The 288,358-nt window shown below is 44.9% G+C and overlaps 5 protein-coding genes and 2 long non-coding RNA genes across 20 annotated transcripts; 2 read left to right on the top strand and 5 right to left on the bottom strand.

The window, feature by feature from the left end:
- The first annotated feature begins 28,647 nt into the window (after window positions 1-28,647).
- Window positions 28,648-30,283, top strand: LOC126987365 (uncharacterized). Its single transcript, XR_007740817.1, has 3 exons — window positions 28,648-28,873; window positions 29,532-29,741; window positions 29,972-30,283. It is a non-coding gene; the product is annotated as an uncharacterized LOC126987365 (long non-coding RNA).
- A 2,337-nt stretch (window positions 30,284-32,620) lies between these two features.
- LOC126987360 (zinc finger protein OZF-like) lies at window positions 32,621-48,994 on the bottom strand. 2 transcript variants are annotated; one of them, XM_050844349.1, is made up of 3 exons: window positions 48,342-48,994; window positions 43,968-44,194; window positions 32,621-35,769 (listed from the first exon to the last, which is right to left on the bottom strand). In XM_050844349.1, the coding sequence occupies exon 3, from the start codon at window positions 35,333-35,335 to the stop codon at window positions 33,647-33,649; it is 1,689 nt and encodes a 562-aa protein (XP_050700306.1). In that variant the 5' UTR covers window positions 35,336-35,769; window positions 43,968-44,194; window positions 48,342-48,994; the 3' UTR covers window positions 32,621-33,646. The 2 variants fall into 2 exon arrangements, with proteins under 2 accessions (XP_050700306.1, XP_050700307.1); XM_050844350.1 differs by lacking the exons at window positions 43,968-44,194; window positions 48,342-48,994 and adding an exon at window positions 48,124-48,156.
- A 6,857-nt stretch (window positions 48,995-55,851) lies between these two features.
- LOC126987359 (zinc finger MYM-type protein 1-like) lies at window positions 55,852-122,527 on the bottom strand. 6 transcript variants are annotated; one of them, XR_007740812.1, is made up of 3 exons: window positions 122,304-122,527; window positions 103,482-104,037; window positions 55,852-56,113 (listed from the first exon to the last, which is right to left on the bottom strand). XR_007740812.1 is itself a non-coding variant. In XM_050844348.1 (3 exons), exons 2-3 carry the CDS (start codon window positions 82,874-82,876, stop codon window positions 80,441-80,443), a joined length of 2,280 nt encoding a protein of 759 aa, XP_050700305.1. In that variant the 5' UTR covers window positions 82,877-82,891; window positions 122,304-122,527; the 3' UTR covers window positions 78,897-80,440. The 6 variants fall into 6 exon arrangements, 1 of the variants encoding a protein (XP_050700305.1); XR_007740813.1 differs by lacking the exons at window positions 55,852-56,113; window positions 103,482-104,037 and adding exons at window positions 56,130-56,667; window positions 63,833-63,998; XM_050844348.1 differs by lacking the exons at window positions 55,852-56,113; window positions 103,482-104,037 and adding exons at window positions 78,897-82,617; window positions 82,774-82,891.
- Window positions 122,528-127,581: 5,054 nt separating this feature from the next.
- Window positions 127,582-132,520, bottom strand: LOC126987358 (uncharacterized). Its single transcript, XM_050844347.1, has 2 exons — window positions 131,587-132,520; window positions 127,582-130,996 (listed from the first exon to the last, which is right to left on the bottom strand). Exons 1-2 carry the CDS (start codon window positions 132,339-132,341, stop codon window positions 129,766-129,768), a joined length of 1,986 nt encoding a protein of 661 aa, XP_050700304.1. The 5' UTR covers window positions 132,342-132,520; the 3' UTR covers window positions 127,582-129,765.
- A 6,950-nt stretch (window positions 132,521-139,470) lies between these two features.
- LOC126987356 (zinc finger protein OZF-like) lies at window positions 139,471-287,716 on the top strand. 8 transcript variants are annotated; one of them, XR_007740803.1, is made up of 5 exons: window positions 139,471-139,928; window positions 184,671-184,986; window positions 283,326-284,824; window positions 285,969-286,653; window positions 287,098-287,716. XR_007740803.1 is itself a non-coding variant. In XM_050844346.1 (2 exons), exon 2 carries the CDS (start codon window positions 185,102-185,104, stop codon window positions 186,116-186,118), a length of 1,017 nt encoding a protein of 338 aa, XP_050700303.1. In that variant the 5' UTR covers window positions 167,631-167,879; window positions 184,671-185,101; the 3' UTR covers window positions 186,119-186,691. The 8 variants fall into 8 exon arrangements, 1 of the variants encoding a protein (XP_050700303.1); XR_007740802.1 differs by lacking the exon at window positions 139,471-139,928 and adding an exon at window positions 167,631-167,879; XR_007740804.1 differs by lacking the exon at window positions 139,471-139,928 and adding an exon at window positions 177,311-177,482.
- On the bottom strand, window positions 230,475-232,220 carry LOC126987357 (uncharacterized). The gene is made up of 3 exons (XR_007740807.1): window positions 232,124-232,220; window positions 231,659-231,751; window positions 230,475-230,989 (listed from the first exon to the last, which is right to left on the bottom strand). It is a non-coding gene; the product is annotated as an uncharacterized LOC126987357 (long non-coding RNA).
- Window positions 241,127-245,067, bottom strand: LOC126987073 (uncharacterized). The gene is made up of 3 exons (XM_050843733.1): window positions 244,260-245,067; window positions 243,165-244,211; window positions 241,127-241,171 (listed from the first exon to the last, which is right to left on the bottom strand). Exons 2-3 carry the CDS (start codon window positions 243,603-243,605, stop codon window positions 241,127-241,129), a joined length of 486 nt encoding a protein of 161 aa, XP_050699690.1. The 5' UTR covers window positions 243,606-244,211; window positions 244,260-245,067.
- Window positions 287,717-288,358: the final 642 nt, after the last annotated feature.

The following is a 288,358-nucleotide window of genomic DNA, read 5'->3' as shown; positions in this document are numbered from 1 at the left end:
CACACCCTGGCCCTCCGCTCCTTCCTGTCCCAAGTACAGCCCGTCCACACCCTGGCCCTCCCCTCCTTCCTGTCCCAAGTACAGCCCGTCCACACCCTGGCCCTCCGCTCCTTCCTGTCCCAAGTGTACCCGTCCACACCCTGGCCCTCCGCTCATTCCTGTCCCAAGTGTACCCGTCCACACCCTGGCCCTCCCCTCCTTCCTGTCCCAAGTGTACCCGTCCACACCCTGGACCTCCCTCCTTCCTGTCCCAAGTGTATCTGTCCACACCCTGGCCCTCCGCTCCTTCCTGTCCCAAGTGTACCCGTCCACACCCTGGCCCTCCACTCCTTCCTGTCCCAAGTGTACCCGTCCACACCCTGGCCCTCCGCTCCTTCCTGTCCCAAGTGTACCCGTCCACACCCTGGCCCTCCGCTCATTCCTGTCCCAAGTGTACCCGTCCACACCCTGGCCCTCCGCTCCTTCCTGTTCCAATTACAGCCCGTCCACACCCTGGCTCTCCCCTCCTTCCTGTCCCAAGTGTACCCATCCACACCCTGGCCCTCCCCTCCTTCCTGTCCCAAGTGTACCCGTCCACACCCTGGCCCTCCGCTCCTTCCTGTCCCAAGTGTACCCGTCCACACCCTGGCCCTCCCCTCCTTCCTGTCCCAAGTGTACCCGTCCACACCCTGGCCCTCCGCTCCTTCCTGTCCCAATTACAGCCCGTCCACACCCTGGCCCTCCCCTCCTTCCTGTCCCAATTACAGCCTGTCCACCCACTGGCCCTCACCTCCTTCCTGTCCCAATTACAGCCCGTCCACACCCTGGCCCTCTGCTCCCCAGCAAACATGGGGTTATTGGGCCAGCATCGGCTACTGTCGGGGTCGTGTCGGCGGCGGCGGCTGAGTGACTGTTGCAGCAAACCGCTTCGTTAGCGGTGTCGGCCTTACATCAGTAAATGTTAATTGAACCAATTAATACTAAAACCAAATTGGCCCGATACAGTTTGCCTCATATTTGCCTCAATCATGAGCTAATGTATCACACTGCATTTATGCAAACATACAAAAAAATGGATTATCCGTTTTCCGATCGGGATTACAGGCAGCGAACGTTCAAGATCAAGATCAAGTTCAACTTTTCCCGCTTAAATATTGTTTACGTTGTAAAACGGCTCATCCAAGAAGCCGTCCCGTCATCGTTGAACAATTTACCACTCTACACACAAGTGGTGAGTTATCTTTGATAAATCTTTGAAAGATGAAGTCTTCAAAGTGGACATTAGCCCAAAAAGCTAAGAGAAAATGTTGTCAGTATCCATATACAAGCCAACCCAAACACGCCCAACGATCTATCCCTCGTCAATGTGTCAATCTTGCACACACTACTACTGACTCTGGGTGATGGTGATGATGATGTGATATTGTCATGTGAAGGGAAGCAGGATGTAGATTGTGGAGCTCAGCAGGTGTTAAATACAGATGATCACAAAAGAAAAAGGCGTCTGTAAATCACTTATCTCCAGACCAGAAGTCAAAATAGCTATAGGTTCTTAAGCTAACAATTATTTAACAGCAAGTTAAATCATTCTTAAGCTGCTGGAGAGCAAAATAAAGCCCTGGGCAAAAAAATACAAAACCTACAAGCTAGTATTTTGTCTGTTTGGGCCGCTCAGGAGACTGCGGCCCCCGGCACATTCGCCCCTCAGTGGTCACACACACCACACACAGATGCAAACCTTAAAACCTTACCAGCAAAGGGTAAATACATTTTTTTTCTACCAGCAGGTACCACGTTTGGACATTTGGCTCCAAACGACAGCCAGTATTATTTTTTCCCGAAATAGAAAAGAGGATCCGAGTTAAGTCAAAACAGTACTTGTCTCTGAGTCACCGCCAGAGAGCCAATATGGTCCCTTGAGCTATGAAAAGGATACAGGACATTAGGTTCATTCTGTTTCCTGTTTTATTAATTTTTCACAGATAATGACAATTTTTCTTGGCAAAATGAAGAAATAGTTGAGGAAAAGTATCAAAAATAATGTTTTCCTGCATGAGTTGAGGGAGATATTTTTTTCAGGAGTACAGTGCATCAATTACGCTATAAAAAGGATGTGGAATTTAGGGCGAGATTCCCATGTGTGTGTGTGTGTGTGTTTACCTAGTTGTAAGGAAAAGAGCCATACTTAGCCTCATGCTGTCATCCCGTCTATATCTTTTTCTATCCAACTTTGTCTTAAATTCATGTATTGTTTTTGCACACACAATCTCATGAAGTTCATTTCAAGCTGTTATACTTCTATGTGGAAAACTGTGTGTTTCTTTGTCTTTTCTGAATGTCGTCTTTTTCAGTTTCTTGCTATGCCCTCTTCTACCACTTAACGTCCTTCGTCACTAGGTCTTCTCTATCAATCTTCTCCATATCCTGTGTGTGTGTGTGTGTGTGTGTGTGTGTGTGTGTGTGTGTGTGTGTAGAGGGAGAGATGTATCTCACCATGATGCTGTGATTTGTCTGTTGTATAGTATAGAGGGAGAGATGTATCTCACCATGATGCTGTGATTTGTCTGTTGTATAGTATAGAGGGAGAGATGTATCTCACCATGATGCTGTGATTTGTCTGTTGTATAGTATAGAGGGAGAGATGTATCTCACCATGATGCTGTGATTTGTCTGTTGTATAGTATAGAGGGAGAGATGTATCTCACCATGATGCTGTGATTTGTCTGTTGTATAGTATAGAGGGAGAGATGTATCTCACCATGATGCTGTGATTTGCTTTTGATTTCTTATGGAAAGAATATATTTTGCATCATATAATGATTATCGTCTTATTTATAGCACTTATATGACACATTCTAGCAGTAAATTAGCTCACACTTTGCCAATCTTAAATCTTGCCAGTGTAAGACATATCAAGGTCAAACAGCACCATGTCAAGCAAAGTTGAAAGGTTGAGTGCTTGATATGAAGCAGCAAAATTACATTTTTGTATTTGAGTTGCATTTTTTCATGTCGATCCTTAGGTCTGACAATCTTTGGGTTCACGGATGTTATAATTTGCATTCATTTATTTTTCATGGATGCTTGCAATATGTGTCCAGTCATATAACCACCATTATTGAATGTGGTCAAAGTTACTATGCAACATAGATCATTTTTTGGCCTCATTATTTAATAAGATACTATTGTATTATCAAAGATCTAAAATGATCCAAAGAAAATGGATGACAAATTATAGCATCTGTTAGAACCCTAACACTTGAAAATCCAGAATACTGGCATAATATGATTTGATAATCCCATTTCAGTGTTGTGTTTGCAGTTATTTGTTGTCTGGATTTCATTGTGATTTTAACTGTTCTCAATACCACCCCTTTGAGCTGTGATTTTCCTTTTGCCTTCTTGAAGCTTCATCTCATTGACTGTGTATGTCATTAGAAAACAACGTTATGGAGGAACAGCGTCTGTTACTTCATAAGGTCTTCTTCTGATGACATACACAGTCAATGAGATGAAGCTTTGAGAAGGCAAAAGGAAAATCACAGCTGCAAAGCGGGGTGGTAATGGAAACAGTTGGTCCATGTTGGCCTGCAACCGGCTCAGAATTGGGCCGGCATTGGTATTAATAGAAGGCTGCATAGGCCCAGTATTGGCTGCAGTATGGTTACGGAATGCCAATATAGATCTGTTTCTGGCACGCAGCGTAACCGATTCAGGCCCGGGGTGCAAACATATATCGGCAAGTAAATGGCCCGCTGTTGGGCCCATTACTACGTGATGGCTTACTGATTCAAAACCGATTTGGTTTATGATGACTTGCCAGCACTGGCAAGATGCAGGCCTGGCATAACCATGTTTGCTGGGTCCTTCCTGTCCCTAGTATAGCCCGTCCACACCCAGGCCCTCCCCTCCTTCCTGTCCCAAGTGTAGCCCGTCCACACCCTGGCCCTCCGCTCCTTCCTGTCCCAAGTGTAGCCCGTCCACACCCTGGCCCTCCCCTCCTTCCTGTCCCAAGTGTAGCCCGTCCACACCCTGGCCCTCCGCTCCTTCCTGTCCCAAGTGTAGCCCGTCCACACCCTGGCCCTCCCCTCCTTCCTGTCCCAAGTGTAGCCCGTCCACACCCTGGCCCTCCCCTCCTTCCTGTCTCAAGTGTAGCCCGTCCACACCCTGGCCCTCCGATCCTTCCTGTCCCAAGTGTAGCCCGTCCACACCCTGGCCCTCCGCTCCTTCCTGTCCCAAGTGTAGCCCGTCCACACCCTGGCCCTCCGCTCCTTCCTGTCCCAAGTGTAGCCCGTCCACACCCTGGCCCTCCTCTCCTTCCTGTCTCAAGTGTAGCCTGTCCACACCCTGGCCCTCCGCTCCTTCCTGTCCCAAGTGTAGCCTGTCCACATCCTGGCCCTCCGCTCCTTACTGTCCCAAGTGTGGCCTGTCCACACCCTGGCCCTCCCTCCTTCCTGTCCCAAGTGTAGCCCGTCCACACCCTGGCCCTCCCTCCTTCCTGTCCCAAGTGTAGCCTGTCCACACCCTGGCCCTCCCTCCTTCCTGTCCCAAGTACAGCCCATCCACACCCTGGCCCTCCCTCCTTCCTGTCCCAAGTGTAGCCTGTCCACACCCTGGCCCTCCCTCCTTCCTGTCCCAAGTACAGCCTGTCCACACCCTGGCCCTCCCTCCTTCCTGTCCCAAGTGTAGCCTGTCCACACCCCTGGCCCTCCCTCCTTCCTGTCCCAAGTACAGCCCGTCCATACCCTGGCCCTCCCTCCTTCCTGTCCCAAGTGTAGCCTGTCCACACCCTGGCCCTCCGCTCCTTCCTGTCCCAAGTACAGCCCGTCCACACCCTGGCCCTCCCCGCCATCCTGTCCCAAGTGTAGCCCGTCCACACCCTGGCCCTCCCCTCCTTCCTGTCCCAAGTGTAGCCCATCTACACCCTGGCCCTCCCCTCCTTCCTGTCCCAAGTGTAGCCCGTCCACACCCTGGCCCTCCCCTCCTTCCTGTCCCAAGTACAGCCCGTCCACACCCTCGCCCTCCCCTTCTTCCTGTCCCAAGTGTAGCCCGTCCACACCCTGGCCCTCCCCTCCTTCCTGTCCCAAGTGTAGCCCGTCCACAACCTGGCCCTCCACTCCTTCCTGTCCCAAGTGTAGCCCATCCACACCCTGGCCCTCCCCTCCTTCCTGTCCCAAGTGTAGCCCATCCACACCCTGGCCCTCCCTCCTTCCTGTCCCAAGTGTAGCCTGTCCACACCCTGGCCCTCCCTCCTTCCTGTCCCAAGTGTAGCCTGTCCACACCCTGGCCCTCCCTCCTTCCTGTCCCAAGTGTAGCCTGTCCACACCCTGGCCCTCCCTCCTTCCTGTCCCAAGTGTACCTGTCCACACCTGGCCTTCCCTCCTTCCTGTCCCAAGTGTAGCCTGTCCACACCCTGGCCCTCCGCTCCTTCCTGTCCCAAGTACAGCCTGTCCACACCCTGGCCCTCCCTCCTTCCTGTCCCAAGTACAGCCTGTCCAAACCCTGGCCCTCATCTCCTTCCTGTCCCAAGTGTAGCCCGTCCACACCCTGGCCCTCCTTCCTTCCTGTCCAAAGTGTAGCCTGTCCACACCCTGGCCCTCCCTCCTTCCTGTCCCAAGTGTAGCCCGTCCACATCCTGGCCCTCCCTCCTTCCTGTCCCAAGTGTAGCCTGTCCACACCCTGGCCCTCCCTCCTTCCTGTCCCAAGTGTAGCCCGTCCACACCCTGGCCCTCCCTCCTTCCTGTCCCAAGTGTAGCCTGTCCACAACCTGGCCCTCCACTCCTTCCTGTCCCAAGTGTAGCCCATCCACACCCTGGCCCTCCCTCCTTCCTGTCCCAAGTGTAGCCCATCCACACCCTGGCCCTCCCTCCTTCCTGTCCCAAGTGTAGCCTGTCCACACCCTGGCCCTCCCTCCTTCCTGTCCCAAGTGTAGCCTGTCCACACCCTGGCCCTCCCTCCTTCCTGTCCCAAGTGTAGCCTGTCCACACCCTGGCCCTCCCTCCTTCCTGTCCCAAGTGTACCTGTCCACACCCTGGCCCTCCCTCCTTCCTGTCCCAAGTGTAGCCTGTCCACACCCTGGCCCTCCCTCCTTCCTGTCCCAAGTGTAGCCTGTCCACACCCTGGCCCTCCCTCCTTCCTGTCCCAAGTGTAGCCTGTCCACACCCTGGCCCTCCACTCCTTCCTGTCCCAAGTGAAGCCCGTCCACACCCTGGCCCTCCCCTCCTTCCTGTCCCAAGTGTAGCCCGTCCACACCCTGGCCCTCCCCTCCTTCCTGTCCCAAGTGTAGCCCGTCCACAACCTGGCCCTCCACTCCTTCCTGTCCCAAGTGTAGCCCGTCCACACCCTGGCCCTCCCCTCCTTCCTGTCCCAAGTGTGGCCTGTCCACACCCTGGCCCTCCCTCCTTCCTGTCCCAAGTGTAGCCCGTCCACACCCCTGGCCCTCCCTCCTTCCTGTCCCAAGTGTAGCCTGTCCACACCCTGGCCCTCCCTCCTTCCTGTCCCAAGTGTAGCCCGTCCACACCCTGGCCCTCCACTCCTTCCTGTCCCAAGTGTAGCCCGTCCACACCCTGGCCCTCCCCTCCTTCCTGTCCCAAGTGTAGCCCGTCCACACCCTGGCCCTCCACCACCCGCACACTCACCCTGGGGGCCTGCACGCCGAGGGGCTCCTCCTCCTCCACGAGAAACACTGCCAGGGCACTTCAGGGCACGCGGCGGACCTCGACCTTGATCTTGATGTCACAGGGGACTTGTTTGCTTCCTCCTCCTCTTCTTCTTCTTCTTATGCTAAGTAGGTGGGTGTACCGACCCTTTGAAGATAGACAGAATGTGTTTGAATGGAGAATAACAAACAGAAATGGAGAGGGGTTTGAGTGGGATGTAAGAAAGTGGAAGAATGTGATAGATATGGCAGTTAAAGATGAGGGATTGAGCAAGTGGAAGAATGAGATGGAAAGAAAGGAAACTCTCGACTGGTACAAGGAGAAAGAGGCCCCAAAGTGTGAGGTGTGGTATGAGGGAAGCCTGGGAGGTGATCTTCTTTTCCGTGCTAGAGCGCAGTGTCTGGATGTGAATGCAAGGAACTATAGATGGTCTGAGTCCCGCAGCAAAGTGTGCCAGATGTGTGACAGGGGTGTGGACGAGACTGTGCAGCATGTAGTGCTGGAATGCAAGAAGTATGACAGGGAGAGAACGAAGATGATGCATGTGTTTTTGAGCGAGATGGGACGTGGAGTAAACGGGAGGACTGGAAGGGAGTGGATGGTGCTGCTGCTGGGGCTCAGTGGAGAGACGAGTGGACGAGTGATTGAGGCAGTGAAAGAGTTCTTGGAAGGCATGTGGCGTGAAAGATGTAGGGAATGATATCTTGCCCCGAGAACATTGACTTCCCGCATGTTTTGTTTTTTGTTTTCTTTTCACAGGAGCTGCCGATACAAAGGCCTGGCTGGGGAGAAATCCCGAGCCACCTGTGACATCAAGATCAAGATCAAGATCAAGATGGGACAGCGGCTGTGTGAGTGGGTGAAAATGAAGTCCCTCCGTCCAGTAGAGGCTGTTTGAATGGGCCCGAGTGCCCTAGTGCGGAGAAGTGAAGACACCAACCAGGCGAGTGAATGCATGAAAATTGGATGTTTGAATGTGAGAGGCTGGGGGGTGGGGAAGTATGAGGACGTGTGCAAGGAGCTGGATGAATGGAAGTATGATGTGGTAGGTCTGACTGAAACACACCTTAGAGGTAGGGTACAGTCTGAGGAGAGTGAGTATGTGATGTTAGGAAAGGGCCGCGAGAAACAGACGATGATGGGAGGAGGCGTAGCCTTTCTCCACCGAAAGCACTTGAAGATGGAAGAGTTGGATGTAGGAAACAGTGCTGGCAGTGAGGATGTTTTGGCTGTGAGAGTGGAATGCAAGGATAGGAAGGGCAGACCAGAGAGAGTAGTAATGGTTGTTGTGTACATGACTGTGGAGGGTGAAAGGGCAGTTAGGGAGAACAGGGTGAAGTACAACACCATTAGAAAAATTGTAAGGGAGCATGCAGGAGAGAGAGTGATTATTTTAGGTGACATGAACGCACACACGGGTATGCTAGGTGAACGCATGAACAGGAATGGGGAAATGTTAGCCGAGTTTGCAAGTGATATGGATCTGGAGAACCTGAATGAAACTATGGCAGAGGGACGGGTGACCTGGAGTGCGAGAGACCAGGAGTCAGCGATTGACTATATGTTGGTAAATGGAAGAATGCGTGAATGTGTGTCTCGCATGTGGATAGATGAGGAGGGAATGATCGATATTGTGTCTGACCATAATATGTTGACAGTAGAGTGCATGTTGAAGGGTAAGAATGAAATGACAAAAGAGGTCAGAAAAAAGAAGTGGAGGTTAAGAGATGTAGGATGGGAGAATTTCCAGGTAGATCTGAGTGAAAGAAACTGGGAGTTTGATGGTGTGCAGGATGTGGATGCACTGAATGAGAGGCTTGTAGAGAATGTAAGAAAAGCTGCAGTCCGCAGCATTGGGTGTGTCAAAATGAATGGTAGAAAGCGTGTGAGCAAACCGTGGTGGAATACAAGTGTTAGAGAAGCAAGGAAGGAGCGGAAGAGGATGAATAGACTGTGTCGGCGGCTGAAGAGAAAGAGACATGATAGCGAGGAAGCTGAGGGTGCGTATCAGAATGCATGGGAAGGATATGTTAGGCAGCAGCGACTGACGAAACGAACGATTATGAGTTCGAAGGTTGTCTGCGAAAGAGGTGTGATTCAGAGCCTGAGAGAGAAGGGGCTTGAGGGTGGCCGTGAATGGTATAGATTCCTAAGAGGTGAGAGGATGAGTGACAGTGGAAATGTAGAAAGACTGAAGGTGGATGGTGTAACAATTACAGATTTAGAGAAAATGAGGGAGGCAGTCAAGGAGTTTTGGGAGAAAATAGGAGGAGTGGGTGAAGAAATGAACGTGAGAGAAGCGGGTGTGACCATGGAGAGGAAAGATGCAACTGAGATGAATGAAAGGATCAGTAGGGAGGAAGTTGAGAGGTGTATTAAGAGACAGAAGGATGGAAAAGCAGAAGGACCAGATGATATCCCATAAGAGCTTTATAAGAATGGTGGTGAGAGTGTTATTGACAGAATGACTGACTTATTTAACCAGGTGTGGGAGGAAGAGAGAGTGCCGAGCAAGTGGAATGAATGTAAGGTGACTTTGATACATAAGGGTGGACACAAGAGTAGACAGGAGCTTAAGAATTACAGACCAATCTCCCTTGTAAACACAGTAGGGAAAGTTTTTTGTGCAGTGCTGAATGAAAGGTTGTGTAAATGGATTGAGAGGAATAGGGTATTAGGTGAGGAACAGAATGGTTTCCGGGTTGACAGGAGAGCTGAAGATAATATGTTTGTGGTGAATGAACTGATTGAAAGGAAAAAGAGAGCAGGAGAAAAGTTGTACTTAGGTTTTCTAGACATAGAGAAAGCTTACGACAGGGTTAATAGGAGTATGTTGTGTAGGGTGCTGGAGCAGATTGGATTGAGTGATAAGTTTGTGAACATAATTAGGAGTATGTATGCAGGCACAAGAGCTAAATACAGGTTAGGGAGCCTAGAGACAGACTGGGTGAAGAGCGAGAGAGGAGTGAGGCAGGGTTGCATTCTGTCACCAACATTATTTAGCCTGTATACAGAGGAGCTGGCAGTTAGGATGAGAAGAATGAATGCAGGAGTGAAAGTTGGAGAGGACAAGTTGTGTGTGTTGTTGTATGCGGACGATGTTGTGATTTTGAGTGACTCTGCGGGAGACTTACAAAGAATGTTAGATGTGGTAGGGGGCTATGGAAGAGATTTTGGTGTTAGATTTAGTAGTGAGAAGAGCAAGATTATGATAGTCAATAGGTCAGAGGATGAGAGAGAAACAACTTGGAGACTGGAAGGGAATGAGTTGGAACAGACCGAAGAATACAAGTACCTAGGGGTGTGGATGGAGGTAAATGGATGCGGCAGGGCCAAGAATGTAAAGATAAGTTTGACAAACCAGTGGGTAGGCCGTTTAGGGAGTGCAGCGAGGATGAGAGCGAGCAAGTATGATGTCATCCGTGAGGTTTGGAAGAGTGTGGCTGTCCCGAGCATTATGTATGGAATGGATGTGATGACATGGAATGAGAGTGAGATACAAAAATTGGACGTGGGGCAGAATAGGGTAGCAAGAATGGCACTGAATGCACCAAGGTTTGCAGCAGTAGAGGCTCTTAGGGGTGATATGGGATGGAGCACGTTTAGGGAAAGACTAATAAAGGCAACCTTGAGATATAAAGTGAGACTGGAACAAATGGAGGATGCAAGATTAGCAAGAAAAGTATACTTGTGGAATATAAGAGATGGCAAATGGGCGAATAAATGTGGGCGAATGATAGACAGGAATGTTATGCTAAGTAGGTGGGTGTACCGACCCTTTGAGGATAGGCAAAATGTGTTTGAATGGAGAGTAACAAACAGAAATGGAGAGGGGTTTGAGTGGGATGTAAGAAAGTGGAAGAATGTGATAGATATGGCAGTTAAAGATGAGGGATTGAGCAAGTGGAAGAATGAGATGGAAAGAAAGGAAACTCTCGACTGGTATAGGGAGAAAGAGGCCCCAAAGTGTGAGGTGTGGTATGAGGGAAGCCTGGGAGGTGATCTTTTCCGTGCTAGAGCGCAGTGTCTGGATGTGAATGCAAGGAACTATAGATGGTCTGAGTCCCGCAGCAAAGTGTGCCAGATGTGTGACAGGGGTGTGGACGAGACTGTGCAGCATGTAGTGTTGGAATGCAAGAAGTATGACAGGGAGAGAACGAAGATGATGCATGTGTTTTTGAGCGAGATGGGACGTGATGTAAACGGGAGGACTGGAAGGGAGTGGATGGTGCTGCTGCTGGGGCTCAGTGGAGAGACGAGTGGACGAGTGATTGAGGCAGTGAAAGAGTTCTTGGAGGGCATGTGGCGTGAAAGATGTAGGGAATGATATCTTGCCCCGAGAACATAGACTTTCCGCATGTTTTTTTTTGTTTTCTTTTCACAGGAGCTGCCGATACAAAGGCCTGGCTGGGGAGAAATCCCGAGCCACCTGTGACATCAAGATCAAGATCAAGATCAACAGCCGTGGCTGCCCCAATGACACCCTGGAGGACAGGGAGTCAAGGCAATAGCCGTGGCTGCCCCAAGGAGGACCATGTGGAGAGAGAGTTCGGACTGCTGAGACCCCCAAGGAAAGACCAGACCAAGCGACAGAAACAGCAAGGCCTCGACGAACAACAGAAATGAAGGTGAAGAGGGCCCCCATCCGCATCATAGGAGACAGTATGATGAAGAATGCTCACTGGCACGTTAAATGCAACATGGACGGCAGTGGCTGCATCATCATGAGTGGTGCTCAGATGAGGAACATCAAGAAAAGAGTGCAGCATGATGCGGCCGACTTGAAAGACGGACTGCTGATCGTCCAGGGTGGTGGGAACGCCCTGGAGTACGTCGGACAGGAAGACACAGTGAAGGACGTAGTAGACTCTGTGAAGGCAGTGGAAGGAAAAGGAATGAAGGTTGCAGTTGTGGGAATTATGAGACGCCCAAGGGAAGGACCACAGTACGAGAGACTGCGCCGATCTACCAACAAGAGGATCCAAGAAGAAATGATGAAGATGAAGATTGAATGGACGCGAGGGAAGAAGGGCGACGTCAGCTTCATCGACATGGATGGAGTCCTGAGGGGAGACGCAGCGTTCGACGTGGTTGGCGTGCACCTGGGCAGCAACGGGAACAGAAGGATGGGGGAGCGCCTGCGTGAATGGGTGCGGATGAAGTCGCTGTATGCAGTGGAGACAGTATGAACGGGTATAAATGACCTAACACGGAGGAGTGGATACACAACCCAATCAAGTGAAGGCATGAAGATTGGATGTTTGAATGTGAGAGGCTGGGGCGTGGGCAAACTTGAGGGCATGAGTAAGGAACTGGATGAATGGAAATATGATATAATAGGCTTGACTGAGACACACCTGAGAGGCGATGTGCAGACTGAGGGGAGTATGTGATGATTGGGAAGGGCGAAAGAAACAGGAGACTATGGGAGGCGTAGCCTTCCTCCACCGCAAGAATGAGAATCTGAAGGTGGAAGTGCTGGATGTAGGTAACAGTGCTAGCAGTGAAGATGTATTGGCCGTGAGTGTGGAATGCAAGAATAAGAAGGGCAGACTAGAAAGAGTAGTAATGGTTGTTGTGTATATGACTGTAGAGGGTGAAAGCGCAGTAAGGGAAAACAGGGGAAAGTACAATATTCTTAGAAAAGTTGTGAGGGAGCTTGCAGGAGAGAGAGTGATTAATTGTTATGGGTGATATGAATGCACATACAGGTATGTTAGGTGAACGTATATAAATCGGAATGGAGAAATGCTAGCTGAGTTTGTAAGTGAAATGGACTTAGAGAACCTGAATGAAACTCTGGCTGAGGGACGTGTGACCTGGAGTGCAAGAAATCAGGAGTCTGCGATTGATTATGTACTGGTAAATGGGAGAATGCGTGAATGTGTGTCTCGCATGTGGATAGATGAAGAGGGAATGATTGATATTGTGTCTGATCATAATATGTTGACCGTGGAGTGCGGGCTGAACGGTAGAAATGAAATGAAAGAAAAGGACAGAAAGAAGTGGAGACTGAGAGATGTAGGGTGGGAAAATTTTCAGGTAGATTTGAGTGAAAGAAATTGGGAGCCAGGTAGTTTGCCCAGCAAACATCGAAAGTCCGGGCCGATACCGGCAAATAACGGAACTATGGCATAAAGGATTTTGTTTATCGGGCCAATATAAGGCCGATATAAATATTCTGCAATCGGGCCATAAGAAGCAAATGTACATCGGGCCAGTACTAAATAGCCTACATTATGCCTTTTTGTTGTAGTTCGAGGATTTTATTTATCGGGCCAATATAAGGCCGATATAAATATTCTGCAATCAGGCCATAAGAAGCAAATGTACATCGGGCCAGTACTAAATAGCCTACATTATGCCTTTTTGTTGTAGTTCGAGTAGTGGATATATATATATATATATATATATATATATATATATATATATATATATATATATATATATATATATATATATATATATATATATATATATATATATATATATATATATATATCAGGCCCCACCTGGAAGAAGCCTTGGGCCGACCATCAGGCCCCACCAGGAAGATGCCTACCGGTGTAGCAGGAAATTTTTCCCCCCTGACTGAAATTCCCCCAGGGAAAATTAGCCTAGGTTAGATTTCCCCAGGAAAAGCAGCCTGGCTGTTATTTCTGGGGAATTTCAGACCGAAGATTTTTTCCCTATAGGCCATTTCTCCCCAATTACACAGCAACTATTTTAATGAGTTACATAATCAACGGTAAGTTTGACAAAATAATATGAATTTTTTCTACATCAGAATCATATTAGTTTATGTAGTCTGGTAATTTAGTGGTACTTGTGTAGCACTAATAATGTGTTGAATTTATATGGCAGAGTACTCACCGATAGTATGTAGGCAGCACATCATAATATTAAACCATATCATCCGTCATGTTCCGTAGTTACTGATACTATTTCATTATTGTCTACGTTGGAGTCAAAAGCAGTTTCAGATAGAACAATGGTGATGCCTCATTATACTTGTCATAATCAGATTATCAGGATCATGGTAAAAAAGAAGTCTTTATTGGAGGGCTAGATAAAAAGTACTTAAAAAGCAATTAAAAATAACGGATTTTTGAGGAGTGTTCATTCATTTTATCCTTTGTCTTTTTGATTGTGGGATTGGATTACACTTAAGACAACTCCATGAGGCCTTATAGTTTTGTGTTGTTCCAAGGCAGGCAGTGTGGTACCATTCAAAACATGGTTCGCACTCGACCACTTCGCGTCCATCTGCCGTAATTCCTGTACATTCTTGACATAGCCATGCCCCAGGAATGTCGTCCTCCTTTGCCTTAAGTGTTGCATGAAGCGTTGTAATTGCATCTTCATCCATATATTTGTAAACACATTTAAGTGTTTGTCTTTTCATGACAAGCATGCCAGGAAGCTTCTCTGGTTTTGTCTCTATTTCATCTTCTGTGACTTATTTTCCTTCTGCTTCCACCCTTCTGACAGCTTTCTCATCTGCAAACATGAGTAAAATTACTTTCTCTTCTGCTGGAATATGTAGGACTCCCGTTTGTTCAGGATATTGCTGCTGCTCATTCACAGATGCGTTGCACGGTTCTGCTCCAGTGATGTCATCTTCTTGCCTTAAACCGTTCGTGTCATTTTGTTTGTACACCTTTAAATTCACTATGTGGTACAAGTTTTTTAGCTCTTTATTTGATGCAACGTTTTTCAGTTTTGCGCGTCCTTTGCTTACAAGAGAAACAACTTCATACGGGCCTATGTATTTTGCTTCTAGTTTTCCTCCCATTCGGTGATTATTTTGTTGTTTCTTAATAGTACTAATGAGCCCTCAACTATTTCATTGTATTTAGATGTATGTCTTGCATCATAGTTCTTCTTTTGTCTGTTTTGAGCTTTAGCAATATTCATAGTGATTTTTTCATCAGCTGCCTTTTTTTCTGACAAGACTCTCTCTGTTAGCTCTTTAAGCCTCTGCTGTCGTTACCCTAGTTCCTGCCGCCTCATATGACTCAGTATCTAGATAGACTGGAAGCACGGGCTTTCTCCTAAACATTGCAGTGAAAGGAGTAACACCAGTGCTGGCGTGGACCGAAGTACGATATCCGAATAGGATTCTCTTTATGTGCAAATCCCAATCGTTCTGTTTTCATTAACACATTGGATAAGAGCTCTTTCGAGGTTTGATTAAATCTCTCCTGCAATCCATTTGTTTGTGGATGATAGGCTGAAGCAATTCTTTGATCTATCTGTAACTTGGCACATATGATATCATTCAGTTCGTTGACAAATTCTCTCCCTTGGTCGGTGATCAAGGTTTCTATACAGCCAAATTCACATATGGTGTCTAAAAAGAACTGTGCAACTTCTGCTGTAGATTTGTGTTTTAAAGATGAAGCAACTGGAAATTTCGTAAAGTAGTCGGTCATTGCTACAACGTAACAGTGTCCTCTCTCTGTCTGGGGCAAGGGTCCGATCAAGTCCATTCCAACCATGGAGGTATTATAGGAGGAGCCGCCATGACGTCACGAACGCGAAGCCAACGCGCTATTGGTCCGCTGTCTCCCCACCCCCCTTAGACTCAAAACATATATCAGCTGATCCAGTAGACGCATTGAAAGTGCATACAATCCCTGCCTTTTCTGAGTGTAGGTAGGAACAACCCCTCACATAACTATTGCTTAATGACACTTTCATAAGCAGGTCTGGGTGCGAGAGGGATTTAGGGGTCTGAGTGAGCTCCTGATCTCCGTCCAAGGGCACAATGCATTCATGCTAGAAATCGAGCAAATAGGGTACTGGGATTTATTTGAAGGAGCCAATAGAAGGAGCAATAGAAGCGCCGAAGTCTTCCTCAAACTATATTTAGTATTAGTTAGACCTCATCTTGACTATGTGGTTTAGTTCTGGTCACCTGGATATCAAAGTGTTAGAATCGGTGCAGAGGAGGATAACGAAGATGATTCAGGGGTTGAGAAACTTGCCATACGAGGAAAGACTCAAATAGTTAAACTTGCATTCTCTAGAAAGGCGAAGGGTGCGTGGAGACATGATCGAGGTTTATAAATGGATGAAGGGCTTTAATAAGGGGGATAATTATAAGGTTTTGTTGGTAAGAGAACCGGGTAGGACACGAAGTAATGGGTTTAAACTGGATAAATTCAGATTCAACAGGGACATAGGCAAAAATTGGTTTACTAACAGAGTGGTTGGTGGATGAGTGGAACAGGTTTGCAGTCACGTGCTGATTGCCAATACAGTTGTCACATTAATAAATAGATTAGATAAATTCATGGACAGCGATATTAGGTGGGGTTAGATACACGGGAGCTTAGATTCAAAGGAGCTGCCTTGTACAGGCCTACCGACCTCTTGCAGACTCCTACGTTCTTATGTTCATATGTTCATATGGCTGCACGAAAAGGGAACGTAGTGGTTCTACATCATTTCACAGGTGAGTTGAGAACTGTATAATCAGATAGGGCTACATATGATAGAAATCTGCAGTTCTGTTGTACACTGACATTGAGATTACCAGGTGGCTGCCAGGGTACCTGTCCTCGACCCGGGCTGAGCTGTATGCCATACTTGAGGCTCGCCACACTGTAGCAGCTTTCCGCAAAGATGTATACTTGTTTGTTGATAGCCAGGCTGCATTACATGAACCTGTGTCCTCCTCCCCTACAGACTGTGATCTTGTGACTAAGTGCCTGACTGCCCTCCGTGCCCTTGAGGCCGCAGGTGCCACGGTCCACTTCACCTGGGTGCCCTTCCATCCAGCACAATGAAAAGGCAGACTGCCTTGCTCGACGTGCCCTTCAGGATGACACAGTGGACCCTGACACTGACTATACGCTTAGCTATGTTAAGAATATAATTAGGGATTATTTCCATAATAACATTGCTACCCAACTCAGACACTGCTGTGACAATGGTAGCACCAGCAGCCTCCATTATGCAAGTGTCTCCCACCACTGTTTACTCCTATGGGCGACACAGTGCACCTCAGGATGTGGTAGCAATGCGTCTTAGGCTAGGCTATAGGTACTACTGGGAGGTTATTAACTCCCCTGTGTCTGCTGCACGCTGTGTGCCAGGCCGAGGGACACACACTGCAACACTGTCATGGAATGCCGGGGCCCTTTCATTGTTTTTTTTTTAAGCCACGGGACTGCCTTGACCTTAAATTGATAATAGATCTACATTAAATATATAGGAAAATTTTATGTACTTTTCATAACTCAAGCCATCAATTCTTTTTTTAATTTTTCGTCTAGATGCAAAAACAAGTGGTAAATTCCCTTAGTTCCGCCCAGGAGATCGCAATGTTTTGGGTCTATCTGCCGATTGTAAGCTCCGCCCACAGACTCTGTAAGCTCCGCCCACTGGCTTCACTCGCCTGTATGGGGACGGCGCGGGAAGGCGCCTCCTGTTATAATACCTCCATGATTCCAACCTGAGACCAAACTTTTTCAGGAACAGACGCTGGATGTAACTCTGGAGCTTGCATTGCATTACTTGCTCTCTGGCACTTGTCACATTTAAAAACATAATCACTAACAAGTTCTTTGATGCCCTTAAAATAATAGTTAGCAGTAATTTTTCCAATTGTCTTATCCCTTCCCATATGTGCACCACCAAACCCTTCATGACAACCTTGGATAACTCGGCTCACTTCCGTTTTCATCAACACTTGACGTAACTGAACTTCATTATTTATTTTTCGTTTATGCATTAAATATCCATCTTTAACACAAAAGGGTTCGCACTTTTTTCTAATATCACGCTTTTCGTCTTTGTTTAGTCCATCAGGATACTTCCCGCTATCCAGATATTGGTAGTATGTGTGGTAAGTGAGCTCCTCCATATTCTGACGCAGCTGTTTCCACTGCCACTGCTCGGACAACTGTGAGGCATGTTGGCGCCAAGACTAGAAGGAAAACAGCTAAAAAGAGAGCGATTGTGAGAGCCCTAGTGATGGTAGTTTTGTCGTGATGATAATTATCCTGTGTGGCAGGCTGTAGTTGCTACACGTCGCCATAGCCATACGCTTATAACAGCAGTGGGGTTGGGGGAATCTTGGCCCAGAGGGGGGAATATTATCCTGGGACAAAATTCCCCCAGGGGGATATATATCCTGGGCCATATTTCCCCCGGGGGTAATTTCGGACAGGGGGAAAAACAGACCATTACACCGGTACCGGTACCGGTACCCGAAGTTTTTTTTTTTTTCTTAATGACTTCTGATGAAATTCCCAAATAAATTTCCTGTAAAGAAAACTCTCTCTCTCTCCTTCAACTTAATATCAACTAGAGTAGAAATGCAACGTTTAGGGGCCTTCTGATTAATGTAAAATCACTTAGGTTTAAGGACAGACCACCTAGTCTGGACCATGGGGTCTGTGTGGTCTGATTTTCTATGTAAATCTATATCTCTCTCTCTCTCTCTCTCTCTCTCTCTCTCTCTCTCTCTCTCTCTCTCTCTCTCTCTCTCTCTCTGAATGAAGTGCATATTTATTTTTTCGAAAAAAAATAGCATGTATAGTTATTATGGATGTACTCGATCATAGTTTAATAACAATAACAATATGTATTAGCGTTTTCTAAAGACTCGTGGGACTCACTAACTTTTAACCCAAGACTTCGTTTTCTTTTTACTTGCCACTGTTAAATTCGTATGACTCGTTAACTTTGAGAGAGAGAGAGAGAGAGAGAGAGAGAGAGAGAGAGAGAGAGAGAGAGAGAGAGAGAGAGAGAGAGAGAGAGAGAGAGAGATCATATTTATCCAATAAAGCATTAACGAAAAAAGAGTTTGAATCCCTTGGCGAGAGTTTTTGGCTATAAAGAATTGTATGATGGATTATATAAGATGATTAAATATTGGAGGTGTAGTAGGCGAGAGAGAGAGAGAGAGAGAGAGAGAGAGAGAGAGAGAGAGAGAGAGAGAGAGAGAGAGAGAGAGAGAGAGAGAGAGAGAGAGAGAGAGAGAGATCACCACTTAGTAAGTGGATATCTCGGTGATAAGGGTACTCGATCATAGTCTAATAACAATAACAATATTTATTAGCAACCTAAAAAGAAAAGGAATCGGACATGAAGAATTATCCAGTAATTTCAATAAATAAATCAAATAATAAAATAATGGAAACGGGAGCTGTGATGGAAACGGAAAGCAGGACAAAATGGTGGGAACTTGGGGAGACGGTCAGCGGGGCAGTGACTCAGCGTCTACACACAGGGCCCATACCACATGGAGGCGGGCGAGCGCCAAGCGTCACTAAGATCCTAACGGTACCGGTACTAGCGGCAATGCGCAGTGCCGAGTGATCATTAAGCTTCACGGAACCCAAGTGATCATGAGGCTTCGCGGTACCAGGTACCGGTACCCGGTATCGGTACCTGGTACCGCGAAGCCTCATGATCACTTGGGTTCCGGGAAGCTTAATGATCACTCGGCACTGCACATTGCCGCTAGTACCGGTACCGTTAGGATCTTAGGGCCGTACTTTAAAACCATCCGCCAAGGTCGGCGAATGCCTGGCGAAGTTACGCTTGGCGATCGTGTCGGTGAGGAAGGCCGTACTTTAAACACTCATTTTTCTCCAGCGGTGGCGATCGCCAGTCTCGGCGACCGAAAGTGATCGCCCGCGCTAACACTCCCAAAGCCTGCTAGATGTAGCACCGTGTCGACTAAAAAGCGCGGGAAATTTGTATGGTGCATATTCATCCTTCGCATACATTATATGCTGAGTACCCGCTTTGGATACATCAGGGTCTCCTTCGACGAAATTTATCAAAAACATGGCGGTAATTATTATTTTTCGTTTCGAAATATGTAGAAAAACGAAATATGAGGAATATATACATATATATGAAAAGGGCCTCTGACCCCACACCTGGGGAAAGGAATAAGGGAAAAAGGTAGGAATCGTTCTGACGAATGATCATGAATGTGGGTGTGACATGGGTGTGGGTGGGTGGATATAAAGACAACGGCTGCCCTGAGATTAGCGCCTCACCCAGTTCTCAGTGGCCTAGGGATTAGCGAGTGAAGAAAATTTATTAAGCCCTCGAGAAAAGAATGTGTGTGTACATGTCTGTGTGTGTGTGTACATGTGTGTGTGTGTGTGTGTGTGTGTGTGTGTGTGTGTGTGTGTGTACATGTGTGTGTGTGTGTGTGTGTGTGTGTGTGTGTGTGTACATGTGTGTGTGTGTGTGTGTGTGTGTACATGTGTGTGTGTGTGTGTGTGTGTGTGTGTGTGTGTGTGTGTGTGTGTGTGTGTGTGTGTGTACATGTGTGTGTGTGTGTGTGTGTGTGTGTACATAATGTGTGTGTACATGTAATGGATCACGAAAAGAGGTTGGCAACAGAATACTATGCCAATCTCTCAAAAGTTCATGAAAGCCAATTGGAACTAATTGCCATTCAAAAGAGGTGTGTCAAAGAATATCACGAGAAAAACTTGGCTCGACTAAAAAATCACTAATCATTTTTTTCTTCTGTTCTGAAAGACTTTCAGGATATGATTGTCGTATTAAACATCAAAATACTTTTCCAATAGATTTTATTAGTCAACCATATAAAACAGATTCCACAAAAATATAAAACTTGAAAACAAATATAACTTATTTTCCAGACTGAAAACCACATTACCTGAAGGTAGAGTAGGGTTCCACGCCTGTGTGTTTGCATGTCCTGTGTGTGTAATGGGAGTATATGCTATAGCTATGTGTGACTGTGGAGCTCAGAGCTCATTCCTGTCCAGTTGACCCTTTGAGCTTGTAGTGGGAGAGACCCATTAACCCAGCACGGGCCAGATAGTCACCCCATTTGGTATAGTGCCTGCAGCCTTTGTATTGGCTTACTCCCTCAGTTTACAAAACCCAAAAAAGATACAGACAACAGTTTACTTTTATCACTATTTGGGCAGCAAAAATTGGTCCCTGACATTTATATCATTTCATGTTATTCATTTGAAAATACATTATTTATCATGTTTGCCCTCTTCCTCTGTCCTGCAGTCTATTTTGTGCATACTCAATGAGTCTTTCCTCTTCATTTATAATATCATTGTCATAATCTTCCATATCTTCATTCCTGTCTGCCATTGCAATGTTGTGCAAAACAGCTGCACTGCAGATTGTGGCCATGGTTGTGTCCAGGCTTGTACGCATAGGAATGGCCAGACAATGGAATCGTCATTTCCACACTCCAAATGCTCTCTATTACATTACGGGTTTTAGCATGAGCCAAGTTATATCGTCCTTCATTTGGCCGTGATGGATTCCCAACAGGAGTCATAAGAAAGGGACGAAGAGGGTAGGTTGAGTCCCCTAACAAATGGCCATTGTAATCGCCAGCTTGCAACTGAGCATACAGAAAACTTTTTTTTTTTTTTTTTTTACAGCAAAGGAGACAGTTCAAGGGCACACAAAAAGCAAACATTAATAAAAAAAAGCCCGCTACTCACTGCTCCTAAAAAGAATCCAAAGAGGTGGCCGAAAGACAGGTCAGTTTCGGGAGGAGAGGTGTCCTGATACCCTCCTCTTGAAAGAGTTTAAGTCGTAGGCAGGAGGAAATACAGATGAAGGAAGAGTGTTCCAGAGTTTACCAGCGTGAGGGATGAAAGAGTGAAGATGCTGGTTAACTCTTGCATAAGGGGTTTGGACAGTATAGGGATGAGCATGAGTAGAAAGTCGAGTGCAGCGGGGCCGCGGGAGGGGGGGAGGCATGCAGTTAGCAAGTTCAGAAGAGCAGTCAGCGTGGAAATATCGATAGAAGATAGAAAGAGAGGCAACATTGCGGCGGAATTTAAGAGGTAGAAGACTATCAGTATGAGGAGGAGAGCTGATGAGACGAAGAGCCTTTGCCTCCACTCTGTCCAGAAGAGCTGTGTGAGAGCTGTGTGGAGCCCCCCCACACATGAGATGCATACTCCATACGAGGGCGGACAAGGCCCCTGTATATGGACAGCAACTGTGCAGGGGAGAAGAACTGGCGGAGACGGTACAGAACGCCCAGCCTCGAGGAAGCTGATTTAGTAAGAGATGAGATATGAAGTTTCCAGTTGAGATTTTGAGTTAAGGATAGACCGAGGATGTTTAGTGTTGAGGAAGGTGATAGCTGGGTGTTGTCAAAGAATAGGGGATAGTTGTTTGGAAGATTGTGTCGAGTGGATAGGTGGAGAAACTGTGTTTTTGAGGCGTTGAAGGACACCAGGTTCTTCTTGCCCCAATCGGAAATAATAGTAAGGTCTGAGGCTAAGCGTTCTGCAGCCTCCAGCCTTGAGTCGTTAAGTTCCTGAAGGGTGGGTCTTCTATTAAAAGAAGTTGAATAATGCAGAGTAGAATCATCGGCGTAGGAATGGATAGGACAGTTCGTTTTGGAAAGAAGATCATCAATGAACAACAGAAAAAGAGTGGGAGATAGGACAGAACCCTGTGGGACACCACTGTTAATAGATTTAGGGGAAGAACAGTGACCGTCTACCACGGCAGAAATAGAACGGTCAGAAAGGAAACTGGAGATAAAGGTACAGAGAGCAGGGTAGAAACCGTAGGAGGGTAGTTTAGAAAGCAAAGATTTGTGCCAGACCCTATCAAAAGCTTTTGATATGTCCAGCGCAATAGCAAAAGTTTCACCGAAACGGCTAAGAGAGGATGACCAAGAGTCAGTTAAGAAGGCTAGGAGATCACCAGTAGAACGCCCCTTGCGGAACCCATACTGGCGATCAGATAGAAGGTCAGAAGTGGAAAGGTGCTTTTGAATCTTACGGTTAAGGATTGATTCAAAAGCTTTAGATAGACAAGAAAGTAAAGCAATAGGACGGTAGTTTGAGGGATTGGAGCGGTCACCCTTCTTAGGTACAGGCTGTGTGAAGGCATACTTCCAGCAAGAAGGAAAGGTAGATGTTGACAGGCAGAGGCGAAAGAGTTTGACCAGGCAGGGTGACAGCACGGAGGCACAGTTTTTAAGGACAATAGGAGGCACTCCATCAGGTCCATAAGCCTTCTGAGAGTTGAGACTAGAGAGGGCATAGAAAACATCATTTTGAAGAATCTTTATAACAGGCATAAAGGAGTCAGAGGGGGGATGAGTAGGAGGAATATGCCCAGAATCGTCCAGAGTGGAGTTTTTAGAAAAAGTTTGAGAGAAGAGTTCAGCCTTAGAGATAGATGAGACGGCAGTGTTGCCGTCAGGACTGAGGAGTGGAGGAAAAGATGAAGAAGTGAAGTTGGAGGAGATGTTTTTGGCTAGATGCCAGAAGTCACGGGAAGCGTTAGAGAAAGCAAGGTTTTGACATTTTCTATTAATGAAAGAATTTTTGGTTAGTCGGAGAATAGATTTGGCACGATTTCGGGCAGAAATGTAAAGTTCATAATTAGCATTAGTTTGAAGGCTCTGGTATCTTTTGTGAGCTACCTCTCTATCATTGACAGCACGAGAACAAGCGTGATTAAACCAAGGCTTTTTAGCGTGAGGAGTAGAGAAAGAACGAGGAATGTATGCCTCCATTCCAGAGACAATCACCTCTGTGATGCGCTGAGCACACACAGAGGGTCTCTATCCTGGAAGCAATAATCATTCCACGGAAATCGGAAAGTACATCCTCAGGTCGTCCCACCGAGCTGAAGCAAAATGCCAGAAACATCGCCTCTTCGGTGGGTCCAGAGGATGTACAGGAGCAATAGGACAGGATGCAGAAATAAGATTGTGATCGGAGGAGCCCAACGGAGAGAACAGTTTGACAGAATAAGCAGAAGGGTTTGAGGTAAGGAAGAGGTCTAGAATGTTGGGCCGATCTCCAAGACGGTCAGGAATACGTGTAGGGTGCTGGACCAACTGCTCTAGGTCGTTGAGGATAGCAAAGTTGTAGGCTTGTTCACCAGGATGGTCAGTGAAAGAGGATGAAAGCCAAAGCTGGTGGTGAACATTGAAATCTCCTAGGATGGAGATTTCAGCGAAGGGAGAGTGGGTCAAGATGTGCTCCACTTTAGAATTCAAATAGTCAAAGAATTTTACATAGTTGGTAGAGTTAGGTGAGAGATAAACAGCACAGATGTATTTAGTAATAGAATGACAGTGAAGTCTTAACCAGATGGTGGAAAATTCAGAAGAGTCAAGGTCGTGGGCACGAGAGCAAGTGATGTCGTTGCGCACGTAGGCGCAACATCCAGCTTTGGATTGAAATTTAGGATAGAGATAGTAGGAGGGAACAAAGTAGAGATTGCTGTCAGTAGCCTCAGAAACCTGTGTTTCGGTAAGGAAGAGAAGGTGAGGTTTAGAGGAGGAGAGATGATGTTCCACAGAATGAAAATTAGAGCGAAGACCGCGAATGTTGCAGAAATTGAGAAGAAAGAGGTTCGAGGAGTTATCAAGACACCTCTCGGGTCGGCAGCCAGAAGGGGAGTCCTCCCTGGGGGAATTTGTGGTCCCCCCCCCAGGCGGGGACTCCGAGGCATTGCTTAATTGAGCCATTTTGAATTTTGAATTTTGGAAAAAGGTGTATATGTTATGTGAATGTAGTGTGGTGTGGATAAAGAGAGGATCTGTCTTTAGAGAGCATGCTCTTGAGGAGATCTCCCCCCAGGCTACTAATGATTCACTGTTATTCACACAGGTACGAACGACGTCACCACGACCCGGTCTGAGGAACTCCTGGAGAAGTACCGTAGGGTCATCCAGCAGTATAAGTCTAAATCCCCTAACATTTTGATTTCAGGAGTTCTACCACGGACTTGGGCGGAGAGCGACTTTTTCAGTAAGGCCTTCAAGCTAAACAACCGCTTACAGACTCTTTGTAGGGAGCTTGACGTGGAGTTCCTAAACGCATGGGACAATTTCTATGGACAAAATGAGCTCTTCCACAGGGACGGATTGCACCTTTCTCCCATCGGGGCAGCCAGACTCGGAAGGCTCCTCAACGAAGCAGTGCGTGTCATCCGAGCAAAAAACGAGTCACGGCCACGTCCCTCCACCCCGACCGTGTAAATAGACGCCGTGCATCGCAACAAACCCATAACCGTGATCCCGCAAGTACCACCACCTCTATTACCAAGCCTCTAGATAACTTAAAAATCCTTAGTTTCAATGCGCGTAGCCTAAGAAACAAATTTGATGAACTGAGATGTCTTGCTTTAACAGAAAATTTTGACATAATTGCTATAACCGAAACATTTATCGACACCACAAATATTGATTTAAGTTCCGAATACAACATAGATGGCTACAGACTCTTCAACAAAGATCGTGTAAACCGTAGAGGCGGTGGCGTCGCCCTTTATGTCAAAAAGCTATTTGCAACCCACTGACAAAACACCGGGAAACAGTAACGTTGAACATTTGTGCGTGCGAGTAAACATTGCAAAAGTCAATTTAAATATATCTGTCACCTACAGACCTCCCGGGCAATCACTCGATGACGACCTTGAAATGTACAGCGTCTTAAGGCAGTCACTTAATAACAGCGACTCACTGATATTAGGAGACTTTAACCTCCTCCATATCGACTGGGCGACACTGTCAGGTACAGAAGGCGAGTCACATAGAATGATCGAATTTCTAGAAGAAAATTATCTAAGCCAAATGGTTTCTGAGCCAACTCGACAAAATAATATACTTGACCTTGTTATAACGACCCAAGATAACCTAATCAGTAGTGTCACGGTAGGAGAACACCTCGGTTCTTGCGATCATAAATTAGTGCGCGTCGACATTAAAGCTCAATCATCAGTGACTGAAAATAAAGTAAAGGTGCCCAATTTCAAAAGAGCTAACTTCGTAGAAATCCGACAATAACTAACAGAAATACAACTATCAGATGACGGCAACGTAGAGGAAGCCTGGCTAAGCCTTAAAAATCACTTACTCACTCAGCAGAACACATTCGTCCCCTTGTGCGAGAAGCGAATTAACACTAATAAAAGCCCACCGTGGTTTAATAGCGAAATTAAACAATCAGTCAATGAGAGAAAATTGTTTTACAGGTTAAAGAAAGAACAAAGCACGCCCGAGAACATTAGACTTTATAATGATGCCAGGCGACGAGTAAAAAGACTAGTAGGTCAGGCAAAGCGTAGATACGAAGAAAATATTGCAGCCAACTGTAAAAATAATCCGAAATCTTTCTTCAGTTACATAAACAACAGAAAGGCGATCAAAAGTGGTATTGGACCTTTAACAAACAGCGACGGTGCACTAGTGACTGACAGCCAACACATTGCAAACCTCTTAACAATTACTTTTCCTCGGTGTTTAATATTCAGACCTTGAATCAGTCCACACACACAAGTATCTTGGTGTCCACCTCTCCACTAACCTAAAGTTAAACACTGACATAGACCACATCAGTGCCACAGCCAACCGAACCCTGGGGTACCTGAGGAGGAATTTACATAACTGCACACCTGACATTAAACACATAGCTAATGACACTTGTGAGAGCAACACTTGAATACTGCTCCACGGTGTGGGATCCTTACACACACAGAAACATTGATAGGTTAGAACAAATCAACACCAAGGCGGCTAGGTTCATTACAAACAATTACACTCGAACGCCTGGCATCACAACACGGATCAAACAACAGATAAACATGGACCCTCTTCACATACGCAGACAAGCACACAGACTTACACTTATGTACAAGATCACAACACTCACATTGACATTGACCCACAAACATACCTACACAACGCAAACAATCAACGCACTCGTAACACACACATCCATAAATACCAAACATATCACACTAACACTGACGCATACAAGCACTCATACTTTCCACGCACCATACGTGACTGGAACAGCCTCCCTCAACAGATTTTAGAGTGCGGTACAATAGACTCATTCAGAAAACAAATACACACTCACTTGTCACCACAACACACCAACACGAACAATGACACTTGATTCACTCCCCTCCCCTGCACACTCGGCTCCCCCGTCCCCCCAACAGCCAACACAAATATGCGTGTTATGCACCGAACTATAATTCTTGCCGAAAATTAGGGCAGGGCGTGAAAAAAGCTGTGCCAGAGTACCATACTGCTCCAGCTGTTTGTTTAGAAGACACCTGCGAAAAACTTTGCCTCGATCACGGCCTCTGAAGCGCTTAGTAGTAACAAGACCAACACTAAATTACTACTACACTTACAGGTCCATCAACTCCTCTTCCTCCTCTCCTTCCTCCTCCTCTTCGTCTTCCTCTTCAGCAGTCGTCTTCCTCCTTCAGCGTTTCCTCGTATACTAAGTTACTAACCCACTCATAGATTCCTCCTCCTTCTCCTCCCTTGTACTCCTCCCCTCCATCTTTTTTTTTTTTTAACCGTGGAACTATGGCTTTATCACATCTTGCTCCTCCTCCTCCTCCTCCTCTTTCTCCTCTATACTCCTCCTCCCTCCATTCTTTTTTTCCTTTTTTAACCGTGAAATTATGACACCTCTTCCTTCTCCTCCTCCTCCTCTTCTTCTTCATCCGTCTTCTCTTCCACCTCCTCCTTATGAAACTGTGTAACTATCATTTATCCTCCTCCTCCTCCTCCTCCTCCTCCTCCTCCTCCCGTTATCAACTCTTTCGCCTATTCATTCTTTCTCTCTTCCTTCTTCATTCTCTTCCCATTTGTACTCTTATTTTCCTAGTTCCCTTATTAGTACCTCCTCCTCCTCCTCCTCCTCCTCCTCCTCTTCCTCTTCCCTTCTCTTCTGTTGCCTTTTTTTTTTCTTATTATTCTGCTTTCTCATTTTTTGGGGGTCGATTTGAAAGTGAGAAAAGGATGATGACGATTTTGGTGGTGGTGTTGATGGTGACACACACACACACACACACACACACCACACACACACACACACACACACACACACACACACACACCACACACACACACACCACACACACACACACACACACACACACACACACACACACACACACACACACACACACACACACACACACACACACACACACACACACACACCACACACACACACACACACACACCACACACACACACACACCACACACACACACACACACACACACACACACCACACACACACACACACCACACACACACACCACACACACCACACACACACACACACACACACACCGCTCCGGTAGCTACACCGCTCCGGTAACTCAAGGCTTCTTCCCGGTGAGGCCCGATGGTCGGCCCAAGGCTTCTTCCCGGTGAGGCCCGATGGTCGGCCCAAGGCTTCTTCCCGGTGAGGCCCGATGGTCGGCCCAAGGCTTCTTCCCGGTGAGGCCCGATGGTCGGCCCAAGGCTTCTTGCCGGTGGGGCCTGATAGTCGGCCCAGCCCGTTCTGGCGCAGGCGAGTGTTTATAGTGGCGCCATCTTGTGCTGGCTCATGCTGCCCCCCCGGAACTCATCTTTGAGCCTCTCTTTGGAGAGGTTATCTAGAGCCCGGGTTGATGGGTGGTCTTCAGGCCAGCATGTGGGTAGTCTTAGGCCACTCGGCGGTGACTGAAAAACCTCAGCTGTGCGGCGGCCAGGATTCGAACCCGGGTCCCTCCTGGAGCTCCTGAGCGCGGGGCCGTCACGCTAACTATTCAGCCACCACCTGCGGAATACTAGCAACAAGGATTTCCTGAGTGCTCTGCCTGTGCTGGAGATGGACGTCCCGATGCAGACGGCGCCACCTGCCCTGTATGTGGACGACGGTTCGCCTCTCTTCGTGGGCGCCGCGTCCACGAGAGACGTATGCACCCGACCGTGTTTCACGCTGCTGAGGTCGAGAGGCTTGATTCTCGTCCCAAGGCACGGTGAGACCCTGAGGAACTGGAGTTGATGGCCAGCTTTGAGAAGTCCCACCTAGGTCATCCTGCCATGAATCAAGCTATCCTGAGGGAGGTGCTGCTCCACCGTACCCTGGACGCCATCAAGGGCTAGAGGAGGCACCCCGACTACCAAGCTATGGTCCAGGCTGTTGTGGAGCAGTCCGAGTCGGCGCCAAGAGTGCCTCCTCTTCCGCACCCCCTGGATGTGGGCCGGCGTCCTGGAGACCGGCCCAACCTTTGTGGTTGCAAGTTCTGCCCTGTGCGATGTTCAAAAAACGTCCTAGGCGCCATCTTGTGACGTCAGGTCGCCCCTCAGCCTGACTGCTCGGAAGCGGGGCTAGATCCGACCAGTTCCGTCCTAACCCGTCGCCATTAAAGGAGTGTTTCCGCCTCATCCACATCTCCACCTCTATACACAATATAAGGTACGTGTTTGCACTCCTACTTACGTATAGCTTTACATTAAGGTGGCAAGAGTCACAGGAACGCCTTTTACGCATGATGTGTGGGTTAGTTGTGGAGATTTAAGTGTAGCCGATTTAGGCGGTGGCCTGGTTGGCATACATCAATATTTTTTAATCTCATGAAGCTCTTATAGCCTCCATACATGTGTATAGCTTTATTTCAACGGGGCAAGGTTCACAGGAACGTCTTTCACGCATGATGTGTGCATTAGTTGTGGAGATTTAGGTGTAGCCAATAAGGCTTTGGCTCGGGTGGCTTGGATTAATATTTCTTATCCCATGCACCTGTAATAGCCTTCATACATGTGTATAGCTCTATTTCAACGTGGCAGGGGTCACATAAATGTCACCCATGCATGGTTTGTGCATTAATTGTGGAGATTTAGGTGTAGCCAAGAAGGCTTTGGCTCGGGGAGCTGTACTCATATTTTTTAAACATGTTTCTTTCTTTATTATTATTGTTATTTGCTTTACGTCCTCAATTTATTTTTAGATAACAGCAACATTGATATTTCTTTTCCTTTTAAGGGCCATTTAATTAGGTTACAATTATGTGTCTTAAATAATTACCGTATGTTCTAGTCCTCTGTAGTAATGTAGTTATTTCTGTGTTCCACAGATGGAGCTTGTTGCGGCATACATTTTCAATCGCAGACTGTGCAGGGAAAGGAGATATTGGGACCCAGTCGACCCACTACATGTCAGTGATGAACACCTGTTGCAGGTGTATAGATTTCCCCGTCAGGAAATCATCAGGCTCTGCGATGAGCTGCGCCCCCACCTGGAAAGGAGAACCAGGAGGGCACATGCACTCCCAACACACACCCAGGTTCTGGCTGCATTAAGGTTTTTGCGAGTGGCAGCTTTCAAGGTGTTATTGGAAACGGTGTTGGAATGGACCAATCAAGGGCCATTGATAAAATAACTCAGGTACTTTGTGAATAGGCCAGTCATGAGATAAAGATGGCAACCACAGCAATAGATATAATAGAATTTTAAGATAGTTTTCATGCATTTCATAATGATAAATAATGGATTAATGAATTTTCAACTTCACAGGAGACACTGCGTATCCTCTGGAGCCATTCCTGATGACCCCAGTTGCACGCCTGACAACACCTGGGGAGGAACGATACAACAAGTCCTCGCAGGACAAGATGCGTTGTCGAACGGACCTTTGGGATCCTCAAGTCAAGGTGCAGGTGCCTACATAAGTCAGGAGGAAGTTTGCAGTATGACCCCAAGAAGACTATGAAGATTGCGACTTCTTGTATGCTCCTGTACAACTACTGAGTGGATCGCTGCAGAAGAAGTACCAGTTCAGCCTGTGAGAAACAACAGACAGATTCCTGGTCAAGTTGTCAGGCAGGAAATTATTAGAAACTTCTTTTCCTGAGTACAAGTAGGCATATATGTAGACCTTGCAGTTAGTAATAGATTACTTTCAAATGTAAATGTGCACAACTCACAGTCGGAGGCATAAGAACAAAACAACGTGGTGATCCAGAGGACTCGACTCCCACTGCAAGACGTTGAGAGTTTTCAACCATTGACAAGTGGCGGAGGGTTACCAACATGCTGCCTAACAGATCTTCAAGAGGGGCACCACCTCCACACCACACATTCTTATCACCTAGTTTGATACCCTACTTGTCCATCTCACATGGCCCATGTATCTCAGCATTCTGCACTCTTGGCTCCATGTCATCCTCTTCAACTTGTTGCTTCGAATAGAATAACTGGCCACACATACATAGAAGTGTTCAATATACCAAGGCTATAATATTATATTTAAGGACTCCTATACGAGGTATCGCCCCAGACAGAGGTGTCGAAGTAAGTGTGTCTGATGGTAGGCTGGCTGACTGCTGTCGGGACCCAAGCCAACATGCCCTGGGGGTTGTGTGCGGGAGGAGGAAAGAGGGTAAAGGAAAATGGTGTGTGTGTCATTATCAGGGGTAACCACGGTGGAGCGCAAACACTCGGCAGTTGTAGTCAAGGCTTAATTAAGTTGATGAGTGATGTTAGCCTGAGTGAGCAGGTTTTTTACCACATGTTAGTGGGAACACTTGATAGTGTTGTGCTGGAAGCTTCCCCCGGGGTCTATGGGACTCCGGAAGGCTCCGGGAGGAGCGAGTAGAGGGGCGGGGAGCAAGGCCCCGCCCGCGCCCCGCGCCCCGCGGCCAGGCGGGAAGTGTTGCCAACTCGCACATATTTTTGCTACATGTTCTTGTATAATCTAATATATACTGTAACGTTCTAGACTGTACTGTTCGGTATATATAGGAGAAGAGGGCGAGAGGAGTTAGTCCCAGTCATAGTAAGCTAGTGGTCAGTGAAGAGTCAAGAGTGAATTGTACAACTAAGGAAGAATATTAAACTACAGAAGCTGTGCAAGGTGTTTCCATATCTCCCTCCCACGGAGTCTCCTGACGGCGACACGGAACCCAAGTAACACGTCCGGCATAACAATAGGTTTTCTTCGTGTGTTGGTGCTACTTGTTTCTTGTGTTTACATTGTTATGCCGGACGTGTTACTTGGGTTCCGTGTCGCCGTCACAAGACTCCGTGGGAGGGAGATATGTAAACACTTTGCACAGCTTCTGTAGTTTAATATTCTTCCTTAGTAGTACACTTCACTCTGACTCTTCACTTACCACTAGCTTACTATGACTGGGACTGGCCCTCTCTCGCCCTCTTCTCCTATATATATCCAGAACAGTACAGTCTAGAATATTACAGTATATTTCAGATCATACAAGAACATGTAGCAAAAATATATGCGAGTTGGCAACACTTCCCGCCTGGCGCCTGGCCGCGCCCCGTGGGGCGCGGACGGCTCGCCTTGCTCCCCGCCCCTTTGCTCGTTTCTCCGGGAGCCTTCTAGAGGCCTATGGTCGCCGGGGGAAGCTTCCAGCACAACAACATGTTAGTTTATAATTAGACTAAGTTCTAAGTGTTATGAGCGACAATTTAGTCTTGTATGGCTGAATCCTGTCCCTTGACCCTTAGTTCATCATCAGAATCTCTAAACAAATATATTTACCTTAAGTAATAGTGTTAAAGTCACGCTACCCATATTATTTGGCAGATGATAATCCTGTGTGCGATAACGGTGCCTTATTAGACTTGGTAAATGAACTACTAATTTTACTCTCTCCTTTAAGTGATCAACAATTAATTCTACTTTGAGGTATAATTAACCAACATTATTAAGGAGTGCCCATGCCAGGCACGACATTAAGAATAGTTTTCTGTTGACCAGCAGACTTACTATAGTCCAACCATTTCCAATAGTCTGTTGAGGCAGTGGCTTCTGCAGGTCCTTTCCTCCCTTCTGCTTTGCCACACAGTTCCAGTTACCTATTTCCTCCGTTTCCTGTCCCGTCTTTCACAAACTGGGCACCTGTAATGCACCACTACTTGATTTACATTTCTCAGCCCTGAGCATCTCTTTGTGGCACCACTTATCACCCCCTGTGCACAGGGCAGAGTTAGTAGCCATTTCTCTTCCACACCAACTACCTTCCTGTATAGATGATTTCTCAGTAATTACTTATTTGTTGTGCTGTATCAGCTGTTACGTGCTACATCAAGCTGTAATACTCAAACTGCAGGTTAATCCAATAAAAAAAGTGAATGACTAAGTCATGTGTTATTATTCCCAAGCTCCATTGGCAATGGCGAGTACACATTATATAACTGAAGCATATTACATTCATTGAACACAATTAAAACTAACTACCCTAATCAAATTAAATGTAACCTAACCTCATCTGACCTAATTAAACTAAATATAAGGTAACCTAACATAACCTGGCCTTTATGCCTGCTCCCAAAATGAAATAAATGGAAATAAATATGATATTAATTTGAAAAATATATCTGAGGAACAAAAAGAGGGAAAATGACAAGAATTGAACTATGAAACAAGAATTGTTGGCTTCAAGATGACCTCAACTGACTAAGAATGACAAGATCTACGCAATGTGACAGGTCAGAATTGAGTCTTGAAAATGATTTCTGATGATTAAGAATGACATGATCTACTGAATGACAACAATTGTCTGCTTTGAAAATGACCTCAGCTGAAATAATATTGCATGCATTTAACCTTTTACATCCCTCTCCAACATCCTATTCCATTCAGTCACAACTGTTACCATAATCCCCTTTTCTCTCTTATATACATACATCACTCAAGTAGCATGTGCTCAATCATATCGTCACCCCTCTTTCACACCTACATGAATGTCACACCTTGGGACTAACACCTTGCCACCATCTGGAAGAGGATGTCCTCCCCCTCCCGGCACCACCACACTGCACTCAACCCTCCCACCACTATCATTCCAACCTCCCACTGATGTGTTAGATCCCTGAACCCCTACCTACTGTTCTTTACAATGTGTTTATAATGTGTACATTTTTAGCTTAGCGGCTGGTAAGACCAAATACACTATATTATTACTATTAACACACACACACTTGACCAATAAGCCCAGGCCACAACAGCCAGCCCAGCACAGTCACCAAAAAGATCAGACCTTTCACAGGACCCACCAACCACATGAAGCCTGGGGTGGAAAGTGAATAACAGATCATGCCGTCACAGTCACCATTTGTTCCAACAGATGAATATTTTCTGTTCTCTGTGATACACACAGCCCTGTAACACCACCACAACAAACACTTGCACTCTCACACACAGCAGAACTGAATCAGCACAGCACCTCAGGAGAAGTGGACCTTCATGTGCCTGACAATCTCACACTTAGTCATGAAACGTTTCCCACAAACATCGCACTTGAACCCTTTATGACCAGAGTGTCTGAAGACGTGCCTGTCCAATATACTCTTCAGTTTGAACCTTTTCCCACAAACTTCACACTCATGACTTCTTGCATCAGTGTGTGTAACAAGGTGTAATTTGAGGTTACCCTTCCGACTGAAACATTTTCCACAAACTTCACACTTATAATTTTTTTCACCAGTGTGTGTAAGGGTGTGTTTCTTGAGGGTACCCTTCTCAGTGAAACATTTTCCACAGATTTCACACTCATGATTTCTTTCACCAGTGTGTGTAAGAGTGTGTAATTTGAGGTGACCCTTCTGACTGAAACATTTTCCACAAACTTCACACTCATGATTTCTTTCACCAGTGTGTGTAAGAGTGTGTAATTTGAGGGTACCCTTCTGACTGAAACATTTTCCACAAACTTCACACTCATGATTTCTTGCACCAGTGTGTGTAAGAGTGTGTAATTTGAGGGTACCCTTCTGACTGAAACATTTTCCACAAACTTCACACTCATGATTTCTTGCACCAGTGTGTGTAAGAGTGTGTAATTTGAGAGTATCCTTCCGACTGAAACATTTTCCACAAACTTCACACTCATGATTTCTTTCACCAGTGTGTGTAAGAGTGTGTAATTTGAGGTTACTCTTCCGACTGAAACATTTTCCACAAACTTCACACTCATGATTTCTTTCACCAGTGTGTATAAGAGTGTGTAATTTGAGGTTACTCTTCTGACTGAAACATTTTCCACAAACTTCACACTCATGATTTCTTGCACCAGTGTGTGTAAGAGTGTGTAATTTGAGAGTATCCTTCCGACTGAAACATTTTCCACAAACTTCACACTCATGATTTCTTTCACCAGTGTGTGTAAGGGTGTGTTTCTTGAGGGTATCCTTCAGACTGAAACATTTCCCACAAACTTCACACTCATGATTTCTTTCACCAGTGTGTGTAAGAGTGTGTAATTTGAGGTGACCCTTGTGACTGAAACATTTCCCACAAACTTCACACTCATGATTTCTTTCACCAGTGTGTATAAGGGTGTGTTTCTTGAGGGTACCCTTCTGACTGAAACATTTCCCACAAACTCCACACTCATGATTTCTTTCACCAGTGTGTGTAAGAGTGTGTAATTTGAGGGTACCCTTCTGACTGAAACATTTTCCACAAACTTCACACTCATGATTTCTTTTACCAGTGTGTGTAAGAGTGTGTAATTTGAGGTGACCCTTCTGATTGAAACATTTCCCACAAACTTCACACTCATGATTTCTTGCACTGGTGTGTGTAAGGGTGTGTGTGTTGAGGTGACCCTTCTGACTGAAACATTTCCCACAAACTTCACACTCATGATTTCTTGCACCAGTGTGTGTAAGGGTGTGTGTGTTGAGGTGACCCTTCTGACTGAAACATCTCCCACAAACTTCACACTCATGGTTTCTTGCACCAGTGTGTGTAAGGGTGTGATGTTTGGGGTTACTCCTATTACTAAACCTTTTGCCACACTCCCGACTTTCATGAGGTCTTACACCAGAGTGTGTGGGTGTATTTGTTGAGGTCATCCTTCCCTGCATGTCTTTTCTCACACTCTTGGCTTTGGTCAGTAAACTTGCTCTCATTCTCAGATCTTCTCACACTTCTGAAATTCAAACTTCCCCCTTTGTGGATGAAGAGGCCAGCAGTTGTTGTTGTTGTTGTTGTTGGTTGTGTTGGTAGTGTTTTTTATCACTCCTGAACCTCACACCAGTAGCAGTCTGCTCCTGCTGATCCCAGCCACTCCAGCTGCTGTCCCGCCTTGCAGCCTCCACTGCAACACTACTCTGGATGTGAGGAGTTGGCTGGCCTTGAGGAACCTCAGAGATGCTGGAGAAGGCGGCGAGGTTGCTTCAAAGCCACACTCAGTGACCAATTGAGCAGGCAAGGCGAGGGATGCACCAAGGAGTCCTGAAGTCAGCGGCAGCAGGGACGGAACAAGTACTGACCACAGCAACTGTCTCGATGCCTCACTTCAACACTAACACCAGTGGTGGACATTGGGACACAAAGTCATGTGCTGAAAAAAAAAAAAAAGACTGGTAAGGAAACTGAAGTTGGTGGGAGGGATCAGGGCGGTGGTGGGTGCACCGAAGGCAAGCCACAGGCCACCGGGTCAGGCAAATAGTGCGTGTACTGATAATAAGCTAATGCAATAATATATTCATTGATAAATATGTCTTTTGAACTAACCTAAATAAATCTGAAGCGATATTCGTAACAATACTAAGACAGAACTACACGTAAATGGACAATATCCAGCGACCAAAGCTGCAAGCTTGATAGTTTTAAGGCCTGTTAACACATTAATCGCGCTTGGCAACTCAGCGCTCTTGCCTGCTCCGTGGAACTTTCACGGCGCCCACCACGCCAGTGTCCATTGGACTTTTGCAGAGAGAGGAGTTATGTACCATTATGAGAGGATAGCCTGTAGTATAGTGTAAAAATCCATGGTACAAATATATACCAAATCGCGGACCACTAATATTTTTTCCCTCTGCCGCGTATTGGCGCACCAATGTACCAGGCATGGGTTGGCGCATATATGTACCAGTTTGCGAAGCACTGACGATATAGTCTTGTTCTGCTATTTGGTGTAGTTTTTATGATTATTATATGAGTTTGTGTCGATACAATATCTTACATTTTGATGAGCTGTACATAAAAAAACTATTAGTAATGTTTTTTTCCCTCCTTTTCAACAGAAATGAACCCGACCGTCTTTTAAGGAGGGCGATCGGATACCTCATCTGGTGATTCAGATGATTCAGGTTTTTTGTCAGTTCAGATGACCCAGATGATGAGCTCTCCGAGGAAAGTGACGAGTTAGAAACAGATGAAGAGCAGGATGGGGAACATTATTTTCTTCTGTTATGAGCAAAATTTAAATTTATCGGGATTTTTTTTTTTTACGTTATTTGCGGAGTGGTATTTCCCTCTACAGTTCAGTTAAATACACTATAATAAATCATCCATTGGGATAATCTAATATTCCAAGTACTAGTAAGTAGTGATCTGGAGCATTATTTTTTCTGTTATGAAAGCAAAATTTTCATTTATTAGGATTTTTTTTTATTTTTTTTTACGTTGTTTGATATGAGGGGCATTTGCCTCTACAGTTGATTACTGTTACATAATGAAATGCTTATATTTGGAAGCAAAATGTCACCAAACTTTAAATGTATTTTGGATGCCTTTACATAGCTATATATTTATTACCTTATCATTTTGAACTTATTACCTGGTACCATTGCAACACATCTGCAGTCATAATAAATACAAATTTACCCACAAATTGTTTATATACTCATGTTTGTAAAAGTTTATAGAAAGGGCTATTCGGGCCACAGATGTACCAATATGCAACAAGTGAAACATCTGCTCAGCACACTGGCGGCCCAGTAAGTGAACAAGGTATAAACAATCATATGTGAACATTTCATGACAATCAAATGAATACAAATGGCAAGACACATGAAATGGAAAAAAAAATCTTAAGGAGCCAAAATCTTGAAAATTTGTTTTTTACACTTCAAAAAATTTCACAAAATCGACAAAACGTCTGACAGTCTTTTGTAAGGTATCAATATAATCTACAACTAAACGGCAATTTTTCTCATTTTGTACATTTTTTAGAAATGTAAAAAGAAAATGGGAGAAAAAGTGGAGAAAATTATTAGTGAAAATGAATTTCAATTTTTTTAAGACAGAACAAAAAATGAAAAAAATTACAAAATGATAAATGTAGATCTATACACAAAGTTTCTATGGTATATTTTTTTCAACTAAAGTCTGTGAAACAAAAATAAGATTTTATGCTTTGTTTGAGTCTCCTCTACACATTCACCCAAATTTCACAAAATTCACAGAATGTCATACACTTACACCAACAAACAACATACTAAAATTTCAAAGCCATAGGACATACTGACGAAGATTGTTTATCACCTCAACCGCCGGAGGTTAGAAGGGCCGAAAAGATGTTAAGTGGCGTGCTCATCGTAGAAAGTGACATTTTACGCAAAATTGAAAAGATTAAAGTAAGCAAAGCTCCTGGTCCAGACAAAATTACCCCTAGGGTCTTAAAAGGAATCAAACATCAAATTTGTAAACCGCTCTCCATCATATTCAATAAATCTTTAACAGCTGGAAAAGTTCCGTCGGATTGGAAACTTGCAAATGTCACACCAATTTTCAAAAAGGGGGACAGGTCTCATCCAGGAAACTATCGACCAATTAGCCTGACATCGATTGTTTGTAAGTTAATGGAGACTATCATTCCCAACAATATGGTGAAATTCTTCAAAGAAAGCAATATAATAAATAATTCGCAACATGGCTTCCGTAGTAAACGCTCGTGTTTGACTAACTTACTTGATTTTTTTCACTATATTTTTGAGGTGTTCGATGAAAGCAGATCAGTAGATATCATATATCTGGATTTTCAAAAGGCATGTGATAAGGTCCCCCACCAACGATTGCTCAGCAAACTACTGGCGCACGGTATCTTGGGTAACATTCACAATTGGCTCTCTGAGCGGAAACAGAGAGTAGTTCTAAACGATGTTACATCTAACTGGCTCGATGTCAAAAGCGGCGTACCTCAAGGATCAGTGCTTGGCCCCATGCTCTTCTTAATTTATGTTAATGATATCGATGATGGGCTCACTTGCAAAGTATCAAAATTTGCTGATGACACAAAAATTGCTAGTAAAGTAACTGCGACACTCGACGAAGAAGCTTTGCAATCAGATCTAGATCGACTTGCACGTTGGGCCAATCAATGGCAAATGAAATTTAACGTTGATAAATGTAAAGTGTTACACATCGGAAAAAATAACAATCGCGTTCGGTACGTAATGAATGGCCAACAACTTTCTGCAGTAAGTAAAGAAAAGGATCTTGGAATCACTATATCAAGCGATTTAAAGCCCGGTCAGCATTGTTCAGAGGCAGTTATAATTACAAACAAATTGGTTGGCTTCATCGGACGAGTCTTTAATAATAAATCAGAAAAAGTAATATTAAAACTGTATAATTCGTTGGTTCGACCCCATCTAGAGTACTGTGTACATTTTTGGTCTCCCTACTACAGAAAAGACATAGAAAAGTTGGAATGGGTCCAACGAAGAGTAACAAAGATGATTCCTAGGTTGAGAAATTTGTCATATGAACAAAGGCTTCAAGAAGTAAATTTATTCAGCCAACCAAAACGAAGAATGTGAGGCGATCTAATAGAAGTGTTTAAAATGTTTAAAGGATTCAGTGATATTAATGCGGAAGATTACTTTACAATTGATCGATCAAATAGAACAAGAAGAAATCACAATTTGAAGATAAGTGGTAAAAGATTCTCGTTGCACGAAGCTAAACACTTCTTCTTCAATCGAGTTGTTAATGTTTGGAACTCTCTACCTTGTGATGTCGTTGATAGTACAACAGTTACGGCCTTCAAGAATAGATTAGACAAGTGTTTTGAATCCAACCAGCAACTAAGATATTACTCATTGTCATAATAACGTTAAGTTCTTTCGAATACTGGTGTCTTTGTCCACTTTTATCGCCCGGTTAGTGGTAGCAGTAATGGTAGTTCTTTCCTCTTTCCTACATAAATTCCATGCAGTTTTTCTATGCTGCATGGTTCTTTTTCCTTTCCTGACAGCTTTGGCTGGAGGGATGGGGGGGTGGGGAGGAGCCATCGCATTTGCTGTCCTTCATCTTCCACCTTTGATTAGATAGTTAATGTAGCTTGTCACAAATAACTTCGTAAGGACCAGCAGGTCTGCTGTTGTTTGTTCTTCCTTTGTGTTCCTTTGTACTGTGTGCCCAGGAGGGACCCCCCCGGGCGCCCTCCTTAACCCGAGAACGTGGGCAGACCCTTTTTAGGCTTTCACGAGTCGTGGCTGTGGTACTGTGGACCCTAAAAAGGGCTCGCCATAAAACGCCTAATTCGAGCTAATTGTAGGCGGTGGTGGCATAGCGCAACCCTACGGTCTACGGCCTACGGGTTAATAAGGCAGTGAGGCCGCTGATTGGGTGAGCGCCGGCAATGACGTCATTGGACTCCCAGCGAATCACAAGCGTGTTTTCAGAGCTCAGCCAATCGTAAGGCTTCATCTGTGGCTTTAAAATGACCCGTTCTCTCTTTCTGTTTCCTTTCTTTTTCCAAGGTACGTATTTTGAGATAACAAGGGAGTAAAGGAGGAAAAAAAGTGAGCTCCGGGGGGCAGCATGACCCAATTATAATGGCACCACTATAAACAGTTGCCTGCGCCATGACAGGCTCGGGGCCGACCATTAGGCTCAGATGGATAGTTTACCGGCGCCATAAGCCACATAAAAAAAAAAAAAAACTCCACGGGTCGGAACAAATAAGCGCTTTTTCAGTGTTTTCAATACCTTGAGTTTCGCGACCCTCGAGTTTAGCACTACACCTTCGGAATGAAGCGAGCACGAAACTGGAGAGGGTACTGTAGTCATAACATAAATACTGGCCTAAGGCAAAAACCTTCTCTTTCATCGTACTTTTATTTATCCTGAAATGTACACATTTCCATTTTTTGTAGGTAATAAATAGCCATAGGAAGAGTGGTGGTTGGCCCAAGCCCGACGTGGTGCAGGCAAGTGTTTATACTGGCGCCGTCTATTCTTGGCTCATGCTGCGCCCGGAAGCTCATTCTTGATTTCCCTTTGACAGTTCCTTTAGAGTCCACGTTGATGGGTGGTCTTCAGGACAGCATGTGGGTGGTCTTGGGCCACTCGGCGGTGACTGAAAAATCCCAGGTTGTAGCGGCGGATTCGAACCCAAATCATCCACGACGCAGTGAATACTGGACCGGCACGCTAACCACTCAGCCACCACCTTGGATACCAACAGAAAAATGATGTATTTGTTATGGGTTGTCTTAAAATACCTATGTGTAAAGAAGGCGACGCAATGTCCCTCCCCCTTCCTCCACCAGCAGTGGGCAGCGGCTGTCAGTCATGGCAGGCCACAGAAATTTTAGGGCTGGGTTAGGTTAGGTTAGGACAACAACATGTCTTTGAACAAAAATAAAGTTGAATTAATAAGATATGGGGAAAATGGCCACCTCAAGATCACAGTACCAGGTGAAAGGTCAAGAAATTGCAGAGAAGAGCTCCGTACATGACCTGGGGGTACTAGTTAGTAATGACTTTTCACCCACTGAGCACATTGACATCACAAGGACGGCCAGCAGGATGACAGGATGGATACTCTGCACCTTCAAGACGAGGGAACCCGAACACCTCCTCCCGCTCTGTAAGTCCCTGGTGTTGTCGAAAATGGAATACCTGTGCCATCTGTGGTCCCCACACAAAATGTACAATATCAAGCGACTGGAACAGACACAAAGGGTCTTCACAAGGAAGCTGAACTCAATGAAAAATCTGAGTTACTGGGACAGGCTCAAGACTCTGCAACTCTACTCCCTCCAAAGACGAAGAGATAGTACTACATAATTAACACTGAAGAAGCAAGTGCCTAACCCATCACCACAAACTGAAGGAGGGATAACACACCAGACACCCCCCCAATTTGGCCGCACCTGCCCCAGGACATCCATTGAAACAGTCAGTCAATGTCTTAGGTCCTGTCCCAAGTGTAGCCCGTCCACACCCTGGCCCTTCCCTCCTTCCTGTCCCAAGTACAGCCCATCCACACCCTGGCCCTCCCCTCCTTCCTGTCCCAAGTGTAGCCCGTCCACACCCAGGCCCTCCCCTCCTTCCTGTCCCAAGTGTAGCCCGTCCACACCCTGGCCCTCCCCTCCTTCCTGTCCCAAGTACAGCCCGTCCACACCCTGGCCCTCCCCTCCTTCCTGTCCCAAGTGAAGCCCGTCCACACCCGGGCCCTGCCCACCGTCCTGTCCCAAGTACAGCCCATCCACACCCTGGCCCTCCCCTCCTTCCTGTCCCAAGTACAGCCCGTCCACACCCTGGCCCTCCCTCCTTCCTGTCCCAAGTACAGCCTGTCCACACCCTGGCCCTCCCTCCTTCCTGTTCCAAGTGTAGCCCGTCCACACCCTGGCCCTCCCTCCTTCCTGTCCCAAGTGTAGCCCGTCCACACCCTGGCCCTCCGCTCCTTCCTGTCCCAAGTGTAGCCCGTCCACACCCTGTCCCTCCCCTCCTTCCTGTCCCAAGTGTAGCCCATCCACACCCTGGCCCTCCCCTCGTTCCTGTCCCAAGTACAGCCCGTCCACACCCTGGCCCTCCCCTCCTTCCTGTCCCAAGTACAGCCCTTCCACACCCTGGCCCTCCCCTCCTTCCTGTCCCAAGTGTACCCGTCCACACCCTGGCCCCCCCCTCCTTCCTGTCCCAAGTACAGCCCGTCCACACCCTGGCCCTCCCCTCCTTCCTGTCCCAAGTGTACCCTTCCACACCCTGGCACTCCCCTCCTTCCTGTCCCAAGTACAGCCCGTCCACACCCTGGCCCTCCGCTCATTCCTGTCCCAAGTACAGCCCGTCCACACCCTGGCCCACCCCTCCTTCCTGTCCCAAGTACAGCCCGTCCACACCCTGGCCCTCCGCTCATTCCTGTCCCAAGTGTAGCCCGTCCACACCCTGGCCCTCCCCTCCTTCCTGTCCCAAGTGTACCCGTCCACACCCTGGCCCTCCCCTCCTTCCTGTCCCAAGTGTACCCGTCCACACCCTGGCCCTCCGCTCCTTCCTGTCCCAAGTGTACCCATCCACACCCTGGCCCTCCCTTCCTTCCTGTCCCAAGTGTACCCGTCCACACCCTGGCCCTCCCCTCCTTCCTGTCCCAAGTACAGCCCATCCACACCCTGGCCCTCCCCTCCTTCCTGTCCCAAGTACAGCCCATCCACACCCTGGCCCTCCCCTCCTTCCTGTCCCAAGTACAGCCCGTCCACACCCTGGCCCTCCCCTCCTTCCTGTCCCAAGTGTAGCCCATCCACACCCTGGCCCTCCCCTCCTTCCTGTCCCAAGTACAGCCCATCCACACCCTGGCCCTTCCCACCTTCCTGTCCCAAGTACAGCCCATCCACACCCTGGCCCTCCCCTCCTTCCTGTCCCAAGTACAGCCCATCCACACACTGGCCCTCCCCTCCTTCCTGTCCCAAGTACAGCCCGTCCACACCCTGGCCCACCCCTCCTTCCTGTCCCAAGTACAGCCCATCCACACCCTGGCCCTCCCCTCCTTCCTGTCCCAAGTGTAGCCCGTCCACACCCTGGCCCTTCCCTCCTTCCTGTCCCAAGTACAGCCCATCCACACCCTGGCCCTCCCCTCCTTCCTGTCCCAAGTGTAGCCCATCCACACCCTGGCCCTCCCCTCCTTCCTGTCCCAAGTGTAGCCTGTCCACACCTTGGCCCTCCCTCCTTCCTGTCCCAAGTACAGCCTGTCCACACCCTGGCCCTCCCCTCCTTCCTGTCCCAAGTGTAGCCCGTCCACACCCTGGCCCTCCCCTCCTTCCTGTCCCAAGTACAGCCCATCCACACCCTGGCCCTCCCCTCCTTCCTGTCCCAAGTACAGCCCGTCCACACCCTGGCCCTCCCCTCCTTCCTGTTCCAAGTACAGCCTGTCCACACCCTGGCCCTCCCTCCTTCCTGTTCCAAGTGTAGCCTGTCCACACCCTGGCCCTCCCTCCTTCCTGTCCCAAGTGTAGCCTGTCCACACCCTGGCCCTCCCCTCCTTCCTGTCCCAAGTGTAGGCCGTCCACACCCTGACCCTCCCTCCTTCCTGTCCCAAGTGTAGCCCATCCACACCCCTGGCCCTCCCTCCTTCCTGTCCCAAGTGTAGCCCGTCCACACCCTGGCCCTCCCTCCTTCCTGTCCCAAGTGTAGCCTGTCCACACCCCTGGCCCTCCCTCCTTCCTGTCCTGAGTGTAGCCTGTCCACACCCTGGCCCTCCCCTCCTTCCTGTCCCAAGTGTAGCCCGTCCACACCCTGGCCCTCCCCGCCTTCCTGTCCCAAGTGTAGCCCGTCCACACCCTGGCCCTCCCCTCCTTCCTGTCCCAAGTGTAGCCCGTCCACACCCTGGCCCTCCCCGCCGGCCTGTCCCAAGTGTAGCCCGTCCACACCCTGGCCCTCCCCTCCTCCCTGTCCCAAGTGTAGCCCGTCCACACCCTGGCCCTCCCCTCCTTCCTGTCCCAAGTGTAGCCCGTCCACACCCTGGCCCTCCCCTCCTTCCTGTCCCAAGTGTAGCCCGTCCACACCCTGGCCCTCCCCCACCCGCACACTCACCCTGGGGGCCTGCACGCCGAGGGGCTCCTCCTCCACGAGAAACACTGCCAGGGCACTTCAGGGCACGCGGCGGACCTCGACCTTGATCTTGATGTCACAGGGGACTTTTTTGCTTCTTCCTCCTCTTCTTCTTCTCCTTCCTTTATAGCTTCTTGGCTCCTTCTTGATTGTTTCACTTTTCTGTCTCCCTATATTCAGACTTTCCGATTTTATCCTTTCCGATTGACCTATTTTCCCATTTCTTTATTTTATTTCCCTGTTTTCTTCTTTTCCGTTCTCCTCTTGTTTATCTGCAACAATAAACTATCAATCAATCAAATCTCCTCTTTGCACATCTTCTTAGGTCCTTCTTGATTCTTTATTTTTTCTGTGTACCTAGATTCAGATTTTCCTGTTTTCCTCTTCTGATTTAGTACATATTTTTTCCCATTTTTCTTTTATTTCCGTATTTTCTTCTTCTTTTGTGATGATCTGCTTCTTTTTTCTCTTCTTCACACTATATTCAGGTTTTCCTATTTTCCGATTTGCGTATTTTCCCTATTTTTTCTTCTTTTCTTTCTAATTGGAGACTTTTTATGCCCTAAGTTGTTGTCTTTTTATGCGTTTTATTTATGGTCTTTTATTTCTTGTATTTTCTTTTCCTTACGCTTAGTTTTATCCTTGGAGGAATAATACATGGAGTGGCCCTCAGCGGGTCGCTCTCTTGGAGGAAGATTCTTCCTCCTCTTGAGCAGGCATTGCCTAACTTTGTAATAACTACCGATGAGGTCCTTAAAGCTCTCCAGTCCCTTAAAACAAATACAAGCCCCGGACCTGACAACGTATAACGTATAAATCGGAATGGAGAAATGCTAGCTGAGTTTGTAAGTGAAATGAACTTAGAGAACCTGAATGAAACTCTGGCTGAGGGACGTGTGACCTGGAGTGCAAGAAATCAGGAGTCAGCGATTGATTATGTACTGGTAAATGGGAGAATGCGTGAATGTGTGTCTCGCATGTGGATAGATGAAGAGGGAATGATTGATAGTGTGTCTGACCATAATATGTTGACCGTGGAGTGCGGGCTGAACGGTAGAAATGAAATGAAAGAGAAGGACAGAAAGAAGTGGAGACTGAGAGATGTAGGGTGGGAAAATTTTCAGGTAGACTTGAGTGAAAGAAATTGGGAGCCGGGTAGTTTGAATGATGTGGACGCTTTGAATGAAAGGCTCGTAGAGAATGTGAGAGGAGCTGCAGTCCAACATGTAGGGTATGTGAGAACAAATGGTAGAAAGCGTGTAAGGAAACCGTGGTGGAACGATGATATTAGGACAGCTAGGAAAGAACGAGAGACTAAATAGACTGTGTAGACGAATGAGGAGAAGGAGGCAAGAAAGCGAAGAAGCTGAGGGTGAATACCAGAATGCATGGGAAAGCTATGTGAGACACCAACGACTGACAAAGCGGAAGATCATGAGTGCAAAGGTTCAGTGTGAAAGAAGTGTGATTCAGACCCTGAGAGAGAAAGGGCTTGAGTGAGGTCGTGAGTGGTATAGATTCCTGAGTGGTGAGAGGATGAGTGACAGTGAGAATGTGGAAAGTCTGAAGGTGAATGGTGAAATAATTACAGATAGGGAGAAAATGAGGGAGTCAATTAGGGAGTCTTGGAAAGAAATGGGAGGAGTAGGGGAAGTATTTGGTGTGAGAAGGATGTGCGACTATGGACAGGAAAAATGCAAATGAGTTGAATGAAAGGATCAGTAGGGAGGAAGTTGAGAGATATGTGAAAAGACAGAAGAATGGTAAGGCAGCAGGACCAGATGAGATCCCGTATGAGTTGTACAAAAATGGGGGTGAGGCTGTGATTGAGAGAATGACTTAGTTATTTAACCAGGTATGGGAAGAAGAGAGAGTGCCAAGTAAATGGAATGAATGTAGAGTGACTCTGACCCACAAGGGCAGGCATAAGAGTAAGCAGGAATTAAAGAACTATAGGCCAATCTCTCTGGTAAACTCAATAGGAAAAATCTTTAGTGCTGTGTTGAATGAAAGGTTGTGTAAATGGATTGAGAGTGCCAGGGTGCTGGGTGAGGAGCAGAACGGATTCTGAGTGGACAGGCGAGCGGAAGATAATATGTTTGTTGTGAATGAGCTGATTGAAAGGAAAAAGAGAGAGGGAGGGAAACTGTACTTAGGCTTCCTAGATATAGAGAAAGCTTATGACAGGGTGAATAGAGATGTGTTATGCAGAGTGCTTGAAAAAGTTGGGCTGAGTGATAAGATTGTTAACATAATTAGAAGTATGTATGTTGGTACAAGAGCAAAGTATAGACTAGGTGATCTAGAGACAGGTTGGGTGAAGAGTGAAAGAGGAGTGAGACAAGGCTGTATATTATCACCAACATTATTTAGTCTTTTCACAGAGGAATTAGCAGTCAGAATGAGGAGAATGAATGCAGGAGTGAGAATTGGAGAGGATAAAGTATGTGTGTTGTTGTATGCGGATGATGTGGTGGTTATGAGTGAGTCTGCTGAAGAACTCCAGAGTCTCCTAGATGTGGTAGGGGGTTATGGAAGGGATTTTGGGGTTAGGTTCAGTAGTGAGAAGAGCAAAGTAATGATAGTAAATAGGTCAGAGTACGAGAGAGAACAACTTGGAGACTGGAAGGGGATGAGTTGGAACAGACGGAAGAATACAAGTACCTAGGGGTGTGAATGGAGGTAAATGGATGCGGCAGGGCCAAGAATGTAAAGATAAGTATGGCAAACCAGTGGGTAGGCCGTTTAGGGAGTGCAGCGAGGATGAGAGCGAGCAAGTATGATGTCATCCGTGAGGTTTGGAAGAGTGTGGCTGTCCCGAGCATTATGTATGGAATGGATGTGATGAGATGGAATGACAGTGAGATAGAAAAATTGGAAGTGGGGCAGAATAGGGTAGCAAGAATGGCACTGAATGCACCAAGGTTTGCAGCAGTAGAGGCTCTTAGGGGTGACATGGGATGGAGCACGTTTAGGGAGAGACTAGTAAAGGCAACCTTGAGATATAAAGTGAGACTGGAACAAATGGAGGATGCAAGATTAGCAAGAAAAGTATACTTGTGGAATATAAGAGATGGCAAATGGGCAAATAAATGTGGGCGAATGATAGACAGGAATGTTATGCTAAGTAGGTGGGTGTACCGACCCTTTGAGGATAGGCAAAATGTGTTTGAATGGAGAGTAACAAACAGAAATGGAGAGGGTTTTGAGTGGGATGTAAGAAAGTGGAAGAATGTGATAGATATGGCAGTTAAAGATGAGGGATTGAGCAAGTGGAAGAATGAGATGGAAAGAAAGGAAACTCTCGACTGGTACAAGGAGAAAGAGGCCCCAAAGTGTGAGGTGTGGTATGAGGGAAGCCTGGGAGGTGATCTTCTTTTCCGTGCTAGAGCGCAGTGTCTGGATGTGAATGCAAGGAACTATAGATGGTCTGAGTCCCGCAGCAAAGTGTGCCAGATGTGTGACTGGGGTGTGGACGAGACTGTGCAGCATGTAGTGCTGGAATGCAAGAAGTATGACAGGTAGAGAACGAAGATGATGCATGTGTTTCTGAGTGAGATGGGACGTGGAGTGAACGGGAGGACGGCAAGGGGGTGGATGGTGCTGCTGCTGGGGCTCAGTGGAGAGACGAGTGGACGAGTGATTGAGGCAGTGAAAGAGTTCTTGGAAGGCATGTGGCGTGAAAGATGTAGGGAATGATATCTTGCCCCGAGAACATTGACTTCCCGCATGTTTTTTTGTTTTCTTTTCACAGGAGCTGCCGCTACAAAGGCCTGGCTGGGGAGAAATCCCGAGCCACCTGTGACATCAAGATCAAGATCAAGTGTAGCCCGTCCACACCCTGGCCCTCCGCTCCTTCCTGTCCCAAGTGTAGCCCGTCCACACCCTGGCCCTCCGCTCCTTCCTGTCCCAAGTGTAGCCCGTCCACACCCTGGCCCTCCCCTCCTTCCTGTCCCAAGTGTAGCCCGTCCACACCCTGGCCCTCCCCTCCTTCCTGTCCCAAGTGTAGCCCGTCCACACCCTGGCCCTCCCCTCCTTCCTGTCCCAAGTGTAGCCCGTCCACACCCTGGCCCTCCCCTCCTTCCTGTCCCAAGTGTAGCCCGTCCACACCCTGGCCCTCCACCACCCGCACACTCACCCTGGGGGCCTGCACGCCGAGGGGCTCCTTCTCCACGAGAAACACTGCCAGGGCACTTCAGGGCACGTGGCGGACCTCGACCTTGATCTTGATGTCACAGGGGACTTGTTTGCTTCCTCCTCCTCTTCTTCTTCTCCTTCCTTTATAGCTTCTTGGGATTGTTTCACTTTTCTGTCTCCCTATATTCAGACTTTCCTATTTTATCCTTTCCGATTGACCTATTTTCCCATTTCTTTATTTTATTTCCCTGTTTTCTTCTTTTCCCTTCTCCTCTTGTTTATCTGCAACAATAAACTATCAATCAATCAAATCTCCTCTTTGCACATCTTCTTAGGTCCTTCTTGATTCTTTATTTTTTCTGTGTACCTAGATTCAGATTTTCCTGTTTTCCTCTTCTGATTTAGTACATATTTTTTCCCATTTTTCTTTTATTTCCGTATTTTCTTCTTCTTTTGTGATGATCTGCTTCTTTTTTCTCTTCTTCACACTATATTCAGGTTTTCCTATTTTCCGATTTGCCTATTTTCCCTATTTTTTCTTTTCTTTCTAATTGGAGACTTTTTATGCATTTTATTTATGGTCTTTTATTTCTTGTATTTTCTTTTCCTTACGCTTAGTTTTATCCTTGGAGGAATAATACATGGAGTGGCCCTCAGCGGGTCGCTCTCTTGGAGGAAGATTCTTCCTCCTCTTGAGCAGGCATTGCCTAACTTTGTAATAACTACCGATGAAGTCCTTAAAGCTCTCCAGTCCCTTAAAACAAATACAAGCCCCGGACCTGACAACGTATATCCTATACTGCTTAACCCTAGAATGGAAACCGTTTGCCGTTTGGCACAAAAATTAAGGGGTTTTTTAAACTCGCGCTCACTGTAGTTAACCTTGGCCGAATTTTTCAACTCATTCACGGGCATGTATTAGTGCGTCGGGTGCCCTGTTGAGGAGAGGGTATCACAGTCCTCTGCTCCTTCTCACTTCTCTGGTATGAGTGCCCCGTGTGCCATTCGGCACAGCGTTTCCAGTAACGTTATTTTTGTTGTCAAATAAAGTTTTGGAAGTACCCATTTTGCCCTCTTTCGGATTCTATCCCTCTCTCTGTTCCTAAGGCTCTTCGTCTCATCAGCTCTCCTCCTCCTACTGATAGCCTTCTACCTCTTAAATTCCGCCGCGATGTTGCTTCTCTTTCTATCTTCTGTCGATATTTCCACGCTGACTGCTCTTCTGAACTTGCTAACTGCATGCCTCCCCCCCTCCCGCGGCCACGCTGCACACGACTTTCTGTTCATGCTCATCCCTACACTGTTCAAACCCCTTATGCAAGAGTTAAGCAGCATCTTCACTCTGTCATCCCTCACGCTGGTAAACTCTGGAACAACCTTCCTTCATCTGTATTTCCTCCTGCCTACGACTTGAACTCTTTCAATAGGAGGGTATCAGGACACCTCTCCTCCCGAAATTGATCTTTCTTTCGGCCACCTCTTTTAATTCTTTTTTGGGAGCAGCGAGTAGCGGGCTTTTTTATTATTGTTTTCTTTTTTTGTGCCCTTGAGCTGCCTGCTTTGTTGTAAAAAAAAAAAAAAAAAAAAGCCCGACAACACCTGGGGAGGAACGATACAACAAGTCCTCGCAGGACAAGATGCGTTGTCGAACGGACCTTTGGGATCCTCAAGTCAAGGTGCAGGTGCCTACATAAGTCAGGAGGAAGTTTGCAGTATGACCCCAAGAAGACTATGAAGATTGCGACTTCTTGTATGCTCCTGTACAACTACTGAGTGGATCGCTGCAGAAGAAGTACCAGTTCAGCCTGTGAGAAACAACACACAGATTCCTGGTCAAGTTGTCAGGCAGGAAATTATTAGAAACTTCTTTTCCTGAGAAAAGGTAGGCATATATGTAGACCTTGCAGTTAGTAATAGATTACTTTCAAATGTAAATGTGCACAACTTACAGTCGGAGGCATAAGAACAAAACAACGTGGTGATCCAGAGGACTTGACTCCCACTGCAAGACGTTGAGAGTTTTCAACCATTGACAAGTGGCGGAGGGTTACCAACATGCTGCCTAACAGATCTTCAAGAGGGGCACCACCTCCACACCACACATTCTTATCACCTAGTTTGATACCCTACTTGTCCATCTCACATGGCCCATGTATCTCAGCATTCTGCACTCTTGGCTCCATGTCATCCTCTTCAACTTGTTGCTTCGAATAGCATAACTGGCCTCACATACATAGAAGTGTTCAATATACCTAGGCTATAATATTATATTTAAGGACTCCTATACGAGGTATCGCCCCAGACAGAGGTGTCGAAGTAAGTCTGTCTGATGGTAGGCTGGCTGACTGCTGTCGGGGTCCAAGCCGGATCTTTTCGGTTTCACTGCCGCAAAAACTATAAAACCAAAATACACTTTTCTAATGCAGTTTTTTATGCTCTTTCCGAGAATGAAATTCTTTTTTTCGAGAAATGAAAAATAAAAAAGTTATGGCCAGTTAAAGATGGTTATTTCCTATGCATTTATTAAGAAACTTAATTTTCATTTTTTCCTCAGATAATATGGCTAGCGACGAATATAGTCTAAAGTGGTTTTGGGAACACCTTCAATCCAATGAAAGTACTGTCAACTTTCTGCAGAACCACGGAATAATACCGAAAGAGAAATTGTGCCAGAAACACCATCCAATGACCATAGATTACAAGAGGTCTTCCTGGAGATGCCACAAGGGTCGTTGCCGGGAAGAAGTAAACCTACGCAAAAACACGTGGCTAGAAGGATCTACTTTGCCCATGAATAAAATCATTGAATTCATCTATGCATGGACAAAAGAATACACGAGCATAAAATTCTGCAGGGACGAACTGGGTATTAGCCATGACGCGGTTGTGGACTACAACAACTATCTAAGAGAGGTAAGTTAACATTGAGACCAAAACAAACCTAACCTAACCTAACGTCTAACCTAACCTAAACAAACCTAACCTAACCTAACGTCTAACCTAACCTAAACAAACCTAACCTAACCTAAACAAACCTAACGTCTAACCTAACCTAAACAAACCTAACCTAACCTAAACAAACCTAACCTAACCTAACCTAAACAAACCTAACGTCTAACCTAACCTAAACAAACCTAACCTAACCTAACCTAACCTAAACAAACCTAACCTAACCTAACCTAACCTAACCGAACGTTTTCGTTTCAGGTGTGTGCCCATGAAATATTAAACAACCCTGTAAAGATTGGAGGTCCAAACTGCACCGTGGAAATTGATGAAACAGTCTATGCTAAAAGAAAGTACAATAAAGGAAGAATGCTGAAGGAACAGTGGGTGTTTGGAGGCGTTTGTAAAGAAACTAGAGATGTCTTTCTATATGCCGTAGAGCGAAGAGATCGGAGTACACTGGAGAGCTGCATCAAGGAAAACATTCTACCAGGTAGTACGATCGTTAGCGACATGTGGAAGGCATATGAAAAAATAGAGGATATTTCTGGGTACAACTTTAAGCATTTAACAGTAAATCACAGTGAAAACTTTGTAGATCCTATCACTGGGGCTCACACACAACAAATTGAAAGCACCTGGAATTTGCTGAAACGCCGTAACAAAAGGCACTGTGGAACTAAGCGTGAAATGATAGATGGTTACCTATGTGAATTTATTTGGCGTCGCCGGCATGAGGGACAAGACTTATTCAAGGTGGTACTAGAAAATATTTCAAAATTCTAAATTTTAAAGATTATTATGAAAGGAAATAAACACCTTTAAATAGCCATAACTTTTTTTTTTTTTAAAAACGTTGTTTTTTAAAGATTTTGTGTTCTTAACAAATACATAGGAAATAAACACCTTTAAATAGCCATACCTTTTTTTATTTTTCATTTCTCGAAAAAGATAATTACATTTTCGGAAAGAGCATAAAAAACTGCATTAGAAAAGTGTATTTTGGTTTCATAATTTTTGCGGCAGTCAAACCGAAAAGGTCCCCCAAGCCAGCATGCCCTGGGGGTTGTGTGCGGGAGGAGGAAAGAGGGTAAAGGACAAATGGTGTGTGTGTCATTATCAGGGGTAACCACGGTGGAGCGCAAACACTCAGTAGTTGTAGTCAAGGCTTAATTAAGTTGATGAGTGATGTTAGACTGAATGAGCAGGTTTTTTACCACATATTAGTGGGAACACTTGATAGTGTTGTGCTGGAAGCTTCCCCCGGGGTCTATGGGACTCCGGAAGGCTCCAAGAGGAGCGAGTAGAGGGGCGGGGAGCAAGGCCCCGCCCGCGCCCCGCGGCCAGGCGCCGGGCGGGAAGTGTTGCCAACTCGCACATATTTTTGCTACATGTTCTTGTATAATCTAATATATACTGTAACGTTCTAGACTGTACTGTTCGGTATATATAGGAGAAGAGGGCGAGAGGAGTTAGTCCCAGTCATAGTAAGCTAGTGGTCAGTGAAGAGTCAAGAGTGAATTGTACAACTAAGGAAGAATATTAAACTACAGAAGCTGTGCAAGGTGTTTCCATATCTCCCTCCCACGGAGTCTCCTGACGGCGACACGGAACCCAAGTAACACGTCCGGCATAACAATAGGTTTTCTTCGTGTGTTGGTGCTACTTGTTTCTTGTGTTTACATGTTAGTTTATAATTAGACTAAGTTCTAAGTGTTATGAGCGACAATTTAGTCTTGTATGGCTGAATCCTGTCCCTTGACCCTTAGTTCATCATCAGAATCTCTAAACAAATATATTTACCTTAAGTAATAGTGTTAAAGTCACGCTACCCATATTATTTGGCAGATGATAATCCTGTGTGCGATAACGGTGCCTTATTAGACTTGGTAAATGAACTACTAATTTTACTCTCTGCTTTAAGTGATCAACAATTAATTCTACTTTGAGGTATAATTAACCAACATTATTAAGGAGTGCCCATGCCAGGCACGACATTAAGAATATTTTCTGTTGACCAGCAGACTTACTATAGTCAAACCATTTCCAATAGTCTGTTGAGGCAGTGGCTTCTGCAGGTCCTTTCCTCCTTCTGCTTTGCCACACAGTTCCAGTTACCTATTTCCTCCGTTTCCTGTCCAGTCTTTCACAAACTGGGCACCTGTAATGCACCACTACTTGATTTACATTTCTCAGCCCTGAGCATCTCTTTGTGGCACCACTTATCACCCCCTGTGCACAGGGCAGAGTTAGTAGCCATTTCTCTTCCACACCAACTACCTTCCTGTATAGATGATTTCTCAGTAATTACTTATTTGTTGTGCTGTATCAGCTGTTACGTGCTACATCAAGCTGTAATACTCAAACTGCAGGTTAATCCAATAAAAAAAAGTGAATGACTAAGTCATGTGTTATTATTCCCAAGCTCCATTGGCAATGGCGAGTACACATTATATAACTGAAGCATATTACACATTCATTGAACACAATTAAAACTAACTTCCCTAATCAAATTAAATGTAACCTAACCTCATCTGACCTAATTAAACTAAATATAAGGTAACCTAACATAACCTGGCCTTTATGCCTGCTCCCAAAATGAAATAAAGGAAATAAATATGATATTAATTTGAAAAATATATCTGAGGAGCACAAAGAGGGAAAATGACAAGAATTGAACTATGAAACAAGAATTGTTGGCTTCAAGATGACCTCAACTGACTAAGAATGACAAGATCTACGCAATGTGACAGGTCAGAATTGAGTCTTGAAAATGATTTCTGATGATTAAGAATGACATGATCTACTGAATGACAACAATTGTCTGCTTTGAAAATGACCTCAGCTGAAATAATATTGCATGCATTTAACCTTTTTACATCCCTCTCCAACATCCTATTCCATTCAGTCACAACTGTTACCATAATCCCCTTTTCTCTCTTATATACATACATCACTCAAGTAGCATGTGCTCAATCATATCGTCACCCCTCTTTCACACCTACATGAATGTCACACCTTGGGACTAACACCTTGCCACCATCTGGAAGAGGATGTCCTCCCCCTCCCCGGCACCACCACACTGCACTCAACCCTCCCACCACTATCATTCCAACCTCCCACTGATGTGTTAGATCCCTGAACCCCTACCTACTGTTCTTTAAAATGTGTTTATAATGTGTACATTTTTAGCTTAGCGGCTGGTAAGACCAAATGCACTATATTATTACTATTAACACACACACACTTGACCAATAAGCCCAGGCCACAACAGCCAGCCCAGCACAGTCACCAAAAAGATCAGACCTTTCACAGGACCCACCAACCACATGAAGCCTGGGGTGGAAAGTGAAAAACAGATCATGCCGTCACAGTCACCATTTGTTCCAACAGATGAATATTTTCTGTTCTCTGTGCTACACACAGCCCTGTAGCACCACCACAACAAACACTTGCACTCACACACACAGCAGAACTGAATCAGCACAGCACCTCAGGAGAAGTGGACCTTCATGTGGCTGACAATCTCACACTTAGTCATGAAACGTTTCCCACAAACATCGCACTTGAACCCTTTATGACCAGAGTGTCTGAAGAGGTGCATGTCCAATATGCTCTTCAGTTTGAATCTTTTCCCACAAACTTCACACTCATGACTTCTTGCAGCACTGTGTGTAACAAGGTGTAATTTGAGGTTACCCTTCTGAATGAAACATTTCCCACAAACTTCACACTCATGCTTTCTTTCACCAGTGTGTGTAAGAGTGTGTAATTTGAGGTTACCCTTGTGACTGAAACATTTCCCACAAACTTCACACTCATGCTTTCTTTCACCAGTGTGTGTAAGAGTGTGTAATTTGAGGTTACCCTTGTGACTGAAACATTTCCCACAAACTTCACACTCATGATTTCTTTCACCAGTGTGTAATTTGAGGTCACTCTTCCGACTGAAACATTTCCCACAAACTTCACACTCATGCTTTCTTTCACCTGTGTGTGTAAGAGTGTGTAATTTGAGGGTACCCTTGTGACTGAAACATTTCCCACAAACTTCACACTCATGATTTCTTTCGCCAGTGTGTGTAAGAGTGTGTAATTTTAGGGTACCCTTCTGACTGAAACATTTTCCACAAACTTCACACTCATGAGTTCTTTCACCAGTGTGTATAAGAATGTGTAATTTGAGGTTACCCTTCTGACTGAAACATTTTCCACAAACTTCACACTTATAATTTTTTTCACCAGTGTGTGTAAGGGTGTGTTTCTTGAGGGTACCCTTCTCAGTGAAACGTTTTCCACAGATTTCACACTCATGATTTCTTTCACCAGTGTGTGTAAGAGTGTGTAATTTGAGGTTACTCTTCTGACTGAAACATTTTCCACAGATTTCACACTCATGATTTCTTTCACCAGTGTGTGTAAGAGTGTGTAATTTGAGGGTACCCTTCTGACTGAAACATTTCCCACAAACTTCACACTCATTATTTCTTTCACCAGTGTGTGTAAGGGTGTGTTTCTTGAGGGTACCCTTCAGACTGAAACATTTCCCACAAAGTTCACACTCATGATTTCTTTCACCAGTGTGTGTAACAAGGTGTAATTTGAGGTGACCCTTCTGACTGAAACATTTTCCACAAACTTCACACTCATGATTTCTTTCACCAGTGTGTGTAAGAGTGTGTAATTTGAGGTGACCCTTCTGATTGAAACATTTCCCACAAACTTCACACTCATGTTTTCTTTCACCAGTGTGAGTAAGAGTGTGCAATTTGAGGGTACCCTTCTGACTGAAACATTTCCCACAAACTTCACACTCATGATTTCTTTCACCAGTGTGTGTAAGGGTGTGTGTGTTGAGGTGACCCTTCTGACTGAAACATTTCCCACAAGCTTCACACTCATGATTTCTTGCACTGGTGTGTGTAAGGGTGTGTGTGTTGAGGTGACCCTTCTGACTGAAACATTTCCCACAAACTTCACACTCATGGTTTCTTGCACCAGTGTGTGTAAGGGTGTGATGTTTGGGGTTACTCCTATTACTAAACCTTTGCCACACTCTGACTTTCATGAGGTCTTACACCAGAGTGTGTGGGTGTATTTGTTGAGGTCATCCTTCCCTGCATGTCTTTTCTCACACTCTTGGCTTTGGTCAGTAAACTTGCTCTCATTCTCAGATCTTCTCACACTTCTGAAATTCAAACTTCCCCCTTTGTGGATGAAGAGGCCAGCAGTTGTTGTTGTTAGTGGTGGTTGTGTTGGTGGTGTTTTTTATCACTCCTGAACCTCACACCAGTAGCAGTCTGCTCCTGCTGATCCCAGCCACTCCAGCTGCTGTCCCGCCTTGCAGCCTCCACTGCAACACTACTCTGGATGTGAGGAGTTGGCTGGCCTTGAGGAACCTCAGAGATGCTGGAGAAGGCGGCGAGGTTGCTTCAAAGCCACACTCAGTGACCAATTGAGCAGGCAAGGCGAGGGATGCACCAAGGAGTCCTGAAGTCAGCGGCAGCAGGGACGGAACAAGTACTGACCACAGCAACTGTCTCGATGCCTCACTTCAACACTAACACCAGTGGTGGACATTGGGACACAAAGTCATGTGCTGAAAAAAAAAAAAGGAAAAAAAAAAAAGAATATAAGAACATAAGAACGTAAGGAGTCTGCAAGAGGCCGGTTGGCCTATACAACGCAGCTCCTGTACACTCAACCCCACCTTACCTCACCATCCATGGCTTTATCTAACCTCTTCTTGAATGTATCTATGGTATTGGCACCACAACATGGCCCCCAAGCCTTTTCCATTCGTCCACCACTCTATTGGTGAACCAATTCTTGCCCATGTCTTTGTTGAATCTGAATTTGTCTAAATTAAAACCATTGCTACGCGTCCTACCTGGCTCTTTCACTCTCAAAATTTTATTGACATCCCCTTTATTAAATCCCTTCATCCATTTATAAACTTCGATCAAGTCTCCTCGCAACCCTCGGCTTTCTAGAGAGTGTAGATTTAACTGCTTCAGCCTGTCTTCATAAGGCAAGTTTCTCACCCCCTGAATCATCTTTGTCATCCTCCTCTGTACAGATTCTAACATCTTGATATCCATTCTATAATAGGGGGACCAGAACTGAACTGCATAATCAAGATGAGGTCTAACTAGTGCTAAGTAAAGTTTGAGGATGACTTCAGCGCTCCTATTGCTCACGCTCATTGAGATGAAACCTAGTACTCTGTTTGCCCGATTTTTAGCCTGAATGCATTGAGCCTTAGGACGGGGAAACTGAAGTTGGTGGGAGGGATCAGGGCGGTGGTGGGTTCACCGAAAGCAAGCCACAGGCCACCGGGTCAGGCAAATAGTGCGTGTACTGATAATAAGCTAATGCAATAATATATTCATTGATAAATATGTCTTTTGAACTAACCTAAATAAATCTGAAGCGATATTCGTAACAATACTAAGACAGAACTACACGTCAATGGACAATATCCAGCGACCAAAGCTGCAAGCTTGATAGTTTTAAGGCCTGTTAACACATTAATCGCGTTTGGCAACTCAGCGCTCTTGCCTGCTCCGCGGAACTTTCACGGCGCCCACCACGCCAGTGTCCGTTGGACTTTTGCAGAGAGAGGAGTTATGTACCATTATGAGAGGATAGCCTGTAGTATAGTGTAAAAATCCACGGTACAAATATATACCAAATCGCGGACCACTAATATTTTTTCCCTCTGCCGCGTATTGGTGCACCAATGTACCAGGTATGGGTTGGCGCATATATGTACCAGTTCGCGACGCACTGACGATATAGTCTTGTTCTGCTATTTGGTGTAGTTTTTATGATTATTATACGAGTTTGTGTCAATACAATATCTTACATTCTGATGAGCTGTACATAAAAAAACTATTAATAATGTTTTTTTCCCTCCTTTTCAACAGAAATGAACCCGACCGTCTTTTAAGGAGGGCGATCGGATACCTCATCTGGTGATTCAGATGATTCAGGTTTTTTGTCAGTTCAGATGACCCAGATGATGAGCTCTCCGAGGAAAGTGACGAGTTAGAAACAGATGAAGAGCAGGATGGGGAACATTATTTTCTTCTCTGTTATGAGCAAAATTTAAATTTATCAGGAATTTTTTTTTACGTTATTTGCGGAGTGGTATTTCCCTCTACAGTTCAGTAAAATACACTATAATAAATCAACCATTGGGATAATCTAATATTCCAAGTACTAGTAAGTAGTGATCTGGAGAATTATTTTTCTGTTATGAAAGCAAAATTTTCATTTATTAGGATTTTTTTTTTTTTTTTTTTTTTACGTTGTTTGATATGAGGGGCATTTGCCTCTACAGTTGATTACTGTTACATAATGAAATGCTTATATTTGGAAGCAAAATGTCACCAAACTTTAAATGTATTTTGGATGCCTTTACATAGCTATATATTTATTACCTTATCATTTTCAACTTATTACCTGGTACCATTGCAACACATCTGCAGTCATAATAAATACAAATTTACCCACAAATTGTTTATATACTCATGTTTGTAAAAGTTTATAGAAAGGGCTATTCGGGCCACAGATGTACCAATATGCAACAAGTGAAACATCTGCTCAGCACACTGGCGGCCCAGTAAGTGAACAAGGTATAAACAATCATATGTGAACATTTCATGACAATCAAATGAATACAAATGGCAAGACACATGAAATGGAAAAAAAAATCTTAAGGAGCCAAAATCTTGAAAATTTGTTTTTTACACTTCAAAAAATTTCACAAAATCGACAAAACGTCTGACAGTCTTTTGTAAGGTATCAATATAATCTACAACTAAACGGCAATTTTTCTCTTCTTGTAGATTTTTTTTAAATGTAAAAAGAAAACGGGAGAAAAAGTGGAGAAAATTATTAGTGAAAATGAATTTCAATTTTTTTAAGCCAGAACAAAAAATGAAAAAAATTACAAAATGATAAATGTAGATCTATACACAAAGTTTCTATGGTATATTTTTTTCAACTAAAGTCTGTGAAACAAAAATAAGATTTTATGCTTTGTTTGAGTCTCCTCTACACATTCACCCAAATTTCACAAAATTCACAGAATGTCATACACTTACACCAACAAACAACATACTAAAATTTCAAAGCCATAGGACATACTGTGTGCCCAGGAGGGACCCCCCCAGGCGCCCTCCTTAACCCGAGAACGTGGGCAGACCCTTTTTTAGGCTTTCAAGAGTCGTGGCTGTAGTACGGTGGACCCTAAAAAGTGCTCGCCATAAAACGCCTAATTCGAGCTAATTGTAGGCGGTGGTGGCATAGCGCAACCCTATGGTCTACGGCCTACGGGTTAATAAGGCAGTGAGGCCGCTGATTGGGTGAGCGCCGGCGATGACTTCATTGGACTCCCAGCGAATCACAAGCGTGTTTTCAGAGCTCAGCCAATCGTAAGGCTTCATCTGTGGCTTTAAAATGACCCGTTCTCTCTTTCTGTTTCCTTTCTTTTTTCACAGTACCAGGTGAAAGGTCAAGAAATTGCAGAGAACAGCTCCGTACATGACCTGGGGGTACTAGTTAGTAATGACTTTTCACCCACTGAGCACATTGACATCACAAGAACGGCCAGCAGGATGACAGGATGGATACTCTGCACCTTCAAGACGAGGGAACCCGAACACCTCCTCCCGCTCTGTAAGTCCCTGGTGTTGTCGAAAATGGAATACCTGTGCCATCTGTGGTCCCCACACAAAATGTACAATATCAAGCGACTGGAACAGACACAAAGGGTCTTCACAAGGAAGCTGAACTCAATGAAAAATCTGAGTTACTGGGACAGGCTCAAGACTCTGCAACTCTACTCCCTCCAAAGACGAAGAGATAGTACTACATAATTAACACTGAAGAAGCAAGTGCCTAACCCATCACCACAAACTGAAGGAGGGATAACACGCCAGACACACCCCCAATTTGGCCGCACCTGCCCCAGGACATCCATTGAAACAGTCAGTCAATGTCTTAGGTCCATACATGCTGCCAGCTTTACCAACGAGGGACCAAGACTATTCAACTGCCTGCCCAGGGACATCAGGGACACCTCAAACTGCAGCATGGAGACCTTCAGGAGAAAATTTGACCTGTTTCTGCAGGGGATCCCTGATGAGCCCCCTGTCCTACACGCGACTACTCCAAGGGGGGCAGAGAGTAGCTCCCTCCCTGACCAGCTGAGGCACATTAGGGGCCGCTTTCACAGTCATTTTTTGTTTGTTTTTATCGTTACAAATAGCGGTGATTGCCGCTATAGTATTTCCACGTAAAACTGGCCTATGGGGTAGTGGCGGCTGTGGGGTGAGCCCAGCCCCGCACCTTACCACACACTCTCAACACCTCTCACCTCCTCTACCACTACCCCATAGGCCAGTTTCACGTGGAAAACTATGCGTTGATCACCGCCATTGGTAACGATCAAAATAAATAAAGTGAAAGCGGCCCTAGGAGTAGGGCACAGTGTTGGGGCGGTGGACTCCCAAGTCGCCCAAAGTGAACATCACCTACACTGCAACAAGACAAGACCCATAACTTAAAATACAGTTAGTTCCGTATTGGAGAGTAAGATGTTGGTATTTTCCTGAGGTCAGGGTGGCAACCCTACACACGCGTGGCCCGTCCACACCCTGGCCCTCTGCTCCTTCCTGTCCCAAGTGTACCCGTCCACACCCTGGCCCTCCCCTCCCTCCTGTCCCAAGTACAGCCCGTCCACACCCTGGCCCTCCGCTCCTTCCTTTCCCAGATGTAGCCCGTCCACACCCTGGCCCTCCCCTCCTTCCTGTCCCAAGTACAGCCCGTCCACACCCTGGCCCTCCGCTCCTTCCTTTCCCAAGTGTAGCCCATCCACACCCTGGCCCTCCCCTCCTTCTTGTCCCAAGTGTAGCCCTTCCACACCCTGGCCCTCCCCTCCTTCCTGTCTCAAGTGTAGCCCGTCCACACCCTGGCCCTACCCTCCTTCCTGTCCCAAGTGTAGCCCGTCCACACCCTGGCCCTACCCTCCTTCCTGTCCCAAGTGTAGTCCGTCCACACCCTGGCCCTCCCGTCCTTCCTGTCCCAAGTGTAGCCCGTCCACACCCTGGCCCTCCCCTCCTTCCTGTCCCAAGTGTAGCCCGTCCACACCCTGGCCCTCCCGTCCTTCCTGTCCCAAGTGTAGCCCATCCACACCCAGGACCTCCCGTCCTTCCTGTCCCAAGTGTAGCCCGTCCACACTCTGGCCCTCCCCTCCTTCCTGTCCCAAGTGTAGCCCGTCCACGCCCTGGCCCTCCCCTCCTTCCGAGGACACTATGAAGGAGATATTCATTGTCCCAGTCCTTACCGAGAAAGAGAGGGAGGAGAATAACCAGCTGCGGGAAGAGCTCAGGAGAAGAAGAGAGGAAAGTGGGCAGTGGATCATCAGGAAGGGCAAGGTGGTAAGAGTTCAGAGGAGGGAGTGACGGGAAGGGAAGCATAATGACGTAAGTAGTACTAAGAATAAGGTATATAAGTATAATAATGGATTTGATCACATTGTGAATGTTAAACATGGTAATAGAAGAGAAGACAACTTCATCATTAAGGCTATTAACATTCAAGGCCTGACAAAGGTTAAAGTGAAGGAAATTGAAGACCTTATTGATGAGAATAGCATTATCTGCTTAAGTGAAACTCAGAAGAAAATAAGAGATGTAAGCTTCAGTAGTAGGGTCATTATAACAGAACAGATGAAAGAGTTGAAAGACAAAAAAGGTGGAGGGTTGATGATTCTGCATAAATACAATAAGGATATACACTTTGATAAAATAACAACCAAATGTAAAGATATATTAGTAGTTAAAGGGAACATAAGGGGATGGGAAGTTCTAATTATAGTAGTTTATTTTAGTGTTACGGATGGAGAGAAAAACAAACTCATAAGAGCAGAAACAGAAAAGTTTGTGGAGAGTAGTACAGATGAACCAGTATTGATCATTGGAGATTTTAATGGCCATGTAGGATACAAAGGTGATCAAAGCCTAGATGCTAATGGGAAAATGATTTTAGACTGGCTAGAAAAGTATAAGCTCACAATGCTCAATGACGTTAAGTGTGAGGGGCTATATACATGGTCACGAGATAAACAGAAAAGTGTCATAGACTACGCCCTAGTGACAGATGAATTCTACAAAAAATATAGCAAAATGAGAATTGATGAGGAACAGGAAGAGTTTGATCTGACCGACCATAATCTAATGGAAATTCACCTAAGTGTGGGGCGGGAGAGGAAAAGGTATAACAGGAAATCATGGATAACAAGAGAGTATTATAAAACAGACAAAGCTTCACTAAAGATATATGGAGAAAAACTTACAGCCAGTGTGTTAGATGACAGAGTTAAGAACATGAGGGACCTAGAACAGAGGATAATCAAGACAGCCAATGGTTATCTCAAGGGCCATTACAGGCGGAAGAACATAGGGGTTGAAGAAGTCAGGGAAGGACCGGCATGGTTTACCAGAGAGATCCGGGAGGAGACAAAGGTGAGGAGAACGTACCATAGGAGGAGGAGGAATGCAAAGGAAGAAGAGGAAGCAGACAAGTGGAAACAAAAGTATATGGATCAAAAAGAAAAACTACAATTATTACTTAAAAGGGAGATGAGAATAAGTGATGAAAAGAAAGCAAGAGAAATAAAAGAGGACAAAAGTAATGGCAAGAACACTTGGAAGTATATAAGGATGTTACGGGGAGACAAAGAAAAGGAGACAGAAAAGTTGATAGATAATGTGTATAGCAGGGACAACAGAAAACTGGAAAGAGACGCAGTAAGCTTACAGGTTGAGAAAGACGGGAGAGACATATACGGGAAGCACCAAAACAACATCAACAAGGAGTGGAATGACAGGACTAAGGAGGAGTATGTAAAAGAGGAGAATACTAAACTTGAGATGGTGAGGGGGAGACAATTTCAGGTCAAAAGTGGAGAGGAAGAAGGGAGAGATCTAGTGAACATGCCTATCCATATAGAAGCCTGTGCTACTGAAATAAGAGAACATATTGATATGGCTCTAGAAATAGGGGAGGGAGTGACATACCTAGAAGATGAAATTATAACTGAAGAAAGAGTTAAAAGGTGCTTAATTAATCTAAGGAATAAAAAAGCTGCAGGCCCTGATGGAATAAAACCGGAGTTTTATAAAGTATTCCTAGAAGACAGGACATTGTTGGAAATGCTAATAGAAACATTCAAACACGCACTACAGACGGGAAATACCAGAGGAGTGGAAGGAGAGTGAAACAGTCATGATCCCCAAGGTAAGAAAACCAAAAGTAAATGAATATCGACCAATAGCTCTGACAAACATAGGATACAAGCTACTAATGGCTGTAATAAGGATGGGTATTGAAGAACAACTTAATAAAAATCACTGGGAAAAAGAAAATCAGGCAGGATTTACGGCTGGTGCGAGAATGGAGAACAATATTCTTATTCTGAGACATTGTGTAGAAAAGTCATTTATAAATAAAAAGCCACTAATAGTAATATCAATTGACTTTGCAAAAGCATTTGATAGTGTAAAAAGGGACTCAATGGTTAAAATGCTAATGGAATATAACATAAATAAGAAAGCTATTGACATAATCACAAAACTGTATGATGGGGACCTAACTAAGGTCAGGCTGGATGAAAAAGAAAAGCTAACGATAGAAGTCAGCAGCGGAATAAGACAAGGATGCACGGGCTCGACAACATTATTCAAATTACTTACATATAAAATTATGCATCAGTTGGAGAAGCTGAACAAAGGGTACAGAGACGAGAACTTTAGCATAACATCACTCTTCTTTGCGGACGATGGAATGTTACTTGCAAGTAGTGTAGTAGATGCAGAAGAGGTGATAGAACAAGTATTGGCATCAGGGAGGGAATGTGGCCTAGAAATTAATAAAGAAAAAGCAATATTATTATATTTAATATGAAAGAAAAACCCAATGAAATAGAAGGTATAAAGGTTAGCAACAAATTGAAATATCTAGGAATAACTGTTAATGACAGCAGAAACTTATTCAAAGAGCAAAAACAAATAATGCAGGAAAAAGCAGTAAAAATGGCCAACCTAACGTACTCTGTAATTGCTAGAAGTTGTGCAAGATTAACAATAGGAAAGGTGTATTGGAAAAGTATAGCCCTACCAGGAATCTTATATGGTGCAAATGTGATTGATTTTAGCAAAGAAGAAATACAAAAACTGCAAAGAATAGAAAACAGTGTGGGAAGGAAAATAATGGGAGCACCTAGCTACACACAAGAAGCGGCGTTAAGGGGAGAAATAGGAATCTCCAGCATGAAGGGAAGGATAATGGAGGGGCAGCTGAAATACTTGCAGCACATATTGAGAGGAAAGTAACAACCTCCTAGAGAGGGTGCTTGAGGAAATGAGATTGAAGAGGAAGAATAAATGGATAAAGGGTTTGTTGGAGGACAGAAAATTAGCGGGATCAGGGAATGGCAGTAAGTAATGCTAAATTTGGGGTAAATCCTAAGAATCACCACTCCACCCCCTCCACCACCCCAGCCCCCCCAATCCCCCAAGACAAGCCTGGGGAACTGTGGGGAACCGGGGTATTGGGGGGGGGAGCCCATATCACTGAAAAATGCCCTTCCAAAATTCCCCTAGAAAAATCCCTAAATCAGGAAAAATTCCCTAGTCTCGAAAGTAGGGAAAATCTCTACCGTATACTCACATGCGTGGGCTAATCGCTAACCAAGCATACCATCGCTAACCACCCCAAAACAGCCCTGAACCATGACTCAAGGTCATCCGGGACTCGGGCTGAACAGGCCCGGGCTATACCCGGCCCTCAGCACGGCAGCCGTTGGGCTACGTGTTCTAAAAAAATAAATAACCACGCGTGATGGACCTGGTCTCACATGCGTGGGCTAGTCGCTAACCAAGCATACCATCGCTAACCAAGCGTACCATCATTAACCAAGCATACCATCACTAACCAAGCGTACCATCGCTAACCAAGCGTACCATCGCTAACCAAGCGTACCATCATTAACCAAGCGTACCATCGCTAACCAAGCATACCATCACTAACCAAGCGTACCATCGCTAACCAAGCGTACCATCGCTGACCAAGCGTACCATCATTAACCAAGCGTACCATCGCTAACCAAGCATACCATCGCTAACCAAGCGTACCATCGCTAACCAAGCATACCATCGCTAACCAAGCGTACCATCGCTAACCAAGCGTACCATCATTAACCAAGCGTACCGTTGCCAACCAAGCGTACCGTCGCTAACCAAACGTTTGTAGAAAAAAATATATGAAGACCTAGTGATGCTTCATACGGTAGGTAATGAATGCAAGCTATTTTGCGGCGGCGGCGTTAGCTCGATTAATCCCTTTAGGGAGCTGTGGTTTTGGTGGTCGTTAGCTCAATTAATCCCTGTAGGGAAGAGTGGTTTTGGTGGTCGTTAGCTCGATTAATCCCTGTAGGGAACAGTGGTTTTGGTGGTGGACGGCCAAATCACTGAAAAATGGGCTTTCAAAATGTCCCTACAAAAATCCCCAAAATCGGGAAAAATCCCTAGTCTCTAAAGAAAGGAAATTCCCTAACGTATACTCTTGTAATCTATTCCTATATAACGTAGTAGCCGCTGCAGCGGGTCTGTTGATGAGTGTAGGGAGTGTAATTGGATGGTCAGCGTAGTTGAACCCCCACCCCACCACCCAAATCGTAGTCGAGCAACTCTTGGGAAATGTCATGTTTCATAATTACATATGGTACAATACTGACGGTTAACCCGTCCACTTCTTGTAAGCTGATGCTAGATAATTTTTACCGAGTAGTTTAAGGTACAAAATAAAACAGATTTGTGACAGCTGTCATCCAGATCGAACTGACGCTCCTGCTGTTAACTGACGCGGGAGTGACCTACCGACTGCTACGTATGACCCTGGCCTCCATTTTACTCAAATTCCACTATAAGTATCGCGCACTGAACAATATCCGTTTGTTTTCTGACACGTGCTTGTCACACCATATGTTACACTTGACACGCCCGTGTCTTTGTTGGACCCGGTACTGGGATAGTAATCGGTCCTTTTGTCAACCTACATGCACGCCAATAAAGAGGTTAAATACTCAGTTAACACTTACCGAAAGGTAAAGTAGACGGATATTTTGAGGGAGTGAGTGTCGGGCCTTCCATCCATTATGGCGGCTTGAAAACAACTGACTTCAGGAACCCACCGTTAGGTGCCGCCGCTGATACCCTCGCGTAGTAACATTTTACGAATGTATTAGAAAATACAAATAGCTGCGGCATTAGTTGCTTTAATATAGAGAAAAAAATAATGTAAAACTCTTAAAAGACCGTTTTTTTTTGTCCGAAATCGTTATAATCCATGCGCATTTTGGATATTACTGACTTAGGTACTAGTTTGTAGGGTGCACTGCAAGGCAGGTATGAGGCTCAGTCTGTGTATAGAGGCAGTTGTGAAACAATAACAATGGACTTAGAAAATCCAAGCCACCTACCTCTATAATTAAAGAGGCTTGCCCCCCTGGCCCCTCCCCAAGGTAAAACGTATACAAAAATGCATTATAATAATAATTCTTTCACGTGCTAAATTACTACGAATATTGGTTTGGAGTGGTTATTCTTAAGTTTTGCCTGGTTAAATGCCGTACAAATAATATGAACCTTGGTGACAGAAAAAGATTCAAGAATGAGCCAACAACCTGTGTAATGTGTGGAGCTGATAAAGAAGACTTGAACCACTTTTTGCTGCAGTGTGATGCTTATAGGGAAGAAAGGGGGAAAAATTTAATGTTGCAACGACCCTATGACGAAGAAGAGGAAAATATAATAGGGAGACTCCTTTTTGAAGAACAAGGGATTGAACAAAGTAAAAGAACGATTTTTAAATTCTGGGAAATACGAAAGAAAAAGATAAAATCAATATAGTGAAGCCAAATCAGAAATAAGACCCAGACCCAGACCACAAGACCACAGTATCAAGATCACATCAGGAAGTGCCGATCCAAAGGCAAGACTTCCGCTATCTACCTGAACCTTCCTGTCCCAAGTGTAGCCCGTCCACACCCTGGCCCTCCCCTCCTTCCTGTCCCAAGTGTAGCCAGTCCACACCCTGGCCCTCCCCTCCTTCATGTCCCAAGTGTAGCCAGTCCACACCCTGGCCCTCCGCTCCTTCCTGTCCCAAGTACAGCCCGTCCACACCCTGGCCCTCCGCTCCTTCCTGTCCCAAGTACAGCCCGTCCACACCCTGGCCCTCCCCTCCTTCCTGTCCCAAGTGTAGCCAGTCCACACCCTGGCCCTCCGCTCCTTCCTGTCCCAAGTACACCCCGTCCACACCCTGGCCTCCCTCCTTCCTGTCCCAAGTACAGCCCGTCCACACCCTGGCCCTCCCTCCTTCCTGTCCCAAGTGTAGCCCGGCCACACCCTGGCCCTCCCCTCCTTCCTGTCCCAAGTACAGCCCGTCCACACCCTGGCCCTCCCCTCCTTCCTGTCCCAAGTACAGCCCGTCCACACCCTGGCCCTCCCTCCTTCCTGTCCCAAGTACAGCCCGTCCACACCCTGGCCCTCCTCTCCTTCCTGTCCCAAGTGTAGCCTGTCCACACCCTGGCCCTCCGCTCCTTCCTGTCCCAAGTACAGCCCGTCCACACCCTGGCCCTCCACTCCTTCCTGTCCCAAGTACAGCCCGTCCACACCCTGGCCCTCCCCTCCTTCCTGTCCCAAGTACAGCCTGTCCACACCCTGGCCCTCCACTCCTTCCTGTCCCAAGTGTAGCCCGTCCACACCCTGGCCCTCCCATCCTTCCTGTCCCAAGTACAGCCTGTCCACACCCTGGCCCTCCCTCCTTCCTGTCCCAAGTAGCCTGTCCACACCCTGGCCCTCCCCTCCTTCCTGTCCCAAGTAGAGCCCGTCCACACCCTGGCCCTCCACTCCTTCCTGTCCCAAGTGTAGCCCGTCCACACCCTGGCCCTCCCCTCCTTCCTGTCCCAAGTGTAGCCCGTCCACACCCTGGCCCTCCGCTCCTTCCTGTCCCAAGTGTAGCCTGTCCACACCCCTGGCCCTCCCCTCCTCCTTCCTGTCCCAAGTGTAGCCCGTCCACACCCTGGCCCTCCCCTCCTTCCTGTCCCAAGTGTAGCCTGTCCACACCTGGCCTCCCTCCTTCCTGTCCCAAGTACAGCCCGTCCACACCCTGGCCTCCCCTCCTTCCTGTCCCAAGTGTAGCCTGTCCACACCCTGGCCTCCCTCCTTCCTGTCCCAAGTGTACCCCGTCCACACCCTGGCCCTCCCCTCCTTCCTGTCCCAAGTGTAGCCCATCCACACCCTGGCCCCCCGCTCCTTCCTGTCCCAAGTGTAGCCCGTCCACACCCTGGCCCTCCACCACCCGCACACTCACCCTGGGGGCCTGCACGCCTAGGGGCTCCTCCTCCTCCACGAGAAACACTGCCAGGGCACTTCAGGGCACGCGGTGGACCTCGACCCTGATCTTGATGTCACAGGGGACTTGTTTGCTTCCTCCTCCTCTTCTTCTTCTCCTTCCTTTATAGCTTCTTGGCTCCTTCTTGATTGTTTCACTTTTCTGTCTCCCTATATTCAGACTTTCCGATTTTATCCTTTCCGATTGACCTATTTTCCCATTTCTTTATTTTATTTCCCTGTTTTCTTCTTTTCCCTTCTCCTCTTGTTTATCTGCAACAATAAACTATCAATCAATCAAATCTCCTCTTTGCACATCTTCTTAGGTCCTTCTTGATTCTTTATTTTTTCTGTGTACCTAGATTCAGATTTTCCTGTTTTCCTCTTCTGATTTAGTACATTTTTTCCCATTTTCTTTTATTTCCGTATTTTCTTCTTCTTTTGTGATGATCTGCTTCTTTTTTCTCTTCTTCACACTATATTCAGGTTTTCCTATTTTCCGATTTGCCTATTTTCCCTATTTTTTCTTCTTTTCTTTCTAATTGGAGACTTTTTATGCCCTAAGTTGTTGTCTTTTTATGCATTTTATTTATGGTCTTTTATTTCTTGTATTTTCTTTTCCTTACGCTTAGTTTTATCCTTGGAGGAATAATACATGGAGTGGCCCTCAGCGGGTCGCTCTCTTGGAGGAAGATTCTTCCTCCTCTTGAGCAGGCATTGCCTAACTTTGTAATAACTACCGATGAAGTCCTTAAAGCTCTCCAGTCCCTTAAAACAAATACAAGCCCCGGACCTGACAACGTATATCCTATACTGCTTAACCCTAGAATGGAAACCGTTTGCCGTTTGGCACAAAAATTAATGTGTTTTGAAACTCGCGCTCACTGTGGTTAACCTTGGCCGAATTTTTCAACTCATTCACGGGCATGTATTAGTGCGTCGGGTGCCCTGTTGAGGAGAGGGTATCACAGTCCTCTGCTCCTTCTCACTTCTCTGGTATGAGTGCCCCGTGTGCCATTCGGCACAGCGTTTCCAGTAACGTTATTTTTGTTGTCAAATAAAGTTTTGGAAGTACCCATTTTGCCCTCTTTCGGATTCTATCCCTCTCTCTGTTCCTAAGGCTCTTCGTCTCATCAGCTCTCCTCCTCCTACTGATAGCCTTCTACCTCTTAAATTCCGCCGCGATGTTGCTTCTCTTTCTATCTTCTATTGATATTTCCACGCTGACTGCTCTTCTGAACTTGCTAACTGCATGCCTCCCTCCCTCCCGCGGCCACGCTGCACACGACTTTCTGTTCATGCTCATCCCTACACTGTCCAAACCCCTTATGCAAGAGTTAACCAGCATCTTCACTCTGTCATCCCTCACGCTGGTAAACTCTGGAACAACCTTCCTTCATCTGTATTTCCTCCTGCCTACGACTTGAACTCTTTCAAGAGGAGGGTATCAGGACACCTCTTTTAATTCTTTTTTGGGAGCAGCGAGTAGCGGGCTTTTTTTTTTTTTTTTTTTTGTGCCCTTGAGCTGCCTCCTTTGTTGTAAAAAAAAAAAAAAGACCGACAACACCTGGGGAGGAACGATAGAACAATTAAGTCCTCGCAGGACAAGATGCGTTGTCGAACGGACCTTTGGGATCCTCAAGTCAAGGTGCAGGTGCCTACATAAGTCAGGAGGAAGTTTGCAGTATGACCCCAAGAAGACTATGAAGATTGCGACTTCTTGTATGCTCCTGTACAACTACTGAGTGGATCGCTGCAGAAGAAGTACCAGTTCAGCCTGTGAGAAACAACAGACAGATTCCTGGTCAAGTTGTCAGGCAGGAAATTATTAGAAACTTCTTTTCCTGAGTATAGGTAGGCATATATGTAGACCTTGCAGTTAGTAAGAGATTACTTTCAAATGTAAATGTGCACAACTCACAGTCGGAGGCATAAGAACAAAACAACGTGGTGATCCAGAGGACTCGACTCCCACTGCAAGACGTTGAGAGTTTTCAACCATTGACAAGTGGCGGAGGGTTACCAACATGCTGCCTAACAGATCTTCAAGAGGGGCACCACCTCCACACCACACATTCTTATCACCTAGTTTGATACCCTACTTGTCCATCTCACATGGCCCATGTATCTCAGCATTCTGCACTCTTGGCTCCATGTCATCCTCTTCAACTTGTTGCTTCGAATACCATAACTGGCCTCACATACATAGAAGTGTTCAATATACCAAGGCTATAATATTATATTTAAGGACTCTTATACGAGGTATCGCCCCAGACAGAGGTGTCGAAGTAAGTCTGTCTGATGGTAGGCTGGCTGACTGCTGTCGGGACCCAAGCCAGCATGCCCTGGGGGTTGTGTGCGGGAGGAGGAAAGAGGGTAAAGGACAAATGGTGTGTGTGTCATTATCAGGGGTAACCACGGTGGAGCGCAAACACTCGGTAGTTGTAGTCAAGGCTTAATTAAGTTGATGAGTGATGTTAGACTGAGTGAGCAGGTTTTTTACCACATATTAGTGGGAACACTTGATAGTGTTGTGCTGGAAGCTTCCCCCGGGGTCTATGGGACTCCGGAAGGCTCCGGGAGGAGCGAGTAGAGGGGCGGGGAGCAAGGCCCCGCCTGCGCCCCGCGGCCAGGCGCCAGGCGGGAAGTGTTGCCAACTTGCGCATATTTTTGCTACATGTTCTTGTATAATCTAATATATACTGTAACGTTCTAGACTGTACTGTTCGGTATATATAGGAGAAGAGGGCGAGAGGAGTTAGTCCCAGTCATAGTAAGCTAGTGGTCAGTGAAGAGTCAAGAGTGAATTGTACAACTAAGGAAGAATATTAAACTACAGAAGCTGTGCAAGGTGTTTCCATATCTCCCTCCCACGGAGTCTCCTGACGGCGACACGGAACCCAAGTAACACGTCCGGCATAACAATAGGTTTTCTTCGTGTGTTGGTGCTACTTGTTTCTTGTGTTTACATGTTAGTTTATAATTAGACTAAGTTCTAAGTGTTATGAGCGACAATTTAGTCTTGTATGGCTGAATCCTGTCCCTTGACCCTTAGTTCATCATCAGAATCTCTAAACAAATATATTTACCTTAAGTAATAGTGTTAAAGTCACGCTACCCATATTATTTGGCAGATGATAATCCTGTGTGCGATAACGGTGCCTTATTAGACTTGGTAAATGAACTACTAATTTTACTCTCTGGTTTAAGTGATCAACAATTAATTCTACTTTGAGGTATAATTAACCAACATTATTAAGGAGTGCCCATGCCAGGCACGACATTAAGAATAGTTTTCTGTTGACCAGCAGACTTACTATAGTCAAACCATTTCCAATAGTCTGTTGGGGCAGTGGCTTCTGCAGGTCCTTTCCTCCCTTCTGCTTTGCCACACAGTTCCAGTTACCTATTTCCTCCGTTTCCTGTCCCGTCTTTCACAAACTGGGCACCTGTAATGCACCACTACTTGATTTACATTTCTCAGCCCTGAGCATCTCTTTGTGGCACCACTTATCACCCCCTGTGCACAGGGCAGAGTTAGTAGCCATTTCTCTTCCACACCAACTACCTTCCTGTATAGATGATTTCTCAGTAATTACTTATTTGTTGTCCTGTATCAGCTGTTACGTGCTACATCAAGCTGTAATACTCAAACTGCAGGTTAATCCAATAAAAAAAAGTGAATGACTAAGTCATGTGTTATTATTCCCAAGCTCCATTGGCAATGGCGAGTACACATTATATAACTGAAGCATATTACACATTCATTGAACACAATTAAAACTAACTACCCTAATCAAATTAAATGTAGCCTAACCTCATCTGACCTAATTAAACTAAATATAAGGTAACCTAACATAACCTGGCCTTTATGCCTGCTCCCAAAATGAAATAAATGGAAATAAATATGATATTAATTTGAAAAATATATCTGAGGAACAAAAAGAGGAAAATGACAAGAATTGAACTATGAAACAAGAATTGTTGGCTTCAAGATGACCTCAACTGACTAAGAATGACAAGATCTACGCAATGTGACAGGTCAGAATTGAGTCTTGAAAATGATTTCTGATGATTAAGAATGACATGATCTACTGAATGACAACAATTGTCTGCTTTGAAAATGACCTCAGCTGAAATAATATTGCATGCATTTAACCTTTTTACATCCCTCTCCAACATCCTATTCCATTCAGTCACAACTGTTACCATAATCCCCTTTTCTCTCTTATATACATACATCACTCAAGTAGCATGTGCTCAATCATATCGTCAACCCTCTTTCACACCTACATGAATGTCACACCTTGGGACTAACACCTTGCCACCATCTGGAAGAGGATGTCCCCCCCCTCCCCGGCACCACCACACTGCACTCAACCCTCCCACCACTATCATTCCAACCTCCCACTGATGTGTTAGATCCCTGAACCCCTACCTACTGTTCTTTACAATGTGTTTATAATGTGTACATTTTTAGCTTAGCGGCTGGTAAGACCAAATACACTATATTATTACTATTAACACACACACACTTGACCAATAAGCCCAGGCCACAACAGCCAGCCCAGCACAGTCACCAAAAAGATCAGACCTTTCACAGGACCCACCAACCACATGAAGCCTGGGGTGGAAAGTGAATAACAGATCATGCCGTCACAGTCACCATTTGTTCCAACAGATGAATATTTTCTGTTCTCTGTGCTACACACAGCCCTGTAACACCACCACAACAAACACTTGCACTCACACACACAGCAGAACTGAATCAGCACAGCACCTCAGGAGAAGTGGACCTTCATGTGCCTGACAATCTCATACTTAGTCATGAAACGTTTCCCACAAACATCGCACTTGAACCCTTTATGACCAGAGTGTCTGAAGAGGTGCATGTCCAATATACTCTTCAGTTTGAATCTTTTCCCACAAACTTCACACTCATGACTTCTTGCATCAGTGTGTGTAACAAGGTGTAATTTGAGGGTACCCTTCTGACTGAAACATTTCCCACAAACTTCACACTCATGATTTCTTTCACCAGTGTGTGTAAGAGTGTGTAATTTGAGGTTACCCTTCTCAGTGAAACATTTTCCACAGATTTCACACTCATGATTTCTTTCACCAGTGTGTGTAAGAGTGTGTAATTTGAGGGTACCCTTCTGACTGAAACATTTCCCACAAACTTCACACTCATGATTTCTTTCACCAGTGTGTGTAAGAGTGTGTAATTTGAGGGTACCCTTCTGACTGAAACATTTCCCACAAATTTCACACTCATGATTTCTTTCACCAGTGTGTGTAAGGGTGTGTTTCTTGAGGTTACCCTTCAGACTGAAACATTTCCCACAAACTTCACACTCATGATTTCTTGCACTGGTGTGTGTAAGGGTGTGTGTGTTGAGGTGACCCTTCTGATTGAAACATTTCCCACAAACTTCACACTCATAATTTCTTGCACTGGTGTGTGTAAGAGTGTGTTTCTTGAGGTTACCCTTCAGACTGAAACATTTCCCACAAACTTCACACTCATGGTTTCTTGCACCAGTGTGTGTAAGGGTGTGTGTGTTGAGGTGACCCTTCTGATTGAAACATTTCCCACAAACTTCACACTCATGGTTTCTTGCACCAGTGTGTGTAAGGGTGTGATGTTTGGGGTTACTCCTATTACTAAACCTTTTGCCACACTCCCGACTTTCATGAGGTCTTACACCAGAGTGTGTGGGTGTATTTGTTGAGGTCATCCTTCCCTGCATGTCTTTTCTCACACTCTTGGCTTTGGTCAGTAAACTTGCTCTCATTCTCAGATCTTCTCACACTTCTGAAATTCAAACTTCCCCCTTTGTGGATGAAGAGGCCAGCAGTTGTTGTTGTTGTTGGTGGTTGTGTTGGTGGTGTTTTTTATCACTCCTGAACCTCACACCAGTAGCAGTCTGCTCCTGCTGATCCCAGCCACTCCAGCTGCTGTCCCGCCTTGCAGCCTCCACTGCAACACTACTCTGGATGTGAGGAGTTGGCTGGCCTTGAGGAACCTCAGAGATGCTGGAGAAGGCGGCGAGGTTGCTTCAAAGCCACACTCAGTGACCAATTGAGCAGGCAAGGCGAGGGATGCACCAAGGAGTCCTGAAGTCAGCGGCAGCAGGGACGGAACAAGTACTGACCACAGCAACTGTCTCGATGCCTCACTTCAACACTAACACCAGTGGTGGACATTGGGACACAAAGTCATGTGCTGAAAAAAAAAATAAATAAATAAATAAATAAATAAAGACTGGTAAGGAAACTGAAGTTGGTGGGAGGGATCAGGGCGGTGGTGGGTGCACCGAAGGCAAGCCACAGGCCACCGGGTCAGGCAAATAGTGCGTGTACTGATAATAAACTAATGCAATAATATATTCATTGATAAATATGTCTTTTGAACTAACCTAAATAAATCTGAAGCGATATTCGTAACAATACTAAGACAGAACTACACGTAAATGGACAATATCCAGCGACCAAAGCTGCAAGCTTGATAGTTTTAAGGCCTGTTAACACATTAATAGTGTAACATACCCGCCAGCATACCAACACCGTGGACGCCAGTTAAAAGCCAGCTGGGAAAATTGGGAATACCCCCTTGTACTTGGCCATGGTTATTTACCGGATCCAGTTTCTCCTCAGCCAAAACAATACCCGTAGCGGTTAATATGTTATAAGTAGGTAAGGGAAGAGAACGAGAAATACGAACCACAGCTTGAGTTGTCACCCCTGATATAAATCCTCTCTAACCATATATTTTTATATATTTATACGTTACGTCTTAGAAAATAAGGGAAAATTAAGTTTAGAATCAACACACAAAAAGACAACCTCAGAAAGGCAGAGGAAGGATAGATTAATGTACCAAGCTGAAAGGCGAGAAGGAAAAGTGTTAGAACCTGGGGAAGGCCACGTCAGAGGGAAAGGTAGCGAGGCAACCGCTCCGGCTGGCATGATTCATTCTAGACTTAACCTTCCCGCACGGCGGAGGTAAGCTCACAGCTCGCTAGAGTACGGCTGCCTGGGAGTGAGAGATAGCCCTAGCCGACGTTCATTAGTGATTCATTCTAGACTTAATCTTCCCGCACGGCGGAGGTAAGCTCACAGCTCGCTAGAGTACGGCTGCCTGGGAGTGAGAGATAGCCCTAGCCGACGTTCATTAGTGATTCATTCTAGACTTAATCTTCCCGCACGGAGGTAATAAGCTCACAGCTCGCTAGAGTACGGCTGCCTGGGAGTGAGAGATAGCCCTAGCCGACGTTCATTAGTGATTCATTCTAGACTTAATCTTCCCGCACGGAGGTAATAAGCTCACAGCTCGCTAGAGTACGGCTGCCTGGGAGTGAGAGATAGCCCTAGCCGACGTTCATTAGTGATTCATTCTAGACTTAATCTTCCCGCACGGAGGTAATAAGCTCACAGCTCGCTAGAGTACGGCTGCCTGGGAGTGAGAGATAGCCCTAGCCGACGTTCATTAGTGATTCATTCTAGACTTAATCTTCCCGCACGGCGCAGGTGGCGAGAGACAGCCGAAGGCCGGTGTCCAGGGGTAGGGAAGGCGAGTGCCCGCCATCTTGAAGCCGCCCAATTGAGTCGGGAATGGACCCAGACGCCAGTGGTTAACAAGGGTCATGCCCTCAGTCATGAGTGCCTGAACTGAGCAAAGGTAAGGGCGAGACACTCCAGTCCCTGCCGCTGCCCGGGAGACCAGCAGGCTTGTGATGGGAGTAAACGGCTCCACAACCCCCCCTGTAGGCAAGGCACGACAGCATATTGTGTAGCTCTCAGGCCTCCACCAGCCAAGGAAATTGTGTCAAATGGGTAAGGGGCACCCGCTGTGTGGACGAGGGGCTAACAGTGACCTCACCCCCCCCCCCGTTAGCTGTAACGGTCTGATCTTTCCCTCATACTAAACTCTTTTCTTCCTATTTTTTTATGAGTGTTTTTTGGTGTGTGTGCACGCCGATGCAGGAAGTTGATATCGGATTGTCTAGCCAATCGGGCGGTAGCCCTGTGATATATACCTACATATGTTCATCTCTCTCGTGTGTAGCATTTATCCATAAGAATGTTAGGGATTAGAAGAAAGGTTTTCACAGTTATAAACAAAACATGCTACACTTCCCTCGTCTAGTGAGGATTATTGTTAGGGGGAAGGGAACTTGGGAAACAAACCAATAAATTGTATTCTGCCTATGTCCTGTATTAATGCATACAGCCTTCCTAGCCTACGGTGCAGTCTCGCAATCGCCCCCGCCACGACCTCCGAAGGTAACCACGACCCCACACTACCAAACTTTGGACTGAGGATACCATCTACCTCAAGGAACAACCCATAGTAAGCTGGGAGCGACGGACACTATCTACCAGGTGGGACAGTTGTTAAGGTCAAGTGTTACCTGGCCTGCAAGGGCAGGGAGAGTCTGGGGACTAACCAGTTAGTTTAGTTCCGTCCCACCTGGTTCATAGAACTGCCGTTCCTCGCTTACAGGCTTTGGGGGTTGTGCCATATTACAACCTCCTGGTGGCAGCTTACAGAGAGAGAACAGCAGGGAATCGAACCCAGCCGTACACTCTCTGTGAGGCTGAGGAATAATAGCGTCACTATTCTTCCTCTTCCTCCCCTTTTTTTATTTTTCAACCTGTTATGACCAGGGGTCGAACCTGGGACTGTTACAATAGCGTTTGGCAACTCAGCGCTCTTGCCTGCTCCGCGGAACTTTCACGGCGCCCACCACGCCAGTGTCCGTTGGACTTTGCAGAGAGGAGTTATGTACCATTATGAGAGGATAGCCTGTAGTATAGTGTAAAAATCCACGGTACAAATATATACCAAATCGCGGACCACTAATATTTTTTCCCTCTGCCGCGTATTGGTGCACCAATGTACCAGGCATGGGTTGGCGCATATATGTACCAGTTCGCGACGCACTGACGATATAGTCTTGTTCTGCTATTTGGTGTAGTTTTTATGATTATTATACAAGTTTGTGTCGATACAATATTTTACATTTTGATGAGCTGTACATAAAAAAACTATTAATAATGTTTTTTTCCCTCCTTTTCAACAGAAATGAACCCGACCGTCTTTTAAGGAGGGCGATCGGATACCTCATCTGGTGATTCAGATGATTCAGGTTTTTTGTCAGTTCAGATGACCCAGATGATGAGCTCTCCGAGGAAAGTGACGAGTTAGAAACAGATGAAGAGCAGGATGGGGAACATTATTTTCTTCTCTGTTATGAGCAAAATTTGAATTTATCAGGATTTTTTTTTTTTTACGTTATTTGCGGAGTGGTATTTCCCTGTACAGTTCAGTAAAATACACTATAATAAATCAAACATTGGGATAATCTAATATTCCAAGTACTAGTAAGTAGTGATCTGGAGCATTATTTTTTTGTTATGAAAGCAAGATTTTCATTTATTAGGATTTTTTTTTTTTACGTTGTTTGATATGAGGGGCATTTGCCTCTACAGTTGATTACTGTTACATAATGAAATGCTTATATTTGGAAGCAAAATGTCACCAAACTTTAAATGTATTTTGGATGCCTTTACATAGCTATATATTTATTACCTTATCATTTTGAACTTATTACCTGGTACCATTGCAACACATCTGCAGTCATAATAAATACAAATTTACCCACAAATTGTTTATATGCTCATGTTTGTAAAAGTTTATAGAAAGGGCTATTCGGGCCACAGAGGTACCAATATGCAACAAGTGAAACATCTGCTCAGCACACTGGCGGCCCAGTAAGTGAACAAGGTATAAACAATCATATGTGAACATTTCATGACAATCAAATGAATACAAATGGCAAGACACATGAAATGGAAAAAAAAATCTTGAGGAGCCAAAATCTTGAAAATTTGTTTTTTACACTTCAAAAAATTTCACAAAATCGACAAAACGTCTGACAGTCTTTTGTAAGGTATCAATATAATCTACAACTAAACGGCAATTTTTCTCATTTTGTACATTTTTTTTAAATGTAAAAAGAAAACGGGAGAAAAAATGGAGAAAATTATTAATGAAAATGAATTTCAATTTTTTTAAGCCAGAACAAAAAATGAAAAAAATTACAAAATGATAAATGTAGATATATACACAAAGTTTCTATGGTATATTTTTTTCAACTAAAGTCTGTGAAACAAAAATAAGATTTTATGCTTTGTTTGAGTCTCCTCTACACATTCACCCAAATTTCACAAAATTCACAGAATGTCATACACTTACACCAACAAACAACATACTAAAATTTCAAAGCCATAGGACATACTGTGTGCCCAGGATGGACCCCCCCGGCCGCCCTCCTTAACCCGAGAACGTGGGCAGACCCTTTTTTAGGCTTTCACGAGTCGTGGCTGTGGTACGGTGGACCCTAAAAAGGGCTCGCCATAAAACGCCTAATTCGAGCTAATTGTAGGCGGTGGTGGCATAGTGCAACCCACCATGAATGCCCTAGGTCAATGTGGTGCGTGGGTGATCTTGAGGTGGGCTTTTTTGTCATAGGTGGTGCTGTAAGGTCGTGGCATACTGAATTAGCTATCCATACAGTGATCACTTGGCAAATTCTCTGTAGTACACAACAAGCGACTCTCGGCTAGATGCCACGCATCACGAGACTGTTTATTTTGTAACAAACATCACCCAAAAAGAATGGAGTTTGAGTAAAAGTAAATATTTTTAACGGTTTTATGGTTATGAGAGGAGTACTCTGATGTACGTTCCATGCTCTTTTCTTAGTCTCAAAATGCAGAGTAGTTTTGTCGTTTCTCGGGCACTTCTCGGCCTTCCCATAGCCGAAGCCTACGGGTTAATAAGGCAGTGAGGCCGCTGATTGGGTGAGCGCCGGCGATGACGTCATTGGACTCCCAGCGAATCACAAGCGTGTTTTCAGAGCTCAGCCAATCGTAAGGCTTCATCTGTGGCTTTAAAATGACCCGTTCTCTCTTTCTGTTTCCTTTCTTTTTCCAAGGTACGTATTTTGAGATAACAAGGGAGTAAAGGAGGAAAAAAAGTGAGCTCCGGGGGGCAGCATGACCCAATTATAATGGCACCACTATAAACAGTTGCCTGCGCCATGACAGGCTCGGGGCCGACCATTAGGCTCAGATGGATAGTTTACCGGCGCCATAAGCCACATAAAAAAATTAAAAAAACTCCACGGGTCGGAACAAATAAGCGCTTTTTCAGTGTTTTCAATACCTTGAGTTTCGCGACCCTCGAGTTTAGCGCTACACCTTCAGAACAAAGCGAGCACGAAACTGGAGAGGGTACTGTAGTCATAACATAAATACTGGCCTAAGGCAAAAACCTTCTCTTTCATCGTACTTTTATTTATTGGAGAGTAAGATGTTGGTATTTTCCTGAGGTCGGGGTGGCAACCAGGGCCGTGCAGAGACCATTGGAGGGGCAGGGGCTCAAAAGTTTAAAAGGGGCACATGGAGCATGAATTTGAGAAAGGATACAAAAGCATACCTGACTATAACAGGCTGAATTGTAGCAACCCATATTCATAAAGATAACATCGAATCACAACATACCACATCATTGTTCATACTCAAATTACTCGATGTATAAATTAGTAGAGAGTGGCCAGTAATAATAAAGTTCATATTTCTGAAATCTTAAATGTTTATTGCTTCATAATCCAGCCTGCATTTATTAACAGATATCATAGACATCAATGATGTAGGCTTTATTCATAGTTATTTTATAATATTATTAATGTAACTAAAAGTAACTGATTGATGAAAGAATAGATAAGGGAACTTAGAGAAGGTCACTAAGGTGTGTGTGTGTGTGTGTGTGTGTGTGTGTGTGTGTGTGTGTGTGTGTGTGTGTGTGTGTGTACATTACAGTGGCATCTTCTCTTGCAGTTACAACAGCAACTTCCTGTTACCCATGCATTTAAAAATATCAATGACTTCACTAAGGTTGACTGGAATATCCTTTTCAATCGCAAGTAAAAGAAGGTCTAACAACCTATCCTCTCTGCAAAGGGTGCGAAGTTTTGTTTTCACCAGCTTCAGTTTTGAGAAAGAACGTTCCACAGTAGCTGTAGACACCGGGAGGGTGCCATATGTCTTCAGCAGCTCAGTCAAGTTAGGGAAAACCATATGTGCATTGTTTTCTTTGACCACTGTAAGAATAGATGTCACACTGATGGGTGAGGGGCATGAGTATGATGCATGGAACACCTTAAGTTCTGTCTGCAATATGTCTACTTCAATGTTATAGAACTGACAGAGTTTTTTCACAGCTTGCAGTACTTCTGTTGGGGGATTTGTTGTTTTCCAGTTCTCTGGAGCTATCAGGCTGTGGAAAGCATTAAGGAATTCCCAAGTGGAGTTATCTTCTCCTTTGAACCGTCTCCGAAGCTCGTGTGTCATTGTGTCCACAAAAACATAATACACTTTAACACGATAGTAGTCTTGCAAAGTAGGGAAAGTGTGATCAAAGGTAGCTGTTGTGGCAGTGAACTTATACTTAGCTGGCATTTTCCTCCTCCTAGCTTGACCAGGAATCTCTGTTGGAGGGTCCAGGCCCACTGATGCAGCCTTCTCTGTAGCCTGTTTATACATATTATCAAACTTCTCCTCTGTTCTGCTGTGTGCCAGTTCCTGTAAAACTCCATTAACAACTTTGTATGCTGCACCCAGGTCCATGTCTTTCTGCTGCAAAGCATTAGAAGCCATCGCAGTTACCTGGAAGATTGGACAGGTGATTTCCAAACACAGGAAGAATTCAAAGTTGATGCTCTTGAGTAGAATCATTGCATCACCTGCTGAAGAGTCTGGAGGGTCTTGCTGTGTCATTTGCTCAAGAAACTCCATGACAGCTGGGAGGACCTTCCTCAGAGTGCAAAGGGCTGTTTCTCTGCAGGCCCAACGCGTGTCTGACAGCTTCTGCAGTTCCAGTGGTCGCTGATCAGGGTACATCGTCTTCTGCATTTCAATAAATGCAGAGTGTCGTTTGGATGAGTTGGCCACAAAAGCATAAAGTTTTTCAACTAAGTTAAAGAAGCTGACAAAACAGAGGTTTGACTTTGCACTTTCAACCAGCACCAGATTAAGGCAGTGTGCCTGGCAGTGTACGTACAATGCCTTTGGATTTCTTTTCAGGATTCTTGACTGAAGTCCGTTAAAGCGTCGGCTCATGTTTGCAGCACCATCATAACCTTGACCCCTGATGTTTTCCAACTTCAGATTATTTTCTTCAAGTAGATCTATCACTAAGTTTTCAAGAGATTCTCCCCTTGTGTTATGAATGTTACACACCTGAAGAAAGCGCTCATTGATTTTCATGTTATGCACATACCTAATGACAAAAGAAACCTGCTCAGTGTGTGCAGCATCTGTGGTTTCATCCATGAGAATTGAAAAGATTTTGCTCTCTTGGATTTCTTTCTGGATCACTCTTTTTACTGATATGGCCAAAGCTCTAATCATATCATTCTGACTTCTGTTGGAGAGGAGTGAGACAAGAGGTCTTTTAGCAGTTCCTTGCTTCTGTTTTACCGATTCCAAATGCAGTTTAATTACACTGTCATATTTACCAAATACCTCTACCAACTCTATGAAATTACCTCTATTTTGGCTTGACGGGTTCTCATCATCTCCTCTGAAAGGCAATCCCTGTCTTGCCAGGTAAAGTGTGGTGGCTAGTAAGCGGGACAAGATTTCTCTGTTCTGTTGTTGGACATGGGCAGGATCATTTGGGTGGGTAAGTTCAAGCAGGTGTGAGAATGTCTGCCTCCCTCTGGTATCTGCCTCCTCCTGGCTTGCTGCTTCCTCTACCTCCACAGTTTGTGCAATTTGTAATTCATGTTCTGTCTCTCTCACTCCAACATCTTTCTCCTGGATACTAGCTGTTTCCTCTATCTCAGCATTCTGTGTGGGCTCAATAACCTCTGAAGTTCCAGGCTTTCCTCCAACCTCTGTGTCCTCCTGGCTCTCTGTTCCCAGCAAGCTGTCATTTCTCTGATGCACAGTGTCGTCGTCTTTCTCTCCTTCCATTTTCTCATCTGATTCGTCATGACTTGCTCCCAGTCCATCTAGAAACAAGGTACAGTACATTGTACAATCTGCTGTTACAGTGTCTATCGGGAATGGTGGGATAATTATTGATTGGTATTGTTACTGAAAACAACAGTAAAACTCTGTGTCGGCAATGTAAAAAGGTAGGTGCTTCAAGTAACTGTTATTCTTACCTTTTCTGTTTTCTGTTATCCAGCTGGTAAGTGATCCACTCCCTTTTGCGGCCTCACACAGCTCCTTTTGTTTTTGTTTTAACCTCCTCTCCTTACGAGGCATCTCTCACACTCTGCACTGAAATTATGCAAATGTGATCGTTAAACTACAAATGTTGTTGCTTTCGAATACTCCCAAACCGATCTGGAAAAATTGTGGGGCCCAGTGAGGGTCTGCTAGTAAGCGCGATGCTTCTCTGCACTCCTACCTAGGTAAGGTAGAAGTGCAGAGAAGCATCATGAACTACTATTAAACGGTAGGTAGTACCTACCGTTTAATAGTGGTTCTGCATCTTAAGAATAGGCCTACGGCCTACATCATCCATGCACAAACAAATACCACTGCAAATGTATAACATACCGCCGGCGGGAGAATCGGCAGACAAGATGTTTGTTTATCCTCGGATCTGCACAGTGCAGTATATATGTAAATATATATGTACTCGTAAATATTAATAACAATATTGCAAATGCAAATATGTAAAGTGCATATATTTTATGCAATTTTGCAATCACAAATGTTTTCTTTATTGAGAAAACGAAATATAGTGTTGCGATGCCCTCTCAGCTTATGGGGGGTCGTTACCTCCGGGCAAGGCACTACGGCACTCCCACCGGGAAGGACTCGAACTTCCCTCCACCACAGCAGCGCCGGTGCTCGTTTAACAGTCAACTCACCTTATGTGGGCTCGGCAGGCTGTCCGTGACACGGCTTCACAGCTACAGGGGGTCAACAAGTTAACACTCACGTAGGAATCACTAACACACACTAAACTAACAGGTTAGTGTTTATTGTGTGTTAGTGATTCCTTGCGTTAGGTTAGTCTAACCTAACACTTTATTGTACTTAAATTAACTAGGATACACAAGGCACTCACACACACACCACACTCACGCAACTCGCACCCAATCACAGGGAAAGGGGAGGGTTGGTCATCTCGGACCACTTTCACACCTTACAACCTAAGGGTGCACCCAAATGTACTTAAACATTAACACAGTACGTACACGTACAGCCAAATGTCTTAAACACTAACACAGTACATACACATGTAGTACAACTAGGCGGATATATTAACCGCGGTGGCGGTGTCCACAGGTGCCCAAACAGCACACCCACCTTACACACATTGGCCCTTGTTTCAGTGGCCAAATACACTATGACACAGCAAGGCACGCAGTAGGAGGCACAGAGAAAACACTAGGAGGCACGGCTAAGGCAAGGCATTGAGGACAAGGCTGTAACAAGGTCTGGGGGAAGGCAGGTGGCGTCCCTGAGGCCTACATGGGTGACACTCCTCAGCTGCTATCGCCCAGGCTTTATTGGGCCATTACACCATCTATACCAGGGGCAAAATACAAGCATCTCTTTAGAAAAATCATTTCCACACTGTACTTGAGGCACCTATGGGCCCCAAATAGGTCAAAACTTAACATACATGAGGGGAATTCCACCATGCTTACCTATACCATAGGCAAAACAGTAAACACAAGCTTTCCCTCGCCCGCCTTCCTAACGGGACAGGGCGCGTTTTCCGAACATCATTTTCAAGGTCGCAACAATAGATTAAAGGGGGAAACTATTACATATTTCTGCACTTTACTGACTGATAGGTTCGTAATAAAAATTATGATTACGGTGATAACATAAAAATTATTATTATAATAAATGCTGGTATTAAACAACCAGTCAACCATTAAGTATATATAAAACACATACACAAAAAAAGAAAAAAAAAACTAAGATTTGAAGTTATGGGTTAGTTATTTCATGACTTTCAGCTTCAATTTGGCGCCCCTTAAATGCTGCAAAAGGGCACTTCGGGCATCAAGGTTCAAAGGGGCAGGGGCTCGAGCCCCCTCCGCCCCCCCCTCTGCACGGCCCTGGTGGCAACCCTACACACGCGTGGCCCGTCCACACCCTGGCCCTCCGCTCCTTCCTGTCCCAAGTGTACCTGTCCACACCTTGGCCCTCCCCTCCTTCCTGTCCCAAGTGTACCCGTCCACACCTTGGCCCTCCCCTCCTTCCTGTCCCAAGTGTACCCGTCCACACCTTGGCCCTCCCCTCCTTCCTGTCCCAAGTGTACCCGTCCACACCTTGGCCCTCCCCTCCTTCCTGTCCCAAATGTACCCGTCCACACCCTGGCCCTCCCCTCCTTCCTGTCCCAAGTGTACCCGTCCACACCCTGGCCCTCCCCTCCTTCCTGTCCCAAATGTACCCGTCCACACCCTGGCCCTCCCCTCCTTCCTGTCCCAAGTGTAGCCCATCCACACCCTGGCCCTCCCCTCCTTCCTGTCCCAAGTGTAGCCTGTCCACACCTTGGCCCTCCCCTCCTTCCTGTCCCAAATGTACCCGTCCACACCCTGGCCCTCCCCTCCTTCCTGTCCCAAGTGTACCGGTCCACACCCTGGCCCTCCCCTCCTTCCTGTCCCAAGTGTAGCCCATCCACACCCTGGCCCTCCCCTCCTTCCTGTCCCAAGTGTAGCCTGTCCACACCTTGGCCTCCCTCCTTCCTGTCCCAAGTGTATCTGTCCACACCCTGGCCCTCCGCTCCTTCCTGTCCCAAGTGTATCTGTCCACACCCTGGCCCTATGCTCCTTCCTGTCCCAATTACAGCCCGTCCACACCCTGGCCCTCCGCTCCTTCCTGTCCCAATTACAGCCCGTCCACACCCTGGCCCTCCGCTCCTTCCTGTCCCAAGTGTACCCGTCCACACCCTGGCCCTCCGCTCCTTCCTGTCCCAAGTGTACCCGTCCACACCCTGGCCCTCCGCTCCTTCCTGTCCCAAGTGTACCCGTCCACACCCTGGCCCTCCGCTCCTTCCTGTCCCAATTACAGCCCGTCCACACCCTGGCCCTCCGCTCCTTCCTGTCCCAAGTGTACCCGTCCACACCCTGGCCCTCCGCTCCTTCCTGTCCCAAGTGTACCCGTCCACACCCTAGCCCTATGCTCCTTCCTGTCCCAAGTGTATCTGTCCACACCCTGGCCCTCCGCTCCTTCCTGTCCCAATTACAGCCCGTCCACACCCTGGCCCTCCGCTCCTTCCTGTCCCAATTACAGCCCGTCCACACCCTGGCCCTCTGCTCCCCAGCAAACATGGGGTTATTGGGCCAGCATCGGCTACTGTCGGGGTCGTGTCGGCAGCGGCGGCTGAGTGACTGTTGCAGCAAACCACTTCGTTAGCGGTGTCGGCCTTACATCAGTAAATGTTAATTGAACCAATTAATACTAAAACCAAATTGGCCCGATACAGTTTGCCTCATATTTGCCTCAATCATGAGCTAATGTATAACACTGCATTTATGCAAACATACAAAAAAATGGATTATCCGTTTTCCGATCGGGATTACAGGCAGCGAACGTTCAAGATCAAGATCAAGTTCAACTTTTCCCGCTTAAATATTGTTTACGTTGTAAAACGGCTCATCCAAGAAGCCGTCCCGTCATCGTTGAACAACTTACCACTCTACACACAAGTGGTGAGTTATCTTTGATAAATCTTTGAAAGATGAAGTCTTCAAAGTGGACATTAGCCCAAAAAGCTAAGAGAAAATGTTGTCAGTATCCATATACAAGCCAACCCAAACACGCCCAACGATCTATCCCTCGTCAATGTGTCAATCTTGCACACTACTACTGACTCTGGGTGATGGTGATGATGATGTGATATTGTCATGTGAAGGGAAGCAGGATGTAGATTGTGGAGCTCAGCAGGTGTTAAATACAGATGATCACAAAAGAAAGCAAACTGAAATTTGTTCTTCACTTAGTAATGAAGTAAAAGTATTTGATAGTGACTGTGAAATCACAATTCATCCAAAAGTACCTCCAGTTGTGTCAGAAAATGCACAAAGCCAGCTGCTACAATGGGCTGTTGATAATCAAATAACTCACACAGCTATTAATTCATTGTTAACCATTCTAAAACTAAATTATGATGCGTCCCTTCCTTCAGAGGCTCGCACACTGCTCAAAACTCCAGTCAACCAAACATCACTTATTACACAAAAATGTGGAGGCCAGTATTACCATTTTGGTTTGCTCAAAGCTATTGATAAATATGAAACAAGACATACATCTAAAGAGTCCATTCAGCTACTTGTACACAATGGTTTGTCTCTGAAAATAAACTGTGATGGCATACCATTACATCGGAGCTCTAGAGCACAATTTTGGACAATACTGATTAATTTTCAGTGTGAAGGACTTAAACCCAACTGTTCTCCAGAAGTTGTACGAATATTTTATGGCATGTCAAAACCTAATGATGTTGATGAATTTTTGAAAGATTTCATTGATGAATTGAAACTTGTATCTAATGGGTATAAGCTTGGTGAGCATCTTATCCCAGTCCACACAGCCTCCTTTATTTGTGATGCCCCAGCACGACAGTTCTTTAAAAGAATCACATCTCACAATGGTTACTCAGGATGTGAGAGGTGTCAACAGGTGGGGGAATATGAGGCTGGAACTGTGGTATTTCCAGAATTGAATTCTCTACCACGATCAGATGAAAATTTTCTTGCTCAAAGTCACAGTAATCACCACCGAGGTATATCCCCTCTTGCAAAGCTGAATATGACAAATTGTTTAGTGTCAAAATTTGTATTGGATCCTATGCACTTAGTGTATTTGGGTGTTATGAGAAAACTTCTCAATCTTTGGCTCAAAGGACCCTTAAATGTAAGGATAGGCTCTCACAAGAAAAACTTAATATCTAAAAACCTGGTCAATGTAGCAAAATTCATGCCTGCGGAATTCAACCGTAAACCAAGGTCGCTAGATGAACTTGATAGATTCAAAGCAAATGAGTCAAGAAGTTTTCTTCTATATACAGGCCCTGTGGTTTTGAAGATACCACTGACATCAACATATATAACAATTTCATGTTGCTGTTCAGTGCAGTCAATCTCTTGTCCAGAAAAGATATTCCAAATTCTGTTGAGTATGCAAAAGACTATTTACTCAAGTTCACTGAGCACTTTATCCAGATATATGGGAAAAGATATGCTGTTTACAATGTTCGTAATTTGTGTCATCTACCTGATGATGTCGCAAAACATGGTACTCTTGATAGTTTTTCGGCATTTGAATTTGAAAACTTTTTGGGAGTCATAAAAAATCTCTTGAGGAAACCCAACTTCCCTTTATCTCAAGTTATCAATAGGATTTCAGAAAGAAATATAAGTATGGATGTGGAAGAACATATCTATCCTGTCCTGAAAAAGATTCACGCACAAGGCCCTTTAGTTGATGAAATGGTATGCCAGCAGTACAAGGAATTATACTTGGAAAAATACTGTTTTAAAGTCACACCTGCTGATCAAGGAGTAATGATTAACAATGAAATTGGATGCATTCAAAATATTATTTCAAATAAATGTGAGCCTAATAATATAAGTATAATATATCAAGTATATCAGGTTAAGGAAATTGTTTTTCATTACCCATTATCATCTGAAAATTTAGGAATTTACAAAGTTAAAACACTGCAAAAAGATTTGAAGATATCTTCTTACATGGCAATCCAAAGAAAATATTTGCTGATACAATTATGACAAAATTCATTTGCTGCTTTTCCACTTGTTCACAGCCTTCAGCCACAGTGATTCAATCAATCAGCATGACTTCCAAAGAGTTTTGTGTAGTTGTGTTTGTTGAAACACAAGAGGTGGATGTTGCTCCAAGCATTTGGCTTTCAAAAAATGAAAGAAAATGTAGATGGCCTCCATACAGAGACTCCCAGAAAACTCAAAAAGGCTATCAAGGACCAAGTCATGCCTGGGGAAAGTTGGCCTACCTATCCAGTGTGAGTACTTGGCTTTTAGGGTGAGTATTTTTCTTCCTGTTGAGGTATTATTTGGCCTCATGTAGGCTCATACTGTCCCCTGATTTCCTATGGTACACATTCAATCACAGACAAGTTGGGGATTGCAGTTAGTTAATCTTTGAAGTTGCACCTTTGATAGGATGTTAATTCAAAGGTGTTGAAATTATTATTCAGGATTTATCATTACAGATTGAAGCATAAAACACTTTATGAAGACACAGACTGCTCTGACTCATCTGGAGATACATCAACTATGCAGCCAAGCCCAAGCACAATTCCAGAACCCCCTCGTGTTTCTGGTTTCCCATCTCTTCAAAGAAGTAATGCTTTTGCATCCCTAAGGTTGACAGAGACACGCATTCTCACCGTAAGTGATGCTGCTAACTTTGCATAAACATTTTGGGTGTAACTGTAATATCTTACATTTATCTTTTAACTTTTTTGCAATATTGATAAAAGCTTAATTTGTATACATTGGTTATCATGTTTCATATAAGTAATTTAGATATTCAATTAGTATACCTCATGAAAAAAATTCTCGTGAAATAGTAGTGAAACTGGAATTTTTCAAGCTTCATACATGACATCATTGTTTAAAAGACTTACTGAACCTATACACTCTAATCAGAGTACCTGTAGACCAGAATGATTGCATGCAAATCTATTCCAGGAACTGATGGACATAGTTGAATTTATCACACTGGTCACAAATCAAATCTACACACGGCCATTCCAGCACTACAGTAATGTTAACATTACAGTCTGGCATGTACACAAGTATATCCTAAGGCACCTGATAGACATAGGTCACACTGGTTACAGATTACACTTATATCTATAGCCATTCTAACGCTACAGTAACCTTAACATGCACTTTACACAAGATACATGGGCTTACCAATGTGGACTAAGCCACCATGGTAAGGTATGGTCTGGAGTTAAAGGCTGACTAACAACAAAATCACTGTGTGATATTTCATTACATACTATTCTACATACTATTCTGCTTGTTCTAGTGACTTAGAAATCTGAATCTGAAATTTCTATGGCAACTTTTTCTTTGAGAATTGAAGACTATTCTACTTGCTTTAGCAAGATGTGAGACACACGGAAGATCAAACTAAACTGCTTCAACAACTAATGGCAACGCAGAAGGATATGCTACACCAGCTGTTGACAATGCAGTCGGTATCATCATCATCACAGGAATATGACTTTACTGCTGTTGATGATGTACTACCAATTGAAACACTTCAGGGATTTGATGCTCTTGAAGGAAGACTGACATCTGATCAAGAATTTAAAGAGCTTATGGTAAGTAAAATTAATAATTTTATTAACACTTTATTTGAATGATGTTACGTGTAGCGATCCATGCTATTTTATGATATTTACTTGTGTCTGTCTGTGTGTATGTATGTCCTACAACTATATCATTGTGTGTCCAGTATCTTGTTTCCGTCTATTTATGTCTCAACTTGTGTCTTGTTGTGCCCTTTAGCCCTACGGCATCATGTCAACAACACGTGTCCTGCAGCTGCTCCGTCCATCCCAGTCTCCCTCCCCTCACCCGTTCATAGAAAAAATGTTTGTTTGTTTTGCTTTTGTCCTTAACTCCTCCCATACCCTTCTCCTGAGCCACTCTGAAAACTATCCATGTTTGGGTGTGACCTACAATGACCTCCATACACTGCCCATACCCTGTCATCGTGTCCACTCACTTCTCCGCCCACTAATTGTGACCAATCCCTGCCCTAAATTAGGTGTAAAATAAGGTTTTGTTCCAGCCCTTTGGGTTTCTGTCCCTCCTTCTTGTGACTTGTAGAAAAAGTCCTTCGCTTGCCTTCACTGCACTTCAGCATTCCAGGTGCCTTGGTCCCTCCCTTCCCCTCCTCTCTAGTCTTGTGTAAGTACAACATAATGTGAATTTCCCGGTAACTTAGTGTGTGTGTGTGTCTGCGGGTTAGGTGTTATGTTGTAGGATTTATTTGTGTCTTCATATTTGTGATTTTATTTATTTACCGTACTTTACTGTTGTGCTTATTTTATCTTAAAGTAGTAACTTGACTTATCTTTTGGAACTTGTAAATATTTCACTTTCATTTTGTTGTATTAATATAATTTCTTTTGTTATTAAATTAAGAAACCATTTCAAGTTTTCCTTTTTTCCTTTCTTGTCCCTTGTTTTAAGTTTACTTAAGTGATCCCTTTTATTTATTTTTGATTGTGTTTATGCATCTAGAGGCCCTTGGTAATGATTACCAAAGGTTGTGTAACAATGAATGATAACAAAATAAACTGGAATAATGTTTTACATATTTTAGCCTAACTGTGTGTGAAAGACGCAGTCAGGTTCTTTAGTTTGAGTTTGCAAAACTAGTTGATCACACTCTAGTCGTAGTTAAATCTAGCGAACTGTATGTTGGGAAAATACTTCAAATGCATGATAAAAAATAACAAAGAACATATTATTATCTAAGTTATATGTTTTAGGTACAACGGCTGAAGGTTTTGGGAGGAACTACATTGAGAGTTGCAGTAAAGTCAATTTTGGATACTGTCATGTCAAATCGACTGCAACATAAATTCAATTGGGAGGGCAAGAAGTGTTGGAAAACAAAGGAGAATTTCACCAAGATAGGATTCAAGTCAACAAAGCTTTGTCAACTGGTGTGTGGTGAGTACAATTTCAAGTATATATGAATCATGTAATTAGAACAGTCCAACTTAAGAAATGCTAAATAATACTTGATGTTGGTATTAGAAGACTGCTATGTTGGTTATCATAAACATTGAATATATTGTTTTCTTCCATAAACAATTCAAAGAAACTATCCTCCAGGTGAATAAAGAAAATTGGAAGCTCTTCTGCTGGCCACCTCTTTGTTAGACGTTCCTGAATGGAGTGAGGCATCAGAGAGATAGTTTGATAAATCTTATACTTTCTTTCAAGCAGAGGAAAAATATTTATTGTACTTGGGTTCGAGAGTAAGTCATGAGTAGAAATTATTCATAATGTTCCTGCATGCTTCCTCCGTCCTACATGGTGGAACACCGTTCCCTTGCCGTATGGCAGCTGTGCCCACTGGCCAGTGGTTAGGCACCTGGGGGTTATTGGCTTCCCACCCACCCGTAGCTACGCCACTGTAACCTTCCCTATTTAAGTAACACCTGACTGGGATGACAGGGTGACTAATGAGGAGGTGATGAGAAGGTCTAGAGTAGGGGAACAGCAGCCTTTCAGTGGCCATTAGATTTTACAGAATTAATAATGTATAGTTAATATATTTACATCACATTAGTTTTTGACAGGAGTGCTGCTCATGAAGCCACAATTTTCTACAGATGAGAAGGAGATTGGTCAAACAATTATGAAATATCTCCGTTGTTCCAGCGATCGTTGTGGAGGTAGAGCACAAAGGTTGAAATCCCAGTCCAATGATTCAGCACATTCATCACAAGATGGTGTTTTGTCAGACATAGATAGCTAGATCTTAATTAGGTGATTGATCACAATAGCCATGTCAGAGTATGGTTTAAGTACACTCAACCCTCGATTTGCCGGACCTCCATTTGCCGGATTTCGGATTTGCCGGACAAGAGTCCGTGGGGTAAAAAAAAAAAAAAAAGTCCGGGACAAGTCGATTTCAAACTACCGCGCCAGACAAAGTTCGCAAATCGGGCACTAGATGGCAGCGCGGGCGGACATACACGTCTAGTACTGGACTGTACACAAGTCTGCCGCGTCACACGAGTGTTGTGCTTACGTGCTTGTCGTGGATACACCTCTTCTTCACAACGATGCCACCCAAAAACCCACCAAAGAAAGTAACCAAGCGTACAGCTAAACCTGTGCACCTTTCTGTGTCGCAAAAACTGGAACTTTTACGTAAAATAGATGGAGGAATGAGTGTTGCCCAAGTCTGCGAGCTGTATGGGGTGAAAAAACAGACAGTTTCGGACATAAAAAAAGCTCGAGGAAAGTTAGAAAATTATGCAGTTAAATTTGCTGTGTCGGGAAAGGGTGATGCAACTAGAAAGCATATGAAAGACCCGAAATGTGTTGAGCTTGATTTGGCAGTGTACAAGTGGTATACCCAGGAGCGTGCATGTGGGGTGGAAGTGAGGGGAGTGGAGTTGGCCGCTAGTGCTGCTAAGCTTGCTGCCCACATGGGTATTGAGTTCAAGGACAGTATAGGACAGCTATGCGAGGTGTAGTCCGGGGGTGGGTTGTGTTTCCCGGACATATATAGGGTAAAGTCCGGCAAGGGGGTAGACCCCCGGACATTTTCCATTGCCGGACATTTGCCATTCCCGGACAAGCCTTCCCCCCTTTTAGTCCGGCAAATCGAGGGTTGAGTGTATTTGCATACGGTTCTTTTTTACTGGGAAAGTAATGGAAGGAATTTCATCTCATGCATTACAAAAGATTCTCCAAGGAAAAGATTACTGGATTTGTTATTTTCAGTTTCTGTTTGAATCCCCTTAACTTCTGGCAATGTTTCATGCAGTTAATACTGTATTCATCATCATCATCATCATCATTATTATTATTATTATTATTATTATCATTATTATTGTTCATTAGTTGTTGTTTTTTTTCAGTTCAGTTTTTACTTCCCTAATATTGGAGTTGAAGAGTTAGTTAATTTATTTTTGAATATTCTGTTTCCTGTTTTATTTATTTTTCACAGATAATGGTGATTTTTGTTGGCAAAATGAAGAAATAGTTGAGGAAAGGTACCATAAATAATGCTATCCTGCATGAGTTGAAGGAGATTTTTTTTTCAGGAGTACAGTGCGTCAAGGGACCATATTGGCTATCCAGCGGCGACTCGAAGACAAGTAGTTTGGACTTAACTCGGTTCCTCTTTTCTATTTCGGGAAAGAATAATACTGGCTGTCGTTTGGAGCCAAATGTCCAAACGTTGTACCTGCTGGTAGAAAAAAAATGTATTTACCCTTTGCTGGTAAGGTTTTAAGGTTTGCATCTGTGTGTGGTGTGTGTGACCACTGAGGGGCGAATGTGCAGTCTCCTGAGGCCCAAACAGACAAAATATTAGCTTGGAGGTTTTGTATTTTTTTGCCCAGGGCTTTATTTTGCTCTCCAGCAGCTTAAGAATGATTTAACTTGCTGTTAAATAATTGTTAGCTTAAGAACCTATAGCTATTTTGACTTCTGGTCTTAAGATAAGTGATTTACAGACGCCCTCTCCAGCGAGAGGGCGTCTGTAAATCACTTATCTTAAGACCAGAAATCAAAATAGCTACTAACAATTATTTAAAAGCAAGTTAAATCATTCTTAAGCTGCTGGAGAGCAAAATAAAGCCCTGGGCAAAAAAATACAAAACCTCCAAGCTAGTATTTTGTCTGTTTGGGCCGCTCAGGAGACCAGCTTCTTTAATTAGCTAACGAGGGGGCTTCAGCCCCCTCGACCCCCCTGCTAACCAAGGGGGGGCTGCGCCCCACCCTGGTCCACCCCCTCTTAAAGATGCGTGTTCTAAAAAAAAAATAACCACGCGTGGTGGATCTGGTCTCACATGCGTGGGCTAATGGCTAACAAAGTGTACCATCGCTAACCAAGCGTATTATCGGAAATAGTATTAGGTAAAGGTGCGTGTTCACAACAAAAAAATAATAATAACAACGCATGGTGGACCTGGTCTCACATAGCGTATCATTGCTAACCGGATCGTTGGCAACGCTGCTCATATTGCAATGACGTCGCCATGTAAACACATCGTCCGTATGTATAATATGCCCTTAAGTACAATATGGAGGTGCGGAGTGATTTTCAATAATTACCTTGCGTGGTTTCCGTAAGTTGTAAAAAAAACCCGGAATGTATGAAATTTCCCTACATCTTAGTAATTGTAAGGAATTTCCCTACATCTAGGGTATTTTTCAACCCCTCATAACTCAAAAACTACGCATTTGCAATGCATTTCATGTTTACCACCACATTCCCCGAAGTCTCAATGGCCCCCTAGCCAATTTTGGTTGCGAGGGGTGAGTATGGGCAAACACTAGAATAATACCCCCAAGTGTAGCCCGTCCACACCCTGGCCCTCCCCTCCTTCCTCTCTCAATTACAGCCCGTCCACACCCTGGCCCTCCCCTCCTTCCTGTCCAAAGTACAGCCCGTCCACACCCTGGCCCTCCCCTCCTTCCTGTCCCAAGTGTAGCCCGTCCACACCCTGGCCCTCCCCTCCTTCCTGTCCCAAGTGTTGCCCGTCCACACCCTGGCCCTCCAATCCTTCCTGTCCCAAGTGTAGCCCATCCACACCCTGGCCCTCCCCTCCTTCCTGTCCCAAGTGTTGCCTGTCCACACCCTGGCCCTCCCCTCCTTCCTGTCCCAAGTGTTGCCTGTCCACACCCTGGCCCTCCCCTCCTTCCTGTCCCAAGTGTTGCCGGTCCACACCCTGGCCCTCCCCTCCTTCCTGTCCCAAGTGTTGCCTGTCCACACCCTGGCCCTCCCCTCCTTCCTGTCCCAAGTGTTGCCTGTCCACACCCTGGCCCTCCCCTCCTTCCTGTCCCAAGTGTTGCCTGTCCACACCCTGGCCCTCCCCTCCTTCCTGTCCCAAGTGTTGCCCGTCCACACCCTGGCCCTCCAATCCTTCCTGTCCCAAGTGTAGCCCATCCACACCCTGGCCTCCCTCCTTCCTGTCCCAAGTGTAGCCCGTCCACACCCTGGCCTCCCTCCTTCCTGTCCCAAGTGTTGCCTGTCCACACCTGGCCCTCCTCCTTCCTGTCCCAAGTGTAGCCCGTCCACACCTGGCCTCCCCTCCTTCCTGTCCCAAGTGTGGCCGTCCACACCCTGGCCCTCCCCTCCTTCCTGTCCCAAGTGTAGCCTGTCCACACCTGGCCTCCCTCCTTCCTGTCCCAAGTGTAGCCCGTCCACACCCTGGCCCTCCCCTCCTTCCTGTCCCAAGTGTTGCCTGTCCACACCCTGGCCCTCCCCTCCTTCCTGTCCCAAGTGTAGCCCGTCCACACCCTGGCCTCCCTCCTTCCTGTCCCAAGTGTAGCCCGTCCACCCTGGCCCTCCCCTCCTTCCTGTCCCAAGTGTTGCCTGTCCACACCCTGGCCCTCCCCTCCTTCCTGTCCCAAGTGTTGCCCGTCCACACCTGGCCCTCCCTCCTTCCTGTCCCAAGTGTAGCCCGTCCACACCTGGCCCTCCCTCCTTCCTGTCCCAAGTGTAGCCCGTCCACACCTGGCCCTCCCCTCCTTCCTGTCCCAAGTGTAGCCTGTCCACACCTGGCCTCCCCTCCTTCCTGTCCCAAGTGTAGCCCGTCCACACCTGGCCCTCCTCCTTCCTGTCCCAAGTGTAGCCGTCCACACCCTGGCCCTCCGCTCCTTACTGTCCCATGTTTAGCCTGTCCACACCTGGCCCTCCACCACCTGCACACTCACCCTGGGGCCTGCACGCCGAGGGGCTCCTCCTCCTCCACGAAACACTGCCAGGGCACTTCAGGGCACGCGGCGGACCTCGACCTTGATCTTGATGACACAGGGGACTTGTTTGCTTCCTCCTCCTCTTCTTCTTCTCCTTCCTTTATAGCTTCTTGGCTCCTTCTTGATTGTTTCACTTTTCTGTCTCCCTATATTCAGACTTTCCGATTTTATCCTTTCCGATTGACCTATTTTCCCATTTCTTTATTTTATTTCCCTGGTTTCTTGTTTTCGCTTCTCCTCTTGTTTAACTGCAACAATAAACTCTCAATCAATCAAATCTCCTCTTTGCACATCTTCTTAGGTCCTACTTGAGTCTTTAATTTTTCTGTGAACCTAGATTCAGATTTTCCTGTGTTCCTCTTCTGATTTAGTACATATTTTTCCCATTTTCTTTTATTTCCGTATTTTCTTCTTCTTTTGTGATGATCTGCTTCTTTTTCTCTTCTTCACACTATATTCAGGTTTTCCTATTTTCCGATTTGCCTATTTTCCTATTTTTCTTCTTTTCTTTCTAATTGGAGACTTTTTATGCCCTAAGTTGTTGTCTTTTTATGCATTTTATTTATGGTCTTTTATTTCTTGTATTTTCTTTTCCTTACGCTTAGTTTTATCCTTGGAGGAATAATACATGGAGTGGCCCTCAGCGGGTCGCTCTCTTGGAGGAAGATTCTTCCTCCTCTTGAGCAGGCATTGCCTAACTTTGTAATAACTACCGATGAAGTCCTTAAAGCTCTCCAGTCCCTTAAAACAAATACAAGCCCCGGACCTGACAACGTATATCCTATACTGCTTAACCCTAGAATGGAAACCGTTTGCCGTTTGGCACAAAAATTAAGGGGTTTTTGAAACTCGCGCTCACTGTGGTTAACCTTGGCCGAATTTTTCAACTCATTCACGGGTATGTATTAGTGCGTCGGGTGCCCTGCTGAGGAGAGGGTATCACAGTCCTCTGCTCCTTCTCACTTCTCTGGTATGAGTGCCCCGTGTGCCATTCGGCACAGCGTTTCCAGTAACGTTATTTTTGTTGTCAAATAAAGTTTTGGAAGTACCCATTTTGCCCTCTTTCGGATTCTATCCCTCTCTCTGTTCCTAAGGCTCTTCGTCTCATCAGCTCTCCTCCTCCTACTGATAGCCTTCTACCTCTTAAATTCCGCCGCGATGTTGCTTCTCTTTCTATCTTCTATCGATATTTCCACGCTGACTGCTCTTCTGAACTTGCTAACTGCATGCCTCCCCCCCTCCCGCGGCCATGCTGCACACGACTTTCTGTTCATGCTCATCCCTACACTGTCCAAACCCCTTATGCAAGAGTTAACCAGCATCTTCACTCTGTCATCCCTCACGCTGGTAAACTCTGGAACAACCTTCCTTCATCTGTATTTCCTCCTGCCTACGACTTGAACTCTTTCAAGAGGAGGGTATCAGGACACCTCTCCTCCCGAAATTGATCTTTCTTTCGGCCACCTCTTTTAATTCTTTTTGGGAGCAGCGAGTAGCGGGCTTTTTGTTATTGTTTCTTTTTGTGCCCTTGAGCTGCCTCCTCTGTTGTAAAAAAAAAAAAAAAAAGCCCGACAACACCTGGGGAGGAACGATACAACAAGTCCTCGCAGGACAAGATGCGTTGTCGAACGGACCTTTGGGATCCTCAAGTCAAGGTGCAGGTGCCTACATAAGTCAGGAGGAAGTTTGCAGTATGACCCCAAGAAGACTATGAAGATTGCGACTTCTTGTATGCTCCTGTACAACTACTGAGTGGATCGCTGCAGAAGAAGTACCAGTTCAGCCTGTGAGAAACAACAGACAGATTCCTGGTCAAGTTGTCAGGCAGGAAATTATTAGAAACTTCTTTTCCTGAGTATAGGTAGGCATATATGTAGACCTTGCAGTTATTAATAGATTACTTTCAAATGTAAATGTGCACAACTCACAGTCGGAGGCATAAGAACAAAACAACGTGGTGATCCAGAGGACTTGACTCCCACTGCAAGACGTTGAGAGTTTTCAACCATTGACAAGTGGCGGAGGGTTACCAACATGCTGCCTAACAGATCTTCAAGAGGGGCACCACCTCCACACCACACATTCTTATCACCTAGTTTGATACCCTACTTGTCCATCTCACATGGCCCATGTATCTCAGCATTCTGCACTCTTGGCTCCATGTCATCCTCTTCAACTTGTTGCTTCGAATAGCATAACTGGCCTCACATACATAGAAGTGTTCAATATACCTAGGCTATAATATTATATTTAAGGACTCCTATACGAGGTATCGCCCCAGACAGAGGTGTCGAAGTAAGTCTGTCTGATGGTAGGCTGGCTGACTGCTGTCGGGACCCAAGCCAGCATGCCCTGGGGGTTGTGTGCGGGAGGAGGAAAGAGGGTAAAGGACAAATGGTGTGTGTGTCATTATCAGGGGTAACCCACAGTTATATACCTAGAGCGCGCGAGCCAAACACTCGGGTGCGGCAACCGGAAGTACCTCGGCCGCCATCTTTGGGAGCCCAGTCCAGCCAACTCTGTGCTCCAGCCGGCAACTTCAAAGTGGAGGTAAGTGGTAGGTGGTGATGGTGATGATGATGGTGGTGGTGGTGATGATCGATGGTGGTGGTGGTGGTGGTGGTGATGGTGGTGGTGGTGGTGGTGGTGATGATGATGGTGGTGGTGGTGGTGGTGGTGGTGATGATGATGGTGGTGGTGGTGATGGTGGTGATGGTGGTGGTGGTGGTGGTGGTGATGATGGTGGTGGTGGTGGTGGTGGTGGTGATGATGATGGTGGTGGTGGTGGTGGTGGTGACGGTGGTGGTGGTGGTGGTGATGATGATGGTGGTGGTGGTGGTGGTGATGATGGTGGTGCTGGCGGTGGTGGTGGTGATGATGGCGGTGGTGGTGGTGGTGGTGATGATGGTGGTGGTGGTGGTGGTGGTGCTGGCGGTGGTGATGGTGATGATGGCGGTGGTGGTGGTGGTGGTGATGATGGTGGTGGTGGTGATGATGGTGGTGGTGGTGGTGCTGGTGGTGGTGATAGTGGTGGTGGTGATGGTGGTGGGTGGAGGAGCTGGTTGAGAGAGAGAGAGAGAGAGTCGGACTGACTTGACAAATATGACATAACTGAGGTTTTATACTCTCTCTCTCTCTCTCTCTCTCTCTCTCTCTCTCTCTCTCTCACCACCACCACCACTATCACGTACCACCATAACCACCACCACCACCACCACCATAATCACCACCACCACCACCACCACCATCATCAACACCACCACCACCAGCACCACCATCATCACCACCAGCACCACCACAACCACCACCACCACCATCATCACCACCACCACCACCACCACCACCAGCACCACCACCATCACCACCACCACCACCACCACCATCATCACCACCACCACCAACACCACCACCATCATCACCACCACCACCAGCACCATCATCACCACCACCACCACCACCACCACCAACATCACCACCACCAACATCACCACCACCACCACCATCATCACCACCACCACCACCATCATCACCACCACCACCACCACCACCACCATCATCACCACCACCACCACCACCATCATCATCACCACCACCATCATCACCACCACCACCACCACCACCACCACCATCATCACCACCACCACCACCACCACCATCATCACCACCACCACCACCACTACCACCACCACCAACAACAGCACCACCATCATCACCACCACCACCACCATCATCACCACCACCACCACCACCAACAGCACCACCATCATCACCACCACCACCACCACCACCATCATCACCACCACCACCACCATCATCACCACCACCACCAACACCACCACCACCATCATCACCACCACCACCACCACCACCATCATCACCACCACCACCACCACTACCACCACTACCACCAACAGCACCACCATCATCACCACCACCACCACCACCACCATCATCACCACCACCATCATCACCACCACCACCAACACCACCATCATCATCACCACCACCATCATCACCACCATCACCATCTAAACCACCACCACAGAGTGAGGGAAAGTGGGCTCCCCAAGATGGCTGCCGAGCCAGGGTAGCTTGCCTCACCCGCCGCCAACCCCACAACACGGGAGCGCGCGCTCTAGGTATATAACTCTGTGGGGTAACCACGGTGGAGCGCAAACACTCGGTAGTTGTAGTCAAGGCTTAATTAAGTTGATGAGTGATGTTAGACTGAGTGAGCAGGTTTTTTTACCGCGCCCCGCGGCCAGGCGCCAGGCGGGAAGTGTTGCCAACTCGCACATATTTTTGCTACATGTTCTTGTATAATCTAATATATACTGTAACGTTCTAGACTGTACTGTTCGGTATAGGAGAAGAGGGCGAGAGGAGTTAGTCCCAGTCATAGTAAGCTAGTGGTCAGTGAAGAGTCAAGAGTGAATTGTACAACTAAGGAAGAATATTAAACTACAGAAGCTGTGCAAGGTGTTTCCATATCTCCCTCCCACGGAGTCTCCTGACGGCGACACGGAACCCAAGTAACACGTCCGGCATAACAATAGGTTTTCTTCGTGTGTTGGTGCTACTTGTTTCTTGTGTTTACATGTTAGTTTATAATTAGACTAAGTTCTAAGTGTTATGAGCGACAATTTAGTCTTGTATGGCTGAATCCTGTCCCTTGACCCTTAGTTCATCATCAGAATCTCTAAACAAATATATTTACCTTAAGTAATAGTGTTAAAGTCACGCTACCCATATTATTTGGCAGATGATAATCCTGTGTGCGATAACGGTGCCTTATTAGACTTGGTAAATGAACTACTAATTTTACTCTCTGCTTTAAGTGATCAACAATTAATTCTACTTTGAGGTATAATTAACCAACATTATTAAGGAGTGCCCATGCCAGGCACGACATTAAGAATATTTTTCTGTTGACCAGCAGACTTACTATAGTCAAACCATTTCCAATAGTCTGTTGAGGCAGTGGCTTCTGCAGGTCCTTTCCTCCCTTCTGCTTTGCCACACAGTTCCGGTTACCTATTTCCTCCGTTTCCTGTCCCGTCTTTCACAAACTGGGCACCTGTAATGCACCACTACTTGATTTACATTTCTCAGCCCTGAGCATCTCTTTGTGGCACCACTTATCACCCCCTGTGCACAGGGCAGAGTTAGTAGCCTTTTGTCTTCCACTGGAACTACCTTCCTGTATAGATGATTTCTCAGTAATTACTTATTTGTTGTGCTGTATCAGCTGTTACGTGCTACATCAAGCTGTAATACTCAAACTGCAGGTTAATCCAATAAAACAAAGTGAATGACTAAGTCATGTGTTATTATTCCCAAGCTCCATTGGCAATGGCGAGTACATATTATATAACTGAAGCATATTACACATTCATTGAACACAATTAAAACTAACTACCCTAATCAAATTAAATGTAACCTAACCTCATCTGACCTAATTAAACTAAATATAAGGTAACCTAACATAACCTGGCCTTTATGCCTGCTCCCAAAATGAAATAAATGGAAATAAATATGATATTAATTTGAAAAATATATCTGAGGAACAACCAGAGGGAAAATGACCAGACTTGAACTATGAAACAAGAATTGTTGGCTTCAAGATGACCTCAACTGACCAAGAATGACAAGATCTACGCAATGTGACAGGTCAGAATTGAGTCTTGAAAATGATTTCTGATGATTAAGAATGACATGATCTACTGAATGACAACAATTGTCTGCTTTGAAAATGACCTCAGCTGAAATAATATTGCATGCATTTAACCTTTTACATCCCTCTCCAACATCCTATTCCATTCAGTAACAACTGTTACCATAATCCCCTTTTCTCTCTTATATACATACATCACTCAAGTAGCATGTGCTCAATCATATCGTCGCCCCTCTTTCACACCTACATGAATGTCACACCTTGGGACTAACACCTTGCCACCATCTGGAAGAGGATGTCCTCCCCCTCCCCGGCACCACCACACTGCACTCAACCCTCCCACCACTATCATTCCAACCTCCCACTGATGTGTTAGATCCCTGAACCCCTACCTACTGTTCTTTACAATGTGTTTATAATGTGTACATTTTTAGCTTAGCGGCTGGTAAGACCAAATACACTATATTATTACTATTAACACACACACACTTGACCAATAAGCCCAGGCCACAACAGCCAGCCCAGCACAGTCACCAAAAAGATCAGACCTTTCACAGGACCCACCAACCACATGAAGCCTGGGGTGGAAAGTGAATAACAGATCATGCCGTCACAGTCACCATTTGTTCCAACAGATGAATATTTTCTGTTCTCTGTGCTACACACAGCCCTGTAACACCACCACAACAAACACTTGCACTCACACACACAGCAGAACTGAATCAGCACAGCACCTCAGGAGAAGTGGACCTTCATGTGCCTGACAATATCACACTTAGTCATGAAACGTTTCCCACAAACATCGCACTTGAACCCTTTATGACCAGAGTGTCTGAAGACGTGCCTGTCCAATATGCTCTTCAGTTTGAATCTTTTCCCACAAACTTCACACTCATGACTTCTTGCATCAGTGTGTATAACAAGGTGTAATTTGAGGTTACCCTTCTGACTGAAACATTTCCCACAAACTTCACACTCATGCTTTCTTTCACCAGTGTGTGTAAGAGTGTGTAATTTGAGGGTACTCTTCTGACTGAAACATTTCCCACAAACTTCACACTCATGATTTCTTTCACCAGTGTGTGTAAGAGTGTGTAATTTGAGGTTACCCTTCCGACTGAAACATTTCCCACAAACTTCACACTCATGATTTCTTTCACCAGTGTGTGTAAGAGTGTGTAATTTGAGGGTACCCTTCTGACTGAAACATTTTCCACAAACTTCACACATATAATTTTTTTCACCAGTGTGTGTAAGGGTGTGTTTCTTGAGGGTACCCTTCTCAGTGAAACATTTTCCACAGATTTCACACTCATGATTTCTTTCACCAGTGTGTGTAAGAGTGTGTAATTTGAGGTGACCCTTGTGACTGAAACATTTCCCACAAACTTCACACTCATGATTTCTTGCACTGGTGTGTGTAAGGGTGTGTTTCTTGAGGGTACCCTTCTCAGTGAAACATTTTCCACAGATTTCACACTCATGATTTCTTTCACCAGTGTGTGTAAGAGTGTGTAATTTGAGGTGACCCTTCCGATTGAAACATTTCCCACAAACTTCACACTCATGATTTCTTGCACTGGTGTGTGTAAGGGTGTGTGTGTTGAGGTGACCCTTCTGACTGAAACATTTCCCACAAACTTCACACTCATGATTTCTTGCACCATTGTGTGTAAGGGTGTGATGTTTGGGGTTACTCCTATTACTAAACCTTTTGCCACACTCCCGACTTTCATGAGGTCTTACACCAGAGTGTGTGGGTGTATTTGTTGAGGTCATCCTTCCCTGCATGTCTTTTCTCACACTCTTGGCTTTGGTCAGTAAACTTGCTCTCATTCTCAGATCTTCTCACACTTCTGAAATTCAAACTTCCCCCTTTGTGGATGAAGAGGCCACCAGTTGTTGTTGTTGGTGGTGGTTGTGTTGGTGGTGTTTTTTATCACTCCTGAACCTCACACCAGTAGCAGTCTGCTCCTGCTGATCCCAGCCACTCCAGCTGCTGTCCCGCCTTGAAGCCTCCACTGCAACACTACTCTGGATGTGAGGAGTTGGCTGGCCTTGAGGAACCTCAGAGATGCTGGAGAAGGCGGCGAGGTTGCTTCAAAGTCACACTCGGTGACCAATTGAGCAGGCAAGGCGAGGGATGCACCAAGGAGTCCTGAAGTCAGCGGCAGCAGGGACGGAACAAGTACTGACCACAGCAACTGTCTCGATGCCTCACTTCAACACTAACACCAGTGGTGGACATTGGGACACAAAGTCATGTGCTGAAAAAAAAAAAAAAAAGACTGGTAAGGAAACTGAAGTTGGTGGGAGGGATCAGGGCGGTGGTGGGTGCACCGAAGGCAAGCCACAGGCCACCGGGTCAGGCAAATAGTGCGTGTACTAATAATAAACTAATGCAATAATATATTCATTGATAAATATGTCTTTTGAACTAACCTAAATAAATCTGAAGCGATATTCGTAACAATACTAAGTCAGAACTACACGTAAATGGACAATATCCAGCGACCAAAGCTGCAAGCTTGATAGTTTTAAGGCCTGTTAACACATTAATAGTGTAACATACCCGCCAGCATACCAACACCGTGGACGCCAGTTAAAAGCCAGCTGGGAAAATTGGGAATACCCCCTTGTACTTGGCCATGGTTATTTACCGGATCCAGTTTCTCCTCAGCCAAAACAAAACCCGTAGCGGTTAATATGTTATAAGTAGGTAAGGGAGGAGAACGAGAAATACGAACCACAGCTTGAGTTGGCACCCCTGATATAAATCCACTCTAACCATATATTTTTATATATTTATACGTTACGTCTTAGAAAATAAGGGAAAATTAAGTTTAGAATCAACACACAAAAAAACAACCTCAGAAAGGCAGAGGAAGGATAGATTAATGTACCAAGCTGAAAGGCGAGAAGGAAAAGTGTTAGAACCTGGGGAAGGCCACGTCAGAGGGAAAGGTAGCGAGGCAACCGCTCCGGCTGGCATGATTCATTCTAGACTTAACCTTCCCGCACGGCGGAGGTAAGCTCACAGCTCGCTAGAGTACGGCTGCCTGGGAGTGAGAGATAGCCCTAGCCGACGTTCATTAGTGATTCATTCTAGACTTAATCTTCCCGCACGGCGCAGGTGGCGAGAGACAGCTGAAGGCCGGTGTCCAGGGGTAGGGAAGGCGAGTGCCCGCCATCTTGAAGCCGCCCAATTGAGTCGGGAATGGACCCAGACGCCAGTGGTTGACAAGGGTCATGCCCTCAGTCATGAGTGCCTGAACTGAGCAAAGGTAAGGGCGAGACACTCCAGTCCCTGCCGCCCCCCGGGAGACCAGCAGGCTTGTGATGGGAGTAAACGGCTCCACAACCCCCCCTGTAGGCAAGGCACGACAGCATATTGTGTAGCTCTCAGGCCTCCACCAGCCAAGGAAATTGTGTCAAATGGGTAAGGGGCACCCGCTGTGTGGACGAGGGGCTAACAGTGACCCCCCCCCCGTTAGCTGTAACAGTCTGATCTTTCCCTCATACTAAACTCTTTTCTTCCTATTTTTTTATGAGTGTTTTTTGGTGTGTGTGCACGCCGATGCAGGAAGTTGATATCGGATTGTCTAGCCAATCGGGCGGTAGCCCTGTGATATATACCTACATATGTTCATCTCTCTCGTGTGTAGCATTTATCCATAAGAATGTTAGGGATTAGAAGAAAGGTTTTCACAGTTATAAACAAAACATGCTACACTTCCCTCGTCTAGTGAGGATTATTGTTAGGGGGAAGGGAACTTGGGAAACAAACCAATAAATTGTATTCTGCCTATGTCCTGTATTAATGCATACAGCCTTCCTAGCCTACGGTGCAGTCTCGCAATCTCCCCCACCACGACCTCCGAAGGTAACCACGACCCCACACTACCAAACTTTGGACTGAGGATACCATCTACCTCAAGGAACAACCCATAGTAAGCTGGGGAGCGACGGACACTATCTACCAGGTGGGACAGTTGTTAAGGTCAAGTGTTACCTGGCCTGCAAGGGCAGGGAGAGTCTGGGGACTAACCAGTTAGTTTAGTTCCGTCCCACCTGGTTCATAGAACTGCCGTTCCTCGCTTACAGGCTTTGGGGGTTGTGCCATATTACAACCTCCTGGTGGCAGCTTACAGAGAGAGAACAGCAGGGAATCGAACCCAGCCGTACACTCTCTGTGAGGCTGAGGAATAATAGCGTCACTATTCTTCCTCTTCCTCCCCTTTTTTTATTTTTCAACCTGTTATGACCAGGGGTCGAACCTGGGACTGTTACAATAGCGTTTGGCAACTCAGCGCTCTTGCCTGCTCCGCGGAACTTTCACGGCACCCACCACGCCAGTGTCCGCTGGACTTTTGCAGAGAGAGGAGTTATGTATCATTATGAGAGGATAGCCTGTAGTATAGTGTAAAAATCCACGGTACAAATATATACCAAATCGCGGACCACTAATATTTTTTCCCTCTGCCGCGCATTGGTGCACCAATGTACCAGGCATGGGTTGGCGCATATATGTACCAGTTCGCGAAGAACTGACGATAAAGTCTTGTTCTGCTATTTGGTGTAGTTTTTATGATTATTATACGAGTTTGTGTCAATACAATATCTTACATTCTGATGAGCTGTACATAAAAAAACTATTAATAATGTTTTTTTTTACCCTCCTTTTCAACAGAAATGAACCCGACCGTCTTTTAAGGAGGGCGATCGGATACCTCATCTGGTGATTCAGATGATTCAGGTTTTTTGTCAGTTCAGATGACCCAGATGATGAGCTCTCCGAGGAAAGTGACGAGTTAGAAACAGATGAAGAGCAGGATGGGGAACATTATTTTCTTTGTTATGAACAAAATTTTAATTTATCAGGAATTTTTTTTTACGTTATTTGCGGAGTGGTATTTCCCTCTACAGTTCAGTAAAATACACTATAATAAATCAACCATTGGGATAATCTAATATTCCAAGTACTAGTAAGTAGTGATCTGGAGCATTATTTTTTCTGTTACGAAAGCAAGATTTTCATTTATTAGGATTTTTTTTTTTTTACGTTGTTTGATATGAGGGGCATTTGCCTCTACAGTTGATTACTGTTACATAATGAAATGCTTATATTTGGAAGCAAAATGTCACCAAACTTTAAATGTATTTTGGATGCCTTTACATAGCTATATATTTATTACCTTATCATTTTCAACTTATTACCTGGTACCATTGCAACACATCTGCAGTCATAATAAATACAAATTTACCCACAAATTGTTTATATACTCATGTTTGTAAAAGTTTATAGAAAGGGCTATTCGGGCCACAGATGTACCAATATGCAACAAGTGAAACATCTGCTCAGCACACTGGCGGCCCAGTAAGTGAACAAGGTATAAACAATCATATGTGAACATTTCATGACAATCAAATGAATACAAATGGCAAGACACATGAAATGGAAAAAAAAATCTTAAGGAGCCAAAATCTTGAAAATTTGTTTTTTACACTTCAAAAAATTTCACAAAATCGACAAAACGTCTGACAGTCTTTTGTAAGGTATCAATATAATCTACAACTAAACGGCAATTTTTCTCATTTTGTACATTTTTTTAAATGTAAAAAGAAAACGGGAGAAAAAATGGAGAAAATTATTAGTGAAAATGAATTTCAATTTTTTTAATCCAGAACGAAAAATGAAAAAAATTACAAAATGATAAATGTAGATCTATACACAAAGTTTCTTTGGTATATTTTTTCAACTAAAGTCTGTTAACAAAAATAAGATTTTATGCTTTGTTTGAGTCTCCTCTACACATTCACCCAAATTTCACAAAATTCACAGAATGTCATACACTTACACCAACAAACAACATACTAAAATTTCAAAGCCATAGGACATACTGTGTGCCCAGGAGGGACCCCCCCGGGCGCCCTCCTTAACCCGAGAACGTGGGCAGACCCTTTTTTAGGCTTTCACGAGTCGTGGCTGTGGTACGGTGGACCCTAAAAAGGGCTCGCCATAAAACGCCTAATTCGAGCTAATTGTAGGCGGTGGTGGCATAGCGCAACCCACCATGAATGCCCTAGGTCAATGTGGTGCGTGGGTGATCTTGAGGTGGGCTTTTTTGTCATAGGTGGTGCTGTAAGGTCGTGGCATACTGAATTAGCTATCCATACAGTGATCACTTGGCAAATTCTCTGTAGTACACAACAAGCGACTCTCGGCTAGATGCCACGCATCACGAGACTGTTTATTTTGTAACAAACATCACCCAAAGAGAATGGAGTTTGAGTAAAAGTAAATATTTGTAACGGTTTTATGGTTATGAGAGGAGTACTCTGATGTACGTTCCATGCTCTTTTCTTAGTCTCAAAATGCAGAGTAGTTTTGTCGTTTCTCGGGCACTTCTCGGCCTTTCCATAGCCCAAGCCTACGGGTTAATAAGGCAGTGAGGCCGCTGATTGGGTGAGCGCCGGCGATGACGTCATTGGACTCCCAGCGAATCACAAGCGTGTTTTCAGAGCTCAGCCAATCGTAAGGCTTCATCTGTGGCTTTAAAATGACCCGTTCTCTCTTTCTGTTTTCTTTCTTTTTCCAAGGTACGTATTTTGAGATAACAAGGGAGTAAAGGAGGAAAAAAAGTGAGCTCCGGGGGGCAGCATGACCCAATTATAATGGCACCACTATAAACAGTTGCCTGCGCCATGACAGGCTCGGGGCCGACCATTAGGCTCAGATGGATAGTTTACCGGCGCCATAAGCCACATAAAAAAAATAAAAAAAACTCCACGGGTCGGAACAAATAAGCGCTTTTTCTGTGTTTTCAATACCTTGAGTTTCGCGACCCTCGAGTTTAGCGCTACACCTTCGGAAGGAAGCGAGCACGAAACTGGAGAGGGTACTGTAGTCATAACATAAATACTGGCCTAAGGCAAAAACCTTCTCTTTCATCGTACTTTTATTTATCCTGAAATGTACACATTTCCATTTTTTGTGGGTAATAAATAGCCATAGGAAGAGTGGTGGTTGGCCCAAGCCCGACGTGGTGCAGGCAAGTGTTTATACTGGCGCCGTCTATTCTTGGCTCATGCTGCGCCCGGAAGCTCATTCTTGATTTCCCTTTGACAGTTCCTTTAGAGTCCACGTTGATGGGTGGTCTTCAGGACAGCATGTGGGTGGTCTTGGGCCACTCGGCGGTGACTGAAAAATCCCAGGTGGTAGCGGCGGATTCGAACCCAAATCATCCACGACGCAGTGAATACTGGACCGGCACGCTAACCACTCAGCCACCGCCTTGGATACCAACAGAAAAATGATGTATTTGTTATGGGTTGTCTTAAAATACCTATGTGTAAAGAAGGCGACGCAATGTCCCTCCCCCTTCCTCCACCAGCAGTGGGCAGCGGCTGTCAGTCATGGCAGGCCACAGAAATTTTAGGGCTGGGTTAGGTTAGGTTAGGACAACAACATGTCTTTGAACAAAAATAAAGTTGAATTAATAAGATATGGGGAAAATGGCCACCTCAAGATCACAGTACCAGGTGAAAGGTCAAGAAATTGCAGAGAAGAGCTCCGTACATGACCTGGGGGTACTAGTTAGTAATGACTTTTCACCCACTGAGCACATTGACATCACAAGGACGGCCAGCAGGATGACAGGATGGATACTCTGCACCTTCAAGACGAGGGAACCCGAACACCTCCTCCCGCTCTGTAAGTCCCTGGTGTTGTCGAAAATGGAATACCTGTGCCATCTGTGGTCCCCACACAAAATGTACAATATCAAGCGACTGGAACAGACACAAAGGGTCTTCACAAGGAAGCTGAACTCAATGAAACATCTGAGTTACTGGGACAGGCTCAAGACTCTGCAACTCTACTCCCTCCAAAGACGAAGAGATAGTACTACATAATTAACACTGAAGAAGCAAGTGCCTAACCCATCACCACAAACTGAAGGAGGGATAACACGCCAGACACACCCCAATTTGGCCGCACCTGCCCCAGGACATCCATTGAAACAGTCAGTCAATGTCTTAGGTCCATACATGCTGCCAGCTTTACCAACGAGGGACCAAGACTATTCAACTGCCTGCCCAGGGACATCAGGGACACCTCAAACTGCAGCATGGAGACCTTCAGGAGAAAATTTGACCTGTTTCTGCAGGGGATCCCTGATGAGCCCCCTGTCCTACACACGACTACTCCAAGGGGGGCAGAGAGTAGCTCCCTCCCTGACCAGCTGAGGCACATTAGGGGCCGCTTTCACAGTCATTTTGTTTGTTTTTATCGTTACAAATGGCGGTGATTGCCGCTATAGTATTTCCACGTAAAACTGGCCTATGGGGTAGTGGCGGCTGCGGGGTGAGCCCAGCCCCGCACCTTACCACACACTCTCAACACCTCTCACCTCCTCTACCACTACCCCATAGGCCAGTTTCACGTGGAAAACTATGCGTTGATCACCGCCATTGGTAACGATCAAAACAAATAAAGTGAAAGCGGCCCTAGGAGTAGGGCACAGTGTTGGGGCGGTGGACTCCCAAGTCGCCCAAAGTGAACATCACCTACACTGCAACAAGACAAGACCCATAACTTAAAATACAGTTAGTTCCGTATTGGAGAGTAAGATGTTGGTATTTTCCTGAGGTCAGGGTGGCAACCCTACACACACGTGGCCCATCCACACCCTGGCCCTCCGCTCCTTCCTGTCCCAAGTGTACCCGTCCACACCCTGGCCCTCCGCTCCTTCCTGTCCCAAGTGTACCCGTCCACACCCTGGCCCTCCGCTCCTTCCTGTCCCAAGTGTACCCGTCCACACCCTGGCCCTCCGCTCCTTCCTGTCCCAAGTGTACCCGTCCACACCATGGCCCTCCGCTCCTTCCTGTCCCAAGTGTACCCGTCCACACCCTGGCTCTCCGCTCCTTCCTGTCCCAATTACAGCCCGTCCACACCCTGGCCCTCCCCTCCTTCTTGTCCCAATTACAGCCCGTCCACACCCTGGCCCTCCGCTCCTTCCTGTCCCAATTACAGCCCGTCCACACCCTGGCCGTCCCCTCCTTCCTGTCCCAATTACAGCCCGTCCACACCCTGGCCCTCCGCTCCTTCCTGTCCCAATTACAGCCCGTCCACACCCTGGCCCTCTCCTCCTTCCTGTCCCAATTACAGCCCGTCCACACCCTGGCCCTCCGCTCCTTCCTGTCCCAATTACAGCCCGTCCACACCCTGGCCCTCCGCTCCCCAGCAAACATGGGCTTATTGGGCCAGCATCGGCTACTGTCGGGGTTGTGTCGGCAGCGGCGGCTGAGTGACTGTTGCAGCAAACCGCTTCGTTAGCGGTGTCGGCCTTACATCAGTAAATGTTAATTGAACCAATTAATACTAAAACCAAATTGGCCCGATACAGTTTGCCTCATATTTGCCTCAATCATGAGCTAATGTATAACACTGCATTTATGCAAACATACAAAAAAATGGATTATCCGTTTTCCGATCGGGATTACAGGCAGCGAACTTTCAAGATCAAGATCAAGTTCAACTTTTCCCGCTTAAATATTGTTTACGTTGTAAAATGGCTCATCCAAGAAGCCGTCCCGTCATCGTTGAACAATTTACCACTCTACACACAAGTGGTGAGTTATCTTTGATAAATCTTTGAAAGATGAAGTCTTCAAAGTGGACATTAGCCCAAAAAGCTAAGAGAAAATGTTGTCAGTATCCATATACAAGCCAACCCAAACACGCCCAACGATCTATCCCTCGTCAATGTGTCAATCTTGCACACACTACTACTGACTCTGGGTGATGGTGATGATGATGTGATATTGTCATGTGAAGGGAAGCAGGATGTAGATTGTGGAGCTCAGCAGGTGTTAAATACAGATGATCACAAAAGAAAGCAAACTGAAATTTGTTCTTCACTTAGTAATGAAGTAAAAGTATTTGATAGTGACTGAAATCACAATTCATCCAAAAGTACCTCCAGTTGTGTCAGAAAATGCACAAAGCCAGCTGCTACAATGGGCTGTTGATAATAAAATAACTCACACAGCTATTAATTCATTGTTAACCATTCTAAAACTAAATTATGATGCGTCCCTTCCTTCAGAGGCTCGCACACTGCTCAAAACTCCAGTCAACCAAACATCACTTATTACACAAAAATGTGGAGGCCAGTATTACCATTTTGGTTTGCTCAAAACTATTGATAAATATGAAACAAGACATACATCTAAAGAGTCCATTCAGCTACTTGTACACAATGGTTTGTCTTTGAAAATAAACTGTGATGGCATACCATTACATCGGAGCTATAGAGCACAATTTTGGACAATACTGATTAATTTTCAGTGTGAAGGACTTACACCCAACTGTTCTCCAGAAGTTGTACGAATATTTTATGGCATGTCAAAACCTAATGATGTTGATGAATTTTTGAAAGATTTCATTGATGAATTGAAACTTGTATCTAATGGGTATAAGCTTGGTGAGCATCTTATCCCAGTCCACACAGCCTCCTTTATTTGTGATGCCCCAGCACGACAGTTCTTTAAAAGAATCACATCTCACAATGGTTACTCAGGATGTGAGAGGTGTCAACAGGTGGGGGAATATGAGGCTGGAACTGTGGTATTTCCAGAATTGAATTCTCTACCACGATCAGATGAAAATTTTCTTGCTCAAAGTGACAGTAATCACCACCGAGGTATATCCCCTCTTGCAAAGCTGAATATGACAAATTGTTTAGTGTCAAAATTTGTATTGGATCCTATGCACTTAGTGTATTTGGGTGTTATGAGAAAACTTCTCAATCTTTGGCTCAAAGGACCCTTAAATGTAAGGATAGGCTCTCACAAGAAAAACTGAATATCTAAAAACCTGGTCAATGTAGCAAAATTCATGCCTGCGGAATTCAACCGTAAACCAAGGTCGCTAGATGAACTTGATAGATTCAAAGCAAATGAGTCAAGAAGTTTTCTTCTATATACAGGCCCTGTGGTTTTGAAAGATACCACTGACATCAACATATATAACAATTTCATGTTGCTGTTCAGTGCAGTCACTCTCTTGTCCAGAAAAGATATTCCAAATTCTGTTGAGTATGCAAAAGACTATTTATTCAAGTTCACTGAGCACTTTATCCAGATATATGGGAAAAGATATGCTGTTTACAATGTTCGTAATTTGTGGCATCTACCTGATGATGTCGCAAAACATGGTACTCTTGATAGTTTTTCGGCATTTGAATTTGAAAACTTTTTGGGAGTCATAAAAAATCTCTTGAGGAAACCCAACTTCCCTTTATCTCAAGTTATCAATAGGATTTCAGAAAGAAATATAAGTATGGATGTGGAAGAACATATCTATCCTGTCCTGAAAAAGATTCACGCACAAGGCCCTTTAGTTGATGAAATGGTATGCCAGCAGTACAAGGAATTATACTTGGAAAAATACTGTTTTAAAGTCACACCTGCTGATCAAGGAGTAATGATTAACAATGAAATTGGATGCATTCAAAATATTATTTCAAATAAATGTGAGCCTAATAATATAAGTATAATAAATCAAGTATATCAGGTTAAGGAAATTGTTTTTCATTACCCATTATCATCTGCAAATTTAGGAATTTACAAAGTTAAAACACTGCAAAAAGATTTGAAGATATCTTCTTACATGGCAATCCAAAGAAAATATTTGCTGATACAATTATGACAAAATTCATTTGCTGCTTTTCCACTTGTTCACAGCCTTCAGCCACAGTGATTCAATCAATCAGCATGACTTCCAAAGAGTTTTGTGTAGTTGTGTTTGTTGAAACACAAGAGGTGGATGTTGCTCCAAGCATTTGGCTTTCAAAAAATGAAAGAAAATGTAGATGGCCTCCATACAGAGACTCCCAGAAAACTCACAAAGGCTATCAAGGACCAAGTCATGCCTGGGGAAAGTTGGCCTACCTATCCAGTGTGAGTACTTGGCTTTTAGGGTGAGTATTTTTCTTCCTGTTGAGGTATTATTTGGCCTCATGTAGGCTCATACTGTCCCCTGATTTCCTATGGTACACATTCAATCACAGACAAGTTGGGGATTGCAGTTAGTTAATCTTTGAAGTTGCACCTTTGATAGGATGTTAATTCAAAGGTGTTGAAATTATTATTCAGGATTTATCATTACAGATTGAAGCGTAAAACACTTTATGAAGACACAGACTGCTCTGACTCATCTGGAGATACATCAACTATGCAGCCAAGCCCAAGCACAATTCCAGAACCCCCTCGTGTTTCTGGTTTCCCATCTCTTCAAAGAAGTAATGCTTTTTGCATCCCTAAGGTTGACAGAGACACGCATTCTCACCGTAAGTGATGCTGCTAACTTTGCATAAACATTTTGGGTGTAACTGTAATATCTTACATTTATCTTTTAACTTTTTTGCAATATTGATAAAAGCTTAATTTGTATACATTGTTTATCATGTTTCATATAAGTAATTTAGATATTCAATTAGTATACCTCATGAAAAAAAATTCTCGTGAAATAGTAGTGAAACTGGAATTTTTTCAAGCTTCATACATGACATCATTGTTTAAAAGACTTACTGAACCTATACACTCTAATCAGAGTACCTGTAGACCAGAATGATTGCATGCAAATCTATTCCAGGAACTGATGGACATAGTTGAATTTATCACACTGGTCACAAATCAAATCTACACACGGCCATTCCAGCACTACAGTAATGTTAACATTACAGTCTGGCATGTACACAAGTATATCCTAAGGCACCTGATAGACATAGGTCACACTGGTTACAGATTACACTTATATCTATAGCCATTCTAACGCTACAGTAACCTTAACATGCACTTTACACAAGATACATGGGCTTACCAATGTGGACTAAGCCACCATGGTAAGGTATGGTCTGGAGTTAAAGGCTGACTAACAACAAAATCACTGTGTGATATTTCATTACATACTATTCTACATACTATTCTGCTTGTTCTAGTGACTTAGAAATCTGAATCTGAAATTTCTATGGCAACTTTTTCTTTCAGAATTGACTTGATGTTGGTATTAGAAGACTGCTATGTTGGTTATCATAAACATTGAATATATTGTTTTCTTCCCATAAACAATTCAAAGAAACTATCCTCCAGGTGAATAAAGAAAAATTGGAAGCTCTTCTGCTGTGGCCACCTCTTTGTTAGACGTTCCTGAATGGAGTGAGGCATCAGAGAGATAGTTTGATAAATCTTATACTTTCTTTCAAGCAGAGGAAAAATATTTATTGTACTTGAGTTCGAGAGTAAGTCATGAGTAGAAATTATTCATAATGTTCCTGCATGCTTCCTCCGTCCTACATGGTGGAACACCGTTCCCTTGCCGTATGGCAGCTGTGCCCACTGGCCAGTGGTTAGGCACCTGGGGGTTATTGGCTTCCCACCCACCCGTAGCTACGCCACTGTAACCTTCCCTATTTAAGTAACACCTGACTGGGATGACAGGGTGACTAATGAGGAGGTGATGAGAAGGTCTAGAGTAGGGGAACAGCAGCCTTTCAGTGGCCATTAGATTTTACAGAATTAATAATGTATAGTTAATATATTTACATCACATTATTTTTTGACAGGAGTGCTGCTCATGAAGCCACAATTTTCTACAGATGAGAAGGAGATTGGTCAAACAATTATGAAATATCTCCGTTGTTCCAGCGATCGTTGTGGAGGTAGAGCACAAAGGTTGAAATCCCAGTCAAATGATTCAGCACATTCATCACAAGATGGTGTTTTGTCAGACATAGATAGCTAGATCTTAATTAGGTGATTGATCACAATAGCCATGTCAGAGTATGGCTTAAGTATTTGTATACGGTTCTTTTTTACTGGGAAAGTAATGGAAGGAATTTCATCTCATGCATTACAAAAGATTCTCCAAGGAAAAGATTACTGGATTTGTTATTTTCAGTTTCTGTTTGAATCCCCTTAACTTCTTGCAATGTTTCATGCAGTTAATACTGTATTCATCATCACCATCATTATTATTATTATTATTATTATTATTATTATCATTATTATTGTTCATTAGTTGTTGTTTTTTTTCAGTTCAGTTTTTACTTCCCTAATATTGGAGTTGAAGAGTTAGTTAATTTATTTTTGAATATTCTGTTTCCTGTTTTATTTATTTTTCACAGATAATGGTGATTTTTGTTGGCAAAATGAAGAAATAGTTGAGGAAAGGTACCATAAATAATGCTATCCTGCATGAGTTGAAGGAGATTTTTTTTTCAGGAGTACAGTGCGTCAAGGGACCATATTGGCTATCCAGCGGCGACTCGAAGACAAGTAGTTTGGACTTAACTCGGTTCCTCTTTTCTATTTCGGGAAAAAATAATACTGGCTGTCGTTTGGAGCCAAATGTCCAAATGTGGTACATGCTGGTAAAAAAAAATGTATTTACCCTTTGCTGGTAAGGTTTGCGTCTGTGTGGTGTGTGTGACCACTGAGGCGAATGCCGTGGGCCGGTCTCCTGCCCACCAAACAGTAAAATATTAGCTTGGAGGTTTTGTATTTTTTTTTTTTGCTCTCCAGCAGCAGAATGATTTTAACTGTTAAATAATTGTTAGCTGAAGAACCTATAGCTATTTTGACTTCTGGTCTTAAGATAAGTGATTTACAGACGCCCTCTCCAGCGAGAGGGCGTCTGTAAATCACTTATCTTAAGACCAGAAATCAAAATAGCTACTAACAATTATTTAACAGCAAGTTAAATCATTCTTAAGCTGCTGGAGAGCAAAATAAAGCCCTGGGCAAAAAAATACAAAACCTCCAAGCTAGTATTTTGTCTGTTTGGTCAGCTCAGACTGCCCTGCACATTTGCCTCAGTGGTCACACACACACCACAGATGCAAACCTTACAACCTTACCCGCAAAGGGTAAATACTTTTTTTTCTCCCAGCAGGTTCCTGGTTTGGACATTTGGCTCCAAACGACAGCCAGTATTATTTTTTCCCGAAATAGAAAAGAGGATCCGAGTTAAGTCCAAACAGTACTTGTCTCTGAGTCACCGCCAGAGAGCCAATATGGTCCCTTGAGCTATGAAAAGGATTCAGGACATTAGGTTCATTCTGTTTCCTGTTTTATTAATTTTTCACAGATAATGACAATTTTTCTTGGCAAAATGAAGAAATAGTTGAGGAAAAGTATCAAAAATAATGTTTTCCTGCATGAGTTGAGGGAGATATTTTTTTCAGGAGTACAGTGCATCAATTACGCTATAAAAAGGATGCGGAATTTGGGGCGAGATTCCCATGTGTGTGTTTGTGTGTGTGTTTACCTAGTTGTAAGGAAAAGAGCCATACTTAGCCTCATGCTGTCATCCCGTCTATATCTTTTTCTATCCAACTTTGTCTTAAATTCATGTATTGTTTTTGCACACACAATCTCATGAAGTTCATTTCAAGCTGTTATACTTCTATGTGGAAAACTGTGTGTTTCTTTGTCTTTTCTGAATGTCGTCTTTTTCAGTTTCTTGCTATGCCCTCTTCTACCACTTAACGTCCTTCGTCACTAGGTCTTCTCTATCAATCTTCTCCATATCCTGTGTGTGTGTGTGTGTGTGTGTGTGTGTGTGTGTGTGAGTGTGTGTGCATAGAGGGAGAGATGTATCTCACCATGATGCTGTGATTTGTCTGTTGTATAGTATAGAGGGAGAGATGTATCTCACCATGATGCTGTGATTTGTCTGTTGTATAGTATAGAGGGAGAGATGTATCTCACCATGATGCTGTGATTTGTCTGTTGTATAGTATAGAGGGAGAGATGTATCTCACCATGATGCTGTGATTTGCTTTTGATTTCTTATGGAAAGAATATATTTTGCATCATATAATGATTATCGTCTTATTTATAGCACTTATATGACACATTCTAGCAGTAAATTCGCTCACACTTTGCCAATCTTAAATCTTGCCAGTGTAAGACATATCAAGGTCAAACAGCACCATGTCAAGCAAAGTTGAAAGGTTGAGTGCTTGATATGAAGCAGCAAAATTACATTTTTGTATTTGAGTTGCATTTTTTCATGTCGATCCTTAGGTCTGACAATCTTTGGGTTCACGGATGTTATAATTTGCATTCATTTATTTTTCATGGATGCTTGCAATATGTGTCCAGTCATATAACCACCATTATTGAATGTGGTCAAAGTTACTATGCAACATAGATCATTTTTTGGCCTCATTATTTAATAAGATACTATTGTATTATCAAAGATCTAAAATGATCCAAAGAAAATGGATGACAAATTATAGCATCTGTTAGAACCCTAACACTTGAAAATCCAGAATACTGGCATAATATGATTTGATAATCCCATTTCAGTGTTGTGTTTGCAGTTATTTGTTGTCTGGATTTCATTGTGATTTTAACTGTTCTCAATACCACCCCGCTTTGGAGCTGTGATTTTCCTTTTGCCTTCTTGAAGCTTCATCTCATTGACTGTGTATGTCATTAGAAAACAACGTTATGGAGGAACAGCGTCTGTTACTTCATAAGGTCTTCTTCTGATGACATACACAGTCAATGAGATGAAGCTTTGAGAAGGCAAAAGGAAAATCACAGCTGCAAAGGGTGTAATGGAAACAGTTGGTCCATGTTGGCCTGCAACCGGCTCAGAATTGGGCCGGCATTGGTATTAATAGAAGGCTGCATAGGCCCAGTATTGGCTGCAGTATGGTTACGGAATGGCAATATAGATCTGTTTCTGGCCAGCAGCGTAACCGATTCAGGCCCAGGGTGCAAACATATATCGGCAAGTAAATGGCCCGCTGTTGGGCCCATTACTACGTGATGGCTTACCGATTCAAAACCGATTTGGTTTATGATGACTTGCCAGCACTGGCAAGATGCAGGCCCGGGATAACCATGTTTGCTGGGTCCTTCCTGTCCCAAGTACAGCCCGTCCACACCCTGGCCCTCCCCTCCTTCCTGTCCCAAGTGTAGCCTGTCCACACCCTGGCCCTCCGCTCCTTCCTGTCCCAAGTGTAGCCCGTCCACACCCTGGCCCTCCCCTCCTTCCTGTCCCAAGTGTAGCCTGTCCACACCCTGGCCCTCCGCTCCTTCCTGTCCCAAGTGTAGCCCGTCCACACCCTGACCCTCCCCTCCTTCCTGTCCCAAGTGTAGCCCGTCCACACCCTGGCCCTCCCCTCCTTCCTGTCCCAAGTACAGCCCGTCCACACCCTGGCCCTCCGCTCCTTCCTGTCCCAAGTGTAGCCCGTCCACACCCTGGCCCTCCGCTCCTTCCTGTCCCAAGTGTAGCCCGTCCACACCATGGCCCTCCCCTCCTTCCTGTCTCAAGTGTAGCCCGTCCACACCCTGGCCCTCCCCTCCTTCCTGTCCCAAGTGTAGCCCGTCCACACTCTGGCCCTTCCCTCCTTCCTGTCCCAAGTTGAGCCCATCCACACCCTGGCCTCCCTCCTTCCAGTCCCAAGTGTGGCCGTCCACACCCTGACCCTCCCCTCCTTCCTGTCCCAAGTGCAGCCCGTCCACACCCTGGCCCTCCCCTCCTTCCTGTCCCAAGTGTAGCCCGTCCACACCCTGGCCCTCCCCTCCTTCCTGTCCCAAGTACAGCCCGTTCACACCCTGGCCCTCCGCTCCTTCCTGTTCCAAGTGTAGCCCGTCCACACCCTGGCCCTCCGCTCCTTCCTGTCCCAAGTGTAGCCCGTCCATACCCTGGCCCTCCCCTCCTTCCTGTCCCAAGTGTAGCCCGTCCACACCCTGGCCCTCCCCTCCTTCCTGTCCCAAGTGTAGCCCGTCCACACCCTGGCCCTCCCCTCCTTCCTGTCTCAAGTGTAGCCTGTTCACACCCTGGCCCTCCCCTCCTTCCTGTCCCAAGTACAGCCCGTCCACACCCTGGCCCTCCGCTCCTTCCTGTCCTAATTACAGCCCGTCCACACCCTGGCCCTCCGCTCCTTCCTGTCCCAAGTGGGTAAAATTCTAGTGTTTGCCCATACTCCCCCCTCCCCCCCATAAAAGCCTGGGGACCTGGTGGGAATGCAGGGTTTCTGGTGGGGGACATGAAATCCGTCTCATTCGCGTATTTTTTTAGTGGGGGGGGGGGGATAAAAACTCCCTAGATCTAGGGAAATTCCCTAAATTTAGGAAATTTTTCCTCCCACCACCACTAAAATAAGCATTTGCGACGAATTTAGTGTTTCCTATACGAAAACCACGCACTCAGTGGATCCCCAAGCTTGCTTTGGGAGAGAAGTGTCGTGAACCCACCAAACGATGCTCACCTCACCATCTGGCGTGGCACCGGCGGCCATCTGTGCTCACATAAACCGCCTTCACCACACTCATGCCCTCTCACTAGTAGGTTGTCACCTCATCGCAAGGTTTCTGTCCTCCAAGTAGAGTCCGTGGCACCAAACACAGTGTATCTTCATTGTTTATCACTGACACAAGTAAAACCACCGGCTAGCCGGGATCCATCCAACACCGCGCCTTTAACACTACTGCGGCTTGTGCAGGAAGTGCAGGCTCTCGAACCTCTTGCCCGAGCTGTTCGAACACGTGAATCCTTACTGACTGGATTTTGATTCTGCTTCACGGGCTCGTATTCCCAGTATACAAGATGATTGTGGATATTGACTCCGCGCCTCCAGAATACAATAATACGCCTCCATATATCATAGTAAAAAAAAAAGTACTTAGAAGTAAAGAAGCCGAATTAATCCCCTTCCCCCAACGATCTTCGGGGACCTGCGTGAACTCGGGGTAGTTTTGTGGGGGAGCATATTTAAACTACTCCAACCGAACTTTACGACCTGCTAACGAGGAGGCTTCACCCCCCTCGACCCCCCTGCTAACCAAGGGGTGCTGCACCCCACCCCTGGACCCCCCCCTCTTAAAGGTGCGTGTTCTAAAAAAATAATAACAACGCGTGGTGGACCTGGTCTCACATGCGTGGGCTAATGGCTAACAAAGCGTACCATCGCTAACCAAGCGTATTATCGGAAATAGTATTAGGTAAAGGTGCGTGTTCACACCAAAAAAATAATAATAACAACGCGTGGTGGACCTGGTCTCACATAGCGTATCATTGCTAACCGGATCGTTGGCAACGCTGCTCATATTGCAATGGCGTCGCCATGTAAACACATCGTCCGTATGTATAATATGCCCTTAAGTACAATATGGAGGTGCGGAGTGATTTTCAATAATTACCTTGCGTGGTTTCCGTACGTTGTAAAAAAAACCCGGAATGTATGAAATTTCCCTATATTTTAATAATTGTTAGGAATTTCCCTACATCTAGGGTATTTTTCAACCCCTCATAACTCAAAAACTATGCATTTGCAACGCATTTCATGTTTACCACCGCATTCCCCGAAGTCTCAATGGCCCCCTAGCCAATTTTGGTTGCGAGGGGTGAGTATGGGCAAACACTAGAATAATACCCCCAAGTGTAGCCCGTCCAAACCCTGGCCCTCCCCTCCTTCCTGTCCAAAGCACAGCCCGTCCACACCCTGGCCCTCCCCTCCTTCCTGTCCCAAGTGTAGCACCGTCCACACCCTGGCCCTCCCCGCCTTCCTGTCCCAAGTGTAGCCCGTCCACACCCTGGCCCTCCCCTCCTTCCTGTCCCAAGTACAGCCCGTCCACACCCTGGCCCTCCCCTCCTTCCTGTCCCAAGTGTAGCTCGTCCACACCCTGGGCCTCCCCTCCTTCCTGTCCCAAGTGTAGCCCGTCCACACCCTGGCCCTCCCCTCCTTCCTGTCCCAAGTGTAGCCCGTCCACACCCTGACCCTCCCCTCCTTCCTGTCCCAAGTGTAGCTCGTCCACACCCTGGCCCTCCCTCCTTCCTGTCCCAAGTGTAGCCCGTCCACACCCTGGCCCTCCCCTCCTTCCTGTCCCAAGTGTAGCCCGTCCACACCCTGGCCCTCCCCTCCTTCCTGTCCCAAGTGTAGCTCGTCCACACCCTGGCCCTCCCCTCCTTCCTGTCCCAAGTACAGCCCGTCCACACCCTGGCCCTCCCCTTCTTCCTGTCCCAAGTGTAGCCCGTCCACACCCTGGCCCTCCCCTCCTTCCTGTCCCAAGTGTGGCTCGTCCACACCCTGGCCCTCCCCTCCTTCCTGTCCCAAGTGTGGCCCGTCCACACCTGGCCCTCCCCTCCTTCCTGTCCCAAGTGTAGCCGTCCACACCCTGGCCCTCCCTCCTTCCTGTCCCAAGTGTAGCCTGTCCACACCCTGGCCTCCCTCCTTCCTGTCCCAAGTGGCCGTCCACACCTGGCCCTCCCCTCCTTCCTGTCCCAAGTGTGGCCCGTCCACACCTGGCCCTCCCCTCCTTCCTGTCCCAAGTGTAGCCCGTCCACACCCTGACCCTCCCCTCCTTCCTGTCCCAAGTGTAGCTCGTCCACACCCTGGCCCTCCCCTCCTTCCTGTCCCAAGTGTAGCCCGTCCACACCCTGGCCCTCCCCTCCTTCCTGTCCCAAGTGTAGCCCGTCCACACCCTGGCCCTCCACCACCCGCACACTCACCCTGGGGGCCTGCACGCCGAGGGGCTCCTCCTCCTCCACGAGAAACACTGCCAGGGCACTTCAGGGCACGCGGCGGACCTCGACCTTGATCTTGATGTCACAGGGGACTTGTTGGCTTCCTCCTCCTCTTCTTCTTCTCCTTCCTTTATAGCTTCTTGGCTCCTTCTTGATTGTTTCACTTTTCTGTCTCCCTATATTCAGACTTTCCTATTTTATCCTTTCCGATTGACCTATTTTCAAATTTATATATTTTATTTACCTGATTTCTTCTTTTTCCCTTCTCCTCTTGTTTATCTGCAACAATAAACTATCAATCAATCAAATCTCCTCTTTGCACATCTTCTTAGGTCCTTCTTGATTCTTTATTTTTTCTGTGTACCTAGATTCAGATTTTCCTGTTTTCCTCTTCTGATTTAGTACATATTTTTTCCCATTTTTCTTTTATTTCCGTATTTTCTTCTTCTTTTGTGATGATCTGCTTCTTTTTTCTCTTCTTCACACTATATTCAGGTTTTCCTATTTTCCGATTTGCCTATTTTCGCTATTTATTCTTCTTTTCTTTCTAATTGGAGACTTTTTATGCCCTAAGTTGTTGTCTTTTTATGCATTTTATTTATGGTCTTTTATTTCTTGTATTTTCTTTTCCTTACGCTTAGTTTTATCCTTGGAGGAATAATACATGGAGTGGCCCTCAGCGGGTCGCTCTCTTGGAGGAAGATTCTTCCTCCTCTTGAGCAGGCATTGCCTAACTTTGTAATAACTACCGATGAAGTCCTTAAAGCTCTCCAGTCCCTTAAAACAAATACAAGCCCCGGACCTGACAACGTATATCCTATACTGCTTAACCCTAGAATGGAAACCGTTTGCCGTTTGGCACAAAAATTAAGGGGTTTTTGAAACTCGCGCTCACTGTGGTTAACCTTGGCCGAATTTTTCAACTCATTCACGGGCATGTATTAGTGCGTCGGGTGCCCTGTTGAGGAGAGGGTATCACAGTCCTCTGCTCCTTCTCACTTCTCTGGTATGAGTGCCCCGTGTGCCAGTCGGCACAGCGTTTCCAGTAACGTTATTTTTGTTGTCAAATGAAGTTTTGGAAGTGGCCATTTTGACCCAGGTGTGACGACATGTAGGAATTTTTTGGGGGGTGAGTATACATTAGCCTTTGTACTTCACAAAAACACTATATACAGAAGTTTTTTTTATTCGGTGATGCGTGATAACGTCCATGTTACGAGACAGATCGTTCAGTGAGTATGACTTGGCAGCATTTCTTTGGTGTGAGGACGTGCTTTCATCACGTTGCCAGCAGGAGAATCGCCATTTTCCTTTGTCATTCGGTACATGGTTTCCTGGCGCCGTATGTTCAACCGGTCGTATCTCACCATTTGGTCCTAATTCCTCCATTGTGGTCGCAAGTGCTCCTCCGTACGTGCGATGTTCAAACAAAGACTACATATAAAAGAAAGACAGGAAAGCTGAACGAAGCTCTGTGAGCAGCTGGCGTCGGCTCGCTAGATGGCCTTGGTGTAATACCGACACCCAGGACCAAGACCAAGACCCCAAGACATGAAAACAGCCGTGGCTGCCCCCAATGACACCCTGGAGGACAGGGGAGTCCAGACAACAGCCGTGGCTGCCCCCAAGGAGGACCATGTGGAGAGAGAGGTTCGGACTGCTGAGACCCCCAAGGAAAGACCAGACCAAGCGACAGAAACAGCAAGGCCTCGACGAACAACAGAAATGAAGGTGAAGAGGGCCCCCATCCGCATCATAGGAGACAGTATGATGAAGAACGCTCACTGGCACGTTAAATGCAACATGGACGGCAGTGGCTGCATCATCATGAGTGGTGCTCAGATGAGGAACATCAAGAAAAGAGTGCAGCATGATGCGGCCGACTTGAAAGACGGACTGCTGATCGTCCAGGGTGGTGGGAACGCCCTGGAGTACGTCGGACAGGAAGACACAGTGAAGGACGTAGTAGACTCTGTGAAGGCAGTGGAAGGAAAAGGAATGAAGGTTGCAGTTGTGGGAATTATGAGACGCCCAAGGGAAGGACCACAGTACGAGAGACTGCGCCGATCTACCAACAAGAGGATCCAAGAAGAAATGATGAAGATGAAGATTGAATGGACGCGAGGGAAGAAGGGCGACGTCAGCTTCATCGACATGGATGGAGTCCTGAGGGGAGACGCAGCGTTCGACGTGGTTGGCGTGCACCTGGGCAGCAACGGGAACAGAAGGATGGGGGAGCGCCTGCGTGAATGGGTGCGGATGAAGTCGCTGTATGCAGTGGAGACAGTATGAACGGGTATAAATGACCTAACACGGAGGAGTGGATACACAACCCAATCAAGTGAAGGCATGAAGATTGAATGTTTGAATGTGAGAGGCTGGGGCGTGGGCAAACTTGAGGACATGAGTAAGGAACTGGATGAATGGAAATATGATATAATAGGCTTGACTGAGACACACCTGAGAGGCGATGTGCAGACTGAGGGGAGTGAGTATGTGATGATTGAGAATGAGAATCTGAAGGTGGAAGTGCTGGATGTAGGTAACAGTGCTAGCAGTGAAGATGTATTGGCCGTGAGTGTGGAATGCAAGAATAAGAAGGGCAGACTAGAAAGAGTAGTAATGGTTGTTGTGTATATGACTGTAGAGGGTGAAAGCGCAGTAAGGGAAAACAGGGGAAAGTACAATATTCTTAGAAAAGTTGTGAGGGAGCTTGCAGGAGAGAGAGTGATTAATTGTTATGGGTGATATGAATGCACATACAGGTATGTTAGGTGAACGTATATAAATCGGAATGGAGAAATGCTAGCTGAGTTTGTAAGTGAAATGGACTTAGAGAACCTGAATGAAACTCTGGCTGAGGGACGTGTGACCTGGAGTGCAAGAAATCAGGAGTCTGCGATTGATTATGTACTGGTAAATGGGAGAATGCGTGAATGTGTGTCTCGCATGTGGATAGATGAAGAGGGAATGATTGATATTGTGTCTGATCATAATATGTTGACCGTGGAGTGCGGGCTGAACGGTAGAAATGAAATGAAAGAAAAGGACAGAAAGAAGTGGAGACTGAGAGATGTAGGGTGGGAAAATTTTCAGGTAGATTTGAGTGAAAGAAATTGGGAGCCAGGTAGTTTGCCCAGCAAACATCGGAAGTCCGGGCCGATACCGGCAAATAACGGAACTATGGCATAAAGGATTTTGTTTATCGGGCCAATATAAGGCCGATATAAATATTCTGCAATCGGGCCATAAGAGGCAAATGTACATCGGGCCAGTACTAAATAGCCTACATTATGCCTTTTTGTTGTAGTTCGAGGATTTTATTTATCGGGCCAATATAAGGCCGATATAAATATTCTGCAATCGGGCCATAAGAAGCAAATGAACATCGGGCCAGTACTAAATAGCCTACATTATGCCTTTTTGTTGTAGTTCGAGGATTTTATTTATCGGGCCAATATAAGGCCGATATAAATATTCTGCAATCGGGCCATAAGAAGCAAATGTACATCGGGCCAGTACTAAATAGCCTACATTATGCCTTTTTGTTGTAGTTCGAGTAGTGGACCGGTATATATATATATATTAATATATAAATATAAATATATATATATATATATATATATATATATATATATATATATATATATATATCAGGCCCCACCTGGAAGAAGCCTTGGGCCGACCATCAGGCCCCACCAGGAAGATGCCTACCGGTGTAGCAGGAAATTTTTCCCCCCTGACTGAAATTCCCCCAGGGAAAATTAGCCTAGGTTAGATTTCCCCCCCGGAAAAGCAGCCCGGGCTGTTCTTCCCCCGGGGGGAATTTCAGACCGAAGATTTTTTTCCCCCTATAGGCCATTTCTCCCCCCTTACACAGCAACTATTTTAATGAGTTACATAATCAACGGTAAGTTTGACAAAATAATAGGAATTTTTTCTACATCAGAATCATATTAGTTTATGTAGTCTGGTAATTTAGTGGTACTTGTGTAGCACTAATAATGTGTTGAATTTATATGGCAGAGTACTCACCGATAGTATGTAGGCAGCACATCATAATATTAAACCATATCATCCGTCATGTTCCGTAGTTACTGATACTATTTCATTATTGTCTACGTTGGAGTCAAAAGCAGTTTCAGATAGAACAATGGTGATGCCTCATTATACTTGTCATAATCAGATTATCAGGATCATGGTAAAAAAGAAGTCTTTATTGGAGGGCTAGATAAAAAGTACTTAAAAAGCAATTAAAAATAACGGATTTTTGAGGAGTGTTCATTCATTTTATCCTTTGTCTTTTTGATTGTGGGATTGGATTACACTTAAGACAACTCCATGAGGCCTTATAGTTTTGTGTTGTTCCAAGGCAGGCAGTGTGGTACCATTCAAAACATGGTTCGCACTCGACCACTTCGCGTCCATCTGCCGTAATTCCTGTACATTCTTGACATAGCCATGCCCCAGGAATGTCGTCCTCCTTTGCCTTAAGTGTTGCATGAAGCGTTGTAATTGCATCTTCATCCATATATTTGTAAACACATTTAAGTGTTTATCTTCTCATGACAAGCATGCCAGGAAGCTTCTCTGGTTTTGTCTCTATTTCATCTTCTGTGACTTATTTTCCTTCTGCTTCCACCCTTCTGGCAGCTTTCTCATCTGCAAACATGAGTAAAATTACTTTCTCTTCTGCTGGAATATGTAGGACTCCCGTTTGTTCAGGATATTGCTGCTGCTCATTCACAGATGCGTTGCACGGTTCTGCTCCAGTGATGTCATCTTCTTGCCTTAAACCGTTCGTGTCATTTTGTTTGTACACCTTTAAATTCACTATGTGGTACAAGTTTTTTAGCTCTTTATTTGATGCAACGTTTTTCAGTTTTGCGCGTCCTTTGCTTACAAGAGAAACAACTTCATACGGGCCTATGTATTTTGCTTCTAGTTTTCCTCCCATTCGGTGATTATTTTTGTTTCTTAATAGTACTAATGAGCCCTCAACTATTTCATTGTATTTAGATGTATGTCTTGCATCATAGTTCTTCTTTTGTCTGTTTTGAGCTTTAGCAATATTCATAGTGATTTTTTCATCAGCTGCCTTTTTTTCTGGCAACACTCTCTCTGTTAGCTCTTTAAGCCTCTGCTGTCGTTACCCTAGTTCCTGCCGCCTCATATGACTCAGTATCTAGGTAGACTGGAAGCACGGGCTTTCTCCTAAACATTGCAGTGAAAGGAGTAACACCAGTGCTGGCGTGGACCGAAGTACGATATCCGAATAGGATTCTCTTTATGATTGATGATTGATTGATTGATAGTTTATTGTTGCAGGTAAACAACAAGGGAGAAGGGAGGAACATGCCATCCCAACCCCTAGGCAGGACAGAGTGTAATTATACAACTATTAATACATGTGTGGGTAGCACCATGAAATTAAAAAGATACAATGGTAGGAAGGAAAGCACAACAAGGGAGGGGGCAGTACCTCCCCCTGGACAATAAGACAATAAAATGTGGGGACGGAGAACATTGCCCAAGCACTAGATGGGAATGAATACAGAGATAGAGTAATACTAGTCCTTAAAGTAAAATACTGCAGAGATCACAGCCTTGTATAGCACGGCAGTAGTTCAGGCTGCCACACACGGCATCACCACCTTGGTGCAAACTGAGGGTGTTCTTTGAGGATAGCAGGGAGGACATCATGGTTCAGGAGCCAACAAATTGTCTGGGGCAGGTCAAGGCAGTCCCGTGGCTTAAACTTAGCAATGAGAGGGCATTCCATGACATAGTGATGCAATGTGTGGCCCCTCGGCCTGGCACAGAGCGTGCAGCAGACACCAGGGGAGTTACTAACCTCCCAGTAGTACCTATAGCCTAGCCTAAGGCGCATTGCTACCACGTCCTGAGGGGCACTGTGTCGCCCATAGGGGTAAACACAGCGCTGGGAGACACTAACATAGTGGAGGCTGCTGGCGCTGCCATTGTCACAGCAGTGTCTGAGTTGGGTAGCAATGCTATCACGTGAATAATGCCTAAGTCTATTCTTAACATAGCTAAGCGTATAGTCAGTGCCAGGGCCCACTGTGTCATCCTGAAGGGCTCGTCGAGCAAGGCAGTCTGCCTTCTCATTGAGCTGGATGCCCACATGAGAGGGCACCCAGGTGAAGTGGACCGTGGCACCTGCGGCCTCAAGGGCACGGACGGCAGTCAGGCACTTAGCTACAAGATCACAGTCGGTAGCGGAGGAGGACACAAGTTCATGCAATGCAGCCTGGCTATCGACAAACAAGTAGACATTTTCGTGCAAAGCTGCTACAGTGTGGAGAGCCTCAAGGATGGCATACAGCTCAGCCCGGGTCGAGGACAGGTACCCCGGCAGCCGCCTGGTAACCTCAATGTCAGTGTACTGGGTGGGGGAAGCGTAATCCCGGATAAACACGCCACAGCCCGACCTGCTGCCATCTACGGAACCATCACAGTACACATGGACAGCCCGAACACGGGGGTACTTGGACAGTTTGACCATGAAGTGATCCTGGAGGACATGGGGAAGCCAATCACGTTTAGGGAAAGGTAGTTGTTCAACGTCTACACTGACACGATAGGGAGGCCAGGCAGGTTGGGCCGGGGAGTAAACTAGGCCTAAGCACGCTTCTAACACACCAGTCTCTGCTAACATGAGATAAATTTTCCTAAGGTAGGAGGTAACAGGAGCCCTGGAGTCACGGTGCAGAGTTACCAGTGCCTGGTGAAGGGGCACTGCACCAGCACGAAGCAGGCGGCTGACGGTGCGACAAGTAATTTCCCAGATTCTGTCCACAACACGAGGCAGATTCAGTTCTGCCCTCATGACCTCAAGTTTTGCAGTTCTGGGGCATCCCAGAATGAGGCGCATGGCCTCATTTTGAATAAGTTCCAAGGGGTGAAGCTGTGCCGCACTAAACTGTACCAAAACAGGGGCAGCATAATCAATGAGGGACCTGACGACAGAAAGGTAAAACATCCTGAGGACAGGGATGCCGACTCCAAGGCCCCTGTTAGCCAAAACCTTAAGAGGAGCTAACCTAGGAAGGCAGATGTCCTGAACATGAGTGACGCTCTGCACAGATTTCTGGAAGCTGACAGGGGCGCCTAAGTACTTGTATGTAGGAACTCTAGCTAAAGGAGTGCCATTAACGCTGGGCAGGTGAGAAACTCTCCTCCCACTGGCTTGAAATTTCGTCTTAGTTTCATTGATGACAAGGCCCATTGGTTCACACAGCGCTGACAGCTGCTCCAAAGCTAAACTGAGAAGAGCAGGACTGCTGCATTGCACAAGGATGTCATCTGCATAGATAATGACCTGAGTATTGCCCGGAAAGGGCCACCGAGCAATTTTGTCCATTAAAATGTTGAAAAGCATGGGGCTGAGGACACCCCCTTGCGGTGTGCCCAGCTCAAACACTTCCTACGTGGAGGTAGCACCCTGGAAGACCACTTGCGCCCTCCTACCATACAAATAGTCCCTGATCCAGCTTAAGAGTCTTCCACGGACACCCTGCAGAGTGAGTTCCCCCATTATGACATCCTTGTTGGCCCTATCAAAGGCCCCTTTTAAGTCCACAAAAGCGCGACAATTCACGTCTGGATTACTAAGGCACTTAAGAAAACAGTCACTTGTGGAACGGCCCTTCATAAACCCATGTAAGTTTGGGGAGAGCCGGTCCCCCAGCTTATAGAGAAGTCTGTTCAAGATCACCCGCTCTAACAGTTTACACACACAGCTCATCAGGGAGATAGGGCGAAAGGTGCCATCACCCTTGGGGATGGGAACGATCAATGCAGCTTTCCACGGAGGGGGGAGGGAACCTGCGGCAAACGACATGTTGAACAGGTCAAGCAGGGGGTTGTCACCTTGCACAACGAGTAAGGCATTAAGAATGTCGTAAGTCAACCCGTCGTGGCCCGGGGCTGTCGACTTGCCATGTTTGACGGCAAGAAGGAGTTCATCGTGGGTAATGGGGACACATGTGTCATCCAGAAGTGTGACGTGGTGCTGAACGAGCCCCATCCGCCGCTCCCTGTGGCGGGCAAGTTCGGCCTGGTGTTGTGCAGGGAGACCACCAAGGGAGGAGGCCCTCTGCCACTGGCGCATCAGGTCCTGGGCCCGGCCCGCAGGGTCAGGGTCACTCACCAGCCGTTTGGTCCTCCCTCTCACCCTGTTGACATGGTGCCAAACCTCCCGCAGGGAGCGGGTCTTGCGCACGCTGGCAAGGAAGGCGACCCAGTGTCGTGACCGGGCCTCTTGTCTGAGTTCAGTGAAGTGGCGCGCCACAGCGACCATGGCATCGCGGGCAGCCCGATCGGCGGGGTCCTGCTGCCAGCGCCGCTGGTACGAGGCAAGGGTCCGCTGACAGTTGGAGACAGCCGGGTCCGAGGCGTAGGTCTGCAGGCGGCGCTTGGCGGGCCTTGGAGGGGCCCTGCCAGCTGCAACAAAACTCTCGACGGTGTCCAGCAGGCCATGGTACAGCGAGGCGGCGTCGGCAAATGATCCCTTCACAGTATGGTACCACGCCCCGACTTCGGCAACGAGGCGCGGCATCCGGGCAGCAGGGACAGCCAACCGCTTCCGGGACACAGCAGGGGCAGGCTGGATCGGGATGGTCGTCTCCAGGGCAAAGTGGTCACTCAGCAAACACCTGGAAATAAGGGTCTGGGCAGTAAAAGCTGACATGTTAAAGAGAGTGACATAGTCTAACCTGCCCCCCTGAACATGTGTGGGCACATTATCCCCCGTGAGGACAGCCGTCTCGGAGGCATCAAGGAAGGCCTTCCAGCGGACACCATTGACATTATTGGTGCGGTGACTACCAAGATCTCGGTGGCGAGAGTTAAGATCCCCCACAAGAACAGTCGGCTCCTCATGAACATAATCAGGAAAGTTAGCAAGATTTAAAGCCCCCGCATGAACATACGTGTTAACAAAAAATAGGGTTTCACCCATATGGAGTAAAGAAACAGTGATATATTCAATGCCCTCATTAATACCCATGTCCTCAAAAACTATCGCCGTCCCCTGTCTGACATACGTAGCCATCCCCCGGGCCCCGGGTACTGCCTGCTGTGCCATCTAAGACATATAAATCATACCCCCTCAGGTCCGACACCCGTGGCCCAACCTCCTGAAGAGCAACGATATCTGGCCTATGAGTGATGACATAGGAGTGAAGGTCAGTGAAGCGGGCATGTAGCCCGTTGACATTCCAAGTTAAGAGGCGGACACACTCACTGGTCAGGAGGGGGTGGTTGCCGGTCAAGGAGTGGGGTGATCCGATGATAGAGCTCAGCCACCTGCTGAGTCAGGGAAGCAAACTGCGCCAGCAGCACCTGGAGTGTGGCCTCCCACTGCAGTGGAGGATCAGCAGGTGAAGGTGAAGGACCCGTCTGGCCATGGCGAGGTTCGGCCGTTCCCTCGGCAGCTGCAGTCACCACAGCCGGTGGGGTTGCAGGGGTGTTCTGCATCTGGCCCGCAGGGGGAACCACACTGTCCCCACTATCGGCGTCCATGGCCTCACCAGCAGACGGCAGGGCAGGGCACGGGGCCGGGGCTGAAGCTGGAGCAGGGGCCGGGATGGAGGAGAGCTCACGCACAGGCAGGGGCGTGGAGACTCGCTGCTCCAAGGCCGCCACCCTGGAGATCGTTGCAGCCAGCGTCTCCTGCAGCTGGGTGACTGCAGCGAGGATCTGATGGAGGACAGGGGTCGACCCATCGACAGCGGGGGAACTGGCAGCCGGCACAGGGGGGACGGTAGGCTGTGGCTGGGGTGCCGGAGCAGGAGCCTGGCGAGGCACAGGGGTGGCAGTGGGTGATGCTGGGGCAGCAGGGGCGGACGAGCCCGGCAGGGGCGGAAACTCGGACGTTGTGGGAGCCCCCCGGGCCCAGGCCGAAGACTGAGGGAGAGGAGCAGGGCGGAACACAAGCCTAGGGCGGCCTTGCTGAGGGTGGTGGTCAGGCGCCGCGACCCGAGATGGTTTAGGCTTCATCGGGCAGGAGTGGTAGTGGGCGTTATGTTCACCACCACAGTTGCAGCACTTACGGGGGACGGGTGTGCCCGCCTGGATCTTCTGGAGGCACAGAGCTGATTTGTGCGTGCCCGCACAATACCGGCACCGAGGGGCCGATCTGCAGCGCCACTCCTGATGGCCCCACCGGCAACAGTGGCGACAGATTGTTATAGTAGGATATCAATGTATTATTATTATTTAATATCGCCACGAATTAGGCATACAATTGTCAATGGAAAAACCCCACGACAGATAGATCACGCCACCTTATAGGAATGTCGTCCGTCAGTGTTTACCGTCTCAGTTTTGTATACTTAGCACTCCGATGGTGCGTGGAGGTCACCTTGACATACGTGACCAATTGTAACCATTATTTTCCAACCTGTAACTCGCCACTCCTTCACGAGAGTCCGACTGACACACAACGACAGTCGCTCTCGCTCCGTCGCTTCTTGTACATAAAGGCTACGAATATAATTCGCCTTAAGGAAGCTGAAGTCTTAATCAACACCCTTTAAACGCCCCCCGACAAGCCCGTTACAAGATGTCGGGCTCCGCCGTGTAGGGCTCCACAGCCTTACGACCCACCCCGGGGAGGTGCACCTCTGTCGGGACGTGGCCAACCACCGCTCCAAGAAGCTGCGGGCGAGGGGCCGTGCCCGCAAACCTGCGCTTTAACCACAGAAAGTTGTCTGGGGTCTCAATAAGGTTGGCATTCATGTAGAGCGGCACATTGTGGATGATGACAGTGTGCTGCCGCTCCGCTGCATTTTCGACCAAAACTACGTCGAGGAACCCCTCAGTGAGGAGCCGCTTGTAGAAGGCGACGTCGTCCCTGACCGTGAGATAAGGTCGGAGCCTACCCTCCTTGAAGAGCGGCTCCAACTCACCGTGCTGCTTCAGTAGAGATGCAAACCACGTGTATTGCTGGGCTGGTGTCAGCCCGGCCTCGGCGGGGAAGTCTAGGCGCGGGGCAGCAGAGGGCGCGGCTGGGTGCGTGTCCTCCAGGGGCACCTCACCGTCGACCAGGACAGTCTCAGAGCTACCAGACTGCACACCCTCCATGGGTGCGGTGGCAGCTTTAACAGGAGAGGCAGTGGGGGAGAAGACCACTTGCGAAAGAAGTACAAGGTAGGAAAAAGGAGACTGAAAGGCTGGTGGGATGAAGAAGTAGAAAAAGCAATAGGAGATAGAAAAAGAGAAAACAGAAGGCAAAGAAAGTTGCGGAAATTGACAGAGAAGGAAGGGGAGCAGCACAGACAGGAATGGGAGACGGCATATAGCAGTTATAGGAAGGTGCAGAAGGCGACACAGATCTTAATTAATAAGAAGATTGCTGACTGGGAGAGACTGCAGGCAGAGAAACTAAACAATCTACCCCGAGGAGAGAGAGAAAAAGAAGGGTGGAAAAGACTGAAGAGGAACCTAGGAGGGAAAGAGGTAGATCAGAGGGTGATACTGAAAACAGAGGGCAGGGAGACTGGAACAGAGGAAGAAATAAGGTCAGTAATAGAAAAGTACTGGAGTAAGGTAATCAAGATAGATACAGGGGATAGAGGAATAGAGAACATGGTGATCTACAGTGACAGAAAGGAAATGGAGGAGGTGGGAATAGAAATAGGGGAGGTAGAGCGAGCACTGAAAATGTTGAAGAATGGGTAGGCGGCAGGAACAGATGACATTATCGGAGAATTCCTTAAGTATGGAGGAGATGCAGTCAAGAAGGTTATTTTTAATATCTGCAAGGAGGTTCTGGAGGAAGGGGAGGTACCACAGGACTGGAAAAAGAGCAGGGTAACTCTGATACATAAAGGAGGGGGAAAGGATAAAGCAGAGATAGGAAATTATAGGCCAATAGCTATCATGAACACCATGGCAAAGGTGTTTGGAATAGTAATAAACGAAAAGCTTAAGAACTGGATAGAGACGCAAAAGGTGCTTGGAGAGGAACAGAGTGGATTTAGGAAAGGCAGAGGAGGGCTGGAAAATATATTTACCTTAAAAGAGATTATTGAAAGGAACAAGTTGAAGAAGAAGGAGTTATACCTAGTATTCATAGATCTTGAAAAGGCGTACGACGCAGTGAACAGAGAAAAGCTCATTAGACTGCTAGGACATGTAGGTGTAGATGACAAGATAGTAAATATAATACAGAGCCTATATGAGGGAAATGAAGTGCAGTTCACGTTAGGAGACGCCACTACTGGGTGGTTAGAAAATAATGTAGGAGCCAGACAAGGCTGTGTGATGTCCCCGACGCTTTTCAACATGTACCTCGAGGAGCTGATAGTGAGAATCAGGAAAGCCGGGAAAGGAGTAGAGATAGGAGGAGAGAAGTTAGGGTGCCTGGCTTACGCTGATGATGTAGTGTTGATGGCGGAGAGGAAAGAGGAGATGGAGGAGATCCTGCACATAGCTCAGGCATATGGGAGGGAGGACCTGAAATTTAGTGAAAGAAAATGTAAGGTTATGGAGTTTGGTAGTGGAGGCAGTAACCAATGGGTACTAGGAAACAACGTGCTGGAGGTAGTCGATAAATATATGTACTTAGGAATGGAGGTTAGCAAGGAAGGCATAGGAGGGGAGAAACAGAGGAAAGTGAATGAAGGGAAGGCAAGGAGGATGTCAGGGATGATAATAAATGGAGGCAATAGAGTAGTAAACAAATATGATGTAGGGCGAAGTCTGTGGAAAGGAGTAGGTGTACCATATTGCCTCTATGGATCAGAGATAACACACTACAGAGAAGGGGACATCGCACAGCTAGAAAAGGTTCAGAACACAGTAGGCCGGTGGGGATTAGGAGCCCCTAGGAGCACAGCGGTAGAGGCCGTCAGAGGAGATATGGGATGGAGTACGTTCAAGGAAAGAATTGTAAAGGGCAAGTTAGGCTTCCTTAAGAAAATTGAAAAGAGTAGTGAGGAGAGATGGGCAAAGAAATTACTGCAAGAAAGTGGAAACAAGTCCACCTGGGGGAAAGAGTTAGAGAGGTGGAAAAGGAGAGAACACCTGAGGGAAGAGTGGAATGAAATGGAGATCAGGGATGTGAAGAAGGCAGTAGAAAGGAATGGACAAGTCAAATGGCAGGAAGGAATGAGTGGCAAGTCAACGCTAAAATGGTACAGCAGGAAACAGAAACCAGAGGGAGTACACTGGCATGTAGGAGACTGGGGGAGCAAACTATTGTTTAAAGCAAGAACAGGAACCCTGGAGGTAAACGTCAGGAACAGGGACGGGGGAAACCAGGACTGTAGCTGTAGGACAGGGCAGATGGAAACAGTAGAACACCTAATAGTGGAATGCAGCAACTATGAGAGGCAGAGAGGGGAGTTGGTGGCAGGAGTAGTGATGGTAATAGGCGGAGAGGAGTGGGCTAGGAGACTAGAGGAGGAAAACGGGGCGATCTGCACGGTGTTGGGGCTGTATGGAGACAAAAAGGAAACGGAAAGAAGAATGGTAAAGTTGGCAAAAGTGTTCCTCGCGCAGTGCTGGGAAAAAAGGGCACAAATGTCTGAATAAGTGAATATAAGTGGCTTTATTTCAGGTTAGAAAATTACTTAAGGAGGGGGAAACAAACTGGAGGAAGTGGGCGAGTGGAGAACTCTAAGAATGATAAGAGAAGTGGTAGAAATGCTAAAAGAGAAAGTTATAAACAAGCCATTGATCATCGGCCTGACAAAGAGGTGGGGAAAGGAGAGAACAAGATACGAAGAACAGAGACAGTGGATAAACAAGAAACTGATAGAGAAACAAGAGGACTGGAGCTGTGATGGCCTACAACTGTGGGAGGGAATGCCTTGGGGAGAAGTGTGAGGATGGGACGGCATTCACCTCTCCTACCTGGGAAAAAGGTGGATGGGGTGGAACATTGTGGAATGGGCCCAGCAGAGGGAAGGAATAAGAGGAAGAGTGAGATAGGAGAAGGCGCAGAAAGGACAGATGCTATTGGCCTTCATTAATACAAGGGGTTGGAACGAAGGAAAATGGAGAACTGTATTGAAGGAAGGAGAGGAGTATGATGTCGTTGGAGTAGGAGAGACAGGTTGGCACAATAGCATCAAATGGGAAGAAGGAGGATGGACATGCATAGGAAAAGGAAGGAAGGTTGGAGAAAAGAAAGGTGGTGGCGTGGGAGTAATAATGAAGGAGAAAGAAGGCAGGAGTATGTCAGAAGTGCAGTTATGCAAAGAAATGGAAAACAGGCTGACCCATGGAAAAGGGGACATTATCACAGTAAAAATCAAGGATGTGAAAGAAGTGTGGTGGATCACAGTGGTGTATATGGGAGTGGAGGGACCAGAAAACTATGAAGAAAACAAGAAACTATATGATCTAATGACAGAAATCGGCATGGCAATAAGCAAGGAGAAGTGGGTGATTATGGGAGATCTAAACGGACACATTGGGCTCAATAATGAGACAACTAACACAAATGGGATGATGATCCTGGATTTTGCAGAAAATAGAAAATTGAAAATCAAGAACTGGGAACTGGAAAACACTATTACATGGAGAGACAGAGGTGCAGAGTCAGCCATAGATTACATTTTAGTGAATGAAGAAGTGATGAAAAAGAAGTGTTCGATCTGGAAAAATGAAGAAATTGACATCTCAGACCATGTGCTGATAGGGGTAACCTGTGGTGAAGGGAGAAAAGAAAGGGGAGAAAAAAAGACCCGATGGAGAGAAAAGTGGAATTTATCAGAAGCTGACTGGGAGACATATAGCAGGAGACTGGATGAACAAATGCAGGGATGCAGAGAGAAAGGGGAGGCAACAATAACCCAGTGGGAACAAAGAATAAAAAGAACAATACTAAAAGAAGCAAAGAAAAATGTTGGAAACAAAAGATTCAAAGAAGGGAAGACAAGGCTAAAAGGATGGTGGGACAAAGAGGTGGAAGTAGCATGGAGCACCAGGAAAAAAGAGAACAGGAAGCAGAGAGACCTGAGCAAAATGATGACGAAGCAAGGGGAACAGTACAGACAAAAATGGCAAGAGGCATGGGACACCTATAAGAAGGAGAAAAAGAAAACACAGATACTGATGAGTAAGAAGATAGCAGTATGGGAGGAGGAGCAGGCTCAGAAACTAAACGAGATGCCTCCAAGAGAAAGAGAGAAAGAGGGATGGAAAAGACTGCGGAGGAACCTGAGAGGTAGAGAAACGAACCAGGAAGTGAAGCTGAGGATAGAGGGAAAAGAAACCAGCAATGATGAAGAGATAAGAACGGCAATAGAGGGATACTGGAGGGGCATAGTGCAGACCAACACTGAGGAAGACCAAACGGGAGATCCAACAATATACAGTGACAAAAAAGAAATGGGAGGTGTTACAGTTGAACTAAAGGATGTGGAAAAAGCACTAAAAGGTATAAAGAATGGAAAAGCAGGCGGAGCGGATGGAGTGCTCGGTGAATTTATAAAATATGGAGGAGAAAGACTCAAACATATCCTGCATGAAATGTTCCAAATAATACTGGAGGAGGGTGAGATCCCACAAGACTGGAAAAGAAGCAGAGTAACACTGATTCACAAAGGAGGAAATAGAAAATTATAGGCCCATTTCAGTCATGAACATCATGGCAAAGATATTTGGAAAAATCTTGAATGAAAAACTGAAAATGTGGGCAGAGGAATCCAAGGCGTGGGGAGAAGAACAGAGTGGATTCAGAGAAGGAAGAGGAGGGCTGGAAAATGTGTTGGTTCTTAAAGAAATAATAAACAGAAATAAGAAGCAAGGAAAAGAGCTGTACTTGATATTTATAGATATTGAAAAGGCATATGACACAGTGGACAGAAGCAAGCTAATGAAATTGTTAAAGCACATTGGAATAGATAGCAAAGTGGCAGAGGTGATAAAGGAGATGTACAATGAAAATATGCTAAAATTCACTTTGGGAGACACCACCACGGACTGGATGGAGAACAATGTCGGAGTGAGACAGGGATGTGTGATGTCACCAACATTGTTTAACTTTTATGTAGAAGAACTCCTGGTGAAAATAAGAAAATCAGAAAAAGGAGTAGGAATAGGAGACAGAAAACTTGGGTGCTTAGCTTACGCAGATGACATTGTACTTACGGCAGAAAACAAGGCAGATATGGAGGAGCTACTGAGGATTACCAACGAGTATGGGAGGGAGTGGAAGATGAAATTCAGTGCCAGGAAATGTAAGGCCATAGAATTTAACAACAATGCCAATAGCCAGTGGGTCCTGGGAAACATCATAATAGAGGGAGTGGAGAAGTACACATACTTGGGATTGGAAGTCAGCAAAGAAGGAGTAGGAGGAGAGAAACCAAGGAAAATAAACGAAGGAAAAGCCAGGAGGATGGTGGGCATGATCATGAACGCAGGCAGCAGGACTATTAATAAATACGAGGTAGGCAGGAGTATGTGGAAAGGGATAGCGGTGCCATACTGCCTGTACGGGTCAGAAATAACAGAGTACAGGGAAGGTGACCTGGCAAGATTAGAAAAGGTGCAGAACACCATGGGCAGATGGGGACTGGGTGCTCCTAGATGCACAGCAGTAGAGGCCTTAAGGGGAGAAATGGGATGGAGTACATTTAAGGAGAGAATTATAAAGGGCAAGATGGGATTCATGAAGAAAATCGAAGGACTAAGTGAAGAAAGATGGGTAAAAAAGGTGATAACAGAGGACAGAACAACATCCTCAGGGAAAAAAGAAATAGCTAGATGGAAGAGGAGAGAAAATCTTGAAAATGAGTGGAACAGAATGAGGGTTAAGGACATCAAGAAATGCATTGCCACCAATGGCCTGGAAAAATGGCAAGCAGGAGCAGCAGAAAAGTCGACTTTAAGATGGTGCAAGAGAAAACAAAAGCCTGAAAGAGAAAATTGGTACCGGGGAGACTGGGGGAGTAAGCTGCTGTTCAAGGCAAGGTCTGGAACTCTAGAAGTAAAGGGGAGAAGCAGAGACGAGCAGGACCAAAACTGTAGCTTGTGTATAGGGGAAAAGGAAACAATAGAGCGCCTGATAGTGGCCTGTGACAGGTATGAAGAGGAGAGGCAAAGGCTATTGGCTTCAGTAGTGGAAATTATTGGGATAGAGGAGTGGCATAGCAGATTGGAGGAGGAAGATGGAGGAGTAAGTACCGTGTTAGGACTATATGGCAGTAAGGAGGAAGCAGTGAAATTAATACCTCACACAAAAATTTTCTTGACATGTGTTTGGAAAAAAAGATCTGAACAGTAAAAGTGGAGTGAAAAGTGTACTAGTGGAAAATAGCAAAGCACATAGGCAAATAAATCTGGAAAAGAAAAGGACAGAAAACCTAAGTTTCAGGATGAAGTGCTTAAGAAAGTGATGTATACTGAAAAGTGTGTAGAAGTGAAAAAGAAGAAAAGCGGAACGAAAGAAGGAGGACCTAAGAAGCGATACAAAGCGGCACAGGTCAAAAGAAGAAGAAGAAGAAGAAGAAGAGCAAACAAGTCCCCTGTGACATCAAGATCAAGGTCGAGGTCCGCCGCGTGCCCTGAAGTGCCCTGGCAGTGTTTCTCGTGGAGGAGGAGGAGCCCCTCGGCGTGCAGGCCCCCAGGGTGAGTGTGCGGGTGGTGGAGGCCAGGTGTGGACGGCCACACTTGGGACAGGAAAGAGGGAGGGCCAGGGTGGACGGGCTACACTTGGGACAGGAAGGAGGGGAGGCCAGGTGTGGACGGCTACACTTGGGACAGGAAGGAGGGAGGCCAGGGTGTGGACGGGCTACACTTGGGACAGGAAGGAGGGAGGGCCAGGGTGTGGACACTTGGGACAGGAAGGAGGGAGGGCCAGGTGTGGACGGGCCACACTTGGGACAGGAAGGAGGGGAGGGCCAGGGTGTGGACGGCTACACTTGGGACAGGAAGGAGGGAGGGCCAGGGTGTGGACGGCCACACTTGGGACAGGAAGGAGGGAGGGCCAGGGTGTGGACGGGCTACACTTGGGACAGGAAGGAGGGAGGGCCAGGGTGTGGACGGCCACACTTGGGACAGGAAGGAGGGGAGGGCCAGGGTGTGGACAGGCTACACTTGGGACAGGAAGGAGGGAGGGCCAGGGTGTGGACGGGCACACGTGGGACCGGTAGGAGGGGAAGGCCAGGGTGAGGACGGGCTACACTTGGGACAGGAAGGAGGGAGGGCCAGGGTGTGGACGGGCCACACTTGGGACAGGAAGGAGGGAGGGCCAGGGTGTGGACGGGCTACACTTGGGACAGGAAGGAGGGAGGGCCAGGGTGTGGACGGGCCACACTTGGGACAGGAAGGAGGGAGGGCCAGGGTGTGGACAGGCTACACTTGGGACAGGAAGGAGGGGAGGGCCAGGTTGTGGACGGATACACTTGGGACAGGAAGGAGGGAGGGCCAGGGTGTGGACGGCTACACTTGGGACAGGAAGGAGGAGGGCCAGGGTGTGGACGGGAACACTTGGGACAGGAAGGAGGGGAGGGCCAGGGTGTGGACAGGCTACACTTGGGACAGGAAGGACGGGAGGGCCAGGGTGTGGACGCACACTTGGGACAGGAAGGAGGGAGGGCCAGGGTGTGGACGGCTACACTTGGGACAGGAAGGAGGGGAGGGCCAGGTGTGGACGGGCTACACTTGGGACAGGAAGGAGGGAGGGCCAGGTGTGGACGGGCTACACTTGGGACAGGAAGGAGGAGGGCCAGGGTGTGGACGGGCTACACTTGGGACAGGAAGGAGGGGAGGGCCAGGGTGTGGACGGGCTACACTTGGGACAGGAAGGAGGGGAGGGCCAGGGTGTGGACGGCTACACTTGGGACAGGAAGGAGCGGAGGGCCAGGTGTGGACGGGCTGTACTTGGGACAGGAAGGAGGGGAGGGCCAGGGTGTGGACGGGCTACACTTGGGACAGGAAGGAGCGGAGGGCCAGGGTGTGGACGGGCTGTACTTGGGACAGGAAGGAGGGGAGGGCCAGGGTGTGGACGGGCTACACTTGGGACAGGAAGGAGCGGAGGGCCAGGGTGTGGACGGGCTGTACTTGGGACAGGAAGGAGGGGAGGGCCAGGGTGTGGACGGCCACACTTGGGACAGGAAGGAGGGAGGGCCAGGGTGTGGACGGCCACACTTGGGACATGAAGGAGCGGAGGGCCAGGGTGTGGACGGCCACACTTGGGACAGGAAGGAGGGAGGGCCAGGGTGGACGGGCTACACTTGGGATGGGAAGGAGGGGAGGGCCAGGGTGTGGACGGGCTACACTTGGGACATGAAGGAGCGGAGGGCCAGGGTGTGGACGGGCTACACTTGGGACAGGAAGGAGGGGAGGGCCAGGGTGTGGACGGGCTACACTTGGGACAGGAAGGAGGGGAGGGCCAGGGTGTGGACGGGCTACACTTGGGACAGGAAGGAGGGGAGGGCCAGGGTGTGGACGGGCTACACTTGGGACAGGAAGGAGGGTAGGGCCAGGGTGTGGACGGCCACACTTGGGACATGAAGGAGCGGAGGGCCAGGGTGTGGACGGGCTACACTTGGGACAGGAAGGAGGGGGGGCCAGGTGTGGACGGCTACACTTGGGACAGGAAGGAGGGGAGGGCCAGGGTGTGGACGGGCTACACTTGGGACAGGAAGGAGCGGAGGGCCAGGGTGTGGAGGGGCTGTACTTGGGACAGGAAGGAGGGGAGGGCCAGGGTGTGGAGGGGCTGTAATTGGGACAGGAAGGAGGGGAGGGCCAGGGTGTGGACGGGCTACACTTGTTACAGGAAGGAGGGGAGGGCCAGGGTGTGGAGGGCCTGTACTTGGGACAGGAAGGAGGGGAGGGCCAGGGTGTGGACGGGCTACACTTGGGACAGGAAGGAGCGGAGGGCCAGGGTGTGGACAGGCTGTACTTGGGACAGGAAGGAGGGGAGGGCCAGGGTGTGGACGGGCTGTATTTGGGACAGGAAGGAGGGGAGGGCCAGGGTGTGGACGGGCTGTACTTGGGACAGGAAGGAGGGGAGGGCCAGGGTGTGGACAGGCTGTACTTGGGACAGGAAGGAGGGGAGGGCCAGGGTGTGGACGGGCTGTATTTGGGACAGGAAGGAGGGGAGGGCCAGGGTGTGGACGGGCTGTACTTGGGACAGGAAGGACCCAGCAAACATGGTTATGCCGGGCCTGCATCTTGCCAGTGCTGGCAAGTCATCATAAACCAAATCGGTTTTGAATCGGTAAGCCATCACGTAGTAATGGGCCCAACAGCGGGCCATTTACTTGCCGATATATCTTTGCACCCCGGGCCTGAATCGGTTACGCTGCGTGCCAGAAACAGATCTATATTGGCATTCCGTAACCATACCACTGCAGCCAATACTGGGCCTATGCAGCCTTCTATTAATACCAATGCCGGCCCAATTCTGAGCTGGTTGCAGGCCAACATGGACCAACTGTTTCCATTACCACCCCGCTTTGCAGCTGTGATTTTCCTTTTGCCTTCTCAAAGCTTCATCTCATTGACTGTGTAGTTCATCAGAAGAAGACCTTATGAAGTAACAGACGCTGTTCCTCCATAACGTTGTTTTCTAATGACATACACAGTCAGTGACATGAAGCTTCAAGAAGGCAAAAGGAAAATCACAGCTCCAAAGCGGGGTGGTATTGAGAACAGTTAAAATCACAATGAAATCCAGACAACAAATAACTGCAAACACAACACTGAAATGGGATTATCAAATCATATTATGCCAGTATTCTGTATTTTCAAGTGTTAGGGTTCTAACAGATGCTATAATTTGTCATCCATTTTCTTTGGATCATTTTAGATCTTTGATAATACAATAGTATCTTATTAAATAATGAGGCCAAAAAATGATCTATGTTGCATAGTAACTTTGACCACATTCAATAATGGTGGTTATATGACTGGACACATATTGCAAGCATCCATGAAAAATAAATGAATGCAAATTATAACATCCGTGAACCCAAAGATTGTCAGACCTAAGGATCGACATGAAAAAATGCAACTCAAATACAAAAATGTAATTTTGCTGCTTCATATCAAGCACTCAACCTTTCAACTTTGCTTGACATGGTGCTGTTTGACCTTGATATGTCTTACACTGGCAAGATTTAAGATTGGCAAAGTGTGAGCTAATTTACTGCTAGAATGTGTCATATAAGTGCTATAAATAAGACGATAATCATTATATGATGCAAAATATATTCTTTCCATAAGAAATCAAAAGCAAATCACAGCATCATGGTGAGATACATCTCTCCCTCTATACTATGAAACAGACAAATCACAGCATCATGGTGAGATACATCTCTCCCTCTATACTATACAACAGACAAATCACAGCATCATGGTGAGATACATCTCTCCCTCTATACTATACAACAGGCAAATCACAGCATCATGGTGAGATACATCTCTCCCTCTATACTATACAACAGGCAAATCACAGCATCATGGTGAGATACATCTCTCCCTCTATACTATACAACAGACAAATCACAGCATCATGGTGAGATACATCTCTCCCTCTATACTATACAACAGACAAATCACAGCATCATGGTGAGATACATCTCTCCCTCTATACTATGAAACAGACAAATCACAGCATCATGGTGAGATACATCTCTCCCTCTACACACACACACACACACACACACACACACACACACACACAGGATATGGAGAAGATTGATAGAGAAGACCTAGTGACGAAGGACGTTAAGTGGTAGAAGAGGGCATAGCAGGAAACTGAAAAAGACGACATTCACAAAAGACAAAGAAACACACAGTTTTCCACATAGAAGTATAACAGCTTGAAATGAACTTCATGAGATTGTGTGTGCAAAAACAATACATGAATTTAAGACAAAGTTGGATAGAAAAAGATATAGACGGGATGACAGCATGAGGCTAAGTATGGCTCTTTTCCTTACAACTAGGTAAACACACAAACACACACATGGGAATCTCGCCCTAAATTCCGCATCCTTTTTATAGCGTAATTGATGCACTGTACTCCTGAAAAAATATCTCCCTCAACTCATGCAGGAAAACATTATTTTTGATACTTTTCCTCAACTATTTCTTCATTTTGCCAAGAAAAATTGTCATTACCTGTGAAAAATTAATAAAACAGGAAACAGAATGAACCTAATGTCCTGTATCCTTTTCATAGCTCAAGGGACCATATTGGCTTTCTGGCGAGTTTTGATTTCTGGTGTGATTACAGACGCCTCTCGCTGGAGGGCGTCTGTAAATCACTTATCTTAAGACCAGAAGTCAAAATAGCTATAGGTTCTGCTAACAATTATTTAACAGCAAGTTAAATCATTCTTAAGCTGCTGGAGAGCAAAATAAAGCCCTGGGCAAAAAATACAAAACCTCCAAGCTATTTTGTCTGTTTGGGCTGCTCAGGAGACTGCGTGCTGCACATTCGCCCCTCAGTGGTCACACACACCACACACAGATGCAAACCTTAAAACCTTACCAGCAAAGGGTAAATACATTTTTTTTCTACCAGCAGGTACCACGTTTGGACATTTGGCTCCAAACGACAGCCAGTATTATTTTTTCCCGAAATAGAAAAGAGGAACCGAGTTAAGTCCAAACTACTTGTCCTTGTCTTCGAGTCGCCGCTGGATAGCCAATATGGTCCCTTGACGCACTGTACTCCTGAAAAAAAATCTCCTTCAACTCATGCAGGATAGCATTATTTATGGTACCTTTCCTCAACTATTTCTTCATTTTGCCAACAAAAATCACCATTATCTGTGAAAAATAAATAAAACAGGAAACAGAATATTCAAAAATAAATTAACTAACTCTTCAACTCCAATATTAGGGAAGTAAAAACTGAACTGAAAAAAAAAAACAACTAATGAACAATAATAATGATAATAATAATAATAATAATGATGATGATGATGAATACAGTATTAACTGCATGAAACATTGCAAGAAGTTAAGGGGATTCAAACAGAAACTGAAAATAACAAATCCAGTAATCTTTTCCTTGGAGAATCTTTTGTAATGCATGAGATGAAATTCCTTCCATTACTTTCCCAGTAAAAAAGAACCGTATACAAATACTTAAACCATACTCTGACATGGCTATTGTGATCAATCACCTAATTAAGATCTAGCTATCTATGTCTGACAAAACACTATCTTGTGATGAATGTGCTGAATCATTTGACTGGGATTTCAACCTTTGTGCTCTACCTCCACAACAATCGCTGGAACAACGGAGATATTTCATAATTGTTTGACCAATCTCCTTCTCATCTGTAGAAAATTGTGGCTTCATGAGCAGCACTCCTGTCAAAAAATAATGTGATGTAAATATATTAACTATACATTATTAATTCTGTAAAATCTAATGGCCACTGAAAGGCTGCTGTTCCCCTACTCTAGACCTTCTCATCACCTCCTCATTAGTCACCCTGTCATCCCAGTCAGGTGTTACTTAAATAGGGAAGGTTACAGTGGCGTAGCTACGGGTGGGTGGGAAGCCAATAACCCCCAGGTGCCTAACCACTGGCCAGTGGGCACAGCTGCCATACGGCAAGGGAACGGTGTTCCACCATGTAGGACGGAGGAAGCATGCAGGAACATTATGAATAATTTCTACTCATGACTTTCTCTCGAACTCAAGTACAATAAATATTTTTCCTCTGCTTGAAAGAAAGTATAAGATTTATCAAACTATCTCTCTGATGCCTCACTCCATTCAGGAACGTCTAACAAAGAGGTGGCCACAGCAGAAGAGCTTCCAATTTTTCTTTATTCACCTGGAGGATAGTTTCTTTGAATTGTTTATGGGAAGAAAACAATATATTCAATGTTTATGATAACTAACATAGCAGTCTTCTAATACCAACATCAAGTCAATTCTGAAAGAAAAAGTTGCCATAGAAATTTCAGATTCAGATTTCTAAGTCACTAGAACAAGCAGAATAGTATGTAGAATAGTATGTAATGAAATATCACACAGTGATTTTGTTGTTAGTCAGCCTTTAACTCCAGACCATACCTTACCATGGTGGCTTAGTCCACATTGGTAAGCCCATGTATCTTGTGTAAAGTGCATGTCGAAAAACTATCAAGAGTACCATGTTTTGCGACATCATCAGGTAGATGCCACAAATTACGAACATTGTAAACAGCATATCTTTTCCCATATATCTGGATAAAGTGCTCAGTGAACTTGAGTAAATAGTCTTTTGCATACTCAACAGAATTTGGAATATCTTTTCTGGACAAGAGATTGACTGCACTGAACAGCAACATGAAATTGTTATATATGTTGATGTCAGTGGTATCTTTCAAAACCACAGGGCCTGTATATAGAAGAAAACTTCTTGACTCATTTGCTTTGAATCTATCAAGTTCATCTAGCGACCTTGGTTTACGGTTGAATTCCGCAGGCATGAATTTTGCTACATTGACCAGGTTTTTAGATATTCAGTTTTTCTTGTGAGAGCCTATCCTTACATTTAAGGGTCCTTTGAGCCAAAGATTGAGAAGTTTTCTCATAACACCCAAATACACTAAGTGCATAGGATCCAATACAAATTTTGACACTAAACAATTTGTCATATTCAGCTTTGCAAGAGGGGATATACCTCGGTGGTGATTACTGTCACTTTGAGCAAGAAAATTTTCATCTGATCGTGGTAGAGAATTCAATTCTGGAAATACCACAGTTCCAGCCTCATATTCCCCCACCTGTTGACACCTCTCACATCCTGAGTAACCATTGTGAGATGTGATTCTTTTAAAGAACTGTCGTGCTGGGGCATCACAAATAAAGGAGGCTGTGTGGACTGGGATAAGATGCTCACCAAGCTTATACCCATTAGATACAAGTTTCAATTCATCAATGAAATCTTTCAAAAATTCATCAACATCATTAGGTTTTGACATGCCATAAAATATTCGTACAACTTCTGGAGAACAGTTGGGTGTAAGTCCTTCACACTGAAAATTAATCAGTATTGTCCAAAATTGTGCTCTAGAGTCTGATGTAATGGTATGCCATCACAGTTTATTTTCAAAGACAAACCATTGTGTACAAGTAGCTGAATGGACTCTTTAGATGTATGTCTTGTTTCATATTTATCAATAGTTTTGAGCAAACCAAAATGGTAATACTGGCCTCCACATTTTTGTGTAATAAGTGATGTTTGGTTGACTGGAGTTTTGAGCAGTGTGCGAGCCTCTGAAGGAAGGGACGCATCATAATTTAGTTTTAGAATGGTTAACAATGAATTAATAGCTGTGTGAGTTATTTGATTATCAACAGCCCATTGTAGCAGCTGGCTTTGTGCATTTTCTGACACAACTGGAGGTACTTTTGGATGAATTGTGATTTCACAGTCACTATCAAATACTTTTACTTCATTACTAAGTGAAGAACAAATTTCAGTTTGCTTTCTTTTGTGATCATCTGTATTTAACACCTGCTGAGCTCCACAATCTACATCCTGCTTCCCTTCACATGACAATATCACATCATCATCACCATCACCCAGAGTCAGTAGTAGTGTGTGCAAGATTGACACATTGACGAGGGATAGATCGTTGGGCGTGTTTGGGTTGGCTTGTATATGGATACTGACAACATTTTCTCTTAGCTTTTTGGGCTAATGTCCACTTTGAAGACTTCATCTTTCAAAGATTTATCAAAGATAACTCACCACTTGTGTGTAGAGTGGTAAATTGTTCAACGATGACGGGACGGCTTCTTGGATGAGCCGTTTTACAACGTAAACAATATTTAAGCGGGAAAAGTTGAACTTGATCTTGATCTTGAACGTTCGCTGCCTGTAATCCCGATCGGAAAACGGATAATCCATTTTTTTGTATGTTTGCATAAATGCAGTGTTATACATTAGCTCATGATTGAGGCAAATATGAGGCAAACTGTATCGGGCCAATTTGGTTTTAGTATTAATTGGTTCAATTAACATTTACTGATGTAAGGCCGACACCGCTAACGAAGCGGTTTGCTGCAACAGTCACTCAGCTGCCGCTGCCGACACAACCCCGTCAGTAGCCGATGCTGGCCCAGTAAGCCCATGTTTGCTGGGGAGCGGAGGGCCAGGGTGTGGACGGGCTGTAATTGGGACAGGAAGGAGCGGAGGGCCAGGGTGTGGACGGGCTGTAATTGGGACAGGAAGGAGCGGAGGGCCAGGGTGTGGACGGGCTGTAATTGGGACAGGAAGGAGCGGAGGGCCAGGGTGTGGACGGGCTGTAATTGGGACAGGAAGGAGGAGAGGGACAGGGTGTGGACGGGCTGTAATTGGGACAGGAAGGAGGAGAGGGACAGGGTGTGGACGGGCTGTAATTGGGACAGGAAGGAGGAGAGGGACAGGGTGTGGACGGGCTGTAATTGGGACAGGAAGGAGCGGAGGGCCAGGGTGTGGACGGGCTGTAATTGGGACAGGAAGGAGCATAGGGCCAGGGTGTGGACGGGTACACTTGGGACAGGAAGGAGCGGAGGGCCAGGGTGTGGATGGGCCACGTGTGTGTAGGGTTGCCACCCTGACCTCAGGAAAATACCAACATCTTACTCTCCAATACGGAACTAACTGTATTTTAAGTTATGGGTCTTGTCTTGTTGCAGTGTAGGTGATGTTCACTTTGGGCGACTTGGGAGTCCACCGCCCCAACACTGTGCCCTACTCCTAGGGCCGCTTTCACTTTATTTGTTTTGATCGTTACCAATGGCGGTGATCAACGCATAGTTTTCCACGTGAAACTGGCCTATGGGGTAGTGGTAGAGGAGGTGAGAGGTGTTGAGAGTGTGTGGTAAGGTGCGGGGCTGGGCTCACCCCGCAGCCGCCACTACCCCATAGGCCAGTTTTACGTGGAAATACTATAGCGGCAATCACCGCCATTTGTAACGATAAAAACAAACAAAATGACTGTGAAAGCGGCCCCTAATGTGCCTCAGCTGGTCAGGGAGGGAGCTACTCTCTGCCCCCCTTGGAGTAGTCGCGTGTAGGACAGGGGGCTCATCAGGGATCCCCTGCAGAAACAGGTCAAATTTTCTCCTGAAGGTCTCCATGCTGCAGTTTGAGGTGTCCCTGATGTCCCTGGGCAGGCAGTTGAATAGTCTTGGTCCCTCGTTGGTAAAGCTGGCAGCATGTATGGACCTAAGACATTGACTGACTGTTTCAATGGATGTCCTGGGGCAGGTGCGGCCAAATTGGGGGTGTGTCTGGCGTGTTATCCCTCCTTCAGTTTGTGGTGATGGGTTAGGCACTTGCTTCTTCAGTGTTAATTATGTAGTACTATCTCTTCGTCTTTGGAGGGAGTAGAGTTGCAGAGTCTTGAGCCTGTCCCAGTAACTCAGATTTTTCATTGAGTTCAGCTTCCTTGTGAAGACCCTTTGTGTCTGTTCCAGTCGCTTGGTATTGTACATTTTGTGTGGGGACCACAGATGGCACAGGTATTCCATTTTCGACAACACCAGGGACTTACAGAGCGGGAGGAGGTGTTCGGGTTCCCTCGTCTTGAAGGTGCAGAGTATCCATCCTGTCATCCTGCTGGCCGTCCTTGTGATGTCAATGTGCTCAGTGGGTGAAAAGTCATTACTAACTAGTACCCCAGGTCATGTACGAGCTCTTCTCTGCAATTTCTTGACCTTTCACCTGGTACTGTGATCTTGAGGTGGCCATTTTCCCCATATCTTATTAATTCAACTTTATTTTTGTTCAAAGACATGTTGTTGTCCTAACCTAACCTAACCCAGCCCTAAAATTTCTGTGGCCTGCCATGACTGACAGCCGCTGCCCACTGCTGGTGGAGGAAGGGGGAGGGACATTGCGTCGCCTTCTTTACACATAGGTATTTTAAGACAACCCATAACAAATACATCATTTTTCTGTTGGTATCCAAGGCGGTGGCTGAGTGGTTAGCGTGCCGGTCCAGTATTCACTGCGTCGTGGATGATTTGGGTTCGAATCCGCCGCTACCACCTGGGATTTTTCAGTCACCGCCGAGTGGCCCAAGACCACCCACCTGCTGTCCTGAAGACCACCCATCAACGTGGACTCTAAAGGAACTGTCAAAGGGAAATCAAGAATGAGCTTCCGGGCGCAGCATGAGCCAAGAATAGACGGCGCCAGTATAAACACTTGCCTGCACCACGTCGGGCTTGGGCCAACCACCACTCTTCCTATGGCTATTTATTACCCACAAAAAATGGAAATGTTTACATTTCAGGATAAATAAAAGTACGATGAAAGAGAAGGTTTTTGCCTTAGGCCAGTATTTATGTTATGGCTACAGTACCCTCTCCAGTTTCGTGCTCGCTTCATTCCGAAGGTGTAGCGCTAAACTCGAGGGTCGCGAAACTCAAGGTATTGAAAACACTGAAAAAGCGCTTATTTGTTCCGACCCGTGGAGGTTTTTTGTTTTTTTTATGTGGCTTATGGCGCCGGTAAACTATCCATCTGAGCCTAATGGTCGGCCCCGAGCCTGTCATGGCGCAGGCAACTGTTTATAGTGGTGCCATTATAATTGGGTCATGCTGCCCCCCGGAGCTCACTTTTTTTCCTCCTTTACTCCCTTGTTATCTCAAAATACGTACCTTGGAAAAAGAAAGGAAACAGAAAGAGAGAACGGGTCATTTTAAAGCCACAGATGAAGCCTTACGATTGGCTGAGCTCTGAAAACACGCTTGTGATTCGCTGGGAGTCCAATGACGTCATCGCCGGCGCTCACCCAATCAGCGGCCTCACTGCCTTATTAACCCGTAGGCCGTAGACCGTAGGGTTGCGCTATGCCACCACCGCCTACAATTAGCTCGAATTAGGCGTTTTATGGCGAGCCCTTTTTAGGGTCCACCGTACCACAGCCACGACTCGTGAAAGCCTAAAAAAGGGTCTGCCCACGTTCTCGGGTTAAGGAGGGCGCCCGGGGGGGTCCCTCCTGGGCACACAGTACAAAGGAACACAAAGGAAGAACAAACAACAGCAGACCTGCTGGTCCTTACGAAGTTGTTTGTGACAAGCTACATTAACTATCTAATCAAAGGTGGAAGATGAAGGACAGCAAATGCGATGGCTCCTCCCCACCCCCCCATCCCTCCAGCCAAAGCTGGCAGGAAAGGAAAAAGAACCATGCAGCATAGAAAAACTGCATGGAATTTATGTAGGAAAGAGGAAAGAACTACCATTACTGCTACCACTAACCGGGCGATAAAAGTGGACAAAGACACCAGTATTCGAAAGAACTTAACGTTATTATGACAATGAGTAATATCTTAGTTGCTGGTTGGATTCAAAACACTTGTCTAATCTATTCTTGAAGGCCGTAACTGTTGTACTATCAACGACATCACAAGGTAGAGAGTTCCAAACATTAAAAACTCGATTGAATCTTTTACCACTTATCTTCAAATTGTGATTTCTTCTTGTTCTATTTGATCGATCAATTGTAAAGTAATCTTCCGCATTAATATCACTGAATCCTTTAAACATTTTAAACACTTCTATTAGATCGCCTCACATTCTTCGTTTTGGTAGGCTGAATAAATTTACTTCTTGAAGCCTTTGTTCATATGACAAATTTCTCAACCTAGGAATCATCTTTGTTACTCTTCGTTGGACCCATTCCAACTTTTCTATGTCTTTTCTGTAGTAGGGAGACCAAAAATGTACACAGTACTCTAGACGGGGTCGAACCAACGAATTATACAGTTTTAATATTACTTTTTCTGATTTATTATTAAAGACTCGTCCGATGAAGCCAACCAATTTGTTTGCAATTTTAACTACCTCTGAACAATGCTGACCGGGCTTTAAATCGCTTGATATAGTGATTCCAAGATCCTTTTCTTTACTTACTGCAGAAAGTTGTTGGCCATTCATTACGTACCGAACGCGATTGTTATTTTTTCCGATGTGCAACACTTTACATTTATCAACGTTAAATTTCATTTGCCATTGATTGGCCCAACGTGCAAGTCGATCTAGATCTGATTGCAAAGCTTCTTCGTTGAGTGTCGCAGTTACTTTACTAGCAATTTTTGTGTCATCAGCAAATTTTGATACTTTGCAAGTGAGCCCATCATCGATATCATTAACATAAATTAAGAAGAGCATGGGGCCAAGCACTGATCCTTGAGGTACGCCACTTTTGACATCGAGCCAGTTAGATGTAACACCGTTTAGAACTACTCTCTGTTTCCGCTCAGAGAGCCAGTCCGCAAGCCAATTGTGAATGTTACCCGAGATACCGTGCGCCAGTAGTTTGCTGAGCAATCGTTGGTGGGGGACCTTATCACATGCCTTTTGAAAATCCAGATATATGCTATCTACTGATCTGCTTTCATCGAACACCTCAAAAATATAGTGAAAAAAATCAAGTAAGTTAGTCAAACACGAGCGTTTACTACGGAAGCCATGTTGCGAATTATTTATTATATTACTTTCTTTGAAGAATTTCACCATATTGTTGGGAATGATAGTCTCCATTAACTTACAAACAATCGATGTCAGGCTAATTGGTCGATAGTTTCCTGGATGAGACCTGTCCCCCTTTTTGAAAATTGGTGTGACATTTGCAAGTTTCCAATCCGACGGAACTTTTCCAGCTGTTAAAGATTTATTGAATATGATGGAGAGCGGTTTACAAATTTGATGTTTGATTCCTTTTAAGACCCTAGGGGTAATTTTGTCTGGACCAGGAGCTTTGCTTACTTTAATCTTTTCAATTGTGCGTAAAATGTCACTTTCTACGATGAGCACGCCACTTAACATCTTTTCGGCCCTTCTAACCTCCGGCGGTTGAGGTGATAAACAATCTTCGTCAGTATGTCCTATGGCTTTGAAATTTTAGTATGTTGTTTCTTGGTGTAAGTGTATGACATTCTGTGAATTTTGTGAAATTTGGGTGAATGTGTAGAGGAGACTCAAACAAAGCATAAAATCTTATTTTTGTTTCACAGACTTTAGTTGAAAAAAATATACCATAGAAACTTTGTGTATAGATCTACATTTATCATTTTGTAATTTTTTTCATTTTTTGTTCTGGCTTAAAAAAATTGAAATTCATTTTCACTAATAATTTTCTCCACTTTTTCTCCCGTTTTCTTTTTACATTTTAAAAAATGTACAAAATGAGAAAAATTGCCGTTTAGTTGTAGATTATATTGATACCTTACAAAAGACTGTCAGACGTTTTGTCGATTTTGTGAAATTTTTTTTATGTAAAAAACAAATTTTCAAGATTTTGGCTCCTTAAGATTTTTTTTTCCATTTCATGTGTCTTGCCATTTGTATTCATTTGATTGTCATGAAATGTTCACATATGATTGTTTATACCTTGTTCACTTACTGGGCCGCCAGTGTGCTGAGCAGATGTTTCACTTGTTGCATATTGGTACATCTGTGGCCCGAATAGCCCTTTCTATAAACTTTTACAAACATGAGTATATAAACAATTTGTGGGTAAATTTGTATTTATTATGACTGCAGATGTGTTGCAATGGTACCAGGTAATAAGTTCAAAATGATAAGGTAATAAATATATAGCTATGTAAAGGCATCCAAAATACATTTAAAGTTTGGTGACATTTTGCTTCCAAATATAAGCATTTCATTATGTAACAGTAATCAACTGTAGAGGCAAATGCCCCTCATATCAAACAATGTAAAAAAAAAAAATCCTAATAAATGAAAATCTTGCTTTCATAACAGAAAAAATAATGCTCCAGATCACTACTTACTAGTACTTGGAATATTAGATTATCCCAATGGTTGATTTATTATAGTGTATTTTACTGAACTGTACAGGGAAATACCACTCCGCAAATAACGTAAAAAAAAAAAAATTCCTGATAAATTAAAATTTTGTTCATAACAGAGAAGAAAATAATGTTCCCCATCCTGCTCTTCATCTGTTTCTAACTCGTCACTTTCCTCGGAGAGCTCATCATCTGGGTCATCTGAACTGACAAAAAACCTGAATCATCTGAATCACCAGATGAGGTATCCGATCGCCCTCCTTAAAAGACGGTCGGGTTCATTTCTGTTGAAAAGGAGGGAAAAAAACATTATTAATAGTTTTTTTATGTACAGCTCATCAGAATGTAAGATATTGTATCGACACAAACTCATATAATAATCATAAAAACTACACCAAATAGCAGAACAAGACTATATCGTCAGTGCTTCGCGAACTGGTACATATATGCGCCAACCCATGCCTGGTACATTGGTGCACCAATACACGGCAGAGGGAAAATATATTAGTGGTCCGCGATTTGGTATATATTTGTACCGTGGATTTTTACACTATACTACAGGCTATCCTCTCATAATGATACATAACTCCTCTCTCTGCAAAAGTCCAATGGACACTGGCGTGGTGGGCGCCGTGAAAGTTCCACGGAGCAGGCAAGAGCGCTGAGTTGCCAAGCGCGATTAATGTGTTAACAGGCCTTAAAACTATCAAGCTTGCAGCTTTGGTCGCTGGATATTGTCCATTTACGTGTAGTTCTGTCTTAGTATTGTTACGAATATCGCTTCAGATTTATTTAGGTTAGTTCAAAAGACATATTTATCAATGAATATATTATTGCATTAGCTTATTATCAGTACACGCACTATTTGCCTGACCCGGTGGCCTGTGGCTTGCCTTCGGTGCACCCACCACCGCCCTGATCTCTCCCACCAACTTCAGTTTCCTTACCAGTCTTTTTTTTTTTTCAGCACATGACTTGTGTCCCAATGTCCACCACTGGTGTTAGTGTTGAAGTGAGGCATCGAGACAGTTGCTGTGGTCAGTACTTGTTCCGTCCCTGCTGTTGCTGACTTCAGGACTCCTTGGTGCATCCCTCGCCTTGCCTGCTCAATTGGTCACTGAGTGTGGCTTTGAAGCAACCTCGCCGCCTTCTCCAGCATCTCTGAGGTTCCTCAAGGCCAGCCAACTCCTCACATCCAGAGTAGTGTTGCAGTGGAGGCTGCAAGGCGGGACAGCAGCTGGAGTGGCTGGGATCAGCAGGAGCAGACTGCTACTGGTGTGAGGTTCAGGAGTGATAAAAAACACCACCAACACAACCACCACCAACAACAACAACTGCTGGCCTCTTCATCCACAAAGGGGGAAGTTTGAATTTCAGAAGTGTGAGAAGATCTGAGAATGAGAGCAAGTTTACTGACCAAAGCCAAGAGTGTGAGAAAAGACATGCAGGGAAGGATGACCTCAACAAATACACCCACACACTCTGGTGTAAGACCTCATGAAAGTCGGGAGTGTGGCAAAAGGTTTAGTAATAGGAGTAACCCCAAACATCACACCCTTACACACACTGGTGCAAGAAACCATGAGTGTGAAGTTTGTGGGAAATGTTTCAATCATAAGGGTCACCTCAACACACACACCCTTACACACACCAGTGCAAGAAATCATGAGTGTGAAGTTTGTGGGAAATGTTTCAATCAGAAGGGTCACCTCAAATTACACACTCTTACACACACTGGTGAAAGAAATCATGAGTGTGAAGTTTGTGGAAAATGTTTCAGTCTGAAGGGTACCCTCAAATTACACACTCTTACACACACTGGTGAAAGAAATCATGAGTGTGAAGTTTGTGGAAAATGTTTCAGTCGGAAGGATACTCTCAAATTACACACTCTTACACACACTGGTGCAAGAAATCATGAGTGTGAAGTTTGTGGAAAATGTTTCAGTCAGAAGAGTACCCTCAAATTACACACTCTTACACACACTGGTGCAAGAAATCACGAGTGTGAAGTTTGTGGAAAATGTTTCAGTCAGAAGGGCACCCTCAAATTACACACTCTTACACACACTGGTGAAAGAAATCATGAGTGTGAAGTTTGTGGAAAATGTTTCAGTCTGAAGGGTCACCTCAAATTACACACTCTTACACACACTGGTGAAAGAAATCATGAGTGTGAAGTTTGTGGAAAATGTTTCAGTCTGAAGGGTACCCTCAAATTACACACTCTTACACACACTGGTGAAAGAAATCATGAGTGTGAAATCTGTGGAAAATGTTTCACTGAGAAGGGTACCCTCAAATTACACACTCTTACACACACTGGTGAAAGAAATCATGAGTGTGAAATCTGTGGAAAATGTTTCACTGAGAAGGGTACCCTCAAGAAACACACCCTTACACACACTGGTGAAAAAAATTATAAGTGTGAAGTTTGTGGGAAATGTTTCAGTCGGAAGGGTACCCTCAAATTACACCTTGTTACACACACTGATGCAAGAAGTCATGAGTGTGAAGTTTGTGGGAAAAGGTTCAAACTGAAGAGTATATTGAACAGGCACGTCTTCAGACACTCTGGTCATAAAGGGTTCAAGTGCGATGTTTGTGGGAAACGTTTCATGACTAAGGGTGAGATTGTCAGGCACATGAAGGTCCACTTCTCCTGAGGTGCTGTGCTGATTCAGTTCTGCTGTGTGTGTGAGTGCAAGTGTTTGTTGTGGTGGTGTTACAGGGCTGTGTGTAGCACAGAGAACAGAAAATATTCATCTGTTGGAACAAATGGTGACTGTGACGGCATGATCTGTTATTCACTTTCCACCCCAGGCTTCATGTGGTTGGTGGGTCCTGTGAAAGGTCTGATCTTTTTGGTGACTGTGCTGGGCTGGCTGTTGTGGCCTGGGCTTATTGGTCAAGTGTGTGTGTGTTAATAGTAATAATATAGTGTATTTGGTCTTACCAGCCGCTAAGCTAAAAATGTACACATTATAAACACATTGTAAAGAACAGTAGGTAGGGGTTCAGGGATCTAACACATCAGTGGGAGGTTGGAATGATAGTGGTGGGAGGGTTGAGTGCAGTGTGGTGGTGCCGGGGAGGGGGAGGACATCCTCTTCCAGATGGTGGCAAGGTGTTAGTCCCAAGGTGTGACATTCATGTAGGTGTGAAAGAGGGGTGACGATATGATTGAGCACATGCATCCCCCCCATCCCCTCTCTTCCCCCAATCAGAATTATAACAGGTTGCATTTACATGTGTCTTGTATGGCCTCAAATCTCAGTGTACCACTTGGGAATTTATGTAAAGATAAAAAAGCATTCTGAGAGATGAGTTTTATTATCATAAGAAAATAGCGTGTGTTCCTTAATTTCACTCTGGCAGCCAGTGAGTCCTCAATGTTGCAGGAAACATGTCACCGGGAACAAATGTAAAACACTCATTTTACGTGCACAGATTTGGCGGTACTGATATATCAATGTGAATATATGCAGCAACATACTGTAAATTTGAGTTAGTTACCTATCATTCCAATCCATGGCATTCATCACACAGCACACTGGAGTGCTTTGGACACAGGCCTACCGCAGTGAATGCAGTAAGTCCTGGTCTGGCTGGCTCCTTTTGCTGGACAGAAGAAACACCTCTTTCTGCTAGGTGACACTGCTTTCCTGTTCCTAGGCTCTCATGTGATGTCGAAGCAGGACCGAATCACTGTGCTAACTTATAATATGGAAAAAAGAGGGCATTTACATTTTTTTTTTCACAATAGCACTGATACAGTGGCCGGATGCTCAAAGGTGGTGGTAACTTAGCCCAGGTGACGGTTGTAAGTCACTGGTCACGTCGTGGGTTTGCTCCGTGCTAGGATCGTCCTCCGCAGTGATGCACAGCGCGGTTGCCGCGGGGTGCTAAAGGTTAGCCCTATGGTTCACAAGTGAGTGAATCATTGAAACAAAAAAGACAGCCCATCAGGATCAAGGAAGGTGATTGCAAAAAAACGGCGCCAGCGACGAAAACTACCGCGAGTCAGTATTTCCTCGAAGTCCATACAGCCAAGCTAAGATGGGGAAGACTAGTGAGTATTGGCCGGAGAGGAGGTTACCGTGCTGGAAATAACGACGGTCAAGATTTAGAAGTGGGGCTTTTGTCTGGCAGGTGCGGCAAAGAGGTGTGGATTAGAGGTGAACAACGTATGCTATGTGTGTGGGTACGAGAGGAAGTTAGAGGCTCAGGAAGGCATAATACGTGCATTGAGGAGTGAGATGAGGGAGCTAAGGAAGAGGTCTGACTGTGCTCAGAAGAGGCAAGTCCTGGGGGCCAGCCTGGCAAGGGCGATGGATAAGGGAGAGGCAGGTGGGAGCACGGGTGCCTGATAGGGGGAAGCAAGGTGTGACATTCATGTAGGTGTGAAAGAGGGGTGACGATATGATTGAGCACATGCTACTTGAGTGATGTATGTATATAAGAGAGAAAAGGGGATTATGGTAACAGTTGTGACTGAATGGAATAGGATGTTGGAGAGGGATGTAAAAAGGTTAAATGCATGCAATATTATTTCAGCTGAGGTCATTTTCAAAGCAGACAATTGTTGTCATTCAGTAGATCATGTCATTCTTAATCATCAGAAATCATTTTCAAGACTCAATTCTGACCTGTCACATTGCGTAGATCTTGTCATTCTTAGTCAGTTGAGGTCATCTTGAAGCCAACAATTCTTGTTTCATAGTTCAATTCTTGTCATTTTCCCTCTTTTTGCTCCTCAGATATATTTTTCAAATTAATATCATATTTATTTCCATTTATTTCATTTTGGGAGCAGGCATTAAGGCCAGGTTATGTTAGGTTACCTTATATTTAGTTTAATTAGGTCAGATGAGGTTAGGTTACATTTAATTTGATTAGGGTAGTTAGTTTTAATTGTGTTCAATGAATGTGTAATATGCTTCAGTTATATAATGTGTACTCGCCATTGCCAATGGAGCTTGGGAATAATAACACATGACTTAGTCATTCACTTTTTTTATTGGATTAACCTGCAGTTTGAGTATTACAGCTTGATGTAGCACGTAACAGCTGATACAGCACAACAAATAAGTAATTACTGAGAAATCATCTATACAGGAAGGTAGTTGGTGTGGAAGAGAAATGGCTACTAACTCTGCCCTGTGCACAGGGCTGATAAGTGGTGCCACAAAGAGATGCTCAGGGCTGAGAAATGTAAATCAAGTAGTGGTGCATTACAGGTGCCCAGTTTGTGAAAGACGGGACAGGAAACGGAGGAAATAGGTAACTGGAACTGTGTGGCAAAGCAGAAGGGAGGAAAGGACCTGCAGAAGCCACTGCCTCAACAGACTATTGGAAATGGTTTGACTATAGTAAGTCTGCTGGTCAACAGAAAAATATTCTTAATGTCGTGCCTGGCATGGGCACTCCTTAATAATGTTGGTTAATTATACCTCAAAGTAGAATTAATTGTTGATCACTTAAACCAGAGAGTAAAATTAGTAGTTCATTTACCAAGTCTAATAAGGCACCGTTATCGCACACAGGATTATCATCTGCCAAATAATATGGGTAGCGTGACTTTAACACTATTACTTAAGGTAAATATATTTGTTTAGAGATTCTGATGATGAACTAAGGGTCAAGGGACAGGATTCAGCCATACAAGACTAAATTGTCGCTCATAACACTTAGAACTTAGTCTAATTATAAACTAACATGTAAACACAAGAAACAAGTAGCACCAACACACGAAGAAAACCTATCAAGTGTTCCCACTAACATGTGGTAAAAAACCTGCTCACTCAGTCTAACATCACTCATCAACTTAATTAAGCCTTGACTACAACTACCGAGTGTTTGCGCTCCACCGTGGTTACCCCTGATAATGACACACACACCATTTGTCCTTTACCCTCTTTCCTCCTCCCGCACACAACCCCCAGGGCATGCTGGCTTGGGTCCCGACAGCAGTCAGCCCAAGGCAAGTATAGAGAGGTATTGTCACTCTCATAGAACGTGAAGAACCAAATTTTGAAATGAGCTTTTTTATTAGGACCTCTCGGATGTTTTTAATGTTATAAACTACTACAATGAAATAAAATAAGATGTGGATTTTTTGTTACATACCCTATGAAGCAATTGTCGGTGAATAAAAAATATAGAGAGAAATATTCACGGCATCTCATCCTGGACGATGATTGGCTGGCATCTCGATAAGCTCCGCCCCTTCCTGGAGCCTAATTAAGCCACGCCCCATCCTCGTTGTCTGCCCAAACCGACGGCTTCACACACCTCACTCCCACCCTGTTTCCTGACCCAAACATTATTTTTTACGAAAAACTGAGACCACCATCATCTTCCTGAGAAAATTCTGCATCACACTAGCATAAAATTGTAACAATAATGTAAAATTACACATACGAAAATCAGAGTTAAGTGAAGTAGGGAATAAATATTTTCTTGCAATTATTTCCCTTCAACTCCTTAGTACTCAGCATAGCTGGGCACGATAACAGAAAACCTTATTCCCGATAACCGTTAACTGATAATGAAAAACCTTAACGGCGATAACCGATATTCGTTAACTGGAGACACAAATATAGGCGATAACCGATAACCGATACCCGATATAAATCCACAATTCCGATACTAGCTAGCGATAAGTCCGATAGATTGATTGATGGATTGATAGTTTATTGTTGCAGGTAAACAACAAGGGAGAAGGGAGGAACATGCCATCCCTACCCCCAGGCAGGACAGAGTGTGATTATACAACTATTAATACATGTGTAGGGAGTACCATGAAACTAAAAAGATACAATGGTAGGAAGGAAAGCACAACAAGGGAGGGGGCAGTACCTCCCCCTGGACAATAAGACAATAAAATGTGGGGACGGAGAACATTGCCCAAGCACTAGATGGGAATGAATACAGAGATAGAGTAAATACTATAGTCCTTAAAGTAAAATGGCGAAAACGATATTATATTGATATTTCAGATAGAACTACATTGATCAATTCAAATTTTCATTATCTGTATTTTAGGAAACTTACAAAACCTTAAAACCACACGTTGACACGTACATATGGACGTTAATACTAGAAATGCCTGAACCGGTGTTGTGTTATTTGGCGTCCCCACCGTCAAAAATTGTTTACAAACACTGGTCTCTCGTGAACGGTGCATGCTCACATGGTCTAATAAAGTAAGGTCAGGCCACGCGCATGTGGGCGGAGCTAAAGTGCGACGCCCTGTGTTGGCCTTATAGTGGGGGGTTTCTTCCCCCTCCCACTCCCGCCTCCTACCCCTATCGTTCTCTTATTTCAGCGGGAACTAAGTAGTTTTTATCCTTCCAAGGTTTGCTTCTCTGTATGTATGTCTGCATGTATTTCTCTCTCTCTCTCTCTCTCTCTCTCTCTCTCTCTCTCTCTCTCTCTCTCTCTCTCTAATTTATATATATATATATATATATATATATATATATATATATATATATATATATATATATATATACATACATATATATATATACACACACACACAATATGCACACAAACATAAACACAGCTTCCTTAACTTTTGACTTACCTGTGTTTGTTGGGAGCTGAAGCGTTGGTATTGCATCTGGCTTAAGCTGCTGTAGATGTCTTGGCACTGGCAATTGTAGAAGATCATATTTCAAGTTTCTTTTATAATCCGTTTCATTGAAATGCAAACTGCAAATTGTTGCATTTTTAGTATTTAGTTCTTGTCTTTTTTTACCACAAAGAGAGACCCATTTCCTTCTTGTTTCTTCATTGCGAGGAAACCTGTGCCACTTGCCAATTTTATTTGACTGTGTATTTCTACAGCCATTCACGGAACACTTGCGCACCATCACAAAACTGGGGAAATCTTGAGGTCACGGACGCTCAGGAGATACTGGGGTACAATCGCACGTGGAACCCCGTCTCGGGCCACTGCGTGACGTCACTGCGCCAACCTGACTCATTTTTACCGCCCGGGTGGACTGACCTCTACTTTATTAGACCATGCATGCTCAGACCAGCAAGCGTAGACCTGTACAGTCTCACAAAGCTTTTAAACCGTAAGTAAGAGTTGTTGGAAGGCTGAATCAGACATATGGTACAACTACCACCATCCTCGCTGTTTCTAGGACGACACTCTGTACGAGTTGTATTTATAAATTATGTAGCAGAGTGTACGTCGTTCTAGAAACAGCGAGGATGGTGGTACTGTATGTTTGATTCAGCTTTCCAGCAACTCTTAATGTGTTAAAAAAGCATTGTGAGACTGTACAGGTCTACACTTAATGGTCTGAGCATGCGCAGTTCACGAGAGACCAGTGTTTGTACACAAAAGCGCCAACTTTTGACGATGGGACACCAAATAACACAACACCGGGTGCCTTCAATACCATGACATGCTCACAAACGAATATGGAATATCAAATTTGAGGCAGTGAATAATCATTTTTGGGGCAAAGTTAAATGATTTTTCTCTATGATATATTGAATTTTGAGTAGCATAAAAAATAATAACCTAGTGTTTTAATTTTCATGACCTAAGTATGAAATCTCATCACCGAAGATATTTCATACCGCGAAGTTTTTTCATACAACACCGGGCCACGCATGCGCAGTAAGGAGACAAAAAAGTTTTCCTGAGAGGCGGAAAAAAAGTAGCGATTATCGCTAGTTTGGTTACAAAAGTAACGAAGATACCGATATATATTTAAATAAGTAGCGGATGGTCGATAATCCGATTTTGTTATCAGCGATAAAGTATCGCGATAACTTATTGCGATAACGCCCAGCTATGGTACTCAGCTGGTTTTCGTCGCATCACTTTTATAAGCACAGATTCTAAATCTGCATGCTTTTCTGCTTCTGATGGTGTGTGGTATGTCCCGAGGTTAAAATATTCAGAGGGTCAAAATCACCTCCGAACATAAGCCAAGCCGTGACGGAGTTCATTCGCCTCGGCATTTGTTTACTCAAGTCAGACTCGCCGCTCACCTCACTTGAGCGTTGAGTCTGACTGTACTGACTGACTGTATATTTTTACCTCGGGACGTACCACACACCATCAAAGGCAGAAAAGCATGCAGATTTAGAATCTGTGCTTATAAAAGTGATGCGACGAAAACCAGCTGAGTACTAAGGAGTTGAAGGGAAATAAGTGCAAGACAATATTTATTCCCTACTTCATTTAACTCTGATTTTCGTATGTGTAATTTTACATTATTGTTACAATTTTATGCTAGTGTGATGTAGAATCTTCTCAGGAAGATGATGGTGGTCTCAGGTTTTCGTAAAAAATAATGTTGGGGTCAGGAAACAGGGTGGGAATGAGGTGTGTGAAGTCGTCGGTTTGGGCAGACAGCGAGAATGGGGCGTGGCCAAGGGTGAAGGCTATAGGAGTTGCCAAAGAGCGATTTCCTCCCGCCTGTATGACGATACCTTCTCTATACTTGCCTTGAGTCAGCCGGCCTACCATCAGACAGACTTACTTCGACACCTCTGTCTAGGTCGATACCTCGTATAAGAGTCCTTAAATATAATGTTATAGCCTTGGTATATTGAACACTTCTATGTATGTGAGGCCAGTTATGCTATTCGAAGCAACAAGTTGAAGAGGATGACATGGAGCCAAGAGTGCAGAATGCTGAGATACATGGGCCATGTGAGATGGACAAGTAGGGTATCAAACTAGGTGATAAGAATGTGTGGTGTGGAGGTGGTGCCCCTCTTGATCAAAGACACTGAAGTTAGGGTTGACTGAAGATCTGTTAGGCAGCATGTTGGTAACCCTCCGTCACTTGTCAATGGCTGAAAACTCTCAGAGTCTTGCAGTGGGAGTCGAGTCCTCTGGATCACCACGTACACACGCTGACCACTCCCACCGGTGCACCATACGCAATCTGCAGGTGTAAGCTGATATTAATTACATATTAATAATAATCGCCATATAAATTAAGATCAAGAATGCCGAACATGTGGCCATTATGATTTCTTGTTTTGGTCTTATGCCTCCGAGTGTGAGTTGTGCACATTTACATTTGAAAGTAATCTATTACTAACTGCAAGGTCTACATATATGCCTACCTGTACTCAGGAAAAGAAGTTTCTAATAATTTCCTGCCTGACAACTTGACCAGGAATCTGTCTGTTGTTTCTCACAGGCTGAACTGGTACTTCTTCTGCAGCGATCCACTCAGTAGTTGTACAGGAGCATACAAGAAGTCGTAATCTTCATAGTCTTCTTGGGGTCATACTGCAAACTTCCTCCTGACTTATGTAGGCACCTGCACCTTGACTTGAGGATCCCAAAGGTCCGTTCGACAACGCATCTTGTCCTGCGAGGACTTGTTGTATCGTTCCTCCCCAGGTGTTGTCAGGCTTTTTTTTTTTTTTTTTACAACAAAGGAGGCAGCTCAAGGGCACAAAAAAAGAAAACAATAATAAAAAAGCCCGCTACTCGCTGCTCCCAAAAAAGAATTAAAAGAGGTGGCCGAAAGAAAGATCAATTTCGGGAGGAGAGGTGTCCTGATACCCTCCTCTTGAAAGAGTTCAAGTCGTAGGCAGGAGGAAATACAGATGAAGGAAGGTTGTTCCAGAGTTTACCAGCGTGAGGGATGACAGAGTGAAGATGCTGGTTAACTCTTGCATAAGGGGTTTGGACAGTGTAGGGATGAGCATGAACAGAAAGTCGTGTGCAGCGTGGCCGCGGGAGGGGGGGAGGCATGCAGTTAGCAAGTTCAGAAGAGCAGTCAGCGTGGAAATATCGATAGAAGATAGAAAGAGAAGCAACATCGCGGCGGAATTTAAGAGGTAGAAGGCTATCAGTAGGAGGAGGAGAGCTGATGAGACGAAGAGCCTTAGGAACAGAGAGAGGGATAGAATCCGAAAGAGGGCAAAATGGGTACTTCCAAAACTTTATTTGACAACAAAAATAACGTTACTGGAAACGCTGTGCCGAATGGCACACGGGGCACTCATACCAGAGAAGTGAGAAGGAGCAGAGGACTGTGATACCCTCTCCTCAACAGGGCACCCGACGCACTAATACATGCCCGTGAATGAGTTGAAAAATTCGGCCAAGGTTAACCACAGTGAGCGCGAGTTTCAAAAACCCCTTAATTTTTGTGCCAAACGGCAAACGGTTTCCATTCTAGGGTTAAGCAGTATAGGATATACGTTGTCAGGTCCGGGGCTTGTATTTGTTTTAAGGGACTGGAGAGCTTTAAGGACTTCATCGGTAGTTATTACAAAGTTAGGCAATGCCTGCTCAAGAGGAGGAAGAATCTTCCTCCAAGAGAGCGACCCGCTGAGGGCCACTCCATGTATTATTCCTCCAAGGATAAAACTAAGCGTAAGGAAAAGAAAATACAAGAAATAAAAGACCATAAATAAAATGCATAAAAAGACAACAACTTAGGGCATAAAAAGTCTCCAATTAGAAAGAAAAGAAGAAAAAATAGGGAAAATAGGCAAATCGGAAAATAGGAAAACCTGAATATAGTGTGAAGAAGAGAAAAAAGAAGCAGATCATCACAAAAGAAGAAGAAAATACGGAAATAAAAGAAAAATGGGAAAAAATATGTACTAAATCAGAAGAGGAAAACAGGAAAATCTGAATCTAGGTACACAGAAAAAATAAAGAATCAAGAAGGACCTAAGAAGATGTGCAAAGAGGAGATTTGATTGATTGATAGTTTATTGTTGCAGATAAACAAGAGGAGAAGGGAAAAGAAGAAAACAGGGAAATAACCCTAGATCACTAAACCTACCTTTTTGTGACGACTTCACTAAACGGTATCCAATTGGAATCATTTTAGGAAAAAAAAATATATATATATATATATATATATATATATATATATATATATATATATATATATATATATATATATATATATATATATACAAACTTATTTCATTTAAACCAAATAATGCTAAACTGAAAGTATAAGGCTCGTAGATGCCTGCAAACACAAAAATGAATGAAATATAAACAAAAATGAATTTCCAGAATAATTATAAAAAAAAGTATCTTAAGAAAAAAAAGTACTTAATTTTTTGGTTCCTGAGATCATGAAATTAACTGATATTAAAAACTAAAGCTAGAAATATATACTACATGCATCACTCGATATTGCCAGGTGCCTTCCAATCCCGAGCTGCATACATATCTTGCTGCCTGGAACGAATGAAAAAGGGCGATTTTTCTAAATGCATTTTTTTGTAAAATATATAAAAATGGTATCTGTTATTATTTTTTTTGGTTTTATAATGTGTTTGTATGTGTAAAAAAGACTCGGGCATGTTCTCCTGTGTAGGGTGACCTCCTTGGGGCATGTTCTCCTGTGTAGGGTGACCTCCTTGCACGGCGTCAACGGTAGTGTTGGCATCACTAACCTCGCCTGCGGTACTGTCAAGGTCATGCTGGAAATCGTCGGAGTTGACTAGTAGCTCCAACACCTCATCACTAATGTATCTGCTTCGTTTCATGGTTACAGCTAAACCTATCAGAAAGAAAAGAAAAGAAAAAAAATTTGTAACACTTACTTTGTGTCGTCTGGGTCATATTTATGATATTCGTGATCTATTATAGCTAAAACACCTCTAAAACCTTCTCCTAACTCATCATGTAAACAGTACACATGTCAGACATTATCATTTCTCTTCTCATTTTAAAACTAACATTACACATAAACGTGTTCCAAATGGATACACTGTTACTTACCATGGAAAACTGCAAAGGCGTGGGAGGGAAGCACGTGCACTCTCTATGGCATCCGGCAGGGTTGCCAAGTCTTGAGAGTGCATTATTGCCAAATGTCTTCAGATTTACTGCCAAATTAAAAATTTCACTGCCAAAGTTTATAAATCATATATTTCATGCGTATAAATAAAATGTTTGTTATCTTTTTACTATCACGCCGCCTTTGCGAACTGGACCTATACATTACGCCACCACCAACAATTGTTAATAGAATTTCCTCGCACAATTTTAAGATAATTATAAGCCCCGTGAATTTCTTCCAGAATCATATTGTCCTTTCCACTTAGACATCGTGGCGAGTTCCAAGCGTGCGGGCAACAACGTGTACTGTGTAGTGACTACTGCATACTGACAGGTTTGTGTCGCGACTCGCGACTTGGGCGAGACAGATACCATACCCGTACGGGTCGGGTATTGCACTACGTACATGTATCGATTGCATAGCTTTGGGTGTTTGCGATAATTTAATTAGGCATGACTAACCAAAATTGCATCATTTGATTTCTTGACTGCCAAATTTAGAATTTATAATGCCAAAATGCCAAACCGTAGTTTTTCACTGCCAGACACATTTTTTACTGCCAAAAATGGCTAAATTTGGCAGTGAAAAACGCCAGTTGGCAACCCTGGCATCCGGCTAGTGACTAATGGTGTAAACAATAAAAGTTGCCAATTAGTCATTTATGTGGACACCACACAAAGAATTCCCAGAAACCGCATGGAGCCTGAATCCATATGGACTCGGTTTAGTGTTCTAGGGATAAAATAAAGAAATGGGAAAATAGGTCAATCGGAAAGGATAAAATAGGAAAGTCTGAATATAGGGAGACAGAAAAGTGAAACAATCAAGAAGGAGCCAAGAAGCTATAAAGGAAGGAGAAGAAGAAGAGGAGGAGGAAGCAAACAAGTCCCCTGTGACATCAAGATCAAGGTCGAGGTCCGCCGCGTGCCCTGAAGTGCCCTGGCAGTGTTTCTCGTGGAGGAGGAGGAGCCCCTCGGCGTGCAGGCCCCCAGGGTGAGTGTGCGGGTGGTGGAGGGCCAGGGTGTGGACGGGCTACACTTGGGACAGGAAGGAGGGGAGGGCCAGGGTGTGGACGGGCTACACTTGGGACAGGAAGGAGGGGAGGGCCAGGGTGTGGACGGGCTACACTTGGGACAGGAAGGAGGTGAGGGCCAGGGTGTGGACGGGCTACACTTGGGACAGGAAGGAGGGAGGAGGCCAGGGTGTGGACGGGCTACACTTGGGACAGGAAGGATGGGAGGGCCAGGGTGTGGACGGCCACACTTGGGACAGGAAGGAGGGAGGGCCAGGGTGTGGACAGGATACACTTGGGACAGGAAGGAGGAGGGCCAGGGTGTGGACGGGCTACACTTGGGACAGGAAGGAGGGGAGGGCCAGGCTGTGGACGGGCTGTACTTGGGACAGGAAGGAGCGAGGGCCAGGGTGTGGACGGGTACACTTGGGACAGGAAGGCGTGGAGGGCCAGGGTGTGGACGGGCTGTACTTGGGACAGGAAGGAGGGAGGGCCAGGGTGTGGACGGGCTACACTTGGGACAGGAAGGAGGGGAGGGCCAGGGTGTGGACGGGCTACACTTGGGACAGGAAGGAGCGGAGGGCCAGGGTGTGGACAGGCTGTACTTGGGACAGGAAGGAGCGGAGGGCCAGGGTGTGGACTGGCTACACTTGGGACAGGAAGGAGGGGAGGGCCAGGGTGTGGACGGGCTACACTTGGGACAGGAAGGAGGGGAGGGCCAGGGTGTGGACGGGCTGTACTTGGGACAGGAAGGAGCGGAGGGCCAGGGTGTGGACGGGCTGTACTTGGGACAGGAAGGAGCAGAGGGCCAGGGTGTGGACGGGCTGTACTTGGGACAGGAAGGAGCGGAGGGCCAGGGTGTGGACTGGCTACACTTGGGACAGGAAGGAGCGGAGGGCCAGGGTGTGGACGGGCTGTACTTGGGACAGGAAGGAGCGGAGGGCCAGGGTGTGGACGGGCTGTACTTGGGACAGGAAGGAGCGGAGGGCCAGGGTGTGGACTGGCTACACTTGGGACAGGAAGGAGGGGAGGGCCAGGGTGTGGACTGGCTACACTTGGGACAGGAAGGAGGGGTGGGCCTGGGTGTGGACGGGCTACACTTGGGACAGGAAGGAGGGGAGGGCCAGGGTGTGGACGGGCTACACTTGGGACAGGAAGGAGGGGAGGGCCGGGGTGTGGACGGGCTACACTTGGGACAGGAAGGAGGGGAGGGCCAGGGTGTGGACGGGATACACTTGGGACAGGAAGGAGGGGAGGGCCAGGGTGTGGACGGGCTACACTTGGGACAGGAAGGAGGGGAGGGCCAGGGTGTGGACGGGCTGTACTTGGGACAGGAAGGAGGGGAGGGCCAGGGTGTGGACGGGCTGTACTTGGGACAGGAAGGAGGGTTTACAGTCCATCCGCCCCAGTGACGATGCGCCCCAAGTCCTTTCGCCCCGTAAGTTGGGGCGCATCGACTCTTAGGGAAGTTGATGCGCCCCAGTGCGCCCCACAACAAAGTCGTTGCGCCCCAAATCTCATGTTTGCTTATAAGTATTTATCGGATCAATGGCTGAACAATGTAGTGGTAATGATTTGACATTCTCTATTTCTTTATCACAGATAGTGGCCTCTAGTACACACACACACACACACACACATTACTGATATCGGCAGACTATATTAATCTTTGTTTACATTTCAGAGCCTACGTCATAAAATCATAAAAGTAGACAATATAAAAGGAGACAAAACAAGATGAAAAGATTAAAAATAGTACGTAGAATACTATACAAATATTGTAAAATGGTAAAACAATAAGCATTTAATACAGTATACTAAAATAATATAATAAAATAGTAAAAATATGAGGATTTAATATAAAAGTAGTAATTGCATGTGCATGTCATAAAAACTTCTAAATAAAAGGAAACAAAACAAGATGCAAAGATTAAAATGGCACAAAATATGAACATTCAGCAAGTAGCTGCATTGGTGACAGATCGCCATTACTGTACCTATCCCAGCAATTGTACAAACGGGCCTGGAGTGTCCTATATGATTTTGTTTGGAAGCGCTCTATTTTTCTGTCGGATACTAACTTAAATGTCATATTAACATCCTCCGCTTCTTGTTTTAAAAGGGAAGTTAGGACATAGAAAGGTAACTGGCTTTTGCCAGCGTGACTGTTGAGGCGGTGATGCCATCCTTCCACGTCATTATTAGTTCTAACATTTTTCTTGTACACACTCCAGGTAGCTGGGGGAAATACAGTGGATGTGATCCTCTGGTTGCGAATGTACGCAACAAGAGTAATTAGGTTAGGGGTAAGGGCTGTGCTGGAAATAAGCTCGTCAAATGTTGCAATGATATCTTCATATGGGAGGTATGGAAGAGAAAGTAACTTCTTTATGAATCTGTGTGTACCAGAGTCTTGGCGATAAGCAGCTTGCAAGCCATGGGCCTGCACTTGTCGCCACACTGCCTGGGCCCAGTGAAATCCGCAGCCGTGAATGGTCACTGTGGGTATCACCTTTGGTATGGCTCGCCACATCGCATGCTCATAATCGATGGTGACATGCTCTACAGCGACAGTATCTGCTAAGTCGACAATACCTTGGAGCACATGCTTATAGTCTCTTTTCTTACGGGAAGACATTAGACAAAATAGGAGAGGGACCTGTTTAACAGAGTCTCCGGATTTTACAAAGCCGTGAATAGAAAAAAGTTGGTGAAATGGCTTGCGTACCACTTTAAATGTCGAATCCATAAACCAATGTCGACATTTGAAAAGGATATCTAATTGGGCAGCAGTAGCAAATATGAGGTGCCGGTTGCCACGCACATCAATATCATTTTGTAGAAAATCCTGGCCAATAAAATCAATGTCCAGTGTAAAACACAAGTCTGTTGGATCACTAGGGCGTTCCTTTCGTCGGTGTCGGTTGGCAGCGCGTGCAATATGTGCAGGTTTCGATATACTTGGATAAGGTTTTGACGAGTCCAAATGTTTCCTCATTGCCGTAGATACTATCTCCCCTGCTGGTTTGAAGATATTGGCGCATGCCTCTTCCATCACAGCAGCTCGGATTTGATGCACTGTAGTTGTGTTGGGTTCGGCGGGATGACAGTGTTCAGCGGTGCTAGGTATAAAGTTGTCTCCGACCTGTTTTACTGTTGCGCGACACATTACAACACTGCCAGTCAACCGACCCATTTTTGTTTTTTCGTTTTACATTATATGAAAAACCAATAGAGTTTGTTAGCTTTGGGTGTCTCTGGCGGGATGAATTTTCAACAATAGTCCATGTAACATTGCCCACATCATCTACATCCATAGGGGTAGGATCACACAGTGAGTGATGCAGAATATCACTGTGTGCGCTGGACGTTTGTTGTGTACTATCATCATTCATATCTGGAAACGATGCATGGGACGCCAAGCGATAATATTACCTCCGGATCTAATACGGTAATGAGAGAGAGAGAGAGAGAGAGAGAGAGAGAGAGAGAGAGAGAGAGAGAGAGAGAGAGAGGTGGTTATGGGATGAAGGGGAGATAAACAGGACGGAGGGGGAGATAAGAATGTGTGTGTGTGTGTGTGTGTGTGTTACCTAACTCTCTCTCTCTCTCTCTCTCTCATTACCGTATTAGATCCGGAGGTAATATTATCGCTTGGCGTCCCATGCATCGTTTCCAGATATGAATGATGATAGTACACAACAAACGTCCAGCGCACACAGTGATATTCTGCATCACTCACTGTGTGATCCTACCCCTATGGATGTAGATGATGTGGGCAATGTTACATGGACTATTGTTGAAAATTCATCCCGCCAGAGACACCCAAAGCTAACAAACTCTATTGGTTTTTCATATAATGTAAAACGAAAAAACAAAAATGGGTCGGTTGACTGGCAGTGATGCAAGCGGTCGCGAAGTGCTGTAATGTGTCGCGCAACAGTAAAACAGGTCGGAGACAACTTTATACCTAGCACCGCTGAACACTGTCATCCCGCCGAACCCAACACAACTACAGTGCATCAAATCCGAGCTGCTGTGATGGAAGAGGCATGCGCCAATATCTTCAACAAAGATCGTGTAAACCGTAGAGGCGGTGGCGTCGCCCTTTATGTCAAAAGCTATTTGCAACCCACTGACAAAACACCGGGAAACAGTAACGTTGAACATTTGTGCGTGCGAGTAAACATTGCAAAAGTCAACTTAAATATATCTGTCACCTACAGACCTCCCGGGCAATCACTCGATGACGACCTTGAAATGTACAGCGTCTTAAGGCAGTCACTTAATAACAACGACTCACTGATATTAGGAGACTTTAACCTCCCCCATATCGACTGGGCGACACTGTCAGGTACAGAAGGCGAGTCACATAGAATGATCGAATTTCTAGAAGAAAATTATCTAAGCCAAATGGTTTCTGAGCCAACTCGACAAAATAATATACTCGACCTTGTTATAACGACCCAAGATAACCTAATCAGTAGTGTCACGGTAGGAGAACACCTCGGTTCTTGCGATCATAAATTAGTGCGCGTCGACATTAAAGCTCAATCATCAGTGACTGAAAATAAAGTAAAGGTGCCCAATTTCATAAGAGCTTACTTCGTAGAAATCGACAAAACTAACAGAAATACAACTATCAGATGACGGCAACGTAGAGGAAGCCTGGCTAAGCCTTAAAAATCACTTACTCACTCAGCAGAACACATTCGTCCCCTTGTGCGAGAAGCGAATTAACACTAATAAAAGCCCACCGTGGTTTAATAGCGAAATTAAACAATCAGTCAATGAGAGAAAATTGTTTTACAGGTTAAAGAAAGAACAAAGCACGCCCGAAAACATTAGACTTTATAATGATGCCAGGCGACGAGTAAAAAGACTAGTAGGTCAGGCAAAGCGTAGATACGAAGAAAATATTGCAGCCAACTGTAAAAATATTCAAATCTTTCTTCAGTTACATAAACAACAGAAAGGCGATCAAAAGTGGTATTGGACCTTTAACAAACAGCGACGGTGCACTAGTGACTGACAGCCAACACATTGCAAACCTCTTAAACAATTACTTTTCCTCGGTGTTTAATACTAACAGTCTTCCTCTCGCTACCACCAACACCAGTACTATTGTAAATCTCGAGCATTCATTGCCTAATTTTGAAATAACAACCGATGAAGTCCTTAAAGCTCTCCATTCACTTAAAACAAATAAAAGTCCTGGACCTGACAAAGTATATCCAACTCTGCTGAAAGAAACAAAGAGCGAAATACTCTCCTCCCTCACAATCGTATTCAATATGTCCTTGCGACAAGGCATCGTCCCTTCAGATTGGAAAAAGGCTAACGTGACACCGATTTTCAAGAAAGGAGTACAGTACCAGGTAATTACAGGCCCATTAGTCTAACTTCGGTTGTAGGTAAGCTACTTGAGGGCATAATTAGAGACAAAATTGTGAATTACCTTGAAAGCCACTCATTGATTGGGGACTCACAACATGGCTTCCGAAACAAAAGATCCTGCCTATCAAACCTATTAACCTTTTATAACGACCTCTTCACTGTTTATGACGTAACCAAATCACTGGACGTAGTCTATCTTGATTTCAGAAAGCGTTTGATAAAGTCCCATCATAAATTACTTTACAAATTAAAGCAAATAGGTATTGACGGTCAAGTAAACCAATGGATCGCGAATTGGTTGAGCAACAGACAACAAAGAGTAGTGATTGACGGATTTAACTCAGAGTGGGCGCCTGTCACTAGTGGCGTCCCTCAGGGCTCGGTCCTTGGCCCAGTGCTCTTCATTATTTACATCAACGACGTGGATGTTGGACTCAATAACCGCATTAGTAAATTTGCAGACGACACAAAGATTAGCAACTCGGTTCTCACTGACGAAGACAGGCAAAGCCTCCAAGAGGATTTGCACAAAATTTCAGCTTGGTCGGATAGATGGGAGATGCCCTTTAACGTAGACAAGTGCCAGGTCCTTCAAGTTGGAACGAGGAATAAGAAGTTCGAATACGAAATGCGCGGCGTTAAACTCAAAAGCGTTCAATGCGTCAAAGACTTGGGGGTCAAAATCGCGTCAAACCTCAAATTCTCACAGCAATGCATCGATGCAGCAAATTAAGCGAACAGAATGTTGGGCTTCATTAAAAGAAACTTTGTATTCAAGAATAAAGATGTAATACTCCCGCTCTACAACAGTTTAGTCAGACCCCACTTGGAATATGCGGTACAGTTTTGGTCTCCCCACCATGCAAAGGATATTGCTAAATTAGAAGGTGTTCAGCGTCGGGCAACGAAAATGATCCCTTCCTTGCGCAACAAATCCTACGAAGAAAGGCTTTCTACCCTTAACATGTTCTCTCTTGAGAAACGTCGCCTCCGAGGAAAACTGATCGAATGTTTTAAAATACTTAATGGTTTCACGAATGTAGACAGATCAACATTGTTTATGATCGATGACACTTTGCGCACGAGGAACAATGGCGTAAAACTCAGATGTAGACAAGTAAATTCAGACTGCACCAAATTTTTCTTCACCAACGTTGTAGTGCGAGAATGGAATAAGCTTCCACCGTCAGTGGTCCAGTGTAACACGATTGACTCCTTCAAAAATAAGCTCGACCGTCACTTCCTTCAACTTAATATCAACTAGAGCAGAAATGCAACGTTTTGGAGTCTTCTGATTAATGTAAAATCACTTAGGTTTAAGGACAGACCACCAAGTCTGGACCATGGGGTCTGTGTGGTCTGATTTTCTATGTAAATCTATGTAAATCTCTCTCTCTCTCTCTCTCTCTCTCTCTCTCTCATCAAATATCTTTTTTCCAATCTTTGTAGTGCTTGTAAAATATGTTTAGTTACATTACGATAAAGATATAGGAAAATAGTGGTACTCTTCAAAATATATTAAATTTTTGGCTGAACAAAAACATACGGACAAGTACTACCTTGATGTGGCGATGGTGGCGGCAGGGAAGGATTTATGCTACTATGTACATGCAATTGCGGCGGTGCACCATCATCACTCATATCTGGAAACGATGCATGGGACGACAAGCTATAATATTACCTTCAGATCTAATACGTTAATGAAGAGAGAGAGAGAGATTTTACTACAAATCTAACAGTACCGAATAATTGGTCGAAATACCGACACAGTACCTGTATTTTGTTGGCAATTACTGCAGTACCAATGTACGTCAACCAACTCCCCACGGTTCATCATTCGATAATCAAGCTGGCTTACACCCGAGTTGCAGGTACGGTGTTGCCATTTATAACAGATTTCACACTGCAGTGCTTGCTGCCTTGGCCTTACTTCATTAAAACAAACGATGCACGGGTATGTTGGCAGAGCAGTCGCCATGATGGAAGTGTAGCTATAATAAAATTTGTACTAGAAAGTAACCTAATTTGGCTGCTTCGAATTGTTTTAAATTATTCGTTCATTGTTCATTGTTCAGCCATTGATCCGATAAATACTTATAAGCAAACATGAGATTTGGGGCGCACCGACTTGGTTGTGGGGCGCACTGGGGCGCATCAACTTCCCTAAGAGTCGATGCGCCCCAACTTACGGGGCGAAAGGACTTGGGGCGCATCGTCACTGGGGCGGATGGACCTGCTACCGGAAGGAGGGGAGGGCCAGGGTGTGGACGGGCTACACTTGGGACAGGAAGGAGGGGAGGGCCAGGGTGTGGACGGGCTGTACTTGGGACAGGAAGGAGGGGAGGGCCAGGGTGTGGACGGGCTGTACTTGGGACAGGAAGGAGCGGAGGGCCAGGGTGTGGACGGGCTGTACTTGGGACAGGAAGGAGCGGAGGGCCAGGGTGTGGACTGGCTACACTTGGGACAGGAAGGAGGGGAGGGCCAGGGTGTGGACTGGCTACACTTGGGACAGGAAGGAGGGGAGGGCCAGGGTGTGGACTGGCTACACTTGGGACAGGAAGGACCGGAGGGCCAGGGTGTGGACTGGCTACACTTGGGACAGGAAGGAGGGGAGGGCCAGGGTGTGGACTGGCTACACTTGGGACAGGAAGGAGGGGAGGGCCAGGGTGTGGACTGGCTACACATGGGACAGGAAGGAGGGGAGGGCCAGGGTGTGGACGGGCTACACTTGGGACAGGAAGGAGGGGAGGGCCAGGGTGTGGACGGGCTGTACTTGGGACAGGAAGGAGGGGAGGGCCAGGGTGTGGACGGGCTACACTTGGGACAGGAAGGAGGGGAGGGCCAGGGTGTGGACGGGCTACACTTGGGACAGGAAGGTTCAGGTAGATAGCGGAAGTCTTGCCTTTGGATCGGCACTTCCTGATGTGATCTTGATACTGTGGTCTTGTGGTCTGGGTCTGGGTCTTATTTCTGATTTGGCTTCACTATATTGATTTTATCTTTTTCTTTCGTATTTCCCAGAATTTAAAAATCGTTCTTTTACTTTGCTCAATCCCTTGTTCTTCAAAAAGGAGTCTCCCTATTATATTTTCCTCTTCTTCGTCATAGGGTCGTTGCAACATTAAATTTTTCCCCCTTTCTTCCCTATAAGCATCACACTGCAGCAAAAAGTGGTTCAAGTCTTCTTTATCAGCTCCACACATTACACAGGTTGTTGGCTCATTCTTAAATCTATTTCTATCACCAAGGTTCATATTATTTGTACGGCATTTAAACATAATGATCGACTCTTCATTGTTGTCATATATTTCCTCTTGCCCTCCATTTCTTTTCTCCATTCTCTATACAGCTTTAAACTTTCCTTTTCTTGCAGGGTGCTTTTCCACTTGTCTGTGTCCCACTTGTTCACTTTTTCACCAACTTTAGCATTACTTACTGCCATTCCCCTGATCCCCTCTAATTTTCTGTCCTCCAACAAACCCTTTATCCATTTATTCTTCCTCTTTTCCAATCTCATTTCCTCAAGCACCCTCTCTAGGAGGTTGTTACTTTCCCCTCTCAATATGTGCTGCAAGTATTTCAGCTGCCCCTCCATTATCCTTCCCTTCATGCTGGAGATTCCTATTTCTCCCCTTAACGCCGCTTCTTGTGTGTAGCTAGGTGCTCCCATTATTTTCCTTCCCACACTGTTTTCTATTCTTTGCAGTTTTTGTATTTCTTCTTTGCTAAAATCAATCACATTTGCACCATATAAGATTCCTGGTAGGGCTATACTTTTCCAATACACCTTTCCTATTGTTAATCTTGCACAACTTCTAGCAATTACAGAGTACGTTAGGTTGGCCATTTTTACTGCTTTTTCCTGCATTATTTGTTTTTGCTCTTTGAATAAGTTTCTGCTGTCATTAACAGTTATTCCTAGATATTTCAATTTGTTGCTAACCTTTATACCTTCTATTTCATTGGGTTTTTCTTTCATATTAAATATAATAATATTGCTTTTTTCCTTATTAATTTCTAGGCCACATTCCCTCCCTGATGCCAATACTTGTTCTATCACCTCTTCTGCATCTACTACACTACTTGCAAGTAACATTCCATCGTCCGCAAAGAAGAGTGATGTTATGCTAAAGTTCTCGTCTCTGTACCCTTTGTTCAGCTTCTCCAACTGATGCATAATTTTATATGTAACTAATTTGAATAATGTTGTCGAGCCCGTGCATCCTTGTCTTATTCCGCTGACTTCTATCGTTAGCTTTTCTTTTTCATCCAGCCTGACCTTAGTTAGGTCCCCATCATACAGTTTTGTGATTATGTCAATAGCTTTCTTATTTATGTTATATTCCATTAGCATTTTAACCATTGAGTCCCTTTTTACACTATCAAATGCTTTCGCAAAGTCAATTGATATTGCTATTAGTGGCTTTTTATTTATAAATGACTTTTCTACACAATGTCTCAGAATAAGAATATTGTTCTCCATTCTCGCACCAGCCGTAAATCCTGCCTGATTTTCTTTTTCCCAGTGATTTTTATTAAGTTGTTCTTCAATACCCATCCTTATTACAGCCATTAGTAGCTTGTATCCTATGTTTGTCAGAGCTATTGGTCGATATTCATTTACTTTTGGTTTTCTTACCTTGGGGATCATGACTGTTTCACTCTCCTTCCACTCCTCTGGTATTTCCCCTGTCTGTAGTGTGTGTTTGAATGTTTCTATTAGCATTTCCAACAATGTCCTGTCTTCTAGGAATACTTTATAAAACTCCGGTTTTATTCCATCAGGGCCTGCAGCTTTTTTATTCCTTAGATTAATTAAGCACCTTTTAACTCTTTCTTCAGTTATAATTTCATCTTCTAGGTATGTCACTCCCTCCCCTATTTCTAGAGCCATATCAATATGTTCTCTTATTTCAGTAGCACAGGCTTCTATATGGATAGGCATGTTCACTAGATCTCTCCCTTCTTCCTCTCCACTTTTGACCTGAAATTGTCTCCCCCTCACCATCTCAAGTTTAGTATTCTCCCTCTTTTTACATACTCCTCCTTAGTCCTGTCATTCCACTCCTTGTTGATGTTGTTTTGGTGCTTCCCGTATATGTCTCTCCAGTATGTCTCAACCTGTAATCTTACTTCTTCTCTTTCCAGTTTTCTGTTGTCCCTGCTATACACATTATCTATCAACTTTTCTGTCTCCTTTTCTTTGTCTCCCCGTAACATCCTTATATACTTCCAAGTGTTCTTGCCATTACTTTTGTCCTCTTTTATTTCTCTTGCTTTCTTTTCATCACTTATTCTCATCTCCCTTTTAAGTAATAATTGTAGTTTTTCTTTTTGATCCATATACTTTTGTTTCCACTTGTCTGCTTCCTCTTCTTCCTTTGCATTCCTCCTCCTCCTATGGTACGTTCTCCTCACCTTTGTCTCCTCCCGGATCTCTCTGGTAAACCATGCCGGTCCTTCCCTGACTTCTTCAACCCCTATGTTCTTCCGCCTGTAATGGCCCTTGAGATAACCATTGGCTGTCTTGATTATCCTCTGTTCTAGGTCCCTCATGTTCTTAACTCTGTCATCTAACACACTGGCTGTAAGTTTTTCTCCATATATCTTTAGTGAAGCTTTGTCTGTTTTATAATACTCTCTTGTTATCCATGATTTCCTGTTATACCTTTTCCTTTCCCGCCCCACACTTAGGTGAATTTCCATTAGATTATGGTCGGTCAGATCAAACTCTTCCTGTTCCTCATCAATTCTCATTTTGCTATATTTTTTGTAGAATTCATCTGTCACTAGGGCGTAGTCTATGACACTTTTCTGTTTATCTCGTGACCATGTATATAGCCCCTCACACTTAACGTCATTGAGCATTGTGAGCTTATACTTTTGTAGCCAGTCTAAAACCATTTTCCCATTAGCATCTAGGCTTTGATCACCTTTGTATCCTACATGGCCATTAAAATCTCCAATGATCAATACTGGTTCATCTGTACTACTCTCCACAAACTTTTCTGTTTCTGCTCTTATGAGTTTGTTTTTCTCTCCATCCGTAACACTAAAATAAACTACTATAATTAGAACTTCCCATCCCCTTATGTTCCCTTTAACTACTAATATATCTTTACATTTGGTTGTTATTTTATCAAAGTGTATATCCTTATTGTATTTATGCAGAATCATGAACCCTCCACCTTTTTTGTCTTTCAACTCTCTCATCTGTTCTGTTATAATGACACTACTACTGAAGCTTACATCTCTTATTTTCTTCTGAGTTTCACTTAAGCAGATAATGCTATTCTCATCAATAAGGTCTTCAATTTCCTTCACTTTAACCTTTGTCAGGCCTTGAATGTTAATAGCCTTAATGATGAAGTTGTCTTCTCTTCTATTACCATGTTTAACATTCACAATGTGATCAAATCCATTATTATACTTATATACCTTATTCTTAGTACTACTTACGTCATTATGCTTCCCTTCCCATCACTCCCTCCTCTGAACTCTTACCACCTTGCCCTTCCTGATGATCCACTGCCCACCTTCCTCTCTTCTTCTCCTGAGCTCTTCCCGCAGCTGGTTATTCTCCTCTCTCTTTCTTGGTAAGGACTGGGACAATGAATATCTCCTTCATAGTGTCCTCGGAAGGAGGGGAGGGCCAGGGTGTGGACGGGCTACACTTGGGACAGGAAGGACGGGAGGGCCAGGGTGTGGACAGGCTACACTTGGGACAGGAAGGACGGGAGGGCCAGGGTGTGGACAGGTTACACTTGGGACAGGAAGGACGGGAGGGCCAGGGTGTGGACAGGCTACACTTGGGACAGGAAGGAGGGGAGGGCCAGGGTGTGGACAGGCTACACTTGGGACAGGAAGGACGGGAGGGCCAGGGTGTGGACGGGCTACACTTGGGACAGGAAGGAGGGGAGGGCCAGGGCGTGGACGGGCTACACTTGGGACAGGAAGGAGGGGAGGGCCAGGGTGTGGACAGGCTACACTTGGGACAGGAAGGAGGGGAGGGCCAGGGTGTGGACGGGTACACTTGGGACAGGAAGGAGGGGAGGGCCAGGATGTGGACGGGCTACACTTTGGACAGGAAGGAGGGGAGGGCCAGGGTGTGGACGGGCTACACTTGGGACAGGAAGGAGGGGAGGGCCAGGGTGTGGACGGGTACACTTGGGACAGGAAGGAGGGGAGGGCCAGGGTGTGGACGGGCTACACTTGGGACAGGAAGGAGGGGAGGGCCAGGGTGTGGACGGGTACACTTGGGACAGGAAGGAGGGGAGGGCCAGGGTGTGGACGGGTACACTTGGGACAGGAAGGAGCGGAGGGCCAGGGTGTGGATGGGCCACGTGTGTGTAGGGTTGCCACCCTGACCTCAGGAAAATACCAACATCTTACTCTCCAATACGGAACTAACTGTATTTTAAGTTATGGGTCTTGTCTTGTTGCAGTGTAGGTGATGTTCACTTTGGGCGACTTGGGAGTCCACCGCCCCAACACTGTGCCCTACTCCTAGGGCCGCTTTCACTTTATTTGTTTTGATCGTTACCAATGGCGGTGATCAACGCATAGTTTTCCACGTGAAACTGGCCTATGGGGTAGTGGTAGAGGAGGTGAGAGGTGTTGAGAGTGTGTGGTAAGGTGCGGGGCTGGGCTCACCCCGCAGCCGCCACTACCCCATAGGCCAGTTTTATGTGGAAATACTATAGCGGCAATCACCGCCATTTGTAACGATAAAAACAAACAAAATGACTGAAAGCGGCCCCTAATGTGCCTCAGCTGGTCAGGGAGGGAGCTACTCTCTGCCCCCCTTGGAGTAGTCGTGTGTAGGACAGGGGGCTCATCAGGGATCCCCTGCAGAAACAGGTCAAATTTTCTCCTGAAGGTCTCCATGCTGCAGTTTGAGGTGTCCCTGATGTCCCTGGGCAGGCAGTTGAATAGTCTTGGTCCCTCGTTGGTAAAGCTGGCAGCATGTATGGACCTAAGACATTGACTGACTGTTTCAATGGATGTCCTGGGGCAGGTGCGGCCAAATTGGGGGTGTGTCTGGCGTGTTATCCCTCCTTCAGTTTGTGGTGATGGGTTAGGCACTTGCTTCTTCAGTGTTAATTATGTAGTACTATCTCTTCGTCTTTGGAGGGAGTAGAGTTGCAGAGTCTTGAGCCTGTCCCAGTAACTCAGATTTTTCATTGAGTTCAGCTTCCTTGTGAAGACCCTTTGTGTCTGTTCCAGTCGCTTGATATTGTACATTTTGTGTGGGGACCACAGATGGCACAGGTATTCCATTTTCGACAACACCAGTGACTTACAGAGCGGGAGGAGGTGTTCGGGTTCCCTCGTCTTGAAGGTGCAGAGTATCCATCCTGTCATCCTGCTGGCCGTCCTTGTGATGTCAATGTGCTCAGTGGGTGAAAAGTCATTACTAACTAGTACCCCCAGGTCATGTACGGAGCTGTTCTCTGCAATTTCTTGACCTTTCACCTGGTACTGTGAAAAAAGAAAGGAAACCGAAAGAGAGAACGGGTCATTTTAAAGCCACAGATGAAGCCTTACGATTGGCTGAGCTCTGAAAACACGCTTGTGATTCGCTGGGAGTCCAATGACGTCATCGCCGGCGCTCACCCAATCAGCGGCCTCACTGCCTTATTAACCCGTAGGCCGTAGACCGTAGGGTTGCGCTATGCCACCACCGCCTACAATTAGCTCGAATTAGGCGTTTTATGGCGAGCCCTTTTTAGGGTCCACCGTACCACAGCCACGACTCGTGAAAGCCTAAAAAAGGGTCTGCCCACGTTCTCGGTTTAAGGAGGGCGCCTGGGGGGGTCCCTCCTGGGCACACAGTATGTCCTATGGCTTTGAAATTTTAGTATGTTGTTTGTTGGTGTAAGTGTATGACATTCTGTGAATTTTGTGAAATTTGGGTGAATGTGTAGAGGAGACTCAAACAAAGCATAAAATCTTATTTTTGTTTCACAGACTTTAGTTGAAAAAAATATACCATAGAAACTTTGTGTATAGATCTACATTTATCATTTTGTAATTTTTTTCATTTTTTGTTCTGGCTTAAAAAAATTGAAATTTATTTTCACTAATAATTTTCTCCACTTTTTCTCCCGTTTTCTTTTTACATTTTAAAAAATGTACAAAATGAGAAAAATTGCCGTTTAGTTGTAGATTATATTGATACCTTACAAAAGACTGTCAGACGTTTTGTCGATTTTGTGAAATTTTTTGAAGTGTAAAAACTAAATTTTCAAGATTTTGGCTCCTTAAATTTTTTTTTCCATTTCATGTGTCTTGCCATTTGTATTCATTTGATTGTCATGAAATGTTCACATATGATTGTTTATACCTTGTTCACTTACTGGGCCGCCAGTGTGCTGAGCAGATGTTTCTCTTGTTGCATATCGGTACATCTGTGGCCCGAATAGCCCTTTCTATAAACTTTTACAAACATGAGTATATAAACAATTTGTGGGTAAATTTGTATTTATTATGACTGCAGATGTGTTGCAATGGTACCAGGTAATAAGTTCAAAATGATAAGGTAATAAATATATAGCTATGTAAAGGCATCCAAAATACATTTAAAGTTTGGTGACATTTTGCTTCCAAATATAAGCATTTCATTATGTAACAGTAATCAAAAGTAGAGGCAAATGCCCCTCATATCAAACAACGTAAAAAAAAAAATCCTAATAAATTAAAATCTTGCTTTCATAACAAAAAAATAATGCTCCAGATCACTACTTATTAGTACTTGGAATATTAGATTATCCCAATGGTTGATTTATTATAGTGTAATTTACTGAACTGTAGAGGGAAATACCACTCCGCAAATAACGTAAAAAAAAATTCCTGATAAATTAAAATTTTGTGCATAACAGAGAAGAAAAAATGTTCCCCATCCTGCTCTTCATCTGTTTCTAACTCGTCACTTTCCTCGGAGAGCTCATCATCTGGGTCATCTGAACTGACAAAAAACCTGAATCATCTGAATCACCAGATGAGGTATCCGATCGCCCTCCTTAAAAGATGGTCGGGTTCATTTTTGTTGAAAAGGAGGGAAAAAAACATTATTAATAGTTTTTTTATGTACAGCTCATCAGAATGTAAGATATTGTATCAACACAAACTCGTATAATAATCATAAAAACTGCACCAAATAGCAAAACAAGACTATATCGTCAGTGCTTCGCGAACTGGTACATATATGCGCCAACCCATGCCTGGTACATTGGTGCACCAATACGCGGCAGAGGGAAAAAATATTAGTGGTCCGCGATTTGGTTTATATTTGTACCGTGGATTTTTACACTATACTACAGGCTATCCTCTCATCATGATACATAACTCCTTTCTCTGCAAAAGTCCAACGGACACTGGCGTGGTGGGCGCCGTGAAAGTTCCGCGGAGCAGGCAAGAGCGCTGAGTTGCCAAACGCGATTAATGTGTTAACAGGCCTTAAAACTATCAAGCTTGCAGCTTTGGTCGCTGGATATTGTCCATTTACGTGTAGTTCTGTCTTAGTATTGTTACGAATATCGCTTCAGATTTATTTAGGTTAGTTCAAAAGACATATTTATCAATGAATATATTATTGCATTAGCTTATTATCAGTACACGCACTATTTGCCTGACCCGGTGGCCTGTGGCTTGCCTTCGGTGCACCCACCGCCGCCCTGATCCCTCCCACCAACTTCAGTTTCCCCGTCCTAGGGCTCAATGCATTCAGGCTAAAAATCGGGCAAACAGAGTACGTACTAGGTTTCATCTCAAGGAGCGTGAGCAATAGGAGCGCTGAAGTCGTCCTCAAACTTTACTTAGCACTAGTTAGACCTCATCTCGATTATGCAGTTCAGTTCTGGTCCCCCTATTATAGAATGGATATCAAGATGTTAGAATCTGTGCAGAGGAGGATGACAAAGATGATTCAGGGGGTGAGAAACTTGCCTTATGAAGACAGGCTGAAGCAGTTAAATCTACACTCTCTAGAAAGGCGAAGGTTGCGAGAAGACTTGATCGAAGTTTATAAATGGATGAAGGGATTTAATAAAGGGGATGTCAATAAAATTTTGAGAGTGAAAGAGCCAGGTAGGACGCGTGGCAATGGTTTTAAGTTAGACAAATTCAGATTCAACAAAGACATAGGCAAGAATTGGCTCACCAATAGAGTGGTGGATGAATGGAACAGGCTTGGGAGCCATGTTGTGGGTGCCAATACCATAGATACATTCAAGAATAGGTTAGATAAAGCCATGGATGGTGAAGTAAGGTGGGGTTGAGTGTACAGGAGCTGCCTTGTATAGGCCAACCGGCCTCTTGTAGACTCCTTACGTTCTTATGTTCTTATGTTCTTTTTTTTTTTTTTTTTTTTTCAGCACATGACTTTGTGTCCCAATGTCCACCACTGGTGTTAGTGTTGAAGTGAGGCATCGAGACAGTTGCTGTGGTCAGTACTTGTTCCGTCCCTGCTGCCGCTGACTTCAGGACTCCTTGGTGCATCCCTCGCCTTGCCTGCTCAATTGGTCACTGAGTGTGGCTTTGAAGCAACCTCGCCGCCTTCTCCAGCATCTCTGAGGTTCCTCAAGGCCAGCCAACTCCTCACATCCAGAGTAGTGTTGCAGTGGAGGCTGCAAGGCGGGACAGCAGCTGGAGTGGCTGGGATCAGCAGGAGCAGACTGCTACTGGTGTGAGGTTCAGGAGTGATAAAAAACACCACCAACACAACCACCAACAACAACAACAACTGCTGGCCTCTTCATCCTCAAAGGGGGAAGTTTGAATTTCAGAAGAGTGAGAAGATCTGAGAATGAGAGCAAGTTTACTGACCAAAGCCAAGAGTGTGAGAAAAGACATGCAGGGAAGGATGACCTCAACAAATACACCCACACACTCTGGTGTAAGACCTCATGAAAGTCGGGAGTGTGGCAAAAGGTTTAGTAATAGGAGTAACCCCAAACATCACACCCTTACACACACTGGTGCAAGAAACCATGAGTGTGAAGTTTGTGGGAAATGTTTCAGTCAGAAGGGTCACCTCAACACACACACCCTTACACACACCAGTGCAAGAAATTATGAGTGTGAAGTTTGTGGGAAATGTTTCAGTCAGAAGGGTACCCTCAACACACACACCCTTACACACACTGGTGCAAGAAATCATGAGTGTGAAGCTTGTGGGAAATGTTTCAGTCGGAAGGGTACCCTCAAATTACACACTCTTACACACACTGGTGAAAGAAATCATGAGTGTGAAGTATGTGGGAAATGTTTCAGTCAGAAGGGTAACCTTAAATTACACACTCTTACACACACTGGTGAAAGAAATCATGAGTGTGAAATCTGTGGAAAATGTTTCACTGAGAAGGGTACCCTCAAGAAACACACTCTTACACACAGTGGTGAAAAAAATCATGAGTGTGAAGTTTGTGGAAAATGTTTCAGTCGGAAGGATACCCTCAAATTACACACTCTTACACACACTGGTGAAAGAAATCATGAGTGTGAAGTTTGTGGGAAATGTTTCAATCACAAGAGTAACCTTAAAGTACACACTCTTACACACACTGGTGAAAGAAATCATGAGTGTGAAGTTTGTGGGAAATGTTTCAGTCAGAAGGGTACCCTCAAATTACACCTTGTTACACACACTGATGCAAGAAGTCATGAGTGTGAAGTTTGTGGGAAAAGATTCAAACTGAAGAGCATATTGGACATGCACGTCTTCAGACACTCTGGTCATAAAGGGTTCAAGTGCGATGTTTGTGGGAAACGTTTCATGACTAAGGGTGATATTGTCAGGCACATGAAGGTCCACTTCTCCTGAGGTGCTGTGCTGATTCAGTTCTGCTGTGTGTGTGAGTGCAAGTGTTTGTTGTGGTGGTGTTACAGGGCTGTGTGTAGCACAGAGAACAGAAAATATTCATCTGTTGGAACAAATGGTGACTGTGACGGCATGATCTGTTATTCACTTTCCACCCCAGGCTTCATGTGGTTGGTGGGTCCTGTGAAAGGTCTGGGCCCGTATCCTCGACAACTATTAATACTAAACTTGGTATTAACTTTCGACTTTGGTATTAACTTCACTCTCAAAGTGTATCCTCAACAACTATTAGCCTAATACCTACTCTTAACTTTGGTATTAACTTGAGAGTGCTGGCGAGGACTTCTAAACACTTAATAGTAAAGTTAATATTGAATCCCAGACCCAGACCCATATCAACATGGCCACCGGGCTTCCTCGTCCAGCCCGCCTCCACAATTTAGAGTTTGATAGGGCGCTTTGGAACTGTATAACGATGGTGAACTTGTCAAGACATACATATTAGACCGTGCAGGAATGGAGTATGTGACTGATTTGGTGAGAAGAGAGCTACAAGATCCAGTTCAAAGGGAGCATTCCCGAAACCCTGGGTTGCAAGTGATTTTGACTTAAAGATACTTGGCTACAGGAAAAATGCTGCAGTGTTCAAGTGATGAGTTAGGGGGTAAGCCAGAGTAGTGTAAGCAGGGTGATTGGAAACTCTGGCCGCCCTCAGTGCCCTGTAGGTAGTCGGGAGGTTTATCCAGTCTCCCTTGATAGGGTGGAGATCCGTGTAAAGCAAGCAGAATTCTACCAACTTGGCGGTGTTGTGGGAGTGATAGACTGTACCCATGTGAAAATAATGGCACCAAAGGAAAACGATGTAGTTTATGTCAACAAAAAAAAAATAAACATAGCTTGAAAATACAATTAGTGTTTGATGCCTTTGTTATTGATTAAAATGTGAAATATTCGAGTTAAGGAAAACAAAACATGGGAAAAAAACTTTTATTTGTAGCAGAAAGGTACACATGCAAATGAAAAAGATGACATTAAAATTGCATTAAAATGTCATTTAGAATATGATTTATAATTATTGCTGCCGGTTATTCATATTGAGATAATGGTGGTAAGAAAGCTTGTTAGAGACGTCTGCCAGTGTGAGGGAGGAGGAACGAAAGGTCGAGGTGACCACATCGCGAGCATCATGACTTATGAGTGAAGTAAAACGAGGTTACTTGGTTTCTGTTTACAAAGTTCCAAGTGGAAAAACAACTTTATTGTGAATTCAGTGTATACTTTTCTGGAGTATTGTGTTTACTGAGTGAATTGGTGACCAATCTGTTGTTATTTGTGTCTTGCTTGAAGATATTCATCATTGGATTCAAAGCTATGGTATTAATGTGCAATAGTCATCATAACAAAATACGTAGTAATTAATTATATATGTCAACCTATTTATTTTCATGAGATCATGGTATGACCACTGAAAAACATAGCTTTTTATCTTGGCTCCATTACAAATTCAGTATATAATTACTCTATTAGTGTAATCTAGTTTTCAGCATCTTTTATTATTATGCCAATATTCTAAGCACTCAGCTTGCAAACATGCTTAGGTTTATGTTGTCAGCTTGGGTCGGACTTATGTGAACACTTTACCAAGTGACCTAAGATTACTCAATGCTCGCAAACCTATGGTATTAACGTGCAATGGTCATCATACCAAAATACGTAGTAATTAATTATATATGTCAACCTAATTATTTTCATGGGATCATGGTATGACCGCTGAAAAACATAGCTTTTTTTTATCTTGGCTCCATTACAAATTCAGTATATAATTATTCATATATTCAATAAAGTAGTGGAATCCAGTTTTCAGCATCTTTTATTATTATGCCAATATTCTAAACACTCAGCTTGCAAACACGCTTAGGTTTATGTTGTCAGCTTGGGTCGGACTTAGGTGAACACTTTACCAAGTGACCTAAGATTACTCAATGCTACCATATAGGTATACTACATCTTTGATTGTGAGTTCATCAGAGAGCACTGGAGAGCAGCATGAGTCTAATTAGGTGCTAATGAATATCCTGCCTGCATCACAGACTACATAAAATGCAAATATGATCGGTGCCTAAAGGTGTTATAAGCTAATGCTCATCTCCGTAACATTGGCCCTTGAGCCTGTGGTGGGAGGGAGCCCATTACCCCGGGACACAGGGCCAGTGTGACATCCGGGTTACCACAGTTTCCCCAGGTAGTCATTTATCGACCAGCCCGAGAGGGAGGATGATCAGCTGGGTGAGCTGCACTCCGACTGCCCAGGCCGGGATTCAAACCCGGGCCCGCGTAGAAGCCAGGCATGCTGACCACTAGACCACGGAGGCGTATTGGAGCCCAATCTCAAGTGAACCCACTCACAATGGCACACAATTTTTTTTCTGGTAAATTTTGTGCTTTGAATGAATTTGCTAACCATTTCTGTTGAAAAACAGCAGAGATTATTTTTCACCCCTTCCACCCTAACCTTATCAGTAATAAAAAAAAAAAGTGACAAAATCATAGCCTTTTGGCAGTAATATTCAGCCCCAGCATAAAAAAATTATACTGCTGCCCTATGAAAGGCATCTCTCAACTCTGATGAAGTAGGTGGTGACTGTGGTGGAGCAGCTTCATTGTCATTCCTTGCAGTGGCAGGTGTTATTGGGCCAGCAGATGATGAAGCAGTGGCTGGTGTCATTGGGCCAGCAGATGATGAGGCAGTGGCTGATGTCATAGGGCCAGCAGATGATGAAGCAGTGGCAGGTGTCATTGGGCCAGCAGATGACGAAGCAGTGGCAGGTGTCATTGGGCCAGCAGATGATGAAGCAGTGGCAGGTGTCATTGGGCCAGCAGATGACGAAGCAGTGGCAGGTGTCATTGGGCCAGCAGATGATGAAGCAGTGGCAGGTGTCATTGGGCCAGCATATGATGAAGCAGTGGCTGGTGTCATTGGGCCAGCAGATGATGAAGCAGTGGCAGGTGTCATTGGGCCAGCAGATGATGAAGCAGTGGCAGGTGTCATTGGGCCAGCAGATGATGAAGCAGTGGCAGGTGTCATTGGGCCAGCAGATGATGAAGCAGTGGCAGGTGTCATTGGGCCAGCAGATGATGAAGCAGTGGCAGGTGTCATAGGGCCAGCAGATGATGAAGCAGTGGCAGGTGTCATTGGGCCAGCAGATGATGAAGCAGTGGCAGGTGTCATTGGGCCAGCAGATGATGAAGCAGTGGCTGGTGTCATTGGGCCAGCAGATGATGAAGCAGTGGCAGGTGTCATAGGGCCAGCAGATGATGAAGCAGTGGCAGGTGTCATTGGGCCAGCAGATGATGAAGCAGTGGCTGGTGTCATAGGGCCAGCAGATATTGAAGCAGTGGCTGTTGCTGGAGCAGCTAATGGTATCTTTTCCACAAGTAATGAACAATGTGCTGGGATGGTCTCTAGCAATACTGATAAAGTGTGTATCTACAAAGAATATGAATTTAAGGGTAATTAATAAATTGTTTTAATAAGAATATAAAAGTTTTTGCCATAAACATGCAGGCCAGTCAATATTTCACTGCTGCTTGACTGTTGCTGCTGTCCTATCCCTAGCACATCATGTCAATGCTGAATGGCTCTGGTACCCCTTCAAATACATGAGACGAGCAGCCTATGATGTCATACACCAGTTTATCTACCACAGTTAATGTCATAGTTATATAGGCAGGCGCCTGCGTATCTGTGGTGCCACACGTGTGGGGCACTCAGGTGCTGGGGAAAATGTCATTGTTATGATGGGGCAGGGGTAAACCAGTGTATGCTGTGAGGCCTTGGTGTGGAAGTTCCCTGTCTGAACTGTGCAGCTAATCCCCCATACAGTGAGGGCCTTTTTTACTCCCTCAGGGGCTGTGCAGCTGAGAGAGTGGTGTACATGAGTGTGAGTGTGTGAGTAAGTGTGTGCCTGTCTTGGCTAAAACCCTTCACTGGGGGAAGACAACCAAGGTATTTAGATAGATTGATAGTCATTGACAGATGAACATTAAAAAAATTTCTATATCAAATATGCAGTTCACTGCTATGAACTTATTAACTTTAAGCTAAAATAAAGGCATTGTGGCCAGTATAGCTGCATTCTGTGAGCACATAAAAAACTAACTAATATAAGTTTTACATTTAAAGACATAACAACTAAAAAAATTACCAGTCTGCCGCTGCTCATTCTTGCACTTGGCAATGCAAGGCTTTGATTTTTGTTGTACGTTGTACCAACGCCTCTCACAGTCATCCTGCGTACGGGGTCCACTCCCAGGGAAGGCACTGTCAGGGTATAAATGTGAAGCAAGTTTCTTAATTGTTTCACTATGGCATGCTACTTATTTCCCATAACTTCTCCAATAACGTTTAATACATGCTGTGATGGAAAGCTAAATCAGTACCAATATTTTATTTACATGCATCATAAGACATTAAATTTATAGTTGTTATGAACATGGCCATAAATACTACTTTTCATTACCTACTTTTCTAAAATGCTTTTCTCTAAGTAGGATGATATTACACAATACAGCTATACAAAAAAATTCAAAGCATTAATCTTAATTCCATTCTTTTGAGTACTTCTAACCTAACATTATATCACCAGAAACTGTTTGACCAATGCTATCAAAATAATATTTTAATCTTACTTTACCATTCTCATCAAATCTACCTATTCCGATATAGTCTTAACATAAAATACTTGTAAAAGTGTTGAGAGCCTGGCATGCCCAACCCACCCCCAAAAAAACTCTAAATAAGGAATAAATAAAATAACAGGTAAATATGACTTGACTCTCTTATACTAACCCCCTTTCCACCCTAACAAACTTGGGGACCTACCATGTTAGGTTAGGACGTGTTAGGTAGGACAGGTTTAGCAGGAGTTGGTTTAGTTATGTTAGATTGTTGAGGGAGTGGGGGTTGCAGCAGAAATGGTCATGATGATGCTATTCACATGGAGCAGTAGGATAAAGTATGTCCTGTTTGGAAACTCTGTGGTTGTGTTTGTATACAAAAATATCCATTTGACGAGGTTAGGTTAGTTTGCAAGTTACTTGAATCATGAATATGTGAATATGTAACAAAAAAATAAAAGCATTAACCTTAATTTAATTATCTTGAGTACATTCCAATCTTACATTATATCACCATAATCTGTTTGACCAATGCTATAAATATACTATTTTAATCTTACTTTACCATTCTCACAAAACCTACCCATTCCCATATAGTCTTGACATAAAGTACTTGTAAAAGTGTCCATAGTCTGGCATGCCTAGCATCCCCCCCCCAATAAAAAAAATAATAAACAAATAAAAATAAATAAAGACTGAAAACAGGGCAAATATGCCTTAACTATCTATACCAACCCCCTCTTCCCCCCCAACAAACTTGGCATGTTAAGTTAGGATGTGTTCGGTAGGACAGGGCAGGTTTGGCATGGTTAGGTTTAGTTATGTTAGGTTGTTGAGGGAGAGGGGGTTGTGGCAGAAATGGTCATAATGAAACTATTTAGATACAGAATGAAAAGGTATGTTCTGTTTGGGAGGTCAGTGGTTGTGTTATTATGCAAAAAATACCCAATTGATTAGGTTAGGTTAGTTTGTAAGCTAATTGAACCATGAATATGTGATTACTAACCTTGTTACAGCTTCTGCCACTTCAGTCCACGCTCTCTTCTTATCCTCAGGGGTGATACTCTTCCCATAACACCCTCTGATTATACGTATTTTTTCTTGAATTTGATGTAAGAAGACCGTTTCATCTGGCGACCAATTAAACTTACTCCTTTTCTGCGCTGGTTCTCCGGCCCGTAGATCATTGGGGCAGATGACGTGGTTATGGTGCGGTAATTTCAGCAGAGCAAGTCGTGACGCAGGCGGGGAGATACGGGCATTGACGAGTGACGGAGTAAAAACAGCCTTGGAGGCTGCTTCTATCCGCCACAAAACTCAGTATTTTCTTGTGTTTGCCATTTATTATGTTTCTGTTGTACATTTATACATCTTTTCTTTATTTTTCTTTTGAAATATATACTTAATTCATGTCGGATGTTTACGTTTTGCACGGAGGCGTCCTTAAGGCGGTGTCACACTAGCACTTTTTCCGTCGTTTTTCTGAAAATCGTCGATATCTTGGCTGCAGCCTGTCACACACAAACTGTGTTTCGTCTGAAACTTTCCGTCGGCACAGACCAAGGAATGTAAACAAACATGGAGTCCACGCTGCGGCAAAGATACGCTGCTCTGAACCTAATACTGTGTATTGTGAGACTTAGACGAGCTAAACAAGCCAAAAAGCGTGCATGGATGCGCTCATGGTTGGCTCGTCGGGAAAGAGAAAGTGTGTACCACAGGCTGTTAAAAGAGCTGAGTTTAGAGGATCATGAGACTCTGAAGAATTGGATCAGGTTGGACAAAAGCCAGTACCACAGACTTCTGGAGTTAGTGACACCTCTTATTGCCAGAAATGACACCAGGATGAGGAAGGCTGTCACTGCAGGAGAGCGTTTGAGACAGGTTGAAGCCACTTGCTCTTGCTCTTGCTCTTGCTGTACAGGTGACCCGTTGGAGAGTCAGGCCTTCGTATCGGCACACCCTGTAAAAATAAAAACAAAACAAGCAGTATCCATTACAAATCTTCCAATTCCCTATTTCTTGCACACCACATCTTTTCCAGAAAACTCTTCATGGCTTCTATAATTCTATCATTTGCTTCATCACTCAGTCCCAGCAGCAGCAGCATCCATTCCCTCTCTGTCCTTGCAATCCTCCCATTCACATCCCAGCCCATCTCACTCATTGCCACCCTCATCATCTCCGTCCTTTCTCTCCGGTACCTCCCACACACCAGTATCACATGCACGACAGTTTCATCCACACCCCTGTCACACATCTGACACACTTTGCTGCGGGACTCAGACCACCTGTAGTTTCTTGCATTCACATTCATACACTGCGCGCGAGCTTGGAAGAGAAGATCACCACCCAGGCTTCCATCATACCAGCTGACACACTGCGGGGCTTCCTTTTTCCTGTACCACTCCAAAGTAGTCTTTTGCTCCATCACATGCTTCCACCTCCTCAGACCGTCACCTTTCACTGCACTGTCTATCTCTTTCTTCCACTTTCTCACATTCCATTCTAGACCCTCACTATTTCTGTCAGTCACCTTCCATTCAAAGAAACGCCTCCCTTCCTCTCTGCTCACCCACCTGACTCGCATACCACTGTCACCAACCATTCTCATGCAGTTTTTAATCCATTTGCTCTCATGCACACTCCACAAGTAGACCTTCCGTGCCAATCTCGCGTCATCCATTCGTTCCAGTCTGACTTTGTATCTAAGGGTAGCCTTCCTAAATCTTTCCCTAAAGGTACTCCACCCCATATCACCCCTCAATGCTTCCACCGCTGCATACCTTGGTGCATTCAAAGCTAACCTACCGATCCTATTTTGCCCTACTTCCAATTTATCCATTTCCAACTCACTCCATGTAATCACCTCCATCCCATACATCACACTCGGCACTGCTACACTCTTCCACACCTCTCTCAGCACATCATACTTACATGCTCTCATTCTTGCCGCACTTCCCAGACGGCCCACCCATTGATTAACTAGGCTAATCTTCTCATTCTTTGTCCTTTCACATCCTCTCGGACTCATCCATACACCCAGGTACTTGTATGCATCTGTTTGCCCTAGCTCTGTGTCTCCTAGCCTCCAGGTCCTATTTCTCTCATCTTCTGCCCCATTCACAACCATTATCTGACTTTTCTCACTACTATATTTCACTCCAAAATCTCTCCCATACTCATTTACCACATCTAATAGTTCCTGCAGTTCCTCCGCTGACTCACTCATGACTACCACATCATCTGCATATAGAAGCACACTTACCCTGTCTTCTCCCACTTTTACTCCTGCATTCTTTCTCCTCATCCTGGCTGCCAACTCCTCAGTGTACAGACTGAAGAGAGTTGGAGACAGGATGCAGCCCTGCCTAACACCTCTTTCACTCCTCACCCACTCTGTCTCTAATGCTCCTAACCTATACCTGGCTCTTGTATCCACATACATGCTCCTAATGATTTGCACTATCTTATCACTCAAACCTACTTTCTCCAGTACCTTGCACATCACCTCCCTGTTCACTCTATCATACGCTTTCTCAATATCAAGAAACCCAAGATACAACGGACTTCCATTCTTCCTTTTCCTCTCTATCATCTCATTTACCACACACATATTGTCCTCTGCTCTCCTGTCTGTGCGAAAACCATTCTGCTCCTCACCCAGCACTCTCTCTCTTTCAATCCACTTACCCAGCCTTTCATTCAACACAGCACAGAAAATCTTTCCCACCGTATTCGCCAGGGCTATCGGCCTATAATTCTTCAGCTCTTTCTTACTCCTATGTCCTCCCTTGTGTATCAGAGTCACTCTGCATTCGTTCCATTCCCGAGGCACTCTCTCATTCTCCCATACACAGTTGAATAGCTCAGTCATCCTGTCTATCACCACCTCACCTCCATTCTTATACAATTCATACGGGATCTCATCCAGCCCTGCTGCCTTGCAATTCTTCTGCTTCTTCAAACATACCTCGACTTCCTCTCTGCAAATTCTCTCATTCAGCTCACCCGCATCCTTCCTCTCAAGCGTTACACATCCCTCTCTCACCTCAAAAACTTCACCCAACCCTCCAATCTCTTCCCAGAAACCTTTTATACACTCTTTCATTCTATCTGTGTTCCTGATATCCTCACCATTTACTTTCAGGCACTCCACGGTTTCACTATCAGTCACACTCTCACCCCTCAAGAATTTATACCATTCACGCCCACCTTCTAGGCCTTTTTCTTTCAGAGCCTCAATCACACTCCTCTCACACCTGACCTTGGCCTCCCTAATCTTCCATTTAGTGACCCTCTGTTGCCTTACATACTCTGACCATGTATTCTGATATTCATTCTCTGCCTCAACGTTTTCATGTCTCTCTTTCCTCAGTCTCCTACAAACCTTATTCAGCCTCTTTCGCTCCTTCCTAGCATCCCGGATCTCCCCATTCCACCATGGCTTGTACTTTCTCTTCCTTCCATTCGTACTCACATACCCAATCCGTCGAGTTGCGGCTCTCCTTACATTTCCTACAAACTCACTATTGGCTCCATCCACGTCATGCACACTTCCATTTATCCAGTCTAATTCCCTCAGGTCTACCTGGAAATCTTCCCATCTAACATCCCTCAACCTCCATTTCTTTCTTTCTCTCTTCACTTCACCTTCATTCCTAGCATACAGGTCACATTCCACCACCAGCATATTGTGGTCAGACACCACATCAATCATTCCGTCCTCATCTATCCACATACGAGACACACACTCACGCATTCTCCCATTCACTAACACATAATCAATAGCAGACTCCTGATCCCTCGCACTCCACGTCACACGTCCCTCAGCCATCGTCACATTCAAGTTTTCCAGATTCATTTCATCCACAAACTCATCCAGCATTTCCCCATTCCGGTTCATTCTCTCCCCAAGCACACCCACATGTGCATTCATATCTCCCATGACCATAACTTTCTCTCCGGCATACTCCCTCATAACTTTCCTCACCACGCCATACTTCCCTCTGTTCTCCCTCACGGCTCTCTCACCTTCCACCGTCATGTACACCACAATCACTATCAACCTTTCAGACTTACCCTTGGCATTGACACACTCCACTCGTCCCTACATTTACTTCTTCTACTCTGAAACCCTTACTTTTCCTGTGGAGTAGGGCTACGCCTCCTCCCCGTGTATTCTGCTTCTTTCTGCCTTTCCCAATCATAGCAAACACTTCCCCATCCACACGCACGTCATCTCTTAACTGAGTCTCAGTCACACCAACTAGATCAAACTTCCACTCATCCAGCTCTTTACTCATGTCATCCAGCTTACCTGTGCCCCATCCTCTCACATTTATACAACCAATGTTCATACAGTTCATACGCTTCACTGCCTGGTTGGTGGTTTCTCTTCCTTGCTCTCTAGCGCCTCAAGCATTCACACACTGGACGGACCTAGCATTCCTCCACTTGATCTTGATCTTGATCTTGATCTTGATGTCACAGGTGGCTCGGGATTTCTCCCCAGCCAGGCCTTTGTATCGGCAGCTCCTGTGAAGAGAAAACAAAAAAACATGCGGGAAGTCAATGTTCTCGGGGCAAGATATCATTCCCTACATCTTGCACGCCACATGCCTTCCAAGAACTCTTTCACTGCCTCAATCACTCGTCCACTCGTCTCTCCACTGAGCCCCAGCAGCAGCACCATCCACTCCCTTCCAGTCCTCCCGTTTACTCCACGTCCCATCTCGCTCAAAAACACATGCATCATCTTCGTTCTCTCCCTGTCATACTTCTTGCATTCCAACACTACATGCTGCACAGTCTCGTCCACACCCCTATCACACATCTGGCACACTTTGCTGCGGGACTCAGACCATCTATAGTTCCTTGCATTCACATCCAGACACTGCGCTCTAGCACGGAAAAGAAGATCACCTCCCAGGCTTCCCTCATACCACACCTCACACTTTGGGGCCTCTTTCTCCCTATACCAGTCGAGTTTCCTTTCTTTCCATCTCATTCTTCCACTTGCTCAATCCCTCATCTTTAACTGCCATATCTATCACATTCTTCCACTTTCTTACATCCCACTCAAACCCCTCTCCATTTCTGTTTGTTATTCTCCATTCAAACACATTCTCTCTATCTTCAAAGGGTCGGTACACCCACCTACTTAGCATAACATTCCTGTCTATCATTCGCCCACATTTATTCGCCCATTTGCCATCTCTTATACTCCACAAGTATACTTTCCTTGCTAATCTTGCATCCTCCATTTGTTCCAGTCTCACTTTATATCTCAAGGTTGCCTTTACTAGTCTTTCCCTAAACTCCCTCAGCGGACCTCGACCTTGATCTTGATGTCACAGGTAGATGTAGATGTAGATGTAGATGTGGAGCTATTGCCTTTGCAACGGCAGCTCCTAGTGTTCTCTCGGTCTTGATTTATTCTTCTGTCACTGCTGTTACTATCATTGTAGCTTGTTGTTCTTTTTGTTGTCTTCTCTTTTCCCGTAATAACCACATTCTGTGTATATTGTCCTTATTTTTCTCTGCGTCGGTAAAGAGGAGGCATCCAAGCGGCGCGATATGTTCTCCTGCAGCAGCTGGCAGCGGCAGCGGCGGCGCCTGCACTGCCCGGCGCACGCCCCGGTACCCCGGGCAACACAACAGGAAGTGCTGGAGGTTCTCCTCCTCCGCCCCGCACATGATGCATGTTGTGTCTTCATTGTAGAATCTTTTCCTATCATTGAGTGCTAGGTTATTTGTTCTGGCTCTATAGAGTGTAACTGATGATGGTGTATTGTCGTATATAAGTTCTTCACATTTTATTTCAGGCTTGTATATTTTATATAATTCAAGGCTTCTTTTACTTTGGACTTCTTGTTTCCATTCTTCTGTGTCCCAGCTCCTCAGCTTTTCCTTAATTTCTTCTTTCTTTAACTTTCCAATATCTCTCAGAGTTAGCTTGGAGCATTCTAAGTACTTATTGATGTTTTTTATCCAATTTTGCTGATTTCCTTTTGCCATTTTATATACTTCTTTTAACAAGTTGTTTCTGTTATCTTCCTCTCTTGTTAGATTTTCCTGTGTTGTTGTGATGTATGCGTCTATGATAGATTTCAGATATAGTAATTTACCCTCCATTATTCTCTTCTTCATGCTTGAAGCTCCAACTTCACCTCGCAGCGTGCAGGTTTGGGCGAATCTTGGTGCTCCCAATATATGCCTGTACACACTGTTTTCAATGATCTGTAGTTGTTGGATATCTCTTTCAGTAAAATTTATAACATTTGCTCCATATAGAATTGAGGGTAGGCACACACTTTTCCAATAGGCTTTCCCTACGGTGATTTTATGACAGCTTTTCGCTATGATTGAGTATGTAAGATTGGCCAGCTTTTGTGCCTTCTCTATCATAATTTTCTTTTGTTTAGTAAAGATATTTCTGTTGTTTAGTAGAGTTAGGCCCAGATATTTGATTTCTTCACAGACTTGTATGTTTTCTATCTGTTGTGGACTATTTTCTAAGTTATAGATGATGGACTTGTTTGCTTCCTCCTCCTCTTCTTCTCCTTCCTTTATAGCTTCTTGGCTCCTTCTTGATTGTTTCACTTTTCTGTCTCCCTATATTCAGACTTTCCGATTTTATCCTTTCCGATTGACCTATTTTCCCATTTCTTTATTTTATTTCCCTGTTTTCTTCTTTTCCCTTCTCCTCTTGTTTATCTGCAACAATAAACTATCAATCAATCAAATCTCCTCTTTGCACATCTTCTTAGGTCCTTCTTGATTCTTTATTTTTTCTGTGTACCTAGATTCAGATTTTCCTGTTTTCCTCTTCTGATTTAGTACATATTTTTTCCCATTTTTCTTTTATTTCCGTATTTTCTTCTTCTTTTGTGATGATCTGCTTCTTTTTTCTCTTCTTCACACTATATTCAGGTTTTCCTATTTTCCGATTTGCCTATTTTCATTATTTTTTCTTCTTTTCTTTCTAATTGGAGACTTTTTATGCCCTAAGTTGTTGTCTTTTTATGCATTTTATTTATGGTCTTTTATTTCTTGTATTTTCTTTTCCTTACGCTTAGTTTTATCCTTGGAGGAATAATACATGGAGTGGCCCTCAGCGGGTCGCTCTCTTGGAGGAAGATTCTTCCTCCTCTTGAGCAGGCATTGCCTAACTTTGTAATAACTACCGATGAAGTCCTTAAAGCTCTCCAGTCCCTTAAAACAAATACAAGCCCCGGACCTGACAACGTATATCCTATACTGCTTAACCCTAGAATGGAAACCGTTTGCCGTTTGGCACAAAAATTAATGTGTTTTGAAACTCGCGCTCACTGTGGTTAACCTTGGCCGAATTTTTCAACTCATTCACGGGCATGTATTAGTGCGTCGGGTGCCCTGTTGAGGAGAGGGTATCACAGTCCTCTGCTCCTTCTCACTTCTCTGGTATGAGTGCCCCGTGTGCCATTCGGCACAGCGTTTCCAGTAACGTTATTTTTGTTGTCAAATAAAGTTTTGGAAGTACCCATTTTGCCCTCTTCCGGATTCTATCCCTCTCTCTGTTCCCAAGGCTCTTCGTCTCATCAGCTCTCCTCCTCCTACTGATAGCCTTCTACCTCTTAAATTCCGCCGCGATGTTGCTTCTCTTTCTATCTTCTATCGATATTTCCACGCTGACTGCTCTTCTGAACTTGCTAACTGCATGCCTCCCCCCCTCCCGCGGCCACGCTGCACACGACTTTCTGTTCATGCTCATCCCTACACTGTCCAAACCCCTTATGCAAGAGTTAACCAGCATCTTCACTCTGTCATCCCTCACGCTGGTAAACTCTGGAACAACCTTCCTTCATCTGTATTTCCTCCTGCCTACGACTTGAACTCTTTCAAGAGGAGGGTATCAGGACACCTCTCCTCCCGAAATTGATCTTTCTTTCGGCCACCTCTTTTAATTCTTTTTTGGGAGCAGCGAGTAGCGGGCTTTTTTATTATTGTTTTCTTTTTTTGTGCCCTTGAGCTGCCTCCTCTGTTGTAAAAAAAAAAAAAAAAAGCCTGACAACACCTGGGGAGGAACGATACAACAAGTCCTCGCAGGACAAGATGCGTTGTCGAACGGACCTTTGGGATCCTCAAGTCAAGGTGCAAGTGCCTACATAAGTCAGGAGGAAGTTTGCAGTATGACCCCAAGAAGACTATGAAGATTGCGACTTCTTGTATGCTCCTGTACAACTACTGAGCGGATCGCTGCAGAAGAAGTACCAGTTCAGCCTGTGAGAAACAACAGACAGATTCCTGGTCAAGTTGTCAGGCAGGAAATTATTAGAAACTTCTTTTCCTGAGAAAAGGTAGGCATATATGTAGACCTTGCAGTTAGTAATAGATTACTTTCAAATGTAAATGTGCACAACTCACAGTCGGAGGCATAAGAACAAAACAACGTGGTGATCCAGAGGACTTGACTCCCACTGCAAGACGTTGAGAGTTTTCAACCATTGACAAGTGGCGGAGGGTTACCAACATGCTGCCTAACAGATCTTCAAGAGGGGCACCACCTCCACACCACACATTCTTATCACCTAGTTTGATAACCTACTTGTCCATCTCACATGGCCCATGTATCTCAGCATTCTGCACTCTTGGCTCCATGTCATCCTCTTCAACTTGTTGCTTCGAATAGCATAACTGGCCTCACATACATAGAAGTGTTCAATATACCTAGGCTATAATATTATATTTAAGGACTCCTATACGAGGTATCGCCCGAGACAGAGGTGTCGAAGTAAGTGTGTCTGATGGTAGGCTGGCTGACTGCTGTCGGGACCCAAGCCAGCATGCCCTGGGGGTTGTGTGCGGGAGGAGGAAAGAGGGTAAAGGACAAATGGTGTGTGTGTCATTATCAGGGGTAACCACGGTGGAGCGCAAACACTCGGTAGTTGTAGTCAAGGCTTAATTAAGTTGATGAGTGATGTTAGACTGAGTGAGCAGGTTTTTTACCACATGTTAGTGGGAACACTTGATAGTGTTGTGCTGGAAGCTTCCCCCGGGGTCTATGGGACTCGGAAGGCTCAGGAGGAGCGAGTAGAGGGCAGGAGCAAGGCCCCACCGCGCCCCATGGCCAGGCGCCAGGCGGAAGTGTTGCCAACTCGCACATATTTTTGCTACATGTTCTTGTATAATCTAATATATACTGTAACGTTCTAGACTGTACTGTTCGGTATATATAGGAGAAGAGGGCGAGAGGAGTTAGTCCCAGTCATAGTAAGCTAGTGGTCAGTGAAGAGTCAAGAGTGAATTGTACAACTAAGGAAGAATATTAAACTACAGAAGCTGTGCAAGGTGTTTCCATATCTCCCTCCCACGGAGTCTCCTGACGGCGACACGGAACCCAAGTAACACGTCCGGCATAACAATAGGTTTTCTTCGTGTGTTGGTGCTACTTGTTTCTTGTGTTTACATGTTAGTTTATAATTAGACTAAGTTCTAAGTGTTATGAGCGACAATTTAGTCTTGTATGGCTGAATCCTGTCCCTTGACCCTTAGTTCATCATCAGAATCTCTAAACAAATATATTTACCTTAAGTAATAGTGTTAAAGTCACGCTACCCATATTATTTGGCAGATGATAATCCTGTGTGCGATAACGGTGCCTTATTAGACTTGGTAAATGAACTACTAATTTTACTCTCTGGTTTAAGTGATCAACAATTAATTCTACTTTGAGGTATAATTAACCAACATTATTAAGGAGTGCCCATGCCAGGCACGACATTAAGAATATTTTTCTGTTGACCAGCAGACTTACTATAGTCAAACCATTTCCAATAGTCTGTTGAGGCAGTGGCTTCTGCAGGTCCTTTCCTCCTTCTGCTTTGCCACACAGTTCCAGTTACCTATTTCCTCCGTTTCCTGTCCTGTCTTTCACAAACTGGGCACCTGTAATGCACCACTACTTGATTTACATTTCTCAGCCCTGAGCATCTCTTTGTGGCACCACTTATCACCCCCTGTGCACAGGGCAGAGTTAGTAGCCATTTCTCTTCCACACCAACTACCTTCCTGTATAGATGATTTCTCAGTAATTACTTATTTGTTGTGCTGTATCAGCTGTTACGTGCTACATCAAGCTGTAATACTCAAACTGCAGGTTAATCCAATAAAAAAGTGAATGACTAAGTCATGTGTTATTATTCCCAAGCTCCATTGGCAATGGCGAGTACACATTATATAACTGAAGCATATTACACATTCATTGAACACAATTAAAACTAACTACCCTAATCAAATTAAATGTAACCTAACCTCATCTGACCTAATTAAACTAAATATAAGGTAACCTAACATAACCTGGCCTTTATGCCTGCTCCCAAAATGAAATAAATGGAAATAAATATGATATTAATTTGAAAAATATATCTGAGGAACAAAAAGAGGTAAAATGACAAGAATTGAACTATGAAACAAGAATTGTTGGCTTCAAGATGACCTCAACTGACTAAGAATGACAAGATCTACGCAATGTGACAGGTCAGAATTGAGTCTTGAAAATGATTTCTGATGATTAAGAATGACATGATCTACTGAATGACAACAATTGTCTGCTTTGAAAATGACCTCAGCTGAAATAATATTGCATGCATTTAACCTTTTTACATCCCTCTCCAACATCCTATTCCATTCAGTCACAACTGTTACCATAATCCCCTTTTATCTCTTATATACATACATCAATCAAGTAGCACGTGCCCAATCATATCGTCAACCCTCTTTCACACCTACATGAATGTCACACCTTGGGACTAACACCTTGCCACCATCTGGAAGAGGATGTCCTCCCCCTCCCCGGCACCACCACACTGCACTCAACCCTCCCACCACTATCATTCCAACCTCCCACTGATGTGTTAGATCCCTGAACCCCTACCTACTGTTCTTTACAATGTGTTTATAATGTGTACATTTTTAGCTTAGCGACTGGCAAGACCAAATACACTATATTATTACTATTAACACACACACACTTGACCAATAAGCCCAGGCCACAACAGCCAGCCCAGCACAGTCACCAAAAAGATCAGACCTTTCACAGGACCCACCAACCACATGAAGCCTGGGGTGGAAAGTGAATAACAGATCATGCCGTCACAGTCACCATTTGTTCCAACAGATGAATATTTTCTGTTCTCTGTGCTACACACAGCCCTGTAACACCACCACAACAAACACTTGCACTCACACACACAGCAGAACTGAATCAGCACAGCACCTCAGGAGAAGTGGACCTTCATGTGCCTGACAATCTCACCCTTAGTCATGAAACGTTTCCCACAAACATCGCACTTGAACCCTTTATGACCAGAGTGTCTGAAGAGGTGCATGTCCAATATGCTCTTCAGTTTGAATCTTTTCCCACAAACTTCACACTCATGACTTCTTGCATCAGTGTGTGTAACAAGGTGTAATTTGAGGGTACCCTTCTGATTGAAACATTTCCCACAAACTTCACACTCATGATTTCTTTCACCAGTGTGTGTAAGAGTGTGTAATTTGAGGTTATTCTTCTGAATGAAACATTTCCCACAAACTTCACACTCATGATTTCTTTCACCAGTGTGTGTAACAAGGTGTAATTTGAGGGTACCCTTCAGACTGAAACATTTTCCACAAACTTCACACTCATGATTTCTTTCACCAGTGTGTGTAAGTGTGTGTAATTTGAGGGTACCCTTCTGACTGAAACATTTTCCACAAACTTCACACTCATGATTTCTTTCACCAGTGTGTGTAAGTGTGTGTAATTTGAGGGTACCCTTCCGACTGAAACATTTTCCACAAACTTCACACTCATGATTTCTTTCACCAGTGTGTGTAAGAGTGTGTTTCTTGAGGTTACCCTTCAGACTAAAACATTTCCCACAAACTTCACACTCATGATTTCTTTCACCAGTGTGTGTAAGAGTGTGTTTCTTGAGGTGACCCTTCTGACTGAAACATTTCCCACAAACTTCACACTCATGATTTCTTGCACTGGTGTGTGTAAGGGTGTGTGTGTTGAGGTGACCCTTCTGATTGAAACATTTCCCACAAACTTCACACTCATGGTTTCTTGCACCAGTGTGTGTAAGGGTGTGATGTTTGGGGTTACTCCTATTACTAAACCTTTTGCCACACTCCCGACTTTCATGAGGTCTTACACCAGAGTGTGTGGGTGTATTTGTTGAGGTCATCCTTCCCTGCATGTCTTTTCTCACACTCTTGGCTTTGGTCAGTAAACTTGCTCTCATTCTCAGATCTTCTCACACTTCTGAAATTCAAACTTCCCCCTTTGTGGATGAAGAGGCCAGCAGTTGTTGTTGTTGTTGGTGGTTGTGTTGGTGGTGTTTTTTATCACTCCTGAACCTCACACCAGTAGCAGTCTGCTCCTGCTGATCCCAGCCACTCCAGCTGCTGTCCCGCCTTGCAGCCTCCACTGCAACACTACTCTGGATGTGAGGAGTTGGCTGGCCTTGAGGAACCTCAGAGATGCTGGAGAAGGCGGCGAGGTTGCTTCAAAGCCACACTCAGTGACCAATTGAGCAGGCAAGGCGAGGGATGCACCAAGGAGTCCTGAAGTCAGCGGCAGCAGGGACGGAACAAGTACTGACCACAGCAACTGTCTCGATGCCTCACTTCAACACTAACACCAGTGGTGGACATTGGGACACAAAGTCATGTGCTGAAAAAAAAAAAAAAAGACTGGTAAGGAAACTGAAGTTGGTGGGAGGGATCAGGGCGGTGGTGGGTGCACCGAAGGCAAGCCACAGGCCACCGGGTCAGGCAAATAGTGCGTGTACTGATAATAAACTAATGCAATAATATATTCATTGATAAATATGTCTTTTGAACTAACCTAAATAAATCTGAAGCGATATTCGTAACAATACTAAGTCAGAACTACACGTAAATGGACAATATCCAGCGACCAAAGCTGCAAGCTTGATAGTTTTAAGGCCTGTTAACACATTAATAGTGTAACATACCCGCCAGCATACCAACACCGTGGACGCCAGTTAAAAGCCAGCTGGGAAAATTGGGAATACCCCCTTGTACTTGGCCATGGTTATTTACCGGATCCAGTTTCTCCTCAGCCAAAACAATACCCGTAGCGGTTAATATGTTATAAGTAGGTAAGGGAAGAGAACGAGAAATACGAACCACAGCTTGAGTTGGCACCCCTGATATAAATCCACTCTAACCATATATTTTTATATATTTATACGTTACGTTAAAGGAAAATTAAGTTTAGAATCAACACACAAAAAGACAACCTCAGAAAGGCAGAGGAAGGATAGATTAATGTACAAAGCTGAAAGGCGAGAAGGAAAAGTGTTAGAACCTGGGGAAGGCCACGTCAGAGGGAAAGGTAGCGAGGCAACCGCTCCGGCTGGCATGATTCATTCTAGACTTAACCTTCCCGCACGGCGGAGGTAAGCTCACAGCTCGCTAGAGTACGGCTGCCTGGGAGTGAGAGATAGCCCTAGCCGACGTTCATTAGTGATTCATTCTAGACTTAATCTTCCCGCACGGCGTAGGTGGCGAGAGACAGCTGAAGGCCGGTGTCCAGGGGTAGGGAAGGCGAATGCCCGCCATCTTGAAGCCGCCCAATTGAGTCGGGAATGGACCCAGACGCCAGTGGTTGACAAGGGTCATGCCCTCAGTCATGAGTGCCTGAACTGAGCAAAGGTAAGGGCGAGACACTCCAGTCCCTGCCGCCCCCCGGGAGACCAGCAGGCTTGTGATGGGAGTAAACGGCTCCACAACCCCCCCTGTAGGCAAGGCACGACAGCATATTGTGTAGCTCTCAGGCCTCCACCAGCCAAGGAAATTGTGTCAAATGGGTAAGGGGCACCCGCTGTGTGGACGAGGGGCTAACAGTGACCCCCCCCCCCCCCCGTTAGCTGTAACGGTCTGATCTTTCCCTCATACTAAACTCTTTTCTTCCTATTTTTTTATGAGTGTTTTTTGGTGTGTGTGCACGCCGGTGCAGGAAGTTGATATCGGATTGTCTAGCCAATCGGGCGGTAGCCCTGTGATATATACCTACATATGTTCATCTCTCTCGTGTGTAGCATTTATCCATAAGAATGTTAGGGATTAGAAGAAAGGTTTTCACAGTTATAAACAAAACATGCTACACTTCCCTCGTCTAGTGAGGATTATTGTTAGGGGGAAGGGAACTTGGGAAACAAACCAATAAATTGTATTCTGCCTATGTCCTGTATTAATGCATACAGCCTTCCTAGCCTACGGTGCAGTCTCGCAATCTCCCCCACCACGACCTCCGAAGGTAACCACGACCCCACACTACCAAACTTTGGACTGAGGATACCATCTACCTCAAGGAACAACCCATAGTAAGCTGGGGAGCGACGGACACTATCTACCAGGTGGGACAGTTGTTAAGGTCAAGTGTTACCTGGCCTGCAAGGGCAGGGAGAGTCTGGGGACTAACCAGTTAGTTTAGTTCCGTCCCACCTGGTTCATAGAACTGCCGTTCCTCGCTTACAGGCTTTGGGGGTTGTGCCATATTACAACCTCCTGGTGGCAGCTTACAGAGAGAGAACAGCAGGGAATCGAACCCAGCCGTACACTCTCTGTGAGGCTGAGGAATAATAGCGTCACTATTCTTCCTCTTCCTCCCCTTTTTTTATTTTTCAACCTGTTATGACCAGGGGTCGAACCTGGGACTGTTACAATAGCGTTTGGCAACTCAGCGCTCTTGCCTGCTCCGCGGAACTTTCACGGCGCCCACCACGCCAGTGTCCGTTGGACTTTTGCAGAGAGAGGAGTTATGTATCATTATGAGAGGATAGCCTGTAGTATAGTGTAAAAATCCACGGTACAAATATATACCAGATCGCGGACCACTAATATTTTTTCCCTCTGCCGCGCATTGGTGCACCAATGTACCAGGCATGGGTTGGCGCATATTTTTTTTTTTTTTTTTTTTTTTTACAGCAAAGGAGACAGCTCAAGGGCACAAAAAAGTAAACATTAATAAAAAAAAAAGCCCGCTACTCGCTGCTCCTAAAAAGAATCCAAAGAGGTGGCCGAAAGATAAGTCAGTTTCGGGAGGAGAGGTGTCCTGATACCCTCCTCTTGAAAGAGTTCAAGTCGTAGGCAGGAGGAAATACAGATGAAGGAAGATTGTTCCAGAGTTTATCAGCGTGAGGGATGAAAGAGTGAAGATGCTGGTTAACTCTTGCATAAGGGGTTTGGACAGTATAGGGATGAGCATGAGTAGAAAGTCGAGTGCAGCGGGGCCGCGGGAGGGGGGGAGGCATGCAGTTAGCAAGTTCAGAAGAGCAGTCAGCGTGGAAATATCGATAGAAGATAGAAAGAGAGGCAACATTGCGGCGGAATTTAAGAGGTAGAAGACTATCAGTATGAGGAGGAGAGCTGATGAGACGAAGAGCCTTTGCCTCCACTCTGTCCAGAAGAGCTGTGTGAGTGGAGCCCCCACATGAGATGCATACTCCATACGAGGGCGGACAAGGCCCTGTATATGGACAGCAACTGTGCAGGGAGAAGAACTGGCGGAGACGGTACAGAACGCCCAGCCTCGAGGAAGCTGATTTAGTAAGAGATGAGATATGAAGTTTCCAGTTGAGATTTTGAGTTAAGGATAGACCGAGGATGTTTAGTGTTGAGGAAGGTGATAGCTGGGTGTTGTCAAAGAATAGGGGATAGTTGTTTGGAAGATTGTGTCGAGTGGATAGGTGGAGAAACTGTGTTTTTGAGGCGTTGAAGGACACCAGGTTCTTCTTGCCCCAATCGGAAATAATAGTAAGGTCTGAGGCTAAGCGTTCTGCAGCCTCCAGCCTTGAGTCGTTAAGTTCCTGAAGGGTGGGTCTTCTATTAAAAGAAGTTGAATAATGCAGAGTGGAATCATCGGCGTAGGAATGGATAGGACAGTTCGTTTTGGAAAGAAGATCATCAATGAACAACAGAAAAGAGTGGGAGATAGGACAGAACCCTGTGGGACACCACTGTTAATAGATTTAGGGAAGAACAGTGACCGTCTACCACGGCAGAAATAGAACAGTCAGAAAGGAAACTGGAGATAAAGGTACAGAGAAGGATAGAAACCGTAGGAGGGTAGTTTAGAAAGCAAAGATTTGTGCCAGACCCTATCAAAAGCTTTTGATATGTCCAGCGCAATAGCAAAAGTTCATGAAGCACTGACGATAAAGTCTTGTTCTGCTATTTGTTGTACTTTTTATTATTATTATACCAGTATGTGTCTATACAAAATCTTAAATTCTTATGATATTTACATAAAAAAACTATTAATAATGTTTTTATTACCCTCCTTTTCAACAGAAATGAACCCGACCGTCTTTTAAGGAGGCGATCGGATACCTCATCTGGTGATTCAGATGATTCAGGTTTTTTGTCAGTTCAGATGACCCAGATGATGAGCTCTCCGAGGAAAGTGACGAGTTAGAAACAGATGAAGAGCAGGATGGGGAACATTATTTTCTTCTCTGTTATGAACAAAATTTTAATTTATCAGGAATTTTTTTTTACGTTATTTGCGGAGTGGTATTTCCCTCTACAGTTCAGTAAAATACACTATAATAAATCAAACATTGGGATAATCTAATATTCCAAGTACTAGTAAGTAGTGATCTGGAGCATTATTTTTTCTGTTACGAAAGCAAGATTTTCATTTATCAGGATTTTTTTTTTTTTTACGTTGTTTGATATGAGGGGCATTTGCCTCTACAGTTGATTACTGTTACATAATGAAATGCTTATATTTGGAAGCAAAATGTCACCAAACTTTAAATGTATTTTGGATGCCTTTACATAGCTATATATTTATTACCTTATCATTTTCAACTTATTACCTGGTACCATTGCAACACATCTGCAGTCATAATAAATACAAATTTACCCACAAATTGTTTATATACTCATGTTTGTAAAAGTTTATAGAAAGGGCTATTCGGGCCACAGATGTACCAATATGCAACAAGTGAAACATCTGCTCAGCACACTGGCGGCCCAGTAAGTGAACAAGGTATAAACAATCATATGTGAACATTTCATGACAATCAAATGAATACAAATGGCAAGACACATGAAGTGGAAAAAAAAATCTTGGGAGCCAAAATCTTGAAAATTTGTTTTTTACACTTCAAAAAATTTCACAAAATCGACAAAACGTCTGACAGTCTTTTGTAAGGTATCAATATAATCTACAACTAAACGGCAATTTTTCTCATTTTGTACATTTTTTTTAAATGTAAAAAGAAAACGGGAGAAAAAATGGAGAAAATTATTAATGAAAATGAATTTCATTTTTTTAAGCCAGAACAAAAAATGAAAAAAATTACAAAATGATAAATGTAGATCTATACACAAAGTTTCTATGGTATATTTTTTTCAACTAAAGTCTGTGAAACAAAAATAAGATTTTATGCTTTGTTTGAGTCTCCTCTACACATTCACCCAAATTTCACAAAATTCACAGAATGTCATACACTTACACCAACAAACAACATACTAAAATTTCAAAGCCATAGGACATACTGTGTGCCCAGGAGGGACCCCCCCGGGTGCCCTCCTTAACCCGAGAACGTTGGCAGACCCTTTTTTAGGCTTTCACGAGTCGTGGCTGTGGTACGGTGGACCCTAAAAAGGGCTCGCCATAAAACGCCTAATTCGAGCTAATTGTAGGCAGTGGTGGCATAGCAACCCACCATGAATGCCCTAGGTCAATGTGGTGGGTGGGTGATCTTGAGGTGGGCTTTTTTGTCATAGGTGGTGCTGTAAGGTCGTGGCATACTGAATTAGCTATCCATACAGTGATCACTTGGCAAATTCTCTGTAGTACACAACAAGCGACTCTCGGCTAGATGCCACGCATCACGAGACTGTTTATTTTGTAACAAACATCACCCAAAAAGAATGGAGTTTGAGTAAAAGTAAATATTTGTAACGGTTTTATGGTTATGAGAGGAGTACTCTGATGTACGTTCCATGCTCTTTTCTTAGTCTCAAAATGCAGAGTAGTTTTGTCGTTTCTCGGGCACTTCTCGGCCTTCCCATAGCCGAAGCCTACGGGTTAATAAGGCAGTGAGGCCGCTGATTGGGTGAGCGCCGGCGATGACGTCATTGGACTCCCAGCGAATCACAAGCGTGTTTTCAGAGCTCAGCCAATCGTAAGGCTTCATCTGTGGCTTTAAAATGACCCGTTCTCTCTTTCTGTTTTCTTTCTTTTTCCAAGGTACGTATTTTGAGATAACAAGGGAGTAAAGGAGGAAAAAAAGTGAGCTCCGGGGGGCAGCATGACCCAATTATAATGGCACCACTATAAACAGTTGCCTGCGCCATGACAGGCTCGGGGCCGACCATTAGGCTCAGATGGATAGTTTACCGGCGCCATAAGCCACGTAAAAAAAAAAAATAATAATCCACGGGTCGGAACAAATAAGCGGTTTTCAGTGTTTTCAATACCTTGAGTTTCGCGACCCTCGAGTTTAGCGCTACACCTTCGGAACGAAGCGAGCACGAAACTGGAGAGGGTACTGTAGTCATAACATAAATACTGGCCTAAGGCAAAAACCTTCTCTTTCATCGTACTTTTATTTATCCTGAAATGTACACATTTCCATTTTTTGTGGGTAATAAATAGCCATAGGAAGAGTGGTGGTTGGCCCAAGCCCGACGTGGTGCAGGCAAGTGTTTATACTGGCGCCGTCTATTCTTGGCTCATGCTGCGCCCGGAAGCTCATTCTTGATTTCCCTTTGACAGTTCCTTTAGAGTCCACGTTGATGGGTGGTCTTCAGGACAGCAGGTGGGTGGTCTTGGGCCACTCGGCGGTGACTGAAAAATCCCAGGTGGTAGCGGCGGATTCGAACCCAAATCATCCACGACGCAGTGAATACTGGACCGGCACGCTAACCACTCAGCCACCGCCTTGGATACCAACAGAAAAATGATGTATTTGTTATGGGTTGTCTTAAAATACGTATGTGTAAAGAAGGCGACGCAATGTCCCTCCCCCTTCCTCCACCAGCAGTGGGCAGCGGCTGTCAGTCATGGCAGGCCACAGAAATTTTAGGGCTGGGTTAGGTTAGGTTAGGACAACAACATGTCTTTGAACAAAAATAAAGTTGAATTAATAAGATATGGGGAAAATGGCCACCTCAAGATCACAGTACCAGGTGAAAGGTCAAGAAATTGCAGAGAAGAGCTCCGTACATGACCTGGGGGTACTAGTTAGTAATGACTTTTCACCCACTGAGCACAATGACATCACAAGGACGGCCAGCAGGATGACAGGATGGATACTCTGCACCTTCAAGACGAGGGAACCCGAACACCTCCTCCCGCTCTGTAAGTCCCTGGTGTTGTCGAAAATGGAATACCTGTGCCATCTGTGGTCCCCACACAAAATGTACAATATCAAGCGACTGGAACAGACACAAAGGGTCTTCACAAGGAAGCTGAACTCAATGAAAAATCTGAGTTACTGGGACAGGCTCAAGACTCTGCAACTCTACTCCCTCCAAAGACGAAGAGATAGTACTACATAATTAACACTGAAGAAGCAAGTGCCTAACCCATCACCACAAACTGAAGGAGGGATAACATGCCAGACACACCCCCAATTTGTCTGCACCTGCCCCAGGACATCCATTGAAACAGTCAGTCAATGTCTTAGGTCCATACCATATCAAAATAGCTACTAACAATTATTTAACAGCAAGTTAAATCATTCTTAAGCTGCTGGAGAGCAAAATAAAGCCCTGGGCAAAAAAATACAAAACCTCCAAGCTAGTATTTTGTCTGTTTGGGCCGCTCAGGAGACTGCGGCCCCCGGCACATTCGCCCCTCAGTGGTCACACACACCACACACAGATGCAAACCTTAAAACCTTACCAGCAAAGGGTAAATACATTTTTTTTCTACCAGCAGGTACCACGTTTGGACATTTGGCTCCAAACGACAGCCAGTATTATTTTTTCCCGAAATAGAAAAGAGGATCCGAGTTAAGTCCAAACAGTACTTGTCTCTGAGTCACCGCCAGAGAGCCAATATGGTCCCTTGAGCTATGAAAAGGATACAGGACATTAGGTTCATTCTGTTTCCTGTTTTATTAATTTTTCACAGATAATGACAATTTTTCTTGGCAAAATGAAGAAATAGTTGAGGAAAAGTATCAAAAATAATGTTTTCCTGCATGAGTTGAGGGAGATATTTTTTTCAGGAGTACAGTGCATCAATTACACTATAAAAAGGAAGCGGAATTTAGGGCGAGATTCCCATGTGTGTGTTTGTGTGTGTGTGTGTGTGTGTGTGTGTGTAGAGGGAGAGATGTATCTCACCATGATGCTGTGATTTGTCTGTTGTATAGTATAGAGGGAGAGATGTATCTCACCATGATGCTGTGATTTGTCTGTTGTATAGTATAGAGGGAGAGATGTATCTCACCATGATGCTGTGATTTGTCTGTTGTATAGTATAGAGGGAGAGATGTATCTCACCATGATGCTGTGATTTGCCTGTTGTATAGTATAGAGGGAGAGATGTATCTCACCATTATTCTGTGATTTGACTGTTGTATAGTATAGAGGAGAGATGTATCTCACCATGATGCTGTGATTTGTCTGTTTCATAGTATAGAGGGAGAGATGTATCTCACCATGATGCTGTGATTTGTCTGTTTCATAGTATAGAGGGAGAGATGTATCTCACCATGATGCTGTGATTTGCTTTTGATTTCTTATGGAAAGAATATATTTTGCATCATATAATGATTATCGTCTTATTTATAGCACTTATATGACACATTCTAGCAGTAAATTAGCTCACACTTTGCCAATCTTAAATCTTGCCAGTGTAAGACATATCAAGGTCAAACAGCACCATGTCAAGCAAAGTTGAAAGGTTGAGTGCTTGATATGAAGCAGCAAAATTACATTTTTGTATTTGATTTTGTATTGTCGATCCTTAGGTCTGACAATCTTTGGGTTCACGGATGTTATAATTTGCATTCATTTATTTTTCATGGATGCTTGCAATATGTGTCCAGTCATATAACCACCATTATTGAATGTGGTCAAAGTTACTATGCAACATAGATCATTTTTTGGCCTCATTATTTAATAAGATACTATTGTATTATCAAAGATCTAAAATGATCCAAAGAAAATGGATGACAAATTACAGCATCTGTTAGAACCCTAACACTTGAAAATCCAGAATACTGGCATAATATGATTTGATAATCCCATTTCAGTGTTGTGTTTGCAGTTATTTGTTGTCTGGATTTCATTGTGATTTTAACTGTTCTCAATACCACCCCGCTTTGGAGCTGTGATTTTCCTTTTGCCTTCTTGAAGCTTCATCTCATTGACTGTGTATGTCATTAGAAAACAACGTTATGGAGGAACAGCGTCTGTTACTTCATAAGGTCTTCTTCTGATGAACTACACAGTCAATGAGATGAAGCTTTGAGAAGGCAAAAGGAAAATCACAGCTGCAAAGCGGGGTGGTAATGGAAACAGTTGGTCCATGTTGGCCTGCAACCGGCTCAGAATTGGGCCGGCATTGGTATTAATAGAAGGCTGCATAGGCCCAGTATTGGCTGCAGTATGGTTAAAGAATGCCAATATAGATCTGTTTCTGGCCCGCAGCGTAACCGATTCAGGCCCGGGGTGCAAACATATATCGGCAAGTAAATGGCCCGCTGTTGGGCCTATTACTACGTGATGGCTTACCGATTCAAAACCGATTTGGTTTATGATGACTTGCCAGCACTGGCAAGATGCAGGCCCGGCATAACCATGTTTGCTGGGTCCTTCCTGTCCCAAGTACAGCCCGTCCACACCCTGGCCCTCCCCTCCTTCCTGTCCCAAGTGTAGCCCGTCCACACCCTGGCCCTCCCCTCCTTCCTGTCCCAAGTGTAGCCCGTCCACACCCTGGCCCTCCACTCCTTCCTGTCCCAAGTGTAGCCCGTCCACACCCTGGCCCTCCCCTCCTTCCTGTCCCAAGTGTAGCCCGTCCACACCCTGGCCCTCCCCTCCTTCCTGTCCCAAGTGTAGCCCGTCCACACCCTGGCCCTCCCCTCCTTCCTGTCCCAAGTGTAGCCCATCCACACCCTGGCCCTCCGCTCCTTCCAGTCCCAAGTGTAGCCCACCCACACCCTGGCCCTCCGCTCCTTCCTGTCCCAAGTGTGGCCGTCCACACCCTGGCCTCCCTCCTTCCTGTCCCAAGTGTAGCCCGTCCACACCCTGGCCCTCCCCTCCTTCCTGTCCCAAGTGTGGCCGTCCACACCCTGGCCCTCCCCTCCTTCCTGTCCCAAGTGTAGCCTGTCCACACCTGGCCCTCCCTCTTTCCTGTCCCAAGTACAGCCCGTCCACACCCTGGCCCTCCCCTCCTTCCTGTCCCAAGTACAGCCCATCCACACCCTGGCCCTCCCCTCCTTCCTGTCCCAAGTACAGCCCGTCCACACCCTGGCCCTCCCCTCCTTCCTGTCCCAAGTACAGCCCGTCCACACCCTGGCCCTCCGCTCCTTCCTGTCCCAAGTACAGCCCGTCCACACCCTGGCCCTCCGCTCCTTCCTGTCCCAAGTACAGCCCGTCCACACCCTGGCCCTCCCCTCCTTCCTGTCCCAAGTAGAGCCCGTCCACACCCTGGCCCTCCACTCCTTCCTGTCCCAAGTGTAGCCCGTCCACACCCTGGCCCTCCCCTCCTTCCTGTCCCAAGTGTGGCCGTCCACACCCCTGGCCCTCCGCTCCTTCCTGTCCCAAGTGTAGCCTGTCCACACCCTGGCCCTCCCTCCTTCCTGTCCCAAGTGTAGCCTGTCCACACCCTGGCCCTCCCCTCCTTCCTGTCCCAAGTGTAGCCTGTCCACACCTGGCCCACCTCTCCTACCTGTCCCAAGTATAGCCGGTCCACACCCTGGCCCTCCCCTCCTTCCTGTCCCAAGTACAGCCCGTCCACACCCTGGCCCTCCCCTCCTTCCTGTCCCAAGTGTAGCCCGTCCACACCCTGGCCTCCCTCCTTCCTGTCCCAAGTGTAGCCTGTCCACACCTGGCCCTCCCTCCTTCCTGTCCCAAGTGTAGCCCGTCCACACCCTGGCCCTCCCTCCTTCCTGTCACACGGGTAGCCCGTCCACACCCGGGCCCTCCCCTCCTTCCTGTCCCAAGTGTAGCCCGTCCACACCCTGGCCCTCCCCTCCTTCCTGTCCCAAGTGTAGCCCGTCCACACCCTGGCCCTCCGCTCCTTCCTGTCCCAAGTGTAGCCCGTCCACACCCTGGCCCTCCACCACCCGCACACTCACCCTGGGGGCCTGCACGCCGAGGGGCTCCTCCTCCTCCACGAGAAACACTGCCAGGGCACTTCAGGGCACGCGGCGGACCTCGACCTTGATCTTGATGTCACAGGAGACTTGTTTGCTTCCTCCTCCTCTTCTTCTTCTCCTTCCTTTATAGCTTCTTGGCTCCTTCTTGATTGTTTCACTTTTCTGTCTCCCTATATTCAGACTTTCCGATTTTATCCTTTCCGATTGACCTATTTTCCCATTTCTTTATTTTATTTCCCTGTTTTCTTCTTTTCCCTTCTCCTCTTGTTTATCTGATTGATTGATTGATAGTTTATTGTTGCAGATAAACAACAAGGGAGAAGGGAGGAACATGCCATCCCTACCCCCAGGCAGGACAGAGTGAGATTATACAACTATTAATACATGTGTGGGTAGCACCAGGAAATTAAAAAGATACAATGGTAGGAAGGAAAGCACAACAAGGGAGGGGGCGGTACCTCCCCCTGGACAATAAGACAATAAAATGTGGGGACGGAGAACATTGCCCAAGCACTAGATGGGAATGAATACAGAGATAGAGTAATACTAGTCCTTAAAGTAAAATACTGCAGAGATCACAGCCTTGTATAGCACGGCAGTAGTTCAGGCTGCCACACACGGCATCACCACCTTGGTGCAAACTGAGGGTGTTCCTTGAGGATAGCAGGGAGGACATCATGGTTCAGGAGCCAACAAATTGTCTGGGGCAGGTCAAGGCAGTCCTGTGGCTTAAACTTAGCAATGAGAGGGCATTCCATGACATAGTGATGCAGTGTGTGGCCCCTCGGCCTGGCACAGAGCGTGCAGCAGACACCAGGGGCAACAATAAACTATCAATCAATCAAATCTCCTCTTTGCACATCTTCTTAGGTCCTTCTTGATTCTTTATTTTTTCTGTGTACCTAGATTCAGATTTTCCTGTTTTCCTCTTCTGATTTAGTACATATTTTTTTCCCAATTTTCTTTTATTTCCGTATTTTCTTCTTCTTTTGTGATGATCTGCTTCTTTTTTCTCTTCTTCACACTATATTCAGGTTTTCCTATTTTCCGATTTGCCTATTTTCCCTATTTATTCTTCTTTTCTTTCTAATTGGAGACTTTTTATGCCCTAAGTTGTTGTCTTTTTATGCATTTTATTTATGGTCTTTTATTTCTTGTATTTTCTTTTCCTTACGCTTAGTTTTATCCTTGGAGGAATAATACATGGAGTGGCCCTCAGCGGGTCGCTCTCTTGGAGGAAGATTCTTCCTCCTCTTGAGCAGGCATTGCCTAACTTTGTAATAACTACCGATGAAGTCCTTAAAGCTCTCCAGTCCCTTAAAACAAATACAAGCCCCGGACCTGACAACGTATATCCTATACTGCTTAACCCTAGAATGGAAACCGTTTGCCGTTTGGCACAAAAATTAAGGGGTTTTTGAAACTCGCGCTCACTGTGGTTAACCTTGACCGAATTTTTCAACTCATTCACGGGCATGTATTAGTGCGTCGGGTGCCCTGTTGAGGAGAGGGTATCACAGTCCTCTGCTCCTTCTCACTTCTCTGGTATGAGTGCCCCGTGTGCCATTCGGAACAGCGTTTCCAGTAACGTTATTTTTGTTGTCAAATGAAGTTTTGGAAGTGGCCATTTTGACCCAGGTGTGACGACATGTAGGAATTTTTTGGGGGGTGAGTATACATTAGCCTTTGTACTTCACAAAAACACTATATACAGAAGTTTTTTTTTTATTCGGTGATGCGTGATAACGTCCATGTTACGAGACAGATCGTTCAGTGAGTATGACTTGGCAGCATTTCTTTGGTGTGAGGACGTGCTTTCATCACGTTGCCAGCAGGAGAATCGCCATTTTCCTTTGTCATTCGGTACATGGTTTCCTGGCGCCGTATGTTCAACCGGTCGTATCTCACCATTTGGTCCTAATTCCTCCATTGTGGTCGCATGTGCTGCTCCGTACGTGCGATGTTCAAACAAAGACTACAGATAAAAGAAAGACAGGAAAGCTGAACGAAACTCTGTGAGCAGCTGGCGTCGGCTCGCTAGATGGCCTTGGTGTAATACCGACACCCAGGACCAAGACCAAGACCCCAAGACATGAAAACGGATTCCGAGTGGACAGGCGAGCAGAAGATAATATGTTTGTTGTAAATGAGCTGATTGAAAGGAAAAAGAGAGAGGGAGGGAAACTGTACTTAGGCTTCCTAGATATAGATAAAGCTTATGACAGGGTGAATAGAGATGTGTTATGCAGAGTGCTTGAAAAAGTTGGGCTGAGTGATAAGATTGTTAACATAATTAGAAGTATGTATGTAGGTACAAGAGCAAAGTATAGACTAGGTGATCTAGAGACAGGTTGGGTGAAGAGTGAAAGAGGAGTGAGACAAGGCTGTATATTATCACCAACATTATTTAGTCTTTTCACAGAGGAATTAGCAGTCAGAATGAGGAGAATGAATGCAGGAGTGAGAATTGGAGAGGATAAAGTATGTGTGTTGTTGTATGCGGATGATGTGGTGGTTATGAGTGAGTCTGCTGAAGAACTACAGAGTCTCCTAGATGTGGTAGGGGGTTATGGAAGGGATTTTGGGGTTAGGTTCAGTAGTGAGAAGAGCAAAGTAATGATAGTGAATAGGTCAGAGGATGAGAGAGAAACAACTTGGAGACTGGAAGGGGATGAGTTGGAACAGACCGAAGAATACAAGTACCTAGGGGTGTGGATGGAGGTAAATGGATGCGGCAGGGCCAAGAATGTAAAGATAAGTATGGCAAACCAGTGGGTAGGCCGTTTAGGGAGTGCAGCGAGGATGAGAGCGAGCAAGTATGATGTCATCCGTGAGGTTTGGAAGAGTGTGGCTGTCCCGAGCATTATGTATGGAATGGATGTGATGACATGGAATGACAGTGAGATAGAAAAATTGGAAGTGGGGCAGAATAGGGTAGCAAGAATGGCACTGAATGCACCAAGGTTTGCAGCAGTAGAGGCTCTTAGGGGGGACATGGGATGGAGCACGTTTAGGGAAAGACTAGTAAAGGCAACCTTGAGATATAAAGTGAGACTGGAACAAATGGAGGATGCAAGATTAGCAAGGAAAGTATACTTGTGGAGTATAAGAGATGGCAAATGGGCGAATAAATGTGGGCGAATGATAGACAGGAATGTTATGCTAAGTAGGTGGGTGTACCGACCCTTTGAAGATAGACAGAATGTGTTTGAATGGAGAATAACAAACAGAAATGGAGAGGGGTTTGAGTGGGATGTAAGAAAGTGGAAGAATGTGATAGATATGGCAGTTAAAGATGAGGGATTGAGCAAGTGGAAGAATGAGATGGAAAGAAAGGAAACTCTCGACTGGTATAGGGAGAAAGAGGCCCCAAAGTGTGAGGTGTGGTATGAGGGAAGCCTGGGAGGTGATCTTCTTTTCCGTGCTAGAGCGCAGTGTCTGGATGTGAATGCAAGGAACTATAGATGGTCTGAGTCCCGCAGCAAAGTATGCCAGATGTGTGACAGGGGTGTGGACGAGACTGTGCAGCATGTAGTGCTGGAATGCAAGAAGTATGACAGGGAGAGAACGAAGATGATGCATGTGTTTTTGAGCGAGATGGGACGTGATGTAAACGGGAGGACTGGAAGGGAGTGGATGGTGCTGCTGCTGGGGCTCAGTGGAGAGACGAGTGGACGAGTGATTGAGGCAGTGAAAGAGTTCTTGGAGGGCATGTGGCGTGAAAGATGTAGGGAATGATATCTTGCCCCGAGAACATTGACTTCCCGCATGTTTTGTTTTCTTTTCACAGGAGCTGCCGATATAAAGGCCTGGCTGGGGAGAAATCCCGAGCCACCTGTGACATCAAGATCAAGATCAAGATCAAACAGCCGTGGCTGCCCCCAATGACACCCTGGAGGACAGGGGAGTCAAGGCAACAGCCGTGGCTGCCCCCAAGGAGGACCATGTGGAGAGAGAGGTTCGGACTGCTGAGACCCCCAAGGAAAGACCAGACCAAGCGACAGAAACAGCAAGGCCTCGACGAACAACAGAAATGAAGGTGAAGAGGGCCCCCATCCGCATCATAGGAGACAGTATGATGAAGAATGCTCACTGGCACGTTAAATGCAACATGGACGGCAGTGGCTGCATCATCATGAGTGGTGCTCAGATGAGGAACATCAAGAAAAGAGTGCAGCATGATGCGGCCGACTTGAAAGACGGACTGCTGATCGTCCAGGGTGGTGGGAACGCCCTGGAGTACGTCGGACAGGAAGACACAGTGAAGGACGTAGTAGACTCTGTGAAGGCAGTGGAAGGAAAAGGAATGAAGGTTGCAGTTGTGGGAATTATGAGACGCCCAAGGGAAGGACCACAGTACGAGCGACGGCGCCGATCTACCAACAAGAGGATCCAAGAAGAAATGATGAAGATGAAGATTGAATGGACGCGAGGGAAGAAGGGCGACGTCAGCTTCATCGACATGGATGGAGTCCTGAGGGAAGACGCAGCGTTCGACGTGGTTGGCGTGCACCTGGGCAGCAACGGGAACAGAAGGATGGGGGAGCGCCTGCGTGAATGGGTGCGGATGAAGTCGCTGTATGCAGTGGAGACAGTATGAACGGCTATAAATGACCTAACACGGAGGAGTGGATACACAACCCAATCAAGTGAAGGCATGAAGATTGGATGTTTGAATGTGAGAGGCTGGGGCGTGGGCAAACTTGAGGGCATGAGTAAGGAACTGGATGAATGGAAATATGATATAATAGGCTTGACTGAGACACACCTGAGAGGCGATGTGCAGACTGAGGGGAGTGAGTATGTGATGATTGGGAAGGGGCGAAAGAAACAGGAGACTATGGGAGGAGGCGTAGCCTTCCTCCACCGCAAGAATGAGAATCTGAAGGTGGAAGTGCTGGATGTAGGTAACAGTGCTAGCAGTGAAGATGTATTGGCCGTGAGTGTGGAATGCAAGAATAAGAAGGGCAGACTAGAAAGAGTAGTAATGGTTGTTGTGTATATGACTGTAGAGGGTGAAAGCGCAGTAAGGGAAAACAGGGGAAAGTACAATATTCTTAGAAAAGTTGTGAGGGAGCTTGCAGGAGAGAGAGTGATTAATTGTTATGGGTGATATGAATGCACATACAGGTATGTTAGGTGAACGTATATAAATCGGAATGGAGAAATGCTAGCTGAGTTTGTAAGTGAAATGGACTTAGAGAACCTGAATGAAACTCTGGCTGAGGGACGTGTGACCTGGAGTGCAAGAAATCAGGAGTCTGCGATTGATTATGTACTGGTAAATGGGAGAATGCGTGAATGTGTGTCTCGCATGTGGATAGATGAAGAGGGAATGATTGATATTGTGTCTGATCATAATATGTTGACCGTGGAGTGCGGGCTGAACGGTAGAAATGAAATGAAAGAAAAGGACAGAAAGAAGTGGAGACTGAGAGATGTAGGGTGGGAAAATTTTCAGGTAGATTTGAGTGAAAGAAATTGGGAGCCAGGTAGTTTGCCCAGCAAACATCGAAAGTCCGGGCCGATACCGGCAAATAACGGAACTATGGCATAAAGGATTTTGTTTATCGGGCCAATATAAGGCCGATATAAATATTCTGCAATCGGGCCATAAGAGGCAAATGTACATCGGGCCAGTACTAAATAGCCTACATTATGCCTTTTGTTGTAGTTCGAGGATTTTATTTATCGGGCCAATATAAGGCCGATATAAATATTCTGCAATCAGGCCATAAGAAGCAAATGTACATCGGGCCAGTACTAAATAGCCTACATTATGCCTTTGTGTTGTAGTTCGAGTAGTGGACCGGTATATATATATATATATATATATATATATATATATATATATATATATATATATATATATATATATATATATATATATATATATATATATATATCAGGCCCACCTGGAAGAAGCCTTGGGCCGACCATCAGGCCCACCAGGAAGATGCCTACCGGTGTAGCAGGAAATTTTTCCCCCCTGACTGAAATTCCCCCAGGGAAAATTAGCCTAGGTTAGATTTCCCCCCGGGAAAAGCAGCCCGGGCTGTTCTTCCCCCGGGGGGAATTTCAGACCGAAGATTTTTTTCCCCCTATAGGCCATTTCTCCCCCCTTACACAGCAACTATTTTAATGAGTTACATAATCAACGGTAAGTTTGACAAAATAATAGGAATTTTTTCTACATCAGAATCATATTAGTTTATGTAGTCTGGTAATTTAGTGGTACTTGTGTAGCACTAATAATGTGTTGAATTTATATGGCAGAGTACTCACCGATAGTATGTAGGCAGCACATCATAATATTAAACCATATCATCCGTCATGTTCCGTAGTTACTGATACTATTTCATTATTGTCTACGTTGGAGTCAAAAGCAGTTTCAGATAGAACAATGGTGATGCCTCATTATACTTGTCATAATCAGATTATCAGGATCATGGTAAAAAAGAAGTCTTTATTGGAGGGCTAGATAAAAGTACTTAAAAGCAATTAAAAATAACGGATTTTGAGGAGTGTTCATTCATTTTATCCTTTGTCTTTTTGATTGTGGGATTGGATTACACTTAAGACAACTCCATGAGGCCTTATAGTTTTGTGTTGTTCCAAGGCAGGCAGTGTGGTACCATTCAAAACATGGTTCGCACTCGACCACTTCGCGTCCATCTGCCGTAATTCCTGTACATTCTTGACATAGCCATGCCCCAGGAATGTCGTCCTCCTTTGCCTTAAGTGTTGCATGAAGCGTTGTAATTGCATCTTCATCCATATATTTGTAAACACATTTAAGTGTTTGTCTTCTCATGACAAGCATGCCAGGAAGCTTCTCTGGTTTTGTCTCTATTTCATCTTCTGTGACTTATTTTCCTTCTGCTTCCACCCTTCTGACAGCTTTCTCATCTGCAAACATGAGTAAAATTACTTTCTCTTCTGCTGGAATATGTAGGACTCCCGTTTGTTCAGGATATTGCTGCTGCTCATTCACAGATGCGTTGCACGGTTCTGCTCCAGTGATGTCATCTTCTTGCCTTAAACCGTTCGTGTCATTTTGTTTGTACACCTTTAAATTCACTATGTGGTACAAGTTTTTTAGCTCTTTATTTGATGCAACGTTTTTCAGTTTTGCGCGTCCTTTGCTTACAAGAGAAACAACTTCATACGGGCCTATGTATTTTGCTTCTAGTTTTCCTCCCATTCGGTGATTATTTTTGTTGTTTCTTAATAGTACTAATGAGCCCTCAACTATTTCATTGTATTTAGATGTATGTCTTGCATCATAGTTCTTCTTTTGTCTGTTTTGAGCTTTAGCAATATTCATAGTGATTTTTTCATCAGCTGCCTTTTTTTCTGACAACACTCTCTCTGTTAGCTCTTTAAGCCTCTGCTGTCGTTACCCTAGTTCCTGCCGCCTCATATGACTCAGTATCTAGATAGACTGGAAGCACGGGCTTTCTCCTAAACATTGCAGTGAAAGGAGTAACACCAGTGCTGGCGTGGACCGAAGTACGATATCCGAATAGGATTCTCTTTATGTGCAAATCCCAATCGTTCTGTTTTCATTAACACATTGGATAAGAGCTCTTTCGAGGTTTGATTAAATCTCTCCTGCAATCCATTTGTTTGTGGATGATAGGCTGAAGCAATTCTTTGATCTATCTGTAACTTGGCACATATGATATCATTCAGTTCGTTGACAAATTCTCTCCCTTGGTCGGTGATCAAGGTTTCTATACAGCCAAATTCACATATGGTGTCTAAAAAGAACTGTGCAACTTCTGCTGTAGATTTGTGTTTTAAAGATGAAGCAACTGGAAATTTCGTAAAGTAGTCGGTCATTGCTACAACGTAACAGTGTCCTCTCTCTGTCTGGGGCAAGGGTCCGATCAAGTCCATTCCAACCATGGAGGTATTATGGGAGGAGCCGCCATGACGTCACGAACGCGAAGCCAACGCGCTATTGGTCCGCTGTCTCCCCACCCCCCTTAGACTCAAAACATATATCAGCTGATCCAGTAGACGCATTGAAAGTGCATACAATCCCTGCCTTTTCTGAGTGTAGGTAGGAACAACCCCTCACATAACTATTGCTTAATGACACTTTCATAAGCAGGTCTGGGTGCGAGAGGATTTAGGGTCTGAGTGAGCTCCTGATCTCCGTCCAAGGGCACAATGCATTCATGCTAGAAATCGAGCAAATAGGGTACTGGGATTTATTTGAAGGAGCCAATAGAAGGAGCAATAGAAGCGCCGAAGTCTTCCTCAAACTATATTTAGTATTAGTTAGACCTCATCTTGACTATGTGGTTTAGTTCTGGTCACCTGGATATCAAAGTGTTAGAATCGGTGCAGAGGAGGATAACGAAGATGATTCAGAGGTTGAGAAACTTGCCATACGAGGAAAGACTCAAACAGTTAAACTTGCATTCTCTAGAAAGGCGAAGGGTGCGTGGAGACATGATCGAGGTTTATAAATGGATGAAGGGCTTTAAGGATAATTATAAGGTTTTGTTGGTAAGAGAACCGGGTAGGACACGAAGTAATGGGTTTAAACTGGATAAATTCAGATTCAACAGGGACATAGGCAAAAATTGGTTTACTAACAGAGTGGTTGGTGGATGAGTGGAACAGGTTTGCAGTCACGTGCTGATTGCCAATACAGTTGTCACATTAATAAATAGATTAGATAAATTCATGGACAGCGATATTAGGTGGGGTTAGATACACGGGAGCTTAGATTCAAAGGAGCTGCCTTGTACAGGCCTACCGACCTCTTGCAGACTCCTACGTTCTTATGTTCATATGTTCATATGGCTGCACGAAAAGGGAACGTAGTGGTTCTACATCATTTCACAGGTGAGTTGAGAACTGTATAATCAGATAGGGCTACATATGATAGAAATCTGCAGTTCTGTTGTACACTGACATTGAGATTACCAGGTGGCTGCCAGGGTACCTGTCCTCGACCAGGCTGAGCTGTATGCCATACTTGAGGCTCGCCACACTGTAGCAGCTTTCCGCAAAGATGTATACTTGTTTGTTGATAGCCAGGCTGCATTACATGAACCTGTGTCCTCCTCCCCTACAGACTGTGATCTTGTGACTAAGTGCCTGACTGCCCTCCGTGCCCTTGAGGCCGCAGGTGCCACGTACGGTCCACTTCACCTGGGTGCCCTTCCATCCAGCACAATGAAAAGGCAGACTGCCTTGCTCGACGTGCCCTTCAGGATGACACAGTGGACCCTGACACTGACTATACGCTTAGCTATGTTAAGAATATAATTAGGGATTATTTCCATAATAACATTGCTATCCAACTCAGACACTGCTGTGACAATGGTAGCACCAGCAGCCTCCATTATGCAAGTGTCTCCCACCACTGTTTACCCCTATGGGCGACACAGTGCACCTCAGGATGTGGTAGCAATGCGTCTTAGGCTAGGCTATAGGTACTACTGGGAGGTTATTAACTCCCCCTGTGTCTGCTGCACGCTGTGTGCCAGGCCGAGGGACACACACTGCAACACTGTCATGGAATGCCGGGGCCCTTTCATTGTTTTTTTTTAAGCCACGGGACTGCCTTGACCTTAAATTGATAATAGATCTACATTAAATATATAGGAAAATTTTATGTACTTTTCATAACTCAAGCCATCAATTCTTTTTTTAATTTTTCGTCTAGATGCAAAAACAAGTGGTAAATTCCCTTAGTTCCGCCCAGGAGATCGCAATGTTTTGGGTCTATCTGCCGATTGTAAGCTCCGCCCACAGACTCTGAAAGCTCCGCCCACTGGCTTCACTCGCCTGTATGGGGACGGCGCGGGAAGGCGCCTCCTGTTATAATACCTCCATGATTCCAACCTGAGACCAAACTTTTTCAGGAACAGACGCTGGATGTAACTCTGGAGCTTGCATTGCATTACTTGCTCTCTGGCACTTGTCACATTTAAAAACATAATCACTAACAAGTTCTTCGATGCCCTTAAAATAATAGTTAGCAGTAATTTTTCCAATTGTCTTATCCCTTCCCATATGTGCACCACCAAACCCTTCATGACAACCTTGGATAACTCGGCTCACTTCCGTTTTCATCAACACTTGACGTAACTGAACTTCATTATTTATTTTTCGTTTATGCATTAAATATCCATCTTTAACACAAAAGGGTTCGCACTTTTTTCTAATATCACGCTTTTCGTCTTTGTTTAGTCCATCAGGATACTTCCCGCTATCCAGATATTGGTAGTATGTGTGGTAAGTGAGCTCCTCCATATTCTGACGCAGCTGTTTCCACTGCCACTGCTCGGACAACTGTGAGGCATGTTGGCGCCAAGACTAGAAGGAAAACAGCTAAAAAGAGAGCGATTGTGAGAGCCCTAGTTATGGTAGTTTTGTCGTGATGATAATTATCCTGTGTGGCAGGCTGTAGTTGCTACACGTCGCCATAGCCATACGCTTATAACAGCAGTGGGGTTGGGGGAATCTTGGCCCAGAGGGGGAAATATTATCCTGGGACAAAATTCCCCCAGGGGGATATATATCCTGGGCCATATTTCCCCCGGGGGGAATTTCGGACAGGGGGAAAAACAGACCATTACACCGGTACCGGTACCGGTACCCGAAGGAGTTTTTTTTTCTTAATGACTTCTGATGAAATTCCCAAATAAATTTCCTGTAAAGAAAACTCTCTCTCTCTCCTTCAACTTAATATCAACTAGAGTAGAAATGCAACGTTTAGGGGCCTTCTGATTAATGTAAAATCACTTAGGTTTAAGGACAGACCACCTAGTCTGGACCATGGGGTCTGTGTGGTCTGATTTTCTATGTAAATCTATGTAAATCTCTCTCTCTCTCTCTCTCTCTCTCTCTCTCTCTCTCTCTCTCTCTCTCTCTCTCTCTCTCTGAATGAAGTGAATATTTATTTTTTCGAAAAAAAAAATAGCATGTATAGTTATTATGGATGTACTCGATCATAGTTTAATAAGAATAACAATATGTATTAGCGTTTTCTAAAGACTCGTGGGACTCACTAACTTTTAACCCAAGACTTCGTTTTCTTTTTACTTGCCACTGTTAAATTCGTATGACTCGTTAACTTTTAGAGAGAGAGAGAGAGAGAGAGAGAGAGAGAGAGAGAGAGAGAGAGAGAGAGAGAGAGAGAGAGAGAGAGAGAGAGAGAGAGAGAGAGAGAGAGAGAGAGATCATATTTATCCAATAAAGCATTAACGAAAAAAGAGTTTGAATCCCTTGGCGAGAGTTTTTGGCTATAAAGAATTGTATGATGGATTATATAAGATGATTAAATATTGGAGGTGTAGTAGGCGAGAGAGAGAGAGAGAGAGAGAGATCACCACTTAGTAAGTGGATATCTCGGTGATATGGGTAGTGGGTATTCGATCATAGTCTAATAACAATAACAATATTTATTAGCAACCTAAAAAGAAAAGGAATCGGACATGAAGAATTATCCAGTAATTTCAATAAATAAATAAAATAATAAAATAATGGAAACGGGAGCTGTGATGGAAACGGAAAGCAGGACAAAATGGTGGGAACTTGGGGAGACGGTCAGCGGGGCAGTGACTCAGCGTCTACACACAGGGCCCATACCACATGGAGGCGGGCGAGCGCCGAGCGTCACAAAGATCCTAACGGTACCGGTACTAGCGGCAATGCGCAGTGCCGAGTGATCATTAAGCTTCACGGAACCCAAGTGATCATGAGGCTTCGCGGTACCAGGTACCGGTACCTGGTACCGGTACCCGGTATCGGTACCTGATACCGCGAAGCCTCATGATCACTTGGGTTCCGGGAAGCTTAATGATCACTCGGCACTGCACATTGCCGCTAGTACCGGTACCGTTAGGATCTTAGGGCCGTACTTTAAAACCATCCGCCAAGGTCGGCGAATGCCTGGCGAAGTTACGCTTGGCGATCGTGTCGGTGAGGAAGGCCGTACTTTAAACACTCATTTTTCTCCAGCGGTGGCGATCGCCAGTCTCGGCGACCGAAAGTGATCGCCCGCGCTAACACTCCCAAAGCCTGCTAGATGTAGCACCGTGTCGACTAAAAAGCGCGGGAAATTTGTATGGTGCATATTCATCCTTCGCATACATTATATGCTGAGTACCCGCTTTGGATACATCAGGGTCTCCTTCGACGAAATTTATCAAAAACATGACGGTAATTATTATTTTTCGTTTCGAAATATGTAGAAAAACGAAATATGAGGAATATATACATATATATGAAAAGGGCCTCTGACCCCACACCTGGGGAAAGGAATAAGGGAAAAAGGTAGGAATCGTTCTGACGAATGATCATGAATGTGGGTGTGACATGGGTGTGGGTGGGTGGATATAAAGACAACGGCTGCCCTGAGATTAGCGCCTCACCCAGTTCTCAGTGGCCTAGGGATTAGCGAGTGAAGAAAATTTATTAAGCCCTCGAGAAAAGAATGTGTGTGTACATGTCTGTGTGTGTGTGTGTGTGTGTGTGTGTGTGTGTGTGTGTGTGTGTGTGTGTGTGTGTGTGTGTGTGTACATGTGTGTGTGTGTGTGTGTGTGTGTGTGTGTGTGTGTGTGTGTACATGTGTGTGTGTGTGTGTGTGTGTGTGTGTGTGTGTACATGTGTGTGTGTGTGTGTGTGTGTGTGTGTGTGTGTGTGTGTGTGTGTGTGTGTGTGTGTGTGTGTGTGTGTGTGTGTGTACATAATGTGTGTGTACATGTAATGGATCACGAAAAGAGGTTGGCAACAGAATACTATGCCAATCTCTCAAAAGTTCATGAAAGCCAATTGGAACTAATTGCCATTCAAAAGAGGTGTGTCAAAGAATATCACGAGAAAAACTTGGCTCGACTAAAAAATCACTAATCATTTTTTCTTCTTTTCTGAAAGACTTTCAGGATATGATTGTCGTATTAAACATCAAAATACTTTTCCAATAGATTTTATTAGTCAACCATATAAAACAGATTCCACAAAAATATAAAACTTGAAAACAAATATAACTTATTTTCCAGACTGAAAACCACATTACCTGAAGGTAGAGTAGGGTTCCACGCCTGTGTGTTTGCATGTCCTGTGTGTGTAATGGGAGTATATGCTATAGCTATGTGTGACTGTGGAGCTCAGAGCTCATTCCTGTCCAGTTGACCCTTTGAGCTTGTAGTGGGAGAGACCCATTAACTCAGCACGGGCCAGATAGTCACCCCATTTGGTATAGTGCCTGCAGCCTTTGTATTGGCTTACTCCCTCAGTTTACAAAACCCAAAAAAGATACAGACAACAGTTTACTTTTATCACTATTTGGGCAGCAAAAATTGGTCCCTGACATTTATATCATTTCATGTTATTCATTTGAAAATACATTATTTATCATGTTTGCCCTCTTCCTCTGTCCTGCATGTCTATTTTGTGCATTCTCAATGAGTCTTTCCTCTTCATTTATAATATCATTGTCATAATCTTCCATATCTTCATTCCTGTCTGCCAGTGCAATGTTGTGCAAAACAGCTGCACTGCAGATTGTGGCCATGGTTGTGTCCAGGCTTGTACGCATAGGAATGGCCAGACAATGGAATCGTCATTTCCACACTCCAAATGCTCTCTCTATTACATTACGGGTTTTAGCATGAGCCAAGTTATATCGTCCTTCATTTGGCCGTGATGGATTCCCAACAGGAGTCATAAGAAAGGGACGAAGAGGGTAGGTTGAGTCCCCTAACAAATGGCCATTGTAATCGCCAGCTTGCAACTGAGCATACAGAAAACTTTTTTTTTTTTTTTTTACAGCAAAGGAGACAGTTCAAGGGCACACAAAAAGCAAACATTAATAAAAAAAAGCCCGCTACTCACTGCTCCTAAAAAGAATCCAAAGAGGTGGCCGAAAGACAGGTCAGTTTCGGGAGGAGAGGTGTCCTGATACCCTCCTCTTGAAAGAGTTTAAGTCGTAGGCAGGAGGAAATACAGATGAAGGAAGAGTGTTCCAGAGTTTACCAGCGTGAGGGATGAAAGAGTGAAGATGCTGGTTAACTCTTACATAAGGGGTTTGGACAGTATAGGGATGAGCATGAGTAGAAAGTCGAGTGCAGCGGGGCCGCGGGAGGGGGGGAGGCATGCAGTTAGCAAGTTCAGAAGAGCAGTCAGCGTGGAAATATCGATAGAAGATAGAAAGAGAGGCAACATTGCGGCGGAATTTAAGAGGTAGAAGACTATCAGTATGAGGAGGAGAGCTGATGAGACGAAGAGCCTTAGCCTCCACTCTGTCCAGAAGAGCTGTGTGAGTGGAGCCCCCCCACACATGAGATGCATACTCCATACGAGGGCGGACAAGGCCCCTGTATATGGACAGCAACTGTGCAGGGGAGAAGAACTGGCGGAGACGGTACAGAACGCCCAGCCTCGAGGAAGCTGATTTAGTAAGAGATGAGATATGAAGTTTCCAGTTGAGATTTTGAGTTAAGGATAGACCGAGAATGTTTAGTGTTGAGGAAGGTGATAGCTGGGTGTTGTCAAAGAATAGGGGATAGTTGTTTGGAAGATTGTGTCGAGTGGATAGGTGGAGAAACTGTGTTTTTGAGGCGTTGAAGGACACCAGGTTCTTCTTGCCCCAATCGGAAATAATAGTAAGGTCTGAGGCTAAGCGTTCTGCAGCCTCCAGCCTTGAGTCGTTAAGTTCCTGAAGGGTGGGTCTTCTATTAAAAGAAGTTGAATAATGCAGAGTGGAATCATCGGCGTAGGAATGGATAGGACAGTTCGTTTTGGAAAGAAGATCATCAATGAACAACAGAAAAAGAGTGGGAGATAGGACAGAACCCTGTGGGACACCACTGTTAATAGATTTAGGGGAAGAACAGTGACCGTCCACCACGGCAGAAATAGAACGGTCAGAAACTATTAGCAAATATTCTGCTGTCGTGGACTGATCCTGGCCATCGACAAATAATATTATAAAATGTTAAGTCTGGACCACACACTGCTTGTACATTTAATGAAAAGAAGCCCTTTCTGCTTCGGTAAGTTTCTGCTTGCTGACCACCTGGACTGAGAATGGGGATGTGTGTGCAGTGTATTGCACCAATGACACCTGGGAATCCAGAGATTGCTTCAAAGTTTGTCTTGATGGACCCTAACTCATGCCTTCCAGGAAACTTTACATACCGCTGATATAAAGCAGCAATGGCACACACAGTATGTGAAGAGCATGAACTTACAAACTGCTGAGAGACATCCAGGCAATCTCCAACAGTTTGGTGCAGGTCACCAGTGGCCATCCATCTTAAGGTGATGAGGAGTTGAAGGTGAGGTGGTACAGAACATCCTATGGAAGGAGAGTAAATTGTTAAGGATAACCAAGAATAAATCCCATATCTTGCATTCCATTGTAATATATCATCTATATGTAGGGCAACAACTGCTAATGATTTTGATTAATGTATTTGATGACGTGGGGATATGGTATTTATTTGCTATTCACCACCCCCCAAAAATTAAGGTTATGTTTGAAACATTAAAATCAGCCATGACAACAGTTTCCAAAGGACTGGGTGCATGACTAGAGAATTTAAAGAATTACCACATGTTTAAATCATTATAGCGCAATGGTATATTATGTACACTAACCTCTTGCATCAGCTGCCTCTGGTAAATGTAAGTCAGCAAGTAAGGCCCTTGCGCTTTGCTTTGATATCCTGAACCTGGATGTAAATTCCTCTTCAGTCAAAGTCAGGAATAAATCCAAGCGATCCTTCACAATCCTTCTCGGCAGTCTGACCCTTTCCCCTGCAGCATCCTCGAGGACATCAAGCTCCTCAAAAACTTGTAAGGCTGCCATCATCTGAAGAATATACATTATATACAATGATGTAATGCTTATACAAACAAAGTATTATTGACTATTATATATGAATAATGATGTATGATGGAAAATGGACTTTGCTAGCAAGTAGTATTTATGTAATGTTATTCAAACAAAGTATTAGTGACTATTATGAGTTATGATGTATGATGGGACCTGTATGCCAAGAAATGAACTTTGACAGCAAGTAATATTTATGTAATATTAATGTGATATGCAACATATCATCAAGTAGTAGAACTAAATAAAGAATCAATGTAATGACAATTGGTCTTGGAATATTTATGATACAGATGCTTTGGTATTGTTTTACAAGTGCACCTGCATCACGGTGAAAGACACCTATGTGCTTTATGAAGGGGGTGTAGGGCCCCTAGTTGGTTTGAAAAAAAGTTATCACGGGGATCGAGGTTAGGTTAGTTTTAGGTTTACCAATAAAGGGCGAGTATCCTGCAGGAAATATCGATGGGTTTCACTAAATGGGAAGGGGGGGGAGGGTAGAAGAAAACTAATGGTAAGCAGATTAGTTCAAAACACACACAAAACTACACTCTCGAATATTTTCATCTGCCATAGCAAGACAGGCACACTTGTAAAATTTTAGCGATGTTTCTAGTAGTAACCCTTCATAAATTCTAGTTGGCTTACCTGGGTCTTGCTCTTGATCTAGGTTTAGGAGGGAGTGACCCCACTAGACAGTGACTACAGCCTTTATACTTGCTTGCACTCTTATGTCAATACCTGAAAATACAGGAAACAGGAAATACCTTCATCAGCTTTTGTTACATTTTGCCTATTAAATCCATCAATAATTTATAAATACACAACTGACGAATGATTCTGAATACTCATTTTGTAAATTTCATTATGAAATTATGATGAAAATAACAATTTATTAACTCATCCTGCATAAAATCAGTAATATGACTAGCCCGGGCAGGACTCAAGAATGTGGCCTTGGCACAGCTCATTATGGCTCACCTGCGGGCGTGAGACACCTTTGATGCACCTGACAGTACCGCTGCATTCATCAAAACATTCAAACAAAGCCGCAGGCTTGCATAAAATGGAAATTAACCTAATTATGTGAACGATAATACAGAGTGCACTTACCGGAGGAGGCAGGCGTCTTGAATCCTCATGGAGCGATACTACATAGTCTTGAAAAAAGATGTAAATACATCGATATTTATAAAACTTGCTTGAGTTATTGTATAAATAAATGAGTGTGTCTTTTCTAATTCGTTTAACTTCTCATGCTAATGCAGACATAGTAAAACAATTCAAATTTATGCCTTTCGCCAGCGGGAAAGGAAGCCTCCGCCTGGACTATCGTTCGGCGGCAAGTTCCATTACTATTTCGTCCTCAGCGCTGGCGAGGCTTAGCCCGGCGAAGCGTTCATTCCGTCTAATGGTACCAAATATCGGATCGCCCGGAGAACTCCAGTGCCAGGCCTGGCGAAAGGTTTTTAAAGTACGGCCCTTAGGAACAGAGAGAGGGATAGAATCCGAAAGAGGGCAAAATGGGTACTTCCAAAACTTTATTTGACAACAAAAATAACGTTACTGTGTGAAGTTTGTGGGAAATGTTTCAGTCAGAAGGATACCCTCAAATTACACACTCTTACACACACTGGTGAAAGAAAGCATGAGTGTGAAGTTTGTGGGAAATGTTTCAGTCAGAAGGGTAACCTCAAATTACACCTTGTTACACACACTGATGCAAGAAGTCATGAGTGTGAAGTTTGTGGGAAAAGATTCAAACTGAAGAGTATATTGGACATGCACCTCTTCAGACAGTCTGGTCATAAAGGGTTCAAGTGCGATGTTTGTGGGAAACGTTTCATGACTAAGGGTGAGATTGTCAGGCACATGAAGGTCCACTTCTCCTGAGGTGCTGTGCTGATTCAGTTCTGCTGTGTGTGTGAGTGCAAGTGTTTGTTGTGGTGGTGTTACAGGGCTGTGTGTAGCACAGAGAACAGAAAATATTCATCTGTTGGAACAAATGGTGACTGTGACGGCATGATCTGTTATTCACTTTCCACCCCAGGCTTCATGTGGTTGGTGGGTCCTGTGAAAGGTCTGGGCCCGTATCCTCGACAACTATTAATACTAAACTTGGTATTAACTTTCGACTTTGGTATTAACTTCACTCTCAAAGTGTATCCTCAACAACTATTAGCCTAATACCTACTCTTAACTTTGGTATTAACTTGAGAGTGCTGGCGAGGACTTCTAAACACTTAATAGTAAAGTTAATATTGAATCCCAGACCCAGACCCATATCAACATGGCCACCGGGCTTCCTCGTCCAGCCCGCCTCCGCAATTTAGAGTTTGATAGGGCGCTTTGGAACTGTATAACGATGGTGAACTTGTCAAGACATACATATTAGACCGTGCAGGAATGGAGTATGTGACTGATTTGGTGAGAAGAGCTACAATATCCAGTTCAAAGGGAGCATTTCCTCACCCCGGGGTTGAAAGTGATTTTGACTTAAAGATACTTGGCTACAGGAAAAATGCTGCAGTGTTCAAGTGATGAGTTAGGGGGTAAGCCAGAGTAGTGTAAGCAGGGTGATTGTGGAAACTCTGGCCGCCCTCAGTGCCCCGTAGGTAGTCGGGAGGTTTATCCAGTCTCCCCTTGATAGGGTGGAGATCCGTGTAAAGCAAGCAGAATTCTACCAACTTGCCGGTGTTGTGGGAGTGATAGACTGTACCCATGTGAAAATAATGGCACCAAAGGAAAACGATGTAGTTTATGTCAACAGAAAAAATAAATAAACATAGCTTGAACATACAATTAGTGTTTGATGCCTTTGTTATTGATTAAAATGTGAAATATTCGAGTTAAGGAAAACAGAACATGGGAAAAAAACTTTTATTTGTAGCAGAAAGGTACACACATGCAAATGAAAAAGATGACATTAAAATTGCATTAAAATGTCATTTAAAATATGATTTATAATTATTGCTGCCGGTTATTCATATTGAGATAATGGTGGTAAGAAAGCTTGTTAGAGACGTCTGCCAGTGTGAGGGAGGAGGAACGAAAGGTCGAGGTGACCACATCGCGAGCATCATGACTTATGAGTGAAGTAAAACGAGGTTACTTGGTTTCTGTTTACAAAGTTCCAAGTGGAAAAACAACTTTACTGTGAATTCAGTGTATACTTTTCTGGAGTATTGTGTTTACTGAGTGAATTCATCATTGGATTCAAAGCTATGGTATTAATGTGCAATAGTCATCATAACAAAATATGTAGTAATTAATTATATATGTCAACCTATTTATTTTCATGAGATCATGGTATGACCACTGAAAAACATAGCTTTTTATCTTGGCTCCATTACAAATTCAGTATATAATTACTCTATTAGTGGAATCTAGTTTTCAGCATCTTTTATTATTATGCCAATATTCTAAGCACTCAGCTTGCAAACATGCTTAGGTTTATGTTGTCAGCTTGGGTCGGACTTATGTGAACACTTTACCAAGTGACCTAAGATTACTCAATGCTAGCAAACCTATGGTATTAACGTGCAATGGTCATCATACCAAAATACGTAGTAATTAATTATATATGTCAAGCTAATTATTTTCATGAGATCATGGTATGACCGCTGAAAAACATAGCTTTTTTTATCTTGGCTCCATTACAAATTCAGTATATAATTATTCATATATTCAATAAAGTAGTGGAATCCAGTTTTCAGCATCTTTTATTATTATGCCAATATTCTAAACACTCAGCTTGCAAACACGCTTAGGTTTATGTTGTCAGCTTGGGTCGGACTTAGGTGAACACTTTACCAAGTGACCTAAGATTACTCAATGCTAGCATATAGGTATACTACATCTTTGATTGTGAGTTCATCAGAGAGCACTGGAGAGCAGCATGAGTCTAATTAGGTGCTAATGAATATCCTGCCTGCATCACAGACTACATAAAATGCAAATATGATCGGTGCCTAAAGGTGTTATAAGCTAATGCTCATCTCCGTAACATTGGCCCTTGAGCCTGTGGTGGGAGGGAGCCCATTACCCCGGGACACAGGGCCAGTGTGACATCCGGGTTACCACAGTTTCCCCAGGTAGTCATTTATCGACCAGCCCGAGAGGGAGGATGATCAGCTGGGTGAGCTGCACTCCGACTGCCCAGGCCGGGATTCAAACCCAGGCCCGCGTAGAAGCCAGGCATGCTGACCACTAGACCACGGAGGCGTATTGGAGCCCAATCTCAAGTGAACCCACTCACAATGGCACACAATTTTTTTTCTGGTAAATTTTGTGCTTTGAATGAATTTGCTAACCATTTCTGTTGAAAAACAGCAGAGATTATTTTTCACCCCTTCCACCCTAACCTTATCAGTAATAAAAAAAAAAAGTGACAAAATCATAGCCTTGAGGCAGTAATATTCAGCCCCAGCATAAAAAAATTATACTGCTGCCCTATGAAAGGCATCTCTCAACTCTGATGAAGTAGGTGGTGACTGTGGTGGAGCAGCTTCATTGTCATTCCTTGCAGTGGCAGGTGTTATTGGGCCAGCAGATGATGAAGCAGTGGCAGGTGTTATTGGGCCAGCAGATGATGAAGCAGTGGCTGGTGTCATAGGGCCAGCAGATGATGAAGCAGTGGCTGGTGTCATAGGGCCAGCAGATGATGAAGCAGTGGCTGGTGTTATTGGGCCAGCAGATGATGAAGCAGTGGCAGGTGTCATAGGGCCAGCAGATGATGAAGCAGTGGCTGGTGTTATTGGGCCAGCAGATGATGAAGCAGTGGCTGGTGTCATTGGGCCAGCAGATGATGAAGCAGTGGCAGGTGTCATTGGGCCAGCAGATGATGAAGCAGTGGCAGGTGTCATTGGGCCAGCAGATGATGAAGCAGTGGCTGGTGTCATTGGGCCAGCAGATGATGAAGCAGTGGCTGGTGTCATTGGGCCAGCAGATGATGAAGCAGTGGCAGGTGTCATAGGGCCAGCAGATGATGAAGCAGTGGCAGGTGTCATAGGGCCAGCAGATGATGAAGCAGTGGCAGGTGTCATAGGGCCAGCAGATGATGAAGCAGTGGCAGGTGTCATTGGGCCAGCAGATGACGAAGCAGTGGCAGGTGTCATTGGGCCAGCAGATGATGAAGCAGTGGCAGGTGTCATAGGGCCAGCAGATGATGAAGCAGTGGCAGGTGTCATTGGGCCAGCAGATGATGAAGCAGTGGCAGGTGTCATTGGGCCAGCAGATGATGAAGCAGTGGCAGGTGTCATAGGGCCAGCAGATGATGAAGCAGTGGCAGGTGTCATAGGGCCAGCAGATGATGAAGCAGTGGCAGGTGTCATTGGGCCAGCAGATGATGAAGCAGTGGCAGGTGTCATTGGGCCAGCAGATGATGAAGCAGTGGCAGGTGTCATTGGGCCAGCAGATGATGAAGCAGTGGCAGGTGTCATAGGGCCAGCAGATGATGAAGCAGTGGCAGGTGTCATTGGGCCAGCAGATGATGAAGCAGTGGCTGGTGTCATAGGGCCAGCAGATGATGAAGCAGTGGCAGGTGTCATTGGGCCAGCAGATGATGAAGCAGTGGCAGGTGTTATTGGGCCAGCAGATGATGAAGCAGTGGCAGGTGTCATTGGGCCAGCAGATGATGAAGCAGTGGCTGGTGTCATAGGGCCAGCAGATGATGAAGCAGTGGCAGGTGTCATTGGGCCAGCAGATGATGAAGCAGTGGCTGGTGTCATAGGGCCAGCAGATGATGAAGCAGTGGCAGGTGTTATTGGGCCAGCAGATGATGAAGCAGTGGCAGGTGTCATTGGGCCAGCAGATGATGAAGCAGTGGCAGGTGTCATTGGGCCAGCAGATGATGAAGCAGTGGCAGGTGTCATTGGGCCAGCAGATGATGAAGCAGTGGCTGGTGTCATTGGGCCAGCAGATGATGAAGCAGTGGCTGGTGTCATAGGGCCAGCAGATGATGAAGCAGTGGCTGGTGTCATTGGGCCAGCAGATGATGAAGCAGTGGGTGGTGTCATTGGGCCAGCAGATGATGAAGCAGTGGCAGGTGTCATTGGGCCAGCAGATGATGAAGCAGTGGCTGGTGTCATAGGGCCAGCAGATATTGAAGCAGTGGCTGTTGCTGGAGCAGCTAATGGTATATTTTCCACAAGTAATGAACAATGTGCTGGGATGGTCTCTAGGAATACTGATAAAGTGTGTATCTACAAAGAATATGAATTTAAGGGTAATTAATAAATTGTTTTAATAAGAATATAAAAGTTTTTGCCATAAACATACAGGCCAGTCAATATTTCACTGCTGCTTGACTGTTGCTGCTGTCCTATCCCTAGCACATCATGTCAATGCTGAATGGCTCTGGTACCCCTTCAAATACATGAGACGAGCAGCCTATGATGTCATACACCAGTTTATCTACCACAGTTAATGTCATAGTTATATAGGCAGGCGCCTGCGTATCTGTGGTGCCACACGTGTGGGGCACTCAGGTGCTGGGGAAAATGTCATTGTTATGATGGGGCAGGGGTAAACCAGTGTATGCTGTGAGGCCTTGGTGTGGAAGTTCCCTGTCTGAACTCTGCAGCTAATCCCCCATACAGTGAGGGCCTTTTTTACTCCCTCAGGGGCTGTGCAGCTGAGAGAGTGGTGTACATGAGTGTGAGTGTGTGAGTAAGTGTGTGCCTGTCTTGGCTAAAACCCTTCACTGGGGGAAGACAACCAAGGTATTTAGATAGATTGATAGTCATTGACAGATGAACATTAAAAAAATTTCTATATCAAATATGCAGTTCACTGCTATGAACTTATTAACTTTAAGCTGAAATAAAGGCATTGTGGCCAGTATAGCTGCATTCTGTGAGCACATAAAAAACTAACTAATATAAGTTTTACATTTAAAGACATAACAACTAAAAAAAATTACCAGTCTGCTGCTGCTCATTCTTGCACTTGGCAATGCAAGGCTTTGATTTTTGTTGTACGTTGTACCAACGCCTCTCACAGTCATCCTGCGTACGGGGTCCACTCCCACGGAAGGCACTGTCAGGGTATAAATGTGAAGCAAGTTTCTTAATTGTTTCACTATGGCATGCTTTTTATTTCCCATAACTTCTCCAATAACATTTAATACATGCTGTGATGGAAAGCTAAATCAGTACCAATATTTTATTTACATGCATCATAAGACATTAACTTTTTAGTTGTTATGAACATGGCCATAAATACTACTTTTCATTACCTACTTTTCTAAAATGCTTTTCTCTAAGTAGGATGATATTACACAATACAGCTATACAAAAAAATTCAAAGCATTAATCTTAATTCCATTCTTTTGAGTATACTTCTAACCTAACATTATATCACCAGAAACTGTTTGACCAATGCTATCAAAATAATATTTTAATCTTACTTTACCATTCTCATCAAATCTACCTATTCCGATATAGTCTTAACATAAAATACTTGTAAAAGTGTTGAGAGCCTGGCATGCCCAACCCACCCCCCCCCCCCCCAAAAAAAAATCTAAATAAGGAATAAATAAAATAACAGGTAAATATGACTTGACTCTCTTATACTAACCCCCTTTCCACCCTAACAAACTTGGGGACCTACCATGTTAGGTTAGGACGTGTTAGGTAGGACAGGTTTAGCAGGAGTTGGTTTAGTTATGTTAGATTGTTGAGGGAGTGGGGGTTGCAGCAGAAATGGTTATGATGATGCTATTCACATGGAGCAGTAGGAAAAAGTATGTCCTGTTTGGAAACTCTGTGGTTGTGTTTGTATACAAAAATACCCATTTGACGAGGTTAGGTTAGTTTGCAAGTTACTTGAATCATGAATATGTGAATATGTAACAAAAAAATAAAAGCATTAACCTTAATTTAATTATCTTGAGTACATTCCAATCTAACATTATATCACCATAATCTGTTTGACCAATGCTATAAATATACTATTTTAATCTTACTTTACCATTCTCACAAAACCTACCCATTCCCATATAGTCTTGACATAAAGTACTTGTAAAAGTGTCCATAGTCTGGCATGCCTAGCATCCCCCCCCCAATAAAAAAAATAATAAACAAATAAAAATAAATAAAGACTGAAAACAGGGCAAATATGCCTTAACTATCTATACCAACCCCCTCTTCCCCCCCAGAGGGTGGCTGCGTCGTGGCGGTGGCTGAGTCGTCAAAGTAACGGCCTCGTGTTCAGGAGGACGCGAGTTCAATCCCCGCCCGGTGCCACCAAGCTGGGATTTTTCAGCCGCCGCCGAGTGGCTTAAAACTACCCACATGCTGTCCAGAAGACCACCTATCAACCCGGACTCTAGATTCTAGGATCAAAGATGAGCTCTGGGAGGGCAGCATGAGCCAATGCAAGATACCAACCCCCTCTTCCCCCCCAACAAACTTGGCATGTTAAGTTAGGATGTGTTCGGTAGGACAGGGCAGGTTTGGCATGGTTAGGTTTAGTTATGTTAGGTTGTTGAGGGAGAGGGGGTTGTGGCAGAAATGGTCATAATGAAACTATTTAGATACAGAATGAAAAGGTATGTTCTGTTTGGGAGGTCAGTGGTTGTGTTATTATGCAAAAAATACCCACTTGATTAGGTTAGGTTAGTTTGTAAGCTAATTGAACCATGAATATGTGATTACTAACCTTGTTACAGCTTCTGCCACTTCAGTCCACGCTCTCTTCTTATCCTCAGGGGTGATACTCTTCCCATAACACCCTCTGATTATACGTATTTTTTCTTGAATTTGATGTAAGAAGACCGTTTCATCTGGCGACCAATTAAACTTACTCCTTTTCTGCGCTGGTTCTCCGGCCCGTAGATCATTGGGGCAGATGACGTGGTTATGGTGCGGTAATTTCAGCAGAGCAAGTCGTGACGCAGGCGGGGAGATAAGGGTATTGACGAGTGACGGAGTAAAAACAGCCTTTGAGGCTGCTTCTATCCGCCACAAAACTCAGTATTTTCTTGTGTTTGCCATTTATTATGTTTCTGTTGTACATTTATACATCTTTTCTTTATTTTTCTTTTGAAATATATACTTAATTCATGTCGGATGTTTACGTTTTGCACGGAGGCGTCCTTAAGGCGGTGTCACACTAGCACTTTTTCCGTCGTTTTTCTGAAAATCGTCGATATCTTGGCTGCAGCCTGTCACACACAAACTGTGTTTCGTCTGAAACTTTCCGTCGGCACAGACCAAGGAATGTAAACAAACATGGAGTCCACGCTGCGGCAAAGATACGCTGTTCTGAACCTAATACTGTGTATTGTGAGACTTAGACGAGCTAAACAAGCCAAAAAGCGTGCATGGATGCGCTCATGGTTGGCTCGTCGGGAAAGAGAAAGTGTGTACCACAGGCTGTTAAAAGAGCTGAGTTTAGAGGATCATGAGACTCTGAAGAATTGGATCAGGTTGGACAAAAGCCAGTACCACAGACTTCTGGAGTTAGTGACACCTCTTATTGCCAGAAATGACACCAGGATGAGGAAGGCCGTCACTGCAGGAGAGCGTTTGAGACAGGTTGAAGCCACGCGGAAAGTCTCGGTCTTGGTCTTGGAAATGTAAACAAAGGCGGAAATTTGCAGGCGGAAACGATCCTGATCGTCTGACAAATTCATGCGATAAGTTCATGCGGAACGATGAAAAATCGACGGAAATCGCATTAATCGACGGAAAAAGTGCTAGTGTGACACCGCCTTTAGCAACGAGCTCGCCATAAAGAAGAAGAAGAAGAAGATAATAGTAGCCAGGTTTTGCTAATACCTACACTCAAAGTTGACGAGGATAGCTTTTACTCTTAATAATTTGAAACTATTAACTTTGATAGTAACTTTAAGAGTAAAAGTTAATAGCTCTCGAGGATACGGGCCCAGAGCTGCACCGCTGGATTTGGTACAGCGTTGCCGTAGGTGTAGCTAAGGAGATTGACCACATCCTCGTAAGTACTCGTTGGAGGATCCTTCAGAACTGCAGGGTTTACCGGAGTACTGAGTTCTTTGCAACTGACCACAGGCTTGTTGTTGCAACACACAAGCTTAATGTCAGGTCAAGAAGGCTGAAAGACGTGGCATGTGCTCAAGACTATGCAGTGACAGTCTCAAATCAGTTCAATGTGCTCGGCTCCCTTGAGAACCCTGTAGAACTGTGGGATACCTTCAAATGTGACTCTTCGAGCTGCCAAGGAGTGTATTGGAAAGCGCCCGAGATCTAGGAGTGGGTTTGCCTCGGAGGAGATGCTGTCGTATTACACCAAGGCCATCTAGCGAGCCGACGCCAGCTGCTCTCAGAGTTTCGTTCAGCTTTCCTGTCTTTCTTTTATATGTAGTCTTTGTTTGAACATCGCACGTACGGAGCAGCACATGCGACCACAATGGAGGAATTAGGACCAAATGGTGAGATACGACCGGTTGAACATACGGCGCCAGGAAACCATGTACCGAATGACAAAGGAAAATGGCGATTCTCCTGCTTGCAACGTGATGAAAGCACGTCCTCACACCAAAGAAATGCTGCCAAGTCATACTCACTGAACGATCTGTCTCGTAACATGGACGTTATCACGCATCACCGAATAAAAAAAAACTTCTGTATATAGCGTTTTTGTGAAGTACAAAGGCTAATGTATACTCACCCCCCAAAAAAATTCCTACATGTCGTCACACCTGGGTCAAAATGGCCACTTCCAAAACTTCATTTGACAACAAAAATAACGTTACTGGAAACGCTGTGCCGAATGGCACACGGGGCACTCATACCAGAGAAGTGAGAAGGATCAGAGGACTGTGATACCCTCTCCTCAACAGGGCACCCGACGCACTAATACATGCCCGTGAATGAGTTGAAAAATTCGGTCAAGGTTAACCACAGTGAGCGCGAGTTTCAAAAACCCCTTAATTTTTGTGCCAAACGGCAAACGGTTTCCATTCTAGGGTTAAGCAGTATAGGATATACGTTGTCAGGTCCGGGGCTTGTATTTGTTTTAAGGGACTGGAGAGCTTTAAGGACTTCATCGGTAGTTATTACAAAGTTAGGCAATGCCTGCTCATAGACTTCACAATCTCTTGACGGGAAACGGGGCGCGGGGCCGATTCGCAGGGGGCCGATTTTCAAAAATTTAAAATTTAAATATTTTCAAAACCAAAGCAGCTAGCGACCTGAAACTAAAACAGGCACCTCCCTTAGGCATATATGAGTCTCCATGAGCAGCGGTATCAAAAAATTCAAAGTCGTTCCCTAATAAAATCCCGATTAATTGTTTTTTATATAAGTATAACAAAACTTAAAAAGGCTATAAAATCCTCAGATTTTACGCTAGATGCACAAACATCACCAAATGCAGAGATAATCACTTATATTTTCAGAATCAATAGCAATATTTAGCATATCTTATAAGTTTTTGCCCGAAATAGCTACTTATTTTTTTTTTTTTAGTGCAATTTTTTACGTAAGTTTTTAACATCTAATAAATCACTTAATTTTCACATTAGAAACTTAATACTTGAGGAAAGCATGCAGAAACATCTTAATTTTACTCAACAAAAGCAAAATATTCATTTTTCTATATACAATCACAACTTATTTTGGTTGAATTCCGATGTCACTATTGCCGCAGCACGTCTTGCCGGCTATCTGGCCCTCGTCCTGAACAATCACTTTAGCATTTTGGCCTATGACTTGTGGGCCAAGTTCAGTTTCCTGGACTTGTACACGTCCCTGTTCCTCGCCGTCTCCTTCCTGCCCTCCTCGATACTGCTCCTCTTCCTGCCGGTCGGCTGCTTCAAGGCCTTGTTCTTCCTCGCTTCTGAGGTCACGTCCTTGGAGAAATTAGCACCGAAACAGTTGAAGAGGGACCTGCTGATGTGCGGCAAGATGGTGTTGGCCAGGTTGTGCCCTCCTGGCACCTGTACCCCTGCAAGGTCGTCTCTGAGGCCGCCAGGAAATCCAGGAGGTGCCTGAAAACTTCACTGTGGCGCATGGCAAGGTAGAGGAACCTCAACCTTCGATCCTTCTTGTCCTACCTGCACATCAGGGAGTCCCACAGAGAAATAACGAAGGACGCCATTTGGGCCATTGGGAGATGTCCGCTTCAGGACCGCCCGGCCCGTCTCCAGCTCTCCCCTGTCGACCATCTCGACCAGTTCTTCGAACATCACAGATGTCGTGTCGACCCTCTCGAGCTCCACGGTAATCTTCATCTCCTCCTGCTGGGCAAGCTCCTGCTTGCAGCACTCGGCCACAGAGGAGTTGGCCTGGAACTTCCTGGCCAGGTAGCCGGCGTAGTTGCCGACCGCGGCGAGGAGCAACTCGTCCGTCGGCGGGTCCGGCTGGTCGTCGGCCAGCTCCCTGGCAAGCTGGGCCAAGATCACCTCGTCGTCCTCCTTCTCCTCTGCCTTGGCCCGGTCCAGGTCGGCCTGCACGTCCCCGGGGAAGAACCCGACGAGCTTCAGCAAATGCAGGCGCTGGGCCAACCTGTTGCTCACCATGAAGTTCTGCACGCTCGTCCAGTAGTTGGCGCCGCACATGGTGCGGCGCTTGCCGAAAGAGTGCTCAGTCGGGTCAGAGTTGGCCTTCCCCATGCACACATACTCGACCCCGTAGGACGTAGTGAACACACCACTGAACACACCACTGCACTGCACACAACACTGAGTCACTGCACTGATGGCGTAGTACGGCTCCTCCACAGTTTACTCCACGGGGTCGCGGCGTCCTCATATCGGTAAATTTGTAGCACTTCACCAGTCTCGCATTTCCGAACGAAACTAGTTTTTTTCGGTAGTTTTCGGCCTGTTTTGAATGAATATGCGTGTCATTTCTATCGCAAATCACGTGTTTTTTTTTTTACCCCCCCCCCTTCCAACCAAGAGACTAATGATTTGCGATAAAAAATTTAGAGCACATTCATTCAAAACAGACCGAAATCTACCAGAAAAAACTAGTTTCGTCCACACAGGTGCATTTAAACTAAACATAACCCTAACATAACATAACCTAACCTAACCTAACCTAAAACTAACCTAACCTAACACTAACCTAACACTAACCTAACCTAACCTAACCTAACCTAAAACTAACCTAACCTAACCTAACCTAACCTAACATAACCTAACCTAACCTAACCTAAAACTAACCTAACCTAACCTAACCTAACCTAACCTAACCTAAAACTAACCTAACCTAACCTAAAACTAACCTAACCTAACACTAACCTAACCTAAAACTAACCTAACACTAACCTAACCTAAAACTAACCTAACCTAACACTAACCTAACCTAAAACTAACCTAACCTAACGGCCTCCCTCCCTCCGTTATAAATGATTTCCGAGGGGTGTTTATGGGGATGAATTTACTCAGAATGCGGAGCTCTTTCTAATGGTCAGGGTAAGAAAAGCCATCTCTAGACTGGTGTACTCCTACACTAATACCCTCATATCTTGTGTCTCCTCCGTCACTTCCACTCGATCCACTGCCTTCTGTGTCTTCTTGTATCGTCCTCTGGATCCTTGCAGTTGTGGGGAAGGGTACAGAGACGATGAATAACTGTAGGTCCTTTACTTGGAGAGTAAACAGAGGCAGGACAGCGATAATCCTTTACAGAGGGGAAGTGCCCAGCTGACTGCGTGCCTAAGGCGAGTTAGGCGACGCGGGAACTGAGCTGAGTTGCCATGTAGGCACTAACTAAACGTACATTTCTTGTTTCCTAATACGTAAAACTGTGGACTTCACTATCCTACAGTTATCATTCATTTTACGTAAAGATTTCAACCTAAAGTTACGCAAATTTGCCATTTTTTACACAACGTTTTCAAAGTGCACGCATGGTGCTATTTTATATAAGTTACCTTGAATCCTCGACCAAATCACTCTAGAGACACTCCTGCCTGCTTGTATGCACTAAAACTTGAAGATTTCGTCCTGTTTCCACTTAAATTCGGAGTAAGAACGCAGAGTGTGTTTGAGTTGTCGCAGTGAAAGTCGCCATAACAATCGGCCCCTTACGCGAAGCCAGCGCGCCAAGACTGAAGAGATTTCCCGTCAACTAATTGTGAAGTCTATGGCCTGCTCAAGAGGAGGGAGAATCTTCCTCCAAGAGAGCGACCCGCTGAGGGCCACTCCATGTATTATTCCTCCAAGGATAAAACTAAGCGTAAGGAAAAGAAAATACAAGAAATAAAAGACCATAAATAAAATGCATAAAAAGACAACAACTTAGGGCATAAAAAGTCTCCAATTAGAAAGAAAAGAAGAAAAAATAGGGAAAATAGGCAAATCGGAAAATAGGAAAACCTGAATATAGTGTGAAGAAGAGAAAAAAGAAGCAGATCATCACAAAAAAAGAAGAAAATACGGAAATAAAAGAAAAATGGGAAAAAATATGTACTAAATCAGAAGAGGAAAACAGGAAAATCTGAATCTAGGTACACAGAAAAAATAAAGAATCAAGAAGGACCTAAGAAGATGTGCAAAGAGGAGATTTGATTGATTGATAGTTTATTGTTGCAGATAAACAAGAGGAGAAGGGAAAAGAAGAAAACAGGGAAATAAAATAAAGAAATGGGAAAATAGGTCAATCGGAAAGGATAAAATAGGAAAGTCTGAATATAGGGAGACAGAAAAGTGAAACAATCAAGAAGGAGCCAAGAAGCTATAAATCCCTTCTCCCTTGTTGTTTACCTGCAACAATAAACTATCAATCAATCAATCAGGAGAAGAAGAAGAGGAGGAGGAAGCAAACAAGTCCCCTGTGAGTCACAGGGGACCTTGATCTTGATGTCACAGTCTGTGACATCAAGATCAAGGTCGAGGTCCGCCGCGTGCCCTTGTGGCGGACTGAACGTTCCCCCCTGTTCCCCCCTCTACTGCGCATGCGCCGACCCGTGTTGGCCCGCCCCATTTAAAAGGGGGACCAGCTGGCCCGCATCTACTGCAGACTGATCGGTCCCCCGACGAGACATCGGTCCCCCCTCCTTATTCTGTCATTTGCATGCCTGTTATTTTCCACTGTGTATAACGATTTTTTTTTACTCATATCTGAACACACTATCTGTAATATACAACAGGATATAACGGTATAGACTCAAAGAGCCCAGGGTTAACCTGGAACTGGGTTTCCAGAGCATTTGAGAAGAGTGCCCCGCGGCTCTATATAATGAGTTATCCGGGGATGTTAAGAACAGTGACAGTCTGGCAATCTTCAAGAAAGCGCTGAAGACTTACTTATTCACTAAGTCCTACGACTTAACAAATATGAGGATTGAAGACAACTTTAGGTGCTAATATTACTGTTATAATGGTACGTAGTGCCCCTGTGGAGCGCTGCTGCGGCGGCAGACCGGGGCCTGAAACTTCATCAACGGTATCAAAACGTACAACTAAAAGCCTTCAGTAAATTGGTTTCCCTTCTTTCTGTATCACTTGTTGGGGTTATTTCCTAGGCGAGACTGCTGCCACATTAATAATTATGGTCACCAATCCTTTACAAAATACCTATATATGCTCTAGATTAATATTATGAAGACTGTAACAACTCCCTTAGGTTAGTATGTTTTGGGAGGCGCCCACCAGGTTACGTTAGGATAGGCTTCCCAACCCCAAAATCCACATGATGAGGCGGGGGCTCTTGGAAGCCAGCACTCAGCAGATGCGCAATCAACGTAATAAAATTCATAATATTAAAGATGAAGAGCTATAGTCCATGTAGTGATATTCTAAAAGCTTTACCCCTATATGATGAGCTAGTGCTGATTTAAATAGATAGAGACTGAAGGATGACCAGGGATTCTGAGAGGCTATTTTATACTGGTGGACTCTAGTGGGTAGATCAGGAGTTAGAACAAATAGGTCTGAAGGAGCGATTGCAGATTTATTACGAAAGATCTGCCAGTACTTGATTATGTTCATTATTGTGTGTGGGGGATTTAGCTTATAGTTTATTTTGGGGGTCTGGGGGGGCACACATTACACAACTTATGCTTCCATTCACTTAAATTTAAGCACATACCAGAAACCGGTAATTACGCGGCTCTGGAGTACGATAATCTGGCAACGGTGCCCTCGAGCCCCGAGCTCGCCTGCCTCACCTCAGCAGCCGCACCCTTTTTTTAGTATGGTATTTTACCTGTATACAATAGGTACAGGATGTAAGCCATGAAGTTGTGACCTCATCTTCCCAGCAGGAGCAGAAGGCTAGCAATCCTGCCCTCCTATATGTGTATGTGATCCTGCGGCAGTGAAAGGCCGACAGTCCTGCCCTCCTGAGTGTGTGTGTGTTTTGTCTTGCTACAAGATCAGAAACGGTTTGAGCCATACCATGAAAGGGAGGAGCATGCCGTCCCAACCCCCAGACAGTACAGAGTGTGATTATACAACTAAGGATACATGTGTAATTAAGTAGCACCAGGAATTAAAAAAAACATTATATCCTTGCATGTATCTATATTATATTTGGAAAAATATGCTTGTTGTATGTATCCCTGATAATAAAATTTATCTACATGTGCTTAAATTTAAGTGAATGAAAGCATAAGAGAGTAAAGTGAATGGAAGCATAGTGAGTAAAGGTCTAAAAAACACTATATCCTTGTATCTATATTATATTTGGAAAAATATACTTGTTGTATGTATCCCTGATAATAAAATTTATCTATATAACTGTTGCCAACAAGCACCAATAATTAACCATTTAAACGATATCCATATATGAAGGCAGTTATTTGGGTGATGAAAGCAGTTTAATTATTGGGTCGGAAATCGGCAAACATAAAAGGCTCAGTACGACAATCTAGCAATGTTGCTCGGGGGGACCGATTTTTCCAGTGTTTTGGAGTGGGCCGAGTAGCGCATATAAACACAGGTCGGCGCATGCGCAGTAGAGGGGGGAACAGGGGGGAACGTTCAGTCTGCCACACCCTGAAGTGCCCTGGCAGTGTTTCTCGTGGAGGAGGAGGAGCCCCTCGGCATGCAGGCCCCCAGGGTGAGTGTGCGGGTGGTGGAGGGCCAGGGTGTGGACGGGCTACACTTGGGACAGGAAGGAGCGGAGGGCCAGGGTGTGGACGGGCTACACTTGGGACAGGAAGGAGGGGAGGGCCAGGGTGTGGACGGGCTACACTTGGGACAGGAAAGAGGGGAGGGCCAGGGTGTGGACGGGCTACACTTGGGACAGGAAGGAGGGGAGGGCCAGGGTGTGGACGGGCTACACTTGGGACAGGTAAGAGGGAGGGCAGGGTGTGGACAGGCTACACTTGGGACAGGAAAGAGGGAGGGCCAGGGTGTGGACGGGCTACACTTGGGACAGGACGGCGGGGAGGGCCAGGGGGTGGACGGGCGACACGTGGTCCATGAAGGAGGGGAGGTCCCGGGTGTGGCCGGGCTACACGTGGGACAGGAACGAGGGGCGGCCCAGGGTGTGGACGGGCTACTCTTGGGACAGGACCGGGGGGAGGGCCAGGGTGTGGACGGGCTACACTTGGGACAGGACGGAGGGGAGGGCCAGGGTGTGGACGGGCTACACTTGGGACAGGAAAGAGGGGAGGGCCAGGGTGTGGACGGGTACACTTGGGACAGGAAGGAGGGGAGGGCCAGGGTGTGGACAGGCTACACTTGGGACAGGAAGGAGGGAGGGCCAGGGTGTGGACAGGCTACACTTGGGACTGGAGGAGGGGAGGGCCAGGGTGTGGACAGGCAACACTTGGGACACGAAGGATGGTAGGGCCAGCGTGTGGAGGGGCTAAACTTGGGACAGGAAGGAGGGGAGGGCCAGGGTGTGGACGGGCAACACTTGGGACAGGAAGGAGGGAGGGCCAGGGTGTGGACAGGCTACACTTGGGACAGGAAGGAGGGAGGGCCTGGGTGTGGACGGGTACACTTGGGACAGGAAGGAGTGGAGGGCCAGGGTGTGGACAGGCTACACTTGGGACAGGAAGGAGGGGAGGGCCAGGGTGTGGACGGGTACACTTGGGACAGGAAGGAGGGGAGGGCCAGGGTGTGGACGGGTACACTTGGGACAGGAAGGAGGGGAGGGCCAGGGTGTGGACGGGCTGTACTTGGGACAGGAAGGAGGGGAGGGCCAGGGTGTGGACGGGCTACACTTGGGGGTATTATTCTAGTGTTTGCCCATACTCACCCCTCGCAACCAAAATTGGCTAGGGGGCCGTTGAGACTTCGGGGAATGCGGTGGTAAACATGAAATGCATTGCAAATGCATAGTTTTTGAGTTATGAGGGGTTGAAAAATACCCTAGATGTAGGGAAATTCCTTACAATTACTAAGATGTAGGGAAATTTCATACATTCCGGGTTTTTTTTACAACGTACGGAAACCACGCAAGGTAATTATTGAAAATCACTCCGCACCTCGAAAATACGATATTACGCCTCCATATTGTACTTAAGGGCATATTATACATATGGACGTTGTGTTTACATGGCGACGCCATTGCAATATGAGCAGCGTTGCCAACGATCCGGTTAGCAATGATACGCTAGGTGAGACCAGGTCCACCACGCGTGGTTATTATTATTTTTTTGGTGTGAACACGCACCTTTACCTAATACTATTTCCGATAATACGCTTGGTTAGCGATGGTACGCTTTGTTAGCCATTAGCCCACGCATGTGAGACCAGGTCCACCACGCGTGGTTATTTTTTTTTTAGAACACGCACCTTTAACCTGCAAACTGCTGTACGCCTTCTGGGCGGCTGAGCGGTAAGCTGCTGTAAGCCTTCTGGAAGCGGGCTTTTCAAACAGGCGCCAAAAAGTTTCCGCCGCGGCTTCAGATACTGCCAGAAAAACATTTTTGTGATAGAAAAATCTAAGAAATATGCAGGATACAACACATTTCGAGCTACAGATATGTGTATTGTAATATTTATGACACGTTTATGTAACTTAGATATCATTTATTGAAGGTCAATCTCTCGCTGATATAGCCGCACTAGGCGACGCACTCAGAATCTCAGTCCCGCAGCTTACGGGTTAAGAGGGGGTCAAGGGGCGCAGCCCCCCCTTGGTTAGCAGGGGGGTCGAGGGGGCAGAAGCCCCCTCGTTAGCTAATTAGTTAGTTAGCGGGCCGCAGTCTCCTGAGCGGCCCAAACAGACAAAATACTAGCTTGGAGGTTTTGTATTTTTTTGCCCAGGGCTTTATTTTGCTCTCCAGCAGCTTAAGAATGATTTAACTTGCTGTTAAATAATTGTTAGTAGCTATTTTGATTTCTGGTCTTAAGATAAGTGAAGGCGTCTGTAAATCACTTATCTTAAGACCAGAAGTCAAAATAGCTATACCAGGTAGGTTTTTAAGCTAACAATTATTTAACAGCAAGTTAAATCATTCTTAAGCTGCTGGAGAGCAAAATAAAGCCCTGGGCAAAAAAAAAAACCCAAGCTAATATTTTTTGTCTTTTGGGCTGCCAGGAGACTGCAGCCCCCGCACATTCGCCCTCAGTGGTCACACACCACACACAGATGCAAACCTTAAAACCTTACCAGCAAAGGGTAAATACATTTTTTTTCTATCAGCAGGTACCACGTTTGGACATTTGGCTCCAAACGACAGCCAGTATTATTTTTTCCCGAAATAGAAAAGAGAAACCGAGTTAAGTCCAAACTACTTGTCTTCGAGTCGCCGCTGGATAGCCAATATGGTCCCTTGACGCACTGTACTCCTGAAAAAAAAATCTCCTTCAACTCATGCAGGATAGCATTATTTATGGTACCTTTCCTCAACTATTTCTTCAATTTGCCAACAAAAATCACCATTATCTGTGAAAAATAAATAAAACAGGAAACAGAATATTCAAAAATAAATTAACTAACTCTTCAATTCCAATATTAGGGAAGTAAAAACTGAACTGAAAAAAAAAAAAAAAAACTAATGAACAATAATAATGATAATAATAATAATAATAATAATAATAATGATGATGATGATGATGAATACAGTATTAACTGCATGAAACATTGCAAGAAGTTAAGGGGATTCAAACAAACTGAAAATAACAAATCCAGTAATCTTTTCCTTGGAGAATCTTTTGTAATGCATGAGATGAAATTCCTTCCATTACTTTCTCAGTAAAAAAGAACCGTATACAAATACTTAAACCATACTCTGACATGGCTATTGTGATCAATCACCTAATTAAGATCTAGCTATCTATGTCTGACAAAACACCATCTTGTGATGAATGTGCTGAATCATTTGACTGGGATTTCAACCTTTGTGCTCTACCTCCACAACGATCGCTGGAACAACGGAGATATTTCATAATTGTTTGACCAATCTCCTTCTCATCTGAAGAAAATTGTGGCTTCATGAGCAGCACTCCTGTCAAAAAATAATGTGATGTAAATATATTAACTATACATTATTAATTCTGTAAAATCTAATGGCCACTGAAAGGCTGCTGTTCCCCTACTCTAGACCTTCTCATCACCTCCTCATTAGTCACCCTGTCATCCCAGTCAGGTGTTACTTAAATAGGGAAGGTTACAGTGGCGTAGCTACGGGTGGGTGGGAAGCCAATAACCCCCAGGTGCCTAACCACTGGCCAGTGGGCACAGCTGCCATACGGCAAGGGAACGGTGTTCCACCATGTAGGACTGAGGAAGCATGCAGGAACATTATGAATAATTTCTACTCATGACTTTCTCTCGAACTCAAGTACAATAAATATTTTTCCTCTGCTTGAAAGAAAGTATAAGATTTATCAAACTATCTCTCTGATGCCTCACTCCATTCAGGAACGTCTAAAAAAGAGGTGGCCACAGCAGAAGAGCTTCCAATTTTTCTTTATTCACCTGGAGGATAGTTTCTTTGAATTGTTTATGGGAAGAAAACAATATATTCAATGTTTATGATAACCAACATAGCAGTCTTCTAATACCAACATCAAGTATTATTTAGCATTTCTTAAGTTGGACTGTTCTAATTACATGATTCATATATACTTGAAATTGTACTCACCACACACCAGTTGACAAAGCTTTGTTGACTTGAATCCTATCTTGGTGAAATTCTCCTTTGTTTTCCAACACTTCTTGCCCTCCCAATTGAATTTCTGTTGCAGTCGATTTGACATGACAGTATCCAAAATTGACTTTACTGCAACTCTCAATGTAGTTCCTCCCAAAACCTTCAGCCGTTGTACCTAAAACATATAACTTAGATAATAATATGTTCTTTGTTATTTTTTATCATGCATTTGAAGTATTTTCCCAACATACAGTTCGCTTGATTTAACTACGACTAGAGTGTGATCAACTAGTTTTGCAAACTCAAACTAAAAGAACCTGACTGCGTCTTTCACACAGTTAGGCTAAAATATGTAAAACATTATTCCAGTTTATTTTGTTATCATTCATTGTTACACAACCTTTGGTAATCATTACCAAGGGGCCTCTAGATGCATAAACACAATCAAAAAATAAATAAAAGGGATCACTTAAGTAAACTTAAAACAAGGGACAAGAAAGGAAAAAAAGGAAAACTTTAAATGGTTTCTTAATTTAATAACAAAAGAAATTATATTAATACAACAAAACTGAAAGTGAAATATTTACAAGTTCCAAAAGATAAGTCCAGTTACTACTTTAAGATAAAATAAGCACAACAGTAAAGTACGGTAAATAAATAAAATCACAAATATGAAGACAAATAAATCCTACAACATAACACCTAACCCGCAGACACACACACACACTAAGTTACCGGGGAAATTCACATTATGTTGTACTTACACAAGACTAGAGAGGAGCGGTAGGGGAAGGGAGGGACCAAGGCACCTGGAATGCTGAAGTGAAGTGAAGGCAAGAGAAGGACTTTTATACAATTCAAAAGAGGGAGGAAAGAAACACAAAGGGTGGAACAAAACCTTATTTTACACATAATTTAGGGCAGGGATTGGTCACAATTAGTGGGCGGAGAAGTGAGTGGACACGATGACAGGGTATGGGCAGTGTATGGAGGTCATTGTAGGTCACACCCAAACATGGATAGTTTTCTGTGAGTGGCTCAGGAGAAGGGTATGGGAGGAGTTAAGGAAAAAAGCAAAACAAACAAACATTTTTTCTATGAACGGGTGAGGGGAGGGAGACTGGGATGGACGGAGCAGCTGCAGGACACGTGTTGTTGACATGATGCCGTAGGGCTAAAGGGGCACAACAAGACACAAGTTGAGACATAAACAGACGGAAACAAGATACTGGACACACAATGATATAGTTGTAGGACATACATACACACAGACAGACACAAGTAAATATCATAAAAATAGCATGGATCGCTACGTAACATCATTCAAATAAAGTGTTAATAAAATTATTAATTTTACTTACCATAAGCTCTTTAAATTCTTGATCAGATGTCAGTCTTCCTTCAAGAGCATCAAATCCTGAAGTGTTTCAATTGGTAGTACATCATCAACAGCAGTAAAGTCATATTCCTGTGATGATGATGATACCGACTGCATTGTCAACAGCTGGTGTAGCATATCCTTCTGCGTTGCCATTAGTTGTTGAAGCAGTTTAGTTTGATCTTCCATGCGTGTCTCACATCTTGCTAAAGCAAGTAGAATAGTCTTCAATTCTCAAAGAAAAAGTTGCCATAGAAATTTCAGATTCAGATTTCTAAGTCACTAGAACAAGCAGAATAGTATGTAGAATAGTATGTAATGAAATATCACACAGTGATTTTGTTGTTAGTCAGCCTTTAACTCCAGACCATACCTTACCATGGTGGCTTAGTCCACATTGGTAAGCCCATGTATCTTGTGTAAAGTGCATGTTAAGGTTACTGTAGCGTTAGAATGGCTATAGATATAAGTGTAATCTGTAACCAGTGTGACCTATGTCTATCAGGTGCCTTAGGATATACTTGTGTACATGCCAGACTGTAATGTTAACATTACTGTAGTGCTGGAATGGCCGTGTGTAGATTTGATTTGTGACCAGTGTGATAAATTCAACTATGTCCATCAGTTCCTGGAATAGATTTGCATGCAATCATTCTGGTCTACAGGTACTCTGATTAGAGTGTATAGGTTCAGTAAGTCTTTTAAACAATGATGTCATGTATGAAGCTTGAAAAATTCCAGTTTCACTACTATTTCACGAGAATTTTTTTCATGAGGTATACTAATTGAATATCTAAATTACTTATATGAAACATGATAAACAATGTATACAAATTAAGCTTTTATCAATATTGCAAAAAAGTTAAAAGATAAATGTAAGATATTACAGTTACACCCAAAATGTTTATGCAAAGTTAGCAGCATCACTTACGGTCAGAATGCGTGTCTCTGTCAACCTTAGGGATGCAAAAAGCATTACTTCTTTGAAGAGATGGGAAACCAGAAACACGAGGGGGTTCTGGAATTGTGCTTAGGCTTGGCTGCATAGTTGATGTATCTCCAGATGAGTCAGAGCAGTCTGTGTCTTCATAAAGTGTTTTACGCTTCAATCTGTAATGATAAATCCTGAATAATAATTTCAACACCTTTGAATTAACATCCTATCAAAGGTGCAACTTCAAAGATTAACTAACTGCAATCCCCAACTTGTCTGTGATTGAATGTGTACCATAGGAAATCAGGGGACAGTATGAGCCTACATGAGGCCAAATAATACCTCAACAGGAAGAAAAATACTCACCCTAAAAGCCAAGTACTCACACTGGATAGGTAGGCCAACTTTCCCCAGGCATGACTTGGTCCTTGATAGCCTTTTGAGTTTTCTGGGAGTCTCTGTATGGAGGCCATCTACATTTTCTTTCATTTTTTGAAAGCCAAATGCTTGGAGCAACATCCACCTCTTGTGTTTCAACAAACACAACTACACAAAACTCTTTGGAAGTCATGCTGATTGATTGAATCACTGTGGCTGAAGGCTGTGAACAAGTGGAAAAGCAGCAAATGAATTTTGTGATAATTGTATCAGCAAATATTTTCTTTGGATTGCCATGTAAGAAGATATCTTCAAATCTTTTTGCAGTGTTTTAACTTTGTAAATTCCTAAATTTTCAGATGATAATGGGTAATGAAAAACAATTTCCTTAACCTGATATACTTGATATATTATACTTATATTATTAGGCTCACATTTATTTGAAATAATATTTTGAATGCATCCAATTTCATTGTTAATCATTACTCCTTGATCAGCAGGTGTGACTTTAAAACAGTATTTTTCCAAGTATAATTCCTTGTACTGCTGGCATACCATTTCATCAACTAAAGGGCCTTGTGCGTGAATCTTTTCAGGACAGGATAGATATGTTCTTCCACATCCATACTTATATTTCTTTCTGAAATCCTATTGATAACTTGAGATAAAGGGAAGTTGGGTTTCCTCAAGAGATTTTTTATGACTCCCAAAAAGTTTTCAAATTCAAATGCCGAAAAACTATCAAGAGTACCATGTTTTGCAACATCATCAGGTAGATGCCACAAATTACGAACATTGTAAACAGCATATCTTTTCCCATATATCTGGATAAAGTGCTCAGTGAACTTGAGTAAATAGTCTTTTGCATACTCAACAGAATTTGGAATATCTTTTCTGGACAAGAGATTGACTGCACTGAACAGCAACATGAAATTGTTATATATGTTGATGTCAGTGGTATCTTCAAAACCACAGGGCCTGTATAGAAGAAAACTTCTTGACTCATTTGCTTTGAATCTATCAAGTTCATCTAGCGACCTTGGTTTACGGTTGAATTCATGAGCATGAATTTTGCTACATTGACCAGGTTTTTAGATATTAAGTTTTTCTTGTGAGAGCCTATCCTTACATTTAAGGGTCCTTTGAGCCAAAGATTGAGAAGTTTTCTCATAACACCCAAATACACTAAGTGCATAGGATCCAATGCAAATTTTGACACTAAACAATTTGTCATATTCAGCTTTGCAAGAGGGGATATACCTCGGTGGTGATTACTGTCACTTTGAGCAAGAAAATTTTCATCTGATCGTGGTAGAGAATTCAATTCTGGAAATACCACAGTTCCAGCCTCATATTCCCCCACCTGTTGACACCTCTCACATCCTGAGTAACCATTGTGAGATGTGATTCTTTTAAAGAACTGTCGTGCTGGGGCATCACAAATAAAGGAGGCTGTGTGGACTGGGATAAGATGCTCACCAAGCTTATACCCATTAGATACAAGTTTCAATTCATCAATGAAATCTTTCAAAAATTCATCAACATCATTAGGTTTTGACATGCCATAAAATATTCGTACAACTTCTGGAGAACAGTTGGGTTTAAGTCCTTCACACTGAAAATTAATCAGTATTGTCCAAAATTGTGCTCTAGAGCTCCGATGTAATGGTATGCCATCACAGTTTATTTTCAAAGACAAACCATTGTGTACAAGTAGCTGAATGGACTCTTTAGATGTATGTCTTGTTTCATATTTATCAATAGTTTTGAGCAAACCAAAATGGTAATACTGGCCTCCACATTTTTGTGTAATAAGTGATGTTTGGTTGACTGGAGTTTTGAGCAGTGTGCGAGCCTCTGAAGGAAGGGACGCATCATAATTTAGTTTTAGAATGGTTAACAATGAATTAATAGCTGTGTGAGTTATTTGATTATCAACAGCCCATTGTAGCAGCTGGCTTTGTGCATTTTCTGACACAACTGGAGGTACTTTTGGATGAATTGTGATTTCACAGTCACTATCAAATACTTTTACTTCATTACTAAGTGAAGAACAAATTTCAGTTTGCTTTCTTTTGTGATCATCTGTATTTAACACCTGCTGAGCTCTACAATCTACATCCTGCTTCCCTTCACATGACAATATCACATCATCATCACCATCACCCAGAGTCAGTAGTAGTGTGTGCAAGATTGACACATTGACGAGGGATAGATCGTTGGGCGTGTTTGGGTTGGCTTGTATATGGATGCTGACAACATTTTCTCTTAGCTTTTTGGGCTAATGTCCACTTTGAAGACTTCATCTTTCAAAGATTTATCAAAGATAACTCACCACTTGTGTGTAGAGTGGTAAATTGTTCAACGATGACGGGACGGCTTCTTGGATGAGCCGTTTTACAACGTAAACAATATTTAAGCGGGAAAAGTTCAACTTGATCTTGATCTTGAACGTTCGCTGCCTGTAATCCCGATCAGAAAACGGATAATCCATTTTTTTGTATGTTTGCATAAATGCAGTGTTATACATTAGCTCATGATTGAGGCAAATATGAGGCAAACTGTATCGGGCCAATTTGGTTTTAGTATTAATTGGTTCAATTAACATTTACTGATGTAAGGCCGACACCGCTAATGAAGCGGTTTGCTGCAACAGTCACTCAGCCGCCGCTGCCGACACGACCCCGACAGTAGCCGATGCTGGCCCAATAACCCCATGTTTGCTGGGGAGCAGAGGGCCAGGGTGTGGACGGGCTGTAATTGGGACAGGAAGGAGCGGAGGGCCAGGGTGTGGATGGGCTGTAATTGGGACAGGAAGGAGCGGAGGGCCAGGGTGTGGATGGGCTGTAATTGGGACAGGAAGGAGCGGAGGGCCAGGGTGTGGACGGGCTGTAATTGGGACAGGAAGGAGGGGAGGGCCAGGGTGTGGACGGGTACACTTGGGACAGGAAGGAGGGGAGGGCCAGGGTGTGGATGGGTACACTTGGGACAGGAAGGAGGGGAGGGCCAGGGTGTGGATAGGTACACTTGGGACAGGAAGGAGCGGAGGGCCAGGGTGTGGACGGGCTGTACTTGGGACAGGAAGGAGGGGAGGGCCAGGGTGTGGACGGGTACACTTGGGACAGGAAGGAGCGGAGGGCCAGGGTGTGGACGGGTACACTTGGGACAGACGGCCACGTGTGTAGGGTTGCCACCCTGACCTCAGGAAAATACCAACATCTTACTCTCCAATACGGAACTAACTGTATTTTAAGTTATGGGTCTTGTCTTGTTGCAGTGTAGGTGATGTTCACTTTGGGCGACTTGGGAGTCCACCGCCCCAACACTGTGCCCTACTCCTAGGGCCGCTTTCACTTTATTTGTTTTGATCGTTACCAATGGCGGTGATCAACGCATAGTTTTCCACGTGAAACTGGCCTATGGGGTAGTGGTAGAGGAGGTGAGAGGTGTTGAGAGTGTGTGGTAAGGTGCGGGCTGGGCTCACCCGCAGCCGCCACTACCCCATAGGCCAGTTTTACGTGGAAATACTATAGCGGCAATCACCGCCATTTGTAACGATAAAACAAACAAAATGACTGTGAAAGCGGCCCCTAATGTGCCTCAGCTGGTCAGGGAGGAGCTACTCTCTGCCCCCTTGGAGTAGTCGTGTGTGGGACAGGGGCTCATCAGGGGTCCCCTGCAGAAACAGGTCAAATTTTCTCCTGAAGGTCTCCATGCTGCAGTTTGAGGTGTCCCTGATGTCCCTGGGCAGGCAGTTGAATAGTCTGGTCCCTCGTTGGTAAAGCTGGCAGCATGTATGGACCTAAGACATTGACTGACTGTTTCAATGGATGTCCTGGGGCAGGTGCGCCAAATTGGGGGTGTGTCTGGCGTGTTATCCCTCCTTCAGTTTGTGGTGATGGGTTAGGCACTTGCTTCTTCAGTGTTAATTATGTAGTACTATCTCTTCGTCTTTGGAGGGAGTAGAGTTGCAGAGTCTTGAGCCTGTCCCAGTAACTCAGATTTTTCATTGAGTTCAGCTTCCTTGTGAAGACCCTTTGTGTCTGTTCCAGTCGCTTGATATTGTACATTTTGTGTGGGGACCACAGATGGCACAGGTATTCCATTTTCGACAACACCAGGGACTTACAGAGCGGGAGGAGGTGTTCGGGTTCCCTCGTCTTGAAGGTGCAGAGTATCCATCCTGTCATCCTGCTGGCCGTCCTTGTGATGTCAATGTGCTCAGTGGGTGAAAAGTCATTACTAACTAGTACCCCCAGGTCATGTACGGAGCTCTTCTCTGCAATTTCTTGACCTTTCACCTGGTACTGTGATCTTGAGGTGGCCATTTTCCCCATATCTTATTAATTCAACTTTATTTTTGTTCAAAGACATGTTGTTGTCCTAACCTAACCTAACCCAGCCCTAAAATTTCTGTGGCCTGCCATGACTGACAGCCGCTGCCCACTGCTGGTGGAGGAAGGGGGAAGGACATTGCGTCGCCTTCTTTACACATAGGTGTTTTAAGACAACCCATAACAAATACATCATTTTTCTGTTGGTATCCAAGGCGGTGGCTGAGTGGTTAGCGTGCCGGTCCAGTATTCACTGCGTCGTGGATGATTTGGGTTCGAATCCGCCGCTACCAAGCTTCTGGGTATCAAGAAGACCCGGACCACCCCTCTTCACCCACAGTCAGCTGGAATGGTGGAGAGGTTTAATTGGACGTTGGGCCAGGAGTTGGCCAAGCAGTGCAACAATGATCAGTCTTCATGGGATCAGAAGCTGCCTGCGCTTCTCATGGCCTACAGGTCTGCCGCCCACGAGACTACGGGGTATTCACCGGCAAAGCTGATGTTTGGACGTGAGCTGCGATTGCCGGTGGACCTACTGACAGGAAGGCCTCCTGGGGAAAGCCTTCCAAGGGACGCCTCCAGTTTTGCCCGTCAACTAGAGGAACGGCTGGAAGAGGTGCACCATCAAGTCCGAGGTGCCTTGAAGTTCTCCGGGGAGGCTATGAAGCGTGGTTACAATATGAGGGCAAGCCACGTTGACTTCAAGGAAGGAGACCAAGTCTGGCTTTACAACCCGCAGAGGAAGAAAGGACAGTCTCCGAAGTTACAGAGCCCCTGGGAAGGCCCTTATACTGTGCTAGAACGCCTCTCCGACGTGACTTACCGAATCCGGAGAACGGAAAAGACCAAGTCGAAAGTTGTCCACGTCAACCGCCTATGGAGGTACCACGGTCCGGGAAACTACACCTGGAACAACTACAGACACGCAGCCGACGAAAACGTCGGGACGTCCAGGACCGAGAGGAGGTCGACGACGACATAGGCCTTCTGGACCCTTCAGCCGAGGGAGATAACCTCCCGGCTTCGGCAGATGTTCCAGGGACACCCCAAGAAGCGGACGACGACGAGGCGCACCAGGAGACAGACGTGCAGGAGGCACCGAGCAGAAGACAGAGACAACGCAGGCGTCCACAGCGATACGACGATTATTATGTTTTTGATTAATTCTCTTATGTTTATATATAGTTAAGTGTGTGATCGGGACGATCACAATTAAGAGGGGGGGATAGTGTTGTGCTGGAAGCTTCCCCCGGCGACCGTAGGCCTCTAGAAGGCTCCGGGAGAAGCGAACAGGGGGGTGGGGAGCAAGGCGAGCCGTCTGCGCCCCGTGGGACGCGGCCAGACGCCAGGCAGGAAGTGTTGCCAACTCGCATATATTTTTGCTACATGTTCTTGTATGATCTAAAATATACTGTAACATTCTAGACTGTACTGTTCTGGATATATATATACACTTGGGACAGGAAGGAGCGGAGGGCCAGGGTGTGGACGGGTACACTTGGGACAGGAAGGAGCGGAGGGCCAGGGTGTGGACGGGCTGTAATTGGGATAGGAAGGAGCGGAGGGCCAGGGTGTGGACGGGCTACACTTGGGACAGGAAGGAGGGGAGGGCCAGGGTGTGGACGGGCTGTAATTGGGACAGGAAGGAGCATAGGGCCAGGGTGTGGACGGGTACACTTAGGACAGGAAGGAGCGGAGGGCCAGGGTGTGGACGGGTACACTTGGGACAGGAAGGAGGGGAGGGCCAGGGTGTGGACGGGCTGTAATTGGGACAGGAAGGAGCATAGGGCCAGGGTGTGGATGGGTACACTTAGGACAGGAAGGAGCGGAGGGCCAGGGTGTGGACGGGTACACTTGGGACAGGAAGGAGGGGAGGGCCAGGGTGTGGACGGGCTGTAATTGGGACAGGAAGGAGCATAGGGCCAGGGTGTGGATGGGTACACTTAGGACAGGAAGGAGCGGAGGGCCAGGGTGTGGACGGGTACACTTGGGACAGGAAGGAGGGGAGGGCCAGGGTGTGGACGGGTACACTTGGGACAGGAAGGAGTGGAGGGCCAGGGTGTGGACGGGTACATTTGGGACAGGAAGGAGCGGAGGGCCAGGGTGTGGACGGGCTGTAATTGGGACAGGAAGGAGCGGAGGGCCAGGGTGTGGACGGGCTGTAATTGGGACAGGAAGGAGCGGAGGGCCAGGGTGTGGACGGGCTGTAATTGGGACAGGAAGGAGCGGAGGGCCAGGGTGTGGACGGGCTGTAATTGGGACAGGAAGGAGCATAGGGCCAGGGTGTGGACGGGTACACTTGGGACAGGAAGGAGTGGAGGGCCAGGGTGTGGACGGGTACATTTGGGACAGGAAGGAGGGGAGGGCCAAGGTGTGGACAGGTACACTTGGGACAGGAAGGAGCGGAGGGCCAGGGTGTGGACGGGCCACGCGTGTGTAGGGTTGCTACCCCAACCTCAGGAAAATACCAACATCTTACTCTCCAATAAATAAAAGTACGATGAAAGAGAAGGTTTTTGCCTTAGGCCAGTATTTATGTTATGACTACAGTACCCTCTCCAGTTTCGTGCTCGCTTTGTTCCGAAGGTGTAGCGCTAAACTCGAGGGTCGCGAAACTCAAGGTATTGAAAACACTGAAAAAGCGCTTATTTGTTCCGACCCGTGGAGATTTAAAAAATTTTTTTTTTTATGTGGCTTATGGCGCCGGTAAACTATCCATCTGAGCCTAATGGTCGGCCCCGAGCCTGTCATGGCGCAGGCAACTGTTTATAGTGGTGCCATTATAATTGGGTCATGCTGCCCCCCGGAGCTCACTTTTTTTCCTCCTTTACTCCCTTGTTATCTCAAAATACGTACCTTGGAAAAAGAAAGGAAACAGAAAGAGAGAACGGGTCATTTTAAAGCCACAGATGAAGCCTTACGATTGGCTGAGCTCTGAAAACACGCTTGTGATTCGCTGGGAGTCCAATGACGTCATCGCCAGCGCTCACCCAATCAGCGGCCTCACTGCCTTATTAACCCGTAGGCTTGGGCTATGGGAAGGCCGAGAAGTGCCCGAGAAACGACAAAACTACTCTGCATTTTGAGACTAAGAAAAGAGCATGGAACGTACATCAGAGTACTCCTCTCATAACCATAAAACCGTTACAAATATTTACTTTTACTCAAACTCCATTCTTTTTGGGTGATGTTTGTTACAAAATAAACAGTCTCGTGATGCGTGGCATCTAGCCAAGAGTCGCTTGTTGTGTACTACAGAGAATTTGCCAAGTGATCACTGTATGGATAGCTAATTCAGTATGCCACGACCTTACAGCACCACCTATGACAAAAAAGCCCACCTCAAGATCACCCACCCACCACATTGACCTAGGGCATTCATGGTGGGTTGCGCTATGCCACCACCGCCTACAATTAGCTCGAATTAGGCGTTTTATGGCGAGCCCTTTTTAGGGTCCACCGTACCACAGCCACGACTCGTGAAAGCCTAAAAAAGGGTCTGCCCACGTTCTCGGGTTAAGGAGGGCGCCCGGGGGGGTCCCTCCTGGGCACACAGTATGTCCTATGGCTTTGAAATTTTAGTATGTTGTTTGTTGGTGTAAGTGTATGACATTCTGTGAATTTTGTGAAATTTGGGTGAATGTGTAGAGGAGACTCAAACAAAGCATAAAATCTTATTTTTGTTTCACAGACTTTAGTTGAAAAAAATATACCAAAGAAACTTTGTGTATAGATCTACATTTATCATTTTGTAATTTTTTTCATTTTTTGTTCTGGCTTAAAAAAATTGAAATTTATTTTCACTAATAATTTTCTCCACTTTTTCTCCCATTTTCTTTTTACATTTTAAAAAATGTACAAAATGAGAAAAATTGCCGTTTAGTTGTAGATTATATTGATACCTTACAAAAGACTGTCAGACGTTTTGTCGATTTTGTGAAATTTTTTGAAGTGTAAAAAACAAATTTTCAAGATTTTGGCTCCTCAAGATTTTTTTTTCCATTTCATGTGTCTTGCCATTTGTATTCATTTGATTGTCATGAAATGTTCACATATGATTGTTTATACCTTGTTCACTTACTGGGCCGCCAGTGTGCTGAGCAGATGTTTCACTTGTTGCATATTGGTACATCTGTGGCTCGAATAGCCCTTTCTATAAACTTCTACAAACATGAGTATATAAACAATTTTTGGGTAAATTTGTGTTTATCATGACTGCAGATGTGTTGCAATGGTACCAGGTAATAAGTTGAAAATGATAAGGTAATAAATATATAGCTATGTAAAGGCATCCAAAATACATTTAAAGTTTGGTGACATTTTGCTTCCAAATATAAGCATTTCATTATGTAACAGTAATCAACTGTAGAGGCAAATGCCCCTCATATCAAACAACGTAAAAAAAAAATCCTGATAAATGAAAATCTTGCTTTCATAACAAAAAAATAATGCTCCAGATCACTACTTACTAGTACTTGGAATATTAGATTATCCCAATGTTTGATTTATTATAGTGTATTTTACTGAACTGTAGAGGGAAATACCACTCCGCAAATAACGTAAAAAAAAAAAAAAATCCTTATAAATTAAAATTTTGCTCATAACAGAGAAGAAAATAATGTTCCCCATCCTGCTCTTCATCTGTTTCTAACTCGTCACTTTCCTCGGAGAGCTCATCATCTGGGTCATCTGAACTGACAAAAAACCTGAATCATCTGAATCACCAGATGAGGTATCCGATCGCCCTCCTTAAAAGACGGTCGGGTTCATTTCTGTTGAAAAGGAGGGAAAAAAACATTATTAATAGTTTTTTTATGTACAGCTCATCAAAATGTAAGATATTGTATTGACACAAACTCGTATAATAATCATAAAAACTAAACCAAATAGCAGAACAAGACTATATCGTCAGTGCGTCGCGGACTGGTACATATATGCGCCAACCCATGCCTGGTACATTGGTGCACCAATACGCGGCAGAGGGAAAAAATATTAGTGGTCCACGATTTGGTATATATTTGTACCGTGGATTTTTACACTATACTACAGGCTATCCTCTCATAATGGTACATAACTCCTCTCTCTGCAAAAGTCCAACGGACACTGGTGTGGTGGGCGCCGTGAAAGTTCCGCGGAGCAGGCAAGAGTGCTGAGTTGCCAAACGCTATTGTAACAGTCCCAGGTTCGACCCCTGGTCATAACAGGTTGAAAAATAAAAAAAGGGGAGGAAGAGGAAGAATAGTGACGCTATTATTCCTCAGCCTCACAGAGAGTGTACGGCTGGGTTCGATTCCCTGCTGTTCTCTCTCTGTAAGCTGCCACCAGGAGGTTGTAATATGGCACAACCCCCAAAGCCTGTAAGCGAGGAACGGCAGTTCTATGAACCAGGTGGGACGGAACTAAACTAACTGGTTAGTCCCCAGACTCTCCCTGCCCTTGCAGGCCAGGTAACACTTGACCTTAACAACTGTCCCACCTGGTAGATAGTGTCTGTCGCTCCCCAGCTTACTATGGGTTGTTCCTTGAGGTAGATGGTATCCTCAGTCCAAAGTTTGGTAGTGTGGGGTCGTGGTTACCTTCGGAGGTCGTGGTGGGGGAGATTGCGAGACTGCACCGTAGGCTAGGAAGGCTGTATGCATTAATACAGGACATAGGCAGAATACAATTTATTGGTTTGTTTCCCAAGTTCCCTTCCCCCTAACAATAATCCTCACTAGACGAGGGAAGTGTAGCATGTTTTGTTTATAACTGTGAAAACCTTTCTTCTAATCCCTAACATTCTTATGGATAAATGCTACACACGAGAGAGATGAACATATGTAGGTATATATCACAGGGCTACCGCCCGATTGGCTAGACAATCCGATATCAACTTCCTGCATCGGCGTGCACACACACCAAAAAACACTCATAAAAAATAGGAAGAAAAGAGTTTAGTATGAGGAAAGATCAGACCGTTACAGCTAACGGGGGTCACTGTTAGCCCTCGTCCACACAGCGGGGGCCCCTGACCCATTTGACACAATTTCCTTGGCTGGTGGAGGCCTGAGAGCTCCACAATTTGCGGTCGTGCGTGGCCTACAGGGGGGGGTTTGGAGCGGTTTACTCCATTCACAAGCCTGGTGGTCTCCGGGGGGGGGGCAGGGACTGGAGTGTCTCGCCCTTACCTTTGCTCAGTTCAGGCACTCATGACTGAGGGCATGACCCTTGTCAACCACTGGCGTCTGGGTCCATTCCCGACTCAATTGGGCGGCTTCAAGATGGCGGGCATTCGCCTTCCCTACCCCTGGACACCGGCCTTCGGCTGTCTCTCGCCACCTACGCCGTGCAGAAGATTAAGTCTAGAATGAATCACTAATGAACGTCGGCTAGGGCTATCTCTCACTCCCAGGCAGCCGTACTCTAGCGAGCTGTGAGCTTACCTCCGCCGTGCGGGAAGGTTAAGTCTAGAATGAATCATGCCAGCCGGAGCGGTTGCCTCGCTACCTTTCCCTCTGACGTGGCCTTCCCCAGGTTCTAACACTTTTCCTTCTCGCCTTTCAGCTTTGTACATTAATCTATCCTTCCTCTGCCTTTCTGAGGTTGTCTTTTTGTGTGTTGATTCTAAACTTAATTTTCCTTTAACGTAACGTATAAATATATAAAAATATATGGTTAGAGTGGATTTATATCAGGGGTGCCAACTCAAGCTGTGGTTCGTATTTCTCGTTCTCTTCCCTTACCTACTTATAACATATTAACCGCTACGGGTATTGTTTTGGCTGAGGAGAAACTGGATCCGGTAAATAACCATGGCCAAGTACAAGGGGGTATTCCCAATTTTCCCAGCTGGCTTTTAACTGGCGTCCACGGTGTTGGTATGCTGGCGGGTATGTTACACTATTAATGTGTTAACAGGCCTTAAAACTATCAAGCTTGCAGCTTTGGTCGCTGGATATTGTCCATTTACGTGTAGTTCTGACTTAGTATTGTTACGAATATCGCTTCAGATTTATTTAGGTTAGTTCAAAAGACATATTTATCAATGAATATATTATTGCATTAGTTTATTATCAGTACACGCACTATTTGCCTGACCCGGTGGCCTGTGGCTTGCCTTCGGTGCACCCACCACCGCCCTGATCCCTCCCACCAACTTCAGTTTCCTTACCAGTCTTTATTTATTTATTTATTTATTTATTTATTTTTTTTTTTTTTTTCAGCACATGACTTTGTGTCCCAATGTCCACCACTGGTGTTAGTGTTGAAGTGAGGCATCGAGACAGTTGCTGTGGTCAGTACTTGTTCCGTCCCTGCTGCCGCTGACTTCAGGACTCCTTGGTGCATCCCTCGCCTTGCCTGCTCAATTGGTCACTGAGTGTGGCTTTGAAGCAACCTCGCTGCCTTCTCCAGCATCTCTGAGGTTCCTCAAGGCCAGCCAACTCCTCACATCCAGAGTAGTGTTGCAGTGGAGGCTGCAAGGCGGGACAGCAGCTGGAGTGGCTGGGATCAGCAGGAGCAGACTGCTACTGGTGGGAGGTTCAGGAGTGATAAAAAACACCACCAACACAACAACCAACAACAACAACAACTGCTGGCCTCTTCATCCACAAAGGGGGAAGTTTGAATTTCAGAAGTGTGAGAAGATCTGAGAATGAGAGCAAGTTTACTGACCAAAGCCAAGAGTGTGAGAAAAGACATGCAGGGAAGGATGACCTCAACAACCACACACTCTGGTGTAAGACCTCATGAAAGTCAGGAGTGTGGCAAAAGGTTCAGTAATAGGAGTAACCCCAAACATCACACCCTTACACACACTGGTGCAAGAAACCATGAGTGTGAAGTTTGTGGGAAATGTTTCAATCATAAGGGTCACCTCAACACACACACCCTTACACACACTGGTGCAAGAAACCATGAGTGTGAAGTTTGTGGGAAATGTTTCAGTCTGAAGGGTAACCTCAAGAAACACACTCTTACACACACCAGTGCAAGAAATCATGAGTGTGAAGTTTGTGGGAAATATTTCAATCAGAAGGGTACCCTCAACAAACACACCCTTACACACACTGGTGCAAGAAATCATGAGTGTGAAGTTTGTGGGAAATGTTTCAGTCAGAAGGGTACCCTCAACACACACACCCTTACACACACCAGTGCAAGAAATCATGAGTGTGAAGTTTGTGGGAAATGTTTCAGTCAGAAGGGTAACCTCAACACACACACCCTTACACACACTGGTGAAAGAAATCATGAGTGTGAAATTTGTGGGAAATGTTTCAGTCAGAAGGGTACCCTCAAATTACACACTCTTACACACACTGGTGAAAGAAATCATGAGTGTGAAGTTTGTGGGAAATGTTTCAGTCAGAAGGGTACCCTCAAATTACACACTCTTACACACACTGGTGAAAGAAATCATGAGTGTGAAATCTGTGGAAAATGTTTCACTGAGAAGGGTAACCTCAAATTACACACTCTTACACACACTGGTGAAAGAAATCATGAGTGTGAAGTTTGTGGGAAATGTTTCAGTCAGAAGGGTAACCTCAAATTACACACTCTTACACACACTGGTGAAAGAAATCATGAGTGTGAAGTTTGTGGGAAATGTTTCAGTCAGAAGGGTACCCTCAAATTACACACTCTTACACACACTGGTGAAAGAAATCATGGGTGTGAAGTTTGTGGGAAATGTTTCAGTCAGAAGGGTACCCTCAAATTACACACTCTTACACACACTGATGCAAGGAGTCATGAGTGTGAAGTTTGTGGGAAAAGATTCAAACTGAAGAGTATATTGGACAGGCACCTCTTCAGACACTCTGGTCATAAAGGGTTCAAGTGCGATGTTTGTGGGAAATGTTTCACGACTAAGTATGAGATTGTCAGGCACATGAAGGTCCACTTCTCCTGAGGTGCTGTGCTGATTCAGTTCTGCTGTGTGTGTGAGTGCAAGTGTTTGTTGTGGTGGTGTTACAGGGCTGTGTGTAGCACAGAGAACAGAAAATATTCATCTGTTGGAACAAATGGTGACTGTGACGGCATGATCTGTTATTCACTTTCCACCCCAGGCTTCATGTGGTTGGTGGGTCCTGTGGAAGGTCTGATCTTTTTGGTGACTGTGCTGGGCTGGCTGTTGTGGCCTGGGCTTATTGGTCAAGTGTGTGTGTGTTAATAGTAATAATTTAGTGTATTTGGTCTTGCCAGTCGCTAAGCTAAAAATGTACACATTATAAACACATTGTAAAGAACAGTAGGTAGGGGTTCAGGGATCTAACACATCAGTGGGAGGTTGGAATGATAGTGGTGGGAGGGTTGAGTGCAGTGTGGTGGTGCCGGGGAGGACATCCTCTTCCAGATGGTGGCAAGGTGTTAGTCCCAAGGTGTGACATTCATGTAGGTGTGAAAGAGGGGTGACGATATGATTGAGCACATGCTACTTGAGTGATGTATGTATATAAGAGAGAAAAGGGGATTATGGTAACAGTTGTGACTGAATGGAATAGGATGTTGGAGAGGGATGTAAAAGGTTAAATGCATGCAATATTATTTCAGCTGAGGTCATTTTCAAAGCAGACAATTGTTGTCATTCAGTAGATCATGTCATTCTTAATCATCAGAAATCATTTTCAAGACTCAATTCTGACCTGTCACATTGCGTAGATCTTGTCATTCTTAGTCAGTTGAGGTCATCTTGAAGCCAACAATTCTTGTTTCATAGTTCAATTCTTGTCATTTTCCCTCTTTTTGTTCCTCAGATATATTTTTCAAATTAATATCATATTTATTTCCATTTATTTCATTTTGGGAGCAGGCATTAAGGCCAGGTTATGTTAGGTTACCTTATATTTAGTTTAATTAGGTCAGATGAGGTTAGGTTACATTTAATTTGATTAGGGTAGTTAGTTTTAATTGTGTTCAATGAATGTGTAATATGCTTCAGTTATATAATGTGTACTCGCCATTGCCAATGGAGCTTGGGAATAATAACACATGACTTAGTCATTCACTTTGTTATTGGATTAACCTGCAGTTTGAGTATTACAGCTTGATGTAGCACGTAACAGCTGATACAGCACAACAAATAAGTAATTACTGAGAAATCATCTATACAGGAAGGTAGTTGGTGTGGAAGAGAAATGGCTACTAACTCTGCCCTGTGCACAGGGGGTGATAAGTGGTGCCACAAAGAGATGCTCAGGGCTGAGAAATGTAAATCAAGTAGTGGTGCATTACAGGTGCCCAGTTTGTGAAAGAGGACAGGAAACGGAGGAAATAGGTAACTGGAACTGTGTGGCAAAGCAGAAGGAGGAAAGGACCTGCAGAAGCCACTGCCTCAACAGACTATTGGAAATGGTTTGACTATAGTAAGTCTGCTGGTCAACAGAAAAATATTCTTAATGTCGTGCCTGGCATGGGCACTCCTTAATAATGTTGGTTAATTATACCTCAAAGTAGAATTAATTGTTGATCACTTAAACCAGAGAGTAAAATTAGTAGTTCATTTACCAAGTCTAATAAGGCACCGTTATCGCACACAGGATTATCATCTGCCAAATAATATGGGTAGCGTGACTTTAACACTATTACTTAAGGTAAATATATTTGTTTAGAGATTCTGATGATGAACTAAGGGTCAAGGGACAGGATTCAGCCATACAAGACTAAATTGTCGCTCATAACACTTAGAACTTAGTCTAATTATAAACTAACATGTAAACACAAGAAACAAGTAGCACCAACACACGAAGAAAACCTATTGTTATGCCGGACGTGTTACTTGGGTTCCGTGTCGCCGTCAGGAGACTCCGTGAGAGGGAGATATGGAAACACCTTGCACAGCTTCTGTAGTTTAATATTCTTCCTTAGTTGTACAATTCACTCTTGACTCTTCACTGACCACTAGCTTACTATGACTGGGACTAACTCCTCTCGCCCTCTCCTATATATACCGAACAGTACAGTCTAGAACGTTACAGTATATATTAGATTATACAAGAACATGTAGCAAAAATATGTGCGAGTTGGCAACACTTCCCGCCTGGCGCCTGGCCGCGGGGCGCGGGCGGGGCCGTGCTCCCCGCCCCGCGACACGCTCCACCCCGAGCCGTCCGGAGTCACCGAGCCCCCGGGGGCAGCGTCCAGCACAACACAATCCAGTGTTCCCCCAAACAAGTGGGAAAAAACCGGCTCACTCAGTCTAACATCACTCATCAACTTAATTAAGCCGTGACTACAACTACCGAGTGTTTGCGCTCCACCGTGGTTACCCCTGATAATGACACACACACCATTTGTCCTTTACCCTCTTTCCTCCTCCCGCACACAACCCCCAGGGCATGCTGGCTTGGGTCCCGACAGCAGTCAGCCAGCCTACCATCAGACACACTTACTTCGACACCTCTGTCTGGGGCGATACCTCGTATAAGAGTCCTTAAATATAATATTATAGCCTAGGTATATTGAACACTTCTATGTATGTGAGGCCAGTTATGCTATTCGAAGCAACAAGTTGAAGAGGATGACATGGAGCCAAGAGTGCAGAATGCTGAGATACATGGGCCATGTGAGATGGACAAGTAGGTTATCAAACTAGGTGATAAGAATGTGTGGTGTGGAGGTGGTGCCCCTCTTGAAGATCTGTTAGGCAGCATGTTGGTAACCCTCCGCCACTTGTCAATGGTTGAAAACTCTCAACGTCTTGCAGTGGGAGTCAAGTCCTCTGGATCACCACGTTGTTTTGTTCTTATGCCTCCGACTGTGAGTTGTGCACATTTACATTTGAAAGTAATCTATTACTAACTGCAAGGTCTACATATATGCCTACCTTTTCTCAGGAAAAGAAGTTTCTAATAATTTCCTGCCTGACAACTTGACCAGGAATCTGTCTGTTGTTTCTCACAGGCTGAACTGGTACTTCTTCTGCAGCGATCCACTCAGTAGTTGTACAGGAGCATACAAGAAGTCGCAATCTTCATAGTCTTCTTGGGGTCATACTGCAAACTTCCTCCTGACTTATGTAGGCACCTGCACCTTGACTTGAGGATCCCAAAGGTCCGTTCGACAACGCATCTTGTCCTGCGAGGACTTGTTGTATCGTTCCTCCCCAGGTGTTGTCAGGCTTTTTTTTGTTTTTACAACAGAGGAGGCAGCTCAAGGGCACAAAAAAAGAAAACAATAATAAAAAAGCCCGCTACTCGCTGCTCCCAAAAAAATAATTAAAAGAGGTGGCCGAAAGAAAGATCAATTTCGGGAGGAGAGGTGTCCTGATACCCTCCTCTTGAAAGAGTTCAAGTCGTAGGCAGGAGGAAATACAGATGAAGGAAGGTTGTTCCAGAGTTTACCAGCGTGAGGGATGACAGAGTGAAGATGCTGGTTAACTCTTGCATAAGGGGTTTGGACAGTGTAGGGATGAGCATGAACAGAAAGTCGTGTGCAGCGTGGCCGCGGGAGGGGGGGAGGCATGCAGTTAGCAAGTTCAGAAGAGCAGTCAGCGTGGAAATATCGATAGAAGATAGAAAGAGAAGCAACATCGCGGCGGAATTTAAGAGGTAGAAGGCTATCAGTAGGAGGAGGAGAGCTGATGAGACGAAGAGCCTTAGGAACAGAGAGAGGGATAGAATCCGGAAGAGGGCAAAATGGGTACTTCCAAAACTTTATTTGACAACAAAAATAACGTTACTGGAAACGCTGTGCCGAATGGCACACGGGGCACTCATACCAGAGAAGTGAGAAGGAGCAGAGGACTGTGATACCCTCTCCTCAACAGGGCACCCGACGCACTAATACATGAACGTGAATGAGTTGAAAAATTCGGCCAAGGTTAACCACAGTGAGCGCGAGTTTCAAAAACCCCTTAATTTTTGTGCCAAACGGCAAACGGTTTCCATTCTAGGGTTAAGCAGTATAGGATATACGTTGTCAGGTCCGGGGCTTGTATTTGTTTTAAGGGACTGGAGAGCTTTAAGGACTTCATCGGTAGTTATTACAAAGTTAGGCAATGCCTGCTCAAGAGGAGGAAGAATCTTCCTCCAAGAGAGCGACCCGCTGAGGGCCACTCCATGTATTATTCCTCCAAGGATAAAACTAAGCGTAAGGAAAAGAAAATACAAGAAATAAAAGACCATAAATAAAATGCATAAAAAGACAACAACTTAGGGCATAAAAAGTCTCCAATTAGAAAGAAAAGAAGAAAAAATAGGGAAAATAGGCAAATCGGAAAATAGGAAAGCCTGAATATAGTGTGAAGAAGAGAAAAAAGAAGCAGATCATCACAAAAAAAGAAGAAAATACGGAAATAAAAGAAAAATGGGAAAAAATATGTACTAAATCAGAAGAGGAAAACAGGAAAATCTGAATCTAGGTACACAGAAAAAATAAAGAATCAAGAAGGACCTAAGAAGATGTGCAAAGAGGAGATTTGATTGATTGATAGTTTATTGTTGCAGATAAACAAGAGGAGAAGGGAAAAGAAGAAAACAGGGAAATAAAATAAAGAAATGGGAAAATAGGTCAATCGGAAAGGATAAAATCGGAAAGTCTGAATATAGGGAGACAGAAAAGTGAAACAATCAAGAAGGAGCCAAGAAGCTATAAAGGAAGGAGAAGAAGAAGAGGAGGAGGAAGCAAACAAGTCCCCTGTGACATCAAGATCAAGGTCGAGGTCCGCCGCGTGCCCTGAAGTGCCCTGGCAGTGTTTCTCGTGGAGGAGGAGGAGCCCCTCGGCGTGCAGGCCCCCAGGGTGAGTGTGCGGGTGGTGGAGGGCCAGGGTGTGGACGGGCTACACTTGGGACAGGAAGGAGGGAGGGCCAGGGTGTGGACAGGCTACACTTGGGACAGGAAGGAGGGAGGGCCAGGGTGTGGACAGGCTACACTTGGGACAGGAAGGAGGGAGGGCCAGGGTGTGGACGGGCTACACTTGGGACAGGAAGGAGGGAGGGCCAGGGTGTGGACGGGCTACACTTGGGACAGGAATGAGGGAGGGCCAGGGTGTGGACAGGCTACACTTGGGACAGGAAGGAGGGAGGGCCAGGGTGTGGACGGGCTACACTTGGGACAGGAAGGAGGGGAGGGCCAGGGTGTGGACCGGCTACACTTGGGACAGGAAGGATGGGAGGGCCAGGATGTGGACAGGCTACACTTGGGACAGGAAGGAGGGAGGGCCAGGGTGTGGACGGCTACACTTGGGACAGGAAGGAGGGGAGGGCCAGGGTGTGGACGGGCTTTACTTGGGACAGGAAGGATTGGAGGGCCAGGGTGTGGACGGGCTACACTTGGGACAGGAAGGAGGGGAGGGCCAGGGTGTGGACGGGCTACACTTGGGACAGGAAGGAGGGGAGGGCCAGGGTGTGGACGGGCTGTACTTGGGACAGGAAGGAGGGGAGGGCCAGGGTGTGGACGGGCTACACTTGGGACAGGAAGGAGGGGAGGGCCAGGGTGTGGACGGGCTACACTTGGGACAGGAAGGAGGGGAGGGCCAGGGTGTGGACGGGTACACTTGGGACAGGAAGGAGGGGAGGGCCAGGGTGTGGACGGGCTACACTTGGGACAGGAAGGAGGGGAGGGCCAGGGTGTGGACGGGCTACACTTGGGGGTATTATTCTAGTGTTTGCCCATACTCACCCCTCGCAACCAAAATTGGCTAGGGGGCCATTGAGACTTCGGGGAATGCGGTGGTAAACATGAAATGCGTTGCAAATGCATAGTTTTTGAGTTTTGAGGGGTTGAAAAATACCCTAGATGTAGGGAAATTCCTTACAATTACTAAGATGTAGGGAAATTTCATAATTCCGTTTTTTTTTTTTTTTTACAACGTACGGAAACCACGCAAGGTAATTATTGAAAATCACTCCGCACCTCCATATTGTACTTAAGGGCATATTATACATACGGACGATGTGTTTACATGGCGACGCCATTGCAATATGAGCAGCGTTGCCAACGATCCAGTTAGCAATGATACGCTATGTGAGACCAGGTCCACCACGCGTTGTTATTATTATTTTTTTGGTGTGAACACGCACCTTTACCTAATACTATTTCCGATAATACGCTTGGTTAGCGATGGTACGCTTTGTTAGCCATTAGCCCACGCATGTGAGACTAGGTCCACCACGCGTGGTTATTTTTTTTTTTAGAACACGCACCTTTAAGAGGGGGGGGTTAGCAGGGGGGTCAAGGGGGGGTGAAGCCCCCTCGTTAGCAAGTCGTAAAGTTTGGTTGGAGTAGTTTAAATATGCTCCCCCACTAAAATACCCCGAGTTCACGCAGGTCCCCAAAGATCATTGGGGAAAGGGGATTAATTCGGCTTCTTTACTTCCAAGTACTTTTTTTTTTACTATGATATATGGAGGCGTATTATCGTATTCTGGAGGCGCGGAGTCAATATCCACAATCATCTTGTATACTGGGAATACGAGCCTGTGAAGCAGATTCAGAATCCGGTCAGTAAGGATTCACGTGTTCGAACAGCTCGGGCAAGAGGTTCGAGAGCCTGCACTTCCTGCACAAGCCGCAGTAGTGTTAAAGGCGCGGTGTTGGATGGATCCCGGCTAGCCGGTGGTTTTACTTGTGTCAGTGATAAACAATGAAGATAGACTGTGTTTGGTGCCACAGACTCTACTTGGAGGACAGAAACCTTGCGATGAGGTGACAACCTACTAGAGAGAGGGCATGAGTGTGGTGAAGGCGGTTTATGTGAGCACAGATGGCTGCCGGTGCCACGCCAGATGGTGAGGTGAGCATCGTTTGGTGGGTTCACGACACTTGTCTCCCAAAGCAAGCTTGGGGATCCACTGAGTGCATGGTTTTCGTATAGGAAACACTAAATTCGTCGCTAATGCTTATTTTAGTGGTGGTGGGAGGAAAAATTTCCTAAATTTAGGGAATTTCCCTAGATCTAGGGAGTTTTTATCCCCCCCCACTAAAAAAATACGCGAATGAGACGGATTTCGTGTCCCCCACCCGAAATCGTGCATTCCCACCAGGTCCCCAGGCTTTTATGGGGGGGAGGGGGGAGTATGGGCAAACACTAGAATTTTACCCACTTGGGACAGGAAGGAGCGGAGGGCCAGGGTGTGGACGGGCTGTAATTAGGACAGGAAGGAGCGGAGGGCCAGGGTGTGGACGGGCTGTACTTGGGACAGGAAGGAGGGGAGGGCCAGGGTGTGGATGGGCTACACTTGAGACAGGAAGGAGGGGAGGGCCAGGGTGTGGACGGGCTACACTTGGGACAGGAAGGAGCGGAGGGCCAGGGTGTGGACGGGCTACACTTGGGACAGGAAGGAGCGGAGGGCCAGGGTGTGGACGGGCTGTACTTGGGACAGGAAGGAGGGGAGGGCCAGGGTGTGGACGGGCTACACTTGGGACAGGAAGGAGCGGAGGGCCAGGGTGTGGACGGGCTACACTTGGGACATAAAGGAGCGGAGGGCCAGGGTGTGGACGGGCTACACTTGGGACAGGAAGGAGCGGAGGGCCAGGGTGTGGACGGGCTGTACTTGGGACAGGAAGGATCCAGCAAACATGGTTATGCCGGGCCTGCATCTTGCCAGTGCTGGCAAGTCATCATAAACCAAATCGGTTTTGAATCGGTAAGCCATCACGTAGTAATGGGCCCAACAGCGGGCCATTTACTTGCCGATATATGTTTGCACCCCGGGCCTGAATCGGTTAAGCTGCGGGCCAGAAACAGATCTATATTGGCATTCCGTAACCATACTGCAGCCAATACTGGGCCTATGCAGCCTTCTATTAATACCAATGCCGGACCAATTCTGAGCCGGTTGCAGGCCAACATGGACCAACTGTTTCCATTACCACCCCGCTTTGCAGCTGTGATTTTCCTTTTGCCTTCTCAAAGCTTCATCTCATTGACTGTGTATGTCATCAGAAGAAGACCTTATGAAGTAACAGACGCTGTTCCTCCATAACGTTGTTTTCTAATGACATACACAGTCAATGACATGAAGCTTCAAGAAAAAAGGAAAATCACAACTCAAAGCGGGGTGGTATTGAGAACAGTTAAAATCACAATGAAATCCAGACAACAAATAACTGCAAACACAACACTGAAATGGGATTATCAAATCATATTATGCCAGTATTCTGGATTTTCAAGTGTTAGGGTTCTAACAGATGCTATAATTTGTCATCCATTTTCTTTGGATCATTTTAGATCTTTGATAATACAATAGTATCTTATTAAATAATGAGGCCAAAAAATGATCTATGTTGCATAGTAACTTTGACCACATTCAATAATGGTGGTTATATGACTGGACACATATTGCAAGCATCCATGAAAAATAAATGAATGCAAATTATAACATCCGTGAACCCAAAGATTGTCAGACCTAAGGATCGACATGAAAAATGCAACTCAAATACAAAATGTAATTTTGCAGCTTCATATCAAGCACTCAACCTTTCAACTTTGCTTGACATGGTGCTGTTTGACCTTGATATGTCTTACACTGGCAAGATTTAAGATTGGCAAAGTGTGAGCTAATTTACTGCTAGAATGTGTCATATAAGTGCTATAAATAAGACGATAATCATTATATGATGCAAAATATATTCTTTCCATAAGAAAGCAAAAGCAAATCACAGCATCATGGTGAGATACATCTCTCCCTCTATACTATACAACAGACAAATCACAGCATCATGGTGAGATACATCTCTCCCTCTATACTATTCAACCGACAAATCACAGCATCAGGCTGAGATACATCTCTCCTCTATACTATACAACAGACAAATCACAGCATCATTGTGTGATACTTCTATCCATCTATACTATACAACAGACAAATCACAGCATCATGGTGAGATACATCTCTCCCTCTATACTATACAACAGACAAATCACAGCATCATGGTGAGATACATCTCTCCCTCTATACTATACAACAGACAAATCACAGCATCATGGTGAGATACATCTCTCCCTCTATACTATGAAACAAACAAATCACAGCATCATGGTGAGATACATCTCTCCCTCTACACACACACACACACACACACACACACACACACACACAGGATATGGAGAAGATTGATAGAGAAGACCTAGTGACGAAGGACGTTAAGTGGTAGAAGAGGGCATAGCAAGAAACTGAAAAAGACGACATTCAGAAAAGACAAAGAAACACACAGTTTTCCACATAGAAGTATAACAGCTTGAAATGAACTTCATGAGATTGTGTGTGCAAAAACAATACATGAATTTAAGACAAAGTTGGATAGAAAAAGATATAGACGGGATGACAGCATGAGGCTAAGTATGGCTCTTTTCCTTACAACTAGGTAAACACACACACACACACACACATGGGAATCTCGCCCTAAATTCCGCATCCTTTTTATAGCGTAATTGATGCACTGTACTCCTGAAAAAAATATCTCCCTCAACTCATGCAGGAAAACATTATTTTTGATACTTTTCCTCAACTATTTCTTCATTTTGCCAAGAAAAATTGTCATTATCTGTGAAAAGTTAATAAAACAGGAAACAGAATGAACTTAATGTCCTGTATCCTTTTCATAGCTCAAGGGACCATATTGGCTCTCTGGCGGTGACTCAGAGACAAGTACTGTTTGGACTTAACTCGGATCCTCTTTTCTATTTCGGGAAAAAATAATACTGGCTGTCGTTTGGAGCCAAATGTCCAAACATGGTACCTGCTGGTAGAAAAAAAATGTATTTACCCTTTGCTTGTAAGGTTTTAAGGTTTGCATCTGTGTGTGGTGTGTGTGACCACTGAGGGGCAAATGTGCCGGGGGCCGCAGTCTCCTGAGCAGCCCAAACAGACAAAATACTAGCTTGGAGGTTTTGTATTTTTTTGCCCAGGGCTTTATTTTGCTCCCCAGCAGCTTAAGAATGATTTAACTTGCTGTTAAATAATTGTTAGTAGCTATTTTGATATGGTATGGACCTAAGACATTGACTGACTGTTCCAATGGATGTCCTGGGGCAGGTGCAGACAAATTGGGGGGGTGTCTGGCATGTTATCCCTCCTTCAGTTTGTGGTGATGGGTTAGGCACTTGCTTCTTCAGTGTTAATTATGTAGTACTATCTCTTCGTCTTTGGAGGGAGTAGGGTTGCAGAGTCTTGAGCCTGTCCCAGTAACTCAGATTTTTGATTGAGTTCAGCTTCCTTGTGAAGACCCTTTGTGTCTGTTCCAGTCGCTTGATATTGTACATTTTGTGTGGGAACCACAGATGCCACAGGTATTCCATTTTCGACAACACCAGGGACTTACAGAGCGGGAGGAGGTGTTCGGGATCCCTCGTCTTGAAGGTGCAGAGTATCCATCCTGTCATCCTGCTGGCCGTCCTACATAAGAACATAAGAACGCAGGAGTCTGCAAGAGGCCGGTAGGCCTGTACGAGGCAGCTCCTTTGACCCTAAGCTCCCGTGTATCTAACCCCACCTAATATCGCTGTCCATGAATTTATCTAGTCTATTTTTGAATGTGACAATTGTATTGGCACTCACCACATGACTGCTAAGCCTATTCCACTCATCCACCACCCTGTTAGTAAACCAATTTTTGCCTATGTCCCTGTTGAATCTGAATTTATCCAGTTTAAACCCGTTACTTCGTGTCCTACACGGTTCTCTTACCAACAAAACCTTATGAATGTCTCCCTTATTAAAGCCCTTCATCCATTTATAAACCTCGATCATGTCTCCACGCACCCTTCGCCTTTCTAGAGAATGCAAGTTTAACTGTTTGGGTCTTTCCTCGTATGGCAAGTTTCTCAACCCCTGAATCATCTTAGTCATCCTCCTCTGCACCGATTCTAACATTTTGATATCCATTCTATAGTAGGGTGACCAGAACTGAACTGCATAGTCAAGATGAGGTCTAACTAATGCTAAATATAGTTTGAGGAAGACTTCGGGGCTTCTGTTGCTTACGCTCCTTGAAATAAATCCCAGTACCCTATTAGCTCGATTTCTAGCTTGAATGCATTGTGCCCTTGGACGGAGATCAGAGCTCACTAAGACCCCTAAATCCCTCTCGCACCCAGACCTACTTATGAGAGTGTCATTTAAGCAATAGTTATGTGAGGGGTTGTTCCTACCTACACTCAGAATACTGCACTTCCCTACATTGAACTCCATCTGACATTTATCCGCCCAGTCATATAATCTGTTGAGTTCACCTTGGAGAATACTAGCGTCCTGATCCGACTCGATTACTCTACCGATCTTGGTATCATCTGCAAATTTACTAACATCACTACTAATTCCTGTGTCTAAGTCATTGATATAAATAATAAACAAAAGTGGACCTAATACCGAACCTTGTGGGACCCCACTCGTAACACATCCCCAGTCAGATCTTTTACCATTGATTTGCACTCTTTGCTTCCTATTGCTAAGCCACGCCTTGACCCAGTTCAAAACTTTACCCTCTACTCCGTGAGCCTGTAATTTAAGCAACAGTCGTTGGTTAGGAACTTTGTCAAACGCTTTACTAAAATCAAGATAGATTACATCATAATTTTCATCTCTGTCAACCGCCTCAAATACTTTATTGTAGAAGGACAAGAGATTGGTGAGGCATGACCTACCTTTTGTGAACCCATGCTGCGAGTCGTGAGTTAAGCTATGTTTCTCTAAATGCTCCCGAATGTTCCTGGCTATTATGGACTCCAGCATCTTCCCTATAACCGATGTTAAGCTAATTGGGCGATAGTTTGAGGCAACTGACCTGTCCCCCTTTTTAAAAATCGGCGTCACATTAGTTACTTTCCATAGGCTCGGCACATAGCCAGTATTTACCGACATCTTAAAGATGTCGGTTAGTGGGTCACTGATTACATCACCTAACTCCTTTAATACCCTCGGAAATATCCCGTCTGGACCTGGCGACTTGTTCTTCTTAAGCTTATCTATCTCATCCTGAACTACTTGCCTGGTAATGATTATATCCCTCAATTTATCGCCATCACCGCCCTCGTACACCTGAACTCTTTCCGGTATAGTCGTTCGATCCTCCTGTGTGAATACTGAAAGGAAGTAGTCGTTCAACAATGTGCTCATATTTTCGTAATTTTCTACTAGCTCCCCTGTGTTTGTTTTCAGCGGTCCAATTTTCTCCCGTGTTTTTGTTCTATACATCTGAAAGAAGCCCTTAGGATTACTTTTCGCCTCATTTGCTACTTTGATCTCATAGTTCTTTTTTGCTATCCTGGTGTTTTTCTTAACTAATCTAGATAGTTCGACGTACCGGCCCCTGAGATGCGTTTCCCCATTCTTTATTTTCTGATAAATTCCCTTCTTTAACCCAATCTCGTGTTTTAGTCCACGAGTCATCCACTTAGGATCATTGTTTTCTTTTCTAAGTGTTCGCTGTGGTATATGCTGTTCTTGCCCCTCTACTATTACTCTAACTAAATTATTGTAAGACATTTCTACCTGGTTCTCCTGGCTCTCCAATCCGCAGTTCTGGCCCTCATGAATCCCTAAATTATTCCAGTTTACCCCTTCAAGATGTCTTCGAAGCCCCTCGTAGTTTGCTCTTGCCCTTGTGATGTCAATGTGCTCAGTGGGTGAAAAGTCATTACTAACTAGTACCCCCAGGTCATGTACGGAGCTCTTCTCTGCAATTTCTTGACCTTTCACCTGGTACTGTGATCTTGAGGTGGCCATTTTCCCCATATCTTATTAATTCAAATTTATTTTTGTTCAAAGACATGTTGTTGTCCTAACCTAACCTAACCCAGCCCTAAAATTTCTGTGGCCTGCCATGACCGACAGCCGCTGCCCACTGCTGGTGGAGGAAGGGGGAGGGACATTGCGTCGCCTTATTTACACATACTATGACAATGACAATACCTATGACAAAAAAGCCCACCTCAAGATCACCCACCCACCACATTGACCTAGGGCATTCATGGTGGGTTGCACTATGCCACCACCGCCTACAATTAGCTCGAATTAGGGGTTTTATGGCGAGCCCTTTTTAGGGTCCACCGTACCACAGCCACGACTCGTGAAAGCCTAAAAAAGGGTCTGCCCACGTTCTCGGGTTAAGGAGGGCGCCCGGGGGGGTCCCTCCTGGGCACACAGTATATCCTATGGCTTTGAAATTTTAGTATGTTGTTTGTTGGTGTAAGTGTATGACATTCTGTGAAATTTGGGTGAATGTGTAGAGGAGACTCAAACAAAGCATGAAATCTTATTTTTGTTTCACAGACTTTAATTTTTAGTTAATTACTTTGAAAAAAATATACCATAGAAACTTTGTGTATAGATCTACATTTCTCATTTTGTAATTTTTTTCATTTTTTGTTCTGGCTTAAAAAAATTGAAATTCATTTTCACTAATAATTTTGTCCACTTTTTCTCCCGTTCTCTTTTTACATTTAAAAAAAATGTACAAAATGAGAAAAATTGCCGTTTAGTTGTAGATTATATTGATACCTTACAAAAGACTGTCAGACGTTTTGTCGATTTTGTGAAATTTTTTGAAGTGTAAAAAACAAATTTTCAAGATTTTGGCTCCTTAAGATTTTTTTTTCCATTTCATGTGTCTTGCCATTTGTATTCATTTGATTGTCATGAAATATTCACATATGATTGTTTATACCTTGTTCACTTACTGGGCCGCCAGTGTGCTGAGCAGATGTTTCACTTGTTGCATATTGGTACATCTGTGGCCCGAATAGCCCTTTCTATAAACTTTTACAAACATGAGTATATAAACAATTTGTGGGTAAATTTGTATTTATTATGACTGCAGATGTGTTGCAATGGTACCAGGTAATAAGTTGAAAATGATAAGGTAATAAATATATAGCTATGTAAAGGCATCCAAAATACATTTAAAGTTTGGTGACATTTTGCTTCCAAATATAAGCATTTCATTATGTAACAGTAATCAACTGTAGAGGCAAATGCCCCTCATATCAAACAACGTAAAAAAAAAAAAAAAAAAATCCTAATAAATGAAAATCTTGCTTTCATAAAAAAAAAATAATGCTCCAGATCACTACTTACTAGTACTTGGAATATTAGATTATCCCAATGGTTGATTTATTATAGTGTATTTTACTGAATTGTACAGGGAAATACCACTCCGCAAATAACTTAAAAAAAAAAAAAATTCCTGATAAATAAGAATTTTGCTCATAACAGACAAGAAAATAATGTTTCCCATCCTGCTCTTCATCTGTTTCTAACTCGTCACTTTCCTCGGAGAGCTCATCATCTGGGTCATCTGAACTGACAAAAAACCTGAATCATCTGAATCACCAGATGAGGTATCGGATCGCCCTCCTTAAAAGACGGTCGGGTTCATTTCTGTTGAAAAGGAGGGAAAAAAACATTATTAATAGTTTTTTTATGTACAGCTCATCAAAATGTAAGATATTGTATCGACACAAACTCATATAATAATCATAAAAACTACACCAAATAGCAGAACAAGACTATATCGTCAGTGCGTCGCGAACTGGTACATATATGCGCCAACCCATACCTGGTACATTGGTGCACCAATACGCGGCAGAGGGAAAAAATATTAGTGGTCCGCGATATGGTATATATTTGTACCGTGGATTTTTACACTATACTACAGGCTATCCTCTCATAATGGTACATAACTCCTCTCTCTGCAAAAGTCCAACGGACACTGGCGTGGTGGGCGCCGTGAAAGTTCCTCGGAGCAGGCAAGAGCGCTGAGTTGCCAAACGCGATTAATGTGTTAACAGGCATTAAAACTATCAGGCTTGCAGCTTTGGTCGCTGGATATTGTCCATTTACGTGTAGTTCTGTCTTAGTATTGTTACGAATATCGCTTCAGATTTATTTAGGTTAGTTCAAAAGACATATTTATCAATGAATATATTATTGCATTAGCTTATTATCAGTACACGCACTATTTGCCTGACCCGGTGGCCTGTGGCTTGCCTTCGGTGCACCCACCACCGCCCTGATCCCTCCCACCAACTTCAGTTTCCTTACCAGTCTTTTTTTTTTTTTCAGCACATGACTTTGTGTCCCAATGTCCACCACTGGTGTTAGTGTTGAAGTGAGGCATCGAGACAGTTGCTGTGGTCAGTCCTTGTTCCGTCCCTGCTGCCGCTGACTTCAGGACTCCTTGGTGCATCCCTCGCCTTGCCTGCTCAATTGGTCACTGAGTGTGGCTTTGAAGCAACCTCGCCGCCTTCTCCAGCATCTCTGAGGTTCCTCAAGGCCAGCCAACTCCTCACATCCAGAGTAGTGTTGCAGTGGAGGCTGCAAGGCGGGACAGCAGCTGGAGTGGCTGGGAACAGCAGGAGCAGACTGCTACTGGTGTGAGGTTCAGGAGTGATAAAAAACACCGCCAACACAACCACCAACAACAACAACAACTGCTGGCCTCTTCATCCACAAAGGGGGAAGTTTGAATTTCAGAAGTGTGAGAAGATCTGAGAATGAGAGCAAGTTTACTGACCAAAGCCAAGAGTGTGAGAAAAGACATGCAGGGAAGGATGACCTCAACAAATACACCCACACACTCTGGTGTAAGACCTCATGAAAGTCGGGAGTGTGGCAAAAGGTTTAGGAATAGGAGTAACCCCAAACATCACACCCTTACACACACTGGTGCAAGAAACCATGAGTGTGAAGTTTGTGGGAAATGTTTCAATCAGAAGGGTACCCTCAAATTACACACCCTTACACACACTGGTGAAAGAAATCATGAGTGTGAAGTTTGTGGGAAATGTTTCAGTCACAAGGGTAACCTCAAATTACACACTCTTACACACACTGGTGAAAGAAATCATGAGTGTGAAGTTTGTGGGAAATGTTTCAGTCAGAAGGGTAACCTCAACACACACACCCTTACACACACCAGTGCAAGAAATCATGAGTGTGAAGTTTGTGGGAAATGTTTCACTGAGAAGGGTAACCTCAAATTACACACTCTTACACACACTGGTGAAAGAAAGCATGAGTGTGAAGTTTGTGGGAAATGTTTCAGTCACAAGGGTAACCTCAAATTACACACTCTTACACACACTGGTGAAAGAAATCATGAGTGTAAAGTTTGTGGGAAATGTTTCAGTCTGAAGGGTACCCTCAAGAAACACACTCTTACACACACTGGTGAAAGAAATCATGAGTGTGAAGTTTGTGGGAAATGTTTCAGTCTGAAGGGTACCCTCAAGAAACACACTCTTACACACACTGGTGAAAGAAATCATGAGTGTGAAGTTTGTGGGAAATGTTTCAGTCGGAAGTATAACCTCAAATTACACACTCTTACACACACTGGTGAAAGAAATCATGAGTGTGAAGTTTGTGGAAAATGTTTCAGTCGGAAGGGTACCCTCAAATTACACACTCTTACACACACTGGTGAAAGAAATCAAGAGTGTGAAGTTTGTGGAAAATGTTTCAGTCGGAAGGGTACCCTCAAATTACACCTTGTTACACACAGTGGTGAAAGAAATCATGAGTGTGAAGTTTGTGGAAAATGTTTCAGTCAGAAGGGTACCCTCAAATTACACCTTGTTACACACACTGATGCAAGAAGTCATGAGTGTGAAGTTTGTGGGAAATGTTTCAGTCAGAAGGGTACCCTCAAATTACACCTTGTTACACACACTGATGCAAGAAGTCATGAGTGTGAAGTTTGTGGGAAAAGGTTCAAACTGAAGAGTATATTGAACAGGCACGTCTTCAGACACTCTGGTCATAAAGGGTTCAAGTGCGATGTTTGTGGGAAACGTTTCATGACTAAGGGTGAGATTGTCAAGCACATGAAGGTCCACTTCTCCTGAGGTGCTGTGCTGATTCAGTTCTGCTGTGTGTGTGAGTGCAAGTGTTTGTTGTGGTGGTGTTACAGGGCTGTGTGTAGCACAGAGAACAGAAAATATTCATCTGTTGGAACAAATGGTGACTGTGACGGCATGATCTGTTATTCACTTTCCACCCCAGGCTTCATGTGGTTGGTGGGTCCTGTGAAAGGTCTGATCTTTTTGGTGACTGTGCTGGGCTGGCTGTTGTGGCCTGGGCTTATTGGTCAAGTGTGTGTGTGTTAATAGTAATAATATAGTGTATTTGGTCTTGCCAGCCGCTAAGCTAAAAATGTACACATTATAAACACATTGTAAAGAACAGTAGGTAGGGGTTCAGGGATCTAACACATCAGTGGGAGGTTGGAATGATAGTGGTGGGAGGGTTGAGTGCAGTGTGGTGGTGCCGGGAGGAGGACATCCTCTTCCAGATGGTGGCAAGGTGTTAGTCCCAAGGTGTGACATTCATGTAGGTGTGAAAGAGGGGTGACGATATGATTGAGCACATGCTACTTGAGTGATGTATGTATATAAGAGAAAAGGGGATTATGGTAACAGTTGTGACTGAATGGAATAGGATGTTGGAGAGGGATGTAAAAAGGTTAAATGCATGCAATATTATTTCAGCTGAGGTCATTTTCAAAGCAGACAATTGTTGTCATTCAGTAGATCATGTCATTCTTAATCATCAGAAATCATTTTCAAGACTCAATTCTGACCTGTCACATTGCGTAGATCTTGTCATTCTTAGTCAGTTGAGGTCATCTTGAAGCCAACAATTCTTGTTTCATAGTTCAATTCTTGTCATTTTCCCTCTTTTTGTTCCTCAGATATATTTTTCAAATTAATATCATATTTATTTCCATTTATTTAATTTTGGGAGCAGGCATAAAGGCCAGGTTATGTTAGGTTACCTTATATTTAGTTTAATTAGGTCAGATGAGGTTAGGTTACATTTAATTTGATTAAGGTAGTTAGATTTAATTGTGTTCAATGAATGTGTAATATGCTTGAGTTATATAATGTGTACTCGCCATTGCCAATGGAGCTTGGGAATAATAACACATGACTTAGGCCCGATTTTTTAAACGTGAAGTTTGCATTTGCTAATACTAATGTAGCTGATTCTTCGTATGTCTCGTTTTTTAAACCACTTTCAGCCGTGGTGTTAGTGTCAACTCGTAGGAGACACCACGGGTTCCTATAAGAATTGGCGGGTTGTCCAACCCCACCCCAACAAGAACCACCAATAATATTCACGAATCATGTGCGATTGAAAGTAATGTTAAAAATATGATAATATATCAATATGTTTAAGTGCAAACGAAAAATAGTGTACATCATCGTAAGGAAGAGATTAAGGTGTTTATTAGAGTGCGCGTTCGGGCTCCCTTAACCCCGTTGACACTGGTGAGTTATGGGTCTGTTTAGTGTTTACATTGTTCACCCGCACCGGGACGTCCATCACCCCTTCAAGGTTTACATCATTTTCACATGGTAAGTACAACATTTAAGTAATTTTTGAATGCATAAAAACACCAAGCTTTAGTAATTCTTGGTCAGAACCATGTTATATGCTCTTGCGCTCTATCAAGCTTGGGCCAGCTGGTACATCCCGCCAGTTTCAGTAAATAATTATTCCATTGCAGGCATTTGCGGCATATCTGGAACTCCTCGATCTTGTGGGTCAAGTTGAGGAGGTGAGGCTTCCCAGAGACCGGCAAAACCCATTCACCTGTCTCTCTGAGGAGGACTTCATAGATCGCTACCGTCTCTCACCAGCTTGCACACTCCAACTGCTTGAGAATGTACAGCCCCAACTACCCAGAGCACGAGATGGCAGAGGTGTGTGTGTGTGTGTGTTCCCTACTCTTTTTAGCCTATCAAAGTATTGAGCTTCTCACATGGTAAATAATCAACTGAGAACCACTGTATTTCGTGTCTTGTGCAAGGTTCACTCCAATGTTTAATTTTCACAAATTACCAATCACTCAACATCTCTTATATTCAAGATGCAACAGGACATTTAAAAACCTGCTTTTATTTTGAAATAGAAATGAGCATTAGCAATGTAAATCTACTCATTTGAAATAGAAATGAGCATTAGCAATGTAAATCTACTCATTTGAAATGGAAATGAACAGTAGTAATTCTGCCTTTTTCCTTTTTCTGTATAGTCCTATATCAGAAATGTCATGAAAGCCAATAGAACATGGGTCATGTGTTCCCAGGTAGAACTGGAAATAACCATGCAAGTTATACCTAACCAATAATATCTCTCCTCCTCAGGCTGCAGTGTTCCTGGTCACCTGCAGCTTCTTGTAGCATTACGCTACTTTGCCAGCGTGAACTTCCAGTTAACCATGGCAGACTGTTTGGAGATGTCTGCTTCTTCAGTCTGCAAATTTGTTCACCGCATAGCTGTTATACTAGCACGCATGTCACCTAATTACATCAAGTTTCCTGAACCTGCCAATACACGTCAGGTAGCAGAGGACTTTCATGCTGTCGCTGGCATGCCTGGTGTCATCGGCTGTATTGATGGAACATTGATTCCAATTGTGAGTCCTGGCGGAGACATTGCAGAATTATACTGCTGTAGGAAGGGTTACTTTGCCCTAAATGTCATGGCAGTTTGCGATGAAAAAATGCGTTTCACTAATGTCATTAGTAGTTGGCCAGGAAGTGTCCATGACAGCCGCATTTTTTATAATTCTAGGCTTTGTCAGAAATTAGAATATGAAGGTTACTCAGGTTATCTTTTGGGAGATTCAGGGTACGCATGCAAGTCTTACTTGTTGACTCCGGCACTGGATCCCCAAACTGAACAAGAAAACAGATATAATGCATCACATATACGCACACGCAACACTGGAGGAATCTGACAAATAAATATTATTTTTGTATATGTTCCTCTTTTATTGCAAACCTAATTTAGCATAATACAAAAATCTGTCGCCTATTCTTAATATTTTTCTTGTAAATAGCAGGCGGCATGTTTGACGCTGTCTGCTGCATCCTTGATGCTGTTTGCTGCCATTATAACACTTTCCGCAGCCTGGCAAACTATCCGTATAGCTTTTAGTGACTCCTCTTTTAAGCTGTCACAGGTTTCACTAATTTTTGCATAGGCTGCCTCCTTTTCACTGACAGCCTGGCGCCTTTTCGGAGGATGCTTGCGACGGGCGTAGCGGACAGCTGCTGCAGCTCAAGATGTCTGCAATCTCTCGGGCACGGAAGTGTTATCGGGCTCCTGAGTTACAGGCTCGTCACTTTCCCCAATGAATTCTGGAATGGAGATTGATATCAATACCTACATAACTTGGCAATCCCCCTACAAGACTAAGCACACTCTCTTAACCCCCACAGCACCTGACGGGAAAGAGAAGGTCCTCAATGTATAGTGGATCAGCCACACCGCTATTGATGTGAACTAAACTAAACATGAAAGGGTGCAGAGTTTAGGTCAAAGCTGTGATAAGCAACAATCCAACTCAGGCAATACCAACAAAACATAGTTATTTGACCATATTTGATGTGCATGCGGAAG

Source organism: Eriocheir sinensis, chromosome 64 (assembly GCF_024679095.1).
Source record: "Eriocheir sinensis breed Jianghai 21 chromosome 64, ASM2467909v1, whole genome shotgun sequence".
NCBI lineage: Eukaryota > Metazoa > Arthropoda > Malacostraca > Decapoda > Varunidae > Eriocheir > Eriocheir sinensis.
This window is presented reverse-complemented; position numbering and strand designations above follow the sequence as displayed.

Bases quoted from the DNA above. Each gene is read 5' to 3' on its own strand.
- LOC126987360 (XM_050844349.1), bottom strand. From the start codon at position 35,335: ATGAGAGCAAGTTTACTGACCAAAGCCAAGAGTGTGAGAAAAGACATG.
- LOC126987359 (XM_050844348.1), bottom strand. From the start codon at position 82,876: ATGCCTCGTAAGGAGAGGAGGTTAAAACAAAAACAAAAGGAGCTGTGT. The intron at 82,618-82,773 runs GTAAGAATAACA...CCTTGTTTCTAG, and splicing joins GATAACAGAAAACAGAAAAG to ATGGACTGGGAGCAAGTCAT.
- LOC126987358 (XM_050844347.1), bottom strand. From the start codon at position 132,341: ATGAAGCCTAAACCATCTCGGGTCGCGGCGCCTGACCACCACCCTCAG. The intron at 130,997-131,586 runs GTGAGTGTGTCC...CCTTATTTCCAG, and splicing joins CAACCACCCCCTCCTGACCA to GTGTTTGCTGAGTGACCACT.
- LOC126987356 (XM_050844346.1), top strand. From the start codon at position 185,102: ATGAGAGCAAGTTTACTGACCAAAGCCAAGAGTGTGAGAAAAGACATG.
- LOC126987073 (XM_050843733.1), bottom strand. From the start codon at position 243,605: ATGGGGAAGGCCAACTCTGACCCGACTGAGCACTCTTTCGGCAAGCGC. The intron at 241,172-243,164 runs GTCGAGATGGTC...GGTATCCCACAG, and splicing joins CTGTGATGTTCGAAGAACTG to TTCTACAGGGTTCTCAAGGG.